Source organism: Polyergus mexicanus, unplaced genomic scaffold (assembly GCF_030449975.1).
Source record: "Polyergus mexicanus isolate NDT 795.1 unplaced genomic scaffold, iyPolMexi1.0 SCAF_5, whole genome shotgun sequence".
Taxonomy (NCBI): Eukaryota; Metazoa; Arthropoda; class Insecta; order Hymenoptera; family Formicidae; genus Polyergus; species Polyergus mexicanus.
Genome location: NW_027223325.1, coordinates 4978981 through 5267338, shown reverse-complemented (window position 1 = coordinate 5267338; position 288358 = coordinate 4978981). Strand labels below are relative to the sequence as shown.

At 38.9% G+C, this 288358-nt stretch overlaps 14 protein-coding genes and 2 pseudogenes across 19 annotated transcripts; 8 read left to right on the top strand and 8 right to left on the bottom strand.

Annotated features, from left to right (window-relative positions):
- The first annotated feature begins 10713 nt into the window (after window positions 1-10713).
- Window positions 10714-11693, top strand: LOC138933304 (serine/arginine repetitive matrix protein 1-like). The gene is made up of 2 exons (XM_070295910.1): window positions 10714-10922; window positions 10964-11693. The coding sequence occupies exons 1-2, from the start codon at window positions 10714-10716 to the stop codon at window positions 11691-11693; spliced, it is 939 nt and encodes a 312-aa protein (XP_070152011.1).
- A 205-nt stretch (window positions 11694-11898) lies between these two features.
- Window positions 11899-12723, top strand: LOC138933300 (uncharacterized). The gene has a single exon (XM_070295900.1). The coding sequence runs from the start codon at window positions 11899-11901 to the stop codon at window positions 12721-12723; it is 825 nt and encodes a 274-aa protein (XP_070152001.1).
- A 3150-nt stretch (window positions 12724-15873) lies between these two features.
- LOC138933299 (serine/arginine repetitive matrix protein 1-like) lies at window positions 15874-16853 on the top strand. Its single transcript, XM_070295899.1, has 2 exons — window positions 15874-16082; window positions 16124-16853. Exons 1-2 carry the CDS (start codon window positions 15874-15876, stop codon window positions 16851-16853), a joined length of 939 nt encoding a protein of 312 aa, XP_070152000.1.
- A 24846-nt stretch (window positions 16854-41699) lies between these two features.
- LOC138933297 (ATP-dependent DNA helicase PIF1-like) lies at window positions 41700-44185 on the bottom strand (annotated as a pseudogene).
- Window positions 44186-73566: 29381 nt separating this feature from the next.
- LOC138933295 (uncharacterized) lies at window positions 73567-77407 on the bottom strand. Its single transcript, XM_070295895.1, is given in 4 exon segments — window positions 73567-73805; window positions 75298-75446; window positions 75580-75875; window positions 75878-77407. Coding segments are annotated over 4 exon segments (2214 nt in total).
- A 5928-nt stretch (window positions 77408-83335) lies between these two features.
- On the top strand, window positions 83336-190349 carry LOC138933293 (uncharacterized; annotated as a pseudogene).
- Window positions 85652-86227, top strand: LOC138933215 (uncharacterized). Its single transcript, XM_070295788.1, has one exon. It carries the CDS (start codon window positions 85652-85654, stop codon window positions 86225-86227), a length of 576 nt encoding a protein of 191 aa, XP_070151889.1.
- On the bottom strand, window positions 89297-89992 carry LOC138933220 (uncharacterized). Its single transcript, XM_070295795.1, has one exon. The coding sequence runs from the start codon at window positions 89990-89992 to the stop codon at window positions 89297-89299; it is 696 nt and encodes a 231-aa protein (XP_070151896.1).
- LOC138933116 (uncharacterized) lies at window positions 133854-140607 on the top strand. Of its 6 annotated transcripts, XR_011446927.1 has the most exons (9): window positions 133854-133953; window positions 134738-136088; window positions 136513-137028; window positions 137781-137822; window positions 138815-138974; window positions 139076-139238; window positions 139326-139536; window positions 139734-140169; window positions 140383-140607. XR_011446927.1 is itself a non-coding variant. In XM_070295614.1 (8 exons), the coding sequence occupies exons 1-6, from the start codon at window positions 133960-133962 to the stop codon at window positions 139529-139531; spliced, it is 3216 nt and encodes a 1071-aa protein (XP_070151715.1). In that variant the 5' UTR covers window positions 133854-133959; the 3' UTR covers window positions 139532-139536; window positions 139734-139770; window positions 140383-140607. The 6 variants fall into 6 exon arrangements, 3 of the variants coding, with proteins under 3 accessions (XP_070151715.1, XP_070151716.1, XP_070151714.1); XR_011446926.1 differs by having other exon boundaries at window positions 133854-136088; window positions 138818-138974; XR_011446925.1 differs by having other exon boundaries at window positions 133854-136088.
- LOC138933219 (uncharacterized) lies at window positions 153308-155413 on the top strand. The gene has a single exon (XM_070295793.1). It carries the CDS (start codon window positions 153308-153310, stop codon window positions 155411-155413), a length of 2106 nt encoding a protein of 701 aa, XP_070151894.1.
- A 12600-nt stretch (window positions 190350-202949) lies between the features above and the next one.
- On the bottom strand, window positions 202950-204056 carry LOC138933292 (uncharacterized). The gene has a single exon (XM_070295892.1). The coding sequence runs from the start codon at window positions 204054-204056 to the stop codon at window positions 202950-202952; it is 1107 nt and encodes a 368-aa protein (XP_070151993.1).
- Window positions 204057-209564: 5508 nt separating this feature from the next.
- Window positions 209565-210345, bottom strand: LOC138933286 (uncharacterized). The gene is made up of 2 exons (XM_070295883.1): window positions 210251-210345; window positions 209565-210168 (listed from the first exon to the last, which is right to left on the bottom strand). Exons 1-2 carry the CDS (start codon window positions 210343-210345, stop codon window positions 209565-209567), a joined length of 699 nt encoding a protein of 232 aa, XP_070151984.1.
- Window positions 210346-211190: 845 nt separating this feature from the next.
- On the bottom strand, window positions 211191-212390 carry LOC138933285 (uncharacterized). The gene has a single exon (XM_070295882.1). The coding sequence runs from the start codon at window positions 212388-212390 to the stop codon at window positions 211191-211193; it is 1200 nt and encodes a 399-aa protein (XP_070151983.1).
- A 3244-nt stretch (window positions 212391-215634) lies between these two features.
- On the top strand, window positions 215635-216864 carry LOC138933284 (uncharacterized). The gene has a single exon (XM_070295881.1). It carries the CDS (start codon window positions 215635-215637, stop codon window positions 216772-216774), a length of 1140 nt encoding a protein of 379 aa, XP_070151982.1. The 3' UTR covers window positions 216775-216864.
- Window positions 216865-218941: 2077 nt separating this feature from the next.
- On the bottom strand, window positions 218942-219596 carry LOC138933387 (uncharacterized). Its single transcript, XM_070296050.1, has one exon. The coding sequence runs from the start codon at window positions 219515-219517 to the stop codon at window positions 218942-218944; it is 576 nt and encodes a 191-aa protein (XP_070152151.1). The 5' UTR covers window positions 219518-219596.
- A 70-nt stretch (window positions 219597-219666) lies between these two features.
- Window positions 219667-223136, bottom strand: LOC138933283 (uncharacterized). Its single transcript, XM_070295880.1, has 6 exons — window positions 222792-223136; window positions 221611-222731; window positions 220851-221522; window positions 220458-220598; window positions 219774-220229; window positions 219667-219676 (listed from the first exon to the last, which is right to left on the bottom strand). The coding sequence occupies exons 1-6, from the start codon at window positions 223134-223136 to the stop codon at window positions 219667-219669; spliced, it is 2745 nt and encodes a 914-aa protein (XP_070151981.1).
- Window positions 223137-288358: the final 65222 nt, after the last annotated feature.

Below are 288358 nucleotides of genomic sequence, written 5' to 3'. Positions count from 1 at the left end.
CTGACAAAATCAGCATATTGTCGCAATTTTTACAGAAGATCTCTTTTACTTGCTGATAACACAAATGGTAATTTGAAAATCACGTAAAGATTACCTTTAATTTTTTAAATAAAACTATTTTTTATTTAATCTTCTTGTAACCTATCTGGAGAGCTTTTCAAAACACTATAATTAATTTTCTTTTACATAAAATACAAAATAAATCTTGTGAAATATTCAGTTTTTGATTATCTTATTTTAATACTTTTATGCACAGAATAATGGTATGAATCAATTAATGTGAAGAAAACAAATAGTTGCTTTAAGAAAAATGTATGTAGTTGCATGTTGCAAATTATATATTTTTCTTAAAAACAATTGTGTTTTTTTTTTACATCAATTGATTTATCCCATTATTCTACGCATAAAAGTGATTACCCAAAATTGAATGTTTTACAAAATATTTTGTATTTTATGTCAAAATATTGCAATATTCAAGCCTTATAACTCAAAAAATACTTAACAATAAAATATTAAATTATAATGTTCAAAAAAGTTCTTGAATAAACTACAAGAATATGCAATGAAAAATAGAGAATTCTAATTAAAAAATTAAAAATGATTTCTACATAATCTTCAAACAATTATCCAAGGTCAAACTAATGACACCTTCTTATATTCCTCTTAAAGTCAAACAACTTTTGTTTGAAACATTTTTTACGTAAATTGATAAATAATCATAAATCAGGGTGATAGATTAAAATGAGACATTTTTGTATGTTGCTCTTTGGATTCTCGCACTTTTCTGCATCTCATCGCTTCTTAACCACAGGCACAAGCCACGTACATGAGAGTTCCGAGCTCCGGCTCCGGTTTCGAGGAATCGGAGAATTTAAAGAGAACAGATATATTGTTACTGTCTCTTTTTTCATCGACCAACGACATAGTCGACACATAGTCGACACATAGTCAACATCTTATGATTACGATGACGTTAAATAATTGTTGATATTTTGTCTACAGAAAAATCATTAATGCTTATAGTTTATTAAATTATAAGTTTAATATATGTAATATCATAATGAACAAACGACAAATAATTAAGCAATAATTAAGCAATAAAAATCAATAATTTAATGACTGTAAAATTACATTTTCAAATTTTTCTTACTTGTTATGTAAAATCTCTTGTTCATATCAATTATATACTTGTATATATACTGGGTGGCCCATTTTAATCCATCCAGTCGAATATCTCAAAAACCAAGCCCGGAAGAGAAAAATGTTTCAGACAAAAATTGTTTGGTTTTGAGGGAGCCATAAGATGGTGACAATGATTTGACCTTGGAAAATCATTTGAAGGTCATATAAAGGTCAACTTTAAAATCTTAAATGGAAACCCCCATTTTTTATTTAGTATTCTTATAGCTGTCATCGAGAGCTTTCCAAAACACTATAATAAAGTATTTTTTTATTAAGTACTTTTTGAGTTATTTTATATTTTAATCTGACATATTTTGATATAAAAAATAAAATATTTCGTAAAATATTCAGTTTTCGATAATTTTACCGTAATACTTCTATGTACAGAATAATAAGACAAATTAATTAGTGCCAAAAAAAACAAATAATTGTTTAAAAAAATACATTGTAAATAATTTTCTTAAAAACAATTTTTTTTATACTAATTGATTTGTCTCATTATTCTGTACATAGAAGTATTACGGTAAGATTATCAAAAACTAGATATTTTACGAGATATTTAATTTTTTATATCAAATATGTCAGATTAAAATATAAAATAACGCAAAAAGTACTTAATGAAATAATACTTTATTATAGTGTTTTGGAAAGCTCTTGATGTCAGCTACAAGAATACTAAATAAAAAATGGGGATTTCCATTTAAGATTTTAAAGTTGACCTTCACATGACCTTCAAATGATTTTCCAAGGTCAAATCATTATCACCATCTTATGGCCCCCTCGAAACTAAACAACTTTTGTCTGAAACATTTTTCTCTTCCGGGCTTGGTTTTTAAGATATGCGACTGGATGGATTAAAATGGGCCACCCAGTATATATATATATATATATACATATATGTAAAGATGTAAAGAAAACACATGGTTGCCTTTAAAAAGAAGTATGCACCTGCATGTTGCAAATTACATTTTTTTTAAAGCCAACTATGTATTTTTGATACCCCAATTGATTTGTCTTATTATTCACAGACATATATTTTGCGCGGTAAATCTGTTATCCATTATTGATTTTTTTACTACATGTGATATTGATTTTCATTGCTCAGCTGATTTTGTCTTTCATTTATTATGTTATTGTTCCGATGTTATAAACTAATCATTATTGATTTTTTTGTAGACAAATTTTTTTAAATATTTATTAAGTGATACATTTTTCATTATTTAATTTTTTTTATAGTAAATATTTTACAAGTAATATTTAATGTTTATTCTTGTTTCTAGTATTTTTTATTTTGCGCAATATTCTGTTTTGTATTAAAATATTTTTTTCATAAAAATCGTATTTAAATGTTATGTTGTGCCTCCGGGAGAGGTACGGTAGTTGGGATCGTTTGCCGGAAGGAATTTAGGAATTCGGGCTCCGCCCGAGAACTACACGTACTTTAGTTAAATAATTCAGACACTTTCCACGTTAAATAAATAGATAAATATCAGCTTTATTTGTGACTTGGCTTATTTACAATGTTTCCGCACATTAACTCGCGTCGCGTGTCGCGATAGCGGATATTTCAACGTGCGCGTGTCTAGAGTCGAGTTTCGGTCTCGAGACTCTTATTTTGAATCAAGATGTGCGCGTGATACTTAAATGTAAAAAAAATATTAATTCCTGATTTCAGCTTATTTTTATCGCTGTTAACTAATGTATATTAATATTGTAGTTTTATTATTATACATATGCGCGCGCGTATGTGTGTGTGTGTGTATATTTATTTATTTAAATTAATATAAATGTAGCTCGAAGAAGCATATTATGTCACGCTGTTATACGCAACGAGAAGTCTGCATGCCGCGTAACGCGTCGCTTCGTAATTGCCAATTTGCTTGAGAACGTAGTTACTGCATTGGCCGTTATGACGGTATGGCGCTGAAACCAGTGAGAAAGACCAGTCTCGCCTTAACCCGGGCCATTGGCTATCTGTCTATTCATCTGTGGTTAAGGTAGTGAGAGAGGAAAAAGTTCCTATAAAGAACTGATTGTAGATGGCAGCACGATATCGATCGCGGGTCGCCATCTAAGTATACTCGATTGTCGTATCAACATTTTTCACATTTTTTTTTTACATTTTTGTCTTTATTTTTTTTTCTTTAATTATAATAATTATAAATATTTATTTCCCTGCCTCTACCGCAGTAAGCCCTATAAGAGTAGCAGTAGAAGCACTCCGGGATATACGCAATATACGAAGAAATCTAAGCGCATTAAATTCAAGCGAGAATTTGTCCGAATCAAAACTCGGAGCAAACGTTGTAATCGAACGCGAATTTCCATTTGGCGAATTAGATAACAGTCTAATAGCAAACAATATAGAACTAGATGTTGAGGTCGAATCATCAATAAGCGCGTCTAGTAGACTAACACATCTCCGCGAATTCTCACTAACGTCATACGATTTAAGTATCTTTGACCCCGACGAAATCTATCGCATTCGAGACATGTATAACTCAAACGCTTCCGCATCGCATCCATCACATCAGAAGATATCGATGAGGGAATTAAACGATTACAAGAAGAAGCAATTAGAAACGCGACATAATCAAACGCGCGAGCTCAACACAAACCGCAGAAAAAAACGGACGAAGCAGCCGACGACTTTAGGGAAATATTGCGGGAAATGAGAGAGGAAATTAGACGAGAAATTAGAAGTATGCATGCCGAGATAAACGATTTGAAAATTAGAGGACCGCAACCCCGACAAAACAACGGGCATAGAACTCCGCCGGGAGAAAGAACCGAGACCGTATACGAGTTCACACCCGAGGATGTACGACATCGAAGAGGATGCGGATTTTTACCATTAAAAGAGGCTCGTGGGATGATTCCGGAATTCGACGGATCACCCAATAAACTACAAGAATTTTTGAGCGCGACTACATATGCAGTAGAACACATCGACCCGTTAGATGAAGTAACGCTATTAGGAGCAGCATTATGCACGAAATTAAAAGGCAGAACGATGCTAGATTTCCAAACGCGAAAAATTCGAGACTTCGTACAATTAAAAAATGAATTAGAGGTCTGCTATGCGAGTAAAAAGACTACGATGCATCTATAAATTGAATTCAATACGCTAAAACAGAAAAACGGAAAAAGCGCACGAACTTACGGACTTAGAGCAGACAAATTAGCTATGGAGCTATACGAGTCAATGATGGAAGGACGACATCATACAGTAGATAATAAACGCGCAATAATGGAAATAATACAACAGCAAGCCTTAGAGAATTTCCAAATAGGATTGCAGGACGAAATTAAAACAATTGTTCGATCGCGAGGATATGCTACGTTGCAAGAAGCAATAGCAGCGGCCAGCGCGGAAGAAAAGGTTAAAGGACCACCCGCGACCGGTATGCGAAGCAAAATAAATTTCACACCGACCTATAAACAAGAAAATAAAATAAACGTGCAATATCAAAAATGCGGAAAAATTGGGCATTACGGCCAAGATTGTCGAACTAGCCGATACGCAAATCGATTCCTATTGCCGAAACCCGATAGACAACCTTGCGTAAATACGGTAAATAAATATTGCCACTATTGCAAAAAATCCGGACATGATCGCGAAGAATGTTGGTTATTACACGGACGACCCAATAGAGATCAATCGAGCCGAATCAAACAATATAATTCGCGACCAGAAAATAAAAACCGCAAGAATAGCGAGCAAGGAAAAAAGAAATTTAACTCCGCGCAAAGTAGCGATGAGGAGGAAAGGAACGAAAGAAAATCGCACTGACCTGCAATGGAATATCAAATATCACACTTCAAGAATACGCCGCACATACAGACAGGATTGGACCTTGTCACATTACCAATGCGACAAGCGAAACGCGAAAGAATAAATTTACTATTCGATACAGGAGCCGCAATATCATTAATTAAAGTGAAACATTTAAAAGGCGAAACGTTAATAGAAGAAGAAAAAATAATGCTCACCGGCGTAACGGGACATAAGATATGTACACTTGGAAAATTTAAGGCGACAATAACTCTGGGAGAGCGCCGAATCAAGCACACTATGTACGTTGTTAAGGATGATTTTCCGATAGAATATGACGGACTACTAGGAGTTGATTTCCTACGAAAACATCAAGCCACTTGCAATTATAAAACAAAACAATTAAAGGTAGGACACCTATAAAGCTCTACTCCTACCTAAAAATGACGCTGAAACCACGTAGCGAAACTATAATACAGGTCGCTACTGACAAGAACACGATAGGCGTGATAAAGGCAAAAGAAACGATACCAGGAATATTCATAGATAATTGTCTGGTAGAACCTACGAATTACCTATGTGCAGCCAGCATTATAAATACAACGGATAACACAATCGAAATGCTAATGCCGCAAGTAAATATAGAGGAAATCAAACGAAGTGAAACAGAAGAAATTAACGTAATACGAACGCCAAATAAAGAGGAAGTAATTCCGCGTAGTGAAAATTACGATTATTACGTACACAACATTTAAATAAAGAAGAAAAGAAAACGATAATGGAAATCTGCAAGGATTTTAGCGACGTGATGCATATCGAAGGAGAACCACTGACATGCACAGATACCATCGCGCATAAAATTGCAACGCAAGCAGATAGCTCACCGGTCAACGTACGGCCTTATCGCCTACCGGAGAAGCATAAAGAGGAAGTAATCGACATAAGATTACTACCCATAGAAAGCATCCTAGAGAACCTCAAGGAAACAGCATCACAAATACCGCAGGGAACGCACTTCCCATTTCAAATATCCGCAGAAAATTAGAGAACAATCGAAAAGTTCTTAACAACTAGCGCCTATTACGATAATACAAATATATTTACGATTATAAAGATTCCGCTAATCACATACCCCCAGTATGAAATAATAAAGGCAATCCCACTACCTACGCACAAATATAACAATACATTTATATTTATATAGGTAAATCAACCAATAATAGTGATAGACGTAGATAGCCGAACATATTTTACGCCTGACGAAAACGATCTAAATAAATGCGTGCGAAACAATGATCAATATGTTTGCGAACAGAATTATCCCGTACATCATTTAGACGAAAGAGCGCTATGCGAAGTACAAGCATATGTACGATTAGAAACATACACAAACAATTGTAATATTCGACACATACACACGAATACAACAATATGGATAGCGCTGAGTAATGCGAACTCATGGTTATACTCTACACGAGCAAACCAACCGATCGAAATAACGTGCAAAAACGACGCAACGCAAAAAATAGAAATAAAAGGAAGCGGACAAATCACATTAAAAGAAAAATGTAAGCTAACAACACAAGACGTCATAATACGGACAAAAAAGCCCGCGATAATAACGATCGTACAGACAAAGCTACCAGACTACAATCTTACGATAACACACAACGAACGAAACGAAAAAACATTGGACAAAATTAGACCGATAAAATTGCGAAAAGTCATTAGAAACCCGACAGAATTAAGGGACCTAAGCGAAAGACTTGACGAAACAAACGAAGACTTAAATAACAATTATTTCCCTACTAACGGACACATTATATATCCCGTAGCTTCAAGTTGCACAGGAATAACAATAATAATAATAATTACCATAATAGCAATTATATACGCTAAGAAAAAATGTAAGACGGAAAAGAAAAAATTATCAGAAACTAACATAAATCCGATGTGCAAACCGAAAATAATTCAAGAGCACATCTACGGCACCGCAAGCGGATCGAATAGAACAGCTGAGATAGAAACCGACACCGCGATAACTAACACTGCGATGTTATATTAAAATAAAGCAAATATAAGAAACAATTGTAAAATGCGAAAAATGTATAGCGAAAAAATATAGAAACGAAAATTCACGTATAGTTAATTTTCTTTTTCCAAAGGGGGAAGGATGTCGTAACCCGAGTCGTGACCAATTTCTTAATATATTAAAGAATAAAACAATAAAGTGACATAGAAAAGTGTAAGAAAGAGCTGAGTAAAACAAAGCATTAAAATTAGAAAAGAGATCAAGGAAAGATAATTAAGAAAGAGTAAAGTAATAAAAGAATAATAATAAAATAAAATAAGATACGACTAAAGAGAAGGAAGTCACGGTCAAGTTCTCGGAAGCTGAGTAAGCAGCTGACGAGACAGACTGACAAGCGGAGCACGAGACATGCTCCGGTCAGGGACACCGCACTCCTCCCTAATCAACGACCTAATTAATTAAGATATATAATAAGCGTGAGATGCACCTCGCGAGGCGACTCGCAGGCTACTCGCAGACTACTCGCTGACTACTCGCTCGCTCAATATTATCGAAGTACCGTACGTATCACGCCCGACTATTATAATCGCGAATAAGTGACAGTGTATTAAATCTTGCAAAATATACTAAATTATACCTGACGTCCGGGAGTGTCTTATTTCGAGCGTGGATCCTAATCCTTTGGGCGTACAAATCCCGAAAGACCTCTTCCTTAGCGGCTGGAGGCACAACAGAGCAAACACTATTAATACATGTTATAATGTTAATACGTTAATACATGTATATAAAAAAATAATATTATAATTATTTACAATGATTTTTTTACACCCGAATATCATATTTAGAAATTAGCACAATTCTAAATATAATATTGTATTTTGATGTAAAAAAATCACTATAAATAATTATAATATTATTTTTATGTACATGTAATATAACATACATGTAATATAATTAATATTTAATGTTTAATATTTTTTAAGTAAAATTTGTGATACTTACACTTAACATTATCATTTCTGAAGACACCGGTTGAGGTGCCACTGTTGACACCGGTGTGGATATTGCGGTCGATGTGACGGTCGACGCTTTGACCGCTGTAGAGACAATGACCGCTGTTGATGGATGAGGCATCGTCGATGCCACTGTCGACGATGCCTCCTCCGTCGACGTTGTCATTGGGGGTGACGTCGTCGCTGTCATCACCGTCGCCGTCGATGCCTTCGCCGTCGTCGTTGGCATTGCCGTTGACATTGTCGTCGCTGTATTCTGAAAAAAAAGAATGATTATAAATAATAAAAATATATTGTGTATCTAACTGAAAATTATACGAATTGTTTATTTCAATTGTAAAAATCTCATTAATTAATTACAATTATTTTTAAAAATATAAAATAAAAAGATATATAAATAATAGTTTTTATTATAAGACGATTTATTCGTAATTATATATGAAAAAAGTCTGCTGTATGAAATTTCAGAACTTTTTAATAAGTCATCTCGCCCGCTCTATACTCGTCTCGCTTTCACTCTAGACAAATCGCCGGGAGAGATAAGCCCGCGAGTGTGGCTTTAGATCTATTGATATTTCAGCGGTATTTATGTAAAAAGCGAACGAAACGAATTATTAAAGATCGATGTCTCTTACAGCATTATGTTAACTGTTAGATAAATATAAACATTAGTCTTTAGGTATTTATTCACTTAAAAGAAAGAAAGATGAGAAATTATACATTGTAAATATATCGTATTTAGAAATCTCTCTAATACAATGTCCCGGTCAATACAGTTTCCCGGTTTTTAAATTGTTTTTTATCTCGGTAAAAGAGCACAAGTTATCCCATTTCTTGAGCGAGTGACTCTTAACGGATTATAGAATAAAATAACCAATAAAAAATATTTTATCTTATTCGCTCTTATTCTCATCTCACTTGCTCTCATTAACGAGTCACTGGCAAATTTAAAGCAAGTTATCCCATTTCTTGAGCGAGTGACTCTTAACGGATTATAGAATAAAATAACCAATAAAAAATATTTTATTTTATTCGCTCTTAATCTCATCTCACTTGCTCTCATTAACGAGTCACTGGCAAATTTAAAGCAAGACCATGTTAAAACAATGATAAGACCACGTTATTGAACTCATAATTATTAGTTTGATATTGTCATAAGTCGCTCGCATGTACTTTTACTATAAAGCCGAATGTCACGAATTGCAAATATTATGCAGCTCGGTTTATTTAGAAATCAGTACTTTGCCGCTGAATTAAAGAATATTATTAATTACATGCTTTATTAGATGGTAGCGACGTGAATAAAGTCTCGAAATGAGTTACGCGAATATGAATTATATCATTAAAGCAAAATCTGATTACACAAGTGTTCGCGATATGAGATTTAGCTCGAAACTCAATTCGATAATACGTGTGAAATCTGTTTTAAAAAAGTTTTCGAATGATAAACAAATTCGTTTTTTAATTATTACGGACATGACGAGTTCAATAATGCAATCTTATAATCGAGAATAAGATATAGTTTTAAAATATGTACATCTTCACTCACAATCGTATTCATCGTATATTTTTCGCGTGTCGCATTGGTCGCACGTCGCACACAGACTACAGACTGAGACTGAGAACGACTCGTGCTGCACGAGTCGCGCGATGTTATGCTTTACGCTGCGCCACATGGTTGCCGATATTAATGCCCACGTGTTTGATTCAATAGCTCGCGAAAAAATCGGCAGTAAGCCAAACATAAAATAAACACAAATAGTATTGAACTTTTTTTAAAACTTTGCATTAAATACACTTGGATAAGAAATGACCATATAAATAATGAAAAATACAATAATGCTATTTTTTTCAAAGCGTCACAATTGCGTACGTTTATAAAATCAAATTTATATATTTGAAAATTAGATCAGACATATGTTAAACATAACCATTGTAAACAATTTAAGGACAATTTTTTTTGTAGCAGAAATGTCTGCAGATTAGTAAACAATGTATGCAGATTATTTATCTTTTCTGTATAATGTTTCACACTAGATATCTTTATAATTTTAGAAGATATTTTTATAATTTTAAAAACATAAATATATAAACTGCAATAAAATCAAATCTGCAGAAAATTGCATACGTCTTCAATTTCTTTTGTTAATAATAAAAAAAAGAATTTGTAATATAAAAAAATGTTTTTAAAAAGATACATATTATTATCACATAAATTGAAATATAACTATTATCTCCAATTAGATAAATTGAAATATAAATATAAATATTATCTCTAACACATTTTTATAAAAATTATATGTAATTACAATGTTATTTTCAATATTAGTAAGTGATTTTCTCGGTATTAATTAATATATAATTATAATTAATATATTATTATATATGTAATTTTCGAAAGTACAATCATTTTCGAGATAATTTAAAAGACTTGTATATCACAATTTCTTCATAGGCATTATACAAACAATATATCAATTTTATTAATCATATATCATATGATAATGTATCATATCACAAATGTAATAAATTAATTACATGTATCAAAGTGTGATAAAAGATAAAAAAGAATATATAACTTATAAATAGTCATAATATATGAAAGAATCTGTCACATGTTTGATATCGTTTCTGTTATTTATGCTAAATATGGTATTATATAATGTGGCGGTTCGACGAACCACCACAAGATCGAAACAACCACCCGGTATATGCGCCGACGAACCCCGACGCGCAGGGCGCGCGGAGCTCGCGCGCAGGAACAAAACAAGCCGCAAGAGCTCACCGCGACGCGGCGACCATCGCGAGCCGCTACCAGTGAGTGGGATCCGTTGAGTGGGGTTTATAAGGCCGCGCAGGAGGCCCAGACGCAGAGTCGTCGCTCAGCTGACGGAGAGCATATCCCGAAGCAAAAAGACACGTATAGAGCGGAGAAATCCGCCACCAAGCATTTGTCCACAGAAGACTGACACCGAGGGTAAAAACACCACGCAGCCTTCCACGGTCCATACCGCCGCCCAAATCACCGGGCAACGAGCGGACAGGAGGAATCGAGAGTCGACAGTCGCCGGAGCCGCTTCCAAAGGAGAGACACGTAGGGTGGAGCCTACTTCCTTGGAGGCTAATCCCGCTGGACTTAGAGCCGCCTCGACTAACGCGGCCCACACGGTTCTTCCTCAAGACGTGGGACATACGCTTGAGACGCTACACGTCACCCAGGGAAGCCTGGACAGCGCCACCGCTGTTATCGCCGCTCCCCGCTTCACCAACACGATCGGTGACACGGGAGACGCAGACGCTACCACCGAGCCGAGTACATCGAGGCGTCCAAGCAGCGCCACCTTCCGGAGTCGATCAGGCATCACAGTCCGACAGCGACTGGGAACCTACCACCAGCGTTTCCAGCACGCAGACGGATCCGGAAGACACCGCACGATCGACAGCGACAACCACGGAACTTAAGCCGAGTTCCCGGCAACCAAGTCCTCGACCTAAGGCCTCATCCACGAGGAGTCGGAAGACGCCGCAGCACGAACTTAAGCCGAGCTCACGAGCACCGAGCACTCAGCCTAAGGCCGCGTCCACAGGGCATCGAAGGCCATCGAAGACCGCGCGATACGAACAGTGGGGACCGCTGCAACAAACTCGCTCCACACCATCCATCACGTGGAGCGAAAGGCTACCGCGATAACCAGCTCTTGTAAGGGCTCCAACAAACCGGCCCTTTTCAGGGCCACCAAAAATAAAAACGTAGAACACTGTAGATTGGCAATCAAATAAATAACTCTAGTCACTCCACTTACGAGGCTTCAATCTCAAAACCACTCCTTGTGAATAAGCAAATTAGTGACCGTACACACAAAAGGCACTAAAGTGGTGACCCCGACAAGGAGAACATGCCAAAAGAAAGAGAAGCGACGATAATCGTCGACGATGAAGAGAGCAAAGTCAACAGGATAGCAGTAAGAATTCCACCATTCTGGCCAGAAGAACCAGAATTATGGTTCGCACAATTAGAGGGGCAATTCTCGCTATGCGGAGTGACGCAAGACGAAGCCAAATACGCATACGTACTATCAAAAATAGAGCCAAGACAAGCACGGGAAATTAAAGACGTAATAACACACCCGCCGGCACATCACAAATATGAGGCAATAAAAAAAGCACTCATACAAAGGCTAACAGACTCTCACGAAACCAGAATAAAGCAGCTACTGGAACGCGAAGAGCTAGGCGACCGCAGGCCATCACAATTTCTCCGGCATCTCAGCACACTGGCAGGCACAACAGTACCAAACGAGCTGCTAAGAACTCTCTGGCTCGGGCGACTACCACAACACATGCAGGCCATATTAGCGACACGCAATAACGACAACTTAGAGGAAGTAGCAGAGCAAGCAGATCGAATCCACGAAATCGGCAACAACAAGGCGTTGGTATTCGCAACATCCGCGGAAACAACAAACAAAAAACCGTGGGAAGAACAAATACAAGCTCTGAGCAGACAAGTCGCAGCACTGACTACGCAGATGGCAAACGCAACGAAACGATGGGACCGAGAAAGAGGCAGAAGCCGGCAGAGAAACCGCTCAGGAAACAGAGCACGAAGCAAAACCCCCAGGCAAGAAGGCGTATGCTTTTACCACCAACGTTTCGGAGAAAAAGCACGCAAATGCACACAACCATGCACATATAAAAAAAACGAGGAGGGCAGTCGCTAATGGCGGCCAGCGACGCTAGCCCGAAACCAAGCCGCTTGTTTGTGACGGACTGTATCTCAAAAACGAGATACCTCATAGACACCGGATCGGACGTCAGCGTCTACCCACACACGATGATGCAAAGGAAACAGCGAGAAGAGGCCTATGAACTCTACGCAGCAAACGGCACAAAAATCGCAACGTATGGCCACACAACAATAAAACCCAATTTCGGCCTACGAAGGGAGTTCCCATGGCGGTTCATCCTTGCCAACGTCACGCAACCGATTATAGGATCAGACTTCCTCTCGCATTACCACCTGCTCCCGGATATTCGAAGAAGGAAATTGATCGACGGAAAAACCGGACTGATCGTATCAGGAGCAACCAGCAGTGGCGAGACAGGCTCCATAAAAGCAGTACGGAGCAACACAAAATATCACCACGTAATATCGGAGTTCCCGGGCATAACACAACCAACGGGAATGATAAAGACGACAAAACATACCACAAGGCATTATATAAAAACAACAACGGGACAACCCGAAGCATGCCGTCCACGCAGACTAGCTCCGGACAAGCTGCAAGCCGCAAAAGCAGAATTCGACCTGCTGTTACAAGAAGGAATCATACGACCATCGAAAAGTCCATGGGCAGCACCACTACACATGGTTCCCAAGAAAAGTAATGCATGGAGACCATGCGGGGATTACCGAAGGCTCAATGCAAGAACAACGCCGGACCGATATCCAATACCGCATATCGAGGACTTCGCACAAACATTACATAACAAGAAAATCTTCACGACCATCGATCTTGTGCGGGCATACAACCAAATACCCGTACACCCGATGGACATAGCAAAAACAGCGATAACAACACCGTTTGGATTATTCGAATTCGTATTCATGCCGTTCGGCCTACGAAACGCAGCGCAGACATTTCAACGCTTCATAAACGAAGTGTTACACGGGTTGGATTTTTGCTACGCTTATATAGATGACATACTCATAGCATCAGCCACGCAAGAGGAACACGAAGAGCACCTACGACAACTCTTCACAAGGCTAGACGCATATGGCATCCAAATAAACACGAGCAAATGCATCTTTGGGGACAACGAAGTAAAATTCCTCGGCTATCTCGTTTCGGAAAAAGGAACAAGACCTTTACCGGAAAAAGTAGAAGCCATACAAAGTTTCCCGAAACCAACCAACGTCAAACAACTACGACAATTCCTGGGAACAATTAATTTCTACCGGCGATTCATCCCAGGGGCCGCAAAGGACCAGGCCACGTTAAACGACGTACTCAAGGGTCCAAAAATAAAAGGAAAAATTCCGATCATATGGACAAATGAGTTGGAACAGGCATTCGACAACTGCAAGAATAGCCTCGCTAGAGCCACTCTTCTGATACATCCGGACCCGTCAGCAGAGCTAGCGCTGACAACCGACGCATCGGATACAGCAATAGGAGCGGTACTACAGCAACGGACACAAGAAGGATGGCAACCGTTGGCATTTCTGAGCAAAAAACTCAACCAAGCGCAAACAAAATACAGCCCATACGATCGAGAGCTATTAGCAGTATACACGGCAATTAAACATTTCAGACACATGGTAGAAGGAAGACAGTTTACAATCTACACCGACCATAAACCCATCGTATACGCCTTCAACCAAGATCCACTGCGCAGCTCTCCACGACAGGCTCGCCACCTCGAGTACATAGGACAATTCTCCACCGATATCCGACATGTATCCGGCAAAGACAACACAGTAGCGGATGCACTATCAAGAGTAGAGGAGATACACAAAACGGTCGGAAACGAAGAATTAGCAACAGCACAGAAAGACGACGAAGAGTTGCAAATAATTCTAGCCAACAATCAGGGACTGAAACTAACCAAGATACGGATTCCTGGCACGGCGACAGACATCTATTGCGACACAGCCACACCGATAACACGCCCATACGTGCCTAAACCACTAAGAAGGCAGGTCTTCCAGGTCCTGCATGGCTTAGCACATCCGGGAACTAAAGCATCGGCAAAATTGATCTCGCAACGATACGTCTGGCCCCAAATCCAAAAAGATTGCAACACATGGACAAAAACCTGCGGGCAGTGTCAACGAGCAAAAATAACAAGACACAACACAGCACCACTAGGAACGTTCCAGAAACCAACAGCACGGTTCGAACACATACACATGGACATAGTCGGACCGCTACCACCATCGAATGGATACAAATACTGCCTCACGATCATAGACCGATACACACGGTGGCCAGAAGCTACACCAATACCGGACATAACGGCAGAAACAATCGCAAAATATCTGTTCAAAGAATGGATCACACGATACGGGACACCAGCAAGGATCACAACGGACCAAGGTCGACAATTTGAAGCCGATCTCTTCCGACGCCTTGCACAGCTAACAGGATCAGCACATCTCCGAACAACGGCGTATCACCCGGCAGCAAACGGGATGGTCGAACGCTTCCATCGACAGCTCAAGGCAGCAATAAAGTGCCACCAGACAGATGCATGGACCGAGGTACTTCCAATGGTGCTAATGGGCATACGGGCAGCACACAAAGAGGACCTGAACGCCACAGCAGCAGAATTAGTCTTCGGGGAACCAATCCGCCTACCCGGACAGTTCCTGCAAGACCAAGGAAGGACACCACAAACAGACCAAAGCGACTTCGCCGAGCAATTACGAAGAGTAATGCAGAAGTTGCGACCACAGCTTAAGCGACACGGACAGACAAATACGTTCGTATTTAAGGACATGAACAGCACGCCAAGAGTATTCGTACGACATGACGCACCTGCAGGGGCACTACAGCAACCCTACGACGGGCCGTACGAAGTACTCAACAGGGGCGACAAAACATTCAAGCTACGAATCAGAGGGAAGACAGTGAACGTCTCCATAGACCGGCTAAAACCAGCCTATACTCTAACAGACCACACAACAGCTGAGAACCCCAGCACAGAGACAACAAAGGAAGCCATCCCAGAAGCCACACGAACAAGAAGTGGACGACAAACACGACTACCAGTCCGATTCGCACCACAATAGGAGGGCTCTAAATCAACCAGGGGGGTCCTGTGGCGGTTCGACGAACCACCACAAGATCGAAACAACCACCCGGTATATGCGCCGACGAACCCCGACGCGCAGGGCGCGCGGAGCTCGCGCGCAGGAACAAAACAAGCCGCAAGAGCTCACCGCGACGCGGCGACCATCGCGAGCCGCTACCAGTGAGTGGGATCCGTTGAGTGGGGTTTATAAGGCCGCGCAGGAGGCCCAGACGCAGAGTCGTCGCTCAGCTGACGGAGAGCATATCCCGAAGCAAAAAGACACGTATAGAGCGGAGAAATCCGCCACCAAGCATTTGTCCACAGAAGACTGACACCGAGGGCAAAAACACCACGCAGCCTTCCACGGTCCATACCGCCGCCCAAATCACCGGGCAACGAGCGGACAGGAGGAATCGAGAGTCGACAGTCGCCGGAGCCGCTTCCAAAGGAGAGACACGTAGGGTGGAGCCTACTTCCTTGGAGGCTAATCCCGCTGGACTTAGAGCCGCCTCGACTAACGCGGCCCACACGGTTCTTCCTCAAGACGTGGGACATACGCTTGAGACGCTACACGTCACCCAGGGAAGCCTGGACAGCGCCACCGCTGTTATCGCCGCTCCCCGCTTCACCAACACGATCGGTGACACGGGAGACGCAGACGCTACCACCGAGCCGAGTACATCGAGGCGTCCAAGCAGCGCCACCTTCCGGAGTCGATCAGGCATCACAGTCCGACAGCGACTGGGAACCTACCACCAGCGTTTCCAGCACGCAGACGGATCCGGAAGACACCGCACGATCGACAGCGACAACCACGGAACTTAAGCCGAGTTCCCGGCAACCAAGTCCTCGACCTAAGGCCTCATCCACGAGGAGTCGGAAGACGCCGCAGCACGAACTTAAGCCGAGCTCACGAGCACCGAGCACTCAGCCTAAGGCCGCGTCCACAGGGCATCGAAGGCCATCGAAGACCGCGCGATACGAACAGTGGGGACCGCTGCAACAAACTCGCTCCACACCATCCATCACGTGGAGCGAAAGGCTACCGCGATAACCAGCTCTTGTAAGGGCTCCAACAAACCGGCCCTTTTCAGGGCCACCAAAAATAAAAACGTAGAACACTGTAGATTGGCAATCAAATAAATAACTCTAGTCACTCCACTTACGAGGCTTCAATCTCAAAACCACTCCTTGTGAATAAGCAAATTAGTGACCGTACACACAAAAGGCACTAAATATAACAAGAAATTTAGATAATAATACATACAAATAGCAATATAGCAAAAATACAGCAGAGAGAGTTTGTGTGTGTGTGTATATATATATATATATATATATATATATATATATATATATAACGACTTACCACTGTTGTGTATCTATAGATAAAATCTTCCGTCTGCTGTAGCGGAAATCTGAATAAATGTTTTCCATCAGATTTTTTATTCGCACAGTCTTTATACATACATTTGTCGAAGAAATGATTTACACGACACTGTTTTGGCATTATCTTTTTATAAATATTATTTTTTTCTAAACTAAATAATATCCCTGTACACACACACAACGAAACTGTAGAAAAAAAAACTTTCCACTCGCGTAAACTAAATCCGACGCGGCACAAAAGGTGAAAAATCTTTCACAGATAATCGCGTGTAAAATCCTTTACGGACAATAAAACAAACGCGAAAACACAGAAAGAATCAAAAATACTTCTAAAATGTTCACTAAAAGAACTACGTTTCGCTCCGCGAGTAAACGTACACTGACGATTCCGCGCCGCGGTAAAATGATACTGTTCCCTTCTCTTCTCCTCCTAATCGCTGAGTTAAATCTATAGGAGCAATTACAGAAAATCTATTTAAATGTCTGTATATATGCATATGTATACATGTTATATGTGTATACAAACAATTGTTTTGCCGTGCGATTGCTTTGATATGATAACGTTTTCGTCAACTTTAGCTATGATATACATTGTGAAAATGAACAAATGCAACGTGAGCAATTATAATATTGCATCGTTTGCAATATAATATATTTCATTGTAGAGATATATAATAATCACACAAATATAACAATCTAATAAATGTATGATTATATATCGTTATGCACAAAAGTAGCAGAATAATCTTGAAAATGCTTTAAACAGTAAATTTAAAAAAGATGGTACTACAGAAAGTAATTAAAGTAGCCGAACATGCATATATTATGTGTATAAATGTATATATAATGTACATAAATAATTTTCGAATTTGACTTTTGTATAAATTCACAAAACATATTTAATATATTATTTTTTTGATGTAAAAATTGAAAAGAATTTATTCATGAACTTGGATGACTTGCAATTAAACTCGATTCTTCATCGTGAAATTGAGCGTTCTTCGCTGAGCCACTGCATACAATTGAAACATATCTTAACATCGATATTTATGGTACACATTTGCCTTAACTTATGCGATCTTTTTTTCTTCTTAAAATTAAAAGGATTATTTTTTATACTTGATACACTTGTGATTTTGTTTAGCTAACAGAAAAAGGAAAGAAATAATTTTGTTGCACATTTTTTCTACATTATATACAAAACAATTTATTGTGCATATATATATATATATAAACACATACAAAAAACACATACACAATTAATAAAGATTATAAAAGTATTATACTACACACACGCGCGCACACACACACGCACACACACAAATTATTTTATTCGGAAATAATTCTTTTATTTTCTATAATGGTTTGATCAAATAAAAAATGTAGTTTATTAAAAATTTTATTTTTTTTGCTTTATCTATCGCAAAAATAACATTTTATATGCATATCATATGCATAAAAAAATGTTTCAATAATGACATATACAACGTGCGCATGGTATATATGTTAAAACGAAAAATATTGCGTGAAACTAAAAAAAACGAAATATATTAATTAATTCGTATACGCTTAATGTATTTCTTATCTATTATTTATAGATGTAAAATGTATGGACCATAGTCAAAAAGTGGATGTATTAGCATAGACATGAACCAAAATGACCGACAGTATCAAAAAGTGGATGTATATTAGCACGGACATGAACCAAATGACCGACAGTACCGAAAAGTGGATGTGGGTAAGTGTTTCCAATTCCTAAAAGTGGATGCACGGCGTTGCTCTACGGCCTAGAAAAAGCGTCCCACGAAAATCGCCGGCATTGCCTCTCTCAGGCCTCAGGCTTCTCTCTGCTTTTAGCTACGAGCGTACTCTCTGTCCTTATTCAACTTTCAGTAAATAACAAAGATAGGACGACTTTTTAGTGCGCAAGCGTGCTCCCCGAACCCAGTCGCTATGCCTTGTATGAATCAAGCTCAACAGTTACCTAACCTGTTCTAACCTACTCCTAGGAGAAATACCAGAAGGTTTATGTATATACAATGTGTACTCTAAATACGCATGTTCGAGGGAATGCATTTTCGCATATTTATGTGTTTATCTTATTATTTGTACTTGTTTTGCTTTTTTTCTGTGAAAGTCTTCAATGTACCTCTACATGAAATAAAAATATTTATTATGGAATGTGTCCATATTGTATGAGTGAAAATTTTCAAGATTATTACGGTAGAAACGGCATCGAAGCAGAATTATTCAGATAAGTTGTATAGAATAATCTTATTACAGCTTTAAATATTAATGTTTAAATAACGATACTTTGTGTTGTATTTCTTTATTATTTTCAGTCAACTAACACAATATCACATTCGCATTCAGTTGAAATTGATGCATAAACACATGCAAGGACAAATATTAAAAATATAAAATAAAAGAGCCGAAGAGAGATAAGGAAATAGAGAAAGAAAGAAGGAAAAAGTGAAATTATTCAATAAAATAGGTATGACATGTATATTCCATGTTTAAAATAGAGTTTATTATTTTTCTCTCTAGTATACAGTATATACATAAATACATATAATAAATGATCTTTAGTTAAATAATACAAGATCACATTCGCATTCAATTCAAATTGACGCATAAACACATGCAAGGATAAATATTAAGAATATAATATATTGTAAAAGAAATGAAGTGTGCCATGATAAGAAAATGTCAAATGAAAAAGAGAAAAGTGAAATTAGTCAATAAAATAAGTATGATATATATATTCTATGTTTAATAATGAGTTTATTATCTTTCTCTCTAGTATACAGTATATACATATATATAATAAATAATATACGCTTATATCTCTGCTTTTATAAAGGGACAGATCAGTATTAAATATTTTTATTAATTTCACAAATTATAACATTATCAAAATCATTCGCTTTCTTGAAACAATGATATTGCTATACATCAAAATTAAGTTGTACATGACATATATTCTTATGGAATATTATATTATTTTAACACTGTATATACACTAATTTCTTTTATATTATTATTTTTCTCTTTAGTATACAGTATATACATACATATAATAAATACAATAATATGCGCTTATATTTCTGTTTCTCTAAAGCGAAAAATTAATATTAAATATTTTTCATATTAATTTCACAAAAAATAACATTATCAAAATCATTCGCTTTCCTGAAACAATATTGCTGTACATCAAAATTAAGTTGTACAATGATATATATATTCTTATGGAACATGATATGGAATATATTATTTTAACACTGTTTATAAACTTTTTTTTTATATGAATTGTATCAATTTTATTTATATATATATTCTATTATTTAATTTTGATATGTATGTTTGATATATATTATAAACTTATCGTTTTCGTAAAGTGAGATTAATTTCGTCAGTACATCATAATTTTGTTATCAATATGTTATAACTGGAAATATTTTAATGTTTATATTTTTGCTTCGAGTACTAATGTTCACACGCCATGAAATAATTATTATCACAAATATTCTGTTGAATTAGCTTTACAAAATATGTTTAATATAAGTTCATATCTTTGTTATTGTTTATTTACATCAGAATTTTACTTCAAATGAAAATATTTATGCCATTTAGTGTATTCATGTGTCTCATTAAACAAAACGACATCAGATTACATCAGATTTCTTTAGATAAATTGTATTAAACGATGCAACCTTGAATATTAAAATATATATATATTCATGTGTAATATTGAGTTTATTATTTCTCCACATATAGCAAGATTAGTATAATAATATTAACAGCTAAATCTTTATATTAATCTCACAAATATTAATGTTATAAAAATAATTCGCTTTCTTGAAACAATAATAATACAATACATGAAAATTAAATTGCATACAATTAGTATATATATTATTATATGAGATATGTATTATTATTTTATAATAAATAAATATATATATATATATATATATATATATATATATATACTATTTTCTTTTATATAGATTTTATTAATTTTATTTGTATATATTTTTTATTATTATTAAAGTTATAATTCTATAATTTTATGTGTGTAATATGTTATAAACTCACTTTATTTCTTAAAATGAAATTAATCTTATCAATGCATGATTTCGATCAATTATGATTTCATTAACAATATGCCATAAATCTTAACAGTTTATTTGAATGTTTAAATTTTTGTATCGAGTACTAATATGTGTTTATATTCATAAAAAATATTTATTATTATAATGTGGAGATTTCATAAACATTCTATTGAATTTTCTTTTACATATATTTACATACATATATTTATATATTTATTTACATTATTACTAACAATATGTGAGAATATTACTTTATCAGATATTAAAACTTACTTATATATATTATTCTAAAAACAATATATATAAATTTTTACTACCTCGTGGCCATGGTTTGTATGAAATGGATTCATCATTAACATAAAACCATTTTGATTTATTACTTTTGTAACGGGGTCACTTTTCGCGAGTGCGTGGATGAGCTCGGTCGGGATCAGGGCTCGTGAAAAGGTGAGATACTCGAAAAGATTTAGATATTGTCTTTATTTGCCTCTTTCGGCAATGGTCGATTTACAATAGTGAGCGTGCGGCGGATGGTGCAACGCGCTAGATATAATGCGCGTAGATTATTCGGTGCGCGATGTTCGATATATCGAACCGCTTACAATATTCGTAAAACCGTGTTTATTTTGACGGCACGCGAAACGCGCAAGAAATCGGGCGCGGTCGGTCGGCGCGTGTACGGCAAGGCCGTGTTTATTTTGACGGCGCGCGAGACGCGCAAGAAATTGGGCGCGGTCGGTCGGCGCGTATACGGTAAGGCCGTGTTTATTTTGACGGCGCGCGGAATATAATGAAATATTAGGTGATAGGTATTTCGGCGCGATAATTATAATTCGCTAGTATTAATATGGTTTTGATCGTTGTCGCGGGATTAATCGCGTGTTCCCAGTGGTAGGTGAATGCGAGCGGAGATCGAGTACCCTGCTGCCGTTCGCGGAGTTGAGGATAGCGTGGCGGAGTCGAGAAAACTCGACGGGGCAGCGAACTCGCAAACCCACGGTCCGGTTGGCTGGAGCGGTCGCATGATAGACCGTAGTCTAGGAGAGCGGCGAACACTCCGCTCTCGTCGAGTTAGTCGGATTTGTGTCAGGAGTTCGGAGACTGCGCGGAAACCGAGAATGCTCGGCGGAGGCTGCGAACACGTCAACCTCACGTTCCGTCGTTGCTACGAATTTCAGGATCGGTTCTGGTATCTCGGAGCGTACTGCTCGAGCGGATTCAGGAATCGTTCTGGTCCCGAGATGCCGAAACGCTGTCTTCTTATACCCGAGCGTCTATTGGTAATTGCGTCGTTCGCCCCCGGGTGGGGATAACGACGCGTTGTTTTCGGCGGGTAATTACGGTAAACGCGTCGCTTCCTCTGGGCGAAACGACGCGGCGTTTCGGCGGGTGACGCTCGGGATCTTCCGGCAGCGCTCGGCTATGCTCGGTCTTCGGCGTAACGGCGGCCGTATAACGGCCGTATGGTTGTTTATCACAACCGCGGTGATTGAAGTATTAAAAAGGGCGCTGGGCGCCTCTGCCACTGCCCGGCTGGTGTTCGCCGAGCGGCAGACTTCCGGCTGGCTACGTGTCGGGTAACAATGGGGGGGTGCATCGTTACACTTTTATGGTCTCTCAACATATTTGTATAATGATCTTCATGTAAATCATTTCCATAATGAAATATTGCACTAACAACTTTATAAAAGTTTATTCCAATAGATATTTTAGCAGTTGAAAGACCTTTAATGTTACATTTTTTTACAATTTTGGATATGCCTTTATCATTTGATGAAAATAACATTAATTGTATTACAATTATTTCTTTAAAAGAACATATATCATATTTAATAAGCAATTGATTATTTTCTTTATAGTTTTCACATATTCGGTCGATAGGTGTCCAATGAGAAAAAAAGTATGTTTCATTAAATATTCCATATCTATGCTCTGCTTTAGAAATATTGGAATAGTAAGTGTAGCTATTAAATTTTTTTGCTTATTAAGGTTTGTGTAATTGCATTTTTTGCAATGGATTGTTGTAGACAAATCGTGTTCAATGATATCTTTAAGAATCGTAATATTTGCACAGAGCGCTTTTAAAAATTCTGCCGCATCTTGTTGGACGTTAAGTGAAAACGGATCACCAAGAAATTGTCTTATACTCATACAGTTCAATACATTTTTCTCATCAATGTGTAACGGGATTACTTCTCGCGAGCGCGCGCGCGGATGAACTCCGTCGGGATCAGGGCTCGTGAAAAGGTGAGACACACGAAAAGCTTGAGTTATAATGTAGCGTGTTTATTCGCCTCTTTCGGCAATGGTCGATTTATAATATGTTTCGTGAAGCTAGCGCGCGGCGGATGATGCAACGCGTTAGATGTAATTCGCGTTCGCTATTCGGTGCGCGATGTTCGATGTATCGAATCGCTTAAGATATTCGGCGGCGTACGGCAAGGCCGTGTTTATTTTGACGGCGCGCGAAATGCGCAAGAAACAAAACGCGGTCGATCGGCGCGTGTACGGCAAGGCCGTGTTTATTTTGACGGCGCGTGAAATTATATCGGGTGATGTGATTACGTATCTCGGCGCGATTATAATTGCGGGATCACGGTACAACCGTGTCGGTGCGTTCGCGTGTTCTTATCCGCGTATTCCCAGGTGGGCGGGAGGAGGCGGCCGGAGATCGAGGATCCTCGATCGGACAGAGAACTCTCCGTCCCTGCTTCCGTACGCGGATAGAGGATGACTAGCGGGAGTCGAGAAGCCTCGACGGAGCGGCGAAATCGCCGGCCCACGGTCCGTTTAGCGGTAGCGGTCGGATCTTAGACCGAATCTTAGATAGCAGCGAACTCTCCGCTTTCGTTTGATAAGGTCGGACTTTTGATAGGATTTCGCAGGCAGTGAGGAGACCGAGAATGCTCGGCGGAGACTGCGAACGCGTCAATCTCACGTTCCTTCGTGTGCATGCGAGTTCTAGGATCGGTTCTGGTGTCGGCTCGGAGCGTACTGCTCGAGCGGATTCAGGAATCGTTCTGGTCCTGAGTTGCCGAAATGCTGCCTTTTTATCCCCGAGCGTCTAGCGGTAATTGCGTCTTTCGCTCCCGGGTAGGGATAACGACGCGTTGTTTTCGGCGGGTAATTATTACGGTAAACGCGTCGCTTCCCCTGGGCGAAACGACGCGGCATTTCGCTCGGGATCTTCCGGCAGCATTCGGCTGTGCTCGGTTTTCCGTATAAGGACGTAACGGCGGCCGTATAACGGTCGTACGGTTGTTTATCGCAACAGCGGTAATTCGAGTATTAAAAAGGGCGCTAGGCGCCTCTGCCAATGCCCGGTTGGTGTTCGCCGGGCGGCAGACTTCCGGCTGGTCTACTTGCCGAGTAACGATGGGGGTGCATCGTTACACAGCTGTTAATTTTTTTCTGTTTATGTCCTCTCTTCTTTTCTTTATTATTCTATGTTGTCCATAGAGACACGCTCAATAGCGGACCATGTTTCACACGGCGCCTCAATAATCAAGGCGTGCCATAATTTGGCCAGACTGATATGGTTTGGTCCCCAAACCATAGCAGCATGACAGTAAATGATCTTAATAATAATATAAATAGTCGGTACACATAATGAAAAAGGTTTGATTGAACAGAAAATACAACAAAAGTATAACACGAGGTTGTGCTATATGTTTGAATCAAGAACGCATCGCAAAAATTAACAATAAGCTATCATGTAACAATTACAACCTTTATATAATTTATAACTAAATTAATGACCTATAAATTATTTATGATTAATCTGGAGCTAGATCTTTTGGAGTTATCCAGGGACGGATATTGCTAACATCTCAAGTACCCGTATACAATTTTCGTGTATTTTGAAATCCTGGGGGATCCGTTATGATATACCGATTACTCCTCAATACTTTAGCTATCTCATATGGACCACCATAAATTCTGAATCTACGCAGTGCATAAACAATTGCTAATGTCTCTAGTTCGAAGCTGTGATATTTAGGAATTTATTGAAGAAAAAGATCGGATGCATCCTATTATTTTGCTTTTGTATCAGGATTGCCCCGAATCCTTGAGAATTAGCGTCACAATGTAATTTTATATATCCTTTCGGATCATATGTAGCTAAAATAGGTGATTTAATCAATTTCTTTTTAAGTATCTCTATTTAAGTTCTTTATCTCCGAATTCAAATGTTGTATTTTTTCTGAGAAGATTATACAAAGGTTGGGCAAAATATGGCTAATCCCTTAATAAACTTTCTAGAATATGAAGTTAAATAAACGATTGCATTTCTTTTATAGTTTTTGGTTCGGGAAAATTTGGAACAGCCTTAATGCCCCTGTCCGTGGGCCTAACGCCATTTCCGGTTATATTATAACCTAGATACTCTATTTCCGTACATAAGAAAAAGCATTTTGCCAGGCGTAATTCGAGTCTATTCTTAACCAATGTCCGAAATACTTTTTCAATAGTATTTAAGTGTGATTCTAGAGTATTCGTAGCAATTAATATATCGTCCATATAAACGCGACGACTGAAAACTTCATTAATAAATCTTTGAAACAATTGTGGCCCAATTTTTAAACCAAACGGCATGCGAACATACTCGAATTGGCCAAGGGGATTTACAAATGACGTATATTTAACGTATTTTGATGACATTGCAATATTATAGAACCCATCTTCAAGAGTGGTATAAAATTTATTTCCCCGCAAAGCATCTAGTTGATATCCAATAAGAGGGAGGGGTTATAATTGTCGCGTGCTATTACTTTGTTTAAAGCACGATAATTTACACACATTCTTATTTCGAGTTAAGACAATTGGAAATGCGTACTCAGACGTGCTCCGTTCGATAATTTTTCCTTTTTGACAAATCGTCTATTATTTCGCGTCCCTTTTCTTTTTCACTGTAGCTTAATCTTCGCGGGTGAAATTAAATCGGTTTATTATTTTTTAATATTAATATGTCTTCTATTTGTACGCTTGGTAGCTCTGGACAATTCGGTTTCAAATAATAATTCGGAAAGATATTCATAAATAGTTTACGATATTTTGGCGCCGTATCAGGATTGTTAATATTATCGGCTACATTATATGGTACACAATTGATATTTAGTATTTTGCTAACCGCCTTATCAAATTCTAAATTTTTGGTCAATTTATATTCTAAAGATTTCAAAGTGTCTCTACCGATTAATAATGGAACCGACATTGTACTATTTGATACTACTCCGATAGTAACAGGTTGGCTTACCTCCTTTTATCCATCTCCTGTTCCTCCTCAGTTTATTCTTTCTTGTCACCGTTGATTAGTCCTACTTGGCGTTTTGCCGCTCTTTCCTTAGATATCGTTTCTTTAGGCTTGGTGTGATGTCCTTTCTTAACAGTACAATCCTTGGCAAAATGGCCCACTTCAACACCATTGTAACATTTGCTGCTTCCTCGCGTTGATACCTTTAATTTATTCAAACTTTTCTTGTCCGTCTTGATAAATGTCGTCTTAGATTTAATGTAGTGAGTTCCAATATATTCCCGGTGTTATAGCCCGAACAGGCTATACACGAATTATTAAATATACTATTCTAAATACATATTATTTTATATGATTGCTCAACGTGTAACGCGAATACAGATCACGTTACGAGCGTTGACCGAACAAAGCGCTGACAACGCGAGCCACGCGCTAAGCCCGAGCGACCGTGCAATCAGTTCATTGCGAAAACGCGGAAATCAGGGCAAGCGGAAGAAGGACATTGCGAAAATGCATCGTAGAAGTCCTACTTAAAAGCGAAATAAAAAGGAATAAAGAAATTGCGAAAGTGCAAGCAAAGAAGTCCTACTTAGAACTTCTTAGCTTGCATCCGGATATTGCCAAAATCAAGCGACACGACACACAGCCTTGTCGCTAAACGACCCCCTCCCGGGTAGCCAAAGGGAGTTAATAAAAAGGCCCACCGCTAACGAACGGCGGGCAGTCTTGATCATTAATTAATATTACGCGGGTAATCACAGTAACTACCAAACGGGCAGTCTTTACCATTAATATTACGCGGGCAATCTTTATTCCTTTACGCGAGTAATATCTCTAACAACCGCGAGTGTCAAAACGAATATCAATAATTATTATAATATTAAATAGCCACGCAGTCGGCAGAAATATACACGAAGAAGCGAGAGGCGAGTCTCGAGACCGAAACTCGACTCTAGACACGCGCACGTTAAGATAACCGTTATCGTGATACGCGACGTGAGCGAAAGTGCGGGAACATTGTAAATAAACCAAACCACAAATAAATCTGATATTAATCTATTTATTTAATGTGGAAAGTGTCCGAATTATTTAAATAAAGTTCTCAGGCGGAGCCCGAATTCCCAAATTCCTTCCGGCAAACGATCCCAACTACCGTGCCTCTCCGGAGGCATAACATAATTTGATGGCAGCGGTGGGATCTGCCGAGGCATCGCCAGAACTAAGCAAGACCAAAATCAAAATCGAATAGGAATAGTACGAGCAGAAGAAACAGCTCCAGGAATTTACCTTGGAAACTGCTTAGTAGAACCTAAAGATTACACGTGTCCCGTTAGTATCATAAATACAACCGATATGGAAGTCGAGATACAGACGCCGAACGTCACCCTCGAAAACATAGAACGCGAGATCGAGTCTAAAATACATACGGTGGAAACAAGAAAAAATTTTAAGTATACTAACTCGAGACACGGACAAATATGACAACTACTACGCACGCAACATTTAAATACGGAAGAAAAACAGGCACTCCTACGGATATGCGAAGAATATTACGATACATTTCAGTTGGACGGAGAACCACTGACGTGCACCGCGACGGTAGAGCACGAGATAAACACGCGCGCCGACACCTCGCCGGTGAACACGAGACCGTATCGTCTTCCCGAAAAGCATAAAACGGAAGTAAATAAACAAGTGCAAGAAATGCTAAAAAATGGCATAATCCGAACAAGCGCGAGTCAATGGAACGCACTCTTATTAGTGGTACCAAAAAAGGCCGACGCATCCGGAAAACCTAAGCTCCGAGTAGTAGTAGATTTTCGGAAGCTAAACGATTTAACAATAGGCGATTCATTTCCACTGCCCAATATCACCGATATACTGGACCAGCTAGGAAACGCTAAATATTTTACTACACTAGACTTAGCGTCAGGATATCACCAGATACCGATGGCTGAGCAAGATAAACAAAAGACAGCTTTTTCAATGCCCTACGGACACTATGAATTTAATAGAATGCCGTTTGGATTGAAAAATGCGCCAGCAACATTCCAGAGATTGATGAATTCAATTCTAACAGGAATGCAAGGACTTAAATGTCTAGTTTATTTAGACGACATCGTCATATACGGATCGAGCCTAGAGGACCACAATAGAAGACTCAAGGAAGTACTACAGAGACTCCGAGAAAATAATCTAAAATTGCAACCAGATAAATGCGAGTTTTTGCGCAAAGAAGTAATTTATCTAGGTCACATTATTTCGGAGAATGGAATATCTCCGGACCCGTCAAAGCTAACCGCGATAAAAGAATTTCCGACGCCGAAGAAAGTAAAAGATATACAATCTTTCATAGGACTAGCCGGATACTACAGAAAATTCATAGAAGATTTTTCAAAAATAGCCAAGCCACTAACGAAATTAACAAAGAAAACGGAAAAATTCGAGTGGACAATGGAACAGCAAAATGCTTTTGAAATATTAAAAGAAAAATTAATGACTGCGCCAGTGCTAACGTATCCAGATTTCAATCAAGAATTCATAGTGACCACTGATGCTTCCGACTATGCAATCGGAGCAGTATTGTCACAAGGAAAAGTAGGTAATGACCGACCAATTGCTTACGCCAGCAGAGTTTTATCGCGAGCGGAGCAGAATTACAATACAACAGAGAAGGAATTACTAGCAATTGTATGGGCTGTAAAACATTTTAGGCCATACATATACGGTACGAAATTTAAAATCGTAACCGACCACAAACCATTAATCTGGTTATTTAATGTGAATGATCCCGGATCAAGATTAATCCGATGGAGATTAAAACTCGAAGAATATGATTATGAAATCATTCATAAGGCCGGACGAGCGAACGCAAACGCCGATGCACTGAGCCGCAATGTAACAAGAGAAGCGCATAAAATAGAAGAGGAAGAACGAGAAATCCTCGCAATAGAAGAAGAAACAAACTCCGACGAAGAAAAAATATACACAGAGGAAGACAAGAAACAGATATTGTATGAATATCATGATGCACCCACAGGAGGACATCAAGGAGTTGAACGCACGATAAAAAGAATCCGCCTAAATTATAATTGGCCAGGAATAACGAAAGATGTAGAAAAATACATCGCAAAATGCGAATTGTGCCAGAAAAATAAATTATCGCGAAAAAATAAAGTACCGTTAATAATTACGGATACGCCTACTAAACCTTTCGAAAAATGCGCGTTAGATATTGTAGGACCGTTAACAGTTACAACAAACGGAAATAAATATCTCTTAACATTCCAAGACAATTTAACGAAATTCAGCAAAGCGATACCGATTCCAAATCAAGAAGCGAACACGGTTAGCAAGGAATTTGTTACAAAAATTGTACTTGAACACGGAATACCGGAAAAAATTTTAACGGATCAAGGCACAAATTTCCTCAGCGAAATATTTAAAAATACATGTAAATTACTAAAAATAAATAAAATACAGACAACTGCCTATCATCCGGAAAGTAATGGCGCGTTAGAACGATCGCATCGAACATTAGCGGAATATTTAAGACACTACATAAACGAAGACCAGACAGACTGGGACGAATGGATACCGTTCGCAATGTTTACGTATAACACGACGCCGCATACAGCTACGGGGTATACACCCTTCGAATTAGTGTACGGGCACCAAGCGGATCTACCTACGTCACTGACGAGACCGCCTAAACCGACATACAATTACGACGATTACGCGCAAGAATTGAAAGAAAGATTAAGGGCAACGAGTCAGCTCGCAAAAGAGCATATTAAAGAAGAAAAAATTAAAGCCAAAAAACAGTACGACAAAAGTACTAGAGAAATCAAATTTAAAGTCGGCGACAAAGTATTAGTATACGACGAGACGCTCCGACGCGGACGATCTAAGAAACTTGAATCCCTATGGACCGGACCGTACGTAATAATTGAAAAAAATTCAGACGTGAATTATACAATTAAGAAAGGAAGAAAAGCGGTTCGCATGCATACAAATAAATTGAAACAATTTATAGAAAATTAAAATAAGAACTTACTTATTCGTTGTTGGAACGACCGATTAACCGCATCCGATCCAAAGCGCGACGCATCTGCTCCACTGTAGCCCGACCTCGCCCTTCGGAATTACGCAAGGTAGGACGGAGATGATCGAGGAAAATGCGCCCTCGAAGGCGTACAGGCACATTCAACCAAAGTCGCCGCAACAATGGAATAAATCCATCGGGAGGCTCATAACGAGGCACCCAGATAGCATTATCGAACCCGTCGTCCACCTCATTCATGTCAGTTCCAGGAACAACCACTAACGTTGCACCATCATCAATATCATCAAACTCGTCCTCCGAAGAGGTAAAATAACGAGAACGATTAACTAGATTCGCGCAAACCATGTTAGTAAGGCACTAAGTAGAACGCGACTGAATAAAAAAACCAACCGACGCTAAAAGCTAGCAAGAAGAAAGCTGAAACTCATAAAATGAGAGCCGATAAGACGGTTATATGAAACATTTTAATATAAAATTGCAGGATACTCGTCAGCTGGAACAGCCGACAGGCCGAGAGTCGCACGGGGCAACATGAAACGGATTCACCTTACCAAATCCAAGAATTCCTACACAACCCCGGCATATATTTCGAGAAAATCGGACAATTACAGCAAGCTACAAAAACGTGGAAATTAGTTATTAAATTAGAGATAACAACGCTAAACGACAAAGCATGGCAAATAAACCAATACATCCAACAAACCAACGAGATGTGCGAACAAATAAAACCGGAATTCCACCATAAACGTACTTGCGACAATTTAGAGGAAATCGTAAAAAACGAATCGAAACAATTAACAAAGTTAATGACTCTAATAAATACGCTATATAAGACACGGACGAATGGACGTAGAGGTCTCGTCGACGGAATAGGCACAATAGCGAAAACATTGTTCGGTACAATGGATGCGAATGATAGAGAGTTAATAAATGAACAATTAAATCTCCTACAAAATAATCAGCAAACCATTCAACATGTCGCGAAAAATCAAATAAAAATTTTAAATAGTACTATAATACATCTAGATAAACTAGAAAATATACTAGATCATAACGGTAAACTATTAAACCATTATGTTCGAGAATACAGTACTCGCGAAGAAATAACCGAACATTTTACGGTAATCATCGCGATGATAACAGATTTAATTCGAGACGCGGAAGATGTAATAGAATATCTTACGTATGTACGCAAGGGCACGATGCACCCCGTACTAACACCTATTAGCGATATTATGACACAGCTAAAAGAAGCAGCGATCCAATTACCTCACGGTTTATATTTTCCTTTCGAAATCCGGAACGATGAATGGTTAGCAATAGAAGAATATATTAAAATAACGGCATACCGTGAAGGATCAATCATATTTACTGTATTGCGATTCCCACTAATCTCACAACCAGTATATGATATAATAAAAGTAACCCCATTACCTACTTACGATCATAAAAATATATTTACGCACGCGGAAATAAACCACGAAATAATAGTAGTTAATAGAGAAGGATTAATGTATATTATAATGACGGAGGACGATTTAAAAAAGTGTATCCAAATAAATTCCAGATACATATCCGAGAAAACACAACCAATACACCGTATTAACTCAAACGCGCCGTGCGAAATACAAATGTACTTGCAACCACAAAACCAGAATGAGGCTTGCAAAAGTAAACATGTAATTGCGACAGAAACGATATGGATACCGTTACAACAGCCACTTACTTGGTTATATTCAACTGTACGCGAACAATCAATAATAATTCAATGCGAAAAATATAACGAGATTAGAAAAGTAATTAAAGGAACAGGGCAAATTACTCTTCAAAATAAATGTAAATTAATAACAACAGAAATGACGATCCAACCAAAAGAAGTCATACAAGGTAGCGAAATAGAAACGTATTTACCGGAAATTAATATTACATTTATACGAGACAATACAGACATACTAGACACGAAACAACAGAATATCGTGCAGCATTCAGAATTAACAGAACTAAAAAATAAATTAAAAGAAATAAACAACGATTTGCAAGACAATAACGACAAATTCTTCACACAAAAGCAATTCGTATATCCTATGGCGACAAGCGGAATAACCACAATAATTATAATAATATTAATAATTTATATAATTATGAAAAATAAAAAGAAATATACGAGACGACCGTCAGTCAGGATATACGAAGAAAACGAACCACGTATATCATACGGATTCCCAAGACCCATACTAAAACGTAGTTTAAGCACACGATTTTAGAATAAGAAACGATTATATTCATATTATATACGGGAAAAATATTGTATATTAGAATAAGAAGAAATTTTGTTTTGCGAAAAACGTCACTTTTACACCTCCGTTTTTCTTTTTCTTACGGGGGAGGGATGTTATAGCCCGAACAGGCTATACACGAATTATTAAATATACTATTCTAAATACATATTATTTTATATGATTGCTCAACGTGTAACGCGAATACAGATCACGTTACGAGCGTTGACCGAACAAAGCGCTGACAACGCGAGCCACGCGCTAAGCCCGAGCGACCGTGCAATCAGTTCATTGCGAAAACGCGGAAATCAGGGCAAGCGGAAGAAGGACGAAAATGCAACGTAGAAGTCCTACTTAAAAGCGAAATAAAAAGGAATAAAGAAATTGCGAAAGTGCAAGCAAAGAAGTCCTACTTAGAACTTCTTAGCTTGCATCCGGAGATTGCCAAAATCAAGCGACATGACACACAGCCTTGTCGCTAAACGACCCCCTCCCGGGAAGCCAAGGGGAGTTAATAAAAAGGCCCACCGCTAACGAACGGCGGGCAGTCTTGATCATTAATTAATATTACGCGGGCAATCTTTATTCCTTTACGCGAGCAATATCTCTAACAACCGCGAGTGTCAAAACGAGTATCAATAATTATTAAAATATTGAATAGCCACGCAGTCGGCAGAAATATATACGAAGAAGCAAGAGGCGAGTCTCGAGACCGAAACTCGACTCTAGACACGCGCACGTTAAGATATCCGTTATCGTGATACGCGACGCGAGCGAAAGTGCGGGAACATTGTAATCAAGTCACAAATAAAATAGATATTAATATATTTATTTAACTGAAAAGGTCATTTTAAACAAACAATAACAAGTGAAGTTCTCAGGCGGAGCCCGAATTCCCAAATTCCTTCCGGCAAACGATCCCAACTACCGTGCCTCTCCGGAGGCACAACACCGGCGAGGAATTGTAGTCTCAGGCATTGTTAATTTAATTTTTCGAAATCCCTTTAGTAGCGCTTTTACCGTCTCGAAAGAATGCATTTGGGTCTAATTTCTTTAATCCTCAAAAGGAATTCCTTCGATGACACAGTCTATCATCTCGTTTTTTGCGATAGGAACTTGATTCCCCAATATTAGTTTGTAGTGGCAATACTAATTAAACGTTTCAGTTTTTTTCCATCTGCGAATCTCGAAATGTCGTCTCCTTTCCAGTTGTCCTTTGCTTGATTGAACATAGCGTCCATTTCTTCAAGAGGCTCGTTTACTTGCAAAATCAGATTGTCGGCAAGGGAGTAATACTATTCCTGTACCTTTCCTTTAAGTCTCGATCCCACTAAGATCTTAGCAGAATTCTCAACCAACTCATAAGTATTTCTCAATAGATTGACTTGAGCTTTCCAACGCTCGAAATCATCACTGGAACCATGATATTCACTGAGCGATTCGCTAATCTTTTTAATATTCATTGTAGTTCTCGATGCTGTCGACGATGAACCACTTCTAGGAGATGACCGTAATATTTCGTTTTCCCGTCGCAAAAGATCGATTTCTCTCTGTATAAGAGCTCATTCCTTTATTGTTGATGCAGCTTCCCTTTGATGCAGATCGTTCGTTAATACAGCAGCTTCCCTTTGACGCAGGTCGTTTGCCGGCAATAATCGTGCCACCTCTTGTTCTTGAGCAATTGTATCATTGTCCTGTAGGTTTTCTTCATCTTCGATGACATCGGCTTGTCTAAACGCTTCCTCAATCCATACTCCTGTTGGATCACTTTGTTGCATTCGCAAGATGAGTTCAACTTCTCTTCTCGTTGTATATGACTAAACCGTGCTCTTGTAGAATATTTTTCAATTGCGTCACCTTTAATGAATAAGGATCCATTACTCACTTATGTAAAAAAAATATTGCGACAGTCTCGGCTATCCTTGTTACACAACTAACCGTACGTGTCTCACTCGCACGCACACAGAAGTGCAAGCCTCTCAGCCGTTTTACCTGTATCTTCTAATTAAGCTTTCCTTACGCAGTCCAGTGAGACCGATGTCTATCGTATTTATGTAGAGTCTTGCGCAATGATTACCTGATTCGTAACGTAACTCTCGACGAGATTCCTTGTACAAGATTTCGAGAGATCCAACTTCTGAATTTGTAACACATTCGCCGTAATCGGAACAAATCAATTATACAATGTTCACTTTTAAAGACTATTTAACACGCTATTAATGCCGCTGTTAATTTCTTTCTGTTTATGTTCTCTCTTTTTTTCTTTATTATTCTAATTCTAATATGTTCTCCATAGAGACACGCTCAATAACGGGCCCTGAGTAACACGGCGCTCCGATAATCAAGGCGTTCTACAATCTGTTACAAAAATCGTTGAAAATGTGAACAGTCATATACATTCTAATAACAATATGCATATGTCCTCAAAAGATTATTGAAAAAAAAAAAATATATATATATATATATATAAAACAAAAGACAAAAAACACAAAATTAAAAATTAATAGGAACATTTAAAATTAGAAATTAATACAAAAGTTAAGAATTTATATAAAAATTAAAAATCATTACAAATAAAAAAAAATTTAATTAGAAAAGCGTTACGCTGCCAAACTGAACAATATGCTGAAATTAATATATTTTTTAATACATTTATATTGCAGTTATTGATGTAATTAAATTAAATGTAGTTGTAAATTAAATTTGTTATTTGTTGGTTTAATATACTTTCTAATATTTAGCAGCGCTGTTTTCCTAATGAAACATTTTTTATTTGTATTAATTTTTTATATTTTTATTAATGTTGAATTTTGTGTATATTGTCTTTTGTTTTATTTTTTTTAATGAACTTTTCAGGATATGTGCATATAATCATTGAAATGTATACGATTACATATTTTTTCAACGATATTTTATAATAAATATTATTTTCTAATTTATATAATTAGATATATTTTTTTAAATATTAGAAATAAATTTTATAACATAAATTTTTATTCAGAGACTTGGTGCAACTTTTCTAATATCCTTATTTTTATAGGATATATTTTGCACGCTATTAAAATAATTTGTAACATTTCTTACGGTTTGAAATAATACTATTTTGTAGATTAAAATAGAACTATTATGAAGATAGTTTTTTTACAGTAGTTTTTTACAATTGGAATAACACTATTTTGTAAATACATATAACAGTTTTTCACAACTAGCGTTGTTATGTCATTCTTTTTTATATTAATATTTATGTTAAATATCTTTAAATAAATAAGGAAAGAATCCGCCACGACGTTCGCAATATTTCATCAGAATATGACGGTCTTTGTTTACTATATCCAGATTCTTTACACTTCTTTCCTACTTTTATTATGAAACTTACGGATAACTACCATATACATCAATGTGTCATTAGAAATTTATGTTTTATTCAAAATATATGCTTCTAAATCTATTAATGAATATTCATTACTGCTTATCTAATTCATCATCAAATATATAAATAAAACGGAAAAAGTGAGTTATTTAATTCTATTTTTAATAGTAAGGGTTAAAAAAGGTAAATTATTGGCGGTTTATCGGAATAGTTCTTCGCATGTAAAATCGTATAACTCGGTAAATCTTTTTCGTTAAATATTTCAAAAACCATACAAGATTGCCAAATAAAACAAAGTGAATATTAATCAGCAACCTCACCTCTACAACATATGTGAAGGTCAAGGTCATTGATGAGATATTTGCTAATGTAAATAATTATCACAATTATTATACTTTTTACCATTTTCTCTTAAAAAATGACTTTCTCGTAGGAGTCGCCAAAATTCCTTTTAGGGGCTTTCATTTTAACCTGACAGGAAGCTTTTCACAAAGTTTCATCGAAATCGGAGCCGGGCCGTTTTCGGAACTTTATCCGTATCAGAGAAAAAAACGTTTCAGACAAAAGTTGTAGGGTTTTAAGTAACGCATTACATAGTAATATTAGTACGACCTTGAATAGCGTTGTCAAGATCACGTAAAAGTCATCATAAATTTCTCAAATGGAACCTTCCATTTTTTATTGCATACTCTTGTAGTTTATCTCGAGACCTTTTCAAGACACTTAATAAAGTATTTCTTCATTAAATACTTTTTGAGTTATTTTATATCTTAATCTGAGATATTTTGATATAAAAGATAAAATATTTCGTAAAATATTTAGTTTTCGATAATCTTACCGTAATACTTTAATGTACAGAATAATGAGACAAATCTATTAGTAAAAAATAATTACTTTTAAGAAAAAGTATGTAATTATTAACTATCTGTTTTTTTTAAACAATTATTTGTTCTTTTCTTTACACTAATTGATTTGTCTCTTTATTCTATACACAAATGTATTTCTCACGATTACCCATAGATATAGTATTTGACAAGTGACTAAATGTTTAAGGAAATATATGGCGCAAAATGCTCTATTTACTGAACAATTCATTTTTATCACCAATCGACGATTAATGCCACAATTTCGCGGAGGAAAGAAATTGTGGAGTCATCAGGACGTAAAACAAGATACATCTACTGATTATGTAGAAAAGATGAAACATTTCTTTTGAAAACCGTTTTAAATATTCAATTGAAAGAGTAAATGTTAAGTTTGAGGTGTATGTGATGGATAAAGCGTATGTATCAGAAAACATTATGTTAAATCAACTAGTCTAATAATTCAGCAAAGATTCAATATTTTCAGAAATCGATCTATATAGACATGCTAATAAAAACGAGAATCAGATAAGCAAAAGACGTATAAATAAGCATTAATAAAAATATCTAGAATAGCGTTAATCCATGATAATTGTACACGCTCAAAAATAACATCAATAAAGCATGTTGTGCTTCTGAGAATGTACGGAGATTTTGTGGGGATTGTTGGCCAAATTAGAACTGGGAAGTTCAGGATCGTCCAGGGGCTTCTTACCGTTTCAGTTAAACTTGTAGTCTTGTTAGCAATAAAAGCGTTTATTTAAAGATATTAGCCTTGAATCTTCTTTTCTTTCTTGCTCTACAGCTTTCTTTATATATTCGTATATTCTTATTTATACAGACATAATCCTATTAGCATTGTTTATGGATTTTTCCTTTTGTTGTTTTCACACGAATATACTTTTTTCAAGTCATCGGTTTGAGACATATTTCTACGTGGATAAGAACTTTTAATAATTTATATACGTACCTTAACATCATAAATATATTATATAACGTATAATAAATTTATATAATACATATTTCATACGGAAAGACTAAAAAAATTATTTAACGCCTATCAAGAAGCGAGAAACGAGAAGCGAACAGCGAACAGCGTTGCTCGTTGTCTTTGTCGCCGCCTCGGTTGAAAGGAGAGAGACAGAAAACAGTATATCTGCCCCCTTTTGCTATCCGAATCTAGCCGAAACGCCAAGCTCACACATACGCGGTTTGCGCTTGTATGCGTCATCCCGTCCACTACGGTTACATGTTGCTAGCGTGGGCATTCTGGCATCACTGGCCCTGGATAAAGGCCGTTGGAATATGGTCCTAAAAAGGACCGATTGCAATAAAGTTGCTTGGCTCTAAAAAGAGCCGTTGGAATGCGAGCTCGATGCTCTACGCGGAGCTCTGCGTTCTCGCCAGATGACGCTGCATCGTGTCCTGCTCAGCAGCCCAGGATGAGACTGCACGGCGTAGTGGTGGAGGCGTCCCAGGCGGTGTTACTGGCCCCTGATGCTGGTTCCTGTGCCGCCGTAAGCCGAGGAGAGCCCTCAATCGTCTGAAGCGTCTCACTCGACGTCGGCCTAAGTGACGATGGCGGTTACAACGACAGCAGAGATAGCACATATTAATTTTGCATTAATTGATTTCTGCTCGTGGCGCGAGGTCTTAAGTACCCTCCTAACGGCTTTCCTCTTACGAGATACTGTTCGCGTAAATCGCCGCGTCTCGGCGAAATCGCGAACTACTCGTGGCACGTTTGCAAGAAAATTCCGCGGCACGTGCTTTGTGCGTGAAAACTACTCACGCGCTAATTGCCTGCGCGCAAGCGCTGCGTATGCTTTCGCTTGTGGTGGTGAAATACTGAAATGCCATAGGATCTCTTTGTTTGTGGGAAAGTCATCCATTAGCTATTGGTAAATCTGATTATTGAACGCGATGTTCTTTCGGTTGTTTCTGGTCTGTCATTCTGCTGTTTGCTTCTGTTGTGTTACTCTTGCTTCTTCCGGGATTTCTCACTTCAGGATATGTATGCTGAGTTTAACCTATCGATCGTGATGTTAGTATGTTTGCCGTTGATCCTTAGCTTGAAAGTCTTTTTACTTCTGATGAACACTTCGTATGGCGGCTGGAGAATTCCTTTTGGAGCGTCGTAAAAAAATGACTTGTGATGTTGTGCTCCGTTGGCTGTTACATGGTAGGGTATTGTTTCCAAATGCGCCGAGCCAGTTAGTAGTGTTAGACGTTTGAATAGATCGGCTTCAAACTGCTTGATCAAAATCCTGGCGTGCCGTATCGTGCGATTCAATTTGCGACTAAATGTTGAACGACTATTTATGCCTCGTATTGATATCGTTTTGGCCATGCTGAGAATCGGTCGACAATGTTAAGCAATATCGATATCCTCAAATATTGATAATAGTGCTATTTGTATCTGTAAGTATGTGCTGAAAGTGTCGCGTCAGGTTTATAAAGTTTCCCTTAAGCTAGATGTCATGTCTTGATATTTTGGCTCTTTGGCATACATGTATGCATGTATGCGCCCACTCTATATGCCTACGGTATATGCATATATACAAGCATTCATAGCGGTTATGCGCGTTATGTGTGTATATGTATCGGTAACAGCGTGTGTGTGTATGTGTATATAACGTATCATTGCGATTATGGGTCTGTATGCACGTATGTAGATACTGCGGACGGGTAGGGGTGGACTGATGTAATCGCTAAAATCTTACATTTTAATTAGAAATAGATAAAGAAAAACTCCAAGTGTACAAGTGCATACCAGTGAAAAACTGTTATATGTATTTTCAAAATAGTGTTATTTTAATCGATAAGTAGTTATTTTAATCTGTACAAAATAGTGTTATTTTAAAGAGTAAAAAATGTTTTACATATTATTTTAATACTTTGTAAAATATATTTTATAAAAATAATGATATTAAAAACTAACACCATCTAACTAAAAAGTTACGTTATAAAGCTTATTTCCAATATTTAAAAAAATATATTTAATAAATTACAATATAATATTTTTTAGCACATTCGCCGTAATCAGAACAAATCAATTACACAATGTTCACTTTTAAAAGACTATTTATTTAACACATTATTAATCCAGCTGTTACGGGGTTACTTTTCGCGAGCGCGCGCGGATGAACTCGGTCGGGATCAGGGCTCGTGAAAAGGTGAGACACACGCAAAGCTTGAGTTATAATGTAGCGTATTTATTCGTCTCTTTCGGCAATGGTCGATTTACAATATGTTTCGTGAAGATAGCGCGCGGCGGATAATGCAACGCATTAGATTTAATTCGCGTTCGTTATTCGGCGCGCGATGTTCGATGTATCGAACGGCTTAAAATATTCGGCGGCATACGGCAAGGCCGTGTTTATTTTGACAGCGCGCGAAATGCGCAAGAAACAGGGCGCGGTCGATCGGCGCGTGTACGGCAAGGCCGTGTTTATTTTGACGGCGCGTGGTATTATATCGGGTGATGTGATTACGTATTTCGGCGCTATTATAATTGCGGGATCACGATACAACCGTGTCAGTGCATTCGCGTGTTCTTATCCGCGTGTTCCCAGGTGGGCAGAAGGAGGCGGCCGGAGATCGAGGATCCTCGATCGGGCGGAGAACTCTCCGTCCCTGCTTCCGTACGCGGATAGAGGATAACTAGCGGGAGTCGAAAAGCCTCGACGGAACGAGGAACTCGCCAGCCCACGGTCCGTTTAGCGGTAGCGGTCGGATCTTAGACCGAGATAGCGGCGAACTCTCCGCTTTCGTTTGATAAGGTCGGACTTTTGATAGGATTTCGCAGACGGCGAGGAGACCGAGAATGCTCGGCGGAGACTGCGAACGCGTCAATCTCACGCTCCTTCGTGTGTATGCGAGTTCTAGGATGGGTTCTGGTGTCGGCTCGGAGCGTACTGCTCAAGCGGATTCAGGAATCGTTCTGGTCCTGAGATGTCGAAATGCTGCCTTTTTATCCCCGAGCGTCTAGCGGTAATTGCGTCGTTCGCCCCCGGGTGGGGATAACGACGCGTTGTTTTCGGCGGGTAATTATTACGGTAAACGCGTCGCTTCCCCTGGGCGAAACGACGCGGCGTTTCGGCAGGTAACGCCCGGGATCTTCCGGCAGCATTCGGCTGTGCTCGGTTTTCCGTATAACGGCGTAACGGCGGCCGTATAACGGCCGTACGGTTGTTTATCGCAACGGCAGTAATTCGAGTATTAAAAAGGACGCTAGGCGCCAATCTGCCAATGCCCGGCTGGTGTTCGCCGGGCGGCAGACTTCCGGCTGGTCTATTTGCCGGGTAACGATGGGGGGTGCATCGTTACAAATGTAATCATTAATTAATAGCTTCATAACGTCTGTTCCATCGTGCTTCAATAATAATTTTCTTCTAACAGCATTGTGTATAATACATTGTAGAACGGCATTTGCATAACAGGAAACATTATCTGTGTTGGTAAAGCTTTTAATGGGCGTTAATAAAATACTTTCAAGATTTGTTGATTTTTCATAAATTTCCTGTCCAGTAACAGGCACTGTCCATAATCGATCCTTAATTTTATTATATTAATTTTTTTGTATATTAATGCTTTCTATATCTTAACGATATAAGTTTCTTAAACGATTATATCCAACAATGGCTAATTCATTAGCTTTTATAGATCCTGGATCAAAATTTATCAAATGTAATCCCTCTAGGGATGTGACTCGTGATAATGCCACACATATTTGACCACAACTGAAAATAAGATTTCGGCATCAATGATAGCCGAATTCAAACTTAAGCCTTGACTCTTATGGATTGTTATCCCATAACTAAGTGATAACGGAAATTGTCTTCGAATAACATATGCTTTCTCCATTACTTCAAATTTAACATTTACACGTTCTATATTGAATTGTTTTCCATTTGATAAAGTAATTGTTAATGTATTTACATCCTGATTATCAATTCCAGATAGCCAAGAATGTTAAAATCACGTTTTGCCAAAGCTTTGCGACAAGGTGTGCTTTAATTTTGACAACAATTGTCTAGCAAACATTTGTCTTGTTTTGGTTTGTCAAAAAGTTTAAAGCAAATTAACGGCAAAATTTTTTGTCTCACGATGCTGTAAATAATAGAAAAAGGTTTGCTCGTAAATTTTACGCAAAGAAGAACACGTATGACGCTATTCACGGTGTAACACAAACTTTACATCAATTAGTAGCAAATTTTATTATACACGCTATAATAGCAAATTTACGACAAGAACAGAGCAAACCTTATTGTACACAATATGATAACATATTTACGAAAAGAACAGAACAAAGTATACTCTGGCACAACGAGATGCAAAATTCACGCAAATAAAAGAGCAAACCTTGCCACGCATGGCATGACAGCAAATTTACAACTTTACTTTATTACAAACTTTACAAAAATATAGTATTCAGCCGATAGATCGTTTGTTCATCGTTATCCGACGCGCTATATGCATCCATCTCGTATTTGATTTTTAGTCATGAGAAGTATATAAAGCTTGCAAAAGCAATTGACGGAAGATTAAAAATATAATTATTTCTATCAGTTCAATTACTGATACAATGCCAAACATAGGGAATTAAGATATTGGACTGATTGTCTCTCTTAGATCGGGCAGATAAATGTCTAAAAAAGTTTAAATCTTCCGTTTATTGTTTACTTAAAATGTAAATATATATATATATATAAAATTCATATATTCATTATATTATGAATTCATTTTCAATTATTCATATATTATCATCATCTCATAATTATAATAAATGCCACCTAAGACTCTTGTCTGCTTGGTCGCATATTCTTAAACGACGCGTCAGAAAACATAATGGATTGCTTCACAAAAAATATTCTTCTCTGCGAGATTTATCGTTCCTCAGAGTTTGTTGCAGAGTTTCTGAATCATCCTATGCAGAGAATTATCACAAATTTGCTTTCATGCCGTACACGGCAAGATTTACTCTATTCTTGTCACAAATTTGCTGTCATCCCGTACACGGCAAGGTTTGCTCTATTCTTGCCACAAATTTGCTGTCATGCCGTGCACGGCAAGGTTTGCTCTATTATTTGCGTAAAGTGTGCATCACACTATTGCGACAAGCCTTGCCAGCAAAAGCTAAGCTTTATCTGGACACACCTTGTTACAATTTTGCTGTAAAGGTATGCTCGGATTTGCTGCAAACTTTGTTCAAAGTTTGCATCATTTTGCTTGCTGGGAATATTACGTGAACATTTTGTAATTGTACCGATAGTTCCATTAACGAGTCCTAATGTGACATCGATGTTCCTACGTAGCATAATTTTTCCTCCTATTTTAACAATTATCTCTCTCGACAGTCCACCAGTTTTTGTACTATCTTCATCATCTGTAGCGACAAATTTTAATGTTTTTTTTTTTAAATATTGTCGACAATCAATAGTATCTTGCGCTAACAAGAAAATATTTTTAGAAGATATGCGTTCCAACATTGCGGTATCTTAATACCACATTACATAAATTACATGTTGGTAGCAGGCACACCGTATCGCATGACAATTTTGCAATATAATTACATAATTGTTCCAATCTACCATTACACGATGTAGATTTAAATTTTATTTTCTGGAATTCAACATCCGAATATCATTATCTGTTACAATTCCAAGTCGAATCCAAGAAAGTAAATCTCTGTAACTGTTATCGCCGTTTTGGCGCATATTAATCTTAAGTTCATCATAACTACACAGATCATTCCACAAATTTGTAGCCCCTAATGATTCCAAATATTTTTCCGTTTTAACTTTATTCATCTTAATAAAAGCGGGCTCTTCGTGTACTGGTGGTAATTGCAACAAATCACCTAATAATAATACGTGTTTTTTCCCGAACCATCCATCACCATCATCAAACGTGTTGAATATTTCTGTTAATCTAAGATGTATATACCTACATAAAAGTGATATTTGATACCATTGATATTTCATCAATTATAAAAAGAATAGTATTCTTCAATTCGTCTCTTAATGTTTTTAAAACAATATCGGATAATTGTATTTAGGCCTAAACAAACGGCCGGGGGACCACCCACTAAAACTCCTCCGGGTGATCTAGGCCCGGGCATTAGAGAAGGCCTCTCCGGAATCTGGCTGTTGCACTACTTCAGAGAGGTCTTCCGCCTGCGAGCCTTCCACGTGGGGGGAAGTGTTGACCTCCCCCCCAAAGTCCCCATCTTCGTGGGGTCTCCCACTTCCCGCCGTTGGCGTGGCGGGGTTGACGTGGCCGGGCCCGGATACCCCACTCGGGTCCCTGGCCACAGGGCCCGCGTGGAGTACACGGTGATCCGTGTACTCCAATTGCCTGTCCCGGAAGTATGCTTCCAGGATCCCCACCAGGTAGGGGGGGAGGCCAAAGCTAACGGCGGCCCCCCTCACCCTATTCCAGGGTAGGGTGTTAAAGGCGATGCGGATGTCAAGTGACATCGCAACGACCACCCTGCCCTCCTCCATGATGGACTCCGCGAGGGATCTGACGCGAAAGATTGCATCTATCGTCGATCTCCCCTCGCGGAATCCAAATTGATTCTGAGGCGGTCTACCAGCAAGCGCTCCAGCAGCTTGTCCGCCTCGTCCAACAGGCATATTGGCCTGTATGCAGAAGAGAAGTTCCCCGGTCCGCCCCCCTTTGGGATAAAGACCAGTCTGGCCCTTACCCAAGCTGGGGGGAAATAACCTTGTTTGAGGCAGCTCGTGAAGAGCTACTTCAGGCGCTCGGATAGGTAGTCCAAGGCCATCACCCAGACCCGGCCGGGGATACCGTCGGGGCCGGAGGCTTTATTGCCCCGCAGCCTCAACCGACGGATTACCCCGGCCTTTTCATCCCTTGCCACCTCCAAGTCCTCGGTCCATGGAGCGGTGGCCTCCTGACCGCCGCTCGAAAACGGGGGACTCTCTAAAAGAAAGAGGGCCCCCAGGACCTCGTCGAGGACTTGGGGCTCGAGAGACTCCGTCACAGGTGGCGCCCATGATCTAAGCTTGTTTAATACAAGCCTGTAAGGGCGGCCCCATGGGTCTGAGCTCAGGGAGTGGAGCATTTCGTCCCACCCCCCTGGCCTTGGCCCGTCTGATCGCCGCGCTGAGGGCGTTCCGTGCGACTCGGATCTCCTCATATGCGGAAGCCATCTTCTCGGCATCGTTACGACGCCGAGCCCGGGTGAAACGGCGTCTGGCGGTTATTGAGGAGCGCCGAAGTTCGGCTACCTCCTCGCACCACCAGCACGTCGCTCTCCGCGGGCGGGGGTTGGTCCGGGGCATCGCGAAATCGCAAGCATCGCGTAGCGTGCCCCGGAACCATTTTACTTCCTCCTCTATCCCCTGCCTTTTACCCCTCGGGCACGGCCGCGAGGACAGCTGCGATCAGCCTGTCTGAGTCTAGCTTCTTGAGGGCCTATCTCCGTGGACGGGCGCCTCCCCGGCCCTGGGAGCGATTGAGCACCCCTTGGCGGGCGGCGGTAAGGACCACCTCTATATAGAGGTGGTCCGATAATGTTTCACACTCCGTCGCCACCCGCCAACTTTCGACTAAACGCGCGGCGGCAGGGGTGGCCCAGGATAAATTCGGGATCGACTCTCCCTGCCACCGCACAAGGGTGCTCTTCGACCCTGTGTTTAGTAAACACAAGCCGAGTGCCGCCGCCCAGTCCTGTAGGACCTCGCCCCTGGCGTCCGTGGACTGGGAACCACAACGCGTTGACTTTGCGTTGAAGTCCCCGGCCACGATCACCGGACAGGGCAGTTGGCGGCGATAAACAGCCGCCACCCCATCGAGGAACGCCTCGTAGTGGGCGAAGTCCACATTCGAGGAGACGTAATCTCCCAGCACGGAGATGGGCCCACAACGAACCGCCATCACTCCCCGTCCCGCCTTTGCTGGCGTACAGCGGGGGAGTAGGGGGTCGTTTCTCCACGTGATCGCGACGGAATCCGCCCCGTCGCCAGTCCAACATGAACTGGCTTCGGAGACTTAATAGGGCTTCGCCGCGATCCCCAACCCGCAACCACGCTCCGCCAGGGTGTGCAAGAAGAGGTCCTGCGCCCGGCGGGCGTGGTTGAGGTTGGCCTGCAAAATCTTGAGGGCCGCTAAATAGTGGCACCTCCGACAATGTGGTCGAAGGCGAGATGGCCGCCAGCTTGGCCCGCGGAGGCCTTTTCTCTTTGGGAGCCTCCTCTGAGGCCCCCTCACCGTCCGCCCCGTACTTGCGGGTGTCGGACGGGCGGCTATCCGTGATCTTGGCCAGATTTACTGGCCGAGATCCGCCGGCGGAAGGGGGTCCCCAACGCGCCTCCCCTGCGCCGGCCTTTTCTTAGGGGGGGTGCACCTGGCACTCCCCACGCTTGTGGCCTGCCGGGCGGCCCAACTCCGCGCAGATGGGGCACCTGACCTTGCTCGCACAGTCGCGAGCTTGGTCATCTTGCCGCAGCGGTAGCAGCACCCGCTCCTGTCAATGGTGCTGTTACAATGCTGCTGCACATGGCCCTTCTCCAGGCACTTGAAACACTAAAGGGGCCGTTTTTGCAGCAGCTCCATTGCGGCTTTGGACCATCCAATCTGGATGGTCCGCGCCGTGGCCAAAAGATTGGCCGCACTCAGCGGACATTGGACCCAAACGGTCCCCATTCCGCGCGTCGGGAACTTTATGTTCCCTGACGCTTTTGTTGCCCCCCTCTGCTCTTCGGAGCGGGGGGAGCGCGAGCGGCGGGCCTACCCTGCCCATTGGGCTGGGCCGGTTGTCCGGCGCCAGTCCTCTGGGTCCTCAGTAGGATAGTATGGCCGGTTTTGGCTCGGTTTGTCGTGAGTGTGAGAGAGAGGGTACCGTTGGGGAGGAAGAGAGAGAGATAGTTTCGGAGCAGTTTGTAGGCGCCCGAGGGATGGAGATCGGGCTGGGCGGGTGTATGGGGGGGTAAGTAGGGTGAGAGGGGAAGCGCGGCCGGGGGGAGCGGTGGGTACGAGTCGCCGAGAGCGCTCGAGAGATGGCGCTGGGGGGGTGGCGGTTCCTCCCGATTCGACCTTGACGCGACTCGTTCTTTAGGGGCGCGCGCCGCGAGAGATGGCGCTCGGGAGTGGCGGCAGTGATGCCAGAATTGAGACGCGAGCAACATGCAACCGAGGTGGAAGGGATAACACACACAAGCGCAAACCGCGTACGTGTGAGCTGGATGCTTCGGCTAGCTTCGGATAGCAGAAGAGGACAGATATACTGTTTTCTGTCTCTCTTCTTTCTATCGAGCCGGCAACTATAGCGACGAGCGTACGGCCGACGGCGACGAGCGATGTGACTCGCTTTTCGATTCTTTATGTACATGAGCGTTAAATGTTTTTTTTTTACAGCCTTTTTATGTCATATAATAAATGTTTTTTCCAACTTTCCTTCCCACATTATATATTAAATGATTTTTCACGCTTTCGTTATTATATATTTATATTAGACTTATAAGAGAAAATACATTATTATATTAAAACAATATTGCCTTACTTAATTTTTTTTTTATTTGAGTATACTGCATATAAAAGTATTCGAGTAAAATACTCGAAGATTGAACATTATATTAAACATTTCATATTCTACATACTGCGAAAAAAAATAATTTGATCGTAAAAAATTTTATTTTACTCGAGAAAACTATTTATTCGGTGAATTTTAATAACGTTTTTGTTTATATTTAAATCTTTAAGTTTCTTAAGTAAAATATATTTATTTAGTAAATATGAAATATATTTTTCTTATCAAAAACAATATCTATATTATTAAAAAATATTACTTAAATGAAAAGAAATTATACAAAGATAAAAAATGAATATTGTTAGAACAAATCAAATAATTTTTGTTAATAATATACTGGAAGAATAAACGTATATATATTATGCGAGCACTTTTATATATTTAAATAAAAAAATATATATTAATTAAAGCAGTATTGTTGTAATGTAATAATGTATTTTCTTATAACTCTGGTATAATATATAGTATTAAAAGGCTGTAAATATATTTTTAAATTGGAGAAATAATATTTGCAATTGTAAATATATTTAGAAAGCATTGCGGTTTAACATAATAAAATAAATAATAAATTTTGAAAATAGTTACAAATTTCATTTATACAATTCGAGATATATCATTTATATGGGAATTAAACTCCTACTTTTTGTGTTTCAAACAAACAGTTTACAAATATTTACCGTGCTCAATTCAATCAGTTTAATATTCTGATTCTTATATTGGGCTTATATCAGATATAATCAGAAATTAAACTGATTGAACACTACTGCGCTTTAAATTTTACATTGCTAGCCAAACCTTGCAGACTTTATATTAATTTGTAAGAATACAAGAAAATACATCATCTAACGAAGAAATTAGTAAATCGTTCGCATATTTAAATGAAATGAATCGATTTTTAATAACAAAAAATCTAATTGTCTAAGATACATATTTGATTAAATATTATATATTGATTAATATTATGTATTTGGGATGGCTTTACATAATGAATGGTGCTTTTCCACACCACCCATGGGGTATCACCAATGGCACGTTCGGTTTTTTAAAGTGGACCTTCGCCTGGAGCCCTATTATACCATTGTATGTTACATATTTTATTGTATCTTTCATTTACAAGTGTGATGTCTTTTATAGACAAGATATTTTTTACATACTTGTTTTTTACAAGTATGATGTCTTTTACAGACAAGATATATTTTACACTTGTTTTTTATAAGTGTGATGTCTTTTAAAGACAAGATACTTTTTATTTTATTTTCAACATTATTATTACATATCATTAACCGATGATGGACCAGCAATGTCATCAATGTCAGCAGCATATAATGTAAGACTGTTCATTTTCTTAGGGCAAGTAAAATATAATTTTTCCGATAACATGAGAGATAAATGCTTTTCATTAATCTCCATGTCTAGAACAGTTTGTTTTCTCGTTTTTAGTGCTGATTTTAATACACAAATAGCATTTACACACGCGGGCGAAAGTTTATTTCGTTTTTTGTTTTTATATCAGATAGAAAAGAAAACATTCTTTCTGGGTCAGCATTTGAATTTGGAAGTGATCTTACAGCATTCAAAAGTCTTCAGGTTGGAATATTTACGTTTTAAAATTTCTTTCCACATCTCATCAAAGTTTAATTTAGAAAAATGTTCTTTTTCTGCTATTGTAAAATCGAGATGTAAAGCATGCCACTCTTTTTTTAATGCATTTTCGTCAAAACCACCGAGGGTTTGAGCGATAAAAGAAACATCATTAAATGATGTTTCTCTATCGATGTTACATAATGCTGCGTTTAATTGAAAAACCTTTAATTTATATAAAAATTTATCTTTAATGGGCAATCTTTTACTAATCTCTTCGGCAGCAGTCACGTAAAATTGCAAACAATTATCTCGAATATTTCCAATTATGTCTGCGTGTCCTTTTTTCATTAAACTCTCGAGATATTCTTCACATTCAAATCCTACATTTATATTATTTAAAGATTTTTGGTTTTCTTTTTCAGAAAATTTAAAATCATCATTACATACATATTTTAGAAGCTCTGGTTTCAAAAAGTGTTTACAAACTGTTATTAAAAGCTCTATTGATTTTGGCTGCAATAAATGAATTCTTGTTTGCAGAGCTTGGAAAAATGCATTGAAAGAATTAAAAAAATTCAAAATATGTTTTAAAAATAGCAAATATGCTTTTACATCAGAATTTTGCATTATAGATAATAAATTTTCTCCTGACTTTGATTTTTCACTTACGACCATTTCGGTCAAAAAAAGCTTGTAGTATCCCACAACTCAAGATGTCTTTCAACACATGAATGGCGAGAAAGCCACCGTGTATCAGACAACTTTAAAATTTTATGATTTGTTTCCTGAAAACATTCGCTAAATTCTTGATAAATAGCAGCACGCTTGGGACTACTGTTAATATAATTCGCCATCTTTTTTAAAAATTCTTCACAATATTTCGGTATTTTTGCACATGCAGCATGTGCAGCCAATGCAGCGGAATGGCATGGACATGAAAATGTTAATAAATTTTTACAAACTTCTTGTAACTTTTTTTTGAACGATAGATGTTTTCCTATCATGACAGATGCATTGTCGCATGATAAGGCAACAATATTTAAAAATGGAATGTTTAATTTCCACATTTCACATTTAAATGCATTAAATAATTTTTCCGCGCTGCTATTTCTCGCATCAATATTAATTAATTTAACTAATTGCGTGCGAATATCTAATGTTTCAGAATCAACATATCGAACAAGAAACGTCATCCATTTTTCATTACTAATATCAGACGTTTCGTCAATAAAAATTGTAAATTTCGTATTTTGAATGTTACTAATCACACGGGCCGTCTCAACCGGACACAATACATTGGAAATTATACTTTTACATTTTGTTCGACCCATGGTCATACTTTTCAATACGTTACGATCTTTTCCTACTTCTTGGAAAAAACTAAGAATTTCTTTTGCCGTTTGATGCGAAACATTCTTATCAGCAATTAACGCGGCATATCGAATTTCTGCTGATTTCTTTCGCTCTTCAAATGACAAAAGTGATTCGTCCATCATGTTGATACTTTCATCCATATTCTTTGTTTCTGTTTTATTATTTTGACATATTTTTATGTGTGTTATTGATTCTGCATGACGATAAATTTGTGATGAACCACCAATCATAGATTTATTACAAAATGAGCAAAAAAACGAATTTTTGTCATATGATACTTCGCGTAGCCATGCCTTAAATAATTCGATCTCTAGCCATTGTTGTTTAAATTTATGTTTTTTTGTTAATTTTTCATTTAAATTCTTATTGTCAGCATTTAATAATAATGATGTACTTTCTTTCATATTATTTTTGTGGCACGCAGAATCCGCATGTCTTAAAACATGTGTGTTGCACGAAATATTTTTATTACATATAATACAATGATAAAAACTATCATCAGAAGATACTTTACGTATCCAAGATTTAATTCTATCATCACTAAGCCAAGCTTCTGAAAAGCTTCGCTTAGATTTTTTTCTTAATTCATCACACATTTTTATATACAGCAAAAGATAGGCAGAAACAAAGAATTAAAGAAGAATGAATCAAGTAAAAGATAAACAATAAACAATAGGGACTCACAATCAGAATTGATTCAGCTTCTTAGATATCAAGACTTCACCAGACACGTATCAAAAAATACGTTGACTCGCAAGTACAAAGCAACGAAATTATCTCACAGAAGCGCCGTGAAACCACAGATCGCATATGAAACAAATGCACGGCGTACGAAACAAATGAACAGTCTTACATTATATGCTGCTGACATTGATGACATTCCTGGTCCATCATCGGTTAATGATATGTAATAATAATGTTGAAAATAAAATAAAAAGTATCTTGTCTTTAAAAGACATCACACTTATAAAAAACAAGTGTAAAATATATCTTGTCTGTAAAAGACATCATACTTGTAAAAAACAAGTATGTAAAAAATATCTTGTCTATAAAAGACATCACACTTGTAAATGAAAGATACAATAAAATATGTAACATACAGTGGTATAATAGGGCTCCAGGCGAAGGTCCACTTTAAAAAACCGAACGCGCCATTGGTGATACCCCATGGGTGGTGTGGAAAAGCACCATTCATTATGTAAAGCCATCCCAAATACATAATATTAATCAATATATAATATTTAATCAAATATGTATCTTAGACAATTAGATTTTTTGTTATTAAAAATCGATTCATTTCATTTAAATATGCGAACGATTTACTAATTTCTTCGTTAGATGATGTATTTTCTTGTATTCTTACAAATTAATATAAAGTCTGCAAGGTTTGGCTAGCAATGTAAAATTTAAAGCGCAGTAGTGTTCAATCAGTTTAATTTCTGATTATATCTGATATAAGCCCAATATAAGAATCAGAATATTAAACTGATTGAATTGAGCACGGTAAATATTTGTAAACTGTTTGTTTGAAACACAAAAAGTAGGAGTTTAATTCCCATATAAATGATATATCTCGAATTGTATAAATGAAATTTGTAACTATTTTCAAAATTTATTATTTATTTTATTATGTTAAACCGCAATGCTTTCTAAATATATTTACAATTGCAAATATTATTTCTCCAATTTAAAAATATATTTACAGCCTTTTAATACTATATATTATACCAGAGTTATAAGAAAATACATTATTACATTACAACAATACTGCTTTAATTAATATATATTTTTTTATTTAAATATATAAAAGTGCTCGCATAATATATATACGTTTATTCTTCCAGTATATTATTAACAAAAATTATTTGATTTGTTCTAACAATATTCATTTTTTATCTTTGTATAATTTCTTTTCATTTAAGTAATATTTTTTAATAATATAGATATTGTTTTTGATAAGAAAAATATATTTCATATTTACTAAATAAATATATTTTACTTAAGAAACTTAAAGATTTAAATATAAGCAAAAACGTTATGAAAATTCACCGAATAAATAGTTTTCTCGAGTAAAATAAAATTTTTTACTATCAAATTATTTTTTTTCGCAGTATGTAGAATATGAAATGTTTAATATAATGTTCAATCTTCGAGTATTTTACTCGAATACTTTTATATGCAGTATACTTAAATAAAAAAAAATTAAGTAAAGCAATATTGTTTTAATATAATAATGTATTTTCTCTTATAAGTCTAATATAAATATATAATATCGAAAGCGTGAAAAATCATTTAATATATAATGTAGGAAGGAAAGTTGGAAAAAACATTTATTATATGACATAAAAAGGCTGTAAAAAAAAAAACATTTAACGCTCATGTACATAAAGAATCGAAAAGCGAGTCACATCGCTCGTCGCCGTCGGCCGTACGCCCGTCGCTATAGTTGCCGGCTCGATAGAAAGAAGAGAGACAGAAAACAGTATATCTGTCCTCTTCTGCTATCCGAAGCTAGCCGAAGCACCCAGCTCACACGTACGCGGTTTGCGCTTGTGTGTGTTATCCCTTCCACCTCGGTTGCATGTTGCTCGCGTTTCAATTCTGGCATCACTGGGTGGCGGTTCCTCCCGATTCGACCTTGACGCGACTCGTTCTTTAGGGGCGCGCGCTGCTTCTAGCGCGCGATCCGCTGTCGCGATTCTTTAGGGGGGCGCGCCGCTTCTAGCGCGCGATCCGCTGTCGCGATTCTTTAGGGACGCGCGCGACGCTTCTAGCGCGCGATCCGCGAGCGGACGGCGGGCGCCCGGCGTCGAGGGGACGGGGGATCGTCGGTGAGCGGTCGAGCGGACGGAGGGGCGTCCCTCGTCGTTCTCCTCTTCTCGAGGCGCGCGTTAGCGGCGATACGAGCGCGCTTGTCGCTTTAGCGAGACGGCGAATCTTCGAAAGGTCGTGGGATAAAGAGATATCGTTGTTCTAGCGAAAGAGGAGAAATGTTTTTATTGTTTTCTTTTGCAATATTTTTAATATATTAATAATACGATAATACGAGTACGCGGATAAGCGTATCACGATTCCCCGAAGAGCAGAGCCTGCAGCTCGCAATCGATCAGATCGTTGCGGTCGAAGTTATCGCTGTCGCGTATCATCGCGGGAATAAGCGCCTTATCGCGAGCGCCTGCCGCGATGTCGAGGAAACGAGTCAGCTTGTCCACGCGCGCGGTTAAACCGCTTAAAGATGCAACGATGCGGTTGACGCAAAGTTCCAGATTTAATATAGTTACGACGGTGCTCTTCGATACGGCTAGACGAATTTTAGGCGTTTCGAGACGAAGTATTCGGAAATTGTTGAGTTTGCCGAATCGTAGCGTCAACTGTCCGATGTGTATCGGCGTCGAGCGCGTCTCGTCGCGCTCGTCGGAGCGAAAGTGCGACAGAAGCGTGGGTCGTAGATCGAGCAGTTCCTTCCACGTATCCGGCGTTAGCGAGATCTCTTTGCCGTAACAATCTCCGAGGACGATTTCTACGAAAGAGGGTCGGCTGACGTTAACGCTGATTTCCAAATGTTTATATGCGGTTTTGGTCAATGGATAGCGTCTTCCTAAGATTCTGAGCAGTCGCGCGACCGAGACGTCCGCGTCGCGTCTTGGCGTCCGATCGCGATCTCGTCTAAAAATAGATGCGAGCGATGAGAGAAACGGTGCTAGCGAATTATTAGTTCGAATAAATGTTTGATAGTCTTACCCATTGTCCATTTTAGCTTTTTTAGCGTATTCCGCGCTATCTTCGCGGTCTCGCTTGGTTAGCCTCGATCGATCGTCGAATAAGTGTTGCTGCTGCGGTTGTCCCCCCATTGTCGCGTACATCGTCGCTCGTTCTTTTTCGCTCGTTCTTTCTTGTTTGTTCTTTTTCGCGCGTTAGCTTCGGTGTTCTCCGTCAATAATGAAGCTTAACGGATGGACGGTCTTTATATACTCGCGTAGAGATCGCTTCTTCCCCTTTCGCGCGCTTTCTCTTATATATTCTATTTTAAAAAAATAACGGTAGGGTCGCTCTAGCCGTTCTCATCGTCGATCCTCTCTCTCTCGGTCGCGTCGCCGAGGCGATAGACGCGACTAAGGAGATCGCGCAATTGTCTTAGCAGTCCATCCGTAGGACACTCGATGCCGAGCGCGCGTAGATCGAAAGGACCCGCCGAGGTTACGATATTCGTGAATTCGTTGAAGGCGTAGAACTGACGTTTGGCGAAGAAATATAGATTACCATCGATGTATCGGAAGGCCGACGTTATCGCGGACGGAATTCCGGGAAATATATCTTTTAATGGAGCGTGTCTAACGACTATCATGTGACACTCGTCGATTTCCACGACTTTATCATCGTCGTATATAGCGTAGGTTCATTCCGTGTGCGTATTTATCGCTGCGTTGATTTTAACGTTTCGGGGAAGTCCGATATCGTGGAGATATCTGGGCCAACCCGATTTTAGCTTAAGACTGGGATATTCCGCGAGGTAGATCGAATTGTTCACGAATAGCGCGAGATCGCCCGAGGGTCTTTGATACGCGGCGGATAGGCGCGTGAAATTCGCCGGTAGAAACGTCGCGTAATCCGTGAGCGTCATGGGTCTACCGTAGCGTTTCTCGGTCATGTCGACCGACTATACGTTGCGGCGATTAGCTATATATAATCGATGATTCATTATCAGCGCGGTGTCCACGCGCCGCAATGCGCAGAGATCCGCGCGCGCTGGGTCGGTCGGCGCGACGCTCGTCGCAGGCGCCGCGGTGGTCGCGGGAGTCGCCGTCGGATAGTTTCCGTCGTCGTGAGATCCGTACAGATTCTGTATAGCGAGAATGTCTTCTATGCTCAGCTTAACTGGAAATTGATTCTCGATGTCGGGTATATACGGGAACATTATAGAGTCATTGCGCATGCTGTGCTGTAGACCCAATGCGTGGCCGATCTCGTGCGTTAGCGTTTGTAGCAGATGATGCGTGTCGGGAGGATTCTTGTTTAGATACACGTGCCACGGTTCGGAATCGTCGACGTGTATCTCCGATGTGAAGTCGGTCGTTCCAGAGGGAAAGAACGCGTGAGCTAGGGCTCCTGCCGGACCGTCGAAGGCCGCCGGGCAAATACCGACGTTCCGACGATTCGCATAAGTGTGCGCGCCCGTTCGATACGATATCAATATATCGGGGCGTAACAGGTCGCGCGCGAAAATTAGCGACGAATTCGCCGCCCATAACGCGAACGCCGTTTCGGCCGTTCGCGAGATTTCCTCGCTAGCCACCTGAAAATTCCACGCGAGACGCGTCTTCGGCCATTTTCGCGCAATCGGGAATGTCCGCGAGACCGCATCGCGGTTTGCGCATAAGGTGAAGCGTAACGGCGTCTAACGCGCCGTTTCCCGATAATTGATAGTATTCTTGAAACAGCGATAGCGCGCGACGCAGAGACGTCGTGTTATCGGACGACAGCGATCCTCCATCGTCCTTTAGAAAACCGTACGCGCGCAGAAAACGGAGCGCCTCGATCTTCTCCGAGTCGAAGGGCGCGGCGACCGCCGCGGCGACGAGTATCGTCGCTAGAGCGAGAAGAGCCGTCCTCGCGTTAGTCATCGCGCGAAGCGGGGAAAACGCGGTAAACTATCGAGAGACGCCGGGCGCGATTGATTCGCGCGTTCCGCAAGACACCTATTTTTATCGTCGACGAATAACGTGGGTGGGGGGAGAGGGAAACGCGCCTCTTTCGACATCAAGCGTTCGGAATGCGCGTTATCTAGCGGACGCGCTCGAGTTCCTCTTTTGTTATTTCTATTTTATTATTAGTAGTGTATCTAGGCCGGTTCTAAGCCATGGTCCTCTGAGGGGGGTGAGGGGTGAGGGGAAACCGGCGGGGGGGGTATAACGTCACGGCGGAGGGAATGACGTCATGGGGTCGAATGACGTCACGCGGGGGTGACCGCGGCGGAACGGTAGGCGCGGGGTCCGCGGAGAGGGGGAGGGGACCGCGGCGGAACGGTAGCCGCGTGGTCCGCGGAGAGGGGAAGGGGGACCGCGGCGGAACGGTAGGTGCGGGGTCCGCGGAGAGGGGGAGGGGACCGCGGCGGAACGGTTGGCGCGGGGTCCGCGGCGAGGGGGAAGAAGGACCGCGACGGAACGGCTGGCGCGGGGGCCGCGGAGAGGGGAAGGGGGACCGTGGCGGAACGGTAGGTGCGGGGGCCGCTGGGAAGAGGGAACGCGAAGGTACGATGCCGCGAGTAGGTGTGGCATTGGTGTTGGAAAAGGATGACGTTCGCGAGAGAAAGAGATAAAGAGAGAGATAGCGCGAGGCATGCATGTACCGATGAGATAGCGCGAGGCGATGCGAGAGAGAGCATACGCGAGGCGGAGCGAGAAAGAGCATATGCGAGGCGGCGCGAGGCGATCACAGGCACGAGGGAGAAGGATAGCGTCCGCATTGATGTTGGAAAAGGATGACGTTCGCGGGAGAAAGAGATAAAGAGAGATAGCGCGAGGCATGCATGTACCGATGAGATAGCGCGAGGCATGCATGTAGGAAAAGGAAAGAAGAAGGTGTAGAAATAATTGATACTTTAATTACAATTATAATAATAATAAGTTTATTTCATAATTGTGTGTATATTACAATGTGTGTGTGTGTGTGTTAAAATAAAAATAAAAATAATAATAATAAAAATAATAATAATAAATATATATATATATATATATATATATATATATATATATAGGCGGCGCTCCTTCTGAAACAGAAAAATATTAAATATTAAAAATTAAATTTATATTAATATAATATTTTTTTAAATAGATACTTACATTTTTATATATCAAAATCCCAATCCTTGGACATCACTATATAATGATCTCGCAGACAATGATCCAAATCTATTGTACGAGATTTCTTCAAACCAATTGCTTGACCTTGCACCATTTGTACAATTGAAGTGATAGGAGTGTTTGTCGATAGCGCTGGGACACGGACATCTAAAGGTTTGTATTTTGTGCGTAACGAATGTCTTAAACTTTCAAGTCGTGCAATTCGGCTAGCCAGGGATTGAATTCCATGCCCCTGTTGTAACATCTCGTGTCGGTACTGTTCTTCCAACCACTCGAGACATTTAAGGCATGTTCTTTCCCATAACTCACATGCACACACCGAGTTCACTTGTATGAAATCCTCCCATAGAAATTGTTCTAATTCCGCAAAATGTTCGGAGGCCCCCATATTTCCTATTTAAGTCTTTTCACAACACAAGTTTTGTCCAGCTTATACTGTGCAAATTGGGCACATATTGCAGGGCATTATCTGGTACAGCGGTTTTCCACATTCTCTGCAAAACGATCCCAGGATTAGTTCATAAATTGCACTTTCATGCTTTCGCACAACACGAATATTCGAAAATAAATCTGAAATACGCATAAAACAGCATGTGCAAAATTTTTTGTTGTCTTCACTTTTATAATAAAAGTATATATCGCACATTTTTACCGCACCTAAACTATTTATTTCAACTCGGTTTAAAGTACGTTGATTTGTGTCCGTAATAACACTACTGCAATCACTATTGTAATCGGAATCCTCAGAAAGTATGCGGTCTTCGTCTGATGAATCGTCCGACAAAATCTCAATTTCCATCAAGTTGTCATCTTCGAGAATGACATCCTCATCTTCAATAATAATAACTTCTTGATCAGCCATAACACATATTGTTAAGATCGTCGTAAGGATGAAGACGGTTGCGTATTATAACGTTACACACTCCTCTCAATTATATATTGTAGTTTCATATCTTTTGTCTCCTTCTAACTGGAGTATCACGTCTCATTTACCTCATCATTTTTTCTACATCTTTAGCAGAGTGTGTCGAGAGAAAGATTTAAGTTTTGCAGATTGTGCATATCTATTACACAGTTTTATTCATACATAAAGGATGGGATAAATAATTAAATTCACAGATAATTAGTTAAAATCACTTATTTATTACAAGCCTCGTGAAGAATATCATTTACAGCATATGTCAATAACTCGCAATCTATGAGCGATTCGTTGTTAAACATATCACTTTCATGTATAGTTTTTGTAGCGTCGCATACATTAGCGATATTATTCTGTTGTAAAACAGTTACAAATTGTTTGAATTTTTCATTTACAATATGCGTATTTTCGCATAACCAGTAATACATATGATCTATACATTTTTCAAAATCGAATAAATAGAATAGAGTTGGCGGCTTCATATATAAAGAATTATTTGATAATCCAATTTTTATAATATTCGAATCAGATATTTTAACCACTTCGAATGTCAAATCTCGAATCTGCAATGGGATTTCAGCCGATTGTAGAAGTCGTTCAATGTCCGCACGTTTCTGCATTAGCAAATTCCACGTTTCAAAGGGCAATATTATTTGATTGCCCCGATTATCGCCGAGAACCAATTCCACGCAAGATACAGCTCCAACGTTTATTCCAATGTCCAAATATTTGTACGACGTCGGAGTTAAGGCGTATCGTCTTCCGAGTATACGAACCGCGCGACGAGACTCGGATGAAATGCTAGGGAGTAAAAACAATATTATTTATATAAATATTTAAAAAGTATAAAAAATATTTAAAAAGTATAAAAAATATCCAAGTTAATTAAAACTTACTTGTTACATTTCTTCTTACACGGTGAAGTTTCATCAGCATCTTGAATCGGAACGTAATAATTCATGCGGCTTCCTTCAGTGGGATACATTTTTATATGAACCTTTCACACAAGTGGTTGATGCAATACTGAACGTATTGAACATATTTAAAATATGTATTAGCATTTCAAAAATTGCAATGTGGTGGGGGATTATTGATGACGCGATATTTTTTTCAATTTTTCTATTCAAGCGCCGATATACGGCTGCTTCGCGATGACATCATCACCAGGTGTGAGATTTAGCCGAATGCACAAAAATGCAACGTAATATAAAATTTGCAAGCGCCAATGTGCGGCTGCTTCGCGATGACATCGCCTATAGATATCAGATTTCAAACGCGCGTGTCAAAACATGACAAAATCCTATAATATAAGGATAATCCTCATGATTAAATTGCACTAACATTGGACAGCTGCATGTAATTTGAAACTTTTGCGATACATCTGGGATTTGACATCATCTCTAGACGACAAAATGCAATAATCGACATTAGCCAAAATATACGTGACAAATCGCGAAATAAAGATTTAGATACACATGATAGAAAGAGACATCAAGATAGAATATAAAATCATGGTAAAGAAGCACACCCTGTCAGTATTTTCGCCAAGAGTTCCGAGACAAGAGCTGTTAATAAGCACATCTTGTTAGCAAAAAATTTTTTGTATATATTTGGAAATATGGCGGAAAACAATGCCGAACGAAATCTACGCGAGCAATCTGCAAGGGTGAATTCGATAGAGGAGTACGTTGCGTGGGAGCAACGATGCGACGAATATATCGAATCATTAGAAGGGCAAAGTCGAATCAAACGTCCACGATTATCGATTGAGATTCGACAATCGCTGATTGCCCGAATTGCACGACTCGAGGGATTGAAGAACTCGTTACGCACACATTTTGTACACGCGGGTGCAGGATGCAGCACGCGGCAACACGGATTGATTTGGCGAGAGATCGATACGGCGTTCGAGAGCCGCATATTGACTGGTGCGGTTATAAATCATAATCACATCGAGCCTCGTCAATTTTTCGAGGATGCTAAAGACATTGTGCTCGAACACGTGCAAACCGTGCTGAAAAAACACTTTAATGTGAAAATTAATACAGTGTTCAATGGTGAATTTGTGACGGGTGATAAACGCGCAAATAAAAGTATCAATACGAGAAACTATGAACTCTTTCGCATATCCGATTTACGCGAATGGTACGAGCGGCGCGTTGTCGAGCCCACTCTAGCATCGCTCGAAGAATTTCAAGAACGCGATAGCGGGTGGGCATTATCGCGAATACTCGATTTAAATGTAAATATAAATAAATATAATCCATTGCGCGCGGGATGCCACATAAAATTACCGCGAGAAATAACGATGAAGAGAGCAGTAATCAACGTGCAATCTAATGACAATGCGTGTTTCGCGTGGTCTGTGGTCGCCGCTCTATACCCAGCTGAAGATCATGTTTATCGGGAATCTTCGTACCCGCATTACACGACAGTGCTGAATCTCCAGGACATTGAGTTTCCAGTGAATGTGAATCAAATTAAAAAATTCGAAAATGCCAACAATATCTCAATCAATGTATATAGTATCGAGGAAAAGAACATTGTCCCGATACGTCTGAGTGAGCTGAAAAAAGACAAACACGTCAACCTGTTGTACGTGGAAGACAACAACGTTGGACATTTCGCGTGGATCAAGAATCTATCCCGCCTCGTGAGCTTGCAATTGAGCAAAAAAGAACACAAGAAATATATCTGCGATCGGTACGTATATATTTAATAAATTATATTACAGAAATCTTTGAACAAAAATTAAAAATTATTTCTTTTACAGATGTTTGCACTACTTTGGCTCGAACGACAAGTTACAATCACATACGGTGGACTGTCGAGAGATGAACGAGTACGCTATCCGATTACCGAGCGATAAGGACAAGTGGCTCGCGTTCAACGATTATAATCGGAAGGAGCGGCTTCCTTTCGTCGTATAGGCCGATCTGGAGTGCGTTTTAGAGAAGACGGAGGAAGAGAGAAACTACCAACATCACAAAGTATTTAGCATAGCATATTATGTACATTGTTCATACGATAATTCGTCATACGATTATCCGCGTATCGATATCGTCGATATCGATTGCATATCATGGTTCGTCGAAGAACTTAAAAATTTAGCACTGCGTGTAAAAAGTATTTCATCAGCTAATGTCCCCATGGTAAATTTAACATCTGATGAATGTGAAAATTTTCATAGCGCGACACAATGTCACATTTGCGAGAAACCATTCGTACAAGACGATACACGCGTACGCGATCATTGCCATCTGACCGGGCGGTACAGAGGTCCCGCGCATTCAAATTGTAATCTAAATTATAGAGATTCTTTTTGCATTCCAATAGTTTTTCATAATTTATCCGGTTACGATGCACATTTTATTATCAAGGAAATAGCTACAGCGTTCGAAGGGGAAATTGAAATACTTCCGATAACAAAAGAAAAATATATATCGTTTACGAAAAATGTTAAACTTGATAAAGAGAAATCGAAAAATAATATTAAATTGCGTTTTATCGATTCGTATAAATTTCTTACAACCAGTCTCTTGGTGAATTGGCATCATTCTTGAATAAAGACAAACTCACAATTTTAAAATCTGATTTTCAAAATTTACCAAACGACGATTTCAATTTATTAACACGGAAGGGCGTCTTTCCGTACGAATATATTGACTGCGTCGACAGGTTGCAAGATACGTGTTTACCGCCGCGCGAATCATTTTACAGTTCCTTGACCGGTGACACGATATCCGAGAGCGATTACGCGCACGCCGAGAACGTGTGGGAGCGGTTCTCCATTCGAACGCTGGGCGAATATAGCGACTTGTATCTCAAAATTGATGTCTTGTTATTAGCAGACATTTTTGAAAATTTCCGCGAGAGTTGTATTAAAAGTTATGGGCTCGACCCCGCGTATTACTACACTCTTCCCGGATATACGTGGGACGCCATGTTGAAGCATACAAATATTACATTCGAATTGCTTACGGATATCGACATGGTTTTATTTATCGAACGCGGAATACGCGGTGGATTGAGTCAATGTTCCAACAGATACGCACATGCTAATAACAAGTATATGCAGTCGTACGACCCATCGAAACCTTCAACGTATCTTACGTACTTTGATGTAAATAATTTGTACGGATGGGCAATTTGCCAACCCTTGCCCTATGCAGATTTTCGATTGGTCGACGACGTATCCGATTTTGATACATCATCGATCGCGCTCGATTCGCCTATAGGCTACATCCTTGAAGTCGATCTCGAGTATCCGCAACGTGTTCACGATGCGCACACTGACCTACCGTTTTGCCCGACACGCGAAACCACCTGGTAAGCGGCAGGATAAGCTGCTCGCAACCTTATACGATAAGAAACGTTAAGTAATACATTACCGCAACCTGCAGCAATGCACGCGACACGGACTTCGCGTTACAAAAATACATCGAATATTACAGTTTTCGCAATCTCCATGGCTTCGCAGTTATATCGAACTTAATAGACAATTCCGAACACTCGCAAAAAATGATTTTGAAAAAAATTTATATAAATTAATGAATAATGCGGTATTTGGCAAAACGATGGAAAATGTGCGCAATCACGTTAATATTAAGCTCGTGACACATTGAGATGGAAGATATGGCGCAGAGGCAATGATCGCAAAATCAAATTTTCATAGTAGAAGCGTGTTTTCGGAGAATCTGATCGCCGTTGAATTGCGCAATCTCGAGGTGAAATTTAATAAACCAATCTACGTGGGTATGTGTATACTCGACATATCCAAGATATGTTCGTACGAGTTTCACCACGATTATATGATACCTATGTATCGAGAGAAATGTAAAGTCATGTACACTGACACCGACAGTCTCATATATCACATCGAGTGTGAAGATGTATATGAGAATATAAAGCGCAACGTCGACAGATTCGATACCAGCGATTATGCGGTGGACAATGTGTACGGTATACCGCTCGCGAATAAAAAGATACCGGGTTTAATGAAGGATGAAAATAATGGTGCCATCATGACCGAATTCGTCGGGCTTAGGGCAAAGATGTACGCGTTGCGAGTAGATGGTAAGAAAGACACAAAAAAGGTAAAAGGTGTCAAGAGTAACGTCGCCGCGAGAACGATAACGTTCAACGATTACACGCGGTGTTTGAACGAAGAGATTGAAATGACGCGTCAGCAGTCTTGTATAAGATCTAAATTACACGAAGTATATACTATTCGCGAGACAAAAATTGCTCTAAGTCCGTACGATGACAAGCGGTATATCGTACCCGAAACCACCGACACGCTACCGTGGGGACATTACAAAATACCGTTGTAAATAAAAATCATGTATATTTATTGTAAATAAAAATTGTATATTTATTGTAAATTAAAATTATATGTATATTTATTGTAAATTATATGTATATTTTATAAAGTGTACAATTTTGTTTATATATTTGGAAAATATCTTTAATATTATGTATTATTGTTAACGTATTTATAATATATTATTTTTATGTATCCAAGAATTGTGTGTTGCATCAAATCCCAGCCATTTCACATAAACCTCATCGCCCTTTTTGCGTATTACCTTTTCCACGAGATGTATGTCGGGATTGGCAATGCGTTGTAACTCGTATTCGTAAAATCCGCCGGCGATGGAATTTCCGCGCGAATCTTTGAGTGCATAGGTCACGGGATTAATTTTCTGCACTTTAATGATCTTAAACACTTCGGTCGACCAATTTGGTGTGTAACCTTTGTCAAAGATGGTCTTAAATTTACTCACGCGTACCGGATCGCTTACTTTGAATCTTGCCGGTGCCGCAATCTTTACGTTGCTGTATACCGTATTTAAAAGTTTATCGGCGATCGCGGGGGTAACATCGATAGGTCTCATGCCGATAGTACGATGTTTTCGCGCATTGTACTCTCTAACGAGCCGGGACAACGCGTCGATCCACTTGTAATTTCCATTAAACGTAAACATTTTCCACATATTGCTCTTTAACGTTCGGTTGAATCGTTCCACGACCGAGGCTTTCATAATAGAGTACGTCGAATAATGATTAATGCTATGTTTCTTCACGAGTTTCTGTACATTTGTGTTGTAAAATTCTTTTCCTCTGTCGGTTTGAAAATTTTTCGGACTTCTTCCATCGTCTTCAATTATCTTTGCGATAGCATCAGCCGTCTCGTTTCCACTCTTGCTCTTGAGCGGTACAGCCCACGCATACTTGCTCAACACATCGATAACTGTGAGTATGTAGTTGTAACCTTTGTTGAATCGTGCATATGGACGCATCTCGACCATGTCCGCCTGCCACAGATCGTCGTATCCGCGTACTATGACACGTCTACGTGGGAAATTTTTTCTCGCTGGAGCATGCAATTCTTCCACGAGCAGCTGTTTTTCAGAGGTCTTTTGCGACATATTTGATCGAGACATAATTTGCAATAATGAGATAATTCCTCCACATATATTCTTTATATATCTTTCTTCTCATGCGCTGAATTAGATGTAGTCTTAGATGTAGTCTGCGCGTGAGTTGCATACCGAAGCATTTTCTGCATCTCATCCATCATTATTTGCAGCGTTTACACATTCGTCTCGAGCGTGACTATTTTTTTCTCAAGTTCTTCCTGTCTGTCTTCCAAAAGCAGCTTTTTTTCCAGGCGCTATTATATTTTTAATAGAGATTAATGGTGCTATTATATTTTTATACTTGTATCCCTTGTTACTTAACACTGGATTACGCATATCATTGCCACGTCTATGTGCATTTGTCGCCAGTAATATATTTTTGTATTTAATTTTATCATCGTCATTGTATACATCACCGTCGGGTATTCTCTTGAAAATCAACTCATAGAGACCTGGTGTTCCCATGTATCTTATTCCACCGATAATTATATTGTCATCTTTATCCACATCAAAAATTTGATCACCGAGCATCATTCCTTCGTTGCAAAATTTAACACCGTAAACATAATCCATACTATTATTTTTATCTTGACTCAAAATAGCTCCAACATATTTTTGCCCTAGTGGACCCAGATGTGTGCGCAATGTATTTTGACCCTCGGACGTTTGTAGCAGATGTTGAACCGATGTCACAAGCGTTTCAGGCGTGGTTTCGAAAACTTCTTCCACATACGGAGACGATCTTTCGTGCAATATTTGACTCGATTGTACATCTTTTATCGGAGTAGAAGTAATCACATTCGATAATTGTTTTATTCGCTTACGTTTCGATTGATTTGGAGTAGAAGTTATTAGCGAACCGTTCAATGATATATTTGACCTTGTTCGCTTTGTTCCAGACTCTTTTTTCAGATGCTTGTCTTCGAGCATACTCGATGGTTCGATTTTCGCTTCATTAGATTCCACATTGATTGTATTTTCGACAAGTTGTTTTAGAGGTTTGATAATTGGTTTAAAGTGCCTCTCCAATGCGACGTCTTCCTCCATTTGACCGGTTTTTTAAAGAACGATATTTTTTGCGGATTGATTCGCTCGTTTTTACAATCTCTCTCGCAATCTTCTCACGATCGTCACTGTCAATCGTCATCGTCATGTTGCGCTCGGACGAAAATTTTTTAGACGTTGTTCGATCAATGTATCGATAGCGACTAACCACTTTACGGTATTGCAAAATCGTTAAATCCTTTTCGATATCTTCCATTAGTCTGTAAACTGTCTTTATCAATCACTACAAATCCATACTTTTGTTGCCAACATTTCTGACAGAATGCGCGAAAATCGCCGTAAGACATGTCAGTATTTACATGATCGTTGTATACATGTTTCAAGTTTGTACCATCTTGTTTAAATAAAATCAGTAAATTTGCATTGTCCCGTATAAGATGCTTGGGTATCTTGGCATATGTTTGACAAAGATAGAAACAGTCGACGCTCGAGTGTCGACACATTGCAAAGTACTCTCTTATCGTATCTTGCTTATCGCACGCCACGTCGTCAAAGATAAAAATAGAATTCGGAAGCGCCTCGCTCGGTGGAATAACGTCACTATTATTAGAGAATGTAAAATAGCCAATTTCATCGATCGATAATAGCAAATTTTCCAAGTATCGATATTTCGGTTGTTGAAGCGATTTCGAATATACGTACACATTCTCGAAATGTACACCGTGTGGACTTTCTATCAAACTTATCAACACGTTAGTCTTACCGCAATTCGAAGGACCGCAAATGATACCGCGTATAGTAGTCGGCAGCATGTTTCCATGCTTGCGTATTTCTTTCTCGGACATTACTCGTGTTTTATCGTCAAAATTTATCACTTTGATTACCGCGAGAGATTCGACTCTTGGCGAAAGAGCAGCCGCTACAGCTGTTTGGGCGGCTATGAAGGCAAAGACAAAATTCGGTATGGGGCTGAAAACAAAAAAATCATCGATGAAGAAAAAGACTGCGAAAAACGAATACTTTCTATAGCGAAGCGCGGTGGTATCTTACCAATTTTACAATTATTGGGAGTTCTCGGTTCGTTGGCTGGCGGAGCAGCGGGAATCGCGAAGGCGATGAACGATAGCAAGGCGACGCAACGTCAGCTCGAAGAAATGCAGCGTCATAATCGCGCCATGGAAGGTCACGGACTTTATCTCGCTCCATACAAGCGTGGACGAGTGTTCTCAACAGCAGCCAAGAAAAAAAAATGTCAAAATAAAAATGCCTGCCGATGTAACAACCAATGTACAATTGGAACAGCTTGCAAGACGTATGCATATACAATTTTTTAGAGGTGTTTTCATGCGCAATAATTTACCGATAAACGGTGTACGACGAAATGAGAGCGGTATCGTCAATTTGGATGACGTCGATGGTTCCGGTACTCATTGGGTTGTAATGGGCGTATGCAAAGAGGGCGTATGCAAAGAGGGGAGATCGTGTAGTATATTTCGATAGTTTTGGAAATCTGCGACCGCCCAAGGAATTAGTGCGATATTTTGGACAGAATGTTGCAAATATAGAATACAATCACACGGCCTATCAAAATTATAATCAAAGTATTTGTGGACAATTGTGTCTTGGATTTCTTCAAACGGTCGATGATCGATATAAATTTAAAGCCTGACAATTCACCATCGCGACTCAGTATTCGTTTAACAGTTTTCCAGCATGTCATTTACACTTACGTTGACCGGCAAGAGTAGCGCGCTTGCTGTAAGTTACTTTCCGGCTATAGATTTAGACGATGGCGATTACGAGCTTGGTTTAACGGACTTTGAAACGTATCATACGATATCGAACGTGAATTCTTGGAATAATAAATTTTATTTTGATAACGACGATAAGGAAATTACGATTCCCGAGGGATCGTACGAATTACACGCTATAAACGAATATCTCCACATGCAATTTTACGACATCGACGCGTAGTTGATTCCAACGATATTGTTGATGACGAATAACACGATGAATATCCAATAACGCTTCGCGCTAATCATAATACGCTAAAATCTGAAATCAAATGTGTCTATAGAATAAATTTTAGTAAACCGGGCAACGTTGGATCGTTGTTGGGATTCTCGTTGAATCGTATATTACAGCCTCGGAAATGGCACGAATCGGATGTACCGATAAATATTATTAGCGTAAATATTATTCGTATAGAATGCAACGTAACCACTGGCGCGTACAGCAATGACAAGCGCGTACACACGATACATGAATTTTCACCGAGCGTGCCGCCAGGATATAAGATATCGGAAACGCCAGCACAAATCATTTATCTATCGATCGTCGCACGGAGCATTACTGATTTAACGATACGCATTGTTGATCAGGAAGGACATTTGCTCGATTTTCGAGGAGAGGAAATTACCGTAAGATTGCATATACGGCGGCGGCAAAAATAAAGCGTTTGACAAATGAAATGCTTGTGTTGAACGGAAGCACGGAGCACGCGAGAGACAATATCTTTGCGAGGGACAATATTTTTGCGAGAAGGCGAATGACTGCTGTATCGTTTGACAATAATCAGATATCTGGTTACGCTAAAAAGAAGCTCAGCGCGTTGAATCACGAGTTTTTAAAATCATTGGGATTCGTCGTACGAAATACATAACAATATGATTGACATCTTGAATATCGGAGATGAGCCGATCTTTGACGACCGTATCATCAAGATTGAGACTTATACGTACAATCCATACGCCAACACAACGCTTGGATATAGCGACGAGATACGGATACCGATACAGCATCAAGATTTGTACACGTTACCATGTCAAAGTTTTCTATACGTCGAAGGAAAGTTGATGGTGCGTAAAGTAGCTGAAGAGGGAAGAGTGGTATTGGGAAACAATTGTGTCGCGTTTATGTTTGATGAACTACGATATGAACTCGACGGTGTGGAGATTGACCGCAGCAGAAACGTTGGAATAACTTCCACGATTAAAAACTATATCTCTCTAACAACCGAGAAAGGGTTGTTGGGGATAAAATCTTGGGGAATGCTGCGTGGAATATGTCACATAATGCTGTTGAATCTTACTTCAATTTTTGCGTGCCGCTAAATATACTATTGGGTTTTTGCGAAGATTATAAGCGAATTGTGATCAACGCTCGTCACGAATTATTTCTGATACGTTCGCGCAACGACAACAATTGCATATTTGGACATGCTTCGACTGAAGCTGATATCGAATTATTCAAGATACAATGGCGTATGCCACATGTAATATTGAGCGAGATCAATAAACTATCCTTGCTGCGCGCGTTGGAAAGCGGGCGATACTTGAATATCAGTTTTCGCTCTTGGATCTATACGAATTTCCTCTATTGCATAATACGACCAAGCATTCGTGGACCGTGAAAGCCGCCTCTCAGCTGGAGAAGCCGCGATACGTGATCTTTGCGCTGCAGACTGGTAGAAAAAATGCTGTGTTAAAAGATATTACTACATTCGACGACTGCAAATTGACCAACGTTAAACTCTATCTAAACTCGGAATTTTATCCCTACGATGATTTGAATTTAGATTTCGATAAAAATAGATTCGCCCTCTTGTTCGATATGTACTCTCGTTTTCGCAAATCTTATTACGGGTGTGATAATGATGATGTGCTATTAAACATTTCAAAATTTCTACATTGCGGTCCTCTCGCAGTTATCGATTGCTTGCGACAAAACGAGTCTGTCAAAAATTCCACCGTGGACGTGAGATTAGAGTTTGAGTGCAAGGAGGATATACCGACAAATACTACCGCCTATTGTCTCATCTTACACGATCGCGTTGTCGAATATTGTCCATTGACCAACGTAGTTCGTAAAATTACCTAAATCAGCAAATATCCCCTTCAATGTCAAAATATATAAAGATTGAGATTTTGGCGATCGGCAACAGTCGTACATCGTTCTTGCAATCGTACGGTAATATTATCAGCATGATCGCGCCAACGTTTGTGGATCTGCAGGGATTCATTATCGGGAGAAACTTTGTCGTGAAGGAAGTAGCGATATTGAGAAATGGATCTGTTCTCTCTCATTACTTTTTTGCAAGTCCCGTACCATGGCGTGCGCTTACAAAATCTGAGAGATGTCAAGCTTCATGGCTAATCGGACATCACCATGGACTTCAATGGGAGGATGGAAACATTCCATACAGCTTCGCTAGGCGTTTGATTACGAGAGCTATGAAGGGTGCGACGGAAGAGAAAGATGGAGCATCTCCTATCGTGTACGTTAAAGGATGCGAAAAACGAGAATGGTTGGTCGATATACTTGACGATGATGCGAGAAACGACGTTATTATTGAGACCTTGGATGCGGATTATGAAGATATCACTTCGTTAAATAAGCTAGATGTTACTAATACTATGCGCTGTGAAAAACATTTGAAAAATTGCGCTTTACAAAATGTATTTAAAATATTCAATTGGTGGACGAATCATCATAAAGATTCACCCAAACATTATTTAGAATAAACTACTGTTAAAATATATTTTATTCTCTCTTATTCTTCCCTTTTCCTCTTTCATATCCCAGTATGCGAGTATTAAATTTCAGTACGTGACGTTAGATAGCGGCGTCAGACACCTTATCAGGCTACGGATGTTACATTTCAGTACAAGCACATAGACTTTAAATATTTGAATGGTGTATAAATAATTGTTTTGTCGTTTAATTGTCGTTCGTTAGCCGTTCAATAGTCGTTTATAGTCATTCGATTGCCGTTCGATAGCTGTTCGATAGCCGTTCAATAGTCGTTCAAAGCCGTTCGATAGCCGTTCAAAGCCGTTCGATAGCCGTTCAATGACCGTTCGATAGTCGTTCAAAGCCGTTCAAAAGCCGTTCAATGGTCGTTCAAAGGCCGTTCAATGGTCGTTCAAAGCCGTTCGATGGCCGTTCGATAGCCGTTCAATGGCCGTTCGATAGTCGTTCAAAGCCGTTCAAAAGCCGTTCAATGGTCGTTCGATAGCCGTTCATAGCCGTTCGATTGCCGTTCGATAGTGGTTTACATATTATAATATATTATTCATATTTAAAAGGCTTTAGATATTTGCTCGTGAAAACATGCTAACTTTTGTTTTCTTATCAAGAGTTGACAGTAAGCGTTCTTCGTAAGTGATACATCTCCTACTATAAAATGTTTGAGACAATGTCTATCCCGTTATGTTCGTCACAAAGTGTTTGACAGTCAGAAGTGAGTGACTTTAACTTAAAGAACGACGAATAAAAATGTTTCGTCTTAATCTGGTAAGTAGTGTTCAGTGTTTTGGCACGTGTATGCGACATTATGTGTGATATGTATTAATTAATAATATATTTCAGTTCGTGCAAATTGATGTCATCCACCGCCGATACATGCGGTGGATGAGAGGAAATTTGCGTTGGGCGCACGCAAGCTTGTGGGGTGACACTCGCAAAGCCCGCGAGTGTGCATGCGTGCACTCAACGCAGTACGAGGACATTTTTTATTTACGGCCTCTTTTCGGCTTGGAGCCGTATGAAGAAGAGGAGAATTGGGAGACGGAAGAAGAGGAAGAGGAAGAGGTGTCAGATGAGGAAGAAAATTTAGAGGAAGAGGTGGAGGAGGAGGATTGGGAGGAGGATTGGGAGGAAGAGCTTGCGGCTCCAGGAGGATAATGTTGTGACGTTTCACCTTTCCCGTACGCCGCGGATCAAGGCTCGCCGGTGCCAGGATTCGGGAGAAGGGGGAAACTCCAACTTACTTTACCTTCGGGTGATCGGTTTAAACAAGTCTTTTTATTCCAGCGGTTATTACAAAAGATATTTAACACTACGGGGTGTCGCGGGGCCCTCAATGTAATTCCAACTGCCTGACTGCCTTATCCTTAAAAGGACGGGGCGTCGGCGTTCTCGGCGGTCTATCCTTAAAAGGACTGACGCTCCCGTAGTAGTTTGAGGGCCGTGGGTGAAGATAGAAACGGCGCGACACTGACGGGAATCCTAAGGTCTAATTAACTCTCTAGTCGCGGTATGTACAATGCGGTCTTATAATACGAACAGGTCGCGGTATATATACAACCGGTGCTAGAATCTATCCGGGCGCGGTCTTACTGATTACGGTATAGGTACAGCGGTATTACAATGTATCGGGTCGCGGTATATGTACAAAGCGGTACTGGAAGCTACTAGAACGCGGAGACCGAAGCGGTCTTACGATACAAACGGTCTTACGGTATAACGCGGTGCGAACTTATCTACTAGTAGGATGTGACCTGGTTTAACGCGGGGTAGGATGCGCCGTCCCAGCAACCGGGAAGCCCGGCATAACCACGGGTAGCCCGTGACCTGGTTTAACGCGGGGTAGGATGCGCCGTCCCAGCAACCGGGAAGCCCGGCATAACCACGGGTAGCCCGTGACCTGGTGTAACGCTAGGTATCAGGGTGCGCCGTCCCAGCAACCGGGTAACCCGGCATAACTACGGGTAGCCCGTAGCCTGGTGTAACGCGGTATAGGTTTCGGATCTGGAGTTGTACGAGGTAGGACTCGGGATCGGGAACTGGTAACGCTACGTTTGCCGGAGCGCCTTATATACCGGCGGCCGGCCTCCCACTCACGCGAGTCGGCGCGTGGTGGGAGCGCGTGGTGGGGCGGCCCCACGGTGGGGCCGCGACACGGGTGTGGAAGTTTAGGGGCGCCATAGGCGCCGAGCCTCAAAATTGCGGGCGGCTGGTCGGCCCGCGAGGCTGGTAACGGTATCGTTACAATGTAAGTATCTATTTAAAAAAATATTATATTAATATAAATTTAATTTTTAATATTTAATATTTTTCTGTTTCAGAAGGAGCGCCGCCTATATATATATATATATATATATATATATATATATATTTATTATTATTATTTTTATTATTATTATTTTTATTTTTATTTTAACACACACACACACACACACACACACATTGTAATATACACACAATTATGAAATAAACTTATTATTATTATAATTGTAATTAAAGTATCAATTATTTCTACACCTTCTTCTTTCCTTTTCCTACATGCATGCCTCGCGCTATCTCATCGGTACATGCATGCCTCGTGCTATCTCTCTTTATCTCTTTCTCCCGCGAACGTCATCCTTTTCCAACACCAATGCGGACGCTATCGGGCAAATGAACGGTGTCCAAACGAACGGTGGGCAAATGAACGGTGTCCAAACAAACGGTGGGCAAATAACGATGTCCAAACGAACGGTGTCCAAATGAACGGTGCGCGTCTTTCTGTGTCCAAACGAACGGTGTCCAAATGAACAGTGTCCAAGTGAGCGGTGTCCAAGTAAACGATGCGTATTTTCTTATGTGTCCAGAAGCTACTGTATCCAAAATTACTGTGTCCAAATGCACTGTGTCCAATTGAACCGTGTGCACAATCTCGTGTCCATTTGTAACGTGTCCATTTGCACCGTGTCCAATTGTACTGTGTCCAAGTGAAGGCCACTCTTCTTAACACGGCTACTTCTTTCGCGACGAATTTTTCGTTAACTATCAAACCTTGAAGATCGACGAAGATCGGCGCGTCCATCGTCGTTGTTAGCGATACTCGAAGTGTTTCCTTCTAGATTTTTTTCTAAGCGCTTTATTCTTTCTCCGTACTTTTTCGAATATCGTCGCGCTTACACGATTCTGCGCACGACGTTAGTGAGCGGATTCTACTCTACCACTCGATCGTGAATGATAAGACAGTAGACTGTGGTATTAGAGGGGATGTTCTCCTTGCAGTCGAACTCTATGCGAACGTCCACGGTGGCGCTCTTGATCGATTCGTTCTGTCGAGAACAGGCGATGACTACGAGCGGGCCGTGAGTTAAGGCTCCTGAGTAGTCGCCGTAAAACTCTGAGTTGACGGTGGCGACATGGGAATAAAGATGCTGCGGTAGAAATAAGAACCCTGTTCAAAGACTTACCATATAAGTAAATTATGTTACGAATTGGTCAAAAAGTTCAATCGATGAAATGAAATAATAAACATTGTCAAATTTGTGTTACGAATTGGTCAAACAGTTCAATCGATGAAATGAAATAATAAATATTGTTATATGAAATAATAAATATTGTCAAACATTGAGGCTCTTGGGTATTCGCCGCGGCCATATGGGAATCGTGATGTCTGAAACGAGAATGACACGTTAAGAATTCTTGCATGTTATTTTTAAATAAAAATATATTTTTGATAAAACAACACTACAGATCGCTTTAGCACACTTGCACAATTGTCCGAAAACTATGTTTTTCTCTTGACAGTTAATAAACAACCGTAAAATGAGTGTTATACGAAGCATATATGCTTTTAGCATAGTTTATGAATAATTTTACAAGTGTGCTAAAGCGATGTGTAATGTTATTTCATCAAAATATCTTTTTATTTAAAAATAGCACGCAAGAATTCCTAACGTGTCCTTCTCGCCTCTGACGTTGCGAGTCCCATGGCCGCGGCGATTACTCAGGAGAATCTCAAGAATTGAATTCTTCCTTTTATTGTTGTGTGTGTGTGTGTGTGTGTGTGTGTGTGTGTGTGTGTGTGTGTGTGTGTGTGTGTTTTCCTTACTCTAAAATTCTTTAAAATTGATAGTTTCACAAAATACTTTGAAATTATTTTCTTAGATATATACAATATTAAATAATTTTAAATAATTTCAGTTTTTAAAATTATTACAAAAGTTTTATAATTACAGTGCCAATAATATATTATTGTATATTACAGTATAACTATTACTCACGCATGTACACATAATTTTTAAACCTTATAATCGTATAATCATTACCTTAAATTATTCAGACGAGTACAAGTTGGCTTCATGGGGTTTTAGATGCTACTTTGCGAATGCATTAATGATATGATATATTCAGTCTACAAGTTATTATCGTGAATTTAAAGTCCTCAATACTTGATGTTTTTAACTTTTAAATGGAATTTTATAAAAAAGAATCTCTGTGCAATATATCTAATTTACTTGTGTTGCTTCCTTTTTAACAATTTTAAAAATTAATAAACTTACTGGATATTAGATATCCTCCTGTAGTACAGATGGATTGCAATCATATCTATCCATTAGAGAATAGCTATTTTGTGAACTCTAACGGTAAGATATAAATGCACCCATATGTATATATAGGTAGTAATTTGTACGATTTTTTATATGTACATAGTGTACAAAATTACATTAATGTTTACTGTTTGTTAAATAAAAAATGTTACTTTTATGTCAATTTAGATAGCAGCGTTTTTGTTATGTGGTAAGATTTACTGCGCTAAGCGCAGAATGCAGGTGAATGAGTAGAGCTTATTATTTCATTTGTATATTATAAACTGCGTTAAACGCAGAATGCATTTTGATAGTGATAACTGCGTTTAACGCAGAATGCATTTTGATAGTGATTACTGCGTTTAACGCAGAATGCATTTTGATAGTGATAACTGCGTTTAACGCAGAATGCTTTATGACAATAATCATTGCGTCTAGCGCAGAATGCATTATGATAATAATCACTGCGTCTAGCGCAGAATGCATTGTGATAATAATCACTGCGTCTAGCGCAGAATGCGTTTTAACATTATTTATTTTCTAATTCAAATTTGTTCTTCATTTTAATGTTATTTTAATGCTTGTCTTCTAATATTTCCATATGAATTTGTTGTTTTTTCTTTTTCTATCACTTTTTGCCTTTTGGCTTCAATTATATATTCGGGTTCGCGGATTGGCATATTTCTCTCCACTCTTGGATCAAGTAATTCTGGTAGTATACAATCTTCATAAAATTGTATTAGTTTAGAAACCATATTTTCCGTCCAGAAGATATCATCACGTATAATCTTTTCCATTTTTAATCCTAATGGTGTCCACAGCGCGAAAATGCAATACTGTCGCTGCGTAATATGTAATTGCCCTTGTATTTGATAATAATATAATATATGATTGCGTTTCATTTCTTCATTTTTTTCATTATATAACGATTTTTTTCATTATATAACGATTGCAAATTCGAAACATTTGTTGCAATCGCATCTTCTGGTGTTAAGAATCGTGCTGCGAAAGGACATTTTATCTCCACAATTCCATCATCTTCTATTAATCCATCTGGCGAAGCGCCTAAAAATGGTATTTCTGAATCTATAAACAATCCGCAACGCTTTATATTAATATTCAGTGCACTTTCAATGCTTTCGCGTGCAACATCCTCGTATTCTTTCCCGTGTTGCACCGATTCCACATTTAGTTGTTGTGGGTATATTATGGATTTTACTCTTGATGCGCAAGAAGTACTCTTTCTCATTTTACATATATGTCCAAAATGAGAGGCACTGATCATTTTTGTGCGATAATATCGCCAAATACCAGTTGCTGCTTGTTCTTTAGTTTCTTCTTCTATATCTACTCTCTTCATTTGCCAATCTCGCAGCATGTGCATGTGTTGCACTTTTCTTAATTCTACTTCGGCTGATGTTGCATCAGGTTTATCAGCCTGCGGACCATAATCTCTGTCTGCCACTGCACGTTTTATATTCCGTTGAGTCAATCGTTTTGGCGTGTTACGTACACTTATCTTTTTGTTAGTTTCCAATTGCGTTGCTATTTCTGCCGGTTTTGTTCCAAGAACGTAGCTTAGATGACTTATAGGCTTGCCAATGTTAAATGTGACTACTGCAGCATTACAACACGTTTCGTATGATCCCCTTAGACCGAAATTTATTCTTTTTCCACCAATACATTTTGATATAACAGAGTTAAAAGTTTCCACTCTGTTACTGTCTTTATTCTGCAATAAACTTTTGGCATTCCAACTAATATATTTTAATGCAGTCTGCAGCTTTTCATACAATCCACATTTTTTCAATTGTAGAATATAATTTTCTTCATTTTCTTTCTGTGATCCATTGCAGAAATATCCTATTTTTGCGCATTCATTATGCTCGCCAAAAACGTGACTTATTATATTATCTAGATCTATTTTTAGAGATGTAATCTTTTGTTGCATTGTATTTTGCTCCTCTAAACGGTACTTCACAGCTTTTGTCACAGTTGTTCTAATTCGAAGTACACGATTATCAAAAACATTTTTTAATTTACCAAAACGTCCCTTTGTTTTCGCTATTTCTTTTATCTTTGATGCCAAATTGCGCAATAGATGATTTCGACACTCTATTTTTTCTATGAAGACATTGGGATATAGATTTGCCTGTATAATTTTTTTATATACGCTGCTATCTCCGTCCGCTATATATGTAGAATAAATTAATCCACGCTTTTCTATGCTTGTTTTAAATTCTTCCACAATCGCGTCTGCTTCCATGCTTGTTAAACTGCAATCTCTATTCCAATTTTTATAACATTTATGACTTGCAGGTTCTTTTTTAAGCTTCTCTGTTTTTACACAAACTGCACAATATTTATTTCTTACAGACATGTGCAGCACTTTGCCCGTTCGCGCACCGCATATTGTGCCTACACCTGATAAAGAATCATACCTTCCTGTTCTGTATGATCTTTTCATCCAGCTTCCGTCACCTATCACTGCTCTATGTGGTATTCCATTTATTATATCATTGCGTTGTAATGCTAACTCACGTTCTTCATTCGCAGCTGCATTCATGCTTTCTTGAGCAACTTTTGCGAATGCCTCAGCAGCAGTTTCATGTGCTTTTTCGTACGTTTCTTTGCCATACACTTAATATTCATAGCAGCGCAGCTTTCTTTTAACTGTGTATATCCTGCACCAGTTAGTATAGTGCCAGCCACAGCCCCTATATTTACATCTAGACTTTCTTCAGGAGGCGGCTCACTCCAAATAGAACTTTCAAAATTGCACATTCGTTATTTGAAAAAGAATTGATTTTTCAGTCCGTGCGCATGGGCACCGATAAATATTAAGTCGCGAAAATTGCATTCTATTCCGCGGCAGTGGTTGTCAAAGAACCCCGCACTAATCATATGGAAAATCTGTCCCGGTCAAATCAATTGGTTTTTACATATATTGTAGCTTATGACCTACTGAACAAAAGATGTAATGGGCACAAGCTCAATAATGGACAGTTATCGAGTTATAACCAGTCAAACATGAAAAATTCGGACTGCCGAATAGTCAAATCTCGGAAGGTATTGATTTTTTTGAAAAATGTTTGAAACAAACATAGTAGAGTTTTACAAAATCTGTTAGTTGGTGACATTATTTGTGAATTTTGAATGACCTTGAAAAGCTCCGTGAACAAAAATCTTCCACAAAAATGCCTATTTTTTATTATATTCGTATAGCTAAATTCGAGACGTTTTCAAAATATTTTTGATGAACCTTTTTTCTACTAAAACTTCTTGAGAACTAATATACACGATTTACCATCTCTGGTTATGAGCGTAGAGTTATGTGTAGAGCGCTCGATTCACGATTCCGTAATGCTACAAAACATCAAATAATTGTGGTATCTTTATTTCTCATATACTACATCTATTTGACGCGAGTATATTGTTGCGCGGTATAGTTACATCAATACGTCTTATCGTTTCGGCGACCGGTAGACGACTCCCGCTCCGAATCGTATTAGCGACAGGCCCAACACGCACACGCACGCGGTCGAGGCATGTCACCTGTATGTCGATCACGTGATTGAGCGTTCTCAATACTCCCAGAATCTAGATCCCACACTCGGCCATCCTGGTCAAGCATCTGTCCTCAGATGCGCTCGTTACATTTCCTTCGTCGGAAAACTCGTCATCATAGGGGATCCAAGGTTTCATATACTCGGCTACCGTTACGGTCTGTCTGGGTCCCTCGTGCTCGCCGATCCTTTCGACGATGTATCGGTCATTGCGTAGGACTTTTGTAATCCGATATGGGCCAAGGTATTTCCTTGCAAATTTTAATCCTGGTTTCATTTGTGTCCTCTTAATCGCGACTAATTCGTCCCGATCATAACGCCTCGCATCCCTTCTGTTTTTATTAAAGCTTCTTCTATTGTCCCGCTGAATCTTCATAATATTTTCTTTGGCCTGTCTTCTAATTTCGTCGCGTCCTTCCTGAAACATTATTATCCATTCGTTTTCGATTATTTCTCTTATCTCCGGATTACTTTTGAGTCTCATGTGTGTTCCAAACATTAAATTAAACGGTGACGCACGAGTGCTTCGACTGGGCGTCGCATTGAGATACTTCTGTGCCACGTCTAAATATTTGTGCCATTCTCCCGGACTTGATGCGGACAATCGCCTAGGCCGCTGATATACAGGTTCATCGTCTTTTAAAATTAATTTCATGCTTACATCGACCGCGCGCGTCGCAACCGGCTTATCATTTTCAATCATTCGTTCTACATCCCATCTATATTCGTCATTAACAATACACGTTACATCAGTTTCATTCGCTTCACGCACGTCATTAATCATAAAAATTTCCGGCAATTCAGAATCGCATGTAATATCGTCTTTGAGCTTTGAAATTGTGATTTTACCTTTCTTAATATTCGTCTCTACGGTGTCCAAGAAATCATTTCCGATTAACAGATTATGCGATATCAGCGGATCCGCTACCACATGCACCGTCATCGGATACGAATGGCCGTCTATCCCTACTTCGCTACGGAACTTACCGAGTGTTCCGCCTATGCCCGAGCCAATACCGCGAAATCGAGTTTTGTCACCTTGCAGAGGCGGCGCGCCTACCTCAACGTAACTCTGCTCGCGCATTAATGTTAGATCGCTACCCGAATCAATCAACGCAGCCACATCGCACCCAAACAACGAAACACTCTTGCAGCATCTTTTTTGAGCCGCCTGCCCAACACCGCCGACACTCTCTGCCGTGTTTGCCTCCCTCGTCGCGGATTGATTCTTGGAACACTTCGCTGCAATGTGTCCAAATTCGCTACAGCGAAAACACCTTATGCCGCGACTCTTAGACGGACACTTCGCACTAACGTGACCCTGCTGGCCACAATTATAACAGCATCTGTCACTACTCTGCGCCTCCTTTCCGTCGATCTTCTGGAATCTGAAACTCCTGTCGTCGAATCTCCCACCGGAAGCGCCGTTCGGTTGTCCTCTGGGTTGAATAGTAATCTTCTCAAATGCCTCTAGCAATGCTATCGTCGATCCGAACCTCTGTATGCGGGCTTGATCCCGTAATGCTGGATCCGATATACCGTCAATGACGTAATCGAGAATCTCGTCATCGGGAACAGGGACGCGATTAGCCAATATTACCTTGTCATGTAAATATTCGCTGAATGCCTCGCCCCGTCTCCAAGTTCGGTCTTCGAATTGTTTCCTCATGGCGACCTTGCTTCGCCGATGCGAAAACATTGCCTTCAGCTCTTCCAGAAGTCGGTTGATCGGCAACTCGATATGCTCCGATTTCGAATGGAACCAATCGAGTGCCTTTCCTCTTAGCCGTGATCCAATCAGGACTCTCGTCGTGTTATCATCGAGACCGTACGTCGTTTTGAGAAGCCCGACTTGCTTCGACCACTTGTCGTACGTGTCGGCACCTCCATCGAAATAACTGAGTAATTCGGCTATTATGCTCACGTTGGCCCTTGAGGGAATACTCGGTGACACTTCTCCTCTCAGCACAGGCGCAGGTGCATTCTCTGTGTTGCGCCGCAAAAGTTCTATCTCGTATCGTGCCAGATCGAGCTCACGCTGCATCAATTCTTTCTCCTTTCGCATAAGCTCCATTTCTCGCTGCATTGTGCCGTCCGCGGATACCCTTGGTTTCGTCGGTGTCAAGCGATGTCGCGCACGCTCATCGCTGCCGCTGCCGTCGTCACCCCCATGGAGGCCACTCGTCCTTCCGTCGTCATTTTCACCCTCACCGAGAGACGCCTCCATCCAGGCACCTTCCGGATCCAGCGCCATCAATTTGCCAATCAGCTCGGCCTTCGTTCCTCCTGTGCTCTGCCCAAGTGACTTTAATATGTCCTTTAGCTCGGCCACCGTAAAATCACTTGCGTTCCTCGTCGCTCGACTAACTTTACTCATGTTTTCGGTATACCGTTCCGTACACCTTTCGTCTTGTAATCGTCTTAAATCGTCCTTCAGTCGCCCCTTATCGATTTTGCACTGTATTGCTTCTTTGTCTTTAACTCGTCTTTATTCGTCTTCAGTACACCGGCACCGCGGCTGTCTCATATCGCTCGATTATCCAACCGCATTCACTCGCGATCCCGGCTGAGCCCCCAAATTGTGGTATCTTTATTTCTCATATACTACATCTATTTGACGCGATTGTTGCGCGGTATAGTTACATCAATACGTCTTATCGTTTTGGCGACCGGTAGACGACTCCCGCTCCGAATCGTATTAGCGACAGGCCCAACACGCACACGCACACGGTCGAGGCATGTCACCTGTATGTCGATCACGTGATTGAGCGTTCTCAATACTTCCAGAATCTAGATCCCACATATTTATAGCTTACAACAAAAGAGATGCAGATAATATAGATGATGAGAGGGAGGCGATTTTTGGTTATTACTGCACCTGTAAGTCAGGCGCACGGACTGTGGGTACACGTGCACATGTAACCAGCGTATTATGGTATTTAGGATATGCACGACACCAGCCCAATGTTCGTTATCCCTCTTCATCATTATTGAACACAATATTAGATGCCGCTCAGAGACCACCACAGCAGGATCCAAATAATGAGTTATATACAATAAGATCATTTATTTTATTACCCCACACATACACACACACACACACATACACACACAGCAGAGAGGGTTTGGAGTCAAAAAATACTACGGGAGTGACAAACCGTGGGGTCCTTATCTCTGCTGTGACACATAAAGATTTTTGTTCACGGAGCTTTTCAAGGTCATTCAAAATTCACAAATAATGTCACCAACTAACAGATTTTGTAAAACCCTACTATGTTTGTTTCAAACATTTTTCAACAAAATCAATACCTTCCGAGATTTGACTATTCGGCAGCCCGAATTTTTCATGTTTGACTGGTTATAACTCGATAACTGTCCATTATTGAGCTTTGTGCCCATTACATCTTTTGTTCAGTAGGTCATAAGTTACAACATATGTAAAAACCAATTGATTTGACCGGGACAGATTTTCCATATGATTAGTGCGGGGTTCTTTTTCATGTAATTGTTCAAAAAAGTAGTGTTATAGGGACAGTTCTAACACTGGTCCTCCGAGGGGAATTCGGGGCGAGGGGAAACCGCGCGGGCGAGGGGGCATGACGTCACGCGGGCGGAGGGGGATTTTGGTGGCGCGGGGGACTGACGTCAGGCGGGCGGGGGAATGTTTATCGCGGGAGCATAATCGGCGGGGTGTATTACAAAGGCGAGCGCCGATTTCCGATTGCTCGAGAATTTATAAACATTATAAACAAATATCGTCTCACACTGTAGCGCCGATGTCCGGCTGCTAGAATTTGCGTCGGGACATGTTTATCGGTATACTTACAAAAAGCGGGTGTCGATGTCTGAAATATAAGGCGAGCGCCGATTTCCGACTACTCGAAAATTTATAAATAATATAAACAAAATAAAACCATCGCGGTGCTCTCTTCATCTTTTTTCCAGGAAAAGTCGCTCGCGCACTATTGCGCGTAACATTAGAATTAGATGATAAGGCGAGCGCCGATATCCGGCTGCTAGAATTCGCGTCGGGACATGTTTATCGGTGTACTTACAAAAGGCGGGTGTCGATGTCTGAAATATAAGGCTAGCGCCGATTTCCGACTGCTCGAGAATTTATAAATAATATAAATAAGATAGAACCATCGCGGTGCTCTTTTCATCTTTTTTTCCAGAAGAGCTGTTTATCGCGTCGCTTGTCGGGATACGTTTCGCGATACCATAACGCGATAGATTAAAAATATATAATGAAGAACGAAGGGTATCAAAAACTCAGTATGCGATTTGAAAGCTTGCGGTCCGTATATCGACTGAAAGAGGTACGGCGGGTACTTGTAAATTTTTGTGTGGCAAGTGTTCGATGTAGAGGAAGATTTTGTGATAATCTGCATAAAAATGGAAATAGATAATAATTTCGAGGTAGTATTAGATGAATCGTCCGACGAAGATCACGCATTGTCGGATGACAGTAATTACAAGAGTGATCAAAGCGAGGACGTTACGAAACGTGTTGACAAGATAGTGCCTCATTCGCAAATTATTGCGCTAAACGGACGTACAAGGTGTTGCGCTATATACTTTCATTATTCCACGGGTGGTTCTTTTGCCGTATGTGCTTCGTGTATGATCTCCATAGCAGATACTGATTTCGGATACATGTATGCTGTTCGGAAGCATGTGATTGAGATATACGACGCGATAAGTGGCCGGTCCTGCTCCAATTGCAGACTTCCGATGTATCAGATCTTTCCATGCAATATGTGCCCAATTTGCACACAGTAAAAAAAACATTGGCATAAAAAGTGTGAAAAAATAATAATAATAAAAATATGGAAAACACCGAGCAAACCGAACGCGACCTGTTGGAGCTGTCGCGTCGAGTCGCTACCTTGGGCGAGTATTTCGCGTGGGCGCAGCGATGCGAGGAATTTATCAAACAGCTCGAAGAACACAGTCGTGTCAAGCGTCCGCAACTCTCGATCGGAGTTCGACAATCTTTGGTGGCTAGAATCGCGCGACTCGAGGGTGCGAGGACTCGATTAGAGAGACGGTTTATACACAGCGGTGGTGATTACAGTGGTGACAATACCGCGGAAAGACTCGTTTGGCGAGAGATCGATATCGCGTTCGAAAACCGTATACTGACCGGTGCGGTGATTAACGCAGATTATATCGAACCGCGACAATTTCTCGAGGACGCCAAAGACATCGTACTCGAACACGTGCAAAAAGTTATGGAAAGACATAATAACGTGAAAGTGAACACTGTGTTCAACGGTGAATTCGTGTCGGGTGATAAGAGCGCAAATAAAAGTGTAAATACCAGAAACTATGAACTCTTTCGCACGTCCGATTTACGAGTGGTACGAGCGACGCGTCGTCGAGCCCACGCTTGCCTCGCTCGAAGAATTTCAAGAACGCGATAGCGGGTGAGCTTTGTCGCGAATTCTTGATTTAACTGTAAATATAAATAAATATAATCCAATGCGCGCGGAGTGTCATATTAAATTACCGCGAGAAATAACAATGAAGAGAGCGGTAATAAACGTGCAATCTAAAGACAATGCGTGTTTCGCGTGGGTGGTGGTCGCCGCTCTACATCCAGCTGAAAGAAACGCGGAATGGGAATTTTCGTATCCACATTATACGACAGTGCTAAATCTCCAAGACATTGAGTTTCCGATGACATTGAGTCAAATTAAAAAATTTAAACTTCACAACAACATTTCGATAAATATATACTACATCGAGAAAGAGAATAGCATTGTCCCGATACGTCTTTTGATGCAAAAAAAGGACAGACACGTCAACTTGCTGCACATGCAAGATTCGCAAGACGTAGGACATCAAGAATTTATCCAGCCTCGTGAGCTCGCAACTGAGCAAACGTGATGGCTAAAAATATATCTGCGATCGGTACGTATATTTAATAAAAATGCAATATATAAAATATACGAAAGAAAAATTAATTATTTCTTTTTTACAGATGTTTACACTATTTTAGATCGGACGACAAGTTGCAGTCGCACATTGTAGATTGCCGAGAAATGAACGAGTGCGCCATCCGGTTACCGAGCGATAAAAACAAGTGGCTCGCGTTCAACAACTACAACAGAAAGGAGCGACTTCCCTTCGTCGTATACGCCGACTTGGAGTGCGTGCTGAGGAAGACCGACGGTGATCCGATGGCATCTACGTACACGTTTCAGCATCATCAAGTATTTAGCGTAGCTTATTATGTACATTGTTCGTACGACGAATCGTTATCTGCGTTTTATTCTCGCCGTAGTACCGATTGCGTTTCGTGGTTCGTGGAAAAATTAAAAAATTTAGCGCAACGCATAAAGATTATTTTAACCACGAATGTCCCCATGGTAAATTTAACGCGAGATGAGCGGGAAAAGTTTCACAGCGCGACACACTGTCACATTTGCAAAAAACCGTTTGCGCAAGACGATACACGCGTACGCGATCATTGCCATCTTACCGGGAGGTACCGAGGTCCCGCGCATTCAAACTGCAATTTAAATTATAAAGACTCTTTTTGTATTCCAATAGTTTTTCACAATTTATCCGGTTACGATTCACATTTTATCATCGAGAAAATAGCTACCGCGTTCGAAGGCTCGATCAACGTACTACCGATAACGAAAGAAAAGTATATTTCATTTACGAAACACGTTAAAGATACCGCCTAAAAATCAGATTGGCGAAGCGATATAAAGTTACGGTTCATCGATTCGTACAAATTTCTCAGTACTAGTCTCGAAAAATTGGCGTCGTTTCTAAATAATGATAAACTTCAAATTTTTAAATCGAAATTTCAAAATTTATCGATCGAAGAGTTCAATTTATTGACGTGAAAAGGTGTCTTTCCATACGAATACATTGACTGTGTCGATAGGTTGCACGATACGTGTTTACCACCGCGCGAATCATTTTATAGTTCCTTGACCGGTGACACTATGGAAAACGTGCGCAATCACGTCGATGTAAAATTATTAACAAAGTGGGACGGGCGATACGGCGCGGAGGCGATGATCGCAAAACCAAATTTTCATAGCAGGAGCGTCTTTTCAGAAAATTTGGTCGCCGTTGAACTGCGCAACCTCGAGGTGAAATTCAATAAACCGATTTATGTTGGTATGTGTATACTCGATATATCGAAAGTGTGTTTATACGAATTTCACCACGAGTACATGTTACCGTTATATCGCAAAAATTGTAAAATAATGTACACCGATACAGACAGTTTGATTTATCACATCGAGTGCGAGAATGTGTACGAGAATATGAAACGCGATATCGCTAGATTTGACACGAGCGATTATCCAGCTAACAACGCGTACGGTATACCGCTCGAGAACAAGAAAGTGCCGGGTTTGATGAAGGACGAAAATAACGGTGCAATCATGACTGAATTTGTCGGGCTTAGAGCAAAAATGTATGCGTTGCGAGTAAATAGTAAAAAGGATACAAAAAAGGTTAAAGGTGTCAAGCGTACCGTCATAGCAAGAACGATAACGTTCGACGATTACTCGCGGTGTCTGCGCGATGAAATTGAAATGACTCGACAACAATCCTGCATAAGATCAAAATTGCACGAAGTGTACACAATCAGCGAGACAAAAATCGCCCTGAATCCGTACGACGATAAGCGATATATCGTACCTGATTCGACCGACACCCTACCGTGGGGACATTACCGGATACCCTTATAATGTAATATAATGTAATGTAATGTAATGTAATGTAATGTAATGTAATGTAATGTATGTATATGTATGTATGTATGTATGTAATGTATATATGTATGTATGTATGTATGTATGTAATGTATGTATGTATGTATGTATGTATAAGGAAAACAAAAGAAATATATATTTCTATCTTTCTTTTTTTCTTTTTCATATTTCATATTTTATATGCTGTATACATCTTACATATATTTTTTATATTTCAGATACTTTATATGTATTTCATATTCTTTATATGTTAAAAATAAAATGCAGTTTGTACGAATTAAACCACATTGTCCTTGTGTATCCAAGAATTGTGCGATCCATCGAATCCCAACCATTTGACGTAAACCTCGTCACCTCTCCTGCGCAGTACTTTCTCCACGAGATACACGTCCGGATAAGTCGCGCGACGCAACTCGTACTCGTAGAACGCTCCAGCGACAGATTTCTTGCGATAGTCCTCGAGTAGATAGGTTACGGGATTAGTACGTTGCACTTTAACGATCTTAAACACTTCGGTGGTCCAGTTTGGCGTGTAACCCTTCTCGAAGATCGTCTTGTACTTGTTAACGTGTACTGGGTCACCTACTTTGAATTTTGCCGGACTCGCGATCTTTATCGCGCTGTACACAGTATCCAAGAGTCTTTCGACGATCGCGGGGGTAACATCGACGGGTCGCATGCCGATCATTCGATGCTTGCGCGTGTTGTAATCCGATACGAATCGCGGCAACGCATCGACCCACTTGTAAGTTCCGTTGAGCGTAAACATCTTCCACATATCGTTCTATAACGTACGATTGAATCGTTCGACGACCGATGCCTTCAACACCGAATACGTGGAATAATGATTGATGCCGTGTTTCTTCACGAGACGTTGTACGTTGACGTTGTAAAATTCCTTCCCCATATCGGTTTGCATATTTTTCGGGCGCCTCTCGCTATTTCGAATTATCTCTACGATAGCGTCAGCCGTCTCGCTTCCGCCTTTATTCTTGAGCGGTACGGCCCGCGTACTTGCTCAACACATCGATGACGGTGAGTATGTACCAGGTATATAAATATGAAACCGGAATTTGCCCATAGATGGCCCTAGCTGTCAATGTAGTTACCGTCAAACCGCGTCATTGGCGCTATTTTCTTGTTTTGACATCTGATAAAGATTTTCAACTCACAACAATACAAGTTTCATACAACAGCATAGTTTTTAATAGCGTTGAACATGTCGAACTTTGTGCCTGGAAACTACGATTTGCGGACAGCATTAATTTTCTGTTACCATTTGAAGAAATCGCTGCTGCAGAATCGCATCGAATGCTTGTCGAAGCTTACGGTGAGCATGCTCTTGGTAAATCACAGTGCTTTGAGTGGTTTAAAAAATTCAAAAGTGGCGATTTTGACGTGAGAAACGAATAACGTGGAAGACCACCGAAAAAGTTTGAAGACAGCGAATTGCAAACATTGTTGGATGAGGATGACGCTCAAACGCAACAACAACTCGATTTGAATCAAGCTTTGCGTGAAAAACGACCAGAATATCAAAAAAGGCAACACAAAGTGATTTTGCTTCATGATAATGCACACACAGCAAAACCGGTCAAGGAAACGATTGAGGCGTTTAGTTGGGAAATACTTTCGCATGCGGCTTACTCACCAGACTTGGCTCCATCCGATTACTATTTATTTGCATCGATGGGACACGTACTTGCTGAGCAGCACTTCACTTCTTACGAAAATGTACGAAAATGGCTGGATGACTGGTTTGCCTCAAAGGAGCAACAGTTTTCTTGGCGTGGCATCCACAAATTGTCAGAGAGATGGGAAAAATGTATAGCTAGCAATGAGCAATACTTCAAATAACATATTTTTTATCATTTTAATACAATAAACGTGTATTTTCTATACAAAAATTCCGGTTTCATATTTATATACCTGGTAGTGTTAACCTCTGTTGAAATGAGAGTACGGACGCATCTCGACGATGTCGGCTTGCTACAGGTCATCGTAACGCCGCACTACGACGCGTCTTCGGAGAAAATTTCTTCTCGCCGAAGCATGCAGTTCCTCGACGAGTCGTAGCTTCTCGATATTTTTACGTCCGTTGGATTTTAACGATGCCATGTTTTTAGCGGTGCGGCTAGTCGGCGCGTAATAATACGTGTAAAGAAATTACATTATAATTTATATCTCTAACTTTTAACCACTCAATAACCGTTTATTCCCATTCATCGTCTTTCAATAGTGGTTCTTTGTCATCCGTCATTCGTCGCCGTTCGATAGCCGTTCGTAGCTGTTCCTGACCCGTTCGGTAGCCGTTCCTGAACCGTTCCTGAGCCTTTAGATAACCGTCCGACAACCGTTCCTGAACCGTTCGGCCGTCTTTCAACCGTTCGTAGCCGTTTGTGAACCGTCCGTAGCTGTCCGTGAACCGTTTCTTGTCGTCCATTGTCGTTCGTTGACGTTTCATTGACGTTTCGTTGACGTTTCGTTGTCGTTCGTTGACGTTTTGTTGACGTTTTGTCGTCGTTTTGTTGTCGTTTGTTGACGTTTCGTTAACGTTTCGTCGTCGTTTCGTTGTCGTTCGTTGACGTTTTGTCGTCGTTTTGTTGTCGTTCGTCGTCGTTTCGTTGTCGTACGTTGACGTTTCGTTGACGTTTCTAATCTAGCGATATTCGCACGCCGAAGCTCGTTTACCACAATCTGTAACGCTCGCACGTCTTTCTCTAACGCTGCAAGCTTCTCGTCTAACTCTTTCAGTTGATTTCTCAACGTTTTAACGCATTGATCCATGTACAGTTTATTGATGGCGTCGGTATCAGCCACAGGTTGCGCTACACGACAAATCTTGCGCGACCTCGCGTCAAAGTCCGTAACGATGCGACACAGAGCGTTATCGCGCACGAAATTTCTCATTAATCCGTTCCATCGACGATACGAAATGGCATTCGTCGCGTCTTTGCTCTGCTCGGACATTCCAAATTTGTTGATGCGCATCATCGATGCGAGAGACGTCGATCGATCGATTGATTAGTTTTGTCGAGATACCGCTTAATTTATAATAATACCGGCTTCGCGAAGTTCCTCGATGATCGATAGGATCTCGTCGTGGCCGTTGTGGTCCGCTTGGTGCGAAGCGTCGAGCAATCGTAAACGATCCACCAGCTCGTTGGGATCGTCCCAGTGCACGTAGTCGATCTTGTTGTCGGTTAGCGTCATCGCGCGAAGCACGAATAATCCCTTTCCAGATTTTGTTTTTTTGGGTTCGATCGGTATCAGCTTTGCGATTATTTCTTTGTACTTGTATCCCCTGTTGCCCATTAATCGACCCTGCGCATCGTGATTGCGTTTATGCGCGTTTGTCGTCAACAGCATACTCTTGTACGTTTGCTTGTCATCCTCCGTATAGATGACGTCAACGGGGACTTTTTTGAAGATCAACTCGTAAAGACCAGGTGTGCCGACGTATCGTACGCCGTCGATAATTATGTTATCCGCGTTGTCCACGTCAAAACGTTTATTACCGAACATCATTCCATCGTTGTCGAAATAAACACCGTACACGGTGTCAATACCGCTCTCTCGATCGCCGCTCAGAACAGGCCAGACGTACCTCCGACCCAGCGGACTTAACTGATCTCGCAACGTTTCTCGGCCTTCCAGTGTTTGCAACTGATTTCGGACGGATGTCACGAGCGAGTCGTCCGTGGTTTCGAAAACATCCTCGTTCGCGAGTAATTCGGACATCGTAGGTTGTACGGTTCTCATTGACGCGGATGGTGTAGAGGTTATCGGCGGTGTACATCCAGTAGAGGGTCCGACCGTTTCGATTTATGCGGTGCTGGTGAGCGATCCGACCTGACGTTGGATCGTTTCCTCTTTTGCGGTGTCGCATCATCTTTCTCGCGCTTCGGGATGGATAACGTTTCAATCCCCGCGTCGGTGTTACTCCCCGGCTCGTTTTTCACCGCGATCGAGCTAGAATTGTCGACGATCTTTCGTAGCGGCTCGATGAGAGGTCTAAAGCGCCTGTCCAACACGATATCCTCATCGATCTTACCGGTCTTCAAAGCGCGATATTTCTTGCGAATCGATTCGCTCGTTTTCACAATTGCCCTCGCAATCTTCTCACGCTCGCGAATATCCTCGCTCTTATCGATCGCAGCCATCGCGGAAAAGCAAAAAATGTCAATTTCTCTCTCTCTCTCTCTCTCTCTCTCTCTTACATTTCACCTCCGACGAAGTATCGGCAACGACTAATCGTTTTGCGGTATCGCGAACACGTTAAATCCTTTTCTGTATCGACCATCGTTGAGCGAGCTGTCCTTGTCTATCACTACGAATCCGTACTTGCGCTGCCAACAATCGCGACACAACGCGCAAAATTCATCGTACGGCATGTCGGTATTCACGTGATCGTTGTACACGTGTTTCAGGTTGGTACCATCCTGTTTGAACAGGATCAGCAGGTTCGCGTTGTCGCGTATCAGATGTTTAGGTATTCTCGCGTACGTCTGACAGAGATAAAAGCAGTCGAGGCTCGAGTGCCGGCCCATTGAAAAGTACTCTCTCACAGCATCTTGCTTATCGCATGCCACGTCATCGAACACGAAAATCGAGTTTGGACGCGCCTCGCTCGGCGGAATGACGTCACTGTTGTTGGAGAATGTGAAATAGCCGATTTCGTCGATCGATGTCATCAAATTCTCCAGATATCGATATTTTGGTTGTTGCAACGACTTTGAGTACACGTACACGTTTTCGAAACGTACATCGTGCGGACTTTCCAGCAGGCTTATCAGAACATTGGTTTTACCACAATTCGAGGGGCCGCAAACGATTGCGCGTATAGTAGTGGGTAGCATCGTACCATGCTTGCGCATCTCCGCGTTATCCTCCATCGATCGTAATCTGTCGTCGCAATTCGTCACGCGTATCGCCAAAGGTTGTCGCACGAATCTCATTTTCACACTATCGACTGCGGAACGCTGGATCGAACGCCTATTTATAGGTGCGCGGAACCGCGAATCGCTCAGTAACGAAAATGTTCGTCCTACTGTCGAGACCTTCCGATATTTGCGATTTGAGCGCCGAACAGTTACAATTTGTGCCGAAAGTTGTTCTGCTGCGAATGTGCGGCGATCACGTCCACTACCTGTGGGACAAGCTTCCGGAACATATAAAAGCGGATTTAGAGGTTCAACAATATCGGCGCTGTTACGAACATTACAATCAACCGTGGCAGCGGACGCACATCGACGTCCAGCACCGTTGATAAAAGATTGCGGTGAATGTCAACGAAAATAGGTAGAGGCCTATTAAATCGTACGATAAACGCCCTTCCTTTCGAGTTACATATCCCCGGCTATCAGTTTTGCGGTCCGGGCACTCATTTGGAAAAACGATTGGCGAGAGGTGATCGGGGTATAAATCCATTGGACGCGGCCTGTCGCAAGCACGATACAGCGTATTCCCGGAACACCGATCTCACCGAGAGACACGCGGCTGACAGGATACTCGCTGAGAAAGCGCGAACTCGCATCGTCGCGAAAGATTCGACTCTCGGTGAGAGAGCCGCAGCTACAGCTGCGGCAAAGACAAAAATCGGCATGGGTATAAAAACGAAGACGAAGACGAAGATGAAGACGAAGATGAGGACTACGCGGAAAAGGTCGACGAAAAAGCGGATACTTCCGTCAGTGAAACGAAGCGGTGTATTGCCGATTCTACCGATGTTGGGCGCACTCGGATCCTTGATCGGTGGAGCGGCTGGCGTGGCCAAGATGGTGAACGACAGCAAAGCCGCGCGCCGTCAGCTGGAGGAGCTGCAACGTCACGATCGCGCGATGGAAGGTCGCGGACTTTATCTCGCTCCATATAAATACGGACAGGGGCTGTATCTTGGCCCGTACAAACGTGGACAAGGAGTGGCAACGAAAAAAAGAAAAACGTCGAAAAGACGCTAAAAATGTCCACGGGTGTGACAACGAACATACAATTAGAACAATTGGCGGAACGTATGCGTATACCGTAGGTATACGCGTTTAGAGGAGTTTTCATGCGTGATTCGTTACCGATCGGTGGTATATATCGAAACGAGAGCGGCATTGTAAATTTGGATAACACCGAAGGACCGGGTACTCATTGGGTAGCGTACACAAAGAGGGGAAATCGCGCTATAAATTTCGACGGTTTTGGTAATCTTCGACCGCTGAATGAATTGGTGCGATATTTCGGATGGAATGTGACGAAGATCGAGTACAATCGCACGTCCTTTCAAACTTACGATCAAAGCATCTGCGGACAATTATGTCAGCGGTTTCTCCGAACGGTCGATGACAATCGGTGTGAACTTAAAGCCTGACAATGTGTCGTTAAGACTCAGTATTCGTTAAACAGTTTTGCCGACATGTCTATGACATTCACGTTGACCGGGAAGAGTAGCGTCCTCGCGGCACACTACCATCCAGCCATAGATTTGAGCGACGATGATTACGAGCTCGGTCTAACAAATTTTGAGACTTATCATACGATATCGAACGTGAATTCCTCGAATAATAAATTTTATTTCGATGAGGATGACACGGAAATTACGATTCCCGAGGGATCGTACGAGATACACGCAATACACAAGTTTTTGAAACGTGCAATTTCACGGTAACGCCCGCGACGCGTAGTTCGCTCCGGCAATCGTGTCGACAAACGCGGTGATATCGCGGGGATATCGCGAGAGGAGACCGTTCAAGCGAACGGTGATGAAGACGAGGTTGTAGAATACCCGATAGTGCTCCGTGCTAATTACAATACGATGAATAGCGAGATCAAGTGCGCTTTCAGAGTAAACTTTAACAAACCCAACAACATTGGATCGCTACTGGGATTCTCGTCGAAGCGTATATTGCTGCCGGGGCAATAGCACCAATCAGACATACCGATTAATATCATCAACGTAAACATTATCCGCGTAGAGTGTAACGTGACCGCTGGTGTGTGGCAAACGCGTTCATACGATACATGAATTTTCACCGAGCGTGCCGCCAGGATATAAGATATCGGAAACGCCGGCGCAGATCATTTACCTGCCGATCATCACACGGAGCATTACGGATCTAACGATACGCGTTGCGGATCAAGACGGACGATTGCTCGATTTTCGAGGAGAAGAGATCACCATCAGATTGCACGTACGACGGCGACAAAATTAGCGCGCGATACATGAGATGCTCGTGTTGAGCGGAGCGAAAGACGCGAGAGATAACGCGACAACAACAACAACAACGTCAACATTCGCTAATATTCGATTATTCGGTTGCGCCAAGAAAAAGAAACTCAACGCGTCAAACGTTTTTGCAATCTTTGGGATTCGCGGTGCGAAATATCTGAGAAAACATGACCGATATCCTTAACATCGAAGGCGAGCCGATCTTTGACGATCGTATCGTCAAGATCGAGACTCACACGTACAACCCTTACGCCAATACGACGTTTGAGCACAGCGATGAGATACGAATATCCATACAACAACAAGATCTGTATACGTTGCCGTATGAGAGTTTTCTATACATCGAGGGAAAACTAAAGATAAACAAACCAGCTGAAGGGTTTGATGTTGTACTGGGAAATAATTGCGTTGCGTTCATGTTCGATGAGATTCGATACGAACTCGACAGTGTGGAGATTGATCGTAGCAGAAATGTGGGAATAACCAGCACACTCAAGAACTATGTAACGATATCATCCGATAGAACCGTGATTATGAGAAACGCCGGCTGGGATTCGCCTACTAACACGAATGGATACTTTAATTTTTGCGTACCGCTCTACATGTTATTTGGATTTTGCAAGGATTACAGACGCGTGGTGATTAATGCTCGTCACGAATTGATCTTAATACGATCGCGCAACGACAACAATTGCCTGATTGGAAATTTGGTGTTGGAGCCTGTGATCGACATATTCAAGATACAATGGCGAATGCCGCACGTCGTATTGAACGAGATTAACAAGTTATCGATGCTGCGCGCCTTGGAAAGCGGACAATATCTCAGTATAGGTTTCCGTTCGTGGGATCTGTACGAATTTCCGCTATTGCAGCGTACAACCAAACATTCGTGGCCCATTAAGACCACGACTCAGCTGGAGAAGCCGCGATACGTTGTTTTCGTTCTGCAGACAGGTCGGAAGAACGTCATGTCCGAGGATACGAGTCGATTCGACGACTGCAAATTGACCAACGTGAAACTCTATCTGAACTCGGAATGTTATCCGTACGACGATATGAATCTGGATTTCGATAAAAACAGATGGTCGATTTTGTACGACACGTATCAACGTTTCTGCAAAAAATATTACGGATACGAGTATCTCGAGCCGAGTCTCACCGTCACGCAATTTTTACATAACGGTCCATTCGTGATCATCGATTGCTCTCGAAAACGAATCGGTCAAAAGCGCAATCGTGGATGTGAGATTGGAATTCGAGTGTAAGGAGAACGAGCCGCCGAATACCACAGCGTACTGCCTCATCATACACGATCGCGTGATTCAGTACAGCCCGTTGACCAATGTTGTGCGCAAAATCACCTAAGTATGGGGGAATGAGACGATATAAAATCTATAATACATCAGGATCAATCGCAGTCTTGTTCTCGACGTGCTGATATAAAAAAGAAAAACGTTATGTCCGTACCAACGTTCTTGGACCTACAAGGATTCTTCGTCGGGATGAAATTTGTCGTAAAGGAGGTGGCGGTGCTGAGAAAGGGGACCGTTCTGGCGCATTACATTTTTACATACCCCCTACCATGGAATCTCCTCACAAAATCCGACAAATCCTGCGCTTCCTGGCTGATCGCGAATCACCATGGATTACGATGGGAAGACGGAATCGTGCCGTACAGCATGGCTAAACGCTTGATTACATCAGCCATGCTTGGAACAGAAGAGGATGACGAGACGTCGACTCTCGTGTACGTCAAGGTATCCCAGAAACGGGAATGGCTGGTGGATTTGCTTGAGAATCTTGCGAGAGAAAATTTAATCATCGAGACTTTGGATGCTGATTACGAAGATATTGAATCTTTAAACAATCTAGATGTTACTAATACTATACGATGCGGAAAACATGTTAAGAATTGCGCATTACAGAATGTATTAAAAATATTTAACTGGTGGTCGCAACACCAAAAAAAAATTGCAATATTTTTATAAATAAAATGTGTAAACGTATTTAATGTTTTTTATTTCTTATTCTCCCCACTCCTTTCCTCGCGAGTCGTTTCTAAGAATTCCTTTTAACGTTGGCCGTTTCCCCTTCCCACTCCTTTCCTCGCGAGTCGTTTTTAAGAATTCTTTTTAACGTTGGCCGTTTCCCCTTCTCCTAAATTTTCAGAGCAATAATCTCCCATCGCATCATACGTTGACCGTTTCCCCTTCTCCTAAATTTTCAAAGCAATAATATCCCATCGCATCATACGTTAACCGTTTCCCCTTTTCCTAAATTTTCAGAGCATTGATCTCCCACCACATCATACTTTTGAAAAATAAGCGTCACGTATATTCGATTAATTTTTTATACGATCAGTGTCGCGTCAATTGCTAGTACCAACGATTCACTTCTCATAACCGAGAGACAAAATGTACTCCGCTGAAGGAAGCACCAGCAACGGTTGCAAACGCGCGAATTACTACGTTCCACGAGACGAAATTAAACCGTGCAAGAAACCACGAGATGAAATTAAGCCATACAAGAAACCACTTGATTTGTAAGTATCACAAATGTTTTATATATATTTTTCATATATTTTTTCATATATGTTTTTTTCTATGCTATTTCATATTTTTTGTATTTTTCAGATGCGGTAAACCACGTATTTTGGTACGCAGATTTGCTTTGACGCGCATTGCTTATAAATACTTGGATATTGGAATCAGTGTTGGAATAACATCTTACGCGGAACTGCATCTGGGCAATAACCGAGGCAACCGAATCGTTTTGTCTATCGATACATGGGAATCGCTAATGCTGAAACGAGCAGACGTTGAACAATTTGTACAAGCGCCTAATCATGCACCGATATGGATTAACGATTTAACAATTGAGATTGTTAAAATAAGTGATGCGAGTATTGTCAAACTTACGTTGCGCGATTCTTGCTTGTACATGAAACCGTCAACTATATTTTTCTTATTCGAACTCGAACACTGTGTTAATCACGAATATTTGAAGCTGTGCGAGAATCTAGAAGCTGTAAATGAGAGTTTCGATCAATTTGTTCGGAGTTTGCAAAGTAGTATGTTTGGCGCCGAGAGAGATTCTGCGGTTAAAATCTTGCGCGAAGTCTATGATAAAACATCTATCATAGATTGCGAACTATTAGCTTATGCGACGGCGCGAGGCGTTCGCATGAGCGCGAGAAAGGGATAGCGTTCGTAAGTCGGTGCGATAAGTATAGCGTTCGTAAGACGGTGAGTATGAGGGAGATAGCGCGAGGCGATCGCATGCACGCGTGTAGGAGAAGGACAGCGCGAGGCGTTCGCGAGTAGGAAAAGGATAGCATTCTATGGGCGTGCGAGAAGGATAGCGCGAGGTATGCGCGTGGATGATGATGCGAGATACGGCGTTCGTAAGACGGTGAGTATGAGGGAGATAGCGCGAGGCATGCACGCGTGTAGGAAAAGGATAGCGTCCGCATTGGCGTGGGAAAAGGATACGTTCGCGGGAAAAAGAGAGATAATGCGAGGCATGCATGTGGGAAAAGGAAAGAAGAAGGTACAGAAATAATCATTTTATTATATATATATAATGTTTATTTTAAAAACGTGTGTATAATATAAATTTTGTGTGTGTGTGTGTGTGTGTGTGTGTGTGTGTGTGTGTGTGTGTGTGTGTGTGTGTGTGTGTGAAATATAAAATATAAAGTATAAAGTATAAAATATAAAATATAAAATATAAAAAATAATAAAATATAATAAAAATAATAAAATAATAAAAATAATAATAAAATGAATAATATAATAAGGATAATATAATAATATAATAAGGATAAAAATATAATAATATAATAAGGATAAATACAATAAAATATAATATACGGATAAAATAAAAATAAAATATAATATACGGATAAAATAAAAATAAAATATAAGGCGCCGCTCCATCTGAAATAGAAAAAATACGTCTTATTAAAATATCTAGTTTGAACGTTCTAAAATTTTAAAAATAGATACTTACGATTAATTTTACGACCTCTTACTCGGACGCTCGTCTCCACGGTTCTTCCACCACGTCTTCCTCGGATGGCTCGAGCCCAAACAGACGTCTTAACGTTGAATAGAGGCCGTTGTCTTCCCATATATCCTCACGCAAATCGCGCTCGTGCCGCCGCAACATTTGAATCATTTGTCGGTGTTCAATATTTATAAATCCAGGAATCTGGATCTCGCGAGTAAAGTCGTACTATAAATCAAAATTATATTGTAATATATTACAAATAATTAATATATTACAAATGATTAATATGACATAAAATAAAATATGCTACTTACTCTTTGGAACACCACTAAATTTAATAGGGCTCTCAACAGCCCTATCGCCACATCCTCTGCCCACTATGCCGCATTCCATAGCCCGCGGCGCAACACTATTTCTATTAATGATGGCATTTTTTTTAAATTTTTTTAATTTCTTCAAAATTAATACACTTCTCACTTCTAACTGACGTTCACTCTGCTAACTCTGACGATACTATCCTGTCGCATCGAAAAAATCCAGATCTGCTGCGGCAATGTTTACCTTCGTTCTTCATTGTATATTTTTCATCTATCGCGTTGGTTTTATTTTGTTTATAATAAATTATAGCAGCCGGACATCGGCGCTACAGTGTGAGACGATATTTGTTTATAATGTTTATAAATTCTCGAGCAGTCGGAAATCGGCGCTCGCCTTTGTAATACATCCCGCCGATTATGCTCCCGCGATAAGCATTCCCCCGCCCGCCTGACGTCAGTCCCCCGCGCCATCAAAATCCCCCTCCGCCCGCGTGACGTCATGCCCCCTCGCCTGCGTGGTTTCCCCTCGCCCCGCATTCTCCTCGGAGGACCTGAGTTAGAACTGTCCCTATAACACTACTCAAAAAAATAGACAAAATCTACGATACATTTTCCTGGCATACTGCCATTCTTTACACGGCATGCATCTATATTACTATCTATTATTAAAGTGTCATTTTCTTCAGTTTCACTGTCATTTTCTAATATATTTTCCAATTCAGTATCATTTAATGTGCATGTCATTTGTTCTTCATCAGTATCTATTTCAATACCCATTGCAACTAATTCGTCATATATAATGACATCCTGTAAAGCTCGCTCATCTTGATCTACCTGCATTGTACTTTCATGTATATCTGCATTAGTATTATTCTGTATTATTTCATTGATATGTATTACATCATTGATATTTTCATTGATATTTTCATGATTTATATCTTCTGTAATTCTTTCCTTATTTAAATTATTTATTATTTTCTGTCTCCTACAAATCAATATATACGTATATATGTATACAGGGTGTCCGACAAGTAACCAAATGAAAGGTGGAGATAAATTGGGTCAAATTGAGTCGAAAAGTCCTGAACCATTTTTTTTATAACGCTTAATAAAGGAGTTATTATTGAATAAAGTCTGGCCAATCAGCGCTGATCTTTGGCCGGGCGCATGTCGATAAGCCGCGTGCCTGATAGTATGCGGCAGCGCACACTTCATGGCGCGCGGCTCACCGACATACGCCTGGCTAAAGATCGGCGCTGATTGGCCAGACTTTACTCAATAATAACTCCTTTATTAAGCGTTATAAAAAAAAATGATTCAGGACTTTTCGACTCAGTTTGACCCAATCTACCTCCACCTTTCGTTTAGTTACTTGTCGGACACCCTGTATACATATATTTGTTATAACTTTGTACTACAGTCAAAAAAATTAAAGGGTCACTTTCGTACATAACTTGTTAACAACATAATTTTGTAACGAATAAAAAGAGATTGAAATTAAGTAGTAGATTTTAAAATTAGAAACTTTCAGTTTCGTAACGTTTTTTTATTTATCTCAATCCGATTATTAACAACAAAGTTACATTTAAAACTAACTTTTTTTATTGAAGTAAGAAAGCGGCTCTTGAATTTTTTGCGTACAAGGGAGAACTAGAATTTGACCTATGTGAATTTGAGACCTCACTTTCCATAAAGTGACTGGTGCAGTGATTGTTATATAAATTAAAGTAAGTGTAATTTGATTAAAGAAGAAAGGAATAATGTGAGGCATTTCTGCAAGTGACTGCATGGAATATAGAGGATTGCTATTTAATATAGCAAGTGGATCAAAATAATGGTTGTGTGTAAATATAAACAAATATTAATCATGTTATAATATTGTACATTAATTAATATTCTTGATCAGTGAAAAATTATTTAGAAAATAACTTTATCAAATTAGGATAAAAAAAAGATTAATTGTTTAAGACACTTGCTACATAATTTAAGAAATACATAAAGTGTGGGATCGTTTCAATTTGTTCGGGAAAAAGCATTATCATCCCCGATTTATTTTAACTGGCGCGTCTATCCCGTATGTAGACTTTATTTCTTGTAATTCATTATTATGTACGATAATTTTTCTTTCTGTTAGCAAAGGCAAAGTGGAATCTTTACTCTGTTAACTTAATGAATCATTTGTAGACAGCAAGTTTATAAGATACAATATTACCTTATATTAATCCGCGATTTTCGCCTGCTTAGCCGCTTACACGATGTTTGATACTTCTTTGTATTGCGACTCCTTCCATACATTCGTCCATAATTGTCACATCTTACATGCATTTCGTTTCCACCGGTTTTACGTGCTTCCATAATTATTAGCAATTTCTCGCACAACAAATTACGAAGAAGCACATATAATACCGTGAACCATAAATACTAATTTGCTCGATCACTTAATTTCGATCACTCGATGTCGAACACTCGATTTTCTACGTTACGCGGAGATGCCACAAAAGCCGCAGAACAAAAGAACGCGTAGAAAGGCGGCGCGATAAGCATCGGTGTGTGTATGTGTGTATTTATATAAATCTATTCACACGAACGTCGTTCTATCTTTGTTCAACTTTTAGCAAATAACGAAGATAGAATAGCGCTCGTGTGCACACGGGTGATGTTTCCGAACGCAGCCCTGTATAGCGCGATCAGTCGATGTTTTACTGTCGCATAAGATGTAAGTATGTTACTATTTGTATAATATTTGTATAAAACAAGTAAACTAAAGTGCACTGTGCAGTGTCGCAATATTTATTAGTGTATATATGTATTATGCATCAAATAGGTCTAGCAAAGACAGAAGCGCTACGAAGCGAAATATGGATGAGAAGAGAAAAAGGGAGATTGAGAAAAGTAAACTTAAAAAGAAGGAAGAGGATAGGAGAAGGAATGAGATAGAGAGAAAGAAAGAGGAAGAGAGAAGAAGGAAGAAAAAGAAAAAATCTGGAAAAAGAAAGGTTAGTGCACTATTATTTTATTTTTAGATTATTATAAATTATAATCCTGTATAAAAGAAATGCGAAATCGCTATAGGCTCAATATGGCGTCAATGCGTTCTACCACCGACGAGATACTATTAAAGACCAATGGTCTTACGGGAGTTAGTGTGACTGGAAAAAGATCGCTGCGCACTAGCGTCCTCTCAGTAATATTGCGGCCAGAATGAGAAACAGTATCTAAAATCTAAGAGATGGTAAAATAATATATGGTAACACGAGAAATGTAATTATTCGGAAAAAATATCAGTTCAGCATCCATATATACGAAATATTTCGTATATATGGACTCTGAAATGATATTTTTTCGAATAATTGCATTTCTATATATATACATATAATTCTTTTAATAGATCGTACATGTATTATTTCGAAGTGACGATATTTCTTTTCGAATAATTACATTTCGCAGTAATTTTTGGAAAGAGAAGTTTAACTCTTAAATTTGTTATATTTCCCATGTTATTTCAGGTATATGTATAATTACACACACACATACACATATTTTTTTTATATATGCAATAATCATATATATCTGAAATGTAACGTAATATAATTAAGTATATATAATATATATATATCTGAAATGACATGGAAAATGTAACAAATTATAATAATATTAATGTGTCAATTGTTAGCTGCTCATACAGAGCATTTCCAGGAGACGCCACGTGGAGGCCAATTGACATGTAACGTAGAATTCTTTTGAAATAAGCATAACATAATATATACATATATATATATATATGAAAGCTCTGTCTAAGTGTCGATAAGTGCTGGACACATGAGAAAAGGGTCCCACTGGATGGCACCACTTAATGGGCGAGAGAAGCAGAGAAGGAGCAGATAGAGAGAGGCCGAGAAAAAGCGGAACGAGTAGTAGTTTGCGCGATTCGATTAGAGTTATCTGAGTTATAAACATTACAATTTGCATTAAAACAATCGTCAAATATTAAATAAGCGAAATCTTCCACCACCACAAAACTGTGCGACGAGAGAATTTAGGGAAGCACGAACATTTAATTGTCGATTCTCTATATTTTAGGTTAGTATAACACATGCGTAAATAGCCTTAACAATTTTATAATTTAATAAAAACTCTATATTTTAGACGAATCCACGGGTGTTTTGCTTTCCGAAGAACTATAACATATTATAAATCGACAATTAGCACGTTTGTGAAAAGCAGCATTAGAGAGATATCACGACAATGGAAAGGTTACGATTCGAGTTGGAGTTGGTTGCGGCCGAAGATCCGAAAAATAACGTGATTGCAATTAAATCAATCACTAATGAAGAAAACGTAAGCTTTAGTATACCAGATTGTTTGCAGTCGATGAGATATCATCAGCATCTCGCAAGTCTACCAGATTTCAAAAAAGTAAAGAAGACACTTGTAAAGCGCGGACAAACACGAAAAGTATGGTTTAACTTAGATAAAAATGTGCTAGGCATTTATAAAGATACTGGTGGAAATATGGTTATAGAAGATTATATTTTGGAAGAGATCCCTGACCTTAAACAACAACAACAAAGTACATCACAGAAATTAGATGAAAATTTAATAAAAATTCTAAAAAAACTAGTGGAGAAAGAAGAAAGTCAACAAAAGCTGAAAAGCAATCCAAACTTAAGCAAGGTTTCGGAAAAGTTTGTAATCGAAAAATTTAATGGCAAGAATGTAAACGTAAATCAATGGATATCAACATATGAAAGTGAGTGTGACAGATTGAATATTACAAAAGATATTGAAAAGATTGAAATTTTAAGATTATTTTTGGAAGATACATGCAAAGACTGGTACAGCTCTATGTTGATTAAACATACATTAGACTCAGTGTGGGACACTTGGAAAGAAATTTTCCTAGAAACCTTTGCAGACAAAGGGTGGTCTCCAATAATTCATGCATTGAATTATAGATTTTTAAGTGGCTCACCTTTAGATTATGCATTAAAAAAAGAACGTTTACTTCTAGAAACAAACAAAAACATAGATAAGTTAACTCTAATAAACTTGATTGCAGCAGGACTGCCACCATTTGTAAGAGAAAAAATTGATAGACAAAAATTAAAAAATTCAGAAGATTTATTCAATGAAATCAGAAGATATGAAAAGATAACAAATAAAAAAACGATTTATGAAAATAAATATATAAAAGGAAATACAAAATCAGACACAAAAAAGTATGACAAAAAACCATGTAGAATCTGTGAGGAAAAAGGCAAAAATAATCGTTACCACCCAGAAGAGCAGTGCTGGTACAAAGAAGAGAAAAAAAGATCTGAAAATAAAACTTTATCTACAAACTCAATATTGGAAGTGGAACTAAACACAGAGGACCAAAAAAACTTGAAGTCCCACCATTAATCATGGTAAATGTGCTACTAAATAATACATTAGAAACCAAAGGAGTATATGCCCCGGTTCAAACGTTACAGTCGTAAACTCTAGAATAATAAAAATAAAAAACAAAAGGAAAAACATACATAATAGCACATTAAAATCGATTAATGGTAAGGGAAAAACTAATGGAATAGTAACGCTTAAAGCTAAAATATTGGATGAAGAAAAGGATATATATGCATTTATACTAGAAAATGAAAATTTTGAACACGACCTTATATTGGGGTTAGACACAATAAAAAAATTTAAATTAACTCATGATACAAATTTAAAAATTAAGAAAAACATACATACAAATACAAATGAAGAAGAATATGAAGTAAACTTCAATGAAGGAATAGAGACTGATAAATTTACAATTGATACTGAACAATTAAACTCAGATCAGAAAGAACAAATAAACACCATATTAAAAGAATATAAACAAATTTTTACAAAAGATAAATTCGATGTTGGAAAAGTGAAAAATTATGAAGCATTCATTGACTTACAAACAGACAAATATTGTTATAAAAGACCCTACAGATGTTCAATACCAGACAAAATTGAAATAGAAAAACAGATCTCAGAATTATTAAAACATCAATTGATTGAGGAATCATACAGCCCTTTCGCAGCGCCAGTAACCTTAGCATATAAAAGAGATGAAGGGAAAAGAAGTCGGCTATGCATAGATTTCAGAGAATTGAATAAAATAGTAGTTCCTCAATCACAGCCTTTCCCTCTAATAGAAGACTTAAATTGAAACTATAGATTGTAAATATTTTACGACACTGGATGTAAATTCAGCTTTTTGGTCCATTCCATTAAGAGTACGAGATAGACCCAAAACAGGATTTGTGACACAAGAGGGCCATTACCAGTGGACATGTCTACCTTTTGGACTAAAAACATCTCCAGCAATCTTCCAACGCATTTTAAGGAACATCATAAAGAAACATAACTTAGCAAAATTTGCTGTAAACTACATTGATGATGTACTAATTTTTTCAAGAACATTCGCTGAACATATAAAACATATAAAAAAATTATTAGATGCGATTCAAGAAGAAGGGCTCAGACTGAAATTCACAAAGTGTAGGTTTGCATCAAACTCGGTAAAATACTTAGGACACTTAATAAAAGATAATACGATTACACCGTTGAAAGATAACTTACGATCAATTAAGGATTTTCCAACTCCACAAAGTAGAAAACAAATAAGACAATTTCTAGGTAAAATTAATTTTCATAGTAAATATATTCCAAATGTTACAACAATACTTGATCCTCTACACAATCTACTCCGGAAAAATACAAAATTTTATTGGTCAGAAGAATGCCAGAGTGCATTTCAAAAAATTAAAGAGTATTTATGTTCAAAACCAGTTCTTGCAATTTTCGATCCAAAATTACCAATTTTAATCTACACAGACGCCAGCATAGATGGTTTGGGAGCGGTTTTAAAACAAACCCAATTAAACGGAGAACAGAAACCAGTAGCTTACTTTTCAAAAAAACTAAACGAATCACAAAAAAAGAAAAAAGCTATATTTTTAGAATGCTTAGCTATTAAAGAAAGTCTGAAGTTCTGGCAACATTGGTTAATTGGAAATTTCTTTACTGTATACACAGATCACAAACCACTAGAAAACTTAAATGTTAAAAATAGAACTGATGATGAACTGGGAGATATGACTCATTATTTATCACAATACAACTTCGTAATAAAATACAACCCAGGAAAGACAAATGCAGAAGCGGACTGTCTCAGCAGGAATCCAGTTTTTGAAACCTACGAAAACAATGAAGAAAACCTAAAAACAGCAAATAATATTAGTCTACAAGATATAAAAACGGATCAAAAACACAATAAACAAATAAAAGAAAGCGAGAAGAATTTAACTATGGAACATGGCGTTTATTACAAAGAGAACAAAAAAAAGAAGAAAAAAATAATTTTAAGTGAAGAATATAGTAAAACATTAATAAAACAAACTCATGAAAATTACTGTCACATAGGGATAAATCAGATGGAAACCAAGATAAAACCTTTTTACACAGCACCAAACATATCGAAAAATATTAGACTAATATGTAAAAACTGTGAAATTTGCATAAAAAACAAAACAAGATTAAATAGAAAATATGGTCGAATGTCACAATTAGGAGGAAAACAGCTGAAAAACCATTTCAAATAATGTCTTTGGATACAATTGGTGGGTTTGGTGGACAAAGATCAACTAAGAGATATTTACACCTGTTAGTTGACCATTTCACGAGATTTGCATACATCTTATGCTCAAAAAGCCAAAACGCCCAAGATTTCATCAAACTAATAGAGAAGGTCTCTAAAAATAATACGATTGAGATACTGCTTTCGGATCAATACCCAGGTTTAAATTCCAATGATTTTAAGCATTACCTCAGAGAACGAAATATACAATTGATCTTTACAGCAGTGGATGCACCTTTTACAAATGGATTAAATGAAAGATTAAACCAAACATTGATCAATAAAATACGTTGTAAAGTGAATGAAACAGAGAAGAAATCAGCATGGTCCAGATTAGCAGAAGAATGTACAAAGAAATATAATGAAACAGACCATTCAGTCACAGGATTTTCACCAAAATACCTGCTAGATGGAGAATCTACTGACTTGCTACCACCGGAATTAAAAGAGAAAAATAAAAACATAAAAAACCTGAAACAAGATAGAGAAATAGCTTTGCTCAGAACAAAAAAATCACATAACTACAATAAATCTCTATTTGATAAAAACAGAATGCAATATGATTTTGAAAAAGGAGACATGGTTTATATAGTCAATGGAAATAAACTGAATAGAAAAAAAATGGATGAAATCAGGATTGGTCCCTTCGAGATAAAAGAAAAGATATCAAATTCAATTTATAAGATAAATATTGGCCATGGAAAAAGGTCAATTGGATTATATCACGTCACAAAGCTCATTCCGATGTCTATGGATTTCCAGTAATTGATACTTAATTTGCACCTCCAGATGAAAATTAAGCATCCTAAGAGGGGGAGATGAAAGCTCTGTCTAAGTGTCGATAAGTGCTGGACACATGAGAAAAGGGTCCCACTGGATGGCACCACTTAATGGGAGAGGGAAGCAGAGAAGGAGCAGATAGAGAGAGGCCGAGAAAAAGCGGAACGAGTAGTAGTTTGCGCGATTCGATTAGAGTTATCTGAGTTATAAACATTACAATTTGCATTAAAACAATCGTCAAATATTAAATAAGCGAAATCTTCCACCACCACCAAAACTGTGCGACGAGAGAATTTAGGGAAGCACGAACATTTAATTGTCGATTCTCTATATTTTAGGTTAGTATAACACATGCGTAAATAGCCTTAACAATTTTATAATTTAATAAAAACTCTATATTTTAGACGAATCCACGGGTGTTTTGCTTTCCGAAGAACTATAACATATTATATATATATATATATAATTTTATGTGCGCAGATATGAAACACACATGTCTGCGCATAAAAAATTAAAGTATAAAATCAATAAAATGTACTATAATTGTAAAGAATTCTAAGTTAACTGTCTTCCTTTGCAGTTCGGTCCGTCATAAGACCGCAAACTGCGCACTATCTTACTTTTCATAAATCGCTTCATTAGATAAATCACGATTTATATGTTCCGTGTTAAATATATGTGCCTTTTACTCGATTCGCATAAAATGCCACGAGTTAATGTAAAATATTTTTGATCGTACCGCTCTAGGAGCCGCGCTCTTTTTACTCGATCCGCATAAAATGCCGCGAGTTAATGTAAAATATTTTTGATCGTACCGCTCTAGGAGCCGCGATCTTTTTACTCGATCCTCATAAAATGCCGCGAGTTAATGTAAAATATTTTTGATCGTACCGCTCTAGGAGCCGCGATCTTTTTACTCGATCCGCATAAAATGCCGCGAGTTAATGTAAAGATATATTTTACATACTTTGTATATTCGTCAGCTTTTGTGGAGGTTTATGCTGAGAGCGATTTTTTGAAATCCTTAATCGCTCTCCTAACCAAATTAAATCTTTATGTATTTTTACTTTCATCATATAATATGCAAGATCCTTTCGGTGGGAGCTGCAAGTATCATGTTGAAACCAACCGGGATATTGCATGTCTACAGCTTGTATCATTAATGGAAATAGGATATCTAATATGTTATAATTCCCTCTGATATTAGGATAGCCTGCATCAAATATTGCATTTATTAGCTTAAATACAAATGAAAACTCTGCTGTAGGAACACATAAATGTTCTAATTCTTGATCGTCATGAGTCTCATATGCTCGGAAAAATGTTAAAATTTGTCTTGCATGTGTCAGTTCGTGATTTTCGTTAATAAATGAGATGCGACATTGTTTGCAACCAGATTTTGTAACACATTTTTTTGCCACAAATCCTGCAAAATATTCAATAGCAGATGCTTCTAAAGTTTCATCATTTGCATATGATGCATCAATAACAGTTTTTTCTACGTTAATCAACATATTTTCATTATCATTACTTTCATAATCGTTAATCATATTTATTGGCGCTGTTAACTCAACATGAGATGTTTTATCAATGTCAGATGTATTTTTATGTATTAAATTTGGAAGTAAGATTTCATCTTCATCATCTAAGCAATTTGCAGATTGAGCAGGCTTAGATAAATTTAATACAATGTTTTTTTGTAATAATAATCGAAAAACTTTTGCAGTTGGATTTTGATTATATGTTCCACCATACATACGTATCATGGAAAACAGATTTTCCAACGGATCTTGGTTTACTCTAGAAGTCATAAAAAATTTAACTTCTTCACATTTCAAATCATCCCATAATAGTAAAATAGCTTTTACAGAAATTTGTAATCCCTCAAAACATGGCGGTATTTTATTATTATTATTTGTGATAGTGCGCCATTTGGAACAATTTTCCAATAATTTTATTAAATTATTTTCTACATCTAACCGATTTTCTGATAACACACAAGCATTTGGATTTGGATGATTACAATTTCGACTATTTAAAGAATCGAAACTGTTATTAAGAATTGTAAAAAATTCAGCAGTATGCATTACAGTTTCACTCTTAATTCCGCCTGTTGTTCCTGCAGTTAACAAAGCTGCTGATACTCTGCGACTGAATATCTGCAGAGCTAAACGGCATTTCATTCTATCAAAATTATTAGGATTTATATGTCTTTCTGACAATTTGCAAGCCGCTCTTGTCGCTTTGCCATTTTCTAATTGCCATAATGACCGTACATCATTCCACGATGCTATTTTATTATCATCGTATAATATATCATACTTTAAGAGCTGATTTCTTATCGATTTATAAATATGTGGCATATCAAAAATCGTATATATTTTTTTATGTCCATGCATAAAATAAGGATGATTTTTAGAAATTTTATGTTTTATAGCACTTTGGTTATTGGTGCCTTGATCACAAACAATTGCACGCAATTTTAATCCCGTATCTAATATTGCATCTATAACTATATTTAATGCAGACGATAAATGATCCTTATTTAGAGCACCACCGGTCAAAAAATACGCTACAGGTTGCTTCCAATTATGCAATAAACCTCGGACCATAAAAACTAATGCACTTGTTGCTACTGTTGCGTTATGTCCAAGTGGTCCTAAATCCTCAAAACCTTCAATTTTTTGTCGTCTTTCATAAAAATCGAAGCCCTTTTTTATTCTCGTCAAAAAGCAAAACGCAATTGCGTTCGTTAGTATCCATACAATTTACTTTTATTTTCAAACAATGAAACAAGGTGCTACAAATTCCGGGCTATAAATCTATTACATTAAATCATGTTTTAATTGTGCTTTCGGAAGGTAATATAAAACCAAATTCTTCGCGCATTTTTCTATATAAACTTGGCGAAGTGTAGTGCATTTTTTTAGCTAAATGCTTTTCTTCCTCACTGTAAGCAGACTGATCTTTATGAAACAGTTGCATTGTTAAAAATGTTAATAATAAACCTTGGAGCCGTCGCGACAAGGCATTTAAAAGGCTTTTATCTGATAGATCGCCTGTTGTTATTTTTTTTTGTAAACGAGCAATTTGAGTATTTTTCGTTCTAACCATGCGCATTAATACATTATTACGTTTTTTTAATGTTTCTATAACATTATCTTTACGCGCTAATTCAGCTTTTAAAATGAATATTTGCTCTTTATATATCGCATCACTAGAAGTAACAGAATCCTCATCGTCGGATTCAAGCGGATATATTAATGGTTCCGTATCTTTTTTTAATCTTCCGCCTGGATATATTGCGTTTGGTTCGAAATGCTTGCTACATATTCTTAATTTACGCAAATATGCATCGGATTCCTCCGCTAAATGATCGCAACCACTATTCACTAACCATGTTATTAACCGATCTCTATTATTAATAGGCAGACGATAAAATCGAACATTTAATATATTGTCTCTACTTTTAATACCGCATTTTTTATAAATGCAAATACTACTATGAGTATTATATCCTTTCTTTATTTGATTCGACATTATTTTATTCGAGATATATATGTGTATATATGTATATATATATATATATATATTTATATAATATAAGCTTACCCGCGTTTCTCTTGTCTTCTTTCTTAAATCTTCTCTTTAAATACTTTTTAAATATACTTATATTTTAAATAATTTTCACTACAGATATATTTTGTACAAAATACACTTTATACAATCCTACACAACTCTACACACTCTACACATCCATCACTCACTACTGTACCACGAAAAAGAACCGTAACAATCGACAATGTTTTGTTCACGGAATACAGATAGTCTCATCGTGTCAGATGTCACGTGAGCTCTCCTGCGTAATCCACGCCCATTACCCCTCTCTTGCCGCTCATGTCATAGCAAGGAGCGATCAGATACGTGCGTAAATATGGCGTATAGCATGTATATATTAAGTGCTTTGCGGTCGTAAAGTTAGAGAATTATTTTTTAACTTTATGTACATTTTCAATAGCTACAATATTTAAAAAAGCGTATTATATACGTGATTTAATTAAATTATAATTTATATATTTTCTTATATCGCATGTTAAACAAATTTAACAATAACCTATAACTAAATAAAAAAATATTACATATCGATGCATATAAACATTATTGAAACATTATGACATTATTATAAATATTATTATAAACATTATTTATTCCATTTTTATATAATAAATCAAAGTGAAAAAATACTATATAATATATACTTTTTCAATATTTTGTTTTATTACATAATACTTTCAAAAGTATAAAAGTCTAAAAAATTAATTATAGTCTTATTTTGATGAGACATATATATATATATAATAATATATATGTGTGTGTGTGTGTGTATATGTATATGTATATGTATAATGTATAATGTATATGATGTTTTTTCAAACAATATATAGTATTTATTAAAGTTATTATTACAAAATAATGCAATTTTACCGAATGTAATTACCTTTTTGTTCTTTTATAAAATATATTAAAAAGACGAATGCAAAACATATAGAAATAACAGATTAGCATAATTGACGTACCTTTAACATCGTCTTGACAATATTCCACTTCACATATATATGTATATATATCATAAATTATAAATTATATTTGAAAACATGTAGGTATTTACATAAAATGTGAATATAAAAACAATATGCACATATAAATGTGTTTATACATGATATGTTTATAAACCTAAGAGAACAAAAATAAATTTTATAACATTAATTTTAGACATATATATTTAAAGTTAAAAAAATTTGTAAGTAAAAAAGAGAAAGAAAAACAGAATAAAATTACAAATTACATAAATATAATCAAGTAAAAAAGAAACTTTTATTTTAATCGCATTTTTATTGTATTTTGTTTGTTCATGGATCCCTTGCTAAAAAAAACCTATTGAAATATATAAAAATTCCAAAGCGAAAAATTTTATTTAATATATATAATTATTTTAAAAAAATTAGAGAGCAATAAGTAATTATTAATTAATATTGCAAGTGTTGTGCCTCCGGAGAGGCACGGTAGTTGGGATCGTTTGCCGGAAGGAATTTGGGAATTCGGGCTCCGCCTGAGAACTTTATTTAAATAATTCGGACACTTTCCACATTAAATAAATAGATTAATATCAGATTTATTTGTGGTTTGGTTTATTTACAATGTTCCCGCACTTTCGCTCGCGTCGCGTATCACGATAACGGTTATCTTAACGTGCGCGTGTCTAGAATCGAGTTTCGGTCTCGAGACTCGCCTCTCGCTTCTTCGTGTATATTTCTGCCGACTGCGTGGCTATTTAATATTATAATAATTATTGATATTCGTTTTGACACTCGCGGTTGTTAGAGATATTACTCGCGTAAAGGAATAAAGATTGCCCGCGTAATATTAATTAATGATCAAGACTGCCCGCGTAATATTTATGGTAAAGACTGCCCGCCGTTCGTTAGCGGTGGGCCTTTTTATTAACTCCCCTTGGCTTCCCGGGAGGGGGTCGTTTAGCGACAAGGCTGTGTGTCATGTCGCTTGATTTTGGCAATCTCCGGATGCAAGCTAAGAAGTTCTAAGTAGGACTTCTTTGCTTGCACTTTCGCAATTTCTTTATTCCTTTTTATTTCGCTTTTAAGTAGGACTTCTACGTTGCATTTTCGCAATGTCCTTCTTCCGCTTGCCCTGATTTCCGCGTTTTCGCAATGAAATGATTGCACGGTCGCTCGGGCTTAGCGCGTGGCTCGCGTTGTCAGCGCTTTGTTCGGTCAACGCTCGTAACGTGATCTGTATTCGCGTTACACATTGGGCAATCATATAAAATAATATGTATTTAGAATAATATATTTAATAATTCGTGTATAGCCTGTTCGGGCTATAACATCCCTCCCCCGTAAGAAAAAGAAAAACGGAGGTGTAAAAGTGACGTTTTTTGCAAAACAAAATGTCTTCTTATTCTAATATACAATATTTTTCCCGTATATAATATGAATATAATCGTTTCTTATTTTAATTTTCTATAAATTGTTTCAATTTATTTGTATGCATGCGAACCGCTTTTCTTCCTTTCTTAATTGTATAATTCACGTCTGAATTTTTTTCAATTATTACGTACGGTCCGGTCCATAGGGATTCAAGTTTCTTAGATCGTCCGCGTCGGAGCGTCTCGTCGTATACTAATACTTTGTCGCCGACTTTAAATTTGATTTCTCTAGTACCTTTGTCGTACTGTTTTTTGGCTTTAATTTTTTCTTCTTTAATATGCTCTTTTGCGAGCTGACTCGTTACCCTTAATCTTTCTTTCAATTCTTGCGCGTAATCGTCGTAATTGTATGTCGGTTTAGGCGGTCTCGTCAGTGACGTAGGTAGATCCGCTTGGTGCCCGTACACTAATTCGAAGGGTGTATACCCCGTAGCTGTATGCGGCGTCGTGTTATACGTAAACATTGCGAACGGTATCCATTCGTCCCAGTCTGTCTGGTCTTCGTTTATGTAGTGTCTTAAATATTCCGCTAATGTTCGATGCGATCGTTCTAACGCGCCATTACTTTCCGGATGATAGGCAGTTGTCTGTATTTTATTTATTTTTAGTAATTTACATGTATTTTTAAATATTTCGCTGAGGAAATTTGTGCCTTGATCCGTTAAAATTTTTTCCGGTATTTCGTGTTCAAGTACAATTTTTGTAACAAATTCCTTGCTAACCGTGTTCGCTTCTTGATTTGGAATCGGTATCGCTTTGCTGAATTTCGTTAAATTGTCTTGGAATGTTAAGAGATATTTATTTCCGTTTGTTGTAACTGTTAACGGTCCTACAATATCTAACGCGCATTTTTCAAAAGGTTTAGTAGGCGTATCTGTGATTATTAACGGTACTTTATTTTTTCGCGATAATTTATTTTTCTGGCACAATTCGCATTTTGCGATGTATTTTTCTACATCTTTCGTTATTCCTGGCCAATTATAATTTAGGCGGATTCTTTTTATCGTTCGTTCAACTCCTTGATGTCCTCCTGTGGGTGCATCATGATATTCATATAATATCTGTTTCTTGTCTTCCTCTGTGTATATTTTTTCTTCGTCGGAGTTTGTTTCTTCTTCTATTGCGAGGATTTCTCGTTCTTCCTCTTCTATTTTATGCGCTTCTCTTGTTACATTGCGGCTCAGTGCATCGGCGTTCGCGTTCGCTCGTCCGGCCTTATGAATGATTTCATAATCATATTCTTCGAGTTTTAATCTCCATCGGATTAATCTTGATCCGGGATCATTCACATTAAATAACCAGATTAATGGTTTGTGGTCGGTTACGATTTTAAATTTCGTACCGTATATGTATGGTCTAAAATGTTTTACAGCCCATACAATTGCTAGTAATTCCTTCTCTGTTGTATTGTAATTCTGCTCCGCTCGCGATAAAACTCTGCTGGCGTAAGCAATTGATAGGTCATTACCTACTTTTCCTTGTGACAATACTGCTCCGATTGCATAGTCGGAAGCATCGGTGGTCACTATGAATTCTTGATTGAAATCTGGATACGTTAGCACTGGCGCCGTCATTAATTTTTCTTTTAATATTTCAAAAGCATTTTGCTGTTCCATTGTCCACTCGAATTTTTCCGTTTTCTTTGTTAATTTCGTTAGTGGCTTGGCTATTTTTGAAAAATCTTCTATGAATTTTCTGTAGTATCCGGCTAGTCCTATGAAAGATTGTATATCTTTTACTTTCTTCGGCGTCGGAAATTCTTTTATCGCGGTTAGCTTTGACGGGTCCGGAGATATTCCATTCTCCGAAATAATGTGACCTAGATAAATTACTTCTTTGCGCAAAAACTCGCATTTATCTGGTTGCAATTTTAGATTATTTTCTCGGAGTCTCTGTAGTACTTCCTTGAGTCTTCTATTGTGGTCCTCTAGGCTCGATCCGTATATGACGATGTCGTCTAAATAAACTAGACATTTAAGTTCTTGCATTCCTGTTAGAATTGAATTCATCAATCTCTGGAATATTGCTGGCGCATTTTTCAATCCAAACGGCATTCTATTAAATTCATAGTGTCCGTAGGGCGTTGAAAAAGCTGTCTTTTGTTTATCTTGCTCAGCCATCGGTATCTGGTGATATCCTGACGCTAAGTCTAGTGTAGTAAAATATTTAGCGTTTCCTAGCTGGTCCAGTATATCGGTGATATTGGGCAGTGGAAATGAATCGCCTATTGTTAAATCGTTTAGCTTCCGAAAATCTACTACTACTCGGAGCTTAGGTTTTCCGGATGCGTCGGCCTTTTTTGGTACCACCAATAAGGGTGCGTTCCATTGACTCGCGCTTGTTCGGATTATGCCATTTTTTAGCATTTCTTGCACTTGTTTATTTACTTCCGTTTTGTGCTTTTCGGGAAGGCGATACGGTCTCGTGTTCACCGGCGAGGTGTCGGCGCGCGTGTTTATCTCGTGCTCTACCGTCGCGGTGCATGTCAGTGGTTCTCCGTCCAACTGAAATGTATCGTAATATTCTTCGCATATCCGTAGGAGTGCCTGTTTTTCTTCCGTATTTAAATGTTGCGTGCGTAGTAGTTGTCATATTTGTCCGTGTCTCGAGTTAGTATACTTAAAATTTTTTCTTGTTTCCACCGTATGTATTTTAGACTCGATCTCGCGTTTTATGTTTTCGAGGGTGACGTTCGGCGTCTGTATCTCGACTTCCATATCGGTTGTATTTATAATACTAACGGGACACGTGTAATCTTTAGGTTCTACTAAGCAGTTTCCAAGGTAAATTCCTGGAGCTGTTTCTTCTGCTCGTACTATTCCTATTCGATTTTGATTTGTTGTCGCTTTTACGATGGTCTCGCTGCGCGGTTTTAGAATCGTTTTGTTAAGCGAATGGAATTTTAGTACGGCGTTTCCTATTTTTAATTGACTTTTATTATAATCGCAAGATACCGAATGTTGTCGAAGGAAATCAATTCCTAGTATTCCTTCATATTCGATCGGAATGTCGTCCTTTACCACGTAAAATGCATGTTTTACCTTATGGTTTCCTATCTTGATTGTGGCGTGCATTTTTCCGATGGTATGTATTTTATGTCCGGTTATACCAGTGAGCGCGATTTTATCTTCGTGTATCAATGCGTTGTCCTTTAAATGTTTCAATTTTATTAGTGAGATGGTCGATCCTGAATCGTACAACATCTGTATTTTTTCGTTTTTCGCTTGTCGCATTGGTAATGTTATTAGCAATAAGTCCGTCTTTTTCTTCGCGCGTGGCATATCTTTAATATGCGTAACGCGATACTCAGATGCAGGTCGCGGTTGTCTCTTTCTCGCTTCCTCCTGCTCGTCTTCGCTGCTGCTACTTGCGCTATCGGCGTTTTTGTTTTGTTGTCGCGGTTTCTTTCGATCGCGTATATTTTCGTCGCGCGTTTTTTGCTGATTTCCGACTTTTAGTTTATTTGTATTGTTTTTCGGTTTTCCTTTTAGACTCCAGCATTTGTCGCGGCTGTGTCCTGTTCTTTTGCAATGCGAGCAGTATTTATTTATCGCGTTTATTCGCGAGGGTTTTTCCGGCTTCGGGAGCGCGTATCGGCTGCTACGGCAATCGCGTCCGAAATGTCCGTTTTTTCCGCATTTAAAGCATTGCGGTGTCGGATTTCGACTATTTCGCGAGTAACTAAATTCGGTTTTATTTTTATTAGCAAAACCACTCGTTCTCGCTGTTCCCGGTCTGAGTTTTTCTTCGGCGCTCGCGCCCGTTATCGCTTCTTGGAGCGTCGTATATCGCTGCGCGCGTACGAGCACTTGTAATTCGTCGTGTAACCCGATTTGGAAATTTATTAACGCCTGCTCTTGGATTGTTTGTTGAATCGTGCGTTTTGAGGTTGCGGAATGCTCCTTTCCTTCGATCATCGAATCATATAATTTCATCGCGAGTAGATCAACACGTTGTCCGAAAGCGTGTGCAGTTTCATTCGGCTTTTGTTTTAAGGAATTAAACTCGATTTGTAAGTGCGTAGTACTTTGTTTAGACTGGTAACAAGTCTCGAGTTGTTGTTTTAATTCGGCGAACGTCTGAATATTTCGTGTCTCGAAATCCTGCATGGCTTTTCTTTTCAGTTTTGTAAATAATATTGCTCGGATTAATGATTCTTCATCCGCGGGATGTATGTCTTGAACGGCGTACGTGCATGCATTTAAAAATTCTAATAACTTATGTCGCGATGTTCCGTCAAATTCGGGAATCATTGCTCTTGCTTCTTTTAACGGTAAGTAATTCGGAGCGGTGCTTCGTCGACTTCTGATGTCGCGTGCGGTTCGTCCGTATGTTCCATTAAACGCGTCGTTACCGTCTTCTGAGCGGTTATATCCGTGACGTGATAATTCCATAATCGCGTCTTCTACTCGCGTTACTCGCCTGTTTAATGATTTTACTTCCGTGCGTATTTCATTTAATATTTCGAGAAGGTGCGCGTCGCCTCTTTCTTCGCGGTTTCTCTCGTGGGGCGGTGTGTGATCAGCCTCCACTATATTTCGATCCATTTGGTGAATGGATCGTCGCATTCTTTCTATTTCCTCGTCTACCGCGCTTTGTGGCGGGTTCGCGGGAGTGTTTTCTTGCGGATTTCGCGATTCGGCCATATTACTTTCTTGTTGGCTATAAATTTCTTCCGGATCGAATAGATCGCTTTCGTAGGAAGTTAATGAAAATTCGCGCCGTAGGGATACTCTACTTGGAGTTCTACTAATATACGGTCGCGTACGTCTAGTCTCGCGTTGAGTGTCGTCAGTGGGGTCAGTCGTATTACGCGGGAATAGGCTTTCATCAAAATTGTTAAACGGAAATTCGCGTTCTATGACGACGTTTTCCGGTAACTCGGGCTCGCTTTCGCTCGAGTATTGAGTTTCTAAGTTTTTTCGCACGTTATAAGAATTTTCTCGCGGTGCTAAACTTAATTTAATCGCTCGTCGGGCTGGTTCACTCAGTAACCACGATCGGTTCGCTATCGGTTTCGGTATATTAGAATCTTCCGACATTCACGCTATTATATTTATTAAATTTTTTCGGACTTACAATAGTATAACGGCTCGCATGATCGCTCGCTGTGTCAGTAGGTTGCTGACGCTGCAGTCCTTCGCTCGGCGGCTGATACGGCTGACGATGCTCGTCGTACGGCGGTCGTTGTCCGGCGTCGGTGCGTTGTCTGTAGAGTTATCGTAGGTCGCGATGCTTGGCGGCTCACGTTTCTGTTACAGCTGTTACGGCGATGCTCGTTCTGTTGTCCGTGCGGTGTCTTCCGTTGATTGTAGTTTCCGTCAGCTTACGTTTTACGTGTGCTGGCGTACCTGTCCTGTTTACACTCTGGGTGCTTTGCAGGTCTTGGGGAAGGCTTAGCTGCTGCTTCCGTCCGTCAACTTCAATTGAATTGATTGTTGGCGTGCCCGCTTTTTAACACAACCGTGTCTTTTGCAGGTCTTGCTTAGTTCTGGCGATGCCCCGGCAGATCCCACCGCTGCCACCAAATTATGTTGTGCCTCCGGAGAGGCACGGTAGTTGGGATCGTTTGCCGGGAGGAATTTGGGAATTCGGGCTCCGCCTGAGAACTTTATTTAAATAATTCGGACACTTTCCACATTAAATAAATAGATTAATATCAGATTTATTTGTGGTTTGGTTTATTTACAATGTTCCCGCACTTTCGCTCGCGTCGCGTATCACGATAACGGTTATCTTAACGTGCGCGTGTCTAGAATCGAGTTTCGGTCTCGAGACTCGCCTCTCGCTTCTTCGTGTATATTTCTGCCGACTGCGTGGCTATTTAATATTATAATAATTATTGATATTCGTTTTGACACTCGCGGTTGTTAGAGATATTACTCGCGTAAAGGAATAAAGATTGCCCGCGTAATATTAATTAATGATCAAGACTGCCCGCGTAATATTTATGGTAAAGACTGCCCGCCGTTCGTTAGCGGTGGGCCTTTTTATTAACTCCCCTTGGCTTCCCGGGAGGGGGTCGTTTAGCGACAAGGCTGTGTGTCATGTCGCTTGATTTTGGCAATCTCCGGATGCAAGCTAAGAAGTTCTAAGTAGGACTTCTTTGCTTGCACTTTCGCAATTTCTTTATTCCTTTTTATTTCGCTTTTAAGTAGGACTTCTACGTTGCATTTTCGCAATGTCCTTCTTCCGCTTGCCCTGATTTCCGCGTTTTCGCAATGAAATGATTGCACGGTCGCTCGGGCTTAGCGCGTGGCTCGCGTTGTCAGCGCTTTGTTCGGTCAACGCTCGTAACGTGATCTGTATTCGCGTTACACATTGGGCAATCATATAAAATAATATGTATTTAGAATAATATATTTAATAATTCGTGTATAGCCTGTTCGGGCTATAACACAAGAAATAATTTAAAACAAACTAATAAACTAATTAATAGAAAATATATATTGAAATTGTGTTATTTTGTATTCTTAAAAATTATTTTTTTTAAGTGTTAAAAATATAATAAATATAATAAAAATGTACTTTAAATGTCAAATTTATTTTTTATATATAAAATATAAAACAATATATATTTGAATAAACTAAAAATTATAATTAAAAATAATGTTTCTTTCTTCGCGCTCTCTTCCACTTCCTCTTCCTCTTCCTCTTTCTCCTCTTCTTCCTCCTCTTCTTCCTCTTCCTTCTCCTCTACCTCTATTTATATTGTATCGTCCGCGACGACCCTGGCAAATGTCATTTTGCATCTTTCTGCGCATTGACCATTTATATCTGTAACACATAGCAAGTAAATATAGTAATTTTAAAGCTAAATATTTAATTAATTATAATATTTTTGTAAAATATTAATACAAATATTTAGTTTAATACTTTTAATTTTTAATATTATAAATATTAATTATTTTACGTTGATATGAATAATAAATAATTGTTATATACATATATATAGGGTGCTAAATTTTAAACGTAACAGACCGAATATTTCGGTAAGTAAATGAAATATGGAGATCCGTTTATATATATATAAATCCGGTTTTTATTATGTATATAATTATAATTTCTATTATTGTAATAATAATTTCTATAATTAATATTTTTCAAAATTAAAAACCAAGCTACAAAGATTTTATTTATTTAACAATAAATAGAAACATGCATTTGTATACATGTGTAATAGTATTCTTACTGTATTGATAATATGCAATGACTTTAATCAATCATATATTTACATCATAATTCGAAAATTAATAAATATACCTCGCATCACGTTCGGCGCGCCTTACGCCAGCCCGATGTTGCATGCTACCGGTAGGGGCTTCGTGATTTTTACATTTTTGCTGCTCATCTGTGCTGATAGATCTGAAAAATTTAATAATACAAATATGTTTATGTGTATGTGTGAGAGCATACGTGTGTACGTATGTTTGTGTGTTCGTGTGTATTCATGTATGTATGATACATATCTATATATACCCATACATACAGAAAAAGATTTATGACACAATTATTTTAATTTTTTTATATACAATTTTATAATTAATATTAAAATATTTGTTAGACCATATATTAATAATATAATTTAATATTATAATATAATTTAATAATATAATTTAACTTTCATTAAGTTGTATTATTAAATTTATGGAATAAAAAATATATATATACATAAATATATATATATATTTGAATATAAACTTTTTAAATAGAAAAGTTTGATTTTATAATATATTTATAATATTGTATTTTGAATAAAATTTTTAAAAAGATTAAATTATCTTATTAGGTAACTATACATATATATATTTTTTCAATATTTCGTGTTTTATATTTTGAATAGATTCTCTCTCTCTCTCTCTCTCTAATAAAGAGAAAAATGATATTTTAAACATAATTAATATTATAACTAATTAATACTATATCACTGCACAATACCTTTGTTCGATGTCGTCTATCTCGTTATCAGCATTATATCCAGTTTCACTTTCTTTTAATATCTGTTCTTCTAATTCTTTTTTCTTTTTTTTTAATATTTCTTCTTGTTCTATTATTTTCTCTAATTTCCGTTTTGCTTCCTTTTTATCCATTCTGTATTCAAAAGATATCATTACATTTGTGCTAGTATTTAACTTTCCATGCATATATATATATATATATACATATATTCTTATATGTACAGAGATTCTTCACACATATGAATAGAAACAGTATTATAATTAATACTTACATTTAATTAATTATAAATTTTCTTCCACGTCAATCTTATTCCACTTGGATGAAGAACTAATTTGGATCGACTGACAGGATTGTGCCAAATAAAAAAATACACATCCAGTACCCAGTCTAGTCCGCACTTGTCTATATGATGCGTTTTGTTTTACGAGCTATCTTTCCTGGTTGTCCTAGCGCGGCTCGTAAAAAACAAAAGCGAGAGCGAGAATAAGAACAGAGCGAGAGCGAGAGCGAGAGCGAGAGCGAGAGCGAGAGCGAGAGCGAGAGCGAGAGCGAGAGCGAGAGCGAAATAGAGCAGAGAGCGAGTGAGATGATCCATCATTAAAGAGTTCTGAAGCTCTTACAATAGGCTTTTCCTATCCATGATAATTTACAAATGTAAACATTTTATAAAATAAAAATTAAAAACTCTATTTTTTACTTTTTCTTTTAAAAATAATTTTAATGAATTAATGAGATTGTTGCGGTTAAAATGATACCACCCACACACATACATAACACGATTCGAACGTAATTCGAATCATTTTTAATTAATTAAATACGTGCAAAAAAATTTATTATATGATTAATTTAAAATTATACGAATGTGTTTGTTGCCATTTCAAATAAAAACATTTTAAATAAAAACCTTATTAATCTAGTAAAATTACATTCAAAAATAAAAAAGTAAAAAGTACGAAAATACGAAATTACAAAAGGATAAGTAAAACAGAAATAATAAGCTTTAAGATTTTTTGATGCTTGCTTACAAGATATGAGGGAAAAGGAAGAGAGAGAGAAAGAGAGAGAAATTTTCAGGAGAAATTTTTGTTATATTAATGATAATAAAGATGTTTTTATTATTCAGTAGTATTTATTATATATTCTATTAATATAATAAATATATTAATAAAAAATTATATTTATTATATTAGTAAAAAAAAGTATTATATCATGCATGTTTAATACAAAAAGTATACATATATACATACAGGGTTGGGAAGTAACGCGTTACTTGTAACGCCGTTACCGTTACAGTTACTTTTTTTCGGTAACTGTAACGGTAATGGCGTTACAAATTTTATTTGTAACGGAAAAAGTAACTTCGTTACATTTTTCGGTAACGAGTAACGAATTTAACAGTTACTTTTATCGTTACTTTTTTCAAATTTTTTGATTTATTTAAGACAGTGCTCGGATTTAGTTGCACATTTCGGCCCGATTCCGTGGCTCACGCCTATTGCTCCCCACTCACTGTTCGTGCGTTAACGACGAGACGCCAGATACGCGTAACTAAGGAGCGCGACGCTTTGTCTCAGGAGCGTTCATATGTAAGAATGCCCAAATATAATAAATAAGACAATATCTTTTTAAATGCACCGCGAAAATTATCAAAAGTCTAAAAGTTTTCTTCAATATTTTATATTTCATTGATATAAAATATTGAAGAAAAACTTTTAATTATAGAGAAGTATTGTTTTATTATTATATTTGGGCATTCTTATATACGGACGCTCCTGAGACAAAGCGTCGCGGTCCTTAGTTACGCATATCTGGCGACTCGTCGCTAACGTACGAGCGGTGAGTGGGGGGCAATAGGCGTGAGCCACGGAATCGGGCCGAAATGTGCAACTAAATCCGAGCACTGATTTAAGATATTATTCTTGCTATTGTGCGTGATAAAATTTTTATCTTAACCGTAAAGCCGTAAGCAAATCGACCAATTAGCATTCTTATTATGTTGTAAAAATGCTTGAATGTGATTGATCAACTTATGGCTCTTGCAGACCAGTGCGATGACGCGACGCGCGATATCCAATGAGAGCTTTATCTTTTCGGAAAAGCAGAGCTCTCATTTACTACCAGTTCTAAGTACCTTGCAACGAAAATTAGAAAATCTCAATAAATCTGACCTTATAGATTGCCATTCATTAGTTGAAGCTATTCAGCAAGGTTTAAATAAAAGGTAACTTATTAATTTGATTAATACATATGTTATTTAATTTTAAATAAGGATTTAATTGAAAAATATTATTTTATTTTAAACTATTGATTCAAAAGTATTAATTTCAATAAAACAAACAATGTCTCTTAATTTACTATATTTGATTTTAGATTTCTTACAATATTTGAAACAAAAGAATTAATAATAGCAGCATGTTTACATCCCAAATTTAAGTTAAACTGGTTAACCGGAGAAAAAAGAAAACGTGCTGAAAATTACTTGGAGGATTTATTGGGAATCCGATCAACTGAAAATTCTTCAAAAGCTGGAAAATCTGACGATCACGATGATTTTTTCATTTTTGAGCAAAAAACGGCGCAAAATGAATCTGAACAAGAAGAATTGCAACGGTTTTTAAAATCAAATAATTGTAATATAGAAATGTTAAACGACTATCCAAAACTTAAAAAACTTTTTATTAAATATAATACAGCTCTACCAAGCAGTGCATCTGTAGAAAGAATGTTTAGCACGGTGGCTCTGTATTAACACCACAAAGAGGGCATTTAAATGATGATACTATGGAGCAACAAATTTTATTAAAAATTAATAAAGAATTTTGATAAAATTTAATCATTTATTTTGTAATAAACCTTGAATGAAATCTTGCTTACAATTTTTTAAAAGTTTTTCTTATGCAAAATAATTTATTAGTTTGTATTGTAAAAAAGTAACGGAAATTGTAACAACTCGTTACTTTTTAGTAACTGTAACGGTAACGAGTTACTTTTTAAAATTGGTAACGAGTAACGGTAACGAGTTACTTTTTAGAAAAAATAACGGTAACGGTAACGAGTTACTTTTATAAAGTAACTTTCCCAACCCTGTATACATATATATATATATATATATATATATAATATATAACATATGGGACCTTTAACATTATATTATTAATTGATTAATTACAATTTTGTGTGTGTGTGTGTGTGTGTGTGTGTGTGTGTGTAATTAAATTTAATATCTATTCCAAAAGTGGTAGAGTGACATTTATAATGACGTATTTCAATGTCATAATCACATCTTTTTGATACATTTTTTGACATCGTCACTCTTGCTACTCGGGTACTTGTAAATTAAAGAAAATTATTAAGAAATATTAGAGAGAGAAAAAGAAAATAAATCAAAAAAGATATTTATTAATAATAAAAGATATAATAAAATATAGTTTAATCTCTGTCAATAACATTTCAGAGACATTTAAAGAGTCATGTGCGATAGTTTTATATATATTAATTTAGTTATATATTATTTTATTTATATTATAGCCCATTATAGTTTATATTTAACATAATTGGTAATTTGCATACATGTAAAATAATGTATCATATTATATATCATATATTATATATTATATGTATAGTAATTATATACATATAATTAATATATGATATATAATAATATTTAAATATATATAATTCATAGATTATTTTCTTCATTAAAAATGAATCTTTTTATTTTACAGTACAAAATGCATATATTATTATTTTATTTTTCACATCTTTTTTACTGTATGTTCAACTTTCCATTGTCGATAATAATAAGATATAGAATATGTTCTTATTTGTTATCCTGTGTGCAGTTAAAACGATCGATAATGTCATCATTCTTCAATTATGATTATTTATCAATTTACGTAAAAAATGTTTCAAACAAAAGTTGTTTGACCTTAAGAGGAATATAAGAAGGTGTCATTAATTTGACCTTGGATAATTGTTTGAAGATTATGTAGAAATCATTTTTAATTTTTTAATTAGAATTTTCTATTTTTCATTGCATATTCTTGTAGTTTATTCAAGAACTTTTTTAAACATTATAATTTAATATTTTATTGTTAAGTATTTTTTGAGTTATAAGGCTTGAATATTGCAATATTTTGACATAAAATACAAAATATTTTGTAAAACATTCAATTTTGGGTAATCACTTTTATGCGCAGAATAATGGGACAAATCAATTGATGTAAAAAAAAAACACAATTGTTTTTAAGAAAAATATATAATTTGCAACATGCAACTGCATACTTTTTTTTTAAAGCAACTATTTGTTTTCTTTACATTAATTGATTCATACCATTATTCTGTGCATAAAAGTATTAAAATAAGATAATCAAAAACTGAATATTTTACAAGATTTATTTTGTATTTTATGTAAAAAAAAATTAATTATAGTATTTTGAAAAGCTCTCCAGATAGGTTACAAGAAGATTAAATAAAAAATAGTTCTATTTAAAAAATTAAAGGTAATCTTTACGTGATTTTCAAATTACCATTTGTGTTATCAGCAAGTAAAAGAGATCTTCTGTAAAAATTGCGACAATTTTGTCAGAGATATAACGCAATTAATCCGACATTATTGAAGCATAGAAATGCATATATTTTATATGTACACTTTGTATGCAATTAAAACAGCATAAAATTATAAGTAACTATTTGTTATTTTATGCTATTCTAATTACATCATAAAATATACCTAAAATATTTGCATGCTATGTTCAGCATATCTGTCTATCTGGGTATATATACATATATATAAAGTTTAAAAATCTGAAATTATATTTAACATCATTGTAAGAATAAGCGATGTGTCGTTTACGTTGTCGGATCGGTGAAAAGAGAGACAGAAACAATATATCTGTTATCTTTAAATTTTCCGATTCCTCGAAACAGGAGCCGCGGAGCGCCTGTGTCTAATGCGGTATTCCCTTCAATCATTTGTTAACGACTCGCGTCGTCGTTTGTTATTGAAAGCTCAATCTGGCTACTGCTCTGCGAGCCTTTGGCGTTGTCGAGCATTATTTCATTGTGCTGCTAAGCAGTTTTTATTGTGATTTTTTTGCGACTTTTTATCGTAGTTATTTAAACTACGATACTTATACATGTTACTGCGAATTGTGGAGTGAATTGTGCCGTGAAACGTGCAAGATCCGGATCCGGAACTGTGGATTTTAATTAAATCCACAGTTTAAACAACATTTTAGTTTTGAGAAAATCACGTGATTTCTTCAAAACTAAACGCGGAGATAGCTTTTTCGTGTTTTCCATTCGCGGCCGAGAGATTTTATTGTAGGATTTTATTTATTTATTTATTTTTTTTTATTATTAAACGCGGAGATAGCATTCTTTTTTGTGTTTTCCATTCGCGGCCGAAAGATTTTTTGCAGGATTTTTTTTTTAATTAAGCACGGAGATTCGCGGTGATTGCGTTCTTTCTGGCGTTTTTCGTTCGCGGCCGAGAGATTTTGTGTTAGGATTTTTTCAAAACTAAACGCGGAGATTCGCGGAGATTGTTTTTTCTGTCGTTTTCCGTTCGCGGCCGAGAAGTTTTTTGTTGCAGGATTTTTTCGTGGATTAAAATGGATAAGGATAAGAGTGTGAAGAAAATCTCAGTATTCGACAGATGCCTTTATAAAAACTGTGATAGTGTTAAATCAGAAAACTGTAAATTGTTTCGTTTTCCATAAAAGACTGATAGAAGATTTGATATTTGGATAAGAAACTGTGGTAAGTAAAAATAGAAAAATCTTGAAAATATTTGACGGTGATAAATATAAGACCTGTCGTAACCCGACTAATTTCTTAATATATTAAAGGATAAAACAATAAAGTGAAACAGAAAAGTGTAAGAAAGAGCTGAGTAAAGCAAAGCAGTAAAATTAGAAAAGAGATTCTTATTATTAATCAAGCCGAATAATTAAAAATTAAGATATCAGAAATTAGACGTTTCCGCACATTCGCATTTGTGGCATTCGACTGTATTTAATAAGTGTTACATGCCTGTAAAATTTTAAAAGTAGACATAAATAGTAGGTATACGATAGTTTAGTTGATTTATGTTTAACTACAGGTAATGAAAATCTACTGGAGTGATCCCCGGCATCTATTCGAAAAGCTGGATTATGCGCAAAACATTTTAATAAAAAAGATTTGATAAGTGATACAAGATTACATATTGGAAGAAATCCCATACCATGGGTTCCCAAGAATATTGAGATTTCTGTTGTCTGTGAGAATAATACAGAAAAAGCCACAAGCATTGAAGAAATTGAACAACAAAATGTTGATCACTCAGATGATCGAAATTGCACTCCGATGGAAGTCATTTCTGACACCGTTTTTCCGGACATTATAGAGATCATGAATAAAAAGTGTTATCCTTCTGGAAAAGAACTTTTCAGCAATTTTGGAGATAACTTTACAGATGACGATGAATGGCTCAACAATGGAAATCCACTTCCATTATTTCCATTTTTGGAGAATAATTCTAAAAAAAAAGTAGAAATGAAACCGATAATGCTGAAAAAGAAAAAAAGTAAACAACCTCCAAAAAATAAGTCTGCCTCCAAAGAAATGTATATTGAAAAATTGTCCGAAATCGAAAAATTAAAGAGAGAAAATTTGAGATTAAAAAAGCTTCTTATACAAAGAAAAAGAAAACAAAAGGATGTCACAGCAATTTTGCAACGTCGCAATATTGAAGCTCAGAGAAAGAAAAACGTTTGCAAGCAATGAATTTTTGCATGGAAAAAAATATTTAAAACCACTAGCGAAAACAATGATAAGGCTTCAATTACACAAAGAAAAAGCAGAATATACAAAAGAAGAAAAACAGCTTGCGAAATTTATGTTTTATTATTCCGCAAGTGGATATTTACGAATGAGAAAAGCAGGATTAAATCTTCCATCAGAATCTTCTGTGAGAAATTGGATTTCAGAAACAGAAATTCGACCGGGATTCTGCGAAGAAATATTTTCGAAAATTCAAGAAAATTTATCAAAACTATCATCTTCGCAAACACTTTGTTGCTTAAAATTTGATGAAATGTCAATAAAAAAATTTGAAGAATACAGTAAAAAATACGACATTATTGAAGGATTAGTAGATTTTGGACCTCTAGGACGAAGCGATCAACTAGCGGAACATGTTTTATTATTTTGCCTTGATAGTATTAATGCAGAAAATCCTTGGCGGCAAATAGTAGCATACTTTTTGACCGGAAAAAATTCAACGCATAAAGAAATTGTTCAACTCACCAAGATATGTTTGCGAAAACTGAAAGATGTAGGAGCAAATGTACAATTGATTACATGTGACCAAGGTGGAGCAAACAGAAAAGCTTCCAGTAATTGGAAAATTTCATCACATCAACCGTTTTTTTTATTGAATAATGAAACTTATTTTACTTCCTTTGATTGGCCCCATCTTATCAAGCGGTTGATTAGTCAATTGAGATCGCATAAATATATTTACGTCAACGGAGAAATAATAATGTCGTTTTATGATTTATTTGAAACGTGGCAATTTGACAGAAATTTAAGCACTTCAAATTTATTAAATCACATTACCTACGCGCACTTTTATCCAAATAATTTTGAAGCCATGAATGTCAAAAGAGCTTTTCAAATGTTAAGTGCAAGATTTGCTGCATCAATATCAACAGCAGGCCACAGTAATGTGTTGAAAAGTACTTCATGGGAAGCATCTGCGGATTTTGTATACAAAATGAATAAAATAATAGATGCTATGAACGTGTATTATTTAAATGATTGGAAAGGAGAAAAGGGGCCGTTATCAAATGCTAATGCAATGGCTGAAGAGTTATTAACATCTTTTATAGAATGGTGTTCAAAGTGGAGTATTTCTTCTAACAAGATGTCGAGACCTCCGTGTTTTGATGGAATGATTATGACTGTGCGAGCAATTTTATCTATGTATCGTTCCATCCAACAACATTATCCAGACTTCAAGCTCGCTACAGCACTATGTAATCAGGATTCCGTAGAGCATACATTCAGAAAAGTTAGAGGACGCGGAGAATTCAACCGTAATCCCACCGCGAGAATGGTACGGTTAACATTGCGCCATATATTATCAAGTGGATGTATTTACGGAAGTGGTAAATGCAACGTAACTTGTCCAGAAACGCTTTCGTTAACGGAGAGTACATCGGAAGTTCGTGAAATGGAAGCCATAAATACTGTTCAATTGCAAGAAGAATTAACTTTTCCAATTGAAATGGATAATGACGATAATGATGATCTTATTGCGACAGCTTTTGAAGAAATAACGAAATATTCAGAAGAGAACTATTCCGACAACTTTATAATAAATATAATCGACAACAGTAATTCACCATGGACATATGAAGGAAATGCAATTGCATATTTTGCAGGATATATTGCTCAAAATAATTACAAAAATACTAAGTGCGACAGCTGCCGTGAAACAAATATAAAAACACCGATGGAGGGATCAAATGATAATGAGATTTACATTCAATTACGTGAATATGAACACGAAGACGAAGATGGACCAGAAGTTGAATGGCTATCAAGGCCAACGGATGTATTTATAAATATTGTTGCTCTTCAACTTCAAGCATTCAACTCTTGTTATAAGAAATATTGGCATTTAAAAGATGTGAAAAGAAATCTTCTTCAGATTTGTATAAAACACGTTCAGCATCATGTAGCTGCAGATTGGTTTGACCCAAACAACGAGTGCTATCTGCATAGAATCCAAATGTTGGACTTTATGATAAGAGTCAAGATATATGCAATTGCAAAAAAAATAACAATGGAAGGAGAGAAAGAATAAACACAGTTGGAGGATCAAAAGAAATAAGAACAAAGTGTCAAAAACTGAGGAACATAAAGCACATGTAAAAAGATAAAGATAAAAAACATCAACGGATATCTCAATAAATCTAAAGCTGGGATAAAAAAGCATTTTAAATACACAATACAGACTGCGCTTTGTTACAACTTTGCGCGCCTGGCAGAATGCCTGTTCAATGCCTTTTTTCCGTATGTATATATATATTTTATTACATTTATAAATACATAAATATATATTTATTTAATTATTACGTACAAATTTATTTAGTTGCTTTTAAGAAAAAATATGTAATTTGCAACATGCAGATGCATACTTTATTTATTTGATATATTTCAGGGTCACATTTTTTTACATGCAGATGATAAGGTATAATGGATTAAGAATATATTGTCATAATGCAACTCAGAGTACATTACACAAATATGAAGAACAAGTATAAATCTCTTTGAAAATGTATGCATAGAAATTAATATAAATTCTTCTATTTAAATCTTATTTGAGTCTGAATACAATAATTCTTCAAAAAACACGTGAGTATTTAAATCTCAAGTTCTTTCTTTTTATGCATTATAATTAGTAATATGCATATGGTATATAATAATTACTCATTATTATAGATATCGATGTTTTGAGACTGGCTGATGACAATAGATATCATAATTTATTTCTGGTTTGCACGTAGATTAAATCGGAATTCATTATTTTATTATATTTGTGGCATAACACTAAGAAGGATTTTATCCCTTATAATTTTAATATATATATATATATATATATATATATATATATATATATATATATATATATATATAAGGAAAATTAAACCACAGGTAACTAATTTATAGTTGATTTTTAAAATTTTTTATATTTTTAATATTTTTTATATATTTATTCAAATTATGTAATGTTAATTATCATATTTTACAATTTACATTCTACGTTCCAACAATTTTTATATACTTTTTATATAATGTATAAACGCAAATATTGTACTTTCAATTAATAATAAAATGTATTGCTACGTTTTTATTTGTTGTTTATTTAAAAGAGACTTGTCTATAACACCGCAATATGTATATACCTATCATATACCTACCTATATAAAATAAAAATTTATTAATAGCAAAATAGAGATATATAAATTTTTTTAAGTTTACAAGATGTATGGTAAGAAAATAACATTTATCAGAACATAAAATCAATAAACACAAAGAAAAGTTTCAAAAAGTTTGGAGAAAATAAAAATACATAGACGACCTTCCCGGGAAAAAATAGATTAAATGTAAATAGATGTAATTATATCTAATTAAATCTCGTTAATCTAAAAAATGAAAAACTTAAGATCTACTTAGATGTAAGCATATCCCCAAGTAGCAAAGAAATGTTTAATAAATGTTTAAAGCTCATTTTCAAAGATATTTTAAAAATGTTTATTAATATTTTATCAATAAAATATTAAAAAATTAAATATTTAATAAACGTTGAATCAAGACTTATTTTACATAAACGTTAAAATAGAGTTTTTTTAAATAAAAATATATAAAAACAGATTTCACTCATAATTAGAAACGTTTTAAAAATATATATCTTAAAAAATAAGTTTCAAACATTTATTAAACATTTCTTTGCTATTTGGGTCCATTTAGATCCAGATAGATCTATCGATGCAGATCTATTTCAAAAATAGATCTGCACCAGTAGATCTAAATAGATCATCATACGTATACTTAAATCTTAGTTGATCTTTGAAGATGTACAGAGATTTAGATAGATCTACCAGTGTAAATCTACATAGATTTATATCGATCTACTTACAATTAGATCTAAATTGTTACATAAGTGGATCTAAAAATATATAAGATATATATGCTTAAATCTAAAAGTAGATCTTAAGTTTTCCATTTTTTACATCTAACGAGATTTAATTATTAGATATAATATTATATCTATTTACATTTAATCTATTTTTTTCCGGGTTTACTAAATAATAGTACTTAAATTTAAAAAATAATGTTGTTAACATTTGACGCTGTTTAGAGTATATAAATGTATAAAAAATATATATACGAAAATAAAATATATTCCTAGCATTAATCCAATTATTTTAATAGTTTCTTTTTTTATCGGACGCAAAAAACAAATTTTTAAATGCAAGCGATATTGCATTGTATAATTTTATTAAAAATTATTGAAAGAAAAACTATAAGTATTAGTATTATCATATTTAAAATAGTTATGTTAAAAAGTCAAATATTACATATAGATAGCCAAGAAGCAAAACTCTGACAAAAATAAATATTGGAATGTAAATCAAATGTAAGGAAAAAGTGACAGAAGCGTAAACGAAGCTTCTAGAAGACAAAAATTAAAACAACGAAACGTAAAAAAAACGCTTCTTTTACGTTTCGTTGTTTCAATTTTTGTCTCCTAGAAGCTTGGTTTACGTTTCTGTCACTCTCTCCTTACATTTGATTTAAGCTCCTTTGACTTAACTAAAACAGTTTATGACAGATAAATTATTTATATATATATAAAATATAATAATTAACTTTTATATTACTGTTGAAATAATTAATTTATCTGTCATAAACTGTTCTAGTTCGCCGGCCGCTTGCCACCGCTGCAATATCGCGTCACTGATCTGTCTATTAATCTCATGTTTATTCTCATCATTTCATCTCTCACACTGTCACACTCGTCTCGCGGTCATTTAGTCCGGATTTGCACTTAGGGGCAAAGTCTATCGACAAAATCGGATATATTTAGTCTGGACTCAAACCAGGGGCATAGTCTGTCGACAAAATCGGATATATTTAGTCTGGACTCAAACCAGGGGCATAGTCTGTCGGTAAGGGGCATAGTGTGTCGATAATCTGAGCACGGAAATGGCAGTCTCGCCTTAACCTAAGCCATTGGCTATCTGTCTATTCATCTGTGGTTTTGCTAGAATTGTATCTATTATATCAAATTCATAGTTCTTCAGGATTTATTCTTCAGATTGATGCATTTGTAAATAAATGTATGTATGAATTGTTATATATTGTTACAATATATATATTTTAAATTCATACCCAGACAGCCAAGTCTGTTTAAACAGATTTTGCCAAATGTCTGCTATAAATTTTTGTGAGCAGAAAGGTTACAAATTTAGTACAGAGTCTGTTAATTTCAATTACGTCGACAGACTGTTAGCAGAATTGTAACAGGTCCTGCAGATATAACCTGACAACAGATAGGCGGAAGAAAGCGAGCAGGTCTGTCAATAAATCTGATAGCAAATTGGCGACAGAAATCGAACAGATTTGTTAAATATAATCTAATGACAAATTGGCGGCAGAAATCGAGCAAATCTGCAGAATACTTTTTAATGGCAGATTGGCGGCAGAAATCGAGCAGATCTGCACATACATTTTGATGGCAGATTGGCGGCAGAAATCGAGCAGATCTGCCGTAACTATTTAGATGAAAAATAATTAATACATAGAAATAAAAAATAAAATTCTAAATTATTTTATAATTAAAACAATACTTATATATATCCAAGACAAACTATTTTTAACTTTAAAATATATATATTTTAAATAAATTAAAAATCTGAGATTGTTGCTTGCTCCGTAGAAATTCTTCGTTGCCTCCAAAGCCTATATAAAACATAAAAAAGATCAAATATACAGGGTGTCCCATAATTCGCGGATCACCTTTTAAGAGAAGGTAGAGGGTGTTATTCTGAACAGAAAAGTCCTGTAACATTTTTTTATATAACGCTTAATAAAGGAGTTATTATTCAGCAAAGTCTGGCCAATCAGTGCCGACTTTTAGCCGAGCGCACGTCGGTGAGCCGCGCGTCTAGTAGTGTGCGGCGGCGCATACTTTACTTACGGCACAGCGCGGGGCTCACTGACGTACGCCCAGCTAGAAGTCGGCGCTGATTGGCCAGACTTTGCTCAATAATAACTCCTTTATTAATGCAGCGTCTACAATACAGATTTTAAGCCCTAAGCCTTAAGAAATTGACCAATCACAATCAAGTATGAGAAGAATACTCGACTATGATTGGTCAATTTCTTAAGGCTTATGGTTTAAAATCTCTATTGTAGACGCCGCATAAGCGTTATAGAAAAAAATGTTACAGGACTTTTCTGTTCAGAATAACACCCTCTACCTTCTCTTAAAGGGTGATCCGCGAATTATGGGACACCCTGTATATTAATGACGACCATTATTTTAACATATCAACACGGGAAAGTGCTAATATGTAAAAGAATAAAAAATATATTAATAAACACACACACACACACACAGTGAGAAGTACTATTTAATTTCGATATGGGCACTGAAAAGGGCCGATTGATTCCGTAATAGGCACTGAAAAGCGCTGATTGGTTTTGTAATGGTACTGAAAAGTACCGTTTGAAAAGCGAGGAGGTTCCTGAGAACACAGTATTTTAAAAATGGGCACTGGAAAGTGCCGTTTGGTTTCTTCGCTGGTGATATCCACCGACCGCTTTCGTTTTGGCGCTAAAAGTGCTGAAAGCGTTTAATTGGCCAATCAGAACGAAGAAATTTTTGTTTCGATATTATTAATTGCTCTTTTATTACGATCGTAAAAATTAATAATTGTTCTTTTATTTTGGCGGGGTTTGTTGACGTTCCCGCATTGGGTGAATTACATATCCTACAGCTTGTGATTGGTCGTAGCTTTATCGATTGTTTCACGTCACATCGCTCCAAGCTCCAAGCTCCAAGAGAGCATCGATCATTCTGAGTTCAACTATCGCGAGTTAAGTGTGGTGAACGAAGAAAAAAGTGAGATTTGATCACAGAGGCTATTTATTGGCGAAGATACAGCGCTTGCAGCTTCAAATACTGTCAGAGCAGACGTAACTATGAAATCGATTAATTTAAAATTATCTACCTCGCGGAAATCGCTGCACAGATTATCTGTAAGACAGCGAAGTAGGGTTATGTCCGAGATTAGAAATAATTTACGGTTACTACTTTCTCCAAAAGTTGCTGCTGCTGCTGCTGCTAATAATAATAAATCGAATATTTCCAGTTCGTTTATTGTAGAATGTAGTTCGTCTCCAGAATGTCCGTCTTCTGTTATAAATGATATTTGCAATATTAGAGATAATATGCATACAGAAAGCGATGAATCGTCTTTTTCTTCTATCTCTGATACCAGTGATGCAGCATCATCATTTTTCAATTTCACTACACAAACAGAACCATCTTTTCGCGAGCGCTTAGCATCTTGTTTTGTAGATAATAATCTAACACATGCTCAAGGAAATAATATATTATCCCTTCTTCGTACACATTCTAGCTTTTATAATTTGCCGAAAAATGTTAGAACATTATTACATACACTACGAAATTGTATTGCTGTGTCTATTGTGGAACCAGGCGAATATATTCATTTCGATCTTGAATCAAGTATTATTCGATGCCTTATGTGTGTTTCATCTTTATCTATTGTTGATCAATTGGAAATAGATTTTAATACAGATGGATGTGCTTTAGATAAATCAGGTTCCATTCATATTTGGCCAATTCAATATAGAATTGCAAATATCCAGCATACAAAACCGATAGTAGCAGGAATCTATAAGGGTACGCAGAAGCCATATGATCCTAATAAATTCTTTGAGAAATTTATTGCAGATATTGATAGAATAATGTCCAATGGTGGAATAAATCTTCATGGCAATAAAGTGCCCATACGCTTAAGATGCTTCATAGCTGATGCACCAGCTCGTGCATTTATCCTGAATCATCGTGGCCATACATCTAGTCAGCCTTGTTCCAAATGCAAAGTTTCTGGTACACGTAGCGAAGCTCGTTATGTCTTCAATGATGTCAATCATCCTCTTCGAACCGATGAGGAATATATAAGGTGTGTGGATGGGGATCATCATAAAGAAGGTAAGAGTCCATTGTCGATGGTTCCAATAGGTATGGTTTCACAAGTGCCATTTGAATATATGCACCTTGTATGTCTGGGTGTAATGAAAAAACTTTTATCCGCATGGATATATAGGAAATATTCACGATTGTCAAAATTGTCTGGCCGATCCATTTCTATTATGTGTGCGAGACTAAACACTCTTAAAGAATATTGCCCTTCGGATTTTTCAAGACGACCTAGATCCCTCGATGCATGCTCTAAATATAAAGCCACAGAGTTTCGTCAGTTTTTACTCTATACAGGTATAGTTGTAACATATGGTATTTTAGATGATCAATTATACAAGCACTTTGTATTCTTACACGTAGCTATAAGAATTTTGGTTTCAAATTCACCATCAAAATTGCAACTACGGTTTGCAGAGCTTGCGCTGCAAAAATTTGTTCAACGAAGTAAAAATCTTTACGGTTCAACTTTTAATAGTTATAATGTACATGGTCTTCTTCATCTCACTAACGATGTGAGACATCTTGGTAAATTAGATTCTTTTTCTGCTTTTCCATACGAAAATAACATGACAATTTTTAGAAAATATTGCAGAAAGCCAGGATTATCTCTTCAGCAATTCTTCAATAGAATGGCAGAGATAGAAATTCACGGAACAAATCAGAATCGTGACAATGATTCTTCTATTCACGTATCTGTGCAACATGTAAGTAACAATTATTCTCGATGTCGTAAGATCATATTTGATGGAATATCATTAAGTGTAGATATGCGTGATAATTGCTGTCTGTTACATGATGGATCAGTTTGCATTGTCTTTGAAATTGTTAAGAATAATAATTCGTATCTTTTGGAAGTTAAAAAATTTTTGCATATTAATGATTTTTATGATATTGGCATTTTGTCTTCTGTTCTCCAAGTGTATAAATGTTCTATGTTGAGCAACGAGGTTTTCCGTATCCATCTACAAAAAGTCCGTGCTAAATGTTACAGAATGCCTCTTTGGAATCCGACATATAATGAAGAAAACGACAGTGATGAAGAAAATCATTCGGAAGCATCTCAATACATAGTTGCTGCTATTATACATAACGAGAAATTGTAGTATACTATATATTGCTACGTTCTTATATATAACTTATAAAAATTTAAAGTTTTTTGGTTTTTATATTTATAAGAATTCGAGAGAGCATGATATATTATTCTTTTTCTTTTCTACACATCTTCTGTGTTTTACAATTATTATTTTGTATTTTATCTTCTGTCTCAGTTTTCCTTGCATTCCATTCTTCGGAACAGCCTACATATATATTTGCTATCGCATGTTAAATCTTCATATTGTATTTCTCTTTTATTTTTGTGTGTGACAGCTTTGTCTTTCTTCGGTGCGCATTTATATTTCAAATTATAATCTTTTCATAATAGACAGGTATAAAAATGCTTCTATTGTTATTTTATTATATCTGTAATATTACATCATGTACACACACATATACTTTTCTAATATTCATTCTTTTGTTTATAGGAAAATGTCGGAACGGCCGAAGCGCATTGTATTGAAACCATTGCGCTACCAGACGACATCATCATCGGACGAGGCTCCAAAGCGTAGAAGAACACTAGAGAATAACGCGAATGAAAATATCGATCAGGACATCGGCGAGCTGAGGACACTTTTAGAAGAGCAAGATTCTTCGATGGATGAACCAATTAATTCAAATAATCTTTACAACATTTATATGCCTAAAACAAACACGCATACACAAAACATCCCATACTTACATACAAATGTTCCATCATACTTATCTCCTCAAAATAGTTTTTCACAATCACACACACATACATATCCCACACATTATCCCACATCCAATCATACAGTGATTGATAACATTGCGCACTCAAGTAATACAGGTATTAATAAGTTTCAGGAAAAGTATGGCACTACATCAGACATCAGAGATTCTTATCAACTACCAGATGAACGAAGAAGAGAATCTGAAGCCACCTGTACTGAGAGATCCTTCGATGAATCGAATAATCCGTAAGTTTATATATATATATACACACGCGCGCGCGCGCGCGCGTGTGTGTGTGTGTGTGGGTGCGTGTGTGTGCGCGGGTGCGTGCGTGTGTGTGAGTGAGTGAGTGAGTGAGTGTGAGTGTGTAAGTATATGTCATGATGTAAAAAGAATTACAATTTATAAGGCATGAGACTTACAAAAAACTAAACGTTTTGATCCACTTTGAATCTTTATCAATGATTATGTAAAATTTATATCTATAATGATAAAAAAAAATACAATGGGAACACGCATATAAAAATTGAGATTCTTTTCCTCGCAGGATTTTCTACAATCTCAATTTTTGTGTGCGTGTTCCTATTGTACCTTTTTTTTTGTATCATTATACATATAAACTTTACGTAACCATTGATAAAGATTCAAAGTGAATCAAAATACTTAATTTTTTGTAAGTCTCATGCCTTATAAATTGTAATTCTTTTTACATCATGACATATACCTACATGTCAAGTTCCAATTAACCCCTCTTTACTTTTTACTAATTATATATCATTGTGCTTCATAATCTTATTTTAAAATTACATTAAAATTATGACAGTAAATATTATTGTTTAATTTACGTTATTAAACATATTTACATTATTAAACATAGTAAATTAAATTTTATTACATCTACAAGAATGCACATAGCTGTAAAAATTATGAAAAAAATTTCAAATTTGTTACATTTGCAAGTGTTAAGCAAGTATAAAATATGAATTAATGTTTGCAGGATACTAAACGAACGCTTAGACCGCTTTGAAGCAGAACTAAAGTGAGTATCAGTGAAATATAACGCAGACTGTAATTTTAACATAAATGTTAACACAAAATAATTTTTTTAACGCGATTACTTTTAATTTTTAATAGAGTAAATAACAAATTTTTTAAATAAAAGTGATCTTGTTTCACAAGATTTATATAATAACTTAAATGGTAACTTTAAATTACTTTTCTCTCTTTCTCTTTCAGAATATTTTCAATGCCAGTTTAATTTTTGTTTTAATGGAACAACATATCTATTTTATTAGAGATTTATAAGGTATTTTATGACAAATTCCTACACTTCATTACACATTTTTGAATTTGTCATAAAATCAATATCAATAAAAAAAGAGACTAATTAGAACTTAGTGTGTAGATGTTATTTTTGTAACGTAACAAGAATTAAATATTAAAAGGTATAAGGTCACAAGAAATCAAATATTTCGATTTATTTCGGATCATTCTCAATAATTATGTAAAGGTAAAGACTTTAATGAGAAGAATAACTGAGGCATGCAAACATTAAAGTCTTTACCTTCACATGACTATTGAAAATAATCCGAAGTGGATCGAAACACTTGGTTTTTTATGCTTTTTGTATAATGTAATTCTTGTGACGTTGCAAAATAACATCTATACACTAAGCTCCAACTTATCTTTTTGATTTTATTGTATTGATAGTGATTGTATATTGCTTAATCTCGCAATTCAATGTTGCCACAAAGTGTTTTATGAAATTGTTATAAAATAGATATATTATTCCGTTTAAAAAATTAAAACTGATATTGAAAATACTCTGAAATAATTTAAAAAAATAATTAGAAATTTTTGTTTGAGTTATATAAATTTTTAGAAACAAAACAATATATATAAGTCGAAACAATATATATAAGTCGAAAATTTCAAATATCTAGAAATTTAAAGTTTCAAGATTGACAATATTATACGATTAATATAATTAATGACTTTTAATGTCCTGATAATATTATATTTTGTTTACAGAAGAATAAATGGTCTGTTACAAAATATTTTGAAATGCGTGCAGCATTTAAAGAGCGACAACCGCCGTCGTGCACCGACTAAACCGGCCATCCTTCCTATATCTTCTCTGGAAGAAATGGATATTTTCGAAGATATCGATGATGATGGTTATTCCGAAATTGTAAGTTGGTACAAAAATATTTTGTATTGTCCTATTTTGATATGTAATATTATATGTATATACTTTTTTATACAATCCATACGTTTTATTTATTCTTTTAGGTGCATTACTTTGAGTACATTGGTAGGTTCACGTTAAAGGAAGCCGTCAATTTGTGTCTAAAGGAGGCGTTGACAGATTCTTTAACGCCATCGTTTACCTGGTGGGGTCGTGAAGGAGGTCCACGATCTTTATACAATACTCGCCTTATTTTGGCAATTTACGGTATGATCATCTCATTTATTGATTTCTAGATATTTGTAGTCAGTATTATTATCATTAACGACAATGTATTTTTTATTTCTTTTTCAGATGCTGTGTGCAACAATCGATACATAAACAATCCGACTCGATCGGAGTTTCAAGCACAAATGCGTGAAGCCCTGCGAACAGGTAAAGAGAGATGGAGGAGCAGAGCGCGCGGTCCACGGTCTACTCATCCTGTCAATCCAAGACCACGCGATTTTTGGAGCGACGAGCGACAAAAGGAAGAAAACAGGAGAATAAGAGATGATTAAATTTGGTATGTGAAATTTTGATATATTAAATTTGTGCGTTTGCGTGCGTACGTTTGCGTTTATATCGTGCATGCGTGCGTGTATGTATGTGCAGAGAGAGAGAAAGAGACAGAGTAGCCATTTTATTTTTAGTAATAATAATAATAGCTTTATTTTCTTAGTTATTTTTGTTTTTTTAATATACTAAATGTTCTTTTTACAGATTACTTTCAGGAGAGGCGAATCCACGGATGGATTGCGTAAGTGATAGTGGCTGTGTTCGTTTTGACGCTACAATCACTAAGGTCCGGTTTCACAACTTACTTTAATCGAAGTTTAACTCATTAATGGAGAATTCTCATTACATCTGATGTCCGATATATCCAATCGGACGTTTGTACATCGGACGCAATGTGAATCCTTCATTAATGAGTTAAACTCCGGTTAAAGCAAGTTGAGAAACCGGACCTAAAAGCATTTGATTGATCAATCGGAACAAAGATTTCTTCGTTCTGATTAGTCAATCAAAGGCTTTCAGTACTTTTAGCGCCAAGACGAAAGCGGTCGGTGGATATCACTAGCGAAGAAACCAAACGGCACTTTTCAGTGCCCATTTTAAAAATATTAAAGCTTCTCGGAACTTCCTCGCTTCGCAAACGGTACTTTTCAGTATCATTACGGAACTAATCGGCACTTTTCAGTGCCTATTACGGAATCAATCGGCCTTTTTCAATGCCCATATCGAAATTAATCAGCACTTCTCAGTGCTTAATAAACTTTTCATTCTTTTACGTATTAGCATTTTCCCGTGCTAATACGTAAAAATTACGGTTTTCATTAATATATATTTGGTATATTGTATGTTTATATAGGCTTCCGAGGCAACCTGGAGTACTTACGGAGGAGAAGGAGGAGGAGGCAACGAAGAATCTCTACGGAGCAGGCAACAAAGAAGATTTTAAATTTAAAATATATAAATTTTAAACTTAAAAATAGTGTTGGATAAATATTATTATAATTATTAAATAATTTAGTAACTTTAAAAAGTGGTGAATATTATGTTATAATTATGTATATCTTTGTATATTTAGATACAATTATAAATAAATTATTAAAAATTTATTTTTTATTTCTATGTATTAATTATTTTCATCTAAATAGTTACGGCAGATCTGCTCGGTTTCTGCCGCCTATCTGCCATCAAAATGTATTGTGCAGATCTGCTCAATTTCTGCCGCCTATCTGCCATCAAAATGTATTGTGCAGATCTGCTCGATTTCTGCCGTCAATCTGCCATCAAAATATATTGTGCAAATCTGCTCGATTTCTGCCGCCAATCTGCCATCAAATTGTATTTGACAGATCTGCTCGATTTCTGTCGCCAATCTGTCGTCAGATTGTGTTTGACAGATCTGCTCGGTTTCTGCCGTCAATCTGCTGTCAGGTTATGTCAACAGAATCTGCTGACAAAATAAAAGCTTAATGCGGACGCAGTTGATGCCAATCTGCCGCGATACTCTGATCGAATATGTTGCCAATCTGTCGACATATTGCTAACATTTTGCTTACTGGGGTAATTATTAACGCGATATATTAGATACAATTCCACTCAAAACCAACAGCACAAATACATTTTGGAAACACTTCTGATTATATAATGTTATGAACATTCATTTGAAAACTTAAAGTAACTTTTTAACGTAAAAACATAAAAATAAAATGTTTGCGTGCTGTTGTATGCAGCTATGTCAATTTGTGTGTATTAAGCCTGTCACACATAAATTATAGCATAGCTGCGTATGCATAGCATAAGACCGTCTGGACCAATGAGTATGCTATTTAAATCAATATGGCGATTTTATTTCGATGCTCATGGTCCAGACCATAGACTACGTTTAAGCGGGGAGCACACACTTTTGCATAAGCGCATAATGACAAGCATAAGTAAATTGATTGGTCAATTTCGTTATGCATAAGGAAATGGACCAATCAATTTACTTATGCTTGTCATTATGCGCTTATGCAAAAGTGTGTGCTCCCCACTTTACACGTCACCCCTAATGGGGTTAACATCCGTAGTTCGAAGGCTGGCCAATCACAGTCATTCCATTCTTTAGAGGAATAGCTATGATTGGCCAGTTTCACAACTACGGATGTTATTAAACTCGATTAGCGGTGACGTGTAAACGTAATCATAGATATATAGACTGGATTGAGCATTACGATAAACAAACGCGCGCTCGTTGTAGAAAGAGAGATATTACATGGGAGGCCTATTTTGTCTTTTTTCTTAGCATCTCATTGGTGATTTTGTCTCTCTCCATATATAAAATTACCAATGAGATGCTAGGAAAAGAGACAAACATAGGCTTTAAGTCTATCACATACAATTTGGCATAGCTGCATATGCATAGCATAAGACTGTCTGGATCAATAAACGTGCTATGTAAATCAATATAATTTTATTATGCGCTTGTGCAAATTTATTTTGATATATTTTAAATTTTTCAATTAACTCTTTTGAGTCGGACTTTAAATTAAAGCAATTTTTATGTTCTTACATGATATGTATGTGTTCCAACTGAAATTCAGTTAATATATTCCAATATTGTAAAACCTACAATATTAGAATATATTGTTGCTGGAATTAATATATTTTTTCTAAAATTTATATTTTTTTTTTCAGAATTTATAATTTTGAAGATATTTTATTGTACAGTTTGAAATAAGAATATGTATACATACTCTCTCCCCTCCTCCCTCCCTCTCTCGCTCTCTGCCGCTACCCCTCTTTTCACTCACTCTCTCTCTCTCTCCCCCCACTCTTTCTTTCTCGCTCTCTCTTTCTTTCTTTCTCTTATTTATTATAAATTTTTAAAATTATAATTTTATAAAAGAATAATACACGAAAGAATAATCGTACATGAGCGATATAAACGCGCCTTGAGGGACAAAATCGCGTGTGTGCGTGCGAGCATACGTGAGAGTCTGAAACTTATCTTATTATTATGATAATGATGAAAATATCACAATTCTGATATACGATCATCATTTCTCTGGATTGACTGTACCAATCTTATTCGAACTGGTCGCAATCGGAAGATTAAATTCACTTATATAATTCATTTATATAATAAAAGTGCCATTAGACTTTTTATTACGGCTTTAATTATTAAAATATCTTAATCGAAAGTTTACTAGGCCTAAAATTTCGGATAAGATACTTGGTAGCGTCTCAGCCCCTGTATATAGGCAACCCGTTGACAAGCTGGAACGAATTTTTATATGTACTTGGCGTCGCGACACTATCGCGTTGCTTGATACACTATCAACTAGCAATTTGTAAATATTTAAAGAAAATCGATAAAAATTTTGAAAAAATTTATATAAATTAATTTTTTGAATGTCAAATAACTTTTCTTATCAAATCTTAATTTTACGGGACTTACCAGAAAATTTATTTAACATATAAAAAATTGATTCAGATCAGATAATTGATTATAGATCAGAGCTTATCGGTAAAGTTTGCATGCAACATTTAATTTTCGGTAAACTTTATTCAGTACTGTTGCGGCAAGAGAACAGCGCTGAGTAGAACTTGCCGAAAATCGAGCGTGCAAACTTTGCCAAGCTTTGGTGTAGATAATTCATCAAAATTTCAATTTTTTACATATTTTCACAAATTAATAATCCGTAGTATTATTATACATATCATTAATTCTGTTAATATCATTTCCTTTATCTGTTAAAACTAGTTTCTTGTTAGATTTACTGATATAAAGCCTAGAGATGTATTTAAATATCTCAATATAACTTTTTTGAAATATGTCCTGGAAATGTTATTTCCGTATCTTACATAATGTCCTGAAAAGTTATTTTCACTTATATAAACCTTACCACTTCATACATTCAAAAACGCCTGTACTAAAGTGACAACCTTGTAAATGTAAACCTATGTATGCCGAAAAATCAGGCAATTAATCTGAGTCCTGGAAAGGCTCAATCCACCTACATATATATATATATATATATATATATATATATATATATATATATATATATATATTTACATTTTAAGTAAACAATAAACGAATGATTTAAACTTTTTTAGACATTTATCTGTCCGATTTAAGAGACACAATCAGTCTAATATCTTAATTCCCTATGTTTGGAATTGTATCAGTAATTGAACTGATAGAGAGAGAGAAATAATTATATTTTTAATCTTCTGTCAGTTGCTTTTTGTAAGCTTTATATACTTCTCATGACTAAAAATCAAATACGAGATGGATGCATATAGCGCGTCGCATAACGATGAACAAAGGAACTATCGGCTGAATATATTCACTAAGTGGATAGCAATACAAATGTTTATTTAATCTTCTAACACGTCAACAATATGATACCATTATTGCTTCAGGAGACACTGCAAGTTAATGAATGAGCGTTGATCATTCCATTACAGATCACAAGATTCTATTAGCGGAGACTATAATATTGAACTCTCGCTTAAAAGATTCTCGTGCTTTGTAAATGAATTTCCTCCAAATTCGATTCAGACATTCGATGCAAGCTGGAGCCCTGGTTTGCAAATTAGTGACGATCTATTACTTTCGTCTGCTTAAAATGAAGAGAAACATGTATAATATAAATAGGTAGTGTGACATTAAGATGTCGTTTGTAAAACAATCTTACCAGTATAATTGTCTTTTATTTACAGTGGAATCTTTACTTTAGAAATAATTTTTGGTATTTTTGAGTCTACGCATGCTGGGATAACAACTACAGCATGAGGTAATGTTTTTAAGTATTGTGTTTTCTGACTGCTCATTCAACCTAAAGGAAGATTGAATTGTGATGATGACAATTATACTGGTAAGATTGTTTTACAAACGACATCTTAATGTCACGCTACCTATTTATATTTATATCATGCTTATTTTCATTTTAAGCAGGGGAAAATAATAGATCGGCACTAATTTGCAAACCAGGGATCCAGCTTGCATCGAATGTCTGGAGGGAATCCATTTACAAAGCACAAGAATCTTTTAAGCGAGAATTCAATATTATAGTCTCCGCTAATAGAATCTTGTGATCTGTAATGGAATGATCAACGCTCATTCATTAACTTGCAGTGTCTCCTGAAGCAATAATGGTATCATATTGTTGACGTGTTAGAAGATTAAATAAACATTTGTATTGCTATCCAGTTAGTGAATATATCAGTGAAGACAGTGCTTTAACATGTCATTCCTAAATGCAGCACATTGTGTATTATCTGTCTTATGATAAAAAATTTAATAATTTATTGTTCTTAACAGATTCATCAACTTTACAGTTATGTTGGAATACATTAAAAGCAATTTTTCAAAGAATTAATTCTGTCTTAATATAATAATTATATTTGTAATTATATCTGAAGGTTTACATTTATGTATCGTTTCAGCGAAGACAATGCTTTGGCATATTATATGCAAATGTGACATATTGTAATCTATATATTATTATACATATTATACATATATGTATATTATCTATATCACAACGGAAAGATCTTATAACCTTTTGTTCTTAATCGATTTATCAACTTTACAATTACATTGCAGTGTACATATGAACACATTATTTTTCAGAGAAATAATCTTGTATCAATATGATAATTATATTTGTAATAATTATACTTGAAGGTTTACATGTATATACTGTCTCACATAATGCATATACATATATTGAAATATAGAATTATTAGAAATATTAGAATAGATATATTTATATATTTGTATATCGGTGTGTTTCATATAGTATACTGCTCGTACAATGAAGAATTATATCGTATTTTTTCGCACTTGAAATTTCACGGTATGTCACCGCATCGTAAGATTTTAAGTACGAAAGAGTATGGTACAATTCATCATTGTTCACCATACGAAATACATCGATATACAAATATATAAATTTATCTATTCTAATATTTCTAATAATTCCATATTTCAATATATGTATATGCATTATGTGAGAGTACATACATGTAAACCTTCAAGTATAATTATTACAAATATAATTATTATATTAATGCAGGATTATTTCTCTGAAAAATCGTGTATTCATGTATACTTCAACATAACTGTAAAGTTGATAAATCTGTTAAGAACATGAAATTATTAGATTTTTTATTGTAATACAGATAATATACAATATGCTGCATTTGAGGTATGCTAAAGCACTGTCTTCACTAATGTATCCATTAACTGAATAGCAATACAAATGTTTACTCAATCTTCTAATATATCAACAACTAATACGAAACCATTATTGCTTCAACAAACACTGCAAGTTAATGAATGAACGTTGATCATTCCATTATAGGTCACAAGATTCTATTAGGAGAGACTATAATACTGAACTCTCGCTTAAAAGATTCTCGTGGTTTGTAAATGGAATCCCTTCTGATATTCGATGCAAGCTGGATCTTTGATTTGCAAATTAGTATCGATCTATTACTTTCGTCTGCTTAAAATTAAAATAAATGATATAATATTAGTAGGCAGTGTGACATTAAGATCTGGTTTATACAGCAACCTTACCAGTATAAATGTCATCAGAATTCAGTCTTCCTTTAAGTTGAATAGAAATAAAACACGATATTTAAAAACATTACCTTATACTGTAATTGCATAATAGTTATCCCAACACTAGTATGTATTGCATAGGCACAAGAATACATTATTTCTGGCATTCCACTATAAATAAAAGAGATAGATTAATGATTAAAAAATTATTAGGGTTATGTTGCATATATATATGTATATATGTATCTATACTCTTGTATTAAAAAAAACTATAAAAATATAACAAAATATTTGCTTCTAAATATAATATGCATCTTATCATATTCATCTAAGAACTCTCATATTGTTAAAATACCCAAGTTCCTTCATATTAACAAAGAATGCTTATCCAATGTCACTTTGTGACCTAACTGGGGACCTAAGTCGTCTACAGACGATTCCGAGTCTCGACATCGAACTCGCGAAACCCATGATCGACCGTTAGACGCCGTGCCGTCGAAGCGGTGAGATCCCGACGACGGGCGATGGCGCCGTACGGCAAACCGAGCTTGTGCGACGACCGATCCGTGAACCGGCCGCCTAATAGTGTCACATTGTTTTGAGTCTTTCGACTCACGAGACTCCTAAAGATATCATTGCCACCTTCGACTAGAGAGGATACGGCCTTAGAGGCGTTCAGGCATAATCCCACGGATGGTAGCTTCGCACCACCGGCCGCTCGACCGAGTGCGTGAACCAAATGTCCGAACCTGCGGTTCCTTTGTGCCAGAGTCTGTAAGACGCCTGGAAATCCGCTACGATCCTATAACCGCTTAAAGAGAGAGAAAACGGGGTTGGGAGTACCCAGCCTCCGCCGAGAGTTTGCGGCATCTCCAAGAGCGATCCTTCCGATCTTATACGAAAGAGGAAAATGAGGTTGGGCGTACTCAACCTCCGTCGAGAGTTCTCGACACCTCGAACAAATCCGTCCACCTAAGTGCAACAGCGAGCAACCAGTGGTAGGGAGTTCCCTGCCATTGACGAGTGTTCCCGTCGGCCGTGGCACTTCTAAATTCCACGGAAAGACTATCCCGGACGAAACGACAAAACGCTACTCACGAACCGACAGTAATTCCGCGACCGCCATTTACGAAATCGGACTCGCCATTAATACGGCGCGCTAAGTCCCGCTCAGGGGAGGATCTAATCCTGCCGCGACACCGATCGACGCACCCGAATCGATACAGGCGGGTCTAAGGATCGCCCACCGGCCCGACCGAAATTATCGCCCGATAGTTAGCGGCCTCTGCCGAAATCACGATCCGTTAGCGTAATCGATATTATATCGAACCGCTGAAATCGCGTTCCGCGCCGCGCATACGTGCCTTTAATTCGGATGCACCGTGACCGACACGACCGCACCGCTGACCGATTCCGCATCTCACACATACACGAGTGCATTTTCGCCACACACATATCGTCATTCACATCACATACATACTTTCGAGTGCTTTCGATACATTGTTACATCATACTTCTATATTATACGTTCGCGCACGCACTCGCTCGCCTATCGCCTCACTCGCACGCAACTACACACGCTCACACGCATACATCGTTTATTCACATACACTCATTCTGTATACACACATACTTACACGCAATAAATTATATTTTACCTCACGCTGCTTTCGTTCGTCTCTCGATATCCTTTCACGAGCCCCGGATTCCGACCGAGTTATCCACGACCGCCTCGCGAAAGCGGTTTATTACACACTTAACGACCGCAACGCTCGCGAGCATCATCTGTCTTTGTTTAACTTTCGGTGAACAACAAAGATGAAATGATACCGTGAACGTTGCAGTCGTTACCCATACAGCACAGAACGTTGTAACAGCATTGCAACATTGTAGCAACATTGCGGCAATGTTACAAATGTTGCTGCAATGTTCTGTGCTGTATGGGATCATGTGTAACATAAACAATTATGTAAATAAGAATAGGTTAATCCTTAGAATATATATAAATGGAAGAGGAATAGCAGGCCGAAAAGTGTCGGAAGGAAGTGAGAAAAAAAATCGTAGTTGCCTCTCGTAACTATTCAAAAGTGCGCATGTGTTTGCTTGGCTGGTTTGGCCACTGAAAAATAAGAGCTATAGGCCATCACACACAAAATTCCATAAGAACGTAAGACGTAAGCGTAAGAAAATCGACCAATCCCAATCGAGTATTTGGCTCTCCGTAATCCCTCCACTTTGACGGAAAGCCCAATATTCGATTAGGATTGGTCAATTTTCTTACGGTTACGTCTTATGTCCTTATGGAATTTTGTGTGTGATGGCCTTATCGCACACAAATTGACATAGCTGCATATGCAGCTGGACCAATAAGCATGCTATGTAAATCAATATGGCGATTTTATTTCGATGCTCATTGGTCCAGAGGGTCTGATGCTATGCATATGCAGCTATGCCAATTTGTGTGTGATAGGCTTAAGATTACATTAGTCATATGTTGAAACATGTATATCTACAGATACGATGGATACGATGCTTGTATACGTGAACAAATGGCGCGCATGCGCACTTTCGAGCAGTTACTCATAAGACAGAGGCAACTACGATTTTTTTTCTTGCTTCCTTCGGACACATTTTAGCTTGCTATTCCTCTTCCATTTATATATGTTCTAAAGCCCGTATCAGACTATGCATTGAGATTGAAATTTGACTAATCAGGGCAAGGAAATTTTAGTACCCTTTATCCTGATTGATCAAATTTTAATCTTTAATACGTAGTCTGATACTGGCTTAAGGGCCGGTATTCATAGTCAGTTCTTATTTCAAGACCGTTTTAAGTAATGTCTTAAGATGCTAATACGGCTCTGTGATTGGTTTATCTTAAGATTGTGCTTAAGATGGTCTTAAATATAAGAACTGACTATGAATACCGGCCAAGGTTATATCTATCATAACGCATGCTAGGCTGCGTTCGGAAAAATCATCCGTGTACACACGAGCTTTGTTCTATCTTTGTTCAACTTTTAGTAAATAACAAAGATAGAATAACGCTCATGTGCATACAGGTGGTGTTTCCGAATGTAGTCCTAATATCGCTGTATTTCGTTGATATGACAGATTTCCTAACCATAAATACACTAAAAATTTGTTGATAAATATTTAATTTCTCATCTTAGATTTTGATAAAAATATATTTCTTTAATGTTTTTTCGTATAAAAACAAGAAAAATAAAAATCATTATTCGGTACTATCAAAAAAATAATACACCGTTAAAAGTTATGCATTTAAGAACATGATAGAAATTAAACGAAAGACATTAAATGAATGCATTTTACTAAAATCTAAGATGAGCGGGAGAAACTAAACGTTTATCAACAAATTTTTTGTGTATTTAAGGTTGGGAAATCTGTCATATCAACAGCAATACAGCAATACAGCAATATCAACATGCATCGTGATAGATATAACCCGCAATGTATACACAGAATGTTCAAAAATATAATTAATTAAAATATAAACAAGCGATTAAAATGTTCTACATGGATTTGTAACTTTTGTCTGTTTTCATTTTTATTTATTTTTCTATTTTGATTTAACTTATTCATGGAGATATTTTATATATATATATATATATGAAAGGATATCTTTTATATTTTACAGATTCTGCATTATTCTTGAATCCAAATTTACGTAGCACATTTTAATTTGATTTATTTTTTAATTAATAATATTTTTGAACATTCTGTATATTTCTTATAACATCTACAATATTTTTATAATATCTCCACTGAGGACCTCAAAGCATATGTTCTGCTAAAAATGTCATTGAGGACATTTTGATGTCTTCAATAGCGACAATGTATGGTTATAATTATTAACGAGGACAGTTCTCAAAAACGTCAATGTATATACACTACGCAAAAAAATTAAAGGGCCACTTTCATCCTTCTACAAAAAAAGCAATTTTCAAGTGGCTGCAATTTCGTCGCATATATTCAGATTGAGATCAATAAAAAAGCGTTACAAAGCTTGAAGTTTCTAGTTTTAGAATCTTTTAGTCAAGTTCAATTCTTTTCATTTGTTACGAAGTTACATTATGAAAAAGCAACGTCCGTCGATTAACTAAATTTTTCAAAAGTTTGTCAAAGAATGCCGAAGAAAAAAAATTGTAGCACAATTTCGTTAATTGGATTTTAAAGAGCAGAGTTTTATCTTTAATTTGCTTTTTTAATGAATGTCCTATTGTAATGATTTTTTTTCGCCGAGTTATTCACTGTTGAAGTAAAATCGATCTATTGACTTTGAGCGTTCATAACTAGTGAAAAAATTATCGCACAATGATTATTAAAAAAGCAATTTAAAGAGAAGAGTCGGCACTTTAACATGCACTAATTGCCTTTTCAATTAATATTCATTGTTAAAGTGTAATCATTACTTTAAAATCAAGTAAAAATTGCACTTTTTCCATTTTTCATTTAAATCAATGCAACTTAATGAAAAAACGTTAACATTTTTATGAATTCTACAATTTTTACAAGTAAAAAGTATCCCAATTACATGTGCAACCGGCCGAATCGTTAAGATTTTTTTTTCTCTATATCTCGAAGACTTAAATCAAGTTTAAAATGAAAAATTCAATTACCGCCGGCATTAGCGTTATCCAAAGCGTACCACATGGAGGTTGCACGGTCGAATTTACGCTTCTGTGTATATGTGTGTGTGTGTGTGTGTGTGTGTGTGCGTGCGTGTATGTCTTGTGTGCGTGTGTTGTGTGTGTGTTGTGTGTGCGTGCGTGTGTGTGTGTGTGTGTCCGCGCACAAACAGAACGAGACCCCGCGATTCGTCACTCTCGTAGCATTTTATGACTCCAAACTCTCTGATGCGCATATGTATGTGTGTGTGTGTGCGTGTGTGTGTGTGTGTGTGTGTAATTAAATGTGCTGTGTAATTAAATTTTTTACAGAGTTAAAATCGTGTGTTGCCGCCTCTGTTTCGAATAACATCTTGCAAACGTTCTCGCATATTAATGCATCTTCGTATCTGTGCTTGCGGAAGGTTACGCCAAATTTGCTGGAGTGCGTGCGCTAATTCTTGTAATGTTCTTAAAATTGGGTATTGTCAACACACGATTTTAACTCTGTAAAAAATTAAATTACACAGCACATTTAATTACACACACACACACACATATATATGCGCATCAGAGAGTTTGGAGTCATAAAATACTGCGAGAGTGACGAATCGCGGGGTCTCGTTCTGTTTGTGCGCAGACAGACACATACACGCAAACACACACAACACACACACACACACACAATACACACACGCACGCGCGCGCGCGCGCACACACACACACACAGAAGCGTAAATTCGACCGTGCAACCTCCATGTGGTACGCTTTGGATAAGGGAGTGGTGCACTTGAACACAGTATAATTGGACACGGTGCAAATGGACACGTTACAAATGGACACGAGATTTTGCACACAGTTAAATTGGACACAGTGCATTTGGACACAGTAATTTTGGATACAGTAGCTTTTGGACACATAAGAAAATACGCATCGTTTACTTGGACACCGCTCACTTGGACACTGTTCATTTGGACACCGTTCGTTTGGACACAGAAAGATGCGCACCGTTCATTTGGACACCGTTCGTTTGGACACCGTTATTTGCCCACCGTTCGTTTGGACACCGTTCATTTGCCCACCTGTTACAACTGTGATTTCTTGCTGTCAGATTTGCTGTAATCGCTTATAATTAGAAAAAGAAGATGAAAAGCTTATAATTATAAACATATTTCTACTTTTTATATGGTACGTGCTGTCCATAAATAATAATTAATAATTTTATTATACCATTTTGTATCTTTGCCTTGGACATAGTTATTATGACAGATTTTCTAACCTCTCGTAATGACACAGCGTAATAATTAATTTTTTATTTTTAAAGAGTCAAACTTGACTGTAAATTCTCCAAATCTTCTTTTCCGGTCGGTGTCATTGCACACGTAACAGACTCAACGTAATGTAATCAGGAAGTAAAAAAACATATCAGTTAAATATAAAGTTAAATTAATTGTAATTTTCATTTGAGATAAATTCTTCTTTGAGCTTCAATTAGATACATCACAATTTCAGTAAATATTGTGTATTCAAATACTTCGAAATAAGACAAGAATGCAGTTTAATGATATTCCTAGCAATAGTCCAAGAAGTAATAGATCTTTCTTATTTTCAGTGATGAATCATATCTTTGTTATAGATAGCATATCATGGTATTTTGTGCAATATCTCCATCAGTTCCGTGAAAGAATTCTGTTGTCGTAACCCGACCAATTTCTTAATATATTAAAGAATAAAACAATAAAGTGACACAGAAAAGTGTAAGAAAGAGCTGAGTAAAGCAAAGCATTAAAATTAGAAAAGAGATCAAGGAAAGATAATTAAGAAAGAGCAAAGTAATAAAAGGATATTAATAAAATAAAAGTAAGATACGTGACTAAAGAGAAGGAAGTCACGGTCAAGTTCTCGGAAGCTGAGTAAGCAGCTGACGAGACAGACTGACAAGCGGAGCACGAGACATGCTCCGGTCAGGGACACCACACTCCCCCCCAATCAACGACCTAATTAAGTAAGAGATATAATAAGCGCGAGATGCACCTCGCGAGAGACGACTCGCAGACTACTCGCTCGCTCAATATTATCGAAGTACCGTACGTATCGCGCCCGACTATTATAATCGCGAATAAGTGAAAATGTATTAAATCTTGCAAAATATACTAAATTATACCTAACGTTCGGGAGTGTCTTATTTCGAGCGTGGATCCTAATCCTTTGAGCGTACAAATCCCAAAAGACCTCTTCCTTAGCGGCTAGAGGCACAACATTAATTGGTGGCAGCGGTGGGATACGCCAGCTCTAACAAGATCAACACCGGCAAAGGTCCATAACCACGAAGCAGAAAATTCCGTGGAATCGACAGAACGAGAGACAGCAAGGATAACTCCGTCAGACAGTCGACACCTACAACCGAGGGAAAAGGAAGTCTAGCAGGAACTTCGAGACACCCGGTATATCGAGGCGACAACGAGAAGCGCAACCTGAGAAGGCGCACCGACCTATCTCAACGGCACGCGACGATCAACGCCCGACGGCCAACATCGAACGAGAGAATGCTGCTCATCGTATTATTGTAAGTCGAGAAATCAAAATTTGTAAACGCGTGAATGTCGGAAAACCGAAACGCACCACAGAAAAGCGTAGCGAATAAATCGTGGCTATTTAGCGAACCAGCGAATAGAGCCATTAGAAATAGCGCAGTAAGCCCTATAAGAGTAGCAGTAGAAGCACTCCGGGATATACGCGATAACGTACGAAGAAATCTAAGCGCATTAAATTCAAGCGAGAATTTGTCCGAACCAGAACTCGGAGCAAACGTTGTAATCGAACGCAAATTTCCATTTGGCGAATTAGATAACAGTTTAATAGCGAACAATATAGAACTAGATGTTGAGGTCGAATCATCAATAAGCGCGTCTAGTAGACTAACACACCGCCGCGAATTCTCACTAACGTCATACGATTCAAGTATCTTTGACCCCGACGAAATCTATCGCATTCGAGACATGTATAACTCAAACGCTTCCGGATCGCAACCCATCACATCAGAAGATATCAATGAGCGAATTAAGCGATTACAAGAAGAAGCAATTAGAAACGCGACACAATCAACCGCGCGAGCTCAACACAAACCGCAGAAAAAAACGGACGAAGCAGCCGACGACTTTAGGGAAATATTGCGGGAAATGAGAGAGGAAATTAGACGAGAAATTAGAAGTATGCATGCCGAGATATATGATTTGAAAATTAGAGGACCGCAACCCCGACAAAACAACGGGCATAGAACTCCGCCGGGAGAAAGAACCGAGACCGTATACGAGTTCACACCCGAGGATGTACGACATCGAAGAGGACGCGGATTTTTACCATTAAAAGAGGCTCGTGGAATGATTCCGGAATTCGACGGATCACCTAATAAATTACAAGAATTTTTGAGCGCGACTACATATGCAGTAGAACACATCGACCCGTTAGATGAAGTAACGCTATTAGGAGCAGTATTATGCACAAAATTAAAAGGCAAACCGATGCTAGATTTCCAAACGCGAAAAATTCGAGACTTCGCACAATTAAAAAATGAATTAGAGGTCTGCTATGCGAGTAAAAAGAGTACGACACATCTACAAATTGAATTCAATACGCTAAAACAGAAAAACGGAGAAAGCGCACGAACTTACGGACTGAGAGCAGATAAATTAGCCATGGAGCTATACGAATCAATGATGGAAGGACGACATCATACAATAGATAATAAACGCGCAATAATGGAAATAATACAACAACAAGCCTTAGAGAATTTCCAGATAGGATTGCAGGACGAAATTAAAACAATTGTTCGATCGCGAGGATATGCTACGTTGCAAGAAGCAATAGCAGCGGCCAGCGCGGAAGAAAAGGTTAAAGGACCACCCGCGACCGGTACGCGAAGCAAAATAAATTTCACACCGATCTATAAACAAGAAAATAAAATAAACGTGCAATGTCAAAAATGCGGAAAAATTGGGCATTACGGCCGAGATTGTCGAACTACCCGATACGCAAATCGATTCTCATTGCCGAAACCCGATAGACAACCCCGCGTAAATACGGTAAATAAATATTGCCACTATTGCAAAAAATCCGGACATGATCGCGAAGAATGTTGGTTATTACACGGACGACCCAATAGAGATCAATCGAGCCGAATCAAACAATATAATTCGCGACCGGAAAATAAAAACCGCAAGAATAGCGAGCAAGGAAAGAAGAAATTTAACTCCACGCAAAGTAGCGATGAGGAGGAAAGGAACGAAAGAAAATCGCACCGACCTGCAATGGAATATCAAGTATCACACTTCAAAGATACGCCGCATATACAGACAGGATTGGACCTCGTCACATTACCAATGCGAGAAGCGAAACGCGAAAAAATAAATTTACTATTCGATACAGGAGCCGCAATATCATTAATTAAAGTGAAACATTTAAAAGGCGAAACGTTAATAGAAGAAGAAAAAATAACGCTCACCGGCGTAACGGGACATAAGATATGTACACTTGGAAAATTTAAGGCGACAATAACTCTGAGAGAGCGCCGAATTAAGCACACTATGTACGTTGTTAAGAATGATTTTCCGATAGAATATGACGGAATACTAGGAGTTGATTTCCTACGAAAACATCAAGCCACTTGCAATTATAAAACAAAACAATTAAAAGTAGGACACCTATAAAGCTCTACTCCTACTTAAAAATGACGCTGAAACCACGTAGCGAAACTATAATACAGGTCGCTACTGACAAGAACACGATAGGCGTGATAAAGGCAAAAGAAACGATACCAGGAATATTCATAGGTAATTGTCTGGTAGAACCTACGAATTACCTATGTGCAGCCAGCATTATAAATACAACGGATAACACAATCGAAATGCTAATGCCGCAAGTAAATATAGAGGAAATCAAACGAGGCGAAACAGAAGAAATTAACGTAATACGAACGCTAAATAAAGAGGAAGTAATTCCGCGTAGTGAAAAGGTATTACGATTATTACGTACACAACATTTAAATAAAGAAGAAAAGAAAACAATAATGGAAATCTGCCAGGATTTTAGCGACGTGATGCATATCGAAGGAGAACCACTGACATGCACAGATACCGTCACGCATAAGATTGCAACGCAAGCAGATAGCTCACCGGTCAACGTACGGCCTTATCGCCTGCCGGAGAAGCATAAAGAGGAAGTAAATCGACAAGTCCGAGAAATGTTAAGAAATAAAATAATCCGACCAAGCACGAGTCAGTGGAACGCACCGTTATTGGTAGTCCCTAAGAAAGCCGATGCGTCAGGAAAACCGAAATTATGAGTAGTCGTAGATTTCAGAAAATTAAATGATCTAACTATAGGAGATTCATTTCCCCTACCGAATATAACTGATATATTGGATCAGCTGGGAAACGCCAAGTACTTTACAACACTGGATTTAGCATCCGGATACCACCAAATTCGGATGGAAGAAGGCGACAAAGGCAAAACTGCTTTTTCCACACCTCACGGGCATTACGAATACAATAGAATGCCCTTTGGATTAAAAAATGCGCCAGCCACATTTCAAAGGCTAATGAATTCAATACTGATAGGCATACAAGGAATAAAATGCTTGGTATACTTAGATGACATCGTAATCTACGGAGCGAGCTTACAAGATCATAACAAGAGACTCATCGAAGTCCTACGAAGATTGCGAGAAAATAATCTTAAGCTATAGCCTGACAAATGCGAATTCCTACGAAAAGAAGTGACATATCTAGGTCATATAATTACGGAAAACGGAATATCGCCGGATCCATCTAAACTTGAAGCTGTGAGAAATTTCCCGACGCCTAGAAAAGTGAAAGATATCCAAGCTTTTATAGGATTAGCCGGATATTATAGAAAATTTATTGAAAATTTCTCAAAGATTGCGAAACCACTAACGAAGCTAACGAAAAAGGAAAATAAATTCGAGTGGACTCAGGAACAACAACAAACATTCGAAATGCTTAAAGAAAAATTAATGACGGCATCCTTATTAAAATACCCAGATTTTGAAAAGGAATTCATAGTAACAACCGATGCATCAGACTATGCAATCGGAGCGATATTATCACAAGGACAAATAGGCCAGGATCAACCAATAGCCTATGCCAGTCGAATACTAGCAAAAGCCGAACAAAACTACAATACGACCGAAAAGGAACTATTAGCAATAGTATGGGCCGTTAAACATTTTCGACCGTACTTATACGGGACAAAATTTACGATAGTCACAGACCATAAATCGCTCGTATGGTTATTTAATGTAACCGACCCTGGATCTCGATTAATTAGATGGAGGCTAAAATTAGAAGAATACGATTACGAGATCATACACAAGGCCGGGACAGCGAACAGAAACGCTGACGCACTAAGTCGACACGTGGCGGATATCAACAGCGTCGAGGAGGATGAGAGCCCCGACATGAAGATAACGCGAGAATACACGGAAGACGAGAAGCGACGCATCCTATACGAATATCACGATGCACCTATGGGAGGGCATCAAGGAAAAGAACGCACGATTAATCGAATTCGCCTAATGCACAATTGGCGAGGATTGACAAAAGATGTCGAAGACTATATAACAAAATGCGAACTTTGTCAAAAAAACAAATTATCGCGAAAAATTAAGGCACCGCTAATAATAACGGACACTGCCGACAAACCTTTTGAAAAATGTGCTTTAGATATCGTAGGTCCACTAACGATCCCCTCCGATGGTGCACCACCTTGTCGTGGTGGAGGGGCTCCCCTTCCATTCCTGGAAGGGGTCTAAGAGTGCACCAACTCGATCGTCGTATGTTTCTGCATTATTTTTCTTTATTTTTTGAATGAATGTTTATTGGATCGTATCGGGGTATTGCGGGGGGTTATTGGGGGGTTATTGGGGTTATTTTTTCTGAGGGTTTGTGTGGGTTGAGGGGGGTATGTGGGTGTATGTGGGTATTGGGGATGGGTGGGGAGGGTATTGGGGTTTCGTGGGAAGGGGGGGAGGGAGCGCGTATGGAAAGGGAAGGAGAGATCGAGCGAGGAGGAGAGGTAGGTAACCTCGGTAAAAAATCCCGGGCAGGTCGGGCTCGTCAGGCGTGGTGAAGCCAACCGACCTAGGTGAAGGAAAACACCGAAATTAAACCGCCCTTTTTTGATACTACCATGGAAAGTACAACCAAGGAGCATAATCTTACCGCCGCAGTGGGCCTCGGAACCCACAGCGGCCGGCGGGGGGGGGGGGAAACAGTCCCGGTTCCCCCCTCGTCGTCATCCTACGACGGGCCACCGGGGGCGTTGCCGACGAGCGCCCCCGGCGAGCATACTATCGCCGAGGATAGTGAGAGTAGGGTGGCCTCGCGGAGGGGGAGTCGACCGGGCCCGGCTTCATCGAAGTCCGGGGCCCGGGCGCGCTCGCTCTCGGCGAGGGCTCACCCCTATAGCCGGGGTGAGACGGGCAGGGACAGGAGCCTCGCCCGCTCGAAAGAGAGGGCGAAGGACTCTTCGCGGGGGGGCAGCAGCTGCGCCACTCCCGCCCCCTCCGCACGGGCCTCGCTCGCGAGCGAGGACACGGAGGGGTACATGTCCCCCGAGGGGGAGGAGGAGGTGAAGGAGGAGGACCTCCCCAAGAAGCGGGGTCGCGGGCAAAAGGCGGGGGGCGCCCCGGGTGAAGTCGATGGAGAAGCTGGACGCCCCGGTGAGGGTGGAACGTCCAGCGGGGCTGAGTACCCGGATAACAGGGTACTCCAGCGCAGAAGGGGCGTGTACTGCGGGGTTCCGCAGGGGTCAGTATTGGGCCCCACTCTGTGGAACCTCGCGTACAACAGAGTGCTGGGCGTTGCTCTCCCCCCCGGCTGCAGGGTCGTCTGCTATACAGACGACACTCTGCTTTTGGCCGGGGGAAAAAGCTGGGGGGATGCGGTATACACCGCCAACGTAGGGGTAGCGTGCGTTGTCCGCGCCATCCGTGGCATGGGCCTGCAGGTGGCGCCTCACAAGACTGAGGCGCTATTCATGCACGGGGGGAGGCGTAGAACCTCCCCCCCGAGGCCTATGTCACGGTGGACGGCATCTCCGTCCGGGTGGGAGACCATTTGAAGTACCTTGGTCTCTACCTGGACGCGGTCTGGAGCTTTGGCGAGCACTTTCGGCGCCTGGCCCCAGGGCGGAGTCGGTGGCACTGAGCCTTAGCCGACTCCTGCCCAACCTCGGGGGCCCGGATGGCCGGGTGCGTCGCCTATATGCGAACACTGTCCGGGCGGTGACCCTGTACGGGTCGCCGGTGTGGGCGGACGCCCTGATGGCCAGCAGGCGCAGCAAGATGCTGCTGCGCCGGATATTTCGGAGGGTGGCCATCAGGGTGGTCCGCGGATATAGAACGGTGTCGCACACGGCGGCCACATTACTGGCGGGGACGCCGCCCGTCGAGCTCTACGCCGAAATGTACGCATTCGTGTACAGGCGTACGCGGGAGCTCGGCGGGCTCGGTGTGGCTCTGACCTCGAAGGTCAAGGCCGCCGTGAGGCTTCAGGCTAGACGGCGCGCTCTGGAGAGGTGGGACGAGTACCTCTCCGACCCTCGTGACAACACGGGGAGGCGCGTCGTCGAGGCCATCCGCCCTCATCTGATCAGATGGGTCACGAGGGCGGGTGGCGAGATGTCGTACCGTGCGACACAGATATTTACGGGCCACGGATGCTTCGGCGCGTATCTGTGTCGCATCGGGAAGGAGGACAGCGCGCGCTGCCATCATTGCGGGTGGGACGAGGACACGGCGCAGCACACGCTGGAGGTGTGCCCAGCGTGGGCGGAAGAGCGCCGTGTCCTCGTCGACTTAATTGGGGTTAATGACTTCTCGCTTTCGAGCATCGCGGGTGTTATGCTCGAGAGCGAGGAGTCCTGGGGGGCGGTCTCCTCCTTCTGCGAGGCAGTGATGCTGCAGAAGGAGGAGGCCGAGCGAGAGCGGGAGCGACTCCCCGGCGGACGCCGGAGAGTACGCGACCGAAGAGGGGCGGCCGGGGGATCTGGGGGGGGGGGACGCGGGGAGGGCCCACTACGGGCAGGACCCGCGGACCCCCCGCACCCCTTGGTCGGAGGGGCGCGGCACGTCAACGCCGCACCGCACGGACCTCCCGGGGTGGGTCGACGGGGGCCGGGGCCACACTGGCCCCCGGCACCCCCGGAAACCCGCCCCAGACAAGGGGGGGCGCGCGCGGGGGGAGGGGGCCGGGCCACGATCGGGCCCGGCCTCACCGAAGACCCCCTGCGCCGGTGCAGGGCCCCGACGAGACCGGGGGGCGTCCGCTGACTCGCCGCGGACGTCACCCCCGGGGTCGGGCCCGGTGGTCGGAGCCCAGGTGGGGTACCTGGGCCCGGCCACGCCCCCCCCGGGACTAAGAACGGGAGGGAGGCGAGAGGGGCGGTGGTCCCCCTCTCGCCTAATTAGAGAAGCCAACGCCCACGTCTTAATGTGGGCACTGGGGGAGGAATAACCACTCCCCCAGGGGGCAAGGCTGGTGGGCGGGGGACCTCTCTGAAGTAGTGCAGACGCCAGTTTCCAGAGAGGCCCCCAGGCAACGCCCGAGAAGACCACCCGGAGGGGTTTTAGTGGGTATTCCCCGGCCGTTTGTTTAGGCCGGGGTGAGTCCCTCATAACCCCGCCTCGAACCCCATCGAGGCGGGGTATGCGTAAAAGCATTTCCCCTCCGTCACAAAAAAAAAGTCCACTAACGATTACTAATAATGAAAATAAATATATTTTAACGTTCGAAGATAATCTAACAAAATTTAGTAAAGCAATTCCGATACCGAACCAGGAAGCCGCGACAATCGCAAAAGAATTCGCGACAAAAATAATCTTTGAACACGGTATCCCAGAAAAAATATTAACGGATCAAGGAACAAATTTTTTAAGTGAATTATTTAAAAACACATGTAAATTGTTAAAAATCGAAAAGATTCAAACAACCGCGTATCATCCGGAAAGCAACGGAGCGCTAGAACGATCTCACCGAACGCTAGCCGAATACCTCCGACATTATATAAATGCCGATCAAACGGATTGGGACGAATGGATTCCCTACGCGATGTTTACGTACAATACAACACCGCACACGGCGATAGGGTTCACACCTTTCGAATTAATTTACGGGCACCGAGCAACATTACCGACGACATTGTCGCAACCGCCTAAGCCTACGTATACGTACGATGATTACGCGCAAGAATTAAAAGAAAAATTACGCGCCACACAGAAAGTTGCAAAAGAGCATCTAAGAAATGAAAAAATAAAAACCAAAGAAAACTATGATAAAAAGACGAAAGAAATTAAACTTAAGGGAGGAGAAAAAGTCCTCTTGTACGACGAAACAGTTCGCCGAGGACGATCAAAGAAATTGGACTCCCTATGGACCGAACCCTACACAATAATCGAAAAGAATTCGGAAGTGAACTACATAAAAAGGGGAAGGAAAACCATACGCGTCCACATAAATTGACTGAAACCGTTCATCGAAAATTAAGGAAAATAAGATAAGAAAATAGGATAAGAAAAAAGAAAAACGCATGAATAAAATAAAAATAGAGTAGATGATAAGGGAAACAAAAAACAAAACAAAAAAATTAAAGAAGTTCCTACCTTAATGTCCTTCACGACCACGTCCAGCACCGCGACCCAGATTCCACTCCCGCATAGCCTGAAGGAGGGCCTGACCACGACCCGCAGGACGAGGCTCAAGGTTAAGGAAACGACCGCGACCCACAAATCGAGGCGCCGGATCCAGACGGAACGCGAGTCCGCGACCTCGATTGATATGGGGCGGCGGCGCGTCCACAGGCACTTCCGGCACAAACGCAACGTCACGATCGACCACCAAATCTGGAAGACCCAGCAAGTCGACCTCTCGAACAAGCGCGGGCGCCGAGAGTTGATCGCGAAAGGAGCGAGCAAAATGGTCGTGCTCCTCCGAATCCTGCCACGCGCGACGCTCGTTATCGTGCACCGAATCTTGCTTCACAGCGAAACGAAGCTCACTCGAATTCGGAGCCATGAAAACACAATAAAACAGCGCGAGAGAAAATAAAACGGAAACGCTCAAGACAAGACGACGTCGAAAGACAGACTGAATATAAGAATGAATAAATAGCATGGAGAGGGCTAGACAAAAGCAAAAGTAGCTGCATATGCATCCAGAGAAAAAAGGAAGTGCACCGCATGATTCTAAGAAATATTATAATATAATATAGAGTTTTCTATTACAGGAGTCTGATTACATGGAGCACCTGCAAGGAAACCAAACCCGATACCCAAGGAGAAATAAAAGAATTTAAATATGAGCCGGGTATCTACTTCGAAAAAATGGGCAAGATAAGCCAAATCGAATCCACATGGAAAATGGTGATAAAACTAGACATCGCCGCAATGGACCATCGACATGAACAATTGAAAAACTATATGGCACAGACGAGAGCTCTATGCTACGATAAACCATTGCAAATAAAAATGAAAGAAACCTGTCACAACCTGCTACAGATAGCAGAAAAGGACAGAGAACAAGCAGAAAAACTGCTGAAACGTCTGAAAATCGCGTACCAAGCACCCAAGAAGACAAAACGAGGGTTAATCGACGGTCTAGGAACGATAGCCAAAACACTCTTCGGCACAATGGACGCAGACGACGAAAAAATTATAAAAGAGCAATTAAATCTCATGCAAAGAAATCAGCAAACGCTGCAACACGCGATGAAAAATCAGATTAAAATATTAAACGCAACAATTGCACATGTGGATAATGTTGAGAAAATTCTGCAAGAAAATGAAGAACAATTTCTAAATATAACAGAGAAGATGCGACAAGCCTGGATACAAGCAGAAGTCGGATATGGACAACGAGAAGATCTCGACGAACATTTTATAATATTAAATGCCATAATAAAAGACCTAACAAACGATCTTACGGACATTATCGCGCATCTGACCAACGCGAAAGGAGGAGTAATCGACATAGGATTACTACTCATAGAAAGCATCATAGAGAACCTCAAGGAAACAGCATCACAAATACCGCAGGGAACACACTTCCCATTTCAAATATCCGCAGAAAATTGGAGAACCATCGAAAAGTTCTTAACAATTAGCGCCTATTACGATAATACAAATATATTTACGATTATAAAGATTCCGCTAATCACATACCCCGAGTATGAAATAATAAAGGCAATCCCACTACCTACGCACAAATATAACAATACATTTATATTTATAGAGGTAAATCAACCACTAATAGCGATAGACGTAGATAGTCGAACATATTTTACGCCTGACGAAAACGATCTAAATAAATGCGTGCGAAACGATGATCAATACGTTTGCGAACAGAATTATCCCGTACATCATTTAGACGAAGGAGCGCTATGCGAAGTACAAGCATATGTACAACTAGAAACATACACAAACAATTGTAATATTCGATACATACACACGAATACAACAATATGGATAGCGCTGAGTAATGCGAACTCATGGTTATACTCTACACGAGCAAACCAACCAATCGAAATAACGTGCAAAAACGACGCAACGCGAAAAATAGAAATAAAAGAAAGCGGACAAATCACATTAAAAGAAAAATGTAAACTAACAACACAAAACGTCATAATACAGACAAAAAAGCCCGCGATAATAACGATCGTACAGACAAAGCTACCAGACTACAATCTTACGATAACACACAACGAACGAAACGAAAAACATTGGACAAAATTAAACCGATAAAACTGCGAAAAGTCATTAGATACCCGACAGAATTAAGGGACCTAAGCGAAAGACTTGACGACACAAACGAAGACTTAAATAACAATTATTTCCCTACTAACGGACACATTATATATCCCGTAGCTTCAAGTTGCACAGGAATAACAATAATAATAATAATTACCATAATAGCAATTATATACGCTAAGAAAAAATGTAAGACGGAAAAGAAAAAATTATCAGAAACTAACATAAATCCGATGTGCAAACCGAAAATAATTCAAGAGCACATCTACGGCACCGCAAGCGGATCGAATAGAACAGCTGAGATAGAAACCGACACCGCGATAACTAACACTGCGATGTCATATTAAAATAAAGTAAATATAAGAAACAATTGTAAAATGCGAAAAATGTATACCGAAAAAAATATGTAGACGAAAATTCACGTATAGTTAATTTTCTTTTTCCAAAGGGGGAGGGATGTCGTAACCCGACCAATTTCTTAATATATTAAAGAATAAAACAATAAAGTGACACAGAAAAGTGTAAGAAAGAGCTGAGTAAAGCAAAGCATTAAAATTAGAAAAGAGATCAAGGAAAGATAATTAAGAAAGAGCAAAGTAATAAAAGGATATTAATAAAATAAAAGTAAGATACGTGACTAAAGAGAAGGAAGTCACGGTCAAGTTCTCGGAAGCTGAGTAAGCAGCTGACGAGACAGACTGACAAGCGGAGCACGAGACATGCTCCGGTCAGGGACACCACACTCCTCCCCAATCAACGACCTAATTAAGTAAGAGATATAATAAGCGCGAGATGCACCTCGCGAGAGACGACTCGCAGACTACTCGCTCGCTCAATATTATCGAAGTACCGTACGTATCGCGCCCGACTATTATAATCGCGAATAAGTAAAAATGTATTAAATCTTGCAAAATATACTAAATTATACCTAACGTCCGGGAGTGTCTTATTTCGAGCGTGGATCCTAATCCTTTGGGCGTACAAATCCCAAAAGACCTCTTCCTTAGCGGCTAGAGGCACAACACTGTGTATGAAATTCTAATATATTATGCTATTTATTAACATGTTTTAACGTCTATTTCAGATATAAGAGAACTGAGAGCCATGTATGCTATACATCCATAGTAATTTCCACAGCAGATCTGTCATCGAGCACTAAAAAAGAATTCATTAACAAAATACGAGATTCTTTTAAGCGAGAGTTTATTAAAATTTTCTCCGCTATTAGAATCTTGTGAAATGTTATGAAAATATCGATATCTCCATCAGTGTTGTGAAAGAAGTCATTTACAATACAAGTTGCTGTTTCCGTAACCTTAGGGTAATCTGCTATTTAATAAACTGTACGTACGTATACTATAATATAATATAATAATATAATATACTCATGAGATTTGATAATATTTCTACTAAAGTTATTCTGTATATGAAATTCTAATATATTATGCTATTTATTAACATTTTTAAACGCCTATTTCAGATATAACAGAACTGAGAGCCACATATCCTATGCATCTATAGTAATTTGCACAGCAGATCTGTCATGGAGCACTAGAAAAGAATTGATTAACAAAGCACGAGATTCTTTTAAGCGAGAGTTTACTATAATTTTCTCCGCTATTAGAATCCTGTGAAATGTTATGAAAATATCAACAATCATCTATTTATATTTTTGGGAAATTAATCTTTTATTCTCAAAGCATGTTTGTACAATGACATTTATTGTCCATTACAAGCAATCATAACAAAACTCTACAAAAAGCTACATCATACTATATATATATATATATTGTGACGTGACGTTTTTGCGACTCTCGTCCGTCACAAGGGCCGAATGGCCCGATCGGGGGCGGTTTTTCGGGGGCCTGCGTCTTCCTAATTTAGGGAGAGAGCGGCCCGATGGTCAGATCAGCGGGATCTGACTTTCGGTTAGAAAAATCGAAAATGTAAGCTCGAGATGAGCCCGCGAATTGGTTGTCGGCACGAGGTCGAGCGACGGGATCCCATCCGGCGGAAGGAGAGGAAGAGAGAAGAGCGACGGCCAAGAGCGGGAGTCCAGGACACAGGAGACATCAGGTCGTAGTTTTTCCATATTAACTACATTCATGGTGGCCAATATACCTCGCTACCGATAATTTAATATTACTATGACAGGAACAGAAGCGAAGGACCAGAAGGAACCGGCCGAAGGGACGGCCACTCCACCCGCGCGAAGCGAGGGAGTCCCAAGGACGGAGCGGCGGGAGGATTCTTGACCATGGACCTATTTTTCGAGATAGGAAAGAGAGCCGATCGGACGCTGCCGAAATTCCGCATCTGTCAGTCAAGCAACAACCAATTTAGGAAATGTCGGGGCGAGGAGCCCACCAACACGGCCGTGATGACAACAAGGATCGCGAGTACCGCAGGACGGCCCTGCGTAACGCGAATGCGCCACAAGTGGCGCGATAGCGATTTATCGCGCCGACGTGTCTCCTGCAGGACTCTCGCTCGGCACTGTTCGGCGAGCTGTACGAGAAGACGCAGGTTTTCCCAGGAGCGAGCGAAATACCGAACCGATTAAGGGAAGCACCGAGAACTTCCTGCCGGTGGGACGAGCGTCGTCGACCGATTTTGTTGCCGAATAATTGTAGGTAATTAATTCGGATGAGTCGCGCCCTTAATAGTTGTCGAGCCACGCGTTTTGGTGGATTAACTTGGTGAATATTTTTGGTAGATTAAGTCGCACGGCCGACGGGCAAATGTCGCTCATCCGAATTAGGTAAAATAGGCTCTCTCTATTCACTTCGCCGCCGCTGACAGTCATTAGTGTTATTTTCGCGTTTGTTTGTATAAAATGTTATGAATTATCGGGATTTTTGCGTTCACGCGATCGATATTCCGACTCGCGCAAAGTATTGCGCCGCGCGACTCGTACACCACAGTCGTTATCGATAATTTCCGTATTGTTTCTGTGTATTGTTAGCGCGTGTTTTGTGAGTATTGTAAGAAATTAGAGTCAGGAGGAAGCGAAATCCTAAAATTTCGTACAATAAATCTATCGGGTGTCTTGGAGCCCGCTGTTAGTTTCCGCGAGTCATTCGAGCTAGAGATTAGGCATTTCAACGCAAAGGTCACCGTCATTGTTATTGAGACGTATATCGGCTTACCGCGAGCCGGACCAACGGATCGATTTGAGTCGTGCAATCTAGCATTTTTTATTATATCGAAGCGGATTCACGAGCGTGCGTAAAATAGCTACCGGCGTATTCGAGAGATTTCTTTAGCTGTCGCGGCCTAATTAAGTCTCGTACGGCGGGAATCCTCGCGGCCAAAAAGTCGAGTTAAAGCGCGTAAGACGCCCGGTAATTTGATACTGTTGCGCACGGTCGTGCCGGTCTCCGCGGAAATAATATATCTAATTCGCCTGTAAAATAATTACTGTCACCAAAGGCTATTATTTATACGAACTGCTCTATACTCTTGTTTCTTTCGTTTTAAATATATTATTGTTATCTTTGTTTTAACCGACCGAATGCTCATTTTGGCTCCCGTGTTCTCGACTCTCAAGATTTCTCCCGTCTTCCCCGAACCCACCCCCCTCTACCATTTCGGGTATACTGAATAGCCGCGGAATTTTGCCGTCGCGTTAATTATCGGTCGCGCGATTATCTTTTGGTGTTGCGTTTTTCGTGAATGGTGCGGCCTGCCGTACCTGGCGCCCAACTTGGTTTATTTGTTTCCGGGAATTTTTGTGGATCGCGAGATCGATATTCGAAATACGTGCCGAAGGTGTACCGTGGGCATCGGAGAACCGCCCGCCGAATCAATAATTATTAATTAAATAATTTAAAAAGAAATATACGGTTACAATATATAATATAGTAAAAGCGTAAATTTAGTAAGTGTATGTACTTACTAGCCAATGTATGCATTTACAATAGGATTTCAGCAAAAGTATCACCTAAATATAAAAATGTCTATTTCTGATAAATGTATTCATTTACTAGACAATATATACATTTGCTACAATACATTAAAGTAGAAAATGTATGCTTCTACTGGTAAAAGTTTAAATTCCGTTGCTTGTGAATACATTTACTTTTATCAAATTAGTACACATTTACTGTAACACACACACACGCGCGCGCGCGCGCGCGCGCAAACGCACACGCATACGCACACACACACACACATATAGTATGATGTAGCTTTTTGTAGAGTTTTGTTATGATTGCTTGTAATGGACAATAAATGTCATTGTACAAACATGCTTTGAGAATAAAAGATTAATTTCCCAAAAATATAAATAGATGATTGTTGATATTTTCATAACATTTCACAGGATTCTAATAGCGGAGAAAATTATAGTAAACTCTCGCTTAAAAGAATCTCGTGCTTTGTTAATCAATTCTTTTCTAGTGCTCCATGACAGATCTGCTGTGCAAATTACTATAGATCAGTGCTCGGATTTAGTTGCACATTTCAGCCCGATTCCGTGGCTCACGCCTATTGTCCCCCACTCACCGTTCGTGCGTTAGCGACGAGACGCCAGATACGCGTAACTAAGGAGTGCGACGCTTTGTCTCAGGAGCGTTCATATGTAAGAATGTCCAAATATAATAAATAAGACAATATCTTTTTAAATGCACCGCGAAAATTATCAAAATTCTAAAAGTTTTCTTCAATATTTTATATTTCATTGATATAAAATATTGAAGAAAAACTTTTAATTATAGAGAAGTATTGTTTTATTATTATATTTGGGCATTCTTATATACGGACGCTCCTGAGACAAAGCGTCGCGGTCCTTAGTTACGCATATCTGGCGACTCGTCGCTAACGTACGAGCGATGAGTGGGGGACAATAGGCGTGAGCCACGGAATCGGGCCGAAATGTGCAACTAAATCCGAGCACTGCTATAGATGCATAGGATATGTGGCTCTCAGTTCTGTTATATCTGAAATAGGCGTTTAAAAATATTAATAAATAGCATAATATATTAGAATTTCATATACAGAATAACTTTAGTAGAAATATTATCAAATCTCATGAGTATATTATATTATTATATTATATTATAGTATACGTACGTACAGTTTATTAAATAGCAGATTACCCTAAGGCTACGGAAACAGCAACTTGTATTGTAAATGACTTCTTTCACAACACTGATGGAGATATCGATATTTTCATAACATTTCACAAGATTTTAATAGCGGAGAAAATTTTAATAAACTCTCGCTTAAAAGAATCTTGTATTTTGTTAATGAATTCTTTTTTAGTGCTCGATGACAGATCTGCTGTGCAAATTACTATGGATGTATATAGCATACATGGCTCTCAGTTCTCTTATATCTGAAATAGGCGTTAAAACAAATTAATAAATAGCATAATATATTAGAATTTCATACACAGAATTCTTTCACGGAACTGATGGAGATATTGCACAAAATACCATGATATGCTATCTATAACAAAGATATGATTCATCACTGAAAATAAGAAAGATCTATTACTTCTTGGACTATTGCTAGGAATATCATTAAACTGCATTCTTGTCTTATTTCGAAGTATTTGAATACACAATATTTACTGAAATTGTGATGTATCTAATTGAAGCTCAAAGAAGAATTTATCTCAAATGAAAATTACAATTAATTTAACTTTATATTTAACTGATATGTTTTCTTACTTCCTGATTACATTACATTGAATCTGTTACGTGTGCAATGACACCGACCGGAAAAGAAGATTTGGAGAATTTATAGTCAAGTTTGACTCTTTAAAAATAAAAAATTAATTATTACGCTGTGTCATTACGAGAGGTTAGAAAATCTGTCATAATTACTATGTCCAAGGCAAAGATACAAAATGGTATAATAAAATTATTAATTATTATTTAGGGACAGCACGTATTATATAAAAAGTAGAAATATGTTTATAATTATAAGCTTTTCATCTTCTTTTTCTAATTATAAGCGATTACAGCAAATCTGACAGCAAGAAATCACAGTTGTAACACCCTTTTCTTAAATATATCAACAGTCAGAATGTATGAATATTCAGATGCGATACGCTTGATCGAAATGTGCGTAAAAGAAATGTGCGCAAAAGAAATGTGCGCGAAAGAACTGTGCGCAAAAGAAATGTGCGCGAAAGAAATGTGCGCAAAAGAACTGTGCGCGAAAGAACTGTGCGCGAAAGAAACGTGCGCGAAAGAAATGTGCGCGAAAGAAATGTGCGCGAAAGAACTGTGCGTAAAAGAACTGTGCGCAAAAGAAATGTGCGCAAAAGAACTGTGTGTAAACGAACAGTAACAAATGTTTATTTACCAAATGAAATTAATAATAAATGTCAAAAAATTTCAAAATTATACATGCATACATGCGTATATGTATTTTAAATTATACAAAAATATGTGTTGTGTCCAAAAGCAACGTGTCCAATTGAACGGTGCGCAAATAAAATGTGTATAATCGAACCGTGCGCAATTGAAATGTGTCCAATCGAACGGTGCGCAACTTTATGTGTCTAATATCACAGTGTGCGATTGCAACGTGTCTAATTGTACTGTGCGCAAGTGAGCCTCTCCCTTCCGAAACTAAGTGGTGACGCGTGTACTTGAAGAAACTGTGAGATTCTCCAAGCGCCGACACTGTTACATCGCCGAAGCATCACCGAACCGAACTCTACGATACGTAAGCTGTACAAATAAATCTCTTTGCACGGAATCTTTGCCTCGTGTTTCTCGACACTCGGAGTCCCTACTCCTAAGACGAGCCGAACCCTTGGATCATCCCCAAAAATCCCGTTGTACCCGGAGAGGCACAACAAACGGCTTTGAAAGTCTATATTGAACGGCCATTGAACGGCTATCGAACGGCTATTGAACAACTCTCGAACGATTATCGAACGGCTTTGAACGGCCGCTGAACGGCTATGAACGACTTTAAACGGCTATTGAACGGCTTTGAACAGCTATGAACGACTTAGTACGGCTATCGAACGACGATGGAAGATGTTCGAAAAATTTTCAAACCGACAGAGGAAAAGCATTTTACAACGCAAATGTACAGAAATTCGTTAAAACACAGTATTAATCATTATTCGACGTACTCTATCATGAAAACCTCAGTCGTGGAACGATTCAACCGAATGTTAAAGAACAATATGTAGAAAATGTTTACGCTTAATGGAAATTACAAGTGGATCGACACGTTGTCCCGGCTCGTTGGAGAGTACAATGCGCGAAAACATCGCACTATCGATATGAGACCTATCGACCCCGCGATCGCCGATAAACTTTTAAATACGGTATACAGCAACGTAAAGATTGCGGCACCGGCAAGATTCAAAGTAGGCGATTCGGTACGCGTGAGTAAAGTCAAGACCATCTTTAAGAAAGGTTACACGCCAAACTGGTCGACCGAAGTGTTTAAGATTGTTAAAGTGCAGAAAACTAATCCCGTGACCTATGTACTCAAAGATTCGCGCAGAAATCCCGTCGCCGGCGGATTTTACTAATACGAGTTACAACGCGTTGCTAATCCCGACGTACATCTCGTGGAAAAGGTGATACGCAAAAAGGGTGACAAGGTTTATGTGAAATGGCTGGGATTTGATGCTATACAAAACTCTTGGATACATAAAAATAATATATTATAAATATGTTAACAATAATACATAATAATATTTTACAAATATAAACAAAATTGTATACATTATAAAATATACATATAATTTACACTAAATATACATATAATTTTAATTTACAATAAATATACGTAATTTTTTATTTACAATAAATATACATGTTTTTTATTTACAATGGTATTTTATAATGTCCCCACGGTAGCGTGTCGGTGGTTTCGGGTACGATATACCGCTTGTCATCGTACGGACTTAGAGTAATTTTTGTCTCGCGAATAGTGTATACTTCGTATAATTTAGATCTTATACAAGACTGCTGACGCGTCTTTTCAATCTCTTCGTTCAAACACCGCGTGTAATCGTTGAACGTTATCGTTCTCGCGACGACGTTACTCTTGACGCCTTTTACCTTTTTCGTGTCTTTCTTACCATCTACTCGCAACGCGTACATTTTTGCCCTAAGCCCGACGAAATCGATCATGATGGCGCCATTATTTTCATCCTTCATTAAACCCGGTATCTTTTTATTCGCGAGCGGTATACCGTACACATTGTCCACCGCATAATTGCTGGTATCAAATTTGTCGACGTTGCGTTTTATATTCTCATATACATCTTCACACTCGATGTGATATATGAGACTGTCGGTGTACATGACTTTGCATTTCTTTCGATACATAGGTACCATGTAATCGTGGTGATACTCGTACAAACATATCTTGGATATGTCGAGTATACACATACCCACGCAGATTGGTTTATTAAATTTAACTTCGAGATTGCGCAATTTAACGGCGATCAGATTCTCCGAAAACACGCTTCTACTATGAAAATTTGGTTTTGCGATCATAGCCTCTGCGCCATATCTTCCATCCCAATGTGTCAATGTGCTTAATATTAACGTGATTGCGCACATATTCCATCGTTTTGCCAAATACTGCGATATTCATTAATGTATATAAATTTTTTTCAAAATTATTTTTCGCGAGTGTTCGGAATTGTGTATTGAGTTCGATATAACTGCGAAGCCATGGAAATTGCGAAAACTGTAATATTCGATGTATTTTTGTAACTCGAAGTCCGTGTCGCGTGCATTGCTGCAGGTTGCAGTAATGTATTACGTAACGCTTCTTATCATATAAGGTTGCGAGCAGCTTATCCTGCCGCTTACCAGGTGGTTTGTCGCGTGTCGGACAAAACGGTAGGTCAGTGTGCGCATCGTGAACATGTTGTGAATACTCGAGATCGACTTCAAGGATGTAGCCTATAAGCGAATCGAGCGCGATCGATGATGTATCAAAATCGGATACGTCGTCGACCCATCGAAAATCTGCATAGGGCAAGGGTTGACACATTGCCCATCCGTACAAATTATTTACATCAAAGTACATGAGATACGTTGAAGGTTTCGATGGATCGTACGACTGCATATACTTGTTATTAGCATGTGCGTATCTGTTGGAACATTGACTCAAACCGCCGCGTATTCCGCGTTCGATAAATAAAACCATGTCAATATCCGTAAGCAATTCGAATGTAATATTTGTATGCTTCAACATGGCGTCCCACGTGTATCCGGGAAGAGTATAGTAATACGCGGGGTCGAGCCCATAACTTTTAATACAACTCTCGCGGAAATTTTCAAAAATATCTGCTAATAACAAGACATCAATTTTGAGATACAAGTCGCTATATTCGCCCAGCGTTCGAATGGAGAACCGCTTCCACGCGTTCTCGGCGTACGCGTAATCGCTCTCGGATATCGTGTCATCGGTCAAGGAACTATAAAATGATTCGCGCGGTGGTAAACACGTATCTTGCAACCTGTCGACACAGTCAATATATTCGTACGGAAAGACGCCCTTCTGTGTTAATAAATTGAAATCGTCGTTTGGTAAATTTTGAAAATCTGTTTTTAAAATTGTGAGTTTGTCTTTATTCAAGAATGATGCCAATTTATCGAGACTGGTTGTAAGAAATTTATACGAATCGATAAAACGCAATTTAATATGATTTTTTGATTTCTCTTCGGTAAGTTTAACATTTTTCGTAAATGATATAAGTAGTATAGCTAGACCGGTTCTAAGCCATCGTTCTCTGAGGGATGATGATGGGCGAGGGGAAACCGGCGCGGTGGGTATGATATCACGGGGGAGGTGATGTCACGGGGTATGATGTCACAGGGTGGGATGACGTCACTGGGGATGACATCACGGGAGGTGGTATGACGTCACCCGGGGGGACCGCGGCGGAACGGTTGGCGCGTGGTCCGCGAAGAGGGGGAGGGGGACTGCGGCGGAATGATAGGCGCGGGGTCCGCGGAGAGGGGGACCGCGGCGGAAGGGTTGGCGCAGGGTCCGCGGGAAGAAGAAACGCGAAGGTACGATGCCGCGAGTAGGTGTGACAGAGATAGCGCGAGGCGTCCGCAATGTATAAGAGAGGGATAGCGCGAGGCGGTGCGAGAGAGAGAGAAGGCTTACGCGAGGCGGTGCGAGAAGGATAGCGCGAGGCGGTCACAGACACGAGGGAGAAGGCTAGCGTCTGCATTGGTGTTGGAAAAGGATGAGGTTCGCGGGAGAAAGAGATAAAGAGAGAGATAGCGCGAGGTATGCATGCATGCGTAGGAAAAGGAAAGAAGGAAGCACATAAATAATCGACATATTTATTTAATATAATAATAATAATAATATTTATTCAATGTATTCATTGTGTGTACATCATATAAATGTGTGTGTGTGTTAAAATAATAATAATAATAATAAAAATAAAAATAATAATAATAATAATAATAATAATAATAAAAATATAAAATATTTGCTGCAGGCTCCTCCTGAAACAGAAAAACATTATATTAATATAAATTTAATATTTTTTAAAATAGATACAATTAATTCTTCGAGTATTTCAATGTTGTTCTCACCCATAACAAGACGTCAACTTTGTTTTACATATCAAAATCCCAATCCTTGGACATCACTATATAATGATCTCGCAGACAATGATCCAAATCTATTGTACGAGATTTCTTCAAGCCGATTGCTAGACCTTGCACCATTTGTACAATTGAAGTGACAGGAGTGTTTGTCGATAGCGCCGGGACACGGACATCTAAGCGTTTGTATTTTTTGCGTAACGAATGTCTTAAACTTTCAAGTCGCGCGATTCGGCTAGCCAGCGATTGAATTCCATGCCCCTATTGTAACATCTCGCGTCGGTACTGTTCTTCCAACCACTCGAGACATTTAAGGCATGTTCTTTCCCATAACTCACATGCACACACCGAGTTCACCTGTATGAAATCCTCCCATAGAAATTGTTCTAATTCCGCAAAATGTTCGGAGGCCCCCATATTTCCTATTTAAGTCTTTTCACAACACAAGTTTTGTCCAGCTTATACAATGCAAATTGGGCACATATTGCAGGGCATTATCTGGTACAGCGGTTTTCCACATTCTCCGCAAAACGATCCCAGGATTAGTTCATAAATTGCACTTTCATGCTGTCGCACAACACGAATATTCGAAAATAAGTCTGAAATACGCATAAAACAGCATGTGAAAATTTTTTTGTTGTCTTCACTTTTATAATAAAAGTATATACAGCACATTTTTACCGCACCTAAACTATTTATTTCAACTCGGTTTAAAGTACGTTAATTTATGTCCGTAATAACACTACTGCAATCACTATTGTAATCGGAATCCTCCGAAAGTATGCGGTCTTCGTCTGATGAATCGTCCGACAAATTCTCAATTTCCATCAAGTTGTCATCTCCGAGAATGACATCCTCATCTTCAATAACAATAATTTTTTCATCAACCATAACACATATTGTTAAGATCGTCGTAAGGATGAAGACGGTTGTGTATTATAACGTTACACACTCCTCTGGATTATATATATTTTAGTTTCATATCTTTTGTCTCCTTCTAACTGGAGTATCACGTCTCATCTACCTCATCATTTTTCTACATCTTTAGCAGAGTGTATCGAGAAAAAGATTTAAGTTTTGCAGACTGTGCATATCTATTACATCGTTTTATTCATACATAAAGAATGGGATAAATAAGTAAATTCACAGATAATTAGTAAAATAACTTATTTATTACAAGCCTCGTGAAGAATATCATTTACAGCACATGTCAATAACTCGCAATCTATGAGCGATTCGCTGTTAAACATATCACTTTCATGTATAGTTTTTGCAGCGCCGCATACATTAGCGATATTATTCTGTTGTAAAACAGTTACAAATTGTTTGAATTTTTCATTTACAATATGCGTATTTTAGCATAACCAGTAATACATATGATCTATACATTTTTCAAAATCGAATAAATAGAATAGAGTTGGCCGCTTCATATATAAAGAATTATTTGATAATTCAATTTTTATAATATTCGAATCAGATATTTTAACCACTTCGAATGTCAAATCGCGAATTTGCAATGGGATTTCAGTCGATTGTAGAAGCCGTTCAATGTCCGCACGTTTCTGCATTAGCGATTTCCACGTTTCAAAGGGCAATATTATTTGATTGCCCCGATTATCGCCAAGAACCAATTCCATGCAAGATACAGCTCCAACGTTTATTCCAATGTCCAAATATTTGTACGACGTCGGGGTTAAGGCGTATCGTCTTCCAAGTATATGAACCGCACGACGAGACTCGGATGAAATGCTAGGGAGTAAAAACAATATTATTTATATAAATATTTAAAAAGTATAAAAATATTTAAAAAGTATAAAAATTCTTCAAGTTAATTAAAACTTACTTGTTACATTTCTTCTTCTTACACGGTGAAGTTTCATCAACATCATGAATCGGAACGTAATAATTCATGCGGCTTCCTTCAGTGGGATACATTTTTATATGAACCTTTCACACAAATGGTCAATGCAATACTGAACGTATTGAACATATTTAAAATATGTATTAGCGTTGCAAAATTGCAATGTGGTGGGGATTATTGATAACGCGATATTCTTTTTCAATTTTTCCATTCAAGCGCCGATATACGGCTGCTTCGCGATGACATCATCACCAGGTGTGAGATTTAGCCGAATGCACAAAAATGCAACGAAATATAAAATTTTCAAGCGCCAATGTGCGGCTGCTTCGCAATGACATCACCCATAGATATCAGATTTCAAACGCGCGTGTCAAAACATGACAAAATCCTAAAATATAAGGATAATCCTCATGATTAAATTGCACTAACGTTGGACAGCTGCATGTAATTTGAAACTTTTGCGATACACCTGGGATTTAACATCATCTCTAGACGACAAAATGCAATAATCGACATTAGTCAAAATGTACGTGACAAATCGCGAAATAAAGATTTAGATAAATACACATGATGGAAAGAGACATCGAGATAGAATATAAAATCGAGGTAAAGAGGCACACCATGTCAATATTTTCGCCAAGAGTTCCGAGACAAGAGCTATTAATATGTGCATCCTGTTAGCAAAATTTTTGGCATAAATTTGGAAATATGGCGGAAAACAATGCCGAACAAAATCTGCATGAGCAATCTGCATGGGTAAATTCGATAGAGGAGTACGTTGCGTGGGAGCAACGATGCAACGAATATATCGAATCATTGGAAGAGCAAAGTCGAATCAAACGTCCACGATTATCGATATGGATTCGACAATCGCTGATTGCTCGAATTGCACGACTCGAGGGATTGAAGCAGTCGTTACGCACGCGTTTTGTACACGCGGGTGCAGGATGCAGCACGCGGTAACACGGATTGATTTGGCGAGAGATCGATACGGCATTCGAGAGCCGCATATTGACTGGTGCGGTTATAAATCATAATCACATCGAGCCTCGTCAATTTTTCGAGGATGCTAAAGACATTGTGCTCGAACACGTGCAAACCGTGCTGAAAAAACACTTTAATGTGAAAATTAATTTGTGACAGGTGATAAACGCGCAAATAAAAGTATCAATACGAGAAACTATGAATTCTTTCGCACAACCGATTTACGCGAATGGTACGAGCGGCGCGTTGTCGAGCCCACTCTAGCATCGCTCGAAGAATTTCAGGAACGCGATAGTGGGAGGGCATTATCGCGAATACTCGATTTAAATGTAAATATAAATAAATATAATCCAATGCGCGCCAGGTGCCACATTAAATTACCACGAGAAATAACAATGAAGAGAGCGATAATAAACGTGCAATCTAATGACAATGCGTGTTTCGCGTGGTCTGTGGTCGCTGCTCTATATCCAGCTGAAGATCATGTTTATCGGGAATCTTCGTATCCTCATTACACGATAGTGCTGAATCTCTAGGACATTGAGTTTCCAGTGACTGTGAATCAAATTAAAAAATTCGAGCTTTTCAACGATATCTCAATCAATGTATATAGTATCGAGGAAAAGAACATTGTCCCGATACGTCTGAATGAGCTGAAAAAAGACAAACACGTCAACCTGTTGTACGTAGAAGACAACAACGTTGGACATTTCGCGTGGATCAAGAATCTATCCCGCCTCGTGAGCTCGCAATTCAGCAAAAAAGAACACAAGAAATATATCTGCGATCGGTACGTATATATTTAATAAATTATATTACAGAAATCTTTGAACAAAAATTAAAAATTATTTCTTTTACAGATGTTTGCACTACTTTGGCTCGAACGACAAGTTACAATCACATACGGTGGACTGTCGAGAGATGAACGAGTGCGCTATCCGATTACCGAGCGATAAGGACAAGTGGCTCGCGTTCAACGATTATAATCGGAAGGAGCGGCTTCCTTTCGTCGTATAGGCCGATCTGGAGTGCGTTTTAGAAAAGACGGAGGAAGAGAGAAACTACCAACATCACAAAGTATTTAGTATAGCATATTATGTACATTGTTCATACGATAATTCGTCATACGATTATCCGCGTATCGATATCGTCGATATCGATTGCATATCATGGTTCGTCGAAGAACTTAAAAATTTAGCACTGCGTGTAAAAAGTATTTTATCAGCTAATGTCCCCATGGTAAATTTAACATCTGATGAATGTGAAAATTTTCATAGCGCGACACAATGTCACATTTGCGAGAAACCATTCGTACAAGACGATACACGCGTACGCGATCATTGCCATCTGACCGGGCGGTATAGAGGTCCCGCGCATTCAAATTGTAATCTAAATTATAGAGATTCTTTTTGCATTCCAATAGTTTTTCATAATTTATCCGGTTACGATGCACATTTTATTATCAAGGAAATAGCTACAGCGTTCGAAGGGGAAATTGAAATACTTCCGATAACAAAAGAAAAATATATATCATTTACGAAAAATGTTAAACTTGATAAAGAGAAATCGAAAAATAATATTAAATTGCGTTTTATCGATTCGTATAAATTTCTTACAACCAGTCTCGATGAATTGGCATCATTCTTGAATAAAGATAAACTCACAATTTTAAAATCTGATTTTCAAAATTTACCAAACGACGATTTCAATTTATTAACACGGAAAGGCGTCTTTCCGTACGAATATATTGACTGTGTCGACAGGTTGCAAGATACGTGTTTACCACCGCGCGAATCATTTTATAGTTCCTTGACCGGTGACACGATATCCGAGAGCGATTACGCGTACGCCGAGAACGTGTGGAAGCGGTTCTCCATTCGAACGCTGGACGAATATAGCGACTTGTATCTCAAAATTGATGTCTTGTTATTAGCAGATATTTTTGAAAATTTCCGCGAGAGTTGTATTAAAAGTTATGGGCTCGACCCCGCGTATTACTATACTCTTCCCGGATACACGTGGGACGCCATGTTGAAGCATACAAATATTACATTCGAATTGCTTACGGATATCGACATGGTTTTATTTATCGAACGCGGAATACGCGGCGGTTTGAGTCAATGTTCCAACAGATACGCACATGCTAATAACAAGTATATGCAGTCGTACGATCCATTGAAACCTTCAACGTATCTCACGTACTTTGATGTAAATAATTTGTACGGATGGGCAATGTGTCAACCCTTGCCCTATGCAGATTTTCGATGGGTCGACGACGTATCCAATTTTGATACATCATCGATCGCGCTCTATTCGCCTATAGGCTACATCCTTGAAATCGATCTCGAGTATCCGCAACATGTTCACGATACGCACACTGACCTACCGTTTTGCCCGACACGCGACAAACCACCTGGTAAGCGGCAGGATAAGCTGCTCGCAACCTTATACGATAAAAAACGTTACGTAATACATTACCGCAACCAGCAGCAATGCATGCGACACGGACTTCGCGTTACAAAAATACATCGAATATTACAGTTTTCGCAATCTCTATGGCTTCGCAGTTATATCGAACACAATTCCGAACACTCGTGAAAAATGATTTTGAAAAAAATTTATATAAATTAATGAATAATGCGGTATTTGGCAAAACAATGGAAAATGTGCGCAATCACGTTAATATTAAGCTCGTGACACATTGGGATGGAAGATATGGCGCAGAGGCAATGATCGCAAAACCAAATTTTCATAGTAGAAGCGTGTTTTCGGAGAATCTGATCGCCGTTGAATTGCGCAATCTCGAGGTGAAATTTAATAAACCAATCTACGTGGGTATGTGTATACTCGACATATCCAAGATATGTTTGTAGGAGTATCACCACGATTACATAGTACCTATGTATCGAAAGAAATGTAAAGTCATGTACACCGACAGTCTCATATATCACATCGAGTGTGAAGATGTATATGAGAATATAAAACGCAACGTCGACAAATTTGATACCAGCAATTATGCGGTGGACAATGTGTACGGTATACCGCTCGCGAATAAAAAGATACCGGGTTTAATGAAGGATGAAAATAATGGCGCCATCATGACCGAATTCGTCGGGCTTAGGGCAAAAATGTACGCGTTGCGAGTAGATGGTAAAAAAGACACGAAAAAGGTAAAAGGCGTCAAGAGTAACGTCGTCGCGAGAACGATAACGTTCAACGATTACACGCGGTGTTTGAACGAAGAGATTGAAATGACGCGTCAGCAGTCTTGTATAAGATCTAAATTACACGAAGTATACACTATTCGCGAGACAAACATTGCTCTAAGTCCGTACGATGACAAGCGGTATATCGTACCCGAAACCACCGACACGCTACCGTGGGGACATTACGAAATACCGTTGTAAATAAAAATCATGTATATTTATTGTAATAAATATATGTAATATTTATTGTAAATAAAAATTATATATATTTATTGTAAATTAAAATTATATGTATATTTATTGTAAATTATATGTATATTTTATAAAGTGTACAATTTTGTTTATATATTTGGAAAATATCTTTAATATTATGTATTATTGTTAACGTATTTATAATATATTATTTTTATGTATCCAAGAATTGTGTGTTGCATCAAATCCCAGCCATTTCACATAAACCTCATCGCCCTTTTTGCGTATTACCTTTTCCACGAGATGTATATCGGGATTGGCAACGCGTTGTAACTCGTATTCGTAAAATCCGCCGGCGACGAAATTTTCGCGCGAATCTTTGAGTGCATAGGTCACGGGATTAGTTTTCTGCACTTTAACGATCTTAAACACTTCGGTCGACCAGTTTGGCGTGTAACCTTTCTTAAAGGTGGTCTTGACTTTACTCACGCGTACCGAATCGCCTACTTTGAATCTTGCCGGTGTCGCAATCTTTACATTGCTGTATACCGTATTTAAACGTTTATCGGCGATCGCGGGGGTAACATCGATAGGTCTCATACCGATAGTGCGATGTTTTCGCGCATTGTACTCTCTAACGAGCCGGGACAACGCGTCGATCCACTTGTAATTTCCATTAAACGTAAACATTTTCCACATATTGCTCTTTAACGTTCGGTTGAATCATTCCACGACCGAGGCTTTCATGATAGAGTACGTCGAATAATGATTAATGCTGTGTTTCTTCACGAGTTTCTGTACATTTGCGTTGTAAAATTCTTTTCCTCTGTCGGTTTGACAATTTTTCGGACATCTTCCATCGTCTCGAATTATCTTTGCGATAGCATCGGCCGTCTCGTTTCTTGCTCTTGAGCGGTACAGCCCACGCATACTTGCTCAACACATCGATAACTGTGAGTATGTAGTTGTAGCCTTTGTTGAATCGTGCATATGGACGCATCTCGACCACGTCCGCCTGCCACAGATCGTCGTATCCGCGTATTATGACACGTCTACGTGGGAAATTTTTTCTCGCTGGAGCATGCAATTCTTCCACGAGCAGCTGTTTTTCAGAGGTCTTTTGCGACATATTTGATCGAGACATAATTTGCAATAATGAGATAATTCCTCCATATATATTCTTTATATATCTTTCTTCTCATGCGCTGAATTAGATGTAGTCTGCGCGTGAGTTGCATACCGAAGCATTTTCTGCATCTCATCCATCATTATTTGCAGCGTTTGCACATTCGTCTCGAGCGTGATTATTTTTTTCTCAAGTTCTTCCTGTCTGTCTTCCAAAAGCTTGACTCGTATTTCCACGTACTGTTTGTTTGCTGCATCAGTATCATCTTCCGGTTGCGCTACGCGTCGTATCTTGCGCGACCTTGCGTCAAAGCCGGAGGCTGTCTGACACAGAGCGTTATCGCGCACGTAATTTCTTAGTAATCCATTCCATTGATAGTATGAGTTGTTGGGTGTTCCCAACGATAATCCAAATTTATTAATCGACATTTCGATACAAACAATAATGACAGACTGACTCGTTTCGCCGACGCATAGATTAATTTATAATAAGGCCAGCTTCGTAAAGTTCCTCGATAATTGATAATATTTCATTGTCGTGGGCATTGTTGCCGGCTTGACGCGAAGCTTCCAGCAATCGCAAGCGATCTACCAACTCGTTGGGATCATTCCAATGCACGTAATCGATCTTATTATCGTTTAACGTCATAGCGCGCGGTATGTTTATACCTCTTCCAGCTTTTTTTCCAGGCGCTATTATATTTTTAATAGAGATTAATGGTGCTATTATATTTTTATACTTGTATCCCTTGTTACTTAACACTGGATTACGCATATCATTGCCACGTCTATGTGCATTTGTCGCCAGTAATATATTTTTGTATTTAATTTTATCATCGTCATTGTATACATCACCGTCGGGTATTCTCTTGAAAATCAACTCATAGAGACCTGGTGTTCCCATGTATCTTATTCCACCGATAATTATATTGTCATCTTTATCCACATCAAAAATTTGATCACCGAGCATCATTCCTTCGTTGCAAAATTTAACACCGTAAACATAATCCATACTATTATTTTTATCTTGACTCAAAATAGCTCCAACATATTTTTGCCCTAGTGGACCCAGATGTGTGCGCAATGTATTTTGACCCTCGGACGTTTGTAGCAGATGTTGAACCGATGTCACAAGCGTTTCAGGCGTGGTTTCGAAAACTTCTTCCACATACGGAGACGATCTTTCGTGCAATATTTGACTCGATTGTACATCTTTTATCGGAGTAGAAGTAATCACATTCGATAATTGTTTCATTCGCTTACGTTTCGATTGATCTGGAGTAGAAGTTATTAGCGAACCGTTCAATGATATATTTGACCTTGTTCGCTTTGTTCCAGACTCTTTTTTCAGATGCTTGTCTTCGAGCATACTCGATGGTTCGATTTTCGCTTTATTAGATTCCACATTGATTGTATTTTCGACAAGTTGTTTTAGAGATTTGATAATTGGTTTAAAGTGCCTCTCCAATGCGACGTCTTCCTCCATTTGACCGGTTTTTAAAGAACGATATTTTTTGCGGATTGATTCGCTCGTTTTTACAATCTCTCTCGCAATCTTCTCACGATCGTCACTGTCAATCGTCGTCGTCATGTTGCGCTCGGACGAAAATTTTTAGACGTTGTTCGATCGATGTATCGATAGCGACTAACCACTTTACGGTATTGCAAAATCGTTAAATCCTTTTCGATATCTTCCATTAGTCTGTAAACTGTATTTATCAATCACTATAAATCCATACTTGTGTTGCCAACATTTCTGACAGAATGCGCGAAAATCACCGTAAGACATGTCAGTATTTACATGATCGTTGTATACATGTTTCAAGTTTGTACCATCTTGTTTAAATAAAATCAGTAAATTTGCATTGTCCCGTATAAGATGCTTGGGTATCTTGGCATACGTTTGACAAAGATAGAAACAGTCGACGCTCGAGTGTCGACCCATTGCAAAGTACTCTCTTATCGTATCTTGCTTATCAAATTCGGAAGCGCCTCGCTCGGTGGAATTATGTCACTATTAGAGAATGTAAAATAACCAATTTCATCGATAGATAATAGCAAATTTTCCAAGTATCGATATTTCGGTTGTTGCAGTGATTTCGAGTATACGTACACTTTCTCGAAATGTACACCGTGTGATCTTTCTATCAAACTTATCAACACGTTAGTCTTACCGCAATTCGAAGGACCGCAAATGATACCGCGTATAGTAGTCGGCAGCATGTTTCCATGCTTGCGTATTTCTTTCTCGGACATTACTCGTGTTTTATCGTCAAAATTTATCACTTTGATTATCGTCGCTTGTCGCGCGAACCGCATGTTTGCTCTCGCGAATCTCAAATCAGATTTTGAAAAATGAGTCTGTTGTGCATCCGGAGAGGCACGGTAGTTGGGATCGTTTGCCGGAGGGAATTTGGGAATTCGGGCTCCGCCTGAGAACTTCACTGTTGTTATTTGTTTAAAATGACACCTTTTCAGTTAAATAAATATATTAATATCTATTTTATTTGTGACTTGATTACAATGTTCCCGCACTTTCGCTCGCGTCGCGTATCACGATAACGAGTATCTTAACGTGCGCGTGTCTAGAGTCGAGTTTCGGTCTCGAGACTCGCCTCTCGCTTCTTCATTTATATTTCTGCCGACTGCGTGGCTATTCAATATTATAATAATTATTGATACTCGTTTTGATACTCGCGGTTGTTAGAGATATTGCTCGCGTAAAGGAATAAAGATTGCCCGCGTAATATTAATGTAAAAGACTGCCCGTTTGGTAGTTGTTGTGACTACCCGCGTAATATTAATTAATGATCAAGACTGCCCGCCGTTCGTTAGCGGTGGGCCTTTTTATTAACTCCCCTTGGCTTCCCGGGAAAGGGTCGTTTAGCGACAAGGCTGTGTGTCGTGTCGCTTGATTTTGGCAATATCCGGATGCAAGCTAAGAAGTTCTAAGTAGGACTTCTTTGCTTGCACTTTCGCAACTTCTTTATTCCTTTTTATTTCGCCTTTAAGTAGGACTTCTACATTGCATTTTCGCAATGTCCTTCTTCCGCTTGACCTGATTTCCGCGTTTTCGCAATGAAATGATTGCACGGTCGCTCGGGCTTAGCGCGTGGCTCGCGTTGTCAGCGCTTTGTTCGGTCAACGCTCGTAACGTGATCTGTATTCGCGTTACACGTTGAGCAATCATATAAAATAATATGTATTTAGAATAGCATATTTAATAATTCGTGTATAACCTGTTCGGGCTATAACAAGTCATGGGGGCTCTATTTATAGAGGCGCACTGAATCGAAACCGCTCAGTCTCAAAAATGTTTCTTCTTCTATCGGTTGACAGCGATATTCTCGAGCTTACCACCGAGCAGTTACAGATTATCTCCAAGATTGTTGTACTACGAGACTTTGGTAGCTACGTGGAACAATTGTGGGACACGCTTTCCGAACATATAAAAGCTGACTCAGAGGTTCAACAGTATCGTCGATGCACGCGACATTATAATTTGTCGTGGCAGTAAACACATTTCGACGGTCCAACACCGTTAATAAAAAATTGTGACAAATGTCAGCAGAAATTATAAGAGGTAGCGGTTTGTTAAATCGTGCGATAAACGCACTTCCTATCGAATTACATATTCCAGGCTATCAGTTTTGCGGACCGGGAACTCATTTAGAAACATGATTGGCTAGAGGCGATCGAGATATCAATCCATTGGATGTCGCGTGTCGCGAGCACGACATAGCTTATTCCCGAAGCAACGATCTCGATCAACGACACGTTGCGGATAATATAATTGCCACGAAAACGCGAACGCGTATTACCGCGAGAGATTCGACTCTTGGCGAAAGAGCAGCCGCTACAGCTGTTTGGGCGGCTATGAAAGCAAAGACAAAATTCGGTATGGGGCTGAAAACAAAAAAATCATCGATGAAGAAAAAGACTGCGAAAAAACGAATACTTCCTATAGCGAAGCGCGGTGATATCTTACCAATTTTACCATTATTGGGAGTTCTCGGTTTGTTGGCTGGTGGAACAGCGGGAATCGCGAAGGCGGTGAACGATAGCAAGGCAACGCAACGTCAGCTCGAAGAAATGCAACGTAATAATCGCGCCATGGAAGGTCACGGACTTTATCTCGCTCCATACAAGCGTGGACGAGGGTTCTCAACAGCAGCCAAGAAAAAAAAATGTCAAAATAAAAATGCCTACCGGTGTAACAACCAATGTACAATTGGAACAACTTGCAAGACGTATGCGTATACAATTTTTTAGAAGTGTTTTCATGCGCAATAATTTACCGGTAAACGGTGTACGACGAAATGAGAGCGGTATCGTCAATTTGGATGACGTCGATGGTTCCGGTACTCATTGTTGCGTATGCAAAGAGGGGAGATCATGTAGTATATTTCGATAGTTTTGGAAATCTGCGACCGCCCAAGGAATTAGTGCGATATTTTGGACAGAATGTTGCAAATATAGAATACAATCACACGGCCTATCAAAATTATAATCAAAGTATTTGTGGACAATTGTGTCTTCGATTTCTTCAAACGGTCGATGATCGATATGAATTTAAATCCTGACAATTCACCGTCGCGACTCAGTATTCGTTTGACTGTTTTCCAGCATGTCGCTCACACTTACGTTGACCGGCAAGAGTAGCGCTCTTGCTGTAAGCTACTTTCCGGCTATAGATTTAAACGATGGCGATTACGAGCTTGGTTTAACGAACTTTGAAACATATCATACAATATCGAACGTGAATTCTTGGAATAATAAATTTTATTTTGATAACAACGATAAGGAAATTACGATTCCCGAGGGATCGTACGAATTATACGCTATAAACGAATATCTCCGACGTGCAATTTTACGACATCGACGCGTGGTTGATACCAACGATATTGTTGATGGTGCAGAACACGATGAATATCCAATAATGCATCGCGCTAATCATAATACGCTAAAAAGTGAAATCAAATGTGTCTATAGAATAAATTTTAGTAAACCGTGCAACGTTGGATCGTTGTTGGGATTCTCGTCAAATCGTATATTACAGCCTCGGAAATGGCACGAATCGGATGTACCGATAAATATTATTAGCGTAAATATTATTCGTATAGAATGCAACGTAACCACTGGCGCGTACAGCAATGACAAGCGCGTACACACGATACATGAATTTTCACCGAGCGTGCCGCCAGGATATAAGATATCGGAAACGCCAGCACAAATCATTTATCTATCGATCGTCGCACGGAGCATTACTGATTTAACGATACGCATTGTTGATCAGGAAGGACATTTGCTCGATTTTCGAGGAGAGGAAATTACCGTAAGATTGCATATACGGCGGCGGCAAAAATAAAGCGTTTGACAAATGAAATGTTTGTGTTGAACGGAAGCACGGAGCAAACGAGAGACAATATCTTTGCGAGGGACAATATTTTTGCGAGAAGGCGAGTGGAATCTTGGGATCTATACGAATTTCCTCTATTGCATAATACGACCAAGCATTCGTGGACCGTGAAAGCCGCCTCTCAGCTGGAGAAGCCGCGATACGTGATCTTTGCGCTGCAGACTGGCAGAAATAATGCTGTGTCAAAAGATATTACTACATTCGACGACTGCAAATTGACCAACGTTAAACTCTATCTAAACTCGGAATTTTATCCCTATGATGATTTGAATTTAGATTTCGATAAAAATAGATTCGCCCTCTTGTTCGATATGTACTCTCGTTTTCGCAAATCTTATTACGAATGTGATAATGATGATGTGCTATTAAACATTTCAAAGTTTTTACATTGCGGTCCTCTCGCAGTTATCGATTGCTCGCGACAAAACGAGTCTGTCAAAAATTTCACCGTGGATGTGAGATTAGAGTTTGAGTGCAAGGAGAATATACCGACAAATACTACCGCCTATTGTCTCATCTTGCACGATCGCGTTGTCGAATATTGCCCATTGACCAACGTAGTTTGTAAAATTACCTAAATCAGCAAATATCCCCTCCAATGTCAAAATATATAAAGATTGAGATTTTGACGATCGGCAACAGTCGTACATCATTCTTGCAATCGTACGGTAATATTATCAGCATGATCGCGCCAACGTTTGTGGATCTACAGGGATTCATTATCGGGAGAAACTTTGTCGTGAAGGAAGTAGCGATACTGAGAAATGGATTTGTTCTCTCTCATTATTTTTTTGCAAGTCCCGTACTAGGACGTGCGCTTACAAAATCTGAGAGATGTCAAGCTTCATGGCTAATCGGACATCACCATGGACTTCAATGGGAGGATGGAAACGTTCCATACAGCTTCGCTAGGCGTTTGATTACGAGAGCTGTGATGGGTGCGACGGAAGAGGAAGATGGAGTATCTCCTATCGTGTACGTTAAAGGACGCGAAAAACGAGAATGGCTGGTCGATATACTTGACGATGATGCGAGAAACGACGTTATTATTGAGACCTTGGTTAAATAAGCTAGATGTTACTAATACTATGTGCTGTGAAAAACATTTGAAAAATTGCGCTTTACAAAATGTATTTAAAATATTCAATTGGTGGACGAATCATCACAAGGATTCATCCAAACATTATTTAGAATAAACTATTGTTAAAATATATTTTTGATCTCTTTTATTCTTCCCTTTTCTTTTTTTTATCCCAGTATGCGAGTATCAAATTTCAGTACGTGACGTCAAATAGCGGCGTCAGCCGCCTTATCAGGCTACAGATGTTACATGTCTATAGACAAAAAATGTTTATAATAATTTTTTTGCCGCTCAATAGTCGTTCAAAGCCTTTCAAAGCTGTTCAAAACCGTTCGATAGCCGTTCAAAAGCCGTTTGATAGTCGTTCGATAGCCGTTCAAAAGCCATTCGATAAACGTTCAAAGCCGTTCATAACCGTTCGATAGCCGTTCAAAGCCGTTCATAATCGTTCGATAGCCGTTCAATAGCCGCTCATAGCCGCTCAAAGCTGTTCGATAATCGTTCGATAGCCGTTCAAAACCGTTCATAACCGTTCGATAGCTGTTCAATAGCTGTTCGATAGCCGTTCGATAGCTGTTCAATAATCGTTCGATAACTGTTCAAAGCTGTTCGATAGGAGTGGCCTTCACTTGGACACAGTACAATTGGACACGTTACAAATGGACACGAGATTGTGCACACGGTTCAATTGGACACAGTGCATTTGGACACAGTAATTTTGGATACAGTAGCTTCTGGACACGTAAGAAAATACGCATCGTTTACTTGGACACCGCTCACTTGGACACTGTTCATTTGGACACCGTTCGTTTGGACACAGAAAGACGCGCACCGTTCATTTGGACACCGTTCGTTTGGACATCGTTATTTGCCCACCGTTCGTTTGGACACCGTTCATTTGCCCACCGTTCGTTTGGACACCGTTCATTTGCCCACTGTTCGTTTGGACACCGTTCATTTGCCCACCGTTCGTTTGGACACCGTTCATTTGCCCACCGTTCGTTTGGACACCGTTCATTTGTACACAGAAACATGCGCACTGTTTGTTTGAATATGTAACAGATGGAGAGAAATAAAAATCATTTTGGGAAAATATAATCAGTATTCTTATAACACTTTATACTGGTAAATCTATGTAAAATATGAAATCGTGAAAAGGAGATACATTTGAAGGTTATAATATCTGTCAAAATAAAATATATTCATACTTATATATCTCTGATACTGATGTCATTAATTTTACATTGCTTTTAGCACTTTGTTTAGCCTTTCGCATATTTGGATGTCATGCATAGATACAGTGGGTTCCGCCCCCCTGCGGGGGGGCTCCACTTCCGGAAGATATAACCTAACCCAAACCTATTTCTTATTTAAAACAAAAATTTGGTGTGGATTACGTCGTATAACTTAAATCAAATTTTGGTGTCCAAACGAACGGTGTCCAAACGAACGGTGGGCAAATGAACGGTGTCCAAACGAACAGTGGGCAAATGAACGGTGTCCAAACGAACGATGGGCAAATGAACGGTGTCCAAACGAACGGTGGGCAAATAACGGTGTCCAAATGAACGGTGCGCATCTTTCTGTGTCCAAACGAACGATGTCCAAATGAACAGTGTCCAAGTGAGCGGTGTCCAAGTAAACGATGCGTATTTTCTTATGTGTCCAAAAGCTACTGTATCCAAAATTACTGTGTCCAAATGCACTGTGTCCAATTGAACCGTGTGCAAAATCTCGTGTCCATTTGTAACGTGTCCATTTGCACCGTGTCCAATTATACTGTGTCCAAGTGCACCACTCCCGTTCGATAGTGGTTTACATATTATAATAATACATTATTCATAGTTAAAAAACTTTAGATAATTGTCCACGGGAACGTGCTTACTTTTGTCTTCTTATTATGTGCAGGAGATAAGCGTTCTGTGTAAGTGATACATCCCCTACTTTAAAATGTTTGAGACAATGTTTATCTCATTGCATCCATCAGAAAGTTTCGAGCGGTCTTCAAGAACAGTGAATAAAAATGTTTCACCTTAATCTGGTAAGTAATGTTCAGTGTTTTGACATGTGTGTGCGACATTATGTGTAATATTTATTAATTAATAATATATTTCAGTTCATGCAAATTGACATTATTCATCGGCAGTACATGCAGTGGATCCGCGGAGAAATGCAGTGGGCGCACGCCAATTTGTGAGGCGATACTCGCGAAGCTTGCGAGTGTGCATGTGTGCACTATCGCAGTTCGAGGATATTTTTTTTGCGACCTCTTTTCGGCTTCGAACCATATGGAGAAGAGAATTGGGAGCCGGAGGAAGAAATGTTAGAGGAGGAGAATGAAAATTGGGAGGAGGATTGGGAGGAAGAGCTTGCAGCCCCAGGAGGATAATGTGAATATCCATTTTTAAAAATGTTATAATATTAAGAAATAGAGTTATTAATAATAGACTTTTTTTTTGTTTCAGGAGTATCGCCATATATATATATATATATATATTTATATTTTTATAATTTTATATTTTTATATTTTTATTTTTATTATCATTTTAATTATTTCTTATTATTATTTTTTTAAACACACACACATACACACACGCGCGCGCGCGCAGTTGTATATATATACATTTATATATATTTTTTAAAATAAAATTATTATTATCATTTAAAAAATATCGGATTATTTCAGCACCTTCTCTTTTCCTCTTCCTATTCATACATGTCTCGCGCTATTCTCTTTCTCTCTTCCTCTCTCATATTCGTCCGCTATCCTTTTCTAACGCTCATATAGGCGCATCGCGCTATCCTTTCCCCACATCCATGCGAACGCCTCGCGCTGTCCTTCTCCCACATGCGTGCATGCGGTCGCCTCGCGCTATCTCCCTCATACCCACCGTCTTACGAACACTATTCTTTTCCCACGTCCATGCGAACGTTATCCCTGTCCCACATATTGCAGACGCTCTCTCCCACACACTGCGGACGCCTCGCGCTATCTCTCTCGCACCTACTCGCGGACGCCTCGCGCTATCTCTCTCGCACCTATTCGGCTTCGCCGCGGTTTCCCTCCCCCCTCTCCGCGGACCCCTCGCTAATCGCTAACAGGTTTCGCCGCGGTCTCCCTCTCCGCGGCCCCCACACCTACTGTTTCGCCGTGGTCCCCCTCCCACCTCTCCGAGGCGGTTTCCCCTCACCCCTCACCCCTCACCCTCCGCCCCCTTAGAGAACCATGGCTTAGAACCGGCCTTACTACTCTACTATATATATATATATATATATATATGTATATATATATGTATGTATGTATAAAATTTTCGCGTGTCGCCAAAAAAGTAATATTTACCCGATAACGTAATGACTTCGACGGAGTGCCCAGGGTGTCTTCGCGAAGGTCCTGCTACAGGCTCTTCTGCAGAACGTTTTCTTCGCATTGATTCGGCTCCTATATTCGAAATGGCGAGCATATCTATTTTTAACAAAAATAAAAATTTTATTAAAATAAAAATTAAAAATTTACTACATTTTTTTGTAATTGTTATTATTATAAGTGAAATATATTTACCTAACGCACGTTGTCGATGGTAATGCATTAGAAGATGGGTTATATAGCCGCCGATATCTTTATCCTCCTTTTTTTCCGTAGCTAGTCGGTATGTTATAATTCCACCTGCTATATTTAATAGGCGGACATCACCGCCAAAATGTCCCAAGCAAAACACTATCGCCAATGCATCACTCGAACAGCTGTTGGCGGCCTTTTTAAATAAGCGATAATTGTTTTCGCTGTTTTCCTCCGAAATGCGGTCGAGATATTTTTTGATATCAAATCGTGGTAGAGCAACAGCACACAATAATGCGATTTTTCTTAAAATATCAGCGACACACATTTTCGCACACTAGGATTTCACTTAACTTAACGCACAAAAATTTTCAAGAGGTGAAAAACTAATGTTGGATTTTACATGGGAAATCAGAATTTATACATAATCCCCCCAGTGTTTTCCAAAAGAACAATAAAGTGGGGGAAAAAGTTTCCTTATTTTAACACTGCCCATTTTTAGTTATTTTATGGCTGACTAATTCCCTTAGTTTCTATAGGGTTTCGCATTTGCCGCGCCGAAAGAAATTACGTTACCTCAACCAATGAAAGAATAATAAAAAACAGGCGCTAAAACGTTCAAGCGTTTGGACTATTATACTGTAAAAGGAAAGAGGGGAGATGAAAAAAATTTAACAATTTAAGTAAAAAAACATCCTACGTTTATTGATATTAATTTTACATAAATCAATATTCTTATTATATATAATTAAGATATTACAGAGGAGTACATCGTCTATATCGTATTACAATTCGAATTACATGATTAAACACGGCAACGCATAGCGTACAATGTTTCACTTGTTTCTTTTTTCGCGAAGAAAAATTTTACGAAATAAGTGTACAATTAAGCGATCGTTATGTTCGCAATCTTCGATAAAAAGACTAAGAAACCGATTAAGATCATAACCGTTGCATATATAATATAAAAATACGCAACTATATTGTCCACATGTTTGAGAAAAAATTCCTTGTAATTGTTGAATATTCTAACGATGAATGATGGAGTTTCGACGAAGTCGGAGGAGAAATCCGGGGTGCAAGGGTGGTATTCCGTAGCTGTCGAAGTATGTGCCTGTACCATGCTCGTCGAGGAAGAAGGCGACCCAATGTTCTCCAGGTCGATTGTGGTCATCCGTATTAGCGACGATGGCTGTCGACCTCGTCCACACCTTCGGGATTCTGTCGCAATGCTTGTAGAATTTCGCGAGAGTTCATTATTTTGGTACGGAGGCGAACGAACGAGCGGTATTATATATTCAATAACTTCGGTTTTTACCTCCTTCGGTAGTGCGTCTTTGGTCGTGCCGGCTTGTAACGCTGAGTTTTCAATGTCGGCTTGTGTGGAGTTAGTAGTTGCTTCGAGCTTGTCTCTATCCATCAACGACAATAATTCAGATTTTTCAAATTTCTCTTCTTCTTTTTCTATTGATCGCTCGGATTTTTGCAGATTTTTTTTCTCTATTTCATTTCTATCGCGCGAAATCTCATACACGCTACTGATTTCCTCGTCGTCGTCCTCGTCGTCGTCGTCGTCGTCGTCGTCGTCGTCACAGGCGTTTAAACTCCAATTATCCGGAGAACCGCAAGTAGCTTGAGTACTAACGTTCGTATTGCCGTAGACGATATTATTTCGCTCGATCAACCAATATTTTAATTTACCAGATATATAAATATGAAACCGGAATTTTTGTATAGAAAATACACGTTTATTGTATGAAAATGATAAAAAATATTTTATTCGAAGTATTGCCCATTGCTAGCTATACATTTTTCCCATCTCTCTGACAATTTGTGGATGCCACGCCAAAAATACTGTTGCTCCTTTGAGGCAAACCAGTCATCGAGCCATTTTCGTACATTTTCGTAAGAAGTGAAGTGCTGCTCAGCAAGTGCGTGTCCCATCGATGCAAATAAGTAGTAATCGGATGGAGCCAAGTCTGGTGAGTAAGCCGCATGCGAAAGTATTTCCCAATTAAACGCCTCAATCGTTTTCTTGACCGGTTTTGCTGTGTGTGATGGTACATTATCATGAAGCAAAATCACTTTGTGTTGCCTTTTTTCATATTCTGGTCGTTTTTCACGCAAAGCTTGATTCAAATCGATCATTTGTTGTCGTGTTATGCCTCGGGTGAGGCACGGTAATTTTCGGGATCGTTGCCGAATTTAGATTTAGGAATCTGGGATACGTCTGGCGGGTTACCCGAAAATTCTGGACACTTTTTATATTCAATAAAACTTTTATTCACTACAAATGGTCTTAGTTATAATTCGTCCTCGTTTCTATCATCTACTCGTGTCGCGTATCGCGTTATCTGACACTCGCGGACGCGTGTTTGGAGTCGGGTTTACGTCGCGAGACTCGCTTCTCGATCTTCACGATTTTCACTAAGTGTGACTACTCGCGACTATTAGCGTTACGGCCCGCGTAATATTAATTGATGGTAAAGACTGCCCGCCGCTCGTTAGCGATGGGTCTTTTTATTGTCTCCCCTTGGTTTCCCAGGAGGGGATCGTTTAGCGACAAGACCATGTGTTGTGTCGCTCGATTTTGCGGCAAGATCCGGATGCAAGCTAAGGAGTTCTAAGTAGGACTTCTTTGCTTGCATTTTCGCAATTTCCTTTCTGCTTTTCGGTAGGACTTCTACGTTGCATTTTCGCAACATCCTTATTCCGCGTGCCTTGGTTTCCGCGTTTTCGTAATGGGTGATTGCGCGGTCGCTCGGGCTTCGCGCGTGGCTCGCGTTGTCAGCGCTTCGTTCGGTCAACGTTCGTAACGTGATCTGTATTCGCGTTACACGTTGAGCAATATCTTATTGTATAAAATAATATCTCTCTAAAATAATATGTATCTAATAATTCGTATATAGCCTTCTCGGGCTATAACATCCCTCCCCCGTAAAAAAAAGAAAAACGGAGGTGTAAAAGTGACGTTTTTCGCAAAACAAACTTATTTTAAAAATTATTTTTTCTTATTCTAATGTACAACATTTTTCCCGTATACAATATGAGATATAATCGTTTCTTATTATTCCTATACTTATCTAAAATCGTGTACTTAGACTTCGTTTTAGTATGGGTTTTGGGAATCTGTAGGACATACGTGGTTCGTCTTCTTCGTATATCCTGACTGACGGTCGTTTTGTATATTTCTTTTTATTTTTTACAATTATATAAATTATTAATATTATTATAATTATTGTGGTTATTCCACTCGTCGCCATAGGATATACGAATTGTTTTTTCGTAAAGAATTTGTCATTATTGTCCTGTAAATCATTGTTTATATCTTTCAATTTATTTCTTAATTCTGTTAATTCTGAATGCTGTACGATATTCTGTTGTTTCGTGTCTAGTATGTCTGTATTGTCTCGTATAAATGTAATATTAATTTCCGGTAAATACGTTTCTATTTCGTTACCTTGTATGACTTTTTTTGATTGGATCGTCATTTCTGTTGTTATTAATTTACATTTATTTTGGAGGGTGATTTGCCCTGTACCTTTAATTACTTTTCTAATCTCGTTATAATTTTCGCATTGAATTATTATTGATTGTTCGCGTACAGTTGAGTATAGCCAAGTAAGTGGCTGTTGCAACGATATCCATATCGTTTCTGTCGCAATTACATGTTTACTTTTGCAAGCCTCGTTTTGATTTTGTGGTTGCAAGTACATTTGTATTTCGCACGGCGCGTTTGGAGTAATACGGTGTATCGGTTGTGTTTTCTCAGATATGTATCTGGAATTTATTTGGATACACTTTTTTAAGTCGTCCTCCGTTATTATGATATACGTTAATCCTTCTCTATTAACTACGATTATTTCGTGATTTATTTCCGCGTGCGTAAATATATTTTTATGATCGTAAGTAGGTAATGGGGTTACTTTTATTATATCATATACTGGTTGTGAGATTAGTGGGAATCGCAATACAGTAAATATGATTGATCCTTCACGGTATGCAGTTATTTTAATATATTCTTCTAGTGCTAGCCATTCGTCGTTTCGAATTTCGAAAGGGAAATATAAACCGTGAGGTAATTGGATAGCTGCTTCTTTTAAATGTGTTATAATGTCGCTAATAGGTGTTAGTACGGGATGCATAATGCCCTTGCGTACATGCGTAAGATAGTCTATTACATCTTTCGCATCCCGAATTAAATCTGTTATCATCGCGATGATTACCGTAAAATGTTCGGTTATTTCTTCGCGGTTACTATATTCTCGAACATAATGATTTAATAATTTACCGTTATGGTCTAATATATTTTCTAGTTTATCTAGATGTATTATAGTACTATTTAAAATTTTTATTTGATTTTTCGCGACATGTTGAATGGTTTGCTGATTATTTTGTAGGAGATTTAATTGTTCATTTATTAACTCTCTATCATTCGCATCCATTGTACCGAACAATGTTTTCGCTATTGTGCCTATTCCGTCGACGAGACCTCTACATCCGTTCGTCCGTGTCTTATATAGCGTATTTATTAGAGTCATTAATTTTGTTAACTGTTTCGACTCGTTTTTTACGATTTCTTTTAAATTGTCGCAGGTACGTTTACGGTGGAATTCCGATTTTATTTGTTCGCACATCTCGTTGGTTTGTTGGATGTAGCGATTTATTTGCCAGGCTTTATCGTTTAACATTGTTATATCTAATTTAATAACTAATTTCCACGTTTTTGTAGCTTGCTGTAATTGTCCGATTTTCTCGAAATATATGCCGGGGTTGTGTAGGAATTCTTGGATTTGGTAAGGTGAATCCGTTTCATGTTGCCCCGTGCGACTCTCGGCCTGTCGGCTGTTCCAGCTGACGAGTATCCTGCAATTTTATATTAAAATGTTTCATATAACCGTCTTATCCGACTAACATGGTGTGCGCGAATCTAGTTAATCGTTCTCGTTATTTTACCTCTTCGGAGGACGAGTTTGATGATATTGATGATGGTGCAACGTTAGTGGTTGTTCCTGAAACCGACATGAATGAGGTGGACGACGGGTTCGATAATGCTATCTGGGTGCCTCGTTATGAGCCTCCCGATGGATTTATTCCATTGTTGCGGCGACTTTGGTTGAATGTGCCTGTACGCCTTCGAGGGCGCATTTTCCTCGATCATCTCCGTCCTACCTTGCGTAATTCCGAAGGGCGAGGTCGGGCTACAGCGGAGCAGATGCGTCGCGCTTTGGATCGGATGCGGTTAATCGGTTGTTCCAACAACGAATAAGTAAGTTCTTATTTTAATTTTCTATAAATTGTTTCAATTTATTTGTATGCATGCGAACCGCTTTTCTTCCTTTCTTAATTGTATAATTCACGTCCGAATTTTTCTCAATTATTACGTACGGTCCGGTCCATAGGGATTCAAGTTTCTTAGATCGTCCGCGTCGGAGCGTCTCGTCGTGTACTAATACCTTGTCTCTGACTTTAAATTTTATTTCTCTAGTACTTTTGTCGTATTGTTTTTTGGCTTTGAATTTTTCTTCTTTGATATGCTCTTTTGCGAGCTGATTCGTTGCCCTTAGTCTTTCTTTCAATTCTTGCGCGTAATCGTCATAATTATATGTTGGTTTAGGCGGTCTCGTCAGTGACGTAGGTAAATCCGCTTGGTGCCCGTAGACTAATTCGAAGGGTGTATACCCCGTAGCTGTGTGTGGCGTCGTATTATATGTGAACATTGCGAACGGTATCCATTCGTCCCAGTCTGTCTGGTCTTCGTTTATGTAGTGTCTTAAATATTCTGCTAATGTTCGATGCGATCGTTCTAACGCGCCATTACTTTCCGGATGATAGGCAGTTGTTTGTATTTTATTTATTTTTAATAATTTACATGTATTTTTAAATATGTCGCTGAGGAAATTTGTGCCTTGATCCGTTAAAATTTTTTCCGGTATTCCGTGTTCAAGTACAATTTTTGTAACGAATTCTTTACTGACCGTGTTCGCTTCTTGGTTTGGAATCGGTATCGCTTTGCTGAATTTCGTTAAATTGTCTTGGAATGTTAAAAGATATTTATTTCCGTTTGTTGTAACTGTTAGCGGTCCTACAATATCTAACGCGCATTTTTCAAAAGGTTTAGTAGGCGTATCTGTGATTATTAACGGTACTTTATTTTTTCGCGATAATTTATTTTTCTGGCACAATTCGCATTTTGCGCTGTATTTTTCTACATCTTTCGTTATTCCTGGCCAATTATAATTTAGGCGGATTCTTTTTATCGTTCGTTCAACCCCTTGATGTCCTCCTGTAGGTGCATCATGATATTCATATAATATCTGTTTCTTGTCTTCCTCTGTGTATATTTTTTCTTTGTCGGAGTTTATTTCCTCTTCTATTGCGAAGATCTCTCGTTCTTCCCCTTCTGTTTCATGCGCTTCTCTTGTTACATTGCGGCTCAGTGCATCGGCGTTCGCGTTCGCTCGTCCGGCTTTATGGATGATTTCATAATCATATTCTTCGAGTTTTAATCTCCATCGGATTAATCTCGATCCGGGATCGTTCACATTAAATAACCAGATTAATGATTTGTGATCGGTTACGATTTTGAATTTCGTACCATATACGTATGGCCTAAAATGTTTTACAGCCCATACAATCGCTAATAATTCTTTCTCGGTTGTATTGTATAATTCTGCTCCGCCCGCGATAAAACTCTGCTGGCGTAAGCAATTGGTCGGTCATTACCTACTTTTCCTTGTGACAATACTGCTCCGATTGCATAGTCGGAAGCATCAGTGGTCACTATGAATTCTTGGTTGAAATCTGGATACGTTAGCACTGGCGCCGTCATTAATTTTTCTTTTAATATTTCAAAAGCATTTTGCTGTTCCATTGTCCACTCGAATTTTTCCGTTTTCTTTGTTAATTTCGTTAGTGGCTTGGCTATTTTTGAAAAATCTTCTATGAATTTTCTGTAGTATCCGGCTAGTCCTATGAAAGATTGTATATCTTTTACTTTCTTCGGCGTCGGAAATTCTTTTATCGCGGTTAGCTTTGACGGGTCCGGAGATATTCCATTCTCCGAAATAATGTGACCTAGATAAATTACTTCTTTGCGCAAAAACTCGCATTTATCTGGTTGCAATTTTAGATTATTTTCTCGGAGTCTCTGTAGTACTTCCTTAAGTCTTCTATTGTGGTCCTCTAGGCTCGATCCGTATATGACGATAGTAAAATATTTAGCGTTTTCTAGCTGGTCCAGTATATCGGTGATATTGGGCAGTGGAAATGAATCGCCTATTGTTAAATCGTTTAGCTTCCGAAAATCTATTACTACTCGGAGCTTAGGTTTTCCGGATGCGTCGGCCTTTTTCGGTACCACCAATAAAGGTGCGTTCCATTGACTCGCGCTTGTTCGGATTATGCCGTTTTTCAGCATTTCTTGCACTTGTTTATTTCCTTCCGTTTTGTGCTTTTCGGGAAGACGATACGGTCTCGTGTTCACCGGCGAGGTGTCGGCGCGCGTGTTTATCTCGTGCTCTACCGTCGCGGTGCACGTCAGTGGTTCTCCGTCCAACTGAAATGTATCGTAATATTCTTCGCATATCCGTAGGAGTGCCTGTTTTTCTTCCGTATTTAAATGTTGCGTGCGTAGTAGTTGTCATATTTGTCCGTGTCTCGAGTTAGTATACTTAAAATTTTTTCTTGCTTGTATCGTGTGTATTTTGGATTCGATTTCGCGTTCTATGTCTTCGAGTGTGACGTTCGGCGTTTGTATCTCGACTTCCGTATCGGTTGTATTTATGATACTAACGGGACAAGTATAATCCTTCGGTTCTACTAAGCAGTTTCCAAAGTAGATTCCTGGAGCTGTTTCCTCTGCTCGTACTATTCCTATCCGATTTTGCTTTGTTATCGCTTTTACGATGGTTTCGCTGCGCGGTTTTAGAATTGTTTTGTTAAACGTATGGAATCTTAGCACGGCGTCTCCTATTTTTAATTGATTTTGATTATAATCACAGGATACCGAATGTTGTCGAAGGAAATCGATTCCTATTATTCCTTCGTATTCTATCGGAATGTCGTCTCTTACAACGTAAAATGCATGTTTTACCTTGTGATTGTCCATTTTAATAGTGGCTTACATTTTTCCGATGGTATGTATTTTATGTCCGGTTATGCCTGTGAGCGCGATTTTATCTTCGTGTATCAATGCGTTGTCCTTTAAATGTTTCAATTTTATTAATGAGATGGTCGATCCTGAATCGTACAACATCTGTATTTTTTCGTTTTTCACTTGTCGCATTGGTAATGTTATTAGCAATAAGTCCGTCTTTTCCTTCGCACGTGGCATATCTTTAATATGCGTAACGCGATACTCAGATGCAGGTCGCGGTTGTCTCTTTCTCGCTTCCTCCTGCTCGTCTTCGCTGCTGCTACTTGCGCTACCGGCGCAAAAAATTGACAAACAATCGTCAACGATCGTTTGTTTTATTTCCTCTGTTGTTTCTCAATGATATTTTACCAGTGAAACGTGCGCGTTTCGTGTGAGATTGCACAGTTTTAAAGATCCATATTATTAAAATAAAAAGTAGTATTTTACGTAATAGTAATAGTGCATCGTGTGATAATCCTACGGCTTGCTGTTACTGGATTATTTGAAGAATGGATAGAGAGCAAAGATACAATCAAGCTTTTGATAAGGTATGGGAGGAAATGTTTTTCGCATCTATTTATAATAAAATCACCTGTCTTCTGTGTGGTTATCAACCCTCTCTTGTTAAAAAATTTGTTCTTCATAGACATTATAAAAATAAACATTTGAATGAGTATTCGAAATATGTGGGCGAGGACAAATTTAATATAATTGAAGGATTAAAATTAGTTTATCAAGAGAGTTGTAGTTCTCGTATCGATAATCCTATATCTTCGGTAAAAGCTCTTACAGCGTCATATGCGATTTCAAATCTCATCGCGAAAAATTCCAAGTCATTTTGTGAAGGAAAATTTGTAAAGGAATGCCTCATCGCAGCAGTAGAGTCATTTGGAAATTCGTTGACTCTTGAAGAAGCTGCTAGCATTCGTTTAAGTGACAAAACAATAAAATCTCGAATAAATGATATTGCTTCTTCTTTAGAAAAAAAATTAAAAACTTTATTAGAATCTTGCTCTTTTTTTTCATTATGTCTCGATGAGAGCACCGATAATCGGCATGTGAGTCAATTGAGTATTTTTGCTCGAATCGTGCAAAACGATTTTTCATATGTCGAGGAGCTCTTAGATTTTGTCCCATTACATAATACAACAAAGGGTATTGATATCTTCAAAGCTGTTAACGATACTCTTCATAAATTTAACATAGATTTTTCAAAATGTTCAGCTATCGTAACTGATGGTGCAAGAGCAATGATAGGTTCGACAAATGGATTCTTCGGTCAATTAAAGCAGCGAGATTTGAAGATCCCTGTTATTCATTGTATTATTCATCAAGAAGCGTTATGTGGGAAGATTGTGAAATTATGCACCGCAATGCAAACTGTCACGAAAATTATTAATATAATTAAAGGCGGTCACAAATTTCTTTCTCATCGAAAGTTTCTACTCTTTCTCGAGGAGCATAACGCAACTTATACAGATGTGCCTCTGTATTGTGAAGTTCGGTGGCTCAGTGCAGGAAAATGTTTGGAAAAGTTCTTTGCAATAAGAAAAGAGATCTTCCTTTTCTTGCAAGACAACGTTTCTACAAAATATGAGGAATTTAAATTTTTTTTCGAAGATTTAGACTCACTTTGCGAGCTTGCTCTAATAACTGACATGACAAACCATTTAAATACTTTGAATTTAAAGCTACAAAAGATCGGTCAAATCATTTCACAATTAGTTAGTCATGTCGATTCTTTTCGCAGAAAATTGTATTTAAAAATCAATTAGAAAATAATATTCTTCACTTTTTTCCCTCTTGCCAAATTCTCTTTGAAGAACATGGCACAAATTGTAATTTTAAAAAACAAATTAATATAATTGATTCCCTAATTAATCAATTTGATTTACGTTTCAAAGATTTCGAAACGCTACGAAAAGATTTAATACTTTTCGAGAATCCTCTCACTGTGCAAATCGAGGAACAAAGCCCAGAATTTCAGGCAGAACTTTGCGATTTGCAATGTGATCTTTCTCTGAAGGCACGATTAGAAAAGGGGGTCGAATTCTTCAAAATTTTAGATGCATCGTGTTATCCACGTCTTACAAATTTCGGTCTTCGAATTTTCTCTATGTTTGGATCTACATATTTATGTGAATGCTCTTTCTCGAAAATGAAATTTATTAAAACAGAAAAACGTTCTTCTTTGATCCGACGAAAACTCGCGGAATTCCACCGCCGCGACTGCCGCCGTTTTGTAACTCGTCGTAATACGTCGAATAATAATCCATTAACGTTTAATTTTTTATCGCGGTCTCTAATTATTATTGTTATCTACTCGATACGCCTGAAGTGCAATGTCACTGTCAGCGTTCCAAATTCGAATGGTATACTCTGTCCTAGTTGATCTCTTATATCTATCTCGATTGTGCGAAAAGACGTTTGATGCAGGGCAATGTATTGAGTGTGCGAGAAATGCTTTATTTGAGTAGACGCGAACGCGTAATCATTTCCAACATCGAGTGCGACTATTCGCAAAAGAGGAGATTATACATCACCAGTAATATAGGGTTCGCAAATATCGCAATAAACAAAGAGCTTGTCAGGGATACCGCGCAACAAACTAGCAGGTTCGGCGGCTATTATTACACGTTCGCGCGGAAATACGTAAAATGGTGATGTATAAATTTCAACATCATAAATCCAGGAAGGTAAAACGCCTGGTGTACCGGTATTATTTTCAATTTTACCATGCTTTTCGTCGTCATTCTGTATATTGAAGTCGGTTTCACTAAAGAGCCATAACGGTAAACGTTCCACAACACTAGCATTGAGCTTATTGCGCGTATCAAAGCCGAGTATTCGGCAAAGTTTTTCGGAAAAATTTACATAATGAATCATATCACATTTCATAATGTCGCAGAAAAGTTTCATAATAATTTTGCGCCCGATAATAGCTCCAAATTGCCAATGGATATGCGAACCCACGGATTTTGCAGAGTAATTCACAGCTTCTATAATATCGTGCAAACTTGAGTAAATACCCGAAGGTATTTTAGATTTCTTAGCGATATGATTTTCTTTTTTTGGGGGCCTATCGGGAATTTTTCAATTGATAAATTTTATGATTCCTTCTCCAGGACGTATATGAAGAAAGCTAGTCGGAAATTGAATCTCCGTGAGCGCTATTTCCCAACGTCCTTGCAAGTCTATACGTTGAGGTAATTCAGTGGTGAAACACGTGGTTTTATTCTCCGGAAAAAAACGCATGCTGTTATTACTCGGGAGAATCATATAAAATCCTTCCTCCCTCATTTTTGATTCAAAGATTTTAAACTTGAAGCGGGTATCCAAGAATCGAATTTTGAAGGATATCCTTGCCAACTAACTAATAATTGTTTATTGTTACCACGTCCCCTACTTTTTATCACACGATCGACGATAAATTCTTCCCCTTGCAAGTCTTTAATAACAGATGCTAATTCTTGTTTATAAAAAATCCCGTCTATAACTTCGCCCGCTAAATCGCTTAATTCGTATACGCGTGGTTTTCTACATTCGAGAACACGGTGAATTCGAAATATTTCTTCGCTCCACTTTGCCTCGTATCCTTTCTCAAAGGCTACTTTTGCTTTACTGACACGCATGAAATCGCCCACGTTATATTTAGCCTTTTGCCTACGATTCTTTTTCTTCACCCCATCACCGTTGCCGTTCCAGCGACGATTCATATTTTCACGCGCGATTCGCGCATTTTCCCTCGTAACGACTGCATGTTGCATTTTGATGGTGGAATGCCGGGTATGATTGTAAGCGCGAACGATATCCTGCAAAACATCGATGTAGCGCCGCGTATTTTTGTGCGTAAAATATCGCCACATTCGTTCCTTGAGCGTTCTATTAAAACGTTCCACTATAGCTGCTTTAATATCAGGATTACGAGCTACGCGAAAACGAATATCTTTTTCTTTTAAGAAATTTTGTACTTGCCGAGCAATAAATTCTTTACCTTTGTCGGTCTGTAGGTATACGGGCAGGCGCTCTTTGTTTCTCGAGAATATGCGTTGAAAGGCTTTTACCACACAGGCACCTGTTTTGTCGCGTAAAGGTTCTACCCAAACGAATTTACTAAGTACGTCGATAACCGTTAATAGATATGAATAACCGTCATTATAGCTCTTGAGATTACGAATATCGATCAAATCAGCCTCCCATAAGTCATCGATATTTGTCACGTTATAATGCAAGCGTGGAAATTTTCGTCGTACCGGGCGATGTAGCGTGTATGCGTCTTGCGATTTAAGCCAGTCGATGACCTCATTTCGTGAGAAATTCGGTTTAGCGGCTCGTGATAAATTATCTGTCGCCGAATAGCAGGCATAGTGCGAGGGACTGTAATACAATTTTTCGAGTTCCATCATTCGAGTTTGCTCCAGTCGAGCAATTCTTTTCTTTTCTTTGTCGGAAAATCTGCGTAACTCGTTACTGTTTTGTCACCTTCGTCCTCGTCGGCGAATACAAATAGCGTATCACCTTCGGTTTCGCTTGTTTCGTCTACTATACGTCTGTACGACTTTGAACGCTCGGTCGAAGTTTTCGGAGTGGAACTTCTGCGCGGTACCACGATTTTAATACGCTGAGATCGGGCGTACGCCTGTAATAAATCACGATTTCCTATGAGATTGGAAGGAGTGTCTATGTCGCGCAGTAATCGAGCAAACTGAATTCTTCCGGTTGCTTTTACTGTTTTTCGCATATCGCGTCGTTTATAAATTCCGCGATATTCGAACCCGTTATGACAGAGCCGTCTATAGTTACGAGTCCTCGTCTATCCCAGCTAATCTTAGATGTCGGAATATCAATCAAGTATTTTAATAGCGTTCGCGCTTTGTCGCGATAAGATTTCGGTACACTATCGAGTATTTTTTTGATCATTTCAGCCGATTGTGCGCGTTTTTTCCCACAACTACTACTACTACTACTAGCGCTACCGTCACCGAGGCCACTGCTAATTAAAGTTGACGTTTCCATAAATTCGTTATCGTCGACATCCAAATTCGTGTCTTCATTCTGCTCGTCATTAATGTCCTCGCCGTTACCCTGTGTATCCTCACGTAAGCGTTTTTTCGCTTCCCGAACAAAGTGAAGATAACGTTGGAGTACTTCCTTATACAATTTCCATCTTTTGTCCTCGTCGACAGGAGTCGCGAGGTTAAGAATACGCCACATCTCCGCATCGAGCCGCGATAAAGCTGTTCCCGGTGTTCGTACTGAATTATTATTATTTACATTTTCCGCATTTGATATTTCCGTATTTTTCTTCGGTGAATTATCAATCATCGCAATAGATACCATTTCCGGTTGCTGTTGCATTCGCTGCATTCTCTCAAGATTTTCGGTAGATATCAAAACCATTTTCTTAGCCCTCTCCATTGTTCAAAGTACAGGTGTTAGCACTTTCTTTTTTTTTATTATTTTTATTATTTTTCCTATACGGAGAATGTACGGGATGTATAGGATTGTATTTTTCTCTTTCATTCGCCGATAATCCGGGATAATATAGCCCCTAGTAAAGGTCCAATAAGATAGGATAAAAATCCACCTCTCTGTACTAACAGTTTTCTTTTAATCTTCCAATTACCTTGTTTTGCCGCAACACGCCGTAGGACCGTTTTATGTTTGGCTAATCGCTTTTTATCGCTACAACAAAGCGGTACGTTACCCTTTAGCGTATTGAAAATGCACTCTTGAACGCACTTTATGAGCTTATTGTCGGCGGCTCGCAAGAATACGGTTTTTTGATTTTTTTCAAATGACACAAGGTTTTTAAAAGGCATAAGTTTCTTTCACCGATAGACCGTCTAGCATTCTTTATTGCTCTATTCGATGTCATCAACTTTTTATCAGGTTCTTCTTTTTTCACCATTACGCTGTAATCGCACGACTGACAAGTTGCGGACACGAATTTTACCCTTTTATATGCCCCCACTTCTATTGTTCGATCTACGCGGTATGTAAGCGTAATGCAGAGTATCGTCGGGAAAGATGCACGTACGAAAGCGATATTCGTCTGGAGTCGATTGTTTCAAATCAAGCAATAAATATCCGTGTGGCCTCGATGTAGCGTGGTAGTACGCTTCTTCCATAAATTTTGGATCGTCGGGATATACTTGACGCGCTAGATGACGTATTTGAGCGCGATCGCGTGGATTTTTGAAAACTACTATGTAATTCGCGTTGAGAGATATGTCGCGCTGTCCGCGCCCTTGATGAAAGAGATTTTGAGAGATGAGTATAACGCTGAGATTTTTATGATGGCTTCCTTTGGTAAACAGATCTACGATAGCGTCGCACGACAATGATTCCCTCATAAGATCGTCAATTATTATTAATTTTGGCGAGAGCGGATCGTTAGAATAATCTTCCGGGCGGGGTAATCCCTCGCGAAATTCGATTATATTTTTCTTCGATTTTATCAATGCATTATTAACGTAACCGGTCTTTTGTGCTTTTTTCTCTTTTTCTTTTTCACTCACGGCACATTGTAAGCGCTGATATGTATCTTGCCATTCGGCGTAATAAAATAAAATTCTCTCGAATCGAACATCTGCCATGACGGATAAATGACGAAGAAACGTTTTCACGAAAATTGTTTTTCCGCATCCCGTAGGTCCACAGACGATCAACGTCCAAGGATGTTTCCACCGTACATCCATTTTGCGAAATAAACGATTTGCCGATTACGTTCGCACTCATAAATAAAAAATCATCGAATATTTTTAATATTTATCGTAGGTATGTGTTGAATAATAAGCTTATCCGCGCTCCGGGTGCCCCACCGCGGCGGCCGCATGCTCGCGCTAGCGTTTCCCGGTACGTGAACGAGCGGAAAGCACCGCGGCCGATTAGCTGCTAAGCAGCCGCGGGAGCGCCGCGAGTAAGCGTATTCGCGGGGATGTGCTCGTACCGGTGTTTTTCGAGTACCGCTGCTTACGCGCTTATAAGCGGTGCTCTGTGTGCGCTTATGTTAGAAATAAGGTGCTCGTTTAGCGTTCAACTAACATTTGATATTATTTTGATGGAATGTTCTATGCGTGTAGTAAAGAAGTAAAGGAAATATTAGAGAGGGATAAAGGAAAAAATACGCTGTGATTTTTAAGGTGGAAAAACTTCATATTTATTGACAATAATTTTTTATTTTTTATTTTTTATTTTTATAAAATTAACAATTGCGTTTTAAAATTATACGCACAATTTCATTAAATCCTAATGAAAGTAATTCTTCGAATACAATATTGAAATATACATCTAAAAATGTTAAATCCTTTATTTGCGTTTGTACATTGCGTTCAATTTCTTGAAAATTACCGATAACTATGAGTTTTATAATTTCACGATCTATGTAAGCTGATGGGAGTTTTAATTCTATCTCGTTCATTAAGTAAATGGCGCAGGTGTTGACGGTGTCGGCGAACTAGCTGAGACAAATGTGCATCCACGCATCTCGCAATATTTTGCAGGCCGAGAAAAGTTGCTTTCTGCATCACGATAGCGACACTGTGTGTTTTTCGTTTCTTCAAGGGCGGCTGCGCTTGCTCCTCCGTCTCTCCATTACTCGCGGATTGTTCCACATTTTCCTTGTAAGCCACTATTACAGCCCTTGTCCCGTAAGCGGTGGTGAAGCCGATGGAAATATTATTGATGATAATCGGACTTGGTTTGGTTTTTTGATTCTCACTCAAGTACAGGCCCATCTGTTCCATGTTGAGTTGAAATTGCTGCCAGGTGTCGGTATCGAGACAAATTCCATCCGCATAATTGCCTATTAATTTAACAATTGGTGCGAAATAGTAGTAGAACTAGGAGAGTTCTAACGCAGGTCCTCCGAGGGGTATGCGGGGCGAGGGGAAACCGTGCGGGCGAGGGGGCATGACGTCACGCGGGCGGAGGGGGATTTTGGCGGCGCGGGGGAATGCCGACAAGGTAATATAGTTTTTCAAACAGAAACAAAAAAAAACATTATCCTTTTCATTTTTCTAAGAAGATGGGCTTATTGGGAGTCGGGATATGTTTATAATCGGCTTATGTATTACAAAGATGGGATGCCGATGTCCGGATCCTCGAATTTACATTATATTATATTATATTATATTATATTATAAACAAATAGCGTCTCGTAAGATTGCACGTGCGGCCGAATCGGCGCGGTGTATTACAAAGGCGGGTTATTATATTTATATTATATTATGAACAAATAGCGTCTCGCAAGATTGCACGTGCGACCGAATCGGCGCGGTGTCCTCTTCATTTCTTTTCTAGGAAGAGGATAAAGAAGAGAAAAAAACAAACAAAAAAAAAGATATAATAAAAGATAAAAGATTAGCGGAATTTTTTGGTGGAAAAACTAAAAGATACCGACTAGATAATAAAGTTCTTCTAACAAAATACCCAACAAGCACAGCTGCACATAATGACAATAATTTTTTCTAACGAAATATTCAATAAACACGGCTGGATCCGCAGCAATAAAAATACTCATAAGAAAATAGAATTTTCTCTAACATGATCACGTGCGAAGGAACCCTCGAACCGATATCCAAACGCACCAATCGACGATTACTACGAGTAAAATACGAAAAGTAGGAGAAACACCCCGTCTAATGAGAACACTGGCATGATTTTTAACTTATTAAAGTTGGAAGATCCCCACTTATGCACAAGTCCAATTCGTTAAATCTTAGAGAGACCTTACTCCCACGCAATTTTTTAGGAAGAGCCGATTTTATCACTGTGAAAATGGAAAGAAATAATTTCGAGGCAATATTAGACGAGTCGCCTTTTTTCCGATGCGACAGGACACTCTCATCTGAACCAGTGACAACATTACGTGGTGAAGTAAAGTGAAGTGAAGTGAAGTAAAGTTACAAAAATATCTGTCAATAATAAGACATCCGTTTTTAAATATGCCATCGCTGATCGATGCTGTTTTGTGTCGAGGCCGCCTTAATGCGGCATGGTGGGCGGAAGACCTCGTGATGGGGCTACTGAGAGCCATTTTAAATCTGGTGGTTTTTCAAAGAGTGAGTAATATTTGTTTTATATTAAAATTATGTTTTATATATGATATCAATTATTTCTAATATATTATATATTATAATATATTATAATATATTTTAATTTTGATTTATAGTATCAATATGCGGGCGATATACAAATTCCGGGGTTTATAAATATTAAAAACCGGCAATATTTGAGAGCGCTGCGGCGACACGACCGCGAATACGCACAAGACGTTTGGCAAGACAACGGCTCCGACGGTCTCTATTTAGACCTGAGACGTCTCTTCGGTCTCGAACCCTACGAGGAGGACATAGAGGAATTATGGGGTTGATTGTAAGTATCTATTTTAAAAAAATATAAAATATTAAAAAAAAATTAAATTAGTATAATAATAAGACTTTTATTTTTCTGTTTCAGAAGGAGCGCCGCCTGTATATATATATATATATTTTTATTATTTTTTATTTTCATTATTTTTTTATTTTTATTATTACTTTTAACACACACACACACACACACACACACACACACACACACATTTGTATTATATACACAATTTCAAATAAATATTATTATTATTATTATTATTATTAGATTTTAAATAAATATTATTATTATTATTATTAGATTTTAAAAATGTCGATTATTTCTGTGCTTCCTTCTTTCCTTTTCCTACTCGTGCATGTCTCGCGCTATCTTTCTCCCACACCTATAGAATGCTTTCCTTTTCCTACTCGCGAACGCCTCGCGCTATCCTTCTCCCACCCGGTCGCGCCACAGTTACATATCTATCTTATATGCGGGGAAAGGAAGCGAAAGAAATAAATATTTTTTTCTTTTCATTTTTTTTAGCACATTTATTTATGTTAAAATACATCACCTCGTCTCAAGGTTTCAGACAAAATTTCATCCACAGCATAAGCCAATAGTTCGCAATCTATGATAGATGTTTTATCAAAAACATCGCGCAAGATTTTAACAGCATTATCTTTCTCGACGCCAAACATATTACCTTGCAAATTAACAACAAATCGATCGAAACTCTCATTTACAGCTTCTAAATTCTCGCACAGCTTCACATATTCATGATTAACACAGTGTTCGAGTTCGAATAAGAAAAATATAGTTGACGGTTTCATGTACAAGCAAGAATCGCGCAACGTAAGTTTTACAACACTCGTATCGTGTATTTTAACAATCTCGATTGTTAAATCGTTAATCCATATTGGTATATGATCGGGCGTTCGCACAAGTCGTTCAACGTCCACTCGTTTCAGCATTAGCGATTCCCATGTGTCAATAGATAATACGATTTGATTGCCTCGATTATCGCCGAGATGTAATTCCACATAAGATGTGATTCCACGCTGTGATTCAACGCTGATTCCAATATCCAAGTATTTATACGTAGTGCGCGTCAAAGCGAATCTGCGTACCAAAATACGTGGTATACAACGAGGTTTACCGTGTCTGAAAAATACGATTAAATATGAAATAGCATGGAAAAAACATAATATATATATATATATATATGAAAATTTGTGATACTTACAAATCAAGCGGTTTCTTGTACGGCCTAATTTCATCTCGAGGAACGTAATAATTCATGCGTCTGCCACCGTTGCTGTTTCCTTCGGCGGAGTACATTTCTCTAAGTTATGAGAAGTAGAACGGTTGACGCGACACTGATCGTGTAAAAACTAACCGAGTATACGCTTATTTTCAAAAATATGATGTGGTGGGAGATTAATGCTCAAAAAATTTAGGAGAAGGGGCAACGATCAATGTTAAAAGAATTCTTAGAAATAACTTGCGAGGAAAGGAGTGGGGAGAATAAGAAATAAAAAACATTAAATACGTTTATACATTTTATTTATAAAAATATTTATTTAACGTTGCAACCACCAGTTAAATATTTTTAATACATTCTGTAACGCGCAATTCTTAACATGTTTTCCACATCGTATAGTATTAGTAACATCTAGATTATTTAAAGATTCAATATCTTCGTAATCAGCATCCAAAGTCTCGATGATTAGGTTTTCTCTCGCATAATTCTCAAGTAAATCCACCAGCCATTCTCGTTTCTGGCATCCCTTGACGTACACGAGAGTCGACGTATCGCCATCCTCTTCTGTTCCAAGCACGGCTGATGTAATCAAGCGTTTAGCCATGCTGTACGGTACGTTTCCGTCTTCCCATCGTAATCCATGGTGATTCGCGATCAGCCAGGAAGCACACGATTTGTCGGATTTTGTGAGGAGATTCCATGGTAGGGGGTATGTAAAAATGTAATGCGCCAGAACGGTCCCCTTTCTCAGCACCGCCACCTCCTTTACGACAAATTTCATCCCGACGAAGAATCCTTGTAGGTCCACGAACGTTGGTACGGACATGACGTTTTTTATATCAACACGTCGAGAAGAAGAAGACTGCGATTGATCCTGATGTATTATAGATTTTATATCGTCTCATTCTCCCCTCCCCCACACTTAGGTGATTTTGCGCACAACATTGGTCAACGGGTTGTACTGAATCACGCGATCGTGTATGATGAGGCAGTACGCTGTGGTATTCGGCGGCACGTTCTCCTTACACTCGAATTCCAATCTCACATCCACGGTTGCGCTTTTGACCGATTCGTTTTGTCGAGAGCAATCGATGATCACGAATGGACCGTTACGTAAAAATTGCGTGACGGTGAGACTCGGCTCGAGATACTCGTATCCGTAATAATTTTTGCAGAAACGTTGATACGTGTCGTACAAAATCGACCATCTGTTTTTATCGAAATCCAGATTCATATCGTCGTACGGATAACATTCCGAGTTCAGATAGAGTTTCACGTTGGTCAATTTGCAGTCGTCGAATCGACTCGTATCCTCGGACATGACGTTCTTCCGACCTGTCTGCAGAACAAAAACAACGTATCGCGGCTTCTCCAGCTGAGTCGCGGTCTTAATGGGCCACGAATGTTTGGTTGTACGCTGCAATAGCGGAAATTCGTACAGATCCCACGAGCGGAAACCCATACTGAGGTATTGTCCGCTTTCCAAGGCGCGCAGCATCGATAACTTGTTAATCTCGTTCAATACGACGTGCGGCATTCGCCATTGTATCTTGAATATGTCGATCACAGGCTCCAACACCAAATTTCCAATCAGGCAATTGTTATCGTTGCGCGATCGTATTAAGATCAATTCGTGACGAGCGTTAATCACCACGCGCCTGTAATCCTCGCAAAATCCCAATAACATGTAGAGCGGTACGCAAAAATTAAAGTATCCATTCGTGTTAATAGGCGAATCCCAGCCGGCGTTTCTCATAATCACGGTTCTATCGGATGATATCGTTACATAGTTCTTGAGTGTGCTGGTTATTCCCACATTTCTGCTACGATCAATCTCCACACCGTCGAGTTCGTATCGAATCTCATCAAACATGAACGCGACGCAATTATTCCCCAGTACAACATCAAACCCTTCAGCTGGTTTGTTTATCACTAGTTTTCCCTCGATGTACAGAAAACTCTCATACGGCAAAGTATACAGATCCTGTTGTTGTATGGGTATTCGTATCTCATCGCTGTGCTCAAACGTCGTATTGGCGTACGGGTTGTACGTGTGAGTCTCGATCTTGACGATACGATCGTCAAAGACCGGTTCACCTCCGATATTAAGGATATCGGTCATGTTTTCTTAGATATTTCGCACCGCGAATCCCAAAGATTGTAAAAATTTAACGTTCGATGCGTTGAGCTTCTTTCTGATCTTTTTAGCGCAACCTAATGATGGTGATGATGATGATGATGATGATGATCGGATGATATCATCAATCGGTACCGTAAAGATATTATTATCTTTCGCGTGTTTCGAGTCGTTCAACACGAGCATCTCATGTATCGCACGCTAATTTTGTCGCCGTCGTACGTGCAATCTGATGGTAATCTCTTCTCCTCGAAAATCGAGCAATCGTCCGTCTTGATCCGCGACGCGTATCGTTAGATCCGTAATGCTCCGCGCGATGATCGGCAGGTAAATGATCTGCGCCGGCGTTTCCGATATCTTATATCCTGGCGGAACGCTCGGTGAAAATTCATGTATCGTATGAACACGTTTGCCGTTGCTGAATGCACCCGCGGTCACGTTACACTCTACGCGGATAATGTTTACGTTGATGATATTAATCGGTATGTCCGATTGATACCACTGTTTCGGTTGCAATATACGCTTCGACGAGAATCCCAGCAGCGATCCAATATTGTTGGGTTTGTTAAAGTTTACTCTGAATGCGCACTTGATCTCGCTATTCATCGTATTGTAATTAGCACGGAGCACTATCGGGTATTCTACAGCCTCGTCTTCGTCACCGTTCGCTTGAACGGTCTCCTCTCGCGATATCAACGTGATATCACCGCGTTTGTCGACACGATTGCCGGAGCGAACTACGCGTCGCGGGCGTTTCCGTGAAATTGCACGTTTCAAAAACTCGTGTATTGCATGTATCTCGTACGATCCCTCGGGAATCGTAATTTCCGTGTCATCTTCATCGAAATAAAATTTATTATTCGAGGAATTCACGTTCGATATCGTATGATAAGTTTCAAAATTAGTTAGACCGAGCTCGTAATCACCGTCGCTCAAATCTACAGCTGGATGGTAGTGTGCCGCGAGGACGCTACTCTTCCCAGTTAGCGTGAATATCATAGACATGTCGACAAAACTGTTTAACGAATACTGAGTCTTAACGGCGCATCGTCAGGCTTTAAATTCACACCGATTGCCGTCGACCGTTCGGAGAAACCGCAGGCACAATTGTCCGCAGATGCTTTGATCGTAAGTTTGAAAGGACGTGCGATTGTACTCGATCTTCGTAACGTTCCGTCCGAAATATCGCACCAATTCATTCGGCGGTCGAAGATTACCAAAACCGTCGAAATATATAGCACGATTTCCCCTCTTTGCGTACGCTACCCAATGAGTACCCGGTCCTTTGGTGATATCCAAATTCACGATGCCGCTCTCGTTTCGATATATACCACCGATCGGTAACGAATCACGCATGAAAACCCCTCTAAAGTACGGTATACGCATACGTTTCGCCAATTGTTCTAATTGTATGTTTGTTGTCACACCCGTGGGCATTTTTAGCGTCTTTTCGACGTTTTTTTTTTTCTTCGCTGCCACTCCTTGTCCACGTTTGTACGGACCGAGATACAGTCCCTGTCCGTATTTATACGGAGCGAGATAAAGTCCGCTGCCTTCCATCGCGCGATCGTGACGTTGCAGCTCCTCCAACTGACGGCGCGCGGCTTTGCTGTCGTTCACCGCCTTGGCCACGCCGGCCGCTCCACCGATCAAGGATCCGAGCGCGCCCAACATTGGTAGAATCGGCAATACACCGCCTCGTTTCGCTGTCGGAAGTATCCGTTTTTTCGTCGGCCTTTTCCGCGTAGTCCTCGTCTTCGTCTTCGTCTTCGTCTTCGTCTTCATACCCATACCGATTTTTGTCTTGGTTTTCATCGCTGCCCAAACAGCTGTGGCTGCGGCTCTCTCACCGAGAGTCGAATCTTTCGCAACGATGCGTTTTCGCGCTCTCTCGGCGAGTATCTTGTCAGCCGCGTGTCTCTCGGTGAGATCGTTGCTCCGGGAGTACGCTATATCGTGCTCGCAGCACGCCGCGTCCAATGGATTTATACCCCGATTACCTCTCGCCAATCGTTTTTCCAAATGAGTGCCCGGACCGCAAAACTGATAGCCGGGAATATGTAACTCGAAAGGAAGTGCGTTTATCGCACGATTTAAGAAACCACAACCTCTTATAATTTTTCCTGGCATTTGTCACAATTTTTTATTAACGGTGTTGGACCGTCGATGTGCGTTCGCTGCCACGGTTGATTGTAATGTTCGTAACAGCGTCGATATTGTTGAACCTCTGAGTCAGCTTTTATATGTTCGGGAAGCTTGTCCCACATGTAGTGGACGTGATCGCCGCACATTCGCAACAGAACGACTTTCGGCACAAATTGTAACTGTTCGGCGCTCAAATTGCAAATATCGGAAGGTCTCAACAGCAGCACGAACATTTTTGTTACTGAGCGATTTGCGGTTCCGCGCATCTATAAATAGGCGTTCGATCCAGCATTCCTCAGTCGACAGTGTGAAAATGAGATTCATGCGACAACCTTTGGCGATACGCGTGACGAATTGCGACGACAGATTACGATCGATGGGGGACAACGCGGAGATGCGCAAGCATGGTACGATGCTACCGACTACTATACGCGCGATCGTTTGTGGCCCCTCGAATTGTGGTAAAACCAACGTTCTAATAAGCCTGCTGGAAAGTCCGCACGGTGTACGTTTCGAAAACGTGTACGTGTACTCGAAGTCGTTGCAACAACCGAAATATCGATATCTGGAAAATTTGTTGACATCGATCGACGAAATCGGCTACTTCACATTCTCCAACAACAGTGACGTCATTCCGCCGAGCGAGGCGCGTCCAAACTCGATCTTCGTGTTCGATGACGTGGCATGCGATAAGCAAAATGCGGTGAGAGAGTATTTTTCAATGGGTCGACACTCGAGCGTCGACTGCTTTTATCTCTGTCAGACGTACGCGAGAATACCTAAACATCTAATACGCGACAACGCGAACCTGCTGATCCTGTTCAAACAGGATGGTACCAACCTGAAACACGTGTACAACGATCACGTGAATACCGACATGCCGTACGATGAATTTTGCGCGTTGTGTCGCGATTGTTGGCAGCGCAAGTACGGATTCGTAGTAATAGACAAGGACAGTTCGCTCAACGATGGTCGATACAGAAAAGGATTTAACGTGTTCGCGATACCGCAAAACGATTAGTTGTTGCCGATACTTCGTCGGGGTGAAACGTGAAAGAGAGATTGACATTTTTGTTTTTCCGCGATGGCTGCGATCGATAAGAACGAGGATATTCGCGAGCGCGAGAAGATTGCGAGGGCAATTGTGAAAACCAGCGAATCGATTCGCAAGAAACATCGCGCTTTGAAGACCGGTAAGATCGAGGAGGATATCGTGTTGGATAGACGCTTTAGACCTCTCATTGAGCCGTTACAAAAGATCGTCGACAACTCTAGTTCGATCGCGGTGAAGAACGAGCCTGCGAGTAACACCGACGCGGGGATCGAAGCGTTGTCCATCCCGAAGCGCGAGAAGGATGATGATGATGATGATGATGATGATGTGACACCGCAAAAGAGAAAACGATCAAACGTCAGGTCGGATCGCTCACCGACACCGCATAAATCGAAACGATTGGACGCTCCACTGGATGTACCGCTGATAACCTCTACACCGTCCGCGTCAATGAGAACTATACAACCTACGATGCCCGAATTATTCAGGAGCCAGGATGTTTTTGAAACCACGGACGACTCGCTCATAACATCCGTTCGAAATCAGTTGCAAACGCCGGAAGGTCAAGAAACGTTGCGAGATCAATTAGGTCCACTGGGTCAAAGGTACATCTGGCCTATCTTGAGCGGCGATCAAGAGAGTGGTATAGACAACGTGTACGGTGTTTATCTCGACAAGAATGGAATGATGTTCGGTAATAAACGTTTTGACGTGGACAACGCGGATAGCATAATTATCGACGGCATACGATACGTCGGCACACCTGGTCTTTACGAGTTGATCTTTAAGAAATTTCCCGATGATGTCATCTATACGGAGGATGATAAGCAAACGTACAAGAGCATGCTGTTGACGACGAGCGCGCATAAACGCAATCACGATGCACACGGTCGATTACTGAGTAACAGGGGATACAAGTACAAAGAAATAATCGCAAAGTTGATACCGATCGAACCCAAAAGAACAAAATCCGGAAAGGGATTATTCGCGCCTCGCGAAATGACGCTAACCGACAACAAGATTGACTACGTGCACTGGGACGATCCCAACGAGCTGGTGGATCGTCTACGATTGCTCGATGCTTCGCACCAAGCGGGTCACAACGGTCACGACAACGAGATCTTGTCGATCATCGAGGAACTTCGCGAAGCCGGCATTATTATAAATTAAACGGTGTCTCGACAAAACTAATCAATCGATCGACCGACATCGCTCGCATCGATGATGCATATCAACAAATTTGGGATATCCGAGCAGAGTAGAGACGTGACGAACGTCATTTCGTACCGTCGATGGAGTGGATTAATGAGAAGTTTCGTGCGCGATAACGCTCTGTGTCGCACCGTTACGGACTTTGACGCGAGGTCGCGCAAGATTCGTCGTGTAGCGCAACCTGTGGCTGATACCGACGTCGTCAACAAACTGTACGTGGATCAGTGCGTTAAAACGTTGAGAAATCAACTGAAAGAGTCAGACGAGAAGCTTGCTTCGTTCGAGAAAGACGTGCGTGCGTTACAGACTCTGATAAACGAGCTTCGGCATGCGAATATCGCTAGATTAGAAACGCCAACGAACGACGACGAAACGTCAACAAACGCTAACGAAACGTCAACGAAACGACGACGAAACGTCAACGAAACGCCAACGAACGACGACGAAACGTCAACAAACACCAACGAAACGTCAACGAAACGTCAACGAACGCTAACGAAACGCCAACAAAACGCCAACGAACAACAACGAAACGACGACGAAACGCCAACGAAACGCTAACAAACGACGACGAAACGTCAACGAACAACAATGGACAGCAACAAACGGATCAAGAACGGCTACGAACGGCTGACGAACGACAGCGGACGACAACGTACGGTTCAAGAACGGTTATTGGACGGTTATCTAACAGCTCAGGAACGGGTCAGGAACGGCTACGAACGAATCAGGAACGACTACCAGACGGGTCAGGAACGGCTACGAACGGCTATCGAACGACAACGAATGGTAGCGGATGATAAAGAACGACTATTGAATGACAATAAACGGAAATAAACGACTATTAAATGGTTAAAAAAGAAAAAGGGTTAGAGATATAAATCATAATGTAATTTCTTTGCACATATTATTACGCGCCGACTAGCCGTACCGCTAAAAACATGACATCGTTAAAATCCAACGGACGTAAAAATATCGAGAAGCTACGACTCGTCGAGGAACTGCATGCTTCGGCGAGAAGAAATTTTCCCCGAAGACGCGTTATAGTGCGGGGTTACGATGACCTGTGGCAAGCTGACATCGTCGAGATGCGTCCGTACTCTCGTTTCAACAAAGGTTACCACTACATACTCACCGTCATCGATGTGCTGAGCAAGTACGCGTGGGCCGTACCGCTCAAGAGTAAAGGTGGAAGTGAGACGGCTGATGCTATCGCTGAGATAATTCGAGATAGTAAGAGATGCCCGAAAAACATGCAAACCGATATGGGAAAGGAATTTTACAACATCGACGTACAACGTCTCATAAGAAAACACAACATCAATCATTATTCCACGTATTCGGTGTTGAAGGCATCGGTTGTCGAACGATTTAATCGCACGTTAAAGAATGACATGTGGAAAATGTTTACGCTGAACGGAACTTACAAGTGGGTTGACGCGTTACCGCGACTCGTGTCGGATTACAACGCGCGCAAGCATCGCACTATCGGTATGAGACCTATCGATGTTACCCCCGCGATAGCCGATAAACTTTTAAATACAGTATACAGCAACGTAAAGATTGCGGCACCAGCAAGATTTAAAGTAGGTAACCCGGTACGCGTTAGCAAGTATAAGACGATCTTCGAGAAGGGTTACACACCAAATTGGACCACCGAGGTGTTTAAGATTATTAAAGTGCAGCGTACTAATCCCGTAACCTATCTACTCGAGGACTATCGCGGAAAATCTATTGCTGGAGCATTCTACGAATACGAGTTGCATCGCGCGACTTATCCGGACGTGTATCTCGTGGAGAAAGTACTGCGCAGGAAAGGTGACGAGGTTTACGTGAAATGGCTGGGATTCGATGGATCGCATAACTCTTGGATACACAAGGACAATGTGATTTAATTGATTCATACAAATTGTATTTTATTTTAAACATATAAAGTATCTGAAATATGTAAAATATATACAGCATATAAAATATATGTAAGATATATTCAGCATGTAAAATATAAAATATAAAAGAAAGATAGAATTATATTTATTTTGTTTTCCCGACACACACACACACACACACACACACACACACACACACACACACACACATACATACACACATACATATATACATTATATTATAAGGGTATTCGGAAATGTCCCCACGGTAGCGTGTCGGTCGAATCAGGTACGATATATCGCTTGTCATCGTACGGACTCAGAGCAATTTTTGTCTCGCTGATTGTATATACTTCGTGCAATTTGGATCTTATGCAAGACTGTCGTCGAGTCATCTCAATTTCATCGCGCAGACACCGCGTGTAATCGTCGAACGTTATCGTTCTCGCTACGACGTTACTCTTGACACCTTTAACCTTTTTTGTATCTTTTTTATTATCTACTCGCAATGCATACATTTTTGCTCTAAGCCCGACAAATTCAGTCATGATCGCACCATTATTCTCGTCCTTCATCAAACCCGGCACTTTCTTGTTCTCGAGCGGTATACCGTATGCATTGTTAACCGGATAATCGCTCGTGTCGAATTTAGCAATATCGCGTTTCATGTTCTTGTACACATCCTCGCACTCGATGTGATAAATTAAACTATCTGTATCGGTGTACATTATTTTACATTTCTCTCGATATAACGGTACCATGTATTCGTGATGAAATTCATACAAACACGTTTTAGAAATGTCGAGGATGCACATGCCGACGTAGATCGGTTTATTGAATTTTATCTCGAATTTGCGCAATTCGACAGCGATCAAATTTTCCGAAAAGACGCTCCTGCTGTGAAAATTTGGTTTCGCGATCATTGCCTCCGCGCCATATCGTCCATCCCACTTTGTTAATAATTTTACATCGACCTGATTGCGCACGTTTTCCATAGTTTTACCGAATACCGCGTTGTTCATTAACTTGTACAGATTTTTCTCGAAATCGTTTGTCGCGCGCGTTCTAAACCGGGTGTTGAGTTCGATGTAATCGCGGAGCCATGCGGATTGAACGAATTGCAATACGCGATGTATCTTTGCGACGCGAAGGCCGTGACGCGTGCATTGTTGTAGATTGCGATAGTGTATGACATAACGCTTCTTATCGTATAAGGTTGCGAGGAGTTTGTCTTGCCGCTTGCCAGGCGGCTTATTGCGCGTCGGACAGAACGGTAGGTCAGCGTGCACATCGTGAAGATGTTGCGGATACTCTAGATCAACCTCGAGAATATAACCTATGGGCGAATCCGAAGCGATTGCGCTAACGTTAAAGTCAGAGATATCGTCGACCCATCGAAATTCGGCATAGGGCAGCGGTTGACACATCGCCCAACCGTACAAGTTGTTTACATCGAAATACATCATGTACGATGACGGTTTCGATGGATCGTAAGACGGCGTGTACTTGTTATTGGCTCGCGCGTATCTGCCGGAACATTGACTCAGGCCACCGCGTATTCCCCGTTCGATAAACATAACCATATCGATATCAGTAAGTAATTCGAACGTAATATTCGTATGTTTTAACATGGCGTCCCACGTGTATCCGGGAAGAGTATAATAATACGCGGGGTCGAGCCCATAACTCTCGATACATTTGTCGCGGAAATTTTCAAAAATATCTGCCAATAACAAGACATCCGTTTTTAAATACAGATCGCTGTATTCGCCCAAGGTTCGTAGGGAGAACCGCCTCCAGACGTTTTTAGCGTGCGCGTAATCGCTCTCGGATACGGTGTCACCGGTCAAAGAACTGTAAAATGATTCGCGCGGTGGTAAACATGTATCGCGCAACCTATCGACACAGTCAATGTATTCATATGGGAAAATACCTTTTCGCGTCAATAAATTGAACTCTTCAATTGATAAATTTTGAAATTCCGATTTTAAAATTTGAAGTTTATCATTATTTAAAAACGATGCCAATTTTTCGAGACTAGTACTGAGAAATTTGTATGAATCGATGAACCGTAACTTTATATCGTTTCGCCAATCTGATTTTTCAACGGTATCTTTAACTTTAACATGTTTCGTGAATGAAATATACTTTTCTTTTGTTATCGGTAGTACGTCGATCGAGCCTTCGAACGCGGTAGCTATTTCTTTGATGATAAAATGTGAATCGTAACCGGATAAATTGTGAAATACTATGGGAATGCAAAAAGAGTCTTTATAATTTAAATTGCAGTTTGAATGCGCGGGACCTCGATACCGCCCGGTAAGATGGCAATGATCGCGTACGCGTGTATCGTCTTGCGCAAACGGTTTTTCGCAAATGTGACAGTGTGTCGCGCTGTGAAATTTTTCCCGCTCATCTCGCGTTAAATTTACCATGGGGACATTCATGGTTAAAATAGTTTTTACGCGTTGCGCTAAATTTTTTAATTTTTCTACGAACCACGAAACGCAATCGGTACTACGGCGAGAATGATACGCGGATAACGATTCGTCGTACGAACAATGTACATAATAAGCTACGCTAAATACTTGATGATGCTGAAACGTGTACGTAGACGTCCTCGGATCACCGTCGGTCTTCCTCAGCACGCACTCCAAGTCGGCGTATACGACGAAGGGAAGTCGCTCCTTTCTGTTGTAGTTGTTGAACGCGAGCCACTTGTCTTTATCGCTCGGTAACCGGATGGCGCACTCGTTCATTTCTCGACAATCTACAATGTGTGACTGCAACTTGTCGTCCGATCCAAAATAGTGTAAACATCTGTAAAAATGGAAATAATTAATTTTTCTATCGTATATATATATATATATATATATATATATATTGCATTTTTATTAAATATACGTACCGATCGCAGATATATTTTTGGCCATTACGTTTGCTCAGTTGCGAGCTCACGAGGCGGGATAAATTCTTGATCCACGCGAAATGTCCGAGGTCTTGCGAATCTTGTATATACAACAAGTTGACGTGTCTATCCTTCTTTTGCTCGCTGAGACGTATCGGGATAATATTATTCTCTTTCTCTTTCTCTTTCTCGATGCAGTATACATTTATCGAAATGTCATTATAAAGTTCAAATTTTTTAATTTGACTCAATGTCATCGGAAATTCAATGTTCTGGAGATTTAGCACTGTCGTATAATGTGGATACGAAGACTCCCGACCTACGTCTCGTGCAGCTGGATACAAAGCAGCGACCACTGCCCACGCGAAACACGCATTGTCTTTGGATTGCACGTTTATTACCGCTCTCTTCATTGTTATTTCTCGCGGTAATTTAATATGGCACCCCGCGCGCATTGGATTATATTTATTTATATTTACAGTTAAATCGAGAATTCGCGACAATGCCCACCCACTATCGCGTTCTTGAAATTCTTCGAGCGAGGCAAGCGTGGGCTCGACGACGCGTCGCTCGTACCACTCGTGTAAATCGGACGTGCGAAAGAGTTCACAGTTTCTCGTATTTACACTTTTATTTGTCCGTTTATCACCCGACACGAATTCACCATTGAACACAGTGTTCACTTTCACATTAAAGTGTTTTTTCAGCACATTTTTCACGTGTTCGAGCACAATGTCTTTGGCGTCCTCGAGAAATTGTCGCGGTTCGATATAATCTGCGTTAATCACCGCACCGGTCAGTATACGGCTTTCAAACGCCGTATCAATCTCCCGCCAAATAAGTCTTTCCGCGGTATTGTCACCACTGTAATCACCACCGCTGTGTATAAACCGTCTCTCTAATCGAGTCCTCGCACCCTCGAGTCGCGCGATTCTAGCCACCAAAGATTGCCGAACTCCGATCGAGAGCCGCGGACGCTTGATACGACTGCATTCCTCGAGCTGTTTGATAAATTCTTCGCATCGCTGCGCCCATGCAAAATACTCGCCCAAAGTGGTGACTTGATGCGACAGCTCCAACAAGTCACGTTCAGTCTGCTCGGAGTTTTCCATGTTTTTTTTTTTTATTTTTATTTTTTTTTTTTATTGTGTACAAATCGGACATATGTTGCACGGCATTACCTGATATAATGCTTGTCTGCAATTGGAGCAGGATCGACCACTTATTACGTCGTACAGTTCAGTTACATGCTTCCGAACAGCATACATGTATCCATAGTCAGTGTCTGCTATAGCTATCATACACGAAGCACATACAGCATAATCACTACCCGTAGAATAATAAAAGTATATGGCGCAAAATTTTGTACGTCCGTTCAACGCAATAATTTCTGAATGAAACACTGTCTTCTCAACAATTTCCGTGAGGTCCTCGCTTTGATCGCTGTTGTAATCACTGTCGTCTGATAATGCGTGATCTTCATCAGACGACTCATCTAGTATTGCCTCAAAATTATTTATTTCCATCCTTCGCAGATTGGCAGAGTGTCACTCTGGTCGCCGTTGAACACTTGACACACACAAAAATTATAAAGAATCCACTATACTTTTTAAACGCAAAATCTGATTGCCGTCGAACACTTGGCGCACAAAACTTTTTTAACCGATGTATACACTTTCAAATCGTGTACTATTATAATTTTGATACCCTTCGTTCTTCATTTATATATATTTCATCTATCACCTTTAAACGGCTCTTCTTAGAAAAATTGCGTGGGAGTAAGGTCTCTCTAAGATTTAACGAATTGGACTTGTGCATAAGTGGGGATCTTCCAACTTTAATAAGTTAAAAATCATGCCAGTGTTCTCATTAGACGGGGTGTTTCTCCTACTTTTCGTATTTTACTCGTAGTAATCGTCGATTGGTGCGTTTGGATATCGGTTCGAGGGTTCCTTCGCACGTGATCATGTTAGAGAAAATTCTATTTTCTTATGAGTATTTTTATTGCTGCGGATCCAGCCGTGTTTATTGAATATTTCGTTAGAAAAAATTATTGTCATTATGTGCAGCTGTGCTTGTTGGGTATTTTGTTAGAAGAACTTTATTATCTAGTCGGTATCTTTTAGTTTTTCCACCAAAAAATTCCGCTAATCTTTTATCTTTTATTATATCTTTTTTTTTGTTTGTTTTTTTCTCTTCTTTATCCTCTTCCTAGAAAAGAAATGAAGAGGACACCGCGCCGATTCGGTCGCACGTGCAATCTTGCGAGACGCTATTTGTTCATAATATAATATAAATATAATAACCCGCCTTTGTAATACACCGCGCCGATTCGGCCGCACGTGCAATCTTACGAGACGCTATTTGTTTATAATATAATATAATATAATATAATATAATGTAAATTCGAGGATCCGGACATCGGCATCCCATCTTTGTAATACATAAGCCGATTATAAACATATCCCGACTCCCAATAAGCCCATCTTCTTAGAAAAATGAAAAGGATAATGTTTTTTTTTGTTTCTGTTTGAAAAACTATATTACCTTGTCGGCATTCCCCCGCGCCGCCAAAATCCCCCTCCGCCCGCGTGACGTCATGCCCCCTCGCCCGCACGGTTTCCCCTCGCCCCGCATACCCCTCGGAGGACCTGCGTTAGAACTCTCCTAGTTCTACTACTCGAAATAACCTTCGTTTGTTGCTTGCAATTCCACATGTAGCTTCTTAGTACACGATGAATTAAGACCATACGTTGTCGATAGTAATAAATAACGCTGTTCGTTTCTTCTATCAATGTCGATCTTGTTGTCCGAGTTGCTAATATCGCAAACGTGTGTAGATTTAACAAAATCGGTTAGATTCTTCTGATCACTGGAAACTTCTTTCGTGGCAGCCATTGTTATCACTTTCGAATAAAACTGGGTGAATACTAGTCACAACAACGACAAATTCTTGTATCGAAGCCGAAAGGAAGATTTTCATACGAGCAAACTCAAATGAATAAGAATTCGCATCTTCTTGTGCTACTTATATATCGAAATATAAAGAAAAGTGGGGGAAAAAGTTTGCGCAGACAGTCAAATAACATGATTTTTCACGTTCAAACTTGTTCATCACGCTAAAAATTACGTGAAAACACCTAGAAGCATCTAGAACTTAGATTCGTTACAAGGAAAAAATGTTTCTCTAAACTTTTTCTCTAAATACAATTACAATATGTTACAAAGCGTAAATAAAAGCTTAGCAGCCGTATAATAAATTTTTATAGCTTATATTGTAAAGAGAAAAATGTTATAAAGGACGAATTTCTAATTGGCATAATCCTAACCCTTCTACGAAAATTTTAAAAGATTTTCACAACAAAGTCTTTACTTTGACACCTCTATAATAAAAACACCTAAGCAATAAAACTAAGTAAATAATGTAATAACGTAATAAAAAATAAAATATTTTTTTTGTCTACTTTTTTCTTAAAAGAAATAAAAAAACCGGGGATTTTGTCGGCGTTCTTTTGTTTTCTTTAAACTAATCTAACTACCTAGAAAGGAAAAATTTTAAATCTTTCAACGACGTTCCTTTTTGGAAAAAAGTGGGGATATGCATTTAAATAAATTCTCCGCGTCGAAGTAAAAAAGGTAATTTCGAGTTTGACATCATCCGAAGTAACGCGAGTCGTTCCGCGGAAAATAGCGATATCGTGTATTTCATGAGTAAGTGACAAAAATGGCTGGACTTAAAGAGGTATTAGGAAAGTGCATAATTATAGGCTCAAATTTGTCGCCTACGTTAAATAGTGAACGCTATTTATCAGCGTTATCGGACGAATCATCGGAAATAAATTACTCAGTTTTTCGGGCATTTGCGTGTGCTAGTTCGAATACTATACTCGCTGTGCTATATAGGCTAGGTTATTTCGGCAATTATGCCGAGTTGTGACATATCGCGGGTGAGATAATAGAAATGCGCGAGGCATTTGACCACGAGGAGGAGGATGCAGACGGTCTTATAGCCTTCCTGCTATCAAACCATCGAGGAAACCGCTTAAACGGTAAGCAAAATGTTTATATTTATATTGTAGAAATGTAATGTAATCGAATACGCTAGACAGTGATTAATCAAAATTTTCAAAATCATAATTTGTAGATCGGAACACGACTGCGACTGATGAGCGAGAGACTCCCTCTCAGCTTCGAAAACGTCCGGCTGAAGAAGAGCTCGAAACAGGACCTTCGAGTAAGTTTCGCATAAAAATAAAATAAAAATATTAATCTTTATACAAATTCTATATTCAATATTGATAAAATATTAAATTTTAGGAAGAGCACGTTCCGATGAAAACGACAGCGAAGCTGATATCATGGCATCACCAGGCGAGATACAAAATTTTGAAAAGAATAAAAATAACGTAGATGTAATTTTTATTTTATTTATAATTAAATTTTTCTTTTGTTTCGACAGTGCAGAGAGGCGGTCAAAATGAAGAAGTGACTCCTGAAGAACAAGTAACGCAACTCTGTAATAACGAGGAAGTAACTGATGAGGATGAGAATGAAGAGGAAGTCGTCGGTGAAGAACGCTGTAATCCCTCGTCGGAGACAGAAGATGGTGAAGAGGAGCCGGAGGTGGAAGAGGAGCAACAACGTCATGGGGTCGGCAATATTAATTTTAATTACGTAGATTTATTGACGGAAAATATGCGGCAATTTAGGAGGTTCGGCATAATCGGGAGAGAAGTGAGTTTTGCGATACGACCGATACGTGAAGGTTCAAATATTTATCACGCATTAGAAAATGCGTTTCGTGAAATTCACGCGTATGCGTTAAATTTATGCGAACCGGGAGATTATGTGGGAATGTCTTTCCATTCGGCGAATTTATCTCAGGGCCCTGCAGGATTATCCTTTCGTCCGGCTAGAGACATGTCGTATGAGGATATCTGGAAACTCGTGAGTTCAGTAGCGCAGAGTGCGGGGGGGGGGCTCGATATCGCGGAACACTTTAACATTCGTGTTTTTAATGTCACGGTTCCTTCGGGTCGCGGACATGTTAAATTAACAAACGAAGACGTTGTGAAGCGCTCAATAGTAACAATAAATAATTCCGACAATTTATGTTTTCCGCGCGCTCTCGTAGTAGCGCGAATTTACTGCGAACGCGGTAACTTACGTACGGGTGAGTTACATAAAAATGGAATAATATAAAACACATGCAATCCCCGCTTCAACGTGAGTTCGCATTACAATTAACTAGGAACGCTGGTGTTACGATAACTGAAGAGGGATGTGGAATTCCGGAAATCTAGCGCTTTCAACGATATCTCGCAGTTGATAATATCGCAATTGTAGTTTATAATTTCAGTACTTTCGGGCGCGGTAAGAAACCGATGTACGACGGAATCGCGCTACTTGCTTCTCTCAACCGTGAACCCTCGTTACGCTTAAATATAATGTATTATGAGCGTTTACGTCATTATAACCCTATTGTAAATTTAAATGCCGCCGCGGGTTGTAGGAATTATTGCGAGCCGTGTAATATAGGTTATCGGAACGATAAAACGGGCCATCGCTGTCCAAATAAATGCCCACGATGTTTCACTGTGCCGCCGTGTAAGCAGTCCGAAAGTATAAAATGCAACGCGTGTAATCGGGCATTTTTCGGTAAGAAGTGTTTCGAGCGTCATCGCAGCGTAAAATCGTACGACGGTAAATCATCTGAAAGTATCTGCAATGTCGTGCGATTTTGCGACGGATGCGGTCGCATCGTTAAATTTGGTGCGAGACACGAATGCGGTGTTTCTTACTGCAAATTATGCCGTTCACCAAAGCCTGAGAATCATTTGTGCTACATGCAACCTCTTCGACGTGATAATGGTTCCTCTACCGTACCGTCGTCTTCATCATCGGCAATGGCTCCAGCGATGACAGTTATGCGAAGCACAGAAGAGAGCACAGAATTTGACGGTAAAGTGGCAAACGATCGTGCATGTACGAGCAAAAAAGAGCGTGTAGCATTCGTATTTTACGATTTTGAAACGCGACAAGACGAGTCACTCAAAGGTACGTCGAACGTAAAGAAACACGTTCCCACTCTTTGCGTGGCGCAACAAATTTGCGAAGCGTGCGCGAAAAAAAATAATTTGCCCGCAAGGTGCCGATGGTGCGGGGTGCGAGAGTTCGTATTTCGTCATGATCCTGTGAAACAATTCGTCGATTTTGCAACGTGTACGACAAAATACTTCAAGCAGATCATTTGCATAGCACATAATGCGAAAGCGTTCGACGCGCAATTTATTTTAAAGTATATTGTTGAAAATCATAATAACTTAGAACCTAAATTAATATTAAACGGTACAAAGATCGTGGTGTTAACGGTAGAACATACAAAATTCATCGACAATTATATTATATGCCGATGCGCTTATCCGAGTTACCGAAGGCTTTCGGATTACAGGATACGTCGGATAAAGGCATTTTTCCGCATTTGTTTAACACTGTCGAAAATCAGTCATATGTCGGCCCCTTGCCTGACGCGCATTATTATTCTCCGGAGACAATGAAATCGGAAGAGCGCGAACGCTTTCTTGTATGGCATGCTGATATGCGACAAAAAAACACCGTGTTCGATTTCCAACGTGAGATCATTCGCTATTGTCGTACCGACGTTGATATTCTTCGACAAGCATGTATGGCGTTCAGAAAAGTTTTTATTGATCGTGGAAATGTATGTCCGTTCGAGGAATGCACGACAATTGCTTCGACGTGCATGACTGTTTTTCGGAAAAACTTTTTGCAACAAAATACGATAGGCGTCATTCCAACTGGCGGATACAGAAAAGCAACCAATCATTCCCGTAAAGCTCTGCAGTGGTTGATATGGAAGGAACGCGAGCTCGGACATTCTATAAACCACGCAGGGCGCTCGCGCGAATATCGTACAATCGACGGCACGCTCGTCGATGGATATTACGAAACGCCTGATACAGAGACGCCTCAACGTCATGTGCTACAATTTCACGGATGTTTTTGGCACGGATTCCCGTCTTGCTTTCCTATGAATCGCGATAGACCACTTTCTACATCGGATTGCAAGGATACGATTGACTCACGTTACGAGCGAACTCTCGCAATCTCGTGGAGACTTCGACAATGGAAATATTTTGTGATAGAAAAGTGGGAGTGCTCTTTCGATCGCAATATGCGAGATAGTCGCGAAATGCGTGAATATCTCGAGAACCATCCGATGGTGGAAACGCCTCCGCTCGATCCGCGCGATGCATTTTTCGGTGGACGCACGGGGAATATTGTGACGCGCTATGAGGTTACAGGTATGGAAAAAATACGATACGTGGACGTATGCTCCTTATATCCATATGTTTTGAAAACAGGTGCTTTCCCGATCGGTCATCCTGATATTTATGTCGGCGAGGAATGTTCCGCATTAATCGGGAGGGCATCGAATTATAATTTTAATACGATCGAAGGTCTCATACGGTGCAAAGTACTTCCACCGCGTGATTTATTTCATCCTGTACTCCCATATCGCGCGCAGGGAAAATTGCTTTTTGCATTATGTCGCAGTTGCTGTGAAACATTGTCACAATCGGCCTGTACGCACAACAATGCTAAGGAACGCGAATTCGAGGGTACGTGGGTGTCCTGCGAATTACGCAAGGCCGTCGAAAAGGGCTATCACGTGACGGCTGTAAGTGAGATTTGGCAATATAAAGTTAGTCAATTCGATCATACGACCCGTCAAGGTGGATTGTTCGCCGAGTATATAAATACATTTTTGCAACTTAAACAAGAAGCCAGCGGGTGGCCGAGCGAATGCGGGGAAAACGATGACGATGCTAAAGAAAGATATCTGCGGGAGTATGAGAAAACCGAAGGTATTGTTCTTGATAAACGTAACGTCGCGCGGAATCCCGGTTTACGTTCTGTCGCGAAACTGTGCTTAAATTCTTTTTGGGGCAAATTTGGTCAGCGCTCCAATTTACCTAATACCGAGGTCGTGAGAACGGGAGTGGTGCACTTGGACACAGTATAATTGGACACGGTGCAAATGGACACGTTACAAATGGACACGAGATTTTGCACACGGTTCAATTGGACACAGTGCATTTGGACACAGTAATTTTGGATACAGTAGCTTTTGGACACATAAGAAAATACGCATCGTTTACTTGGACACCGCTCAATTGGACACTGTTCATTTGGACACCGTTCGTTTGGACACAGAAAGATGCGCACCGTTCATTTGGACACCGTTCGTTTGGACACCGTTATTTGCCCACCGTTCGTTTGGACACCGTTCATTTGCCCACCGTTCGTTTGGACACCGTTCATTTGCCCACTGTTCGTTTGGACACCGTTCATTTGCCCACCGTTCGTTTGGACACCGTTCATTTGCCCACCGTTCATTTGGACACCGTTCGTTTGGACACCAAAATTTGATTTAAGTTATACGACGTAATCCACACCAAATTTTTGTTTTAAATAAGAAATAGGTTTGGGTTAGGTTATATCTTCCGGAAGTGGAGCCCCCCCGCAGGGGGGGCGGAACCCACTGTATCCATGCATGACATCCAAATATGCGAAAGGCTAAACAAAGTGCTAAAAGCAATGTAAAATTAATGACATCAGTATCAGAGATATATAAGTATGAATATATTTTATTTTGACAGATATTATAACCTTCAAATGTATCTCCTTTTCACGATTTCATATTTTACATAGATTTACCAGTATAAAGTGTTATAAGAATACTGATTATATTTTCCCAAAATGATTTTTATTTTTCTCCATCTGTTACATATTCAAACAAACAGTGCGCATGTTTCTGTGTACAAATGAACGGTGTCCAAACGAACGGTGGGCAAATGAACAGTGTCCAAACGAACGGTGGGCAAATGAACGGTGTCCAAACAAACAGTGGGCAAATGAACGGTGTCCAAACGAACGGTGGGCAAATAAACGGTGTCCAAACGAACGGTGGGCAAATAACGGTGTCCAAACGAACGGTGTCCAAATGAACGGTGCGCATCTTTCTGTGTCCAAACGAACGGTGTCCAAATGAACAGTGTCCAATTGAGCGGTGTCCAAGTAAACGATGCGTATTTTCTTATGTGTCCAAAAGCTACTGTATCCAAAATTACTGTGTCCAAATGCACTGTGTCCAATTGAACCGTGTGCAAAATCTCGTGTCCATTTGTAACGTGTCCATTTGCACCGTGTCCAATTGTACTGTGTCCAAGTAAAGGCCACTCCGTGAGAACACCGCAACGTTTTATAGCCTTGCTGACAAGTGCCGAGCATGAAATAACCGACATATTACCCGTAAACGATGAGGTAATATATGTTTCATGGCGATTGCGACAAGAAGCTGTTGTTTCCTCTCCGCTGACTAATGTCGTGATAGCGGCGTATACGACGGCACAAGCTCGTTTAACGTTATATTCTTATTTAGAGCGATTAGATCGTCGCGTTTTGTATTATGATACGGATTCATGTATTTACGTGAGCAGCGATGACCCGAACGAGTATAAACCGCGTACGGGAAATTTTCTAGGCGATATGACCGATGAACTCAAGAGCTACGGGAGCGGCAGCTATATCGAGGCGTTCGTGTCCGGTGGTCCGAAATTTTATGCATATGTTGTACGCGCACCAGACGGTCGAACGCACGAGTCATGTAAAGTTAAAGGCATAACCCTAAATTACGAAAATTCGCGGTTAGTCAATTTTAATAGTATTAGGAATTTATTGCTAAATAAAGAGAGAGTACGAGAAAATGAAGAGAACGAAAAAGAATTGGCTGGAACTTCGATAAATCTACGTTTTAGAGCAATTCGTCGCACCGCGTTTCATGAGATCGTAACACGGGACGAAACTAAAGTATGTGAGCCTGTATTACTAAAACGTAGGTTTATTGATAGTCATTGTTCGTTACCATACGGATATATAATAAAACGTTAATTTTTCTCGGCTTTCGTTTTTATCGATGTATATAGCAGCGAATTTTTTCATATTTTCCGTCACATAAGAAATTTTGTACATTGCGAAATTATTATTTACATTTAAACATAAGTATAATATTTAATCAAAATTTTTTATTTTAAATCGCTTATATAAAAACATTTACTATTTTCCTATCTTTTCTCTCCTCGTCTAAGTGACGTCATAAAGCTCTAAAACCATCGTAATCGCTACCTGCACAGACTTGCTTTTTACGACCCCTTCTATTCTCGTGACGTCTCCATTCTCGGTGGCCGCCATCTTGCCGATTCTTACACACGTGTTATTTTGCCGCGTTTTCCCCTCTCACTCAGAAACATGCTCCTCATCCAATCAAACTGCCGGCAACTATAGGGAAGCCAATCAGAGCGTAGGGTCCCCTATGCCGGAGGACTACTCTCTACAAATACTACATCTAATCCTTACTCTATAAGATTTCAGCTAGTCCAGCATACTAAGACCCTGTCTGGAAATGTGGAGGACCCAGGTTCGAACCCCGAGAATTTCCACTCGCCCGGAAAAAAATAAAAAAAAGAAAAAATTTAAAAAGAAAAAATTTAAAATAAAAAATAAAAAAGAAAAAATTTTCTCGTAGACGTCCACGCATCCCCTCTCCCCTTTTTTTTAAATAATAAAAATTGTCTCGTAGACGTCCACGAGTCCCCTCTTTTTTCCATAGGTACCTGTAGTGGGCATGGCCAGACAGGTACACAGCAGGGGGTCGGCGCCAGTGGCCGAGGAGTGAGGGTTTGTTGTGTCTAGCTATAGTTGCCCCTATACTACTATTACATACGATGTGTAATCATTTATCGGGACGAATATACAGTTTCAAAATCTACATACTTCCCTCGTTTATTTATTTTCGAAAGAAAACTAAGAGATCCGTTTATATAGCCAATTGAATAGTACACAATTTAGCGAATCATATCTTTAACGATATAGTAATTAATAAAAACGTGTTCCTTGATTGATATTGAATAAATATTATTTTAATAAAATTTTAATTTGAGATTTAATTCATCAAAGTATTTAAATTAGGAATGGAGATATCTGTCTGTTTTGACATTTTGGTCGAAAATTTTATACATGAAAAAACTTGATATCTCTGCAATACTTGATATTTCTGCAATACTTTAATACGTATTTACGTATGGCATATGTAGCATGTCTAAACGTGTACAATGAGACGCAAGAATCTTTACTATTAGTGAACTTTTTCTCTAATAAACTATTACAGTATAATAGAAAAGAAAAAAGATTAAACCATACACATAAGTTTTTAACAGGTACAATATGACATACATAATAAGTTTTAAAAAATCGATATTAATATGTAAAATGTAGATTGGAGTAGGCACCTTTATACATTTGTGTAAAAGAATTGCAAATACTTAGATATATTTATCTATAAATACATATTTCATGATTCTCGGAATATAGAAAATATTCTGATAATTTTATAAAATGATAAGTCACACAAAATTAGAAAACGTGTGACCATTTTTGCAATCTTAAATATTATTCTTTGACATTAAGATAATTATATATAAAATATATATAAAATATAACCTATTAAAATTATGTAATATATAACAAAATATATAAGTGCCATTAAAATTAAAATTTGAATCAGAATATAGAAAAACAAAGATCGCTCAATATATCAACTAACTAAATTTCTTCAAGAATATTATAAAGTTTTTGCATCGATGTCTGGCTCGTCATCTACCTCGAGCAAATCGGGAGAAAAGGTCGCAAAATCTCACATTCGAAATCAAGCACGTCGGTTTTCTTGTTTATGACTAATACAACAAATTGTGTTTTTTTTTTGTAAAGAACAGTATGTTATTACAAAATGTCCTCGTTTTTTGAAATGATCTGCCAAAGAAAAAGTCTCAATTCTTCATTTAGGTCATAGTATAAAGATTTGCTCCTCTACTTGTCGATCGTGTCAATCCAAGCATTCACACGAGATACTGCTTGGAGACACTTCGACAAGAACTTGTCGGACGTGTCGATCATGTCAATCCAAGCATTCACACGCGGTACTGCTTGGAGACACTTCGACAAGAACGCTTTTGTCTATGAACTTGATAAGGCTGCTACTACGCATCTGATTTACTATTCGATGTGTCTTGCCTTGCTTGATGAGCCTTGTCTTGATTGATATATTTTGCTTTGTTTAATAAAAGTTCGATCATGTTACAACACTAGCGAAATTTGCACCGGAAGGATTACGAGGTACGTACCGTGCAAGGTAAATCGCCATTTAGTCAAATTTTCACGGTCCCTTGAGTTGTTTGTTTTATATTTGCATTGTATCGCTTCGAAAGAGAAATGATTAACATCCTCTTTTTCACTCTATATTGTTATATTTTATTATAATATTTTATGTAGATTAGAGATTATAGAAAGAGAATTGATTAACACACTTTCCTTTTCATTCTTTATTGTTATATTTTATTATAATATTTTCTGTAAATTAGAGATTATATGAGGAGAATTGATTAACACCCTCCCTTTCACTCTATATTTTTACATTTTATTTAATATTTTAATATTTTATGTAATTTAGAGATTATATTATTTATTTGCATTTTTTTATGTATTTTATATATTTCGAAAAAAGAAAGAAAAAATACAATATATACAAGGTGTCCGGTAAAGATTGTGCCAACGCTCGTGAGTGGGTAGAGCACAGTAAACTGAATAGAAAAGTCCTATAATATTTTTTTCTATAACGCTTAATAAAGGAGTTATTATTGAGTAAAGTCTGGTCAATTTTAGCGCCGACTTTTAGTCGGTCGCACGTCGGTGAGCCATCCGCTTGGTAGTGTGCGCCGCCGTAGCGACGGAGCGTTCACGCATATTATCAGGCGCGCGGCTAAAGGTCGGCTCTGATTGTCAAACTTTACTCAATAATAACTCATTTATTAAGCGTTATAGAAAAAAATGTTACAAGACTTTTCTGTTCAGTTTATTGTGCTCTATCCGTTCACAAATGTTGGCACAATCTTTACCGGACACCCTGTGTATATGCATCATGATAAATATTATAAGGCCATAAAAAGTTTTTTAATTAAAATTCATATGTAACAAAAGTTCAAAAAATAGTAAAGTTTCTTATAAAAAATTCTCCCCTAGAAAATAATAAACGCTTTATACAGGGTGTTTCAGAACAACCGTCCATCCTTAAAATGACGCATTCCTGATACGATTCTAAGACGATTTTTCCTTTACCAAAATTTGAATTGAAGCGTAATTTTTGAGTTATAAGCAAAAATAGTAACAAATCACACGTTGAGTTCAGAAGGTAGGCAGGAGCGGCGCAACGCGCCGCAGCTGACCGTCCGATGCGTGATTACCACCGCATGAGTCGCTAACTATTTTACCTTATAACATAAAATTATGCTTTAAATAAAATTTTGGTAAAGAAGAAAATGTCTTAAAATTACGTCAGGAATACGTATTTAAAATAACGTCACTTTAGCGAAAGTTGTTCCGGATCGCCGCTCGTCGGATGTTGCGATCAGCTGATTGCTACACGCAATGTGTGTATGGTGGAGTGTGTGCGTAAAAGGAAGGGAGACACAGATAGAGAGAAAGAGAGAGAGAGAGAGAGAGAGAAAGAGGAACAGGAAAGGAAGGAGGGAATGAAAGAGAGACGTTGATACATACGCACGCACGTACACATACACTTTTTTTCTCTCTCTCTCTTTCTTCCTCTCTGTCTGTCTCTTTCTTTCTTTTACGCACACACTCCGTCATACACACATCGTATAGGAATCAGCTGATTGCAGCGTCCGACGACCGGCGATCCGGAACAACTTTCGCTAAAGTGACGTTATTTACGTATTCCTGACGTAATTCTAAGATATTTTCTTCTTTATCAAAATTTTATTTAAAGCATAATTTTATGTTATAAGATAAAATAGTTAGCGACTCATGCGGTGGTAATCACACGTCGGACGATCAGCTGCAGCGCGCCGCGCCGCTCTTGCCTGCCTTCTGTACTCGACGCATGATTTGCTAATTATTTTTGCTTATAACTCAAAAATTACGCTTCGATTCAAATTTTGGTAAAGGAAAAATTGTCTTAGAATTGTATCAGGAATACGTTATTTTACGGACGAAAGGTTGTTCTGAAACACCCTGTATATAAAATTCTGAAACTTTTTTCAGGAAAAGATAAAATAAATTTTGAGTGGAAAAATTATGTGTATCTCGGGTTACGGAATTATTAACTAATATTCCAAACAGCGAGGACATTAAACAGTTTCTTATTTTAATTCAACAAATACTCAATTTTTTTAAAATAAAAAGTTAAAAATAGAAGAACGCATATATTCTATGTGGCACGCAACATCTTTTTTAAGATTATAGAGAAGATAGTTCGAGAAACTAATCAGTTCACATCTTGGTTACGTAGCAGTCAGCCATGCGAAAAAATTTTCAGACGAATAAGGTCCATAACATCTACTTTCTCAATAGTAGTTAATTTTAATTTATTGAGCATTTTGAAACGTTTAAATCGACTGCAAATTTTAAACGAAATAAGTAGTGACTTAAGTAAGTTTAATTTATACTGTCAATATTAATTAAATCGCATAAATGTTTATCAAAGTTTAATTTACTTTAGTAATGCATATTCTTATTTTAAGGAGGTACATTTCAATTTCCACGAGAAGAAAATAATCGATTAGGAATTTCTTCTGATACTCCAATTTTAAAATCTGATAAAACTCCATCTATAGAAAAAATTTTATATATTTTGGACACCGCTAAAAATGATGCATTAAATATCGCAATAAAATTAAAAATGGATATGATTGATGAAAAAATTAAGGAAAGTTTTGAAATCATAAATATTCAACATTTAACTGAAGAGGAAAGTGAAGAAAAAGAGGAAAATGACAATGACATTATAAAGCAACAAAATAATGAAGAAGCTGCTAATGAAGATTTTGAAGAAGATTTAGAAAATCTGCAAAATGATATTTTAATATTTAAAAATCAAACAGAATTAAATTTAAAAGATTATACGGCTAACTGCACAGAAACTAATAAAAGTTTATTTTTAGATGTAAATAATAATAAGAAAAATATGTTATAAGAAAATCTTTACTTGGCTGTATTAAAATAAAAATAGGTTGTCTAGTGACAGATTATATCGAGTTCGTGGTATGAACGTTGCAAGTACAAATAAAAAATCAAATGAAGAATTGAAAATAGAATGTGAAAAATATTACTGTGTTTATCATGATACAAGATGGCACATAGGAAGGGTATTACGCATAGAACAAAATATATGTGAAATTAAATTTTTATGTGCCAATTTAGATGAATTTAAATGGCCAAAGAAAGATGATATTCAAGAAGTCGATAAGAAATTTATAATATACAGGCCAATATTTTTAAATGGTATAAATTCTTTTACAATTAACAAAGAAGTACATACAGAAATCCCCAAAAAGTTCAAAAAATTAAAGAATGATTAACTATTATTTTATTTTATTCATTGTATTTTTATGAAAATTTTAGATTTTAGTTTTAATATAATAGATAGTAATGTACCAAATTTTTATTTTCACGTATTATATTATTTAATATATTTATTACATTATCTATTATGTAAAATAAAAAGAATAATAGATTTATTTTATTACTTTACCTGATCTCATTGATATATTTTTTTACCAAACTATGTACAGTGTTTAAATAAAGAAAATAAATATAATTTTTGAAAACATGTTTTAAAAAATATACCGAAATACTAGCAATATAAGAAAAAAAAATAATACAATAGAAATACTTTTTAATACTGCGGCAGTACTGGCAATACTGGCAATAAAATAAAAATACTAAGAATAAATCATTATATCATAACATAAAAAAAATGAATTAAAACCGTCTTGACATAAAATTAATTCAAAACACTCAGAGAAAGATACAGCCTACGTAGAATTACTTTTATGTCAAAACATAATTTTAATTCATTTTTATTATGTCATGAGATAATATTAATGTATTTTTGTTATATTGTAACATATATATATAATTGCAAGAATATAAATTGTAAGCCATCATAATAATTCAGTGAATTAAAATTATATCTACGACATAATAAAAATTCACGAATTAAAATTATGTCATGACCTAACGAAATTGCGGTGAATAAAAATTATGCCATGACATAATAAAAATTGAAAATCAGAATTACGTGCTGCTGTTATTTTAATCTTAGATTTCATACTAAATTTGAAATCGAAAGAAATTTTCATTATGTCAAGACAATATTTATTGAGAATTTCCATTATGTGCATAATTTTAATTCCCGAATTTTTATTAAGTACATAATTTTAAGTCTTGAATTTTTATTAAGTATATAATTTTAATTTCCGAATTTTTATTATGTACATAATTTTAATTCTTGAATTTCTATTATGTACATACTTTTAATCTTTGAATTTCTATTATGTACATAATCTTAATTCCCTGATTTCTATTATGTACATAATTTTAATTCCCGAATTTCTATTATATGATGTCCTCCCATTTTCCTTACTCATTGTTGCCAACATTATTGTCTCAAGTCTCTACGATAGTTTAACAAATTATGTATATAATAGAAATTTGGGAAATAAAATTATATACATGATAGAAATTCGGGAATTAAAATTATATACATAATAGAAATTCGGGAATTAAAATTATGTACATAATAGAAATTCGGGAATTAAAATTATGTACATAATAAAAATTTAAGAAGTAAAATTATGTACCATATATAATAAAAATTCAAGAATTAAAATTATTACCTAATAAAAATTCAGGAATTAAAATTATGCACATAATTTTAATTCCCAAGAAATTTTTATGTCATAACATAAAATAAATTCAAGATTAATATTTTGTCTAGACATAATTCAAATTCTGCATTTTCAATTATATGATAGCTTAATAATAATTCGATAAATAAGTATGTCTAAATATAATACTAATTTCTTATCTTTGAGTATCAATTTAATTTGGTAGACTTTTTATGATGGTATTAAATATCAAAACGGCGTGTCATATCCGTTCCCGTCCGTGGGACCTCTATTAAGCTAGCAGGACCAAATCAGCAGAATCAAATTGGACCTCAGATTATTTAGTACCCATTTTGTACTAATTTGTACCAATAATAATAATTTTGTATCTCGTGCCATTTTCAAAAAAACCGTGGCGCTGCTACCATCAGATTAAGCTAGCAGGACCAAACTAAAACAAAACAAAAAATAAAAATAAGACCAGAAATAGAAAGGGCTGAATTTGTACTAATTTGTACCACCCAAATAAACTCAATATATTTAGCCCTTATGCTTAAAACAATCCCCAATTGAATTTAGCCCTATTAAGCTCAAGAGTAAAGTACTCTTTCCAATCAGCAGAATCAATCGCTACTTACACACTGGACGCGGCATAATTTGTACCGCCAAAATGTGAAGTCTCAAATTTTGTACCTCCGCCGTTCCTTCGAAAACTACACCCGACCCATCGCAATCTCAAGAGTAAAGTACCTTTCGCCACGAGCAGAATCAATCGCTACTTGTACACACAACGCGACATAATTTGTACCATCAAAATATGTTTATTTCAATACCTTTATACGTAGAATCATTAAAAAAATTTAGAATAAATTCATTACTGAAAAACATAATAAAAAAAAAAAACAGGGTATAAAATCTGAAACTTTAGATTTTGATGGTACGAATAATGTCGCGTCGTGTGTACAAGTAGCGATTGATTCTGCTCGTCGCGAAGGGTACTTTACTCTTAAGACGGACAGAAGTCGGGGGTAGTTTCCGAAGGAACGGCGGAGGTACAAAATTTGAAACTTCACATTTTGGCGGTACAAATTATGCCGCGTCCAGTGTGTAAGTAGCGATTGATTCTGCTGATTGGAAAGAGTACTTTACTCTTGAGCTTAATAGAGCTAAATTCAATTGGGGATTGTTTTAAGCATAAGGGCTAAATATATTGAGTTTATTTGGGTGGTACAAATTAGTACAAATTCAGCCTTTTCTATTTCTGGTCTTATTTTTATTTTTTTGTTTTGTTTTAGTTTGGTCCTGCTAGCTTAATCTGATGGTAGCAGCGCCACGGTTTTTTTGAAAATGGCACGAGATACAAAATTATTATTATTGGTACAAATTAGTACAAAATGGGTACTAAATAATCTGATAGGTCCAGTTTGATTCTGCTGATTTGGTCCTGCTAGCTTAATAGAGGTGTCCGTGGGTGGTAACGAACTCCGTCAATGACCTAAGTCACAGCTAACTTCTGCAATACTTTGTTTATTAATTTTGTTTTTCTTTCATTCGCGATAAAATACTCGCAAAATATCTTTTATCATATACACTTATGTTATTTTACAATATATCGCTCTAACTAATGTAGAGCCAAATTATCAATCCATATGAATCGGATTACAAAAAATTAGAATGTAATATATATATATATAAAAGTAAATTATTAATGATTATATACTCATTTAAAAAATTTATAATCATATACGCAATTAATGATCATTAGTATGTACATAAAATAAATTAGTTTAAATCTATGTATTATAAAAGTATTATAAAATGTTTTCTATTTATTTTAAAGTGAAATATTAATCTAATCTGTTGTAATCCATTCATCCATTTTGAGGTAACGGAACTATTGTAACTACAGTCTATAGTCTACAGTCTACAGTCTACAATCTATCTAAAATTCAAAATCTACAATCAACTCACTACAAAACCGTTACCTCGTAATAAAATGTAATTCACTCACCACCCGATGCGCAGTAGCGGAGTTGACTGCATTGAGATCTATATCTGCTTCGTAGATCTATAGATCTATACCAAACAAATACAATACATAATCAATAATCGAAATTATAGCGACACTCGCAGTAATTATATAATTGTTGTAAAATTATTATTGTACTCTTTGATTTTACATACCAAGCGTACGATAATAAACAGAAATGTATTTAAATAATTTTATAAATTTTGATTCAGAATAATTAATTAATAAATAATAAATTCTCACTTCTGCGTTGCTCCGCCGGCGCCCGATGATTCTCCCAGACTCCCTCCTCCTCCTCTCAGTTTGTCTAGCTCGTTAGCTCTATATGCAATAACTGCATATTGTATCCTCGATTTACCAATTTATCGAATAAACCGCAAACAAATACTATATAGAACAAAATTTAAAAGATATTTGGTTAAAAATGATATACTCTTTGGTGTATATATTATTTAATAAGTAAACATATATTTAAAAAAAAAAAAAATTTTTTGTTTAACGTAATTCCTTGTCTTAAAAAAGATGTGTAATTTTTACAATAGAATACATAATCATACAATAATGTTAAACACATATTTATTTAAATTAAACATGCATATTTTTAATAAAAAATAGTATGTATATGTGTGTAATTTTATATGTAAAATTAATTATAACTACCTTTACTAAAAATGACTATCACACGACATTAAGATATCTCAAACCCGCTTTCGCCATGCGTTTTAGAATCGTTTGTAGTGATTTTGCTTTCGTTTGTAGTTGAATAGTTTAAAAGTTACAACAATATTTGCCATAAATAAATAACGTAATTTTGTCAATTTTAGAGATATTTGGAATCCGCTTTCGCCATGTGTTTTAGAATCGTTTGTAGTGATTTTGCTTTTGTTTGTAGTTGAATAGTTTAAAAGTTACAACGTATTTGCGATAAACAAATAACGTCACTTTTAAAATATTCAACTACAAATGAGTCCGTTTTTGCCATCCGTTTTAAAATCGTTTGTAGCTGTTTGTAGTAACTTTGCTTTTGTTTGTAGTTGAATAGTTTAAAAGTTACGACGTATTTGCAATAAATAAATAATATAATTTTGTCAATTTTAAAGATATCTCAAATCCGCTTTCGCCATGTTTTAGAATCATTTGCAATTGTTTGTAGTGATTTTGCTTTCGTTTGTAGTTGAATAGTTTAAAGGTTACGTTATTTGTTTATCGCAAATACGTTGTAACTTTTAAACTATCCAACTACAAACGAAAGCAAAATCACTACAAACAACTACAAACGATTTTAAAACACATGGCGAAAGCGGATTTGAGATATCTTAAAATCGGGTGATAGCCATTTTTTAAAAATTTTTCATTTATTTATGGCTCGAACCACAAACAAAAATATTTTTACTGCAAACAACTACAAACGAAATACTGTCATTTTCTGTATTGAAAATTATTTATTTAATAAAAGTGGGGTGCCAACTTCACATAGGTACTTTTTTATGCCAATGTATTCAGAATGTTCTAAACATTGAAAAATAATAATGTATGTATTTATGTATGTATGTATGTATGTATCTATGGACGCGATTTGTTGTGCAACCGCTAACTTCCGCAATTTTTGAGAGATCTAGTTAAATTTTGAGATTCTAGTTAAATTTTTTTACATGGATACATTATTAAAGGTTGGTTAGTATTGAATTTTTAATGAGAATCAGTGAAAGGATCCATTACTTATAAAATTTTGAATTTTTTAAGAAATGTTTGTACACGTAACTTTCGCAAATTTTGAAATATCGATATTAGATATTTTATATTAGTCTATATCTTTAGATATAGAGGAGAATTTTATTTCACTTACCTCTGAAGAGAAAGACGACGAGGAAAATGTTCGGTACAGGGCGAAAGCTCTACCTAAGAGGCTTCTTGGTAGGCATCTCCGTTGGCCGCTTCCTCATCGCTATGGGTCTCTACTTTGCCCTGGGAGTTGAAATCGTTAAACCTGAAAAACAAATTATTAATTATTATATATACATAATCGAAAATATATCGAAAAATGATAATTAATTATCAAATAAAATAGTTGAAACTAATATAAACATATATATTTATCTCCTGCAATAGTTTTATTACTTCTCCAAGTTCTTAAAAATGAAAAAAGTCGTGATATTTCCCGAATCTTTCAGATGCGCTCAGAGTTGAGCGAGAAATAATATGTAACGCAAATCCGTAGATTTGCTGGAGGAATAGGAGATGAGAGATTACTTATGTGAGCGTAATTTTAAAGAACGTTTATTAGAAAACACCGGGAGCGAGCGATGACATGTTTCCCGCACTTAGATCAGAAATTTTCTGAATGTTCTTCGATGACCTGCCTTTCTCCGCGTTTCGGAAATCTTTGAAGGGCTTCTTGCGAGAAGCCCACGCGAGAATGGAAATCTTGTGCGCGAACGCCGGATGATTTTTAGCGCGAGGCAGAGGACATACGATGCGGTGAAGGATCGGCGGCTCTCGAACTCCCCACTTACAGTTTAACAGTCTTCACTAACAAACAAAGCGATTAAACGATTTAACCATAAAGAATTGATCGCCGCGGTAATATGATGCGATCGTGAGTGAGATACTTCGATTTGAAATTGAAGAGAAAGCGAATTTGATTATGAGTAGCGCGACTCGACACAGGAATAAGACACGAGAAAAAACACGAGAAATTATGATCGGTTGCTATCGACCAGCTCGAATCGTTGTCGTAGGCAGACTGACTAACGCCCGGTAAGACTTGCGATTGACCAAATTCCATAATAGGTTATTTTCGGCATCGAAGAATTTCGAGAATCTAGGTGTTTGTCATAGTTTTTCATTGTAAGGCTCACGCGATCACGCGCCGATCGCCTGATCGCAACGATGTTTATCCTCGCTCGTATTTTGATTTCGGCTTTTACCGTTCAGATTTGTCGGTTGAATTAACCGTTTAAATTTATCGACTAAAAACAGTTCAATCTTCAACAATATACAATGAATTTATATAGTTTGACAATATTTTTATAATAATGAACCATCCCAGACAGCACACAATATTTATGATAAATATTCATAAATATTTTTTACTATTTATTTTTTGAAATATCATATAAATATTTTATGCATATTTCGTTGCGCAAAAAAAAACTATTCGAGAACTAGAAAATATTAAGTTTCAATCAAAACAAAAAGCTATAACTAAATTAAAAAAATGAAACCTCTAAAGAAACGGTTAATAATTTTCTTTTAACAAATGACAATAATGAGAATTAAAAAGAACTATCAAATGTCCAAGAAGTACATAACAAACACTTTCATGAACATGCAATGGATTTTGATACAGAGTGTGGCGGCTCGAGAAACAACCACAATTACGCACGAACTACCCGGTAGACGCGCGAACGAATTCTCACGCGCGGAGCACGTGAAACCCGCGCGCGAGCACCGTGCGAGCCACGAAGGCTTACCGTGAGGCGGCCACGAGCGGGAGTCGGCGCCAGCAAGTGAAATCCAGTGAGTGGGGTTTATAAGACGGCGCACGGCGAGAAGCCTTCAATTCGCAGCCCGCTCTGACTGCGGAGAGGACCTCCTGCCCGTTAGCCAGTCCGAGCTCACGAATTCTTTTGCATAGCGACAGCCTACGCTGCCTCCTGTATTACCACAGGACCTGAGTCTTCCTCGACCACAGCTGCCTCCCACTTCACCCGGGACTAGTCGGCAGCCCTTCAGTTGGGGAGAAAAGACACCAGGACTTACAGGCAAGTACAGGTGTACGAGCTTCAGGGAGTGGACGCTACACCCGATAGAGCTGGCGCCCGTGGAATTCACCCGACCGCCACGCTTCTTCCTGAGTCAGTGGGACATCCGGGTACGGCGATACACGTCACCATCGACGCCGTGGGGCCTGCCGCCACCGCTACTATCACCGCTAGCGGCCTCTCCACTTCACCATCGAGACAATTGGACACAGTCTCAACCGGCAATACGCATCCATCGCGGCACTCAGTGCCCCTCACGGGAATTAGCGGACAGCGGTACTCAATCCGACAGTGACTGGGAGACCAACACCCAGGAGACGGCTACGCAGACGGGGACGGACCGGGAAGAGCCTGGTTATACGCCCCCCAGGACTACACCAGCTCTTCCACCCTCGCCCGAGCTACAGCGCATCGGTTCCCTCCACGTAACCAAAGCCGAGCCGCGTATCACTTGGCGGGAACGCACACAGCGTTAACCCGTAAACGACCCTTTTCAGGGCCACCACAAACTAGATAATTGTAAATAATACCGAGAAACTGTAAATATACTATAAATATAATTTTATCATTGACAATTAGAAAAGAAGTCTCGTGATTGACTTCACCTCTGTACGCTCGATCTATCCCTCGCGCCATCTTCTGAAGGCGAACACGCCTCTACATACCCACACAGAGTATCAATACAGTGATAGTGATGTACATATTGAAATAGATGCATCTAGTATTGACGGTAATATAAATTTACATAACAAAGATATGGAAAATCCATAAAAATTGCTTACCAAATAATTTAAATAAAAAATTAGGCTAAAGAGTTTAGAGTATTCCACAATTGCTTAAAAGGATTGTTAGCTATTTTAAATGAACATACAGAAATAGATTTTCCTAAAGATCTTCGCACGCTTTTAAGAACACTAAGAACAACGCATATAGAAAATATGGGACGTGGACATCTACTATCACATAGGATTGACAAAAGCTGTCGAAGAAATAATTAAGAAACGACGGAAAACTAGTTAAGAAATTACCGATGTAAAACTATATATTGTATAAATATTGATGGTGCACCTATAGGAAATTCTACAGAAAAGGGCTTTTGGCCGATATTATGTATTGATACAGAATTACGTCAAGTTAAAGTGATAAGAGTTTATTATGGCACAAGCAAGCCTGAAAATGTTAATGCTTCTTAAGAACTTTTATTGACAAAGCGATAACTCTTGTAACAAACGGTTACCAATTTGATGGCCAAATAATCAGAATAACAATTAGTGCATTTATATGCAATTCACCGGCGAAAACTTTCATTTTAAATGTTAAGTACCATGGTGGTTACAACAGTTGCACTAAACGCACTATTGAAGGGGATTATACAGGGTGGCCCCGAACGTTCCAGCCAGACTTTGAGATCTTAAATTTAATTCTGAACAAAAAATTTCCTATAAACATGGGTCGAAAAATGCTTCTTTAAAAAGTTATCGCTCAAAAACCTCTGACGCAAAGGAAGAGTAAAAGATGAAAAGAAAATGAAATAAAAAGAAAATGAAATTTAATAAATTTCTTGAAAAAACGATAAAAATAAAGAATAAAAATTTTTTTCTTTTATGAAAATAAAATAAATTTTTTTAAACTAAAATAGCACGTAATAATAGAAAATGAATAAAGACGTGAAAAAACTAACTGTTCTCAAAATGTCCCCCTCCCTCTAGCTGCAATACATTTTTGGCATCGAGTAATGATCCATCTAATTTGAAAGATAATTCAATTTTCTACAACTTTTGTTTCGATACTTTTTGTTACAAGACGCACATTTTCCATGATATTTGGAAAAATGTGTAAAATAATCACGATTTTAGAGGTTTTTGAGCGATAATTTCTTAAGAAAGCAGTTTTCGACCCATGTTTATACGAAACTTTTTGTTCAGAATTAAATTTTCTATTAGGTGTACAACTTTGCTTCTGCCGTTTTTTTCCGAAATTCGAGGCTTTATTGTAAAAAACTGGTTATTGCTTGTTGAGTCACTCCCAATGATCGTGCCAATTCTTTTTGACTTTGACTCGAGTCTTCATTAAGTAATGCCTCCAATTCTGCATCTTCGAAAACCTTCTCTTTTCCACCGCTATGCCGGTCTTCGACGTAAAAATCACCGTTCTTGAAACGTTGAAACCACTCACGACACGTTCTTTCACTAATAGCGGCTTCACTATAAGTATTTGAGAGCATTCGATGAGCCTCAGCCGCAGATTTCTTCATATTGAAGCAGAAAATTAAAACCTCCCGCAAATGACGAGAATTTGGCTCGTAAACTGACATTTTCAATCGAGAATAACTTTATGATGCAGACACAAATCGACTAATGTTTCTATGGAGTTATGTTGACAGATGCCCAAGTTTATTGCATGATGTCTATGATCTATTTATTTCCACCACTACTTACCGCTAAAGCCATCTATAGGAAAACGGCAGAAGCAAAGTTGTACACCTAATATAAGATCTCAAAGTCTGGCTGGAACGTTCGGGGCCACCCTGTAAAAAACCGTACGTGTTTCCCCACATCAAAATTCACTAAGACAAGATGATAAGTTTAGAAATTTTGATTATAAGGATTATCAACATGGAGATTAGCTGAGATAGCTGACATCGAGAGCTTTCTAAAACACTATAATAAAGTATTTTTTCATTAAGTACTTTTATATTTTAATCTGACATATTTTGATATAAAAAATAAAATATTTCGTAAAATATTCAGTTTTCGATAATTTTACCGTAATACTTCCATGTACAGAATAATAAGACAAATTAATTAGTGCCAAAAAAAACAAATAATTGTTTAAAAAAATACATTGTAAATAATTTTCTTAAAAACAATTTTTTTTTATACTAATTGATTTGTCTCATTATTCTGTACATAGAAGTATTACGGTAAGATTATCAAAAACTAAATATTTTATGAGATATTCAATTTTATATATCAAAATATGTCAGATTAAAATATAAAATTACTCAACAAGTACTTAATAAAAAAATACTTTATTATAGTGTTTTGGAAAGCTCTCGATGTCAGCTACAAGAATAAAAACTAAATAAAAAATGGGGGTTTCTATTTAAGATTTTAAAGTTGACCTTCACATGACCTTCAAATAACTCTTCAAGGTCAAACCAATAGTACCATCTTATGGCCCCCTCGAAACCAAACAACTTTTGTCTGAAACATTTTTCTCTTCCGGGCTTGGTTTTTGAGATATTCGACTGGATCGATTAAAATGGGCCACCCATATTGTTGCGCCCGTGCGGGTCGTCTGTGACCGTTATTCCTGAATCTGCTGTACCCGTTTCCGGGAGAACGTTGCTAAGGGTTGTTGTTAAACAACGGCGTTCATCTGGAGAGAGATCGGCCATCTGAGAGTCTCGCGACGGATGCCATTCCGGGCGGACGTATTCGAGATTACGATAACCGTTATTGTTTTGTGTTCCTTGTGTAATAGTGTTCTGTGTTATTATATTAAAGTTCCTTTCGTTCTTTCAAAGGAGTGTTAATTATTTACTTGCGGTACGCGAGTGTCGGTTGTGTCACGCGGATTCGAGTTATATCGATTTCGATCCGCGGACGCAACAATATATATATATTGATATTAATATGATCTCTATTTTATTATGTAGATACGTGCAACAGAGAGCAATCCAATATTTTAAATAGTCATTGACATTTTAGATAAAGGCATCAGAGCACACATATACAATCTCCATGCACAAATATTAAAGCCTATTTTTATTATCAAAGATCCAAAATCTGAAACTTGTTTACAAATGGATTGCAAAACCAATGTTGGATATTTGGCTAGTATGCTTTCTAAATATACACCAAGTTTTGAAGAAGAATCAGTTTGCAATATGGGATGTCCAACACGAAAAAAGAAATTACCTATTGCACAAATCGATTCAAACATAATATTGGAAAATAATTTCTACAATATTATAAGTGATAACATTACATTAACCGGAAAAAGTGTTATCAAACGAATTGCCCAGGTTTTGAAACAACAACACTCTGTAAAATAGGTAAATAAAACTATGTTATGTTTTTAAAAAGTTTGGGTACTCTTTACCAAGATTTTAATTTTATTTAATTTATTTTTTGGATCAAACGCTATTCCAATAAATTTGTGATAATTATTACGTATCACTAAAATACATATTAAAAATACATAAGATTAAATCTCAAATAAATAAAGAATAGAAGTGATATAAAAAAAACAATTCTCAATCTAAAAGATTCTATAATAACACATTTCAATTTAATGCTCATAGTAATTTTCTCTCTCTCTACAATATTTCCTACAATATTTTCATAATTATACCATTTATATCACAAATCTATATTTATAATCTATATATCACAAATCGTTCACCAGACACACACACGCACGCACGCACGCACGCACGCACGCACGCACGCACACACACATATATTTTCATTTCAAATCTTTTTGAGGTCCTATAGTATTATTTGATATTTGTAATTTTTAAAGTAAAAGTCAATCTATAAAATTGCAAGATATACCAAAAGTAATCGAAAATCCACTAAATAAAGAAAATGATTTACAATTACTAGAAATTGTAGATTACAAAAAACCTCCAATGCCAACACAAGAATCCTATACGGAAATAGTACATAGCATTGGATGACAATTACTCAGCATCTGAAAACTAGACCGAATACAATGATCTCGTATCAGCAGCAAAAAATATTAAAAGAACAAAACAGGTATATCCACATATTCTCATGTACAATATGTGATTAAAAATCAAATAAATTATACAATACAAAACAAAAAGTTTCACTTATTGTTCCTAAAAAATTGAACGTATCTGTAAAAAATCGAAACATTTAAATAATTTATATTATTTTTGTCCTATCTTATTATATGCAAAAAAAATAAATTAAGAAAGTATATTACACATGATAAATTTTAAAAAAGTACATAAATATTTTTTAAAATATAAAATGCATTCTATACTTAAATTACAAAGAACAATAATATTAATTATACAACAAAATTAAAAAATTGTTATAAACTAAAATATGTGATAAAAATGCAAATTTTAAAATCAAAGAGATGTATATAATCGAATTATCCGATTAATTTACAGTTTTAAAGTGTTGTGCTAATGTAGGATATAGCCAAGGTGGTTTTCAAAGGTTAAGGTTGGAACAACAAACTCGGATTCATTGCAAATCGCGAGCAAAAATCGCAATAAAGTTAAGGAAACGTAATCAACCAGAATATCTGATTAATTTATAGTGTTGTGCTAATGTAGGTAGTCAAGGGTGGTTTTCAAAGATTAAGAGTGGAGCGACAAAATCGAATTCATTGCAAATCGCAAGCAACTAAATCAAAAAAACATAATCAACCAAAATATCTGAGTAATTTGCAATTTCAGAATGTTTGCGAGAGGTAATTTTTGGGATGGTTTTCGGGATCAAAAATTCTTAATTCTGTCGTTATTGTAAGGAGCAAAGTGATCTTCTCAAGGATTGACAATTACGCCACGCTAGTAACTTTCGAAAAAAAAACAAATAATCAGGGAAACTACAACGGCCCCTCGGGTGCACAAGAGTGAGTCTCGATTACGCACATTACCGATCGGACACGACAATATTTCACAATCGGATACAGGCTCGGTCGAACACAATCCTGATCGGACACAGGCTCGATCAAACACAAACCCAATCGGACACAATTCCGATCGGATACATATGGTTGCAATCGGACACAGGCCCGATCGGACACAGACCCAATCGGACACAATTCCGATCGGACACATATGGTTGCAATCGGACACAGGCCCGATGGAACACAGTCCTCATCGCAAAGCTAGGTCCATCCTACAATCATTGTGTGGATGGGAAAATATATGCGTGGACACAGTGGGTTTCGCCCCCCATCCTATGGGGGGGCTCCACTATCAAAAAACTAAACACATAGGTTTGCGTTGAACCTCGCTTCGCGTGGAAAGTTGTAAACCTATGTGGAATCTTACTACGCATTAAAAAGTATATGCGTGCAGGTAGTATGTTCCGCCTCCCCCCCTACTGGGAGGCTCCACTTCCGGAAGATATAACCTAACCCAAACCTATATATTTCTGATATATGTCCGGGGGATCGGGGCTGTGTCCGATCGGGTTGGTGTCCGATTGGGTCTGTGTCCGATCGAGCCTGTGTCCGATCGGGCCTATGTCCAATCGGGCCTGTGTCCGATTGCAAACCATATGTGTCCGATCGGAATTGTGTCCGATTGGGTCTGTGTCCGATCGAGCCTGTGTCCGATCGGGACTGTGTCCGATCGGGAAATATTGTCGTGTCTGATCGATAATGTGCGCAATCGGGACGATCCCGTGCACAACAGGGATCCGAACGGGAGTCGCACCCGTCCAAATCTCAAGCAAGCAAATAGATAAGCCCAAAACAAACATAAAGCTCGTGACTGTAAATTTCGACAAACATAGTCGTGTGCCTACCATTCAAGTCGGTATTGACATATTTACTAGTATAACTTTCATGTTAGATACGGGATCTGGGCCAAATATAATCAAAGAAAATCTTTTTCCCGAAGAAATAAACATTAATTACACTAATATTCTCAAATTAAACAGTATAAATAATTATCCTGTCTACACCTTAGGTGAGATTATGTTAACTCTTTTTGAAATACCAGTAATATTTCATATTGTATCTAACGATTTTTCGATATCACAATCTGGCATCTTAAAAAACGATTTCTTTAAATAAGATTACCCACAAAGACACTCCGGAATCAATATATCTTTCTTATCACCTGAAGCTAGTATAGTAGCTCCGCGATCCGAATCATTATTTTACGTGAGAATAAAAAATCCAGAAATACAAATAGAATATATACCAAGATTAAAAATAGCATATGGAAATTATTTGGGAGACGCTATCATGGAAAATGTTTTTGGAAAAGCATATTTAAATGTTATAAGTACTTTAGATAAAGAGGCGGAAGTATATGTTCCGACTTTGCGCCTAAAACCATTGTGCAAATTATTAGATGGCCATGATTCAAAAAGCGAGGCTCTAAACAGTCCAAAAAAACGAATGAATAAGGAAAAAGAAGAAACCACTTACGGAACATTTATACATAATGAATACGATTATGTATAATAATTATGAAAATTATATGAATATTGAAAATGAAAGTGAAAATAAAGATGAAGAAAATATTATCAAGGAAATCAACTATGAAGACGAAGAAAGAATCTTAAATCAAGAAGAAAATAAGAATAAGAATAAAATAAAAAATGAAAACAGAATAAAAAATAAAATTGAAAGCAAAAATAAAAAATTAAACAATTCAAAAATCCTTAGAGAGGGAAATTACCAAACCTCTCCTGAAAATCCAATAAATCCAACCATTCCTGGGGGGGGGGGGGGAAATCTCTCCTAAAAATTTAATTTATTTAAAAACCCTCGAAGAGAGAAATTATCCTGGATCCTCTCAAGAAGGGAATAATTCTAGGATTTCGGAGGGAAATTTCCAAACCTTGTCAGAAAATCCTAGTTCCGTCGATTGCGAGGAGGAAAATTACTAAACCTCACTACGTATTTCGACACAACCTTATTCCAAAAAGGAGAGAAGTCCTTTATCCTCTCTGGATATTAAATTTCCTAAGCTTGAATTATTTAAAGAAGAAAATGATAACAAATTAAAAACCTCTCATGTTACTATACAAGATCTCATTGAAGAGGCTCAAAAATATAATTTAAATATTAAACAATCGAATCAACGAAATATTAAAAATAAAAATAAACCGTCTTCAAAAATCCTTACATCCTTGTTAAATAAATCTCAAGAAATTTTAGAGAAATTCATGCGAATACGCAACACAAGATGTAATACAAAACAAGAAGTTGAAAATTATAATTTGCATAGTTGCACTGAGAAAAAAAATACTGTTGAATAAAAAAAAAATCGCTTTGATTCAATTAAACGGCGATGTCACGGGCTGCCACAAACTTTTGCAATTGATTCATCTGTATATTTTAGTTGAATTTCATTAAACATTTGTATTAAAAGAATTATATATCATGTTTGAACTAATGATATATAATGTTACATTAACAATATGCCGAATTATAAGAATTCTTTTAAATAAACAATTTAATTACAATGTAATTATGGAATTATCATATATATGATTATAGGAATATTGCACGATATTTTTCCAATTTAATTTTTTTTTTAAATTAATTTCATATTTAATTTGTATGATTAATTATAAATTAAATGCAACTATATTTTCACTTAAATCAGATACAAACTATCAGTAAATTTAAATAAACTTATATATGCATATAATACATATAGATTTAATGTATCCGGATATATTATTCAATGTATTAATCGCACATTTCATTAACTTACATGTGCAATTAAATCAATTATTAATATATTTTTTATAAATAAAAAAGCAATTGTTCTGATAATATCCTGAATTGAAATATGTATATTATATTTCACAAATAAATAAAAAATTAACTGTATGAATTCTATATATAAATAAAGCAATATAACGTATACATCAATCAATGTCATATTGCATTGATTTAAAAATGAAAGAAAATTAATCAATTAAATAATTATTCGAAAGAAAATAAAATACTTTTCATAAGCTTATTTTATAAACGCATTGAATTATTAATTAATTAATTGAACATATAAATTTAATTCTCTGAATTATATGTTGTGTTTTTATAAATTAATATTTAATTATAATAATTATGTATACTTTTACATTAAACCAATGTGACATTAGAACGCTTTTATTAATCTGTCACTTCAATTAAATATGAAGTTCGAACATATAATAAAAATGTTGTATCAATCATTAGTGAAATTTAAAAAAATTATTAATTCAATAGTATTATTATTCAAATCAAGCGCATGGGATGTTAATTAATAACATCAATGCGTTTGAATAGAATAATAATATGTTGTTAAATTAATAAAATTTCTTCCAATTACACTATTATTTTTTCTTGTATAAGTTATATAAAATATTGGTATTAAATAATAATATACTTGTTTATACGTTTTACATAATAAAATATATTTGACAATTGAGAAAAAAAATTGTACATGACATTTTACATAGTATACAATTGCATGATTCAGAACAAAATGGACAAAAAAACATCTTGGATAAAAGTTAATGTTTTACAAAATGAAAAGTAACTATTATAATCGAAAAATTCTATTTATGAAAGTAAATAAACCGACAATGAATACTTGTACATAAAAAATATTATTAATTAATTGTGTAATCGCGATTTATAGATTATATATATTAAAATATAGACCTGTTTAAAACTTTGTTTGAATAAACTTATTTTGAGATATTTTTTAATGCAGTTATTATCTCTATAATATATGATGGACATTTATCATCTTTTGTTGTAAAGTTATATAACTCACGTTGAATTAATAGCCAAATATGATCACTTGCTGCAGGATATGTAGCATTTAGCACATGCAAAATTTTGAAACAAGTATCAATCGCTTCAAACGCCGATGATACTTTGTACAAGACTTTATCTACTGATATAAAAAACGATGTTATTTTATCCAAGGTACATCCAACGACAAGTATGTATGGTTGAAGCGATAAATTCATTTCAAACATCGTATCAATTCGTTTTTGTTGACTATTACTTATATCTCCAGCGTTCTGAAATCATAATAATATCTGCAATAAGTAAATCTGTAAACTAAAAATTTATTATTCTAAACAAAAATTTAAATCATACTTTAACATGTATAACAAGACTCTCTTCACATTCAATCATGGATGGTTTCCAATGTCCTTTCTTTGTTCTAACCTGTCCCCTTGGAGGAATCATGTAAGATAATGCGCACAATTGCGCAATAGCTTGTTCTATTTTCAAAAACATAATAAAAATTACTCATGAGAAATTATATGAAATATATTAATTTTGTAAAATAATATTGTGTAATACCATCGTTTTGATCACTTTCCAATATTACTGACAGTTCTTGTGTTCGTAAACTTTTCTTTTTTTCAAGAGGACAAATTGTTTGCAAATTTTGGAAAAACTGGGCCCATTGACTAATAGCATCATCTACACACAATTTTAGATATTTAAAATCCTCACGTATTAATACCCAGCCCATGGGATGACATAAAATTGGCCATTTTGTAAATATGTCAGAAATTGTCTTGCTATTGTCTTTTTGAATATCATTAAGACGAATAGAAACTGTAGCTTTCCAATGACTCAGAACTACGTCCCATGGTTCTTGATTATTTTGCAACCAATTAATAGATGTTTCCAATACTTCATTAACTAAAAATGGAATTATAGAATACGTATACTGAATAAAAAATAAGAAAATACGTAAAAAATAAGGAAATAATAAGTGCATACTCTCGTTACATGATCCGCTTTCTTGATCTGTAGAACTTGTAGAATTCTCTATAAGTATACGTTTACTTTGTCGAAGTTTATTTCGGTATTTGTCTACGAGTTTGCCTTGTACAGATATAGATTTTAGATTTTTAGACTCTTTTTTAGGTATCGGCGCAACATAATACAAATTTATATCTTCTGTCGGAAAAATTTCTACTATACCTCGCGCAAGATGTAGAAAATCATGTTTATTAACCGGACTGTCGACAAAATTATATTTTTAAATATTTAAAATAATCATTAAAATAATAAAAATATATTTTAGCTGTCTGTATATTCAACTATTCTCTAAATATTCAACTATTGAAATGTAAGATATTTAACTTACCCATGAACTGAATTTAGAAGATGCGATATTATTAATTCAATTAGAATATTTCGGGAATGTTTTGTAAGCTTTTTATTTTGAGAATAACTTCGTAATACTAAGCGACTTTGTTCATTTTGTTTCAATAATTCACGAACAGTAGGCCGTTGAAGTCTTCTATACATTTCTTTTCCAACCAAAAATTTTTGCCTCTTCAAAACATTGATATCATCATTTTCTTTCTCTGAATCGGAAGATGAAGTTGAACTCACCGTATCGGTACTATTGTGTTGTTCTTCCTATAAATATTTATAAAGTATAAATAATAATAAAATCATAGCAAAACAATGTAAATAAATTTTATAAAATGTATAAAAGTTTATAATGTGTAAAATTATTATAATTATATATAATAATTTCATTATATAAAATATTACAATTTCGTATAAAAATAAAACAAGATTTTTTTCAATGTAAGAAAGAATTAAACACTACTACAATCAAATTTAAAATATACCAATTACATAAAAATATTATTTGTTTAATATATTTTTATAATATTACAAGTTAAATAAAGAGACAATTATCTTAATTTAATGTTTTAAATAAAAAATTAAACCTGCATATTATGAATAAAAAATATTAATTAAAGAAATATTATTGCAAGTAAATTATATTTTCGATTTATCGTGTTAATAAAAGAGAGATGAAATAAAATAAAAAATGTAATTAAAACGATAAAAAAATAATAAAAGCATTAGTATCAGAACAATTATTTGCGTAAATTAAATTATTGCATAATTATGATAATCACTCTTCATTAACTTTTTATTTTAATCTTTATAAAAATTCTTTATTACAACATGTAATTTTAACGAAATAAAAATAAAATTAAAATTAAAAAATATAATAATTTAAAATTAAAAACAATTACATTATTAGAGGTTTTAAAATTTTCTTTCCATTTCATTGTAAAGCGCATCCTCAAACCAATATTTGGAATTAATTCTTTTATTAAGTCAGGTGTTAGGCGTTTCAATAATATTTTATCAATTCCCTCTGCTATATAACAAAAAACAAATAAATCAAGAAAACTCGCTTTATTCAAAAGTAAAAAATGAACAAGTAAAACTTTGAATATTAATATATAATTATATACAATAAGATGAAAATGTGAATAAATATATTATATAAAATAACTATCTTATTGTATATTGATAATACTTACTTTTAAAATGTTGAATAAAGTTGTCTTCAAAACCCCAACTTTTTAAAATATCTGTTGTCTCATTTTCGGCCATTATCACTAATTTATTGCACAAAGAGAATATATTGATTCTTCTTAAAAACTTGCTAAAAGTATGCAATATTACGACATTATACGATTTGCACAAAGTACTAAAGTATCTTTAAGTACTAAGACATCAACCAGAATTTAATTTATTTCTAATGCCCGAAATAAGACGTATACGCAGCACACGACACACGAGCTCCTCGATATATTCCGTCTTAACTATATCCGAGTCATCCGACAAATGCCGAGCGTTTTTCCTGTATCAGACAAATGCCGAGCGCTTTGCGCAAGACATGTATGTACATGTACCGGCAGGAATGGTGTACCATTCCTGCCGGTGTACAATACATACAGGCTTCTCTGATTGTGTGCGTAGCAGCCAGGATATCGTTCTGTGGCAACACAGCTTGCGTTTTTGCACATACTTTGCGCTTTCATTGTTTATTTTCTTTGGTATATACTAATAAATTTTTTTTACAATTAGAAAAGAATTTAAATATTGCATTCATGATCAATTATCATAATAAATCTTATAACCGTTATTTCGACAAAACGATGTAGTTCAATTCGTTATATATATGCGAGAGTATTGAAAACTATTTACTAGATGATAGATTATTTTAACACACAATCAAAATATTGTTAAAATAACAATTGAAATACAAATGCATCTTGTTGATTTATATAATTTATTGAATAAATCAACATGATGATGCATTTATATTAATTAATAACGTAACAAATTTTGATACTATTAATACAAATACACTATCTTGCTGACTTATATAATTTATTTAATAACTCAACAAGCTAGTACATTTGTATTGATTAACAACATAGTCAATTGATACTTTCAATACATTCATTCGTATGCATCATCTTGTTGATTTATATAATTTATTGAATAAATAAACAAGATAGTATATTTGTATTAATTATAAAGTAATTAATTTTGATACTGTTAATACAAATACACCATCTTGCTGACTTATATAATTTATTTAATAAATCAATAAGCTAGTACATTCCCAGTCAACCAGGTCTGTTCTAACAGATATTGCCAAGTACTTGCTACAAATTATTGTCAGCAAAAAGGCTACAAATTTGGTACAAGAGTTGTTATTACCGATTAAGCTGGCAGATTGCCGGCAAGAATCAAGCAAAGCTTGCTAACATAACTACACAGCAAATTGGCGGCAGAAACCGAGCAAAGCTTGCTGACATGACTGACATCAGATTGTCGGCAAAAACTGAGCAGGATCTAGAGTGCGCAATCTGATGGCAAATTGGCAGCAAAAACCGAACAAAATCTGCAGCTTATTACAAAGTATTATAAAATAGTTCAGCCGCTTATCGCTATGCGGCGCGTTATTCATTATCTATACCCGTATTCAAATTTTTGTCATGAGTGTACATAAAGCCTACAAAATGCTAATAATATTATAATATATATATTTCTATCAGTTCAATTTTTGACACAATTCTTATACAGGAAATTCAGATATTGAATTGATTTTTTGCAAATCGGACAGATAATTGTTCGATTTTCACTTATTCAAACAATTTCTGTTCAAAAAGATCTTTAATTTTATAAATTAAGTTATTTGAATTTACCTATATGTTTTAACATATTAATATATGATTTTATATAATGTTTAATTATCTAATGGTCATTTTATGACCAAAACTTATCATCATTTTATTACTTAGGGTTAAGGCTTTAAATCTATTTAAATATATATTTTTATATGAATGGCCAAAAGCTGCAGAATTTGTTCGGTTTTTGCTGACAATCTGCTATCAGATTGTCTTGCGCAGATCTTGCTCGATTTTTGCCATCAATTTGACGTCAAATCATGTCAAGCTTTGCTCGGTTTTTGCCGTCAATTTGCTGTCAGGTTATGTTAACAAGCTTTGTCACCAAAACACAAGCTTAATGCGGACACAGATGGCACTGGATTTGTTACCAAGTTTTGAGCGAATTTGATGCCAATTTGGCAACAATTTGTTATCAAATTGCTTACTGGGTTTGTATTGATTAACAATATAGTCAATTGTGTGTGTGTGATACTTTCAATACATTCATTTCTATATGCATCATGTTGTTGATTTATATAATTTATTTAATAAATCAACAAGATAATGCATTTGTATTGATTAACAGCAGAGCCAATTGATACTATCAATACATGCATTTGTATGCATCATCTTGTTGATTTATATAATTTATTTAATAAATCAACAAGATAACATATTTGTATTAATTAATAACGTAATCAATTTTGATACTATTAATGCAAATACACCATCTTGCTGACTTATATAATTTATTTAATAAATCAACAATATAGTATATTTGTATTAATTATAAAGTAATTAATTTTGATACTATTAATACAAATATACCATCTTGCTGACTTATATAATTCATTTAATAAATCAACAAGATAATGCTTTTGTGTTGATTAACAGCATAGTCAATTGATACTATCAATACAAATGCATCATCTTGTTGATTTATATAATTTATTTAATAAATTAATAAGATGATGCATTTGTATTAATTAATAACGTAATAAATTTTGATACTATTAATGCAAATGTACCATCTTGTTAACTTATATAATTTATTTAATAAATCAACTAAATAGTGCATTTGTATTGACAATATTAAATGGACTATGTTATTAGAGTTATAAAATTAATTTATGCAGTTTAACTAACAGAAAATTTAATTTAATAGACTGCATTTATTCAATTACATAATAACAAATTATTTATTTCATATTTAGTTAAAATGAATACTTATTTATTTGAAGGGAGTACATATATAATTAATTTAATTAAATTCTTCAAAAGTATCATACTTTTGAAGAAAAGATTTCAATTTGTAAAACAAAAGCATCAAGTATTGATTCGATTAATTATATCATTGAATTAATAAAATAAAATTTAACTGCATCGATGTTGTTGAATCAACAATATTTTTTTCTCAGTGTGTCTAAGAAGAAGAGGGAAAGAATCGACTTGTCGAAATCATAGAATCATTGCGATTAGAACATTTAAATGAAGCAGAAAGAAAAAGCATTATAAAATTAATAACGGACAATCAAGATAGATTTCATATTCCTGGAAAAAAATTAACCGCAACTCACGTATTACAACATCGGATATCTACTACAGATGACCAACCAATAAACACTTGTCAATATCGATTTCCACAAATTCATAAAGAAGAAATAAACAAGCAGGTAGAAGAACTGTTAGAAGGAGGAATCGTAAAACACTCACAATCGCCATATAACGCCTATATGGATCGTGCCTAAGAAAGAAGACTCCAAAGGAAACAAACGATGGAGAATGATATTAGATTTTCGCGCTTTAAGAGGATGCCGGAGCGACGGCCGAACTCCGACGGGTTAGCGCCCTCATCTAAGCGTAACTAACCCAGTAAGCAATTTGATAACAAATTGTTGCCAAATTGGCATCAAATTCGCTCAAAACTTGGTAACAAATCCAGTGCCATCTGTGTCCGCATTAAGCTTGTGTTTTGGTGACAAAGCTTGTTGACATAACCTGACAGCAAATTGACGGCAAAAACCGAGCAAAGCTTGACATGATTTGACGTCAAATTGATGGCAAAAATCGACCAAGATCTGCGCAAGACAATCTGACAGCAGATTGTCAGCAAAAACCGAACAAATTCTGCAGCTTTTGGCCATTCATATAAAAGTATATATTAAAGTAGATTTAAAGCCTTAACCCTAAGTAACAAAATGATGATAAGTTTTGGTCATAAAATGACCATTAGATAATTAGACATTATATAAAATCATATATTAATATGTTAAAACATATAGGTAAATTCAAATAACTTAATTTATAAAATTAAAGATCTTTTTGGACAGAAATTGTTTGAATAAGTGAAAATCGAACAATTATCTGTCCGATTTGCCAAAAATCAATTCAATATCTGAATTTCCTGTATAAGAATTATGTCAAAAATTGAACTGATAGAAATATATATATTATAATATTATTAGCATTTTGTAGGCTTTATATACACTCATGACAAGAATTTGAATACGGGTATAGATAATGAATAACGCGCCGCATAGCGATAAGCGACTGAACTATTTTATAATACTTTGTAATAAGCTGCAGATTTTGTTCGGTTTTTGCTGCCAATTTGCCATCAGATTGCGCACTCTAGATCTTGCTCAGTTTTTGCCGACAATCTGATGTCAGTCATGTCAGCAAGCTTTGCTCGGTTTCTGCCGCCAATTTGCTGTGTAGTTATGTTAGCAAGCTTTGCTTGATTCTTGCCGGCAATCTGCCAGCTTAATCGGTAATAACAACTCTTGTACCAAATTTGTAGCCTTTTTGCTGACAATAATTTGTAGCAAGCACTTGGCAATATCTGTTAGAACAGACTTGGCTGACTGGGTAAAATTATCGATAATACCGACCGAAATTATCGATAATATCAATAATTTTAGTTCCGCTGTTACCAATATTAATATTCCTGCATGTTTTATGCATATTTGAAAGAGAATTGTCTTCAATATGTTGAAATCGGACAACATCGTGTATTTCTACTGCTCTATTGCCTCGCACGCATATCTAAGCGTATCTAAGCGTATAGATAACAGTATAACATAGACACGTGTCTGCCTTTATTGCATATTTGAACACAATCGCACACATTACTTATATGGACTTATGTGTGTGTGTGTGTGTGTGTGCGCGCGCGTGTTCATGTATTGTTATATATATGTGTATGTGTGCCTTTAATTATGTATATGTTATATGTATAACAATCATATCTTGATTTGCTGGATTACAATTTATGCAGTACAGTTCAAGAAAATTAACTTAAATATATTATAATATTTTAAAATATATCATCGATAGTATATCGGTATAATGATATGATTGCGGACTAATGAGTAATATATAAACTTCTTCACTATAAAAGTGAATGTTTATATATTCTTATGAGAATGTTTATATATTCTTAAGTATGCACATATTAAAAGTTATATTTATATAAATATTAATATAAATATTTATAAATGCAAACACATAAATACTCTGTCAAAACATTGCAACAAAATTTTATGATTGTTATAATATTTTGGATATTTATAATATACAAAGGGCTGCTTCATCGGCAATTTTCGTGAGAACGCAACCAAAATATTTTATTTATTATTTTCATATCTGCGATTATAATTTGCAAACAAGATTGAGGCATCTTTTTTCTGGCCATATTGTTGCGAGTATCAGGATAGATTTTTTTAATCATAATTTCTTATCACTTTAAAAAAAGCAGCAGTTTATTGCTTTCTATAATATTACGAAACCGTTTCCTCATACTCGAGTATGTAAAAATCTTTACATCCTTGGAATATTTTTTCTCATAAGGATTGCCTTCTAATAACGAAGATGTATATAAATATTTTCTCTCTTTAGCTACTAACTTGTATATACACAGCCTAATAGACTATTACAATATATACGCGAAATTTGGTGCCATTAAAAAAAGAAAAAAACACCAGGAATTATAATAATAATTCCTTCCAATAATTTGTAAGCTTTTATTACCATATATGATTGGTTGTAATCATATGAAGGAATACCAGATATTGCACACTTAGTCTTTCAAAAAAGGAAGTTTCTTTAAATTCTGGAATAATTGTTTTTTAATAACCAGAATATTCATGCACAAACCGGATATGATATGAAATATTTTTTAAACCAACCAGCACACGAATAAAAATCGCCTCTGGGATAAAATATTTTTTTAATGACCAGAGCGCACATGCAAACCGTTTTTGGAATAAAATATTTTTTAAACCAACCAGCACACGAATAAAAATCGCCTCTGGGATCAAATATTTTTGAAACCAACCAGCACACGAATAAAAATCGCCTCTGGGATAAAATATTTTTGAAACCAACCAGCACACGAATAAAAATCGCCTCTGGGATAAAATATTTTTTTAATAACCAGAGCGCACATGCAAACCGCTTCTGGAATAAAATATTTTTGAAACCAACCAGCACACGAATAAAAATCGCCTCTGGGACAAAATGTTATTTTTTTAATAAACAGAGCGCACATACAAAACGTTTTTGGTGGGAAATATTTCTTTCAAGAACTAGCTCACGAATTGATCGCCTCTGGTTAACTAATTACTGTGACATTTTCAGTGAAATATACAAATAAGCAAAAGATAAATTATATTTTAATAAATTTGAAGTTACTATTACATATACACAAACATATACACACATATAGATAATATATAACACACATATAGTATGCTTGGATAAAAAAGAGATGGACAGAGAAGAATGGGCAAAGAGAAAGAGGATATGAGTGTAAGTGAGCAAGTGTCTATACAAGTGCCAAAAGTAAGAAAAAAAAAGGAAATAGTTGGATCTTTCTCCGTAGCAATATTTTATGCTCACTAATGTTTAGCGACTGATGTGAATTATTAATCGATATATCGTTGTACAGCCATTCCCTCGCTTATTCATTCCTATTCTCTCTCTCTCTTTCTTTTTTTTGTCCATAACAAAAATACTATATGAGTACTAAATACTATGTGCATCATATACATATAATGTGTATGTTCATGTATTATAGTAATTCTAAATTCTATTTAAAGATTAATTTTATGTTACAATTTTTTTATACAAATGTCTTTATGTTGTTTTCTATTTAGGAATTGCTTTAAAGATATAATTAAAAAATAAAAAAAAATTGAAACATTACATTTTTATATAATATTACATTATCATACTTATATTTTTGTGTAAACTGCACGGAAAAAAAATTCAATTATATCTAGCGACATATTAGTATATAGTATACATTAAAAAAATTCCTTCTAGAATTATGGTATACATATAAATATACTAACCTTTTGACTCTTATTCTTTTTAAAGCAAGTCTGCGGGCACCCCCCCGATGGTGCACCACCTTGTCGTGGGGGGGGGGCTCCCCTTCCATTCCTGGAAGGGGTCTAAGAGTGCACCAAACAGCTCGATCGTCATATGAATGGGTATTATTTTTCTTTATTTTGGGTGAGTGTTTTGGATTGTATTGGGGTATTGTGGGGGGATATTGGGGGGTTATCGGGGTTATTTTTCTGGGGGTTTGTGTGGGTTTGAGGGGGGTATGTGGGTGTGTGTGGGTATTGGGGATGGGCGGGGTGGGTATTGGGGATTTGTGGGAAGGGGGGGAGGGGGGGTGTATGGTAGGAGGAGGAGAGATTGAGCGAGGAGAAGAGGTAGGTAACCTCAGTAAAAAATCCCGGGCAGGTCGGGCTCGTCAGGCGTGGTGAAGCCAACCGACCTAGGTGAAGGAAAACACCGAAATTAAACCATCTTTCTTGATACAATTATGGACGGTACAACGAAAGATAAGAAATTTACCGCCGCAGTGGGCCTCGGAACCCACAGCGGCCGGCGTGGGGGGGATACAGTCCCGGTTCCCCCCTCGTCGTCATCATACGACGGGCCACCGGGGGCGTTGCCGACGAGCGCCCCCGGCGAGCTAGCTATCGCCGAAGATAGTGAGACGAGGGTGACCACGCGGAGGGCGGGTCGACCGGGTCCGGCTTCGTCGAAGTCGGGGTCCCGGTCGCGCTCGCTCTCGTCTGCGAGGACGCACCCCTACAACCGGGGCGAAACGGGTCGGGGCAAGAGCCTCACCCGCTCGAACGAGATGGCGGAGGACTCCTCACGGGGGGGCAGTAGTTGTGCCACCCCCGTCTCCTCCTCAAGGGCCTCGCTAGTTAGCGAGGACACCGAGGGGTACGTGTCTCCCGAAGGGGAGATCATGGGAAAGGAGGAGCTCCCCAAGAAGCGGGGACGCGGGCTGCCGCCCACTACGGGCGAGTTTGTGGGCCTTCGCGCGAAGCGCGAGGCGGAGGCCGCCCGTAGGAGGGAGAGGGAGAGGGAGCAGAGGGCCAGGAAGGCCTTATCGGAGGATGCTCCCCTCCCTCCGCCGAGTAGGGACCTTAGGGCCTACGAGGCACAGTGCGCCGACGAGGTGGGGCAGGCCCCCACCCCGGACATTGCGGCGCGTAGTCTGGAGCAGGCGGCTGCTATCGATCGGATAGCCGCCTGCTCCGGCAACCTGAAGGGCTCTCTTCAGCGAAAGCTGAGGGAGGCCGCGGCCCTGGTGAGGGTGGCGGTTAGCGCCTTGGCGGAGAGGGCCCAACGGGTTGAGGGAGAGGGGGAGCTTGCGGCTCTCCGATGGGACATGAAGTCCCTCGGGGACCGCAACGCGGACCTCCAGAAAGAGGTTCGCGAGCTCCGAGGGGAGTTGGCGGCGGTCCGAGCCGCCAAACCCTCCCTCCAGCTGGCTCTCCCCGGCTCGCCCGGGGGATCTCCCCGCAAAAAGCGGGGGGCACCCCGGGTGAAGTCGGTGGAGATGCTGGACGCCCCAGTGAGAGTGGAGCGCCCGGCGGGGGGGAAGGGACAGGGGTCCCCAACGTTGGGAGGGTAGGGACTTACGTCCCCAACGTTTTATAGGGGGGGGGGGGCAAGAGACAGGGGTCCCCAACGTCCCCTAAGGGGGGAAAGGGACTGCGGTCCCCAACGTCGGCGGGTGGCCGGGGATTTGCGGCGATGAGGCCCCCTTTGGGGGGTACCTCTGCGCCGCTCCCTGCGAGCTACCCGCCGAGAGTTGTCGGCGAGGGTGAGCGAGCTTGGTACGACTGGTATACCGAGCAGATCGCCACCCTCGTCGACATGCGGGCGGCGTTAGGCCGGGGCGGACCCTCCGGGCCCGCTCCGGCGGCCGGCCGCCCGCCCGGGAGAGACTTCCCCCCTCTCCCCCCTGCCGGCGCCACGGCGCCGGGGCAGGGGAGGAAGAGGGGGAAGAGGAAAAAGTCGCGCGGCGCGGCGGGGGGCGGAGGCACGAGGCCCCCGCTCCCTGCGCCCCGCGGCGTACCGGCGACCCCGGGAGGGCGGAGCAGAGCCCCGCCCCCCCTAGCGATCCCAGGCCGGTGGCACGGGATCGGGGGTTCCCTCCCCTCCCCCCGGTTACCCCTCGCCAGGACGAGTCCTGGTCGAGGGTCGTGGGGCGGAGGGAGAGGACGGCACGGGCAAGGGCCGCGCAGGCGGCCCAACCCCCGGCCAGGAACGGCGCCACAAAGGCGGCGCAGTCCACCCAGCGTACTGGGGGACAGCAACGGCCAAAGAGGCGCCGAGGGGGAGATGCCTCGAGGCGTAGGGTGCCCCGATCGGCAGCGGTTACCATAACCTGCGCCGACGGGGCATACCAAGAGACCATGGCCAGGGCCCGGAGGGAGATCGATCTCCCAAAGCTGGGAATTGACTCCCTCCGGGTCCGGGAGGCCGCTACGGGGGCCATGGTGGTGGAGCTCGCCGGGTCGGGCGAGAAAGACGGGCCAACGGCGTCGCAGAGGGCTGACGCCCTTTACGCTGACCTCTGCCGGGTCTTCGCTGGCAGCGAAGTGGTCCGACTCGCCCGGCCCATAAGGAAGGCGGAGCTAAGGCTCCGGGGCCTCGACCGGTCCATCGCGGCCGCCGACATCGCGGCGGCCATCGCTGGGCCGGGGGGCTGCGAGGCAGCGGATGTGCGGGTTGGGGACATTAAGTTCCCAACCCGCGGCCTGGGCACTGTCTGGGTGCAGTGCCCACCAAGGGCCGCTAATAAAATAGCGGCAGCCCGGGCCATCTAGATAGGATGGTCCCGGGCCCAAGTGGAGCTGCTGGACAAGCGTCCTCTCCAATGCTTCAAATGCTTGGCGAGGGGCCATGTCCAGCAGCACTGCAGCAGCCCCATTGATCGAAGGGACTGCTGCTACAGATGTGGCGAACCCGGGCACCTGGCGCGCGACTGCGCGGGCAAGGCCAGGTGCCCTGTTTGCGCGGGACTGGGGCGCCCGGCCGATTACAGGATGGGAAGTGCCAGATGCACCCCCCCCCCCAAGAAACAGCCGGGCAAACAACGGGAGCCCCTCCCGTCGACGAGCGCTGCGGAGGTGACTCGGCCGGTGAGACTGGCCGAGATCACGACGGCGCACCACGATACCCGCAAACGCGGGGCGGGGGATAGGGGGACCCCAACCGAGGCCCCCAAGGAAAAAAGGCCCCCAAGGGCCCGGCCTGCAGCCGTCACGCCCCCCCCCCCCTCGTTGGCGGAGGTGACGATGGCGGAGCCCAGGGACAAGTAAATAAATGTCCCTGGGCATCCTGCAGGCCAATCTGAACCACGCTCGCCGGGCGCAGGACTTATTCTTGCATAGCCTGGCAGAGCGTGGTTTCGGATTGGGGATCGCGGCGGAGCCATACCACGTTCCGGAAGCCAGTTCATGCTGGATTGGCGACCGGACAGGCTCCGTCGCGATCACGTGGAGGTGTGACCCCACACTCCCGCCTTGCACACCAGTCGAGGCCGGGGCGGGAGTGGTGGCGGTCAAGTGGGGGCCCATATCCGTGTTGGGAGTATACATCTCCCCCAACGTGGGCCTCGCCCAGTTTGAGGCGTTTTTGGACGGGGTGTCGGCTTGTTTTCGCCGACAGATGCCCCGTCCGATTATTGTGGCCGGGGACTTCAACGCGAAATCAACGCGTTGGGGTTCCCGGTTCACGGACGCCAGGGGCGAGGCCCTGCAGGACTGGGCGGCGGCATTCGGCCTATGTTTGATATACACGGGGTCAAGGAGCACCCTAGTGCGGTGGCAGGGGGAATCGGTCCCGCACCTGACCTGGGCCACCCCCTCCGCCGCACGTAAGATCATAAACTGGCGGGTGGCGGAGTGCGAAACACTCTCGGACCACCTCTACATAGAGGTGGTCCTCCGCGCTGCCCGCCACGGGGTGCTCGGCCGCTCCCAAGACCGGGGAGATGCCCGGCCACGGAGATGGGCCCTCACCAAGTTGAGCCCGGACAGGCTGATCGCGGCCGTCCTCGCGGCAGACTGGCCGTGTCCCGGGGGGGAGGGGCGGGGGATCACCGAGGAGGTGAACTGGTTCTGGGGCGCATTACGCGACGCGTGTGATTTCGCGATGCCCCGGACCAGCCCCCGCCCGCGAAGAGCGGCGTACTGGTGGAGCGCGGAGATCGCCGAACTTCGGCGATGCTCCGTCGCGGCCAGACGCCGCTTCACCCGGGCTCGGCGTCGTCACGACGCCGAGAGAACGGCTGAGGCGTATGAGGGGTTCCGTGCCGCAAGGAACGCCCTCAGCGCCGAGATCAGGAGGTCCAAGGCCCGAGCGTGGGATGAACTCCTACGCTCGCTGGACGCAGACCCATGGGGGCGCCCATACAGGCTTGTCATGAACAAGCTTAGATCTTGGGCGCCTCCCGTGACGGAGTCCCTGGAACCCCAGGTCCTCGAGGACGTTTTGGGGGCCCTCTTTCCATCCGAGGGCCCTCCCTTCGACGCGGGTGGCCGCCAGGAGGCGGCCATCCCGTGATCGGAGGACCTGGAGGTTACAGAGGACGAGATGGCCGGTGTGATCCGTCGGCTGAGGCTCAGGGGCAATAAGGCCCCGGGCCCCGACGGGATCCCCGGCCGGGTCTGGGTCCTAGCCTTGGACCACCTGTCCGGGCGCCTGAGGCAGCTATTCAATAGCTGCCTCAGGCAAGGTGTATTCCCCCCAGCGTGGGTGAGGGCCAGATTGGTCCTCATCCCAAAGGGGAGCAAGCCTGGCAACGTCCCTTCTGCCTACAGGCCAATTTGCCTGTTGGACGAAGCGGGAAAGCTCTTGGAGAGAGTGTTGGCGAACCGCCTCGTCCAACACCTGTCCCGAGGTGATATGGACCTCCACCGAGACCAATATGGGTTCCGCGGGGGGCGATCGACCGTGGACGCAATCCTGCGTGTACGGTTCCTCGCGGAATCCATTATGAAGGAGGGCAGGGTGGTAATTGCGGTGTCACTTGACATGCGCAACGCATTCAACACCCTGCCCTGGAGTAGAGTGGGGGAGGCTGCTAACACCTTTGGCCTCCCTCCCTACATGGTGGAGGTCCTTAGGAGTTATTTCCCGGACAGGTGGCTGGAGTACCCTGATAACAGGGTACTCCTGCGCAGAAGGGACGTGTACTGCGGGGTTCCACAGGGGTCAGTGTTGGGCCCCACTCTGTGGAACCTCGCGTACAACAGAGTGCTGGGCATTGCTCTCCCCCCCGGCTGCAGGGTCGTCTGCTATGCAGACGACACTCTGCTATTGGCCGGGGGAAAAAGCTGGGGGGATGCGGTATACACCGCCAACGTTGGGGTAGCGTGCGCTGTCCGCGCTATCCGTGGCATGGGCCTGCAGGTAGCGCCTCACAAAACCGAGGCGCTATTCATGCATAGGGGGAAGCGTAGGACTCCCCCCCCCCCGAGGCCTATGTCACGGTGGATGACATCTCCGTCCGGGTGGGAGACCAATTGAAGTACCTCGGTCTCTATCTGGACGCGACTTGGAGCTTTGGCGAGCACTTTAGGCGCCTGGCCCCCAGGGCGGAGTCGGTGGCAATTAGCCTTAGCCGACTCCTGCCCAATCTTGGGGGCCCGGATGGCGGGGTGCGTCGCCTCTATGCGAACACCGTCCGGGCGGTGGCCCTTTATGGGTCACCGGTGTGGACGGACGCCCTGATGGCCGGAAGGCGCAGCAAAATGCTGCTGCGCCGCGTCTTTCGGAGGGTGGCCATCAGGGTCGTCCGCGGGTATAGGACGGTGTCGCACACGGCGGCCACATTATTGGCAGGAACGCCGCCCGTCGAGCTCTACGCCGATATGTACGCCTTTGTGTACAGGCGTACGCGGGAGCTCGGCGGGTTAGGCGTGGCATTGACCCCAAAGGTCAGGGCCGCCGTGAGGCTCCAAGCCCGGCGACGCGCTTTGGAGAGGTGGGACGAGCACCTCTCCGACCCGCGTGACAACACGGGGAGGCGCGTCGTCGAGGCCATCCGCCCTCACTTGATCAAATGGGTCACGAGGTCGGATGGCGAGATGTCATACCGTGCGACACAGGTGTTTACAGGCCATGGATGCTTTGGCTCATACCTGTGTGGCATCGGGAAAGAGGACAGCGCGCGCTGCCACCATTGCGGCGCGGACGAGGACACGGCGCAGCACACGCTGGAGGTGTGCCCAGCGTGGGCGGAAAAGCGCCGTGTCCTCGTCCAAATAATAGGGGGGGATATTGGCTTCTCGCTCTCGGGCATCGTCGGTGCTATGCTCGAGAGCGGGGAGTCCTGGAGGGCGGTCTCCTCCTTCTGCGAGGCAGTAATGTTGCAGAAGGAGGAGGCCGAAAGAGAGCGGGAGCGGCTCCCCGGCGGACGCCGGGGAGTCCGCGACCGAGGAGGGACAGCCGAGGGATCTGGGGGGGGAACGCGGGGAGGGCCCACTACGGGCAGGACCCGCGGACCCCCCGCACCCCCTGGTCAGAGGGGTGCGGCACGTCATCGCCGCGCTCCACGAACCTCCCGGGGTGGGTCGACGGGGGCCGGGGCCATATTGGCCCATGGCGGTCCCGGAAACCCGCCCCAGACAGGGGGGGGCGCGCGCGGGAGGAGGGGGTCGGGCCACGATCGGGTCCGGCCCCATCGAACACCTCCTGCGCTAGCGCAGGGCCCCGACGAACTCGGGGGGCGTCCGCAGACTCGTCGCGGACGTCTCGCCCGAGGTCGGGCCCGGTGGTCGGAGCCCAGGTGGGGTACCTGGGCCCGACCACGCCCCCCCCGGGACTAACACCGGGAGGGAGGCGAGAGGGGCGGTGGTCCCCCTCTCGCCTAGTTAAGCCGATGCCCACGTCTTAATGTGGGCACTGGGGGAGAGATAAACTGCTCCCCCAGCGGGCAAGGCTTGTGGGCGGGGGGCCTCTCTGAAGTTTCCAGAGAGGCCCCCAGAAACGCCCGAGAAGGCCACCCGGAGGGGTTTTAGTGGTTAGTCACCGGCCGTTTGTTTAGGCCGGGGTGAGTCCCACATAACCCCGCCTCGAACCCCATCGAGGCGGGGCATGCGTAAAAGCATTTCCCCTCCGTTACAAAAAAAAAAAAAAAAGTCTGCGGGCAAAGCGAGGCAAGCGTTTCTCATTACATTTTCGCCCCATTATATGAACACACTATAACTACACAAACACAACACTCATTTTTTAAATTCGACGCGTTATAACTCGTTATAACAGTTGAGCATACTTTTGCGGTTATCTCTCGTTACGCGTATGTACACAACACGCGCGACTGAGACTGAGACTGAGTACTTCCGCGCACTGATATTATCGCATGTGCCTGGCTGTGTACGTGTGAATAGTACAGTTGACTTATTCCCCGATACGTACATACATACTTAGATACATGCATGCTACAAATATCGCGTAATAATAAAAACAAATACGCATCTTTATAAACGAATATTCTGTAACCGAATAAAAAGTTATTTTCATATTGATTAAAATTAATTCGATACATAAAAACATTATTTATTAATATTTTACGACGTGTCATTTTAATCACAATAATGTAATTAATGCATTTAAATTATTTTCGGATATATAAAATGCGAAATACAGACATTTGATTTTCTATAGTAACATGACATATATATACAGGGTGTCCGGCGTCAACCGCATCACCGGTTATGTACAGGTAGAGCAGGTGAAACCGAGAAGAAAAGTCCTGTACCAATTTTTTATATAACACTTAATAAAAGAGTTATTATTGAGTAAAGTCTGGCCAATCAGCGCCGATCTTTAGCCGGGCGCACGTCGGTGAACCGCGCGCCTGATAGTATACGCCGCTGCACACTTCACAGCGCGCGGCTCACTGACGTGCGCCCGGCTAAAGGTCGGCGCTGATTGGCCAGACTTTACTCAATAATAACTCTTATTAAGTGTTATAGAAAAAAAAGGTAAAGGACTTTTCTTCTTGATTTCATCTACTCTACCTGCACACGACCGGTGATGCGATTGACGCCGGACACCCTGTATATATATATAAATTTTATAATAATTTATATATATTAATCTAACGTGAAAGATTATAGATAAAGGGAGCCTCGCGAGCGAGACTTCGGAACTCTTCGATATTTGTCGTCTTGCTTGCTCCTTCATTCTTTCTCGCTTTCGTTTTTGTCGACTCTCCAGCATCGCGCGGGGATCTTTCCTTATCTACTATATATAAACATCTTATAAAATAAAAACTGAAACTTTCATATTGTATTTTATTAGTATAAAAATAATTATAATGGATTAATGAGATTCTTGCGATTAAAATAACACCAAATATGACATAAATCGGATAATTTTAAATGAAATAAGTAATCATAATTTTAATAACATAATTGATTAAAAATAATCCGATTTATGTCATGTTTCGTGTCATTTTAATCGCAAGAATCTCATTAATCCATTATAATTATTTTTATACAGATGAAATGAAAAATACAAGTTTCACTTTTTATTTAGAAGATGTTTATATTTTGTAGATAAGGAAAGATCCCCGACGCTGAAAAGTCGACAAAAGCGAGAGCGAGAAAGAATGAAGGAGTAAGTGAGATGACAAACCTGAAAGAGTTCTGCAGCTTCGCTCGCGTGACTCCTTTTATCTGTAATCTTTCACGTATATATGTCATCTTACTATAGAAAATAAAACTTTTGTATTTCGCATTTTATACATGTATAAAATATATATTATATATATGCATGTATATATAAATATATACACATACACAAATGATCAAGTGATATTTCTCTTGAAAAATATATGGAAAAGTACATGTCACAATATGAGCGATGTTGAAATTTTGTGTTCAAACTATGCAATAAAGACACATCTATATTTTACTATCATCGACACGCTTAGATATGTTTCGATATCTGCGAGACGATACAGCAGTAAAAATACGCGATATTGTCTCAATTCAATATATTGAACACAATGCAAAAGATTACTTTTTCTATTATGCATGTTTCAAATAATAATGTGTCGGTAATGGAGGAACTAAAAACGTCGGTATTATCGATATTTTTAGTTACGTTTGGATGAGGGCGCTAACCCATCGGAGTTCGCCCGTCGCTTTAGGATCCCCTTAAATGATAAAACTATCGAAGATGCATATCCTTTACCGAATATCGTCGATATATTAAACCAATTAGCAGGAGCTCGATACTTTTCAGTATGCGATTTAGCATCTGGATTTCATCAAATAAAAATGAACCATGAAGATAGTCATAAAATAGCTTTCACTACTTCTTTTGGACATTACGAATTTGATCGAATGCCGTTCGGTTTAAAAAACGCCCCGGCTACTTTCCAGCGCCTAATGGAGCGCCTTAGTATAAACTGGGTTACAAGGCAAAGAATTATTCGTTTATATCTTTATCTATGCAACGTCTTTAGAAAAATACGAAAGGAAATACAATGCTTTGATGGAACGCTTTCGCGAAGCTAATTTAAACTTACAGCCAGACAAATGCGAATTTAAAAAAATGAAAGTAACTTATCTGGGACACCTAATCAGTAAAGACTTTGCCCGAGTCCTTTGATTTCAATAAACCTCAAAATTGGGACACCTACAAATCGCGATTTAGTCGTTACTGCATTGTGGCAGGAGTAAAAGAATCAGAGCATCAAGTGAATTCTTTATTGTACGCAATGGGACCGAGGGCGGAAACTATTTTTACGTCGTTCGGTTTGAGTGCAGCAGAAGCGAAAGACATTGCTAAAGTGAGAGAGAGGTTCGATGGATTCTTCAATGGGAGGAAGAACATCATTTATGAACGTGCAAAATTCAATATGAAAGTGCAATCCCCAAGGGAGAGCATGGAAGATTTCATTACGGATCTATACAAATTGGCTGATTCCTGTGAGCATGAGAACTTCCGTGAACAATTAATTCGTGATCGTATTGTTGTAGGCGTTGTCGATCGTCGCCTCTCTGAAAGGTTACAGCTCATTGACGGATTAGATTACAAGAAGGCCGTGGAAGTAGCCAGGAGCTACGAGGCAGTGCAAAAGCAAAATCAATTGTTGCGTTCAGAAGTAGCAGGAGCGGGAATTGTTGTGAACCGTGTACAAAAGAAGAGCAACGTACGTAAGGAGAAGACTTATTCGACTCCATGGAAATGTTTTGGTTGTGGGAGCGACAAGAAGCATGCAAAGAAAGCTTGTTCAGCTCGCAATACAAAGTGCAACAAATGTACTAAAATTGGTCATTGGGCTAAAGTGTGCAAATCCGAGAGGTCAGAGGCGAAATCCGAGGGCGCTAAACACAAAACAGCCGTACGGCATGTGGAAGACGACTCTCGTGCAGACTCATTCTTCGTGGCAACTGTGAACCAATCACAAATAAAGACTGATGAACCCTGGCGGGCTGATGCAACTGTAGAGGATGTTACAGTGAGCATTCAGCTTGATCCCGGTGCTGATGTGACTATTATTACAGACCGTGTTTACTTTGGGAATAAAAAGACTTTCGGTAACTTACAACCCGCGGACAGAAAATTGGAAAGTGCTTCCCGTGATTCGTTGAAATGCATTGGCATGTTCACTGCGACGCTTCGTTACGGAGGTCAAGTGCAAAACGCTAATGTGTTTGTAGTAAAAGGCCTTCGACAAAATTTATTAGGACGAGTCGAATGCGTCGGACTAAATCTGGTGATGCGGTTTCGCAGGTTTCTGTTCAAAGTACTGTACGACCTTTTACGGAGTTTCCGAGATTATTTAACCGTTTGGGTGTTCTGAAAACGCCGTATTGTATTAGACTTCGCGACAACGCGAAACCGTTTTGTTTGTCTCAACCGCGTCGAGTACCATTAGCGTTAATGCCAAAATTAGAAGAGAAGCTAGATGAAATGTTAAAGATGAGAGTAATCAAGCCGATAGAAGAACCTACTGACTAGTGCAGCGGTATTGTTTTAGTGAAGAAGCAAGCTGCTAATGATATTCGTCTTTGTGTCGACTTGACCAAGTTAAATCAGGCTGTAGAACGAGAGTATCATCCTATGCCTGTTGTGGAGCACACGTTAGGTCAATTAAAGGGGGCAAAATATATAACGAAGCTTGACTGTGTGTCAGGATTTTGGCAAGTATTGTTAAGCGAGAATTCCAAAAAGTTAACTACATTTATCACTCCGTATGGAAAGTTTTGTTTTCGCAGACTTCCCTTTGGAATCTCATCGGCTCCTGAATTTTTCCAAAAGCGTGTTTCTCAAATTCTAGAAGGTTTACCAGAAGTCGCTAATCATACGGATGACATTCTAGTATGGGGAGAAGATATTCAAGAACATGATTCTAGGCTTCGTGCTGTATTACGCCGTTTAAACGAGAATAACATCACTTTGAATGCCAGCAAATGCCAATTTTGTGTACAGGAGACGATGTTTCTTGGCCATCGTATTTCGGCTGATGGTATCAACCCAGATCCGTCGAAAGTGCAAGCTATCGCCGAGCTGACAGCGCCGAAAGATGTTTCAAGTGTTAGATCCTTCTTGGGTATGGTGAACTACCTAGGGAAATTTGTGCCACGATTGTCAGAGACTCTAACTCCGATTTATAATCTGCTGAAAAATAAAAACGATTTTATATGGTCAGCAGATTGCGAGAAGGCGTTCAAATCAGTTCTGAAAGTGTTAACCAGTTTTCCTTGTCTGACAATATTCGATCCTAATCGTCGAACTGTTGTATCAGTAGATGTTTCATCCTACGGAATTGGAGCCGTGCTGCGCCAGAAGGATGAGACTGGCGTACTTCGTCCTGTTGCCTACGCTTCCAGGACTTTAACTGATACTGAGCGACGGTATGCTCAGATCGAAAAAGAGATTTTAGCTCTCACCTGGGCATGTGAGAGACTCCATGACTTTGTCAATGGTAATTTTTTTTACTTGGAAACAGATCATCGTCCACTAGTTCCGTTGCTGATGACGAAAAATCTCGACGAGCTATCGCCCCGTCTTCAGCGAATGCGTATGCGATTAATGCATTACGATTTTGAATGTTTCTTTACCGCTGGTAAGGATATTCTTGCTGCGGATTACCTGTTCCGTTCCCCCTTGAAAACGTCGTGCACCTTGAACCTAGGTGAGGAAATTTCTGCCTATGTGCAATTTGTACTCGAACAATCACCGGTTTCTGATTCAACACTATCAAGACTATTGGAGATGCAAGCAAAGGACCATGTGTGTTGCGAGCTTGCAAAGTACATTCAAGATGGATGGCCGTGCAAAGGGAAAGTTAGCGCTCCAGTGAGACCATTCTTCAACTATCGAGCAAATCTAAGTTTAATTCGTGGTTTCATCATGTTCGGAGATCGGTTCTACATTCCTCCAGAACTTCGGCGAGAGGCCCTAGAAGCCATCCACAGTGCCCACCAAGGCATTGAAAAATGCCGTGCCCGTGCTAAATATAGCGTTTGGTGGCCAAAACTATCAGCGGAATTACAACAATTAGTCGATGGTTGTGCAGTCTGTGTTCAAAACAGACCTAGGCGATCTGAGCCGTTGAAGCCATTAAATTTTCCAGATTGACCGTGGCAAATTATTGCTATGGATTTATTTAAACACAATACTAATTGGTATCTTCTGGTTGCAGACTTTTATTCCCGTTATCCAGAGGTGTACCAGTTACCGAATTTGCGATCGTTGACCATAATCGTCTTAAGGACATTTTCGCTCGTCATGGAATTCCAGAAGTTATTAGATCTGACAATGGAACACAATTTGACCCATTACGTACAACAGAATTTCAAGCCTTTAGGAGGTATTACGGATTTGCGCATGAGACGTCGTCGCCTCATTTCCCTCAAAGTAATGGATTTATTGAGGCAATGGTAAAAACGGTAAAAAGTGGCCTAGAAAAATCCAAGGATTTTAGCGTATGGCTACTGGAATACCGCGTAACACCATTAAAATGCGGTTTTTCCCCTAGTGAATTAGTCATGGGTCGAAGGATCAAATCTCTTCTCCCTATTACACCTTCCCTCCTGGTGCCAAAAACTGTAAACCGCGAGAGACTTTTATCCAGAGAGAGGGAGAGGATTCGTCGCCAAAAGGAAGATAAACGTTTTCGATAAACGTCATCACAAGATTGAACGTGATGATCTGGAAATTGGAGATCGTGTCTGGATTCCGGACTTACGCCGTTGGGGCATCGTGAAAAAACGTGCGAATCAACCGAGATCCTTCATTGTGCAGTCGGATTCGGGGGAGTACCGTTGTAACCGAAGTCACTTATATTGTTTGGATGCAACCCTTGGATATTTTCATATTTTATTGTTAGAGGATGCGCCCGAGGAAGAGGAGTGGGGTATTCCATCGCAATCTCCAGAGAAGCTTAAGTCACCTTCGCCTGTTGTAAAACAGAAAAAGGTAGTGTCACCCATCTCAAACGAGGAAGCAGATGGTACTAAGGAGGAAGAAGACACCACCAATCCAGTTCGTCAAACACCGGAGAGGGTGTATCCTACGCGTGACCGCAAGCAAGTTAGCCGGTGGAGCTACGAAACCTTGGGCGGTTCAAAATCGTCAACAAAAAAATAAATAACTTTATCAGTGTAGCTTATATCTTCGGAAAAGGGGAGATGTTGCATAATGTGATTCGGATTAGCCGCGCTGACCGTACACCGTGAATCGGTCTTTAGCTCACGCGTAGAGCAACACCTGTGGTGTGGAGTTCGAGGCGAGGAGGTTAGGGTTAGGCTGATTGTTGTTCGCTGGCCGCCGGTTGCATGCGCACGTTCGATTACGGCTCGGGAATTACGAATAACCCAGCGAATAATACAATAACCAATTTCAAATATACCGAAATTGTTTTTTCGACTTTTAGTGGTTACTCCAAAACCTGTGGAAGGGACTACATGAACTTTGAGATCCTTTGAAAGATAATTTAATTCTCTACAACTCTTGTGTCAGAACTTTTCGTTGAAAAGACGCATAGTTTCCCTGATATTTTTAAAAATGTAAAAAATAATCCTGATTTCTCTCAGAGGTTTTTGGGCGCTAACTTTTAAGAAAGCATTTCTGGACCCATGTTTATACAAAACTTTTTGTTCGATATTAAATTATCTTTCAAACGAGATCAAAATGTTTGTAGTTCGCCCCATAGGTTTTGAAATAAACCAGTTAATATCCAATTTCAAATGTACCAAAATTGTTTTTTCGACTTTTAGCGGTTACTCCAAAACCTGTGGAAGGAACTACGTGAACTTTGACCTCATTTGAAAGATAATTTATTTTTCTACAACTTTCGGTACTTTTTGTTGAAAAAGAAAATAGAAAAATCTTGAAAATATTTGACGGTGATAAATATAAGACCAAATAAGATTACATTTTGCGCAATAAATGACAAAGAAATGACAGCCTTAAAAATTTCAATTAAAAATTTCAATATTCTTTAAGGTACATTATAATATATAATAACAAACATATATGTTGTTGATTTTTTTAGGGGGTTTAGATATATTTGTTATATAATTTTTTTTTTTAATTTAATTAAAATGTAGTCTTTATAAAAAATGTGAAAATAAGAATTATTTTATACAATTTTTTTATATTACAGTAACAATATATATATATAAAAAACAAATAATAAAAATTTTAATAAACTCGCTTATATTTTGAAGTTTTAATGAAATATTTTTTTGCTAGAATTATACGATTAAAAAACAGACTCTGGAACGAGATTAGTCATTTCTTATGATGTTTTTATACTGAAGACAAATTTGGTTTATAGATTGCTCTATCATGTCACAATTTGCAATGAAAGTGAAAACAGGGCAATTTTCACGAACTTTATCATATTATAGCTACAATATGTAACGTACTAGATAGAGAAGTTATTGCAATCAAAATAAAATGTTGTTAGGACTTCTAATCTTAAAAAAAAATTTTTATGTTGATTATGATTTATAAGAAATATCCATTATAGTTCGTGAAAATAGCTCTTTTTTGCAATTTTAATTGCAAATTTCTCAACATTGTAACGTGATATAGAAATTTGGAAACCGAATTTGTGTTCGACGTCTAAAAAACTGTAAGAAACAACTAGTCTTCTTCTAGTATTCGAAAAAAGTCGTTTTTTGTTGAACTGTGTTGTTCTTATTTGATTTATGAAAAAAATTAATTTACGGAATGTGATTAAAAATGCTTAATGTTTTTGTTTATATAAACTGTGCATTTACTTCCGTACATTAACCGGAATTTGGTGAAATTGTATATTAATTTTATTGTATTAATCAAGTAACGATAATAACACTCCCTGTAAACAATTTTATAGCAAATTGTGTCGCAAAATTGGCACGAATACATTCAAAACTTGACAACAAATCTGGTGCCATCTGTGCTGCTATTTGATAGCAAAGCCTGCGTACATTATTTAACGACAAATTGATACCAAATATAAAGCAAAGCTTGGCGAAAAACCTGACAGCAAATTGGCGCCAAAAACTGAGTAAGATTTACGCGGCATACTTTGACGGCAAGTTGACAGCAAAAGTGCAGCAAACTTTGTCGCTTCATTGGCATTTAAATGCTCATATCTTGATCCATCTTTACGTTTACATGAAAAAAAATTAAGTGGCATAATAAATTTTATGCTAATGTGTAATAAAATATTAATTATTATGTGAACAAAAAAATAATGTTTCTACGGATAAGTATTTATTTTATTTGATATAAGTTAATTTATGAAAATTACAATAAATATCCGTTATTTTATAAAACAAATTTATCTGCAAATAATTTTACTGTCCTAATAAATAAATCTTAATTTTGTTATCAAAACCCAAATAACAAAAAAACAAATTTTACAAATCTGAATTATTTTCTAGATCTGGCTGCTTGAGTTATTTGCAATTCTAACTTGAAATGTTTATATCATTCTCGTACGATTAATTAATTTTATTTGAAAAAACGCTTACCGATGGTTGGTTTTGAATTCTTAAATTATAATTGAATTCTTGAATTATTCTTGATTCTTGGATTATATAAGCCAGCTACCTAACGTATTATGTCATTTTCATTATTACTATTAATCATTATTACTACTCATTAGATACTTTATATTTACACATACCTACAAAGGAACAAAACTTGCTGCATTTTTGCTACCAATTTGCCATCAAAGTACGCTATGTAATCTTGCTAGTTTTTGCGCCAATTTGGCATCAAATAATATACACAAGTTTTGCTACATATCTGCTAGCTATCTCTCGATATTATTGGTAAAACAAATTCTGTTTCTAATTTTTACTATTTCTGCTGACAAAACTTGTAGCAAAAGTGCTTGGCATTATTTGTTTGAACAGATTTGATTTTTTGGGACAATTTAACAAAAAAATGACTGGTTTTCGAACATTGGAACGAGACTAGTTTTTTTGACGCTTCCGGTTTCCGAAGAGCACTTACTAAATGTATTAGACAAACGTCACAAGTGCAAAAACATTATGTTTTGGAGAAAAAAAATGTTAATTGAGTCGTTCAGAAGCCAAAGTGACCAACTCTATTAAACAAAAAGTAGAGAAAATTGATAAATTAATTAACTTATTAATTCTATTTATTATTCATTGACAATAAAAAATTGCACTATCTTGAAGTGATAAATATAATTATAAAGTAAATTAATTTTATTTAAGAATAGATAAACATTATTTATACGTTTTTAGAAATAATTTAAAAAAAAGAAGTTAGTCACTTTGGCTTCTGAACGGCTCAATTATTTAATGGAATAAACAATTTGGATAAAATTTCGAAAACGGTATACCTTTAATTTAAATAAAACTTTGTAAAAAGCTTTTATTTTAATAAGTTGAAATACAAGCTCTTAAAAAAAATTTGTGGCAACTCCTTTGATAAAGCCATTTAAAAAAAATAGTAAAAAGAAATATAAAATGAATATTTACTTGAATATGAAATAAATTATTTTTATAAATTAAATGAAGACTTGTTATGATATACATATATTAAGTAATACTAGGATTACGGCTATCGGAGTCGATGCGATTGTTCGTGCAAAAATATTTTTATTTTTATTTGTTTGCTTAGAGATATTAAGTTAAATTAAATTAAATTATTAAATTAATTAATTTACATCCAATCTCTCTTCGACATTTTTAAAGAGTACGAAATTAAAGTACATTTTCTCACATTAAAGAATTAATGTACAATTTATCGAGAAAAGACGGAAAGAAGGAACAAGAGAATTATTTTTAAGTAAAATTTTTTTGGAAGCTTTTGTTTACAAATAAGAAATATTTTTTACAAAGTTTTATCGAAGTCGTAGATTAATTGTTTTCAGAACTACATTCTTAATTAATAATCATTCTTATTATTAATCAAGCCGAATAATTAAAAATTAAGATATCAGAAATTAGACGTTTCCGCACATTCGCATTTGTGGCATTCGACTGCATTTAATACCATAAGTGTTACATGCCTGTAAAATTTTAAAAGTCGACATAAATAGTAGGTATACGATAGCTTAGGTAATTTATGTTTAACTACAGATAATGAAAATTTACTGGAGTGGTCCCTGGCATCTATTCGAAGAGCTGGATTCTGCGCAAAACATTTTAATAAAAAAGATTTGATAAGTGATACAAGATTACATATTGGAAGAAATCCCATACCATGGGTTCCCAAGAATATTGGGATTTCTGTTGTCTGTGAGAATAATATAGAAGAAGCCACAAGCATTGAAGAAATTGAACAACAAAATGTTGATCACTCAAATGATCGAAATTGCACTCCGATGGAAGTCATTTCTAACACCGATTTTCCGGACATTATGGAGATCACGAATAAAAAGTGTTATCCTTCTGGAAAAGAACTTTTCAGCAATTTCGGAGATAACTTTGCAGATGACGATGAATGGCTCAACAATGGAAATCCACTTCCATTATTTCCATTTCTGGAGAATAATTCTCAAAAAAAAGTAGAAATGAAAGCGATCATGCTGAAAAAGAAAAAAAGTAAACAACCTTCAAAAAAGAAGTCTACCTCCAAAAAAATGTATATTGAAAAATTGTCCGAAATCAAAAAATTAAAGAGAGAAAATTCAAGACTAAAAAAGCTTCTTATACAAAGAAAAAGAAAACAAAAGAATGTCACAGCAATGTTGCAACATCGCAATATTAAAGCTCAGAGGAAGAAAAACGTTTGCAAGCACTGTGTAAATGAATTTTTGCATGGAAAAAAATATTTAAAACCACTAGCGAAAACAATGATAAGGCTTCAATTACACAAAGGAAAAGCAGAATATATAAAAGAAGAAAAACAGCTTGCAAAATTTATGTTTTATTATTCCGCAAGTGGATATTCACGAATGAGAAAAGCAGGATTAAATCTTCCATCAGAATCTTCTGTGAGAAATTGGATTTCAGAAACAGAAATTCGACCGGGATTCTGCGAAGAAATATTTTCGAAAATTCAAGAAAATTTATCAAAACTATCATCTTCGCAAACATTTCGTTGCTTAAAATTTGATGAAACGTCAATAAAAAAATTTGAAGAATACAGTAAAAAATACGATATTATTGAAGGATTAGTAGATTTTGGACCTCTAGGACGAAGCGATCAACCAGCGGAACATGTTTTATTATTTTGCCTTGATAGTATTAATGCAGAAAATCCTTGGCGGCAAATAATAGCATACTTTTTGACCGGAAAAAATTCAACGCATAAAGAAATTGTTCAACTCACTGAGATATGTTTGCGAAAACTGAAAGATGTAGGAGCAAATGTACAATTGATTACATGTGACCAAGGTGGAGCAAACAGAAAAGCTTTCTAATTGGAAAATTTCACCACATCAACCATTTTTTTTTGTTGAATAATGAAACTTATTTTACTTCCTTTGATTGACCCCATCTTAACAAGCGGTTGATTAGCCAATTGAGATCGCATAAATATATTTACGTCAATGGAGAAATAATAATGTCGTTTCATGATTTATTTGCAACGTGGCAATTTGACAGAAATTTAAGAACTTCAAATTTATTAAATCACATTACCTACGCGCACTTTTATCCAAATAATTTTGAAGCCATGAATGTCAAAAGAGCTTTTCAAATGTTAAGTGCAAGATTTGCTGCAACATTATCAACAGCAGGCCACAGTAATGTGTTGAAAAGTACTTCATGGGAAGCATCTGCGGATTTTGTATACAAAATGAATAAAATAATAGATGCTATGAACGTGTACTATTTAAATGATTGGAAAGGAGAAAAGGGGCCGTTATCGAATGCTAATGCAATAGCTGAAGAGTTATTAACATCTTTTATAGAATGGTGTTCAAAGTGGAGTATTTCTTCCAACAAAATGTCGAGACCTCCGTGTTTTGATGGAATGATTATGACTGTGCGAGCAATTTTATCTATGTATCGTTCCATCCAACAACATTATCCAGACTTCAAGCTCGCTACAGCACTATGTAACCAGGATTCCGTAGAGCATACATTCTCGGAAAAGTTAGAGAACGCGGAGAATTCAACCGTAATCCCACCGCGAGAATGGTACGGTTAACATTGCGCCATATATTATCAAGTGGATATATTTACGGAAATGGCAAAGGCAACGTAACTTGTCCAGAAACGCTTTCGTTAACGGAGAGTATATCGGAAGTTCGTGAAATAGAAGCTATAAATACTGTTCAATTGCAAGAAGAATTAACTTTTCCAATTGAAATGGATAATGACGATGATGATGATCTTATTGCGACAGCTTTTGAAGAAATAACGAAATATTCAGAAGAGAACTATTCCGACAACTTTATAATAAATATAATCGACAACAGTAATTCACCAGGGACATATGAAGGAAATGCAATTGCATATTTTGCAGGATATATTGTTCAAATTAATTACAAAAATACTAAGTGCGACAGCTGCCGTGAAACAAATATAAAAATACCGATGGGGGGATCAAACGATAATGAGATTTACATTCAATTACGTGAATATGAACACGAAGACGAAGATGGACCAGAAGTTGAATGGCTATCAAAGCCAACGAATGTATTTATAAATATTGTTGCTCTTCAACTTTAAGCATTCAACTCTTGTTATAAAAAATATTGGCATTTAAAAGATGTGAAAAGAAATCTTCTTGAGATTTGTATAAAACACGTTCAGCATCATGTAGCTGAAGATTGGTTTGACCCAAACAACGAGTGCTATCTGCATAGAATCCAAATATTGGACTTTATGATAAGAGTCAAGATATATGCAATTGCAAAAAAAAATAACAATGAAAGGAGAAAAGGAATATACACAGTTGGAGGATCAAAAGAAATAAGAACAAAGGGTCAAAAACTGAGGAACATAAAGCACATGTAAAAAGATAAAGATAAAAAACAGCAACGGATATCTCAATAAATCTAAAGCTGGGATAAAAAAGCATTTTAAATACACAATACAGACTGCGCTTTGCTACAACTTTGTACGCCTAGCAGAATGCCTCCCAATGAGAAGTGACGGGTCGGAAAGACGGCTATTAGACGGTCATGTCGTTTATGGTTGAAATTAGTATCCAGTTAAACCATTTTTCAACTAATCGAAAATTTTATTTCTATTGATTGTAGAAACGTTTTTCTGCAAAGAACCCCGCACTAATCATACGGAAAATCTGTCCCGGTCAAATCAATTGGTTTTTACATATGTTGTAGCTTATGACCTTTTTTTTTTTTTTTGTAACAGAGGGGGAAATGCATTTACGCATACCCCGCCTCGAACCCCATCGAGGCGGGGTTATGTGGGACTCCCCTCGACCTAAACAAACGGCCGAGGGACTACCCACTAAAAACCCCTCCGGGTTGTCCATCCCTGGCGCTATTGGGGACCTCTCCGGAAACTGGCTTATGCACTACTTCAGAGAGGCCCCCCGCCAGTAGTCATGGATGACAACCATCCTGCTGGGGAGGAGGTTGGTATTTCCTCCCCAGAGTCCCCGCTTTGTGGGGACATCCTCCCTACTGCACCCGTTATACGGCTGGAGGGGGAGGAGGACCGGAGGGGAGGCTAACCTCCACCCCCTCCATATCCTCCGTCCCTCCGCCCCCCATGGTGCCATCCCCCGTAATCGGATGGGGATCCGCCGCTTCCATCGCGGCGGATGGGTCGGCCTCCTGCGGCTGGCCCGGGGCCCCTTGCGACGCACTGGGCCCCCCCTCCTTTCCCTCGCGGCGCGGGGAAGGGCACAGCCCCTTGCCCCCATGCAATGGTCCGACGGTCTCCCCAGGCCCGCACAAACGGGACAACTGGGGGACTCCGCCGGACACTTCGATGCAGGGTGTCCGAGTGTGCCACACCTGTAGCACAACCCGGACCGATCCTGCCCTCCCGTGCAATGCTGCCTGACGTGGCCGATCGCCAGGCAGCGGTAGCAGCGCAGGGGGCGGGCTCGGAGCACTTCCACCTGTGCCCAAGTCCACCCTACCCGCACCCTCCCGGCAACCGCCACCCTCCTTACGAGGGTAACGGGTGCCCGAACCCACACGGTCCCCGGGCCGGACGCAGGTCTCCGGATCTCTCCGATCCGAAGATCCCCGCCCGTCGGCCCCCCGAGGGCCGTGAGGGCCCGCCTAACTTCCTCTAGGGTCACCGAGCTGTCCAGCCCTCTAAGTCGCATCTCCGCGAACTTAGAGGGCCGGGCAACCCGGACCCCGGTCCCCTCCAAGACCCCCCTGAGGCTCTCCGCGAGCCTGTCCGCAAGCTCGGCGGATGTGAGGGGCTCAGGGTCCTCATCTCAAACCCTCACCGGTCTGGGGACCTCGATAAGGGTCCCCCCATTCGCCGCGCTCCTCACGCGGGTGTCGGCGATGCCCAGTCCCGAGAGGTCGATACACTCCTGGGCCCTGGCCATCGCCGCCCCGATGGAAAGCCCCGCACCCTCCGGTGCCGACAGCAAAACCGCCGCCGGCCCCGGAGGCCAAGGCCTCCGTCCCTTCGCCCTCCCGATCTGTGCCGTCCGCACAGGGGCAGTGCCTCTCCTCCCTCCACCGGAAGACCCGCCAGGCCCCGGGGGAGGGGGCGGGGGTGGGGCGGGACCCCCATTGGTCCTACACCCATCCCCCCCCCTCCGTACCACCTGCGCCCACGTCTCCCCCGCCTGCGCAGAAGGAGGCGCCACAGGCGGCACCTGCCGGGCCCGGTCAGGAATAGCGGGAGGGGCCGCAGCCGTCCTCCCACCTCCCTTCCGGGACCTGCCCCTCTCTGACTGCTGGGCCCGGTCGGGGCGAGCGGGGGGGACCGCAGCCTTCCCCCCACCCCCCTTCCGGGGTTTGGCCTTCAGCGGCTGCTGGGCCGGGAGGGGCTTAGCGGGGGGGGCGCAGCCACCACCCCACCGCCCCGCCCGGACCTGCCGCCGGTCCCTCCTCCGCCCCCAACCCGCTCGAGTGCGGACATGAGGCGCTCCTCCACGCCTCTTAGGCCCTCGGCCAACAGGGCCTCCACTTGGGCCACCGAGAGGGACCCCGAATGCCCCCCCCCGTGCCCACCTCTTCCAAATCCATCCCCATCTCCCCCCATACCGGGGGGGAATAGGGATGGAGGGCTCCGGGGAGTCCCCAAGGATCCTGCGAGCCTTATCGCGCGCAGAAACCTCCAAGACTGACTCCACGGAGCCCTCCCTATCCCCTCGGGTGGGGGCCCCCGGAGGAGGGGAGCCCGCCGAAATGAAGGCCCCTTGCGGGATCTCCACCGGCGGACCCCCCCCCAACGGGGAGCCCCCCCCGACGCCACCGCCGTCGCCTCCCCTCGAGGGCCGCAAGGTCCTGGGGACCTTCGACGGGGGACTCTTCCCGTCCGGGGGAGTTGCCTCGGGGTGTGGCACCTGGCCCCCCCTCAGCACCGCGACTTCCTCCCTCAGCACCGCGATCTCGCTCTCGCAGGTGGTCAGTCTCCTCCTCAGCCAATCATTGGCTGAACGGAGGAGGCCTACCTGCGAGTCCCCGCCGGTCCCCGTCCGGCTGAGGAGCTCCGCGCAATACGCCTTCACTCGGACAGCCGTCAGGCGCATGCCGCGCTTAAGGGTCCCCTTGAGGTTGCTGGAGACGGACACCATCCGCTCCAGCTCCCCAAGGGACTCGCGCGCTCTCCGCTCGATCTCCGCCGCCGTGAGGTCACAGACCTGTTCGGCCACCTCGTGCTCCGAAGGCAGCGAGCGGGTGCCTTGAGTCTCCGGGGGAACGAACCCAGCCCGTAGGGATCGCTCCTCCTCGAGAACCCTCAGCTCCCGCTCCTTTGCCGCCGCGAGACGTTCGATCGCCTCCGCCCTACCAACGTACTCACCCGTCGCCGGTGGGCGTCCTCTCCTTCTCTTGGCCAGAGCAGCCAGCTCTAGGTCCTCGGGTCGAACCGGGGAAACACTGCGACTCCTCGCACCTGTGTCCACGTCCAGGCTCGAGCTCGAAGGAGTCCTCGTCCTGAGCCTTTCCACCTCGGTGGTCCTCCTGGCCGCACGCCGGGCATCCGCCTCCCGCCTCCACGCAGTCATCGAGGGCGTAACCTCCCCAGAGCCCCCAGATGCACCCCCGGTGCCCACCTGGCATTCTTCGGGGGGAATCACCCTTCCCTTGCGGGCGTAGTGATCGGCGAAGAACTTCCTCAGCCCACCACTCTCCCGGTATTTGCCCTTCTCGTCTTCCTCGAAGTACTCTTCGACTGTCGATTCACCGACCCCGGGATCATCCAGAAACCTCAGCAGCCGGTCCAAGACGACCACCGGGGATCCCTTCTTCTTTCTCTTCTCGCCGCTTGGTGGTACAGCGGCCTTTGTTTTTGGGGATGGAGGTATCCCTTCCTGCGGGATGTCCTCCACCTCCACCTCCATAATCCCAACATCCTCCTCGGCGGTAGTCCGTTCCCCGGCCGTGCCCGTCGGCAACACGGCCGGTAGCCCATCGTCGGATGACGACCTAGAAGTGGCTGGGACGATACCACTCCTCTGCCGGTCCAAGGTATCCGAACTCTTGGCGTTCATTCTCTTCTTTGTCGACATGTCCATCTGAAACAAAGAATTGGTTTGATTTCAGGGTTTTCCTTCCCCTAGGACAGTTGGCTCCACCACGCCTCACGAGCCCGCCCTGCCCGGCTTTTTCAAGAGGTATGCTCCTCCTTTGGCTGGCTCTTAGCACCCTTCCACTCCCTGCTCGCGCAGGAAGCTGCGGGGTGAGCCCTCTCACCACGGCAAGGTGGCCAACCATCGAGAGGGTGTAGCTCATGACCTACTGAACAAAAGATGTAATGGGCACAAAGCTCAATAATGGACAGTTATCGAGTTATAACCAGTCAAACATGAAAAATTCGGACTGCCGAATAGTCAAATCTCGGAAGGTAATGATTTTTTTGAAAAATGTTTGGAACAAACATAGTAGGGTTTTACAAAATCTGTTAGTTGGTGACATTATTTGTGAATTTTAAATGACCTTGAAAAGCTCCGTGAACAAAAATCTTCCACAAAAATGCCTATTTTTTATTATATTCGTGTAGCTAAATTCGAGACGTTTTCAAAATATTTTTGATGAACCTTTTTTTTACTAAAACTTCTTGAGAACTAATATACACGATTTACCATCTCTGGTTATAAGCGTAGAGTTATGTGTAGAGCGCTCGATTCGTACAGCTAGAGCCGTCAGGCGACTCATCCCCACTGCTACACTGCGGGCAGTATACTGTACGACTCGCGTATAGATACCCGGGGTGCCTCGCTGTTGCTGCGCATGACTTGGTGCGAGACACTACCGTGTCTCTTGATACTCTATCTGCAATCTGTAAGAAATCATATTGATTGATATTGCTAGCGCAGGCATTGTCATCACTAAGCGTATCTATTCTAGCGTTATTGCTACCGAATGCTATTACCCAGACAGCACAAGGATGTCCTTAGGACGTCCAAAGGGCATCCAGGACATACATGTAAGATATCCTCAGGATATCCCATTGTAATCCTCAGATCTCCTCTGGATGTCCTGAGGAAGAGTAAATGATAGCCGTATATTAACCTCTGGAGAATCCAGGGAGATCCTGTGGAATATCCTAAGGATTTTTA

What these genes read in the sequence shown, in the direction of transcription:
- LOC138933304 (XM_070295910.1), top strand. Translation starts at nt 10,714, where the DNA reads ATGCGCCGACGAACCCCGACGCGCAGGGCGCGCGGAGCTCGCGCGCAG. An exon ending in ATCCCGAAGCAAAAAGACAC is followed by an intron (nt 10,923 to 10,963) that starts GTATAGAGCGGA and finishes ATTTGTCCACAG; the next exon opens with AAGACTGACACCGAGGGTAA.
- LOC138933300 (XM_070295900.1), top strand. Translation starts at nt 11,899, where the DNA reads ATGCCAAAAGAAAGAGAAGCGACGATAATCGTCGACGATGAAGAGAGC.
- LOC138933299 (XM_070295899.1), top strand. Translation starts at nt 15,874, where the DNA reads ATGCGCCGACGAACCCCGACGCGCAGGGCGCGCGGAGCTCGCGCGCAG. An exon ending in ATCCCGAAGCAAAAAGACAC is followed by an intron (nt 16,083 to 16,123) that starts GTATAGAGCGGA and finishes ATTTGTCCACAG; the next exon opens with AAGACTGACACCGAGGGCAA.
- LOC138933215 (XM_070295788.1), top strand. Translation starts at nt 85,652, where the DNA reads ATGTGTATACTCGATATATCGAAAGTGTGTTTATACGAATTTCACCAC.
- LOC138933220 (XM_070295795.1), bottom strand. Translation starts at nt 89,992, where the DNA reads ATGTCCGAATTACTCGCGAACGAGGATGTTTTCGAAACCACGGACGAC.
- LOC138933116 (XM_070295615.1), top strand. Translation starts at nt 133,960, where the DNA reads ATGAAATCGATTAATTTAAAATTATCTACCTCGCGGAAATCGCTGCAC. An exon ending in ATGATGGTTATTCCGAAATT is followed by an intron (nt 138,975 to 139,075) that starts GTAAGTTGGTAC and finishes TTATTCTTTTAG; the next exon opens with GTGCATTACTTTGAGTACAT. An exon ending in CCTTATTTTGGCAATTTACG is followed by an intron (nt 139,239 to 139,325) that starts GTATGATCATCT and finishes TTTCTTTTTCAG; the next exon opens with ATGCTGTGTGCAACAATCGA.
- LOC138933219 (XM_070295793.1), top strand. Translation starts at nt 153,308, where the DNA reads ATGTCGGAAAACCGAAACGCACCACAGAAAAGCGTAGCGAATAAATCG.
- LOC138933292 (XM_070295892.1), bottom strand. Translation starts at nt 204,056, where the DNA reads ATGGAACTCGAAAAATTGTATTACAGTCCCTCGCACTATGCCTGCTAT.
- LOC138933286 (XM_070295883.1), bottom strand. Translation starts at nt 210,345, where the DNA reads ATGTACTCCGCCGAAGGAAACAGCAACGGTGGCAGACGCATGAATTAT. An exon ending in TACAAGAAACCGCTTGATTT is followed by an intron (nt 210,169 to 210,250) that starts GTAAGTATCACA and finishes CGTATTTTTCAG; the next exon opens with ACACGGTAAACCTCGTTGTA.
- LOC138933285 (XM_070295882.1), bottom strand. Translation starts at nt 212,390, where the DNA reads ATGACCGATATCCTTAATATCGGAGGTGAACCGGTCTTTGACGATCGT.
- LOC138933284 (XM_070295881.1), top strand. Translation starts at nt 215,635, where the DNA reads ATGGCTGCGATCGATAAGAACGAGGATATTCGCGAGCGCGAGAAGATT.
- LOC138933387 (XM_070296050.1), bottom strand. Translation starts at nt 219,517, where the DNA reads ATGTGCATCCTCGACATTTCTAAAACGTGTTTGTATGAATTTCATCAC.
- LOC138933283 (XM_070295880.1), bottom strand. Translation starts at nt 223,136, where the DNA reads ATGGAAATAAATAATTTTGAGGCAATACTAGATGAGTCGTCTGATGAA. An exon ending in GCAGACAAGCATTATATCAG is followed by an intron (nt 222,732 to 222,791) that starts GTAATGCCGTGC and finishes ATAAAAATAAAA; the next exon opens with AAAAAAAACATGGAAAACTC. An exon ending in CTACCGATAACAAAAGAAAA is followed by an intron (nt 220,599 to 220,850) that starts GTATATTTCATT and finishes CTGTGTCGATAG; the next exon opens with GTTGCGCGATACATGTTTAC.